This window comes from Papio anubis, chromosome 12 (genome assembly GCF_008728515.1).
Source record: "Papio anubis isolate 15944 chromosome 12, Panubis1.0, whole genome shotgun sequence".
Lineage (NCBI taxonomy): Eukaryota > Metazoa > Chordata > Mammalia > Primates > Cercopithecidae > Papio > Papio anubis.
This window is the reverse complement of record NC_044987.1, coordinates 56,391,033-56,652,384: the sequence shown is the minus strand read 5'-3', so window position 1 is coordinate 56,652,384 and position 261,352 is coordinate 56,391,033. Positions and strand designations below refer to the sequence as shown.

General features: G+C 40.3%; 3 protein-coding genes and 1 pseudogene across 9 annotated transcripts; 1 reads left to right on the top strand and 3 right to left on the bottom strand.

The window, feature by feature from the left end:
* Positions 1-4,870: 4,870 nt before the first annotated feature.
* On the bottom strand, positions 4,871-27,983 carry CLNS1A (chloride nucleotide-sensitive channel 1A). 2 transcript variants are annotated; one of them, XM_003910457.4, is made up of 7 exons: positions 27,757-27,983; positions 20,017-20,153; positions 16,475-16,576; positions 15,717-15,824; positions 12,925-13,098; positions 8,413-8,502; positions 4,871-5,421 (listed from the first exon to the last, which is right to left on the bottom strand). In XM_003910457.4, exons 1-6 carry the CDS (start codon positions 27,879-27,881, stop codon positions 8,435-8,437), a joined length of 714 nt encoding a protein of 237 aa, XP_003910506.1. In that variant the 5' UTR covers positions 27,882-27,983; the 3' UTR covers positions 4,871-5,421; positions 8,413-8,434. The 2 variants fall into 2 exon arrangements, with proteins under 2 accessions (XP_003910506.1, XP_021782037.1); XM_021926345.2 differs by lacking the exon at positions 4,871-5,421 and adding an exon at positions 6,759-7,504.
* Positions 27,984-52,155: 24,172 nt separating this feature from the next.
* RSF1 (remodeling and spacing factor 1) lies at positions 52,156-204,145 on the bottom strand. 4 transcript variants are annotated; one of them, XM_021926346.2, is made up of 16 exons: positions 203,661-204,145; positions 154,197-154,288; positions 135,018-135,110; positions 128,508-128,713; positions 113,125-113,279; positions 87,755-89,529; positions 85,536-85,742; positions 80,654-80,758; positions 78,582-78,661; positions 72,626-72,680; positions 71,233-71,342; positions 65,459-65,526; positions 64,169-64,376; positions 62,431-62,651; positions 59,092-59,280; positions 52,156-54,701 (listed from the first exon to the last, which is right to left on the bottom strand). In XM_021926346.2, the coding sequence occupies exons 1-16, from the start codon at positions 203,845-203,847 to the stop codon at positions 54,127-54,129; spliced, it is 4,326 nt and encodes a 1,441-aa protein (XP_021782038.2). In that variant the 5' UTR covers positions 203,848-204,145; the 3' UTR covers positions 52,156-54,126. The 4 variants fall into 4 exon arrangements, with proteins under 4 accessions (XP_021782038.2, XP_021782039.2, XP_021782040.2 ...); XM_021926347.2 differs by lacking the exons at positions 128,508-128,713; positions 135,018-135,110; positions 154,197-154,288; positions 203,661-204,145 and having other exon boundaries at positions 113,116-113,209; XM_021926348.2 differs by lacking the exons at positions 113,125-113,279; positions 128,508-128,713; positions 135,018-135,110; positions 154,197-154,288; positions 203,661-204,145 and adding an exon at positions 110,277-110,305.
* LOC108582106 lies at positions 196,197-196,653 on the bottom strand (annotated as a pseudogene).
* Positions 204,146-204,241: 96 nt separating the features above from the next.
* Positions 204,242-255,570, top strand: AAMDC (adipogenesis associated Mth938 domain containing). 3 transcript variants are annotated; one of them, XM_009186985.4, is made up of 4 exons: positions 204,242-204,370; positions 224,332-224,481; positions 252,944-253,039; positions 255,391-255,570. In XM_009186985.4, exons 2-4 carry the CDS (start codon positions 224,350-224,352, stop codon positions 255,529-255,531), a joined length of 369 nt encoding a protein of 122 aa, XP_009185249.1. In that variant the 5' UTR covers positions 204,242-204,370; positions 224,332-224,349; the 3' UTR covers positions 255,532-255,570. The 3 variants fall into 3 exon arrangements, with proteins under 3 accessions (XP_009185249.1, XP_003910508.1, XP_003910510.1); XM_003910459.4 differs by having other exon boundaries at positions 204,242-204,374; XM_003910461.4 differs by lacking the exon at positions 204,242-204,370 and adding an exon at positions 214,468-214,520.
* Positions 255,571-261,352: the final 5,782 nt, after the last annotated feature.

Sequence of the window (261,352 nt, the reverse complement as noted above, 5' to 3'; positions counted from 1 at the left end):
AAACCCCGTCTCTACTAAAAATACAAAAAATTAGCTGGGTGTGGTGGCGGGCGCCTGTAGTCCCAGCTACACGGGAGGCTGAAGCAGGAGAATGGCGTGAACCCGGGAGGCGGAGCTTGCAGTGAGCCGAGATCGCGCCACTGCACTCCAGCCTGGGCGACTGAGCGAGAGACTCGTCTCAAAAAAAAAAAAAAGAAAAGAAAAATGAGTATTAATCTGTGCAAACGCCTAACCCTCTGAACTTCACCTGTCAGACTTTGGAGTTTGTGACTTCTGATGACACTACTACCTCTACAGCCCTCTCAAGTAGTGGCTATTTTCTCTCCCACACTTAGTATACCACTGTGCCTGGAGGCAGAGTAGATTTCCTTGTCTTCATTGCTGCTGCTCATCCATTCTCCTCTGCTTCTTCCATTAAAAACATGTCATCAGTTACCTGGGTACTTGTTGCAGTCTTCTAGTATATAGTCCCCTCAATTCCCCTTTGTTCCTTTCAGATCTTAGTTCCCATCTCACTCTCTACCACCACCACAGTTGTACTTCTTGGTGACAGATACAAAGATGATCCTTCCAGCTTCATGGCCTTGGAGTTCACTGGATCTCTCCTTCAATAATTTTGTCTTCTGCTTTGCCTCACCTGCAATTTTGGTGGTAACCTTGAACTTACTACCAATAACTGAAATATTATATGAACTCAGACACCCTACTCTCCAATCACTGACCCCTTTCCAGCTCAGTCTCTTTAGGACCCCATCTCCAGTGATCCTTTGACCCCCACATGGAACTTCTGTCCATTGATAACACCACTTTTTCACATCTCTCACCCCTCTCAAGTAGCCTCTTTTCCTTAAGCAGCTTACTTGGCCAGTCATCATCACATGCATACACCCTTAACTCCCTTGCTCCTCTATCTCATACTCACAGAGCTTAGCCTCAACTTGATTAAATCCAACTGTTCGCTTATTCCATGCCTGCACATGTGCAACAGAAGAGCAACTTTTTTTTTTTTTTTTTTTTTTTTTTTAAGAATTGGTGGTGTAGTAGACAGCTGTACATTTTTTTCAATCCAGCATCTAAGCATCCTTCTTATCTGGCGTAATCCACTCCTGTGAGCATCTGCACAGGAGCAGTGTCCTTCTATTGTAGAAGCTGAAAGGCCCAGATACTCCTTCTGCCCTTGGCAATGAAGACACACAGTGCCAACCAGAAGTTTGTATCTTAAGTGTGGTGACTCATAGACACAGGGACAATCAAGAAATCAGTCTAACAGCAGCGGAGGAATCGTAACATCTAATGTAGATTTCATCTTTTTATAAGCCTGGTTTATTTCAACTTTCCTGTCCATTTAGTGAGCTACCAGATAGCTTTCTAATAAAAAATTTCTGCTTAGGCCGGGCACGGTGGCTCACGCCTGTAATCCCAGCACTTTGGGAGGCCGAGGCAGGCGGATCACTTGAGGTCGGGAGTTCGAGACCAGTCTGACCAACATGGAGAAACCCTGTCTCTACTAAAAATACAAAATCAGCGGGGTGTGGTGGCACATGCCTGTAATCCCAGCTACTCAGGAAGCTGATGCAGGAGAATTGCTTGAACCCGGAAGGCTTAGGTTATGGTGAGCCAAGATCATGCCACTGCACTCCAGCCTGGGCAACAAGAATGAAACTCCGTCTCAAAAAAAAAAAAAAAATTCTGCTTAGTCAGATTTGGGTTTACAATCATAATTTGGGTTGATACAGGGTCATAATTTTATGAACATAAATTGCTACGCTGTCCTCATATTTGTACTGTTTACTATAGAGGCTTAGACTGCTATATTTTGTGGGAATATAAGCACCTTTTTCTCCTTGTCAAACCCATTGTGTGCCTAGAAACTAGATATTCAAATACGTTAAACCTGTTTGTAGAGCAAGAGTAGAGATTTGCAGTGAAGGTGTGAGGTCCTATGCAAAATAAGTATAGATTTCATGATGTCTACTTTAATTGCTCAGTGGATTTTTAAACTTCAAGCTAATCAGATGTATTCTAAATAGTGAGTTGATATATTTGTAGCTGCTGCTTTCTGTTATGAAAAGGATTACTACTATTAGTTAACAACTACCATTTACTGAGCTATATTCTAGGCACTGTTGTTCTAAGTGCTTTACGTGTACTAGTGATTCATGTAATCTTCAAAATAATTCATTTTTTTGTCATTTGAAATTACGAAGTTCCCCTACTGATTTTACTTGTGTAAATATGAACAGAGTGAGATGTTAGTGAAAATATGTTCCAGCTCCTTCATAAAGGGATGGCAATAATTCTATGAGGATCCCCTTGAGAGACAATGCTTAGAATTCAGTTACTGGTCACAAAAGATGAGTCCCAGATATGGATTCATCCATTCTATACTTTTAAAACAGGATTTGCCTGAGAATCAGGTATATAATAGTGAACCCATCTGAAATCCTGCAGATAAAGTCTATCTAAATATCTATTATCTCTGAGCAGTAATCATACCTGTCTTCTAAAAGTAAAGGACTATACAGATTGAGTATCCCTTAAGCGAAATTATTGGGATCAGAAGTATTTCAGATTTTGGAATGTTTTTAAAATTTTGGAATAATTCGCATTATACTGGTTAAGCATCCCTAATCCGAAAATCTGAAATCCAAATGCTCCAATGAGCAGTTCCTTTGGGCATCATGTTAGCACTCAAGTTTCAGATTTTGGGGAATTTCAGATTTCAGATAATACTCAACCTGTATATTATGATCATCTGCACATAATCTCTTACCTTTACCAATATTGAGGAAGCTCCTAAGAGAACCTCAAAAATACATAATTTTTTTTTTTTTTTTTTTTTGAGCAGAGTTTTGCTCTTGTTGCCCAGGCTGGAGCGCAATGGTGCAACCTCAGCTCACTGCAACATCCACCTCCCAGGTTCAAGGGATTCTCCTGCCTCAGCTTCCCAAGTAGCTGGGATTAGACATGCCCCACCACCACACCCAGCTAATTTTTGTATTTTTGTAGAGAGAGGGTTTCACCATGTTGACCAGGCTGGTCTTGAACTCCTGACCTCAGGTGATCCGCCTGCCTGTCTAAGCCTCCCAAAGTGCTGAGATTATAGGCGTGAACCACTGCACCCAGCCTCTATTAAGGATTTAAACAAGTTTATGGCCTTGGCTCACTGCAACTTCTGCCTCCTGGGTTCAAGCGATTCTTGTACCTCAGCCTCCTGAGTAGCTAGTATTACAGGTGCCCACCACCAGGCCTGGCTAATTTTTGCATTTTCAGCAGAGATGGGGTTTCACCATATTGGCCAGGCTGGTCTCGAAATCCTTACCTCAATTGATCTGCCCACCTCAGCCTCCCAAAGTGCTGGGCTTATAGGTGTGAGCCACTACATCTGGCTGGGACCATATCTTAATGAATACATTTTTTAAATGATAGAACCTAGAACAGAGAACCACTAACTCTAGCTTTTAGGAACATTTAGATGACTTACATTTTGGAAGGGAAATGTCTATGTACACTTTAAAGGAACACACAAAGAAAACAATTACGGCAACCCTAAAGTTAGGCTTAAATGAAATCAATAAATATTGTCTGGCTGATCATTATAAATGTTATCTTTTAAAAGCCTGGCCTGCTCTTTTTTCTCAGCTTCTATTTTCTCAATGCTACAGTTCTAATTTACTATTTAGTGAATGTTATAGCTCAATCTTTGAAAGTCATTTAGTCTAATGAGGAAATAAGCCCAGAGAGGTGCCCACATGCTTTGGTCTCCTGCCTTTTTGCATACTGCATTGACCACAGCAACACCAATAAGAAACCCAGTACACTCTGAATCTCCTCAACATTTTGCTATCAGAGCAATTTATGCTTCATGGAAAGTCACAATTACAAATTTGTTTCTTTTAAAAGGAACTCAAATGGAATTTATAATACTAGCCTTGAGAATGTCCTGACTGCTTACTGAAGAGTGCACAAACTCCTAGGATAGAATTATGGGTGTTGCTCAGATGGGTAGCAGAGAAACTTGGGAAGCTCTTGTACTGCCATTGAAATGTTAACATTGAAACCCTGCAGCAGTGGGGAGAGTGTGCGTGCTTTCTGCTGCTGGTAGATGGTGAGGCTGTAGGATGTTTTAAAGCACAGGCTCAAAAATCACAGTTCACTATCTACATGACCTTAAGCAAGTTATTTTACCTCTCTCTATAACTCAGTTTCCTCAACTATAAAGTGGGATAAAAGTGTACCTCATAAGGTAATTAAGAATATTATAATACACAATAAAGAACTCAGGACAGTGGCTGGTACAGAGAAGGTCTCAGTAAATTTTAGTTTCCATTTCAAGTGGCTGTTTTACTTGCCTATTGTTAACAGACTCAGAAATTCTGAGAGTCTGGTTAGAAAAAGGAAAATTAGTTTTTTTTCAGTCTACCTTGCAAGCTGAGGGAAACCAAGTGACAATGCTAAAACGAACACTGGGCTGAGTGGCACCAAACATCAGTTTAGTCACTAATTAGCCAAGTGATTCTGGTAGTAAGATTAGCTTGTATAACCTTATTTTTAAGGCCACATCATGGTATCAAAAGTCCAAGTATAAATCAGTAATTACAAATCAGCCTTATAATACCCAGGTAATCTATGAAAACTAAAAATTGAGAGTTGATAAATACAAGAAATTACTGCTAATCTAAAAGGAAGTGGCAGAAATCCCCTGAAATGTGTTAAATCTTTGCCTTACTAAATACTTGCCAGAAGCTGTATTTTATTTCATGTTCTCCTTAATAAGTAAAAATAAAGCCAACAAAATTCTCATATTTGCCAGCATTATTTTTTAAAACACATTTCTCATTAATGGTTTTAGTCAAGAAAGAGAGCACAGTAATATAGAAAACCTAGGTTTATTTGTTAAGCTATTACAAAAACAAAACAATTACCACTTGAAGTACTTTGAGGACTTCATCCAAGACTCACTTGCTCTGTTACAGAAACTAACCTAAAAGGCTGGAAATTAAAGGATATAACCTAAGAGTTTATAACAGCAGACTGGTAAAACATGGCAAAAGGAGCTCTCTCTTTCCTACCCAGTCTACCTACACCAAGCTCCTGTGCATTTTCACCACATAAATCTGCTAGCTTACAAAAGATGCACACAGTCAAGGCAGAAATTATAGGCCTACTCAGAGGGTACCCAGACACAGAAAGTTTTGGGGTAAATAATAAACTACAAATACCCTCTTGGTTAAGTTAATTCATCAAGTTAATAAAGGTCATATTATCTATCTTCTGCTGGTGACAACTTATTGTTTCAGTATAGTCTGTCTCAAGAAGGAACTGGTTCAGGTTGGGTTGTGGAAAAGCAAAAAGACTTTCATCAACTTCACTCCAGAGTGGAAGAGGCACCAAGTTCTCTCCTACAGTTAGGAGCAGAATCTGAAAAACAAAAGGTTCACAGTGTTTACAATAGTAATAATAGTAATAGCTACTATTTATTGAATGCCTAGTCACAGAGTGCCAGAGGACTTAGGTACATTTTATCTCAGCCTCTGCAACAACCCTGCAAGGTAGTTATTATCCTCTCCACTTTACAGATGGGGGAAGTGAGGATTAAATAAGTTATATGCCTTGTCCAAAGGTGTACACAAGTATGTGGCAGAGTTGTGATTCCACCATTAATGTGCCATCTCCACCCCACCTCATGCATTGAGAAGTCCTAGTTCCATTATCATGAAATTAATAAACGGCTGCATAAATTACTCTATTTATACCTTGTTCATTCTTTAAAAGCATGTACAATTTTAAATGATTAAAAATTTACACAGCCAGGTGTGCTGGCTCACACCCGTAATCCCAGCACTTTGGGAGGCCCACGCGGGTGGATCACCTGAGGTCAGGAATTTGAGACAAGCCTGGCCAACATGGTGAAATCCCATCTCTACTAAAAATACAAAATTAGGACCAGGCGGGGTGGCTCACACCTGTAATCCCAGCACTTTGGGATAACCTGAGGTCAGGAGTTCAAGACCAGCCTGACTAGACATGGAGAAACCCCATCTCTACTAAAAGTACAAAAGTAGCCGGATGTGGTGGCACATGCCTGTAATCCCAGCTACTCGGGAGGCTGAGGCAGGAGAATCGCTTGAACCCGGCAGGCGGAGGATTTGGCAAGCCGAGATTGCGCCACTGCACTCCAGCCTGGGCAACAAGAGTGAAACTCTGTCTCAAAAAAAAAAAAAAAAAAAAGTTACCCGGGTGTGGTAGTGGGCGCCTGTAATCCCAGCTATTCAGGAGGCTGAGGCAGGAGAATCACTTGAACCCAGGAGGCAGAGGTTGCAGTGAGCCGAGACTGTGCCACTGCACATCAGCCTGGGTGACAGAGTGAGACTCCCATGTCAGAAAAAAAAAAAATGTAGACATTGTTTGGAATTCAGATCAATTATCCAGATGAAGAATATGTATAAACATTATTTACAATGTTTATACATTATAAACAGGGCGCAGTGGCTCATGCCTATAACCCCAGCACTTTGAGAGGCCGAGGCAGGTGGATCACGAGATCAAGAGAACAAGACCATCCTGGCCAACATGGTGAAACCCCGTCTCTACTAAAAATACAAAAATTAGCCAGCCGTGGTGGCACGCGTCTGTAGTCCCAGCTACTTGAGAGACTAAGGCAGGAGAATCGCTTGAACCCGGGAGGTGGAAGTTGCAGTGAGCCAAGATCACGCTGCTGCACTCCAGCCTGGGCGACAGAGCAAGATTCCATTTCAAAAAAAAAAACATTATGAATAAAATAATTCTCTGCCTCTGAGCTCTAGGATAAAATAAACAGAAAACAAAGCTCATTGAAAAGTTTGTGGCTACTTCACCATTAAAAAGAATCCTAAGAATTCTTGCCAAGGACTGCAGTAACACCCCATTTGTTTAACTGTTAGTGACATACCAAATGAGTTTCTCATGATTCTGATTAATAAAAGAGTGGCTGATGTTCTCTGAACAGTCTGTTCTTCAAAAGAAATATGTGAAAGCCCAAAGACCCCAAAATCTGTTTTCTAACTGCAATAAAACAGTTACTAAACAAGTATCACTGAACTGAAAAAATTAATATGCTATAATGTGACGAGAAATAAGGAAAGAAGACTTAAGTTGATAACAAAAGATTTCCCATGAAGTAGAACAGTGAAGTTACTGACAATTGGAACTGGGAGAGCTAAAAATCAAAGTTAACAGAGCTCCAGTGATGTGAACACATGATTTTAACAGAGGGGACATTGCTAATATTAGACTGTATGGCTACCACTGACAAATGTAAATGTGGAAATTAAAATTAAGTATTTAAGGGAAGATATAAATCATAGAACTCTAAGAGGTTATTTTCTGATAGTTCCACTGGCAGGATGTGAGAAGAAAGCAGAGGTCCAATATCACAATTCATGGTCAGTATAAGAAGCAATGTTATACAGTTTTCACAATGGCAGTAACTTGGAAGCTAACTGGAACTTTAAAAGGCTGGTTTCTGAAACGAAATAGAACAGGGGTAAAAGAATTAAAACTTGTAACTGGAGAAAAGCCAATGATTACAGAACTAGGTTCAGAACTAAAATCTGTATCAGAAGAAATGAGAAGGAATTCTGAAATATTTATCACTGCAGGGAATAACAAAGGATCTCATAACTTAACTGGATGACTGAGAGTGGTAGCAGAGTCAAGTCAAAACATAAATTTTGCCATGCTATTATTATATGCTTTAGTAAAATAAAAGGAGGATAGCAAGAGCATCTCAAAGACTGGAGGATAGCCAGTATTCAAGAAAACAATGCTATAAGGTAGGAGGAAGTTGTAGTGGGGAAAGAGGAACAACAATTTAACAACAGTTTATAAAGGACTATTACAATTACTAGTTCTAGCTCTGTATGATATGAACATGACCTTCAGTTATTATCTAACATATAGTTGAAATACTTAGGCTGGCAAAGGACAATATATTTCTCAGAATAATGGAATAGCAAATAAATTGTCAGGGACAATTTGAGCTTTAAAAGAAGAAAAATATTTTTTAAAGAAAGAAAAAGAAATAGGCCGGACACAGTGGCTCATAGCTGTAATCCCAGGACTTTGGGATGCCGAGGAAGGAGAATCATTTGAGGCCAGGAGTTTGAGACCAGCCTGGGCAACATAATGAGACCCTGTCTCTACGAAAAATTTTAAAATAAGCTGGGTGTGCCTATAGTCCCAGCTACTTGAGAGGTTGAGGCAGGTGGACTGCTTGAGTTCAAGGCTGTAGTGAGCTAGGATCATGCCATTGCACTCTAGCCTGGGTGACAGTGTAAGACCCTGTCTCAAAAAAGAAAAAAAAAAAAGTAGGAAGTAATCTTTTCACATGATTTTCATGTTCAGTGACAAGGGAGAAAATGAACTACTCACCTTAAACCTGCATAAATCATTTTCAGTGATCAACATCTGCATCTTCAAACTGTCCAGCAACTGTTGGTGTGGTATCCACCTCCATCCCATCTAAACAAAAAAATTACTGAGCAATCCCTATGAACGCTTCAAACAGGTAGGTGCAACTTATAACTTCTACCAAAAGAAAGCTAGTGCCCTCTGCTGGTAAGAATTGCTTTTTCCTCTTTTTTGAAAAGAAAAGTCTGAAAGGACAAACAGAAAGAAAATGCTACCTGGGGATTTAGGCCACATCAAAATCAGTCTGTGACATTTACTGTGTAAATTCTCAACCTCAATACTAAAATAACTCTATGTAGGAACTTTCAAATGCAGGATCAACTGTTCACCCTTTAGAGATCTAAGTATTTACTGCTGGGCTTTTTGTTTAAAGGTATACGGCCCTATCCTCACAAAGCTTACAACATAATTCAGGAGAAACGACAAAAATCAGTACAGCAAGCTTTTTGCTTATTTCCCCATTTTTGTCATCTCATTAAATAAAAGGTGGGGAGGCAACAAGAGAAAAAAACAAGAGCCCTGATATGGTTTGGCTGTGTCCCTACCCAAATCTCATCTTGAATTCCCATGTGTTGCGGGAGGGACCCAGTGGGAGGTAACTGAATTATGGGGCAGGTCTTTCCCGTGCTGTTCTCATAATAATGAGTAAGTTTCATTAGATCTGATGGTTATTATAAGGGGGAGTTTTCCTGCAAAAGCTCTTTTTGCTTGCTGCCTTCCACGTAAGATGTGACTTGCTCCTCCTTGCCTTCCACCATGATTGTGAGGTTTCCCCAGCCATGTGGAACTGTAAGTCCAGTGAAACCTCTTTCTTTTGTTAATTGCCCAGTCTTGGTATGTCTTTATCAGCAGTGTGAAAACAGACTAATGCCCCACGGGAGGTTGTCTTGGCTGGGCACAGTGGCTCATGCCTGTAATCCCAGCACTTAGGAGGCCAAGGTGGGTAGATGACCTGAGGTCAGGAGTTTGAGACCAGCCTGGCCAACATGGTGAAACCCCGTCTCTACTAAAAATACAAAAAAATTACCCGGGCGTGGTGGCAGGTGCTTGTAATCCCAGCTACTCGGGAGGCTGAGGCAGGAGAATGGTTTGAACCAGGAAGGCAGAGGTTGCAGAGAGCTGAGATTGCACCATTGCACTCCAGCCTGGGCCACAAGTGCACACACACAAAAAAAATCTCCAAAAAGAAAAAAAGAGTCATCTACAGCTGTTTTCTTCGCTTCCTCACCTCCCAGTCACCCCTCAACTCTTCCGCCCACCAAAAAATGTCTTCTGCCCACAGCCCCAGGGCACCCCGTCATCTGCAGATGCAAATCTAACATATCTAAATTAACTGTTCATCTTTCCACATTAAAAAAAATGCCATTTTTTTCCAGTCTTACTAAAGGGTGCCTCTTATCCATTTAAACTAGAAACCCTTACCCCAAGCCCCTAACTTCTGTTGCTTCTATCTCCTCAGAATCTGAAATCTGTCAGGTCTTTTGATATTCACTGCCACTACCTAATTTAAGTGATCACCTCTTATTTAATATGTAAGTCACACAACAGGGTTTCTCTTTTTCTCTCCAGTATTTTTCTTCTCCAATCAGTTTTCCAAATTATAACCACAGTCACCTTCTGAAACACTAATAAAATTCTTCAATGGATTCCCACTGACCTAAGAGTTCCTCTAAGACGTTACCCAGTTCACTATCCTACCTTTATCTGTTACCATAATAACTACCTTTCACATTGAACTACTTTCAGTTCCCCAAATCTGAATAGTCTCTTGAACTCTTCTTTGCACATGACTAATCCCTTTACCTGCATCTCCCCTCAACATCTTCACCTGGGCCATTTTTTTTTTCTTTTTGAGACGGAGTCTTGCTCTGTCACTAGGCTGGAGTACAGTGACTTGATCTCAGCTCACTGCAACCTCTGCCTCCTGGGTTCAAGAGATTCTCTTGCCTCAGCCTCCCAAGTAGCTGGGACCACAGGCGTGCGCCACTATGCCCAGCTAATTTTTGTATTTTTAGTAGAGATGGGGTTTCACCATGTTGGCCAGGATGGTCTTGATCTCTTGACCTTGTGATATGCCCACCTTGGCCATTGAAAGTGCTGGGATTACAGGTGTGAGAAAACATGCCCAGCCCACCTGGGCCATCTCTATACATCTTTCAGATCTTGACTTAAATGTCACTTATTCCATGAAACTTAACACTTTCCCTGACTATCCAGGCTGGGCAAAGGGCCCAGCCCTTACAATTCCACAGCTGCCCAAGCACCTCCTATATCTCAATGCTGTATCTCAATGTACTGTTAACTTTTTCTTCCACCAGAATGTCACTGATATGAAGTCAGTAACCTCATCCCTTGAGTACTGCTGTATTACCTATACCTGGTACAGCTCAATAAACACCTCTTACATAAAGGAGCACATGAAGCACTAAAAATGCCACACTAAAAGTGTTTCACTGGCAAAAATAATGACGTGGGTGCTCAGGACTTCAGAGATGGAGACTGGCACAGGCTGAAGAATTTTTATATATAGGCAACTCCAATGTGTTAATGAGACTTATGAACAAAAGTCCAAAAATCTCAACTTAGCAAAAAGTATTTATGACCTTAAAATCATTTGCTGTAAGGCAAGAAGTAAGCGTCCACATGGCACTCTTTAGGCAATTACCGTGATAAAAAAAGGTAACATCTTGACCGGGCGCAGTGGCTCATGCTGTAATCCCAAAACTTTGGGAGGCCAAGGCGGGCAGATCACCTGAGGTCAGGAGTTTGAGACCAACATGGTGAAACCCCACCTCTACTAAAAATACAGAAATTAGCCAGGCGTGGTGGCGCATGCCTGTAATCCCAACTACTCAGGAGGTTGAGGCAGAAGAATCTCTTAAACCCAGGAGGTGGAGGTTGAAGTAAGCCAAGATCATGCCACTGTACTCCAGCCTGGGCGACAGAGTGAGACTCCATCTTAAATAAATAAATAAGACAGAATCATGGCTGGGTGCAGTGACTCATGCCTATCATCCCAACACTTTGGGAGGCCAAGGCAGGCGGATCACCTGAGGTCAGGAGTTCGACACCAGCCTGGCCAACATGGTGAAACCCCATCTCTACAAAAATATAAAAATTAGCCAGGCATGATAGTAGTGGGTAATCCCAGCTACTCGGGAGGCTGAGGTGGGAGAATCACTTGAACCTGGGAGGCAGAGGTTGCAGTGAGCTGAGGGCATGTCATTGTACTCCGGCCTGGACAACAAAGTGACACTCTGCTCTCACACACACACACACACACACACACACACACACACACAGAATCAGTGTATATACACACACAAAAGGACACAAACAAGAAAAGAGATGCAACAGAAAATTAATAGTAAATGCCTCTCAGAATTCTATTTAATTTTTCTACCTCTTCTTTGCCAGTGCATACTTTAAGCCAACATGGTGAAACCTTGTCTCTACTAAATATACAAAAATTAGCTGGGAGTGGTGGCAGGCGCCTTAGTAACCCTAGCTGTTCAGGAGGCTGAGGCAGGAGAATCGCTTGAACCCAGGAGGCGGAGGTTGTAGTGAGCCAAGATCATGCCAATGCACTCCAGTTGGGGCAACAAGAGTGAAACTCTGTCTCAAAATAAAAAAAAGAACGATGTGATAGTCAAACTTATGCATCAACTTGGCTAGGCAATGGTGTCCAGATAGTTGGTCAAACATTATTCTAGACGTTTCTGTGGAAGTTATTTTTTAGATGAGATTAGCCTTATAAACTGGTGAACTTTAGGTGAAGCAGATTACCCTGCATAGTGTGGTGAGTCTCATTTAATCAGCTGGAGGACTCAGTAGGAAAAAGACTCACCTCCCCTGAGCAAGAAGAGATTCTGCCAGCAGAACTTCTGAGGCAGGAGAATGCAACATCAGCTCTTCTCTGGGTCTCCAGTCTGCCAGTTTACCCTGCAGATTTTGGACTTGCCAGCCTTCTGTCACGTGGGCCAATTTCTTAAAATCTCTCTCTCTTGCTTTGGTGGGTGTGTGTATACCTGAAGAGATGCCTGAATTGACAGCCCTCAGAGATAACCTACCATGGACTTCTAGCCTCCAAAACTATGAGACAATAAAATTCTGTTTGAGCCACCCAGCCTGTATGACCCTTTGTTATAATGGCCCTAGTAAACTAATACAGAGATGCAACAGAAAATTAATAGTGGATATCTCTGTTAGAATTACACTTTTTTTTTTTCACGTCTACTTTGCCTGCGCACATTAAAAGAATGTTTTTGACTATGAACAGACTATTTTGGTAATGAGGAAAAAAAAAATAACCAAAAACAAATGACATAAGCATTCCCACACTATGTAATTCTGTATCTGCTTCCTATACTACAGTCAATTATTTCTCTTAGTTATTAAAAGAACTTTTATGACTATCCATAACTTATTTCCCAAGTGCTCATCTGACTGTTCACAATGCAAAAGAACACTCACCTTCATAATCTCTTATTGAATCTTCTGTCCTCACCCCAGCCATATTATACTGGCTGCTCACAGACTGAGAGAGCATTCCTTCTAATCTCTCCAATGTGGCTTGGCCTTCTGCTGTTAGATGGGATAATCCTTCTTCATAGGTGTAAAATGTAGGGATGTCCCCCTGTCCTTGTTCTAAACAAACAGAAAACTTAAAGTTTAAATACAACAATTAGAAAAAACAAAATGGAATCAATAATGCATCTGCTGCCAGCCTGGCCAACACGATGAAACCCTATCTCTACTAAAAATACAAAAATTAGCCAGGCATGGTGGCACGCAACTGTAGTCCCAGCTACTCAGGAGGCTGAGGCAGTAGAATCGCTTGAACCCCGGAGATGGAGGTTGCAGTGAGCCGAGATTGCACCGTTGTACTCCAGCCTGGGCAACAGAGCAAGATTTTGTTTTGGAAAAAAAAAAAAGAATCTGCTGAAGGTAACATACAGTCCAAATAGGCTTCCAGGAAGATACTTTTCAACATTTATTTATATACATATATAGGCTACTGCTGAAGACGGAAATACAAAGAAAATGTCCCTACTCTCTAGGGCTATTAAAAGAGATAACAAGCCAGTAAATAGCAATTCCCAAAGAATTCCATGTCCAAGGACTAGAAAAAAAAAGTGTGTTCCTAAGGTCAGAGAGAGTCCTACATTATCCTGAGGTGGGAATTTTACAAGTGAGCACAAATTAATTCGACATTAATTTGTATAATGAAGATGTTTTCTGATTAAAAAACATGCTCCTTTCTTTAAAAAAATCAGGGCCAGGTACAGTGGCTGACGTCTGTAATCCCAGCACTTTGAGAGGCCGAGGTGGGAGGACTGCTTGAGCCCAGGAGTTCAAGATCAGCCTGGGCAACACAGTAAGACTTCATCTCTCCAAAAAAATGTTTTTTTAATTAGCTAGGCACAGTGGTGTGCACTTGTAGTCTCAGCTAATTGGGAGACTGGGGTGGGACAGCTTTAGTCCAGCAGCTCAAGGCTGCAGTGGGTGGTGATGGTACCACTGCCTTCCAACCTGGGCAACAGTGCTAGACCCTATTTAAAAACAGAAAAAAAAAAAAAAAAAATTAGCTGGGTGCGGTGGCTCAAGCCTGTAATCCCAGCACTTTGGGAGGCCAAGACGGGTGGATCACGAGGTCAGGAGATCGAGACCATCCTGGCTAACATGGTGAAACCCCATCTCTACTAAAAAATACAAAAAACTAGCCGGGCGAGGTGGCGGGTGCCTGTAGTCCCAGCTACTCGGGAGGCTGAGGCAGGAGAATGGTGTGAACCCAGGAGGCGGAGCTTGCAGTGAGCCGAGATCGCACCACTGCACTCCAGCCTGGGCGACAGAGCAAGACTCCATCTCAAAAAAAAAAAAAAAAATCAAATTCTGCAACATACAAAAATGATAAAAAATTTTAAATCACTCAAAAATCTCAGAAAAGTAAGGATATATTTGGATATATTTAGGTATGTGATGGAGAATCCCAGAAATGTGTTTATCTAAGGCCAGGAAGTGGGTGCACATGAAAGAAAGGGCTTTGGATACCCAGATTGGTGTACATAAGACCAGTAGGGAAAAGAAAAGAGAACAGCAAGCACTTCAAGCTATAAAGACTCTTATCACACTAGTGACTGCATTCTGGTCTGGGGAAGGCAATGGGAAAGAGTTCTTAAATAAATGGAGTATAGTTCTGAGAAAAATAAATGAAGTATGGTTCTGAGAAAAAGAAAAGATCTTGGCAGTGAGCTGTTTGAAGGAACATGTTAAATAAAGATGCAGGCCAGGCCCGATGGCTCATGCCTGTAATCTCAGCATTCTGGGAGGCCAAGGCCAGAGGCTTGCTTGAGCCCAAGAGTCGACCAGTTTGTGCAATATGGCAAAGCCCAGTCTCTACAAAAAATACACAGAAATTAGCCAGGCATGGTGGCACAAGCCTGTCGTCGCAGCTACTCAGGAGGCTGAGCTGGGAGAATCATTTGAGCCCAGCAGGCAGAGTTTGCAGTGAGCAGAAATCACACCACTGCACACCAGCCTGGGCATCAGAGCGAGACCCTGTTGCAAAATAATAATAATAATAAAACAACATAAATGATCTAGGTTCTCAAGGTGTAGAGAAGGAAGCTTGTTCCCTGGGGGCAGTTGCCTCAGCTTAAAAGACTTTCCTGACTATCCAGTTTCCTATCTACCATTTTCTTTCCTTCCATATGCTCTACTTATCCGTTCTTCCCAACAATCTCTATTTTTTACCCTCAAAAATTTGTCTGTTGCAAAGGGCTTTGGCATAAAGTGTACTACTGTGTCATTCTCTTTCAATAATAATCTTACCGGCCAGGCGCAGTGGCTCATGCCTATAATACCAGCACTTTGGGAGGCCGAGACAGGCGGATCACCTAAGGTCGAGAGTTCAAGACCAGCCTGACCAACATGGAGAAATCCTATCTCTACTAAAAATACAAAATTAGCCTGGCGTGGTGGCGCATGCCTGTAATCCCAGCTACTTGGAAGGCTGAAGCAGGAGAATCGCCTGAACCTGGGAGGTGGAGGTTGCGGTGAGCCGAGACCACACCATTGCACTCCAGCCTGGGCAACAAGAACAAAACTCCCTCTCAAAAATAATAATAATAAAAATAATCTTACCATACTGCATATTTTACAGACATATAAAGAACTATAATCCTCTACCCTTAATACAAATAAATGCTTACAATGAAACACTAAACAAACAAACAAAAAAACACTTTAAAATCCATTTCACTAACCATGTGCTTCTACATCATATTCTTCTCCATCGTAGTCATCTGAATCCTCATCCTCAGGATCTGGATGCAAGGCCTGGCACTCGCACATTGCAGTGAACATTGCCTCCACTGAACAAGGGAATTAAACTGTAACCAATTTTTTTTTCAATGTAGAATAAAATTTTATAATAAAAATAACCATCAGTGCCAATAAATTTAATGGGTACACAAAAGGCCACAGTATTTACAAACTTGCCAAATTGTAAAATCAATCTTGAAAGTGGCTGAAGCAAAGGACAAGTCATAAAATAGTAAGAGTTCATTATGAGAGATTATTACGATCTCTTCATGGCTCATGGGGTTTTCCAAGAAAAAAGGGTCAGAGTCCTGGTAAGACTGCTGGCATCAGGGTGAAGCCCCTCTCAGCTGACAGGGCTCTTTCCAGCCATCCTGAGATCTTCCACTTTAAAACTGCTGTAACTCCTCTGCCATCCAGCAGGTGAGATTAAGTCAACAGCACCAATCAGTAAAACTAACAAGAGTCCATTCACAAAATAAACCCATATAACACAGTGTCTACAATATTCTCACTACATTCACAACCTTTGATGTTAATAGGTATTTGGTCCTCAATATTACCAATGCTAAAATGAAGAAAAAGCAGTAAAATGGAGGTAATGGTGGTAAAGGTGAGAGGGTGTGTGTGTGTGTGTGTGTGTGTGTCAATTGGGAATGCTTGGTACATAAAAGGGGAAGAATCAATACTGTAGAACACTCACATGCTGATTTATCACTAGGCACAAATCTAAATTCAGTAATAGGTTCAACATCATCATCACTGTCTTCCTCTTCTTCATCAGCAACAGGTTCTTTTGATTCTTCTAGAAAATAAAAACACCCTTTTAATGTCATTATTTGACTTTTAAAAAATGAAGCGTATTGATAAATCTGAATACTGCAATTCAATTTTAATTTCCAATTATGGTTGACAAATTTATTTCCAATTATGGTTGAAAAATCCTGATTATTTATCCAGTGAGCATCCTAGAAAAGCCTTGCCTCGATCGCCTTACCTCTAGATCCACCCACCTCGGTCTCCCAAAGTGCTGGGATTACAGGCGTGAGTCACCACGCCTTGCCGGGAATGAATTTTTAAGGTTATTTTTAAGATAATCTAATCTCATCCACAACGAGCTAATGGTCATCTTTTTTTTTTCTGAGACTGGGACTTGTTTTGTTGCCCAGACTGAACACCCTTGCCCTCTCAGGCTCAAGCGATCCTCCCACCTCAGCCTACTAAGCAGCTAGGACTACAGACACTTGCCACCACACCCTGCTAATTTTTGTTTTTTTGAGATGGGGTCTTACGATTTGCCCAGGCTGGTCTCAAACTCCTAGGCTCAAGTGATCGTCCTGTCTTGGCCTTTCAAAATCCTGGGATTGTGGCTGGGTGTGGTGGCTCAGGACTGTAATCCCAGCACTGTAATCCCGAGGCGGGTGGATCACGAGGTCAGGAGTTCAAGACCAGCCTGGCCAACATGGTGAAACCCCTAAAAATACAAAAATTAGCCAGGCATGGCGGTGGGCGCCTGTAATCCCAGCTACTCAGGAGGTTGAGGCAGGAGAATCATTTGAACCCAGGAGGCGGAGGTTGTAGTGAGCCAAGATCATGGCATTCCACTCCAGCCTTGGTGACAGGGCGAGACGGCATCTCAAGGGAAAAAAAAAAAAAAAAAAGGTTGGGATTACAGATGTGAGCCACTGAGCCAAGATCACGCCATTGCACTCCAGCCTGGGTGACAGGGTGAGACTCCGTTTCAAAAAAAAAATGCTGGGATTACAGATGTGAGCCACTGTGCTCGGTCCTGATGGTCATTTATAAAGAGACTTATAGAGGTATGCCAAAGAGAAAAAAAGTCTTGGAATTTGGAGAATCAGAATGTGAGGAACAAAGGCTGGGAAAATATGATTCAAGCATGTGTAATTTATTAGAAGAGTTTAAGATAAAAAGAACTGGAGGGCCAGGCGAGGTGGCTCACGCCTGTAATCCCAGCACTTTGGGAGGCTGAGGTGGGCGGATCATGAGATCAGGAGATCGAGACCATCCTGGCCAACACAGTGAAACACCGTTCCTACTAAAATACAAAAAAAAAAAAATTAGCCAGGCATGGTGGTGGGCGCCTGTAATCCCAGCTACTCAGGAGGTTGAGGCAGGAGAATCGTTTGAACCCGGGAGGCGAAGGTTGCAGTGAGCTGAGATCGCGTCACTGCACTCCAGCCTGGCAACAGAGCAAGACTCCGTCTCAAAAAAAAAAAAAAAAAAAAAAAACTGGAGAATTAGTGAAATAAATGTGACCCAGGAAGATACTAATTTCTAGTAAGATAGGAAATCCTGCATATTTTACTAAGAAAGGATTAATCATAATCACATCAATTACAATCAAATAATCATATAGACTCTGTAAGATTATAGAGCACATATTTAAAACACACACCCTAAAACCTACTGAACTGCTTTTTCCTAGTTTAGGACTTACAGCATTTGCATTTTAAGCAAGCTTCCCACGTATTTCTAACATGTATCCGTTAGTCTTGAGTTTGAGAACCAGAGACCAATATACTCCTTTAACCTTTTTGGATGAAATTCAGGCTCAGAGATGCAAATGACTTGCCTAGCAAGTTAATGACAGAGTTTTTACTTTTTTTTTTTTTTCCAACAGAGTCTCGCTCTGTTGCCCAGACCGGAGTGCAGTGGCGCAATCTCAGCTCACTGCAACCTCCACCTCCTGGGTTTAAGCGATTCTCATGTCTCAGCCTCCCGAGTAGCTGGGATTACTGGCGCCCACCATCAGGCCCAGCTAATTTTTGTATTTTTAGTAGAGACAGGGTTTCACCATGTTGGCCAAGCAGGTCTCCAACTCCTGACTTCAGGTGATCCGCCTGCCTCGGCCTCCCAAAGTGCTGAGATTACAGGTGTGAGCCACTGTGCCCGGCCTAATGACAGAGTTTTCTTATTCAATGTGCTTTTGCCCTTTATTATTAAACAGTATTTCCTAATCCTTTCTCTTGATATGTACCTTTCCCACCTCCAATGCCCGTCACTATTTAGGGCCATTTCACACCAGCATTTGGAGCTGACTGGCAAGAGTACCTCTAAGGTTTTGCATTTCTGGAAATGAATGAATGCTTTAAACTAAACATGACACATGATATTCTTAGTTATAAAATCATAGTTGCATTTACTTAGATGAAAAGTAAATTTTGTATCTAATGCCTTATTAGGAAGTCTTACTACACTACTACACCCCAGGGTTAACAGCCTTTTACTTTTCCTAATCCTCTTTTTCAGACTTCACTAGATTTTTAAATGTCTTTGAACCTTTTCCAACGGCAAGAATTGGAAATCTTATAACAAAAATATTTTCAGATAGCTGAATCAGTCATTACCACTTAATGAGGCAGGGCTTGCCAAAAGTCCTAAGAATTACTAAATAGTGTCACAACTGAATATAAATGATCATATTATTATATCTGGAACCATATTAAAATCCCAATTTGAAAGAGCAATTGTCTTATAGGTAAATTCATGGGATTGTCTCTTACACACTGCTTCAAAGAAAAGCAACCCATTATTTTAAACATGAACATCTTCACTAGATTTTTACAAGTCTTTGCAATTATCCCAAAGCAAAACTTGAAAATCTTTACATCCTACAGTTTCTCAACCTTGGCACCACTGACATTTGGATGGAATAATTCTTTGTTGTGGGGGACCATCTGCGCATAGCAGAATATTTAGTACAATAATAGCACCCTTGGCATCTAACTGCTAGATGCCAATAATATCCTTCCTCTTTCAACCAAAATGTCACTGCCAAATGTGGGGGAATGGTGAGGTTGGTGGAGGTCTATGAAAAATATATTCCCCCTACACCCACTGATAACCACTATTGTAACAAAACAGAACAGTTCTATCTTAAATTCTCAGAAGCACAGGGTATACTGATCCAAGCCTCTAAGCTTGCCTTTTAAAAAGAGAAAGGCAGAATAAACAGTGAAACTTTAGAGGAAAGTTAGAAATACATATCCATAATAAATGAAGAATTCTAAGTGTAAATATATAGAAATATATACAGACACACACAAACGTCCATTATGAAAACTTCAACTGTCCAAGTTGCTGTGCTGAAATTTTGCTTAATAAACTACTATCCAAAATGAGTCAATGGCCTCAATGTTACATTGATTATTATCAAACACTCTTTTTTAAAATATAATTTGCTATCAAAGGAGGCATTAGATTAAATTACACCATACATACCTTCAAATTTGGCATTCACCATAACATACAAATGCTCTCCTAGACAGTCACTTCGGTCCCTGGATAATGCATGTAAACTAATGGTGGGGTATTCCAGTGAGAATCCTAATCCAGAACCATCTAACCAAGACAGGCGGCTGAAAAATATGTTTTAAGTAGATTAGTTTTAGAAAGTAAATCCTAATGTAATATCACAAAGTATATAAAAGTTCAGCTTGGACACCTTTATGCATATAAATAAATTCAAGCTTACTTTTTTAGAAATGTTCATAAAATAAGAAAATTCAGGCCGGGCGCGGTGGCTCAAGCCTGTAATCCCAGCACTTTGGGAGGCCGAGACGGGCGGATCACGAGGTCAGGAGATCGAGACCATCCTGGCTAACATGGTGAAACCCCGTCTCTACTAAAAAATACAAAAATAGCCGGGCGAGGTGGCGGGCGCCTGTAGTCCCAGCTACTCCGGAGGCTGAGGCAGGAGAATGGCGTAAACCCGGGAGGCGGAGCTTGCAGTGAGCTGAGATCCGGCCACTGCACTCCAGCCTGGGCGACAGAGCGAGACTCCGTCTCAAAAAAAAAAAAAAAAGAAAATTCAGTAGTGGAAATTGAATTTTCTTTAAGATCAATTCTGTTAAAGTCTCTTTCCCTGTAGCTATAAATTCAAACAGACTTGAAATTCCATTTTCCTCAGTCACATTTATGTTTCTATGACTTTCAAGCTTACTCTTTTTTGATATGTCTTCAAATACCCTCTTTGCTTTTGCAAATCCTCCCCTCTTCCATGAGGCCTCCCTTCAACTACACCAGTCCATAAAGACCTCTTCTTTTTCTGATTTGCAAATTTTAGTACTTAACTCTGTGGTAATGAGTCTTATATGTGCCCTTATGGAATATGAGCTATTTGACAGCAGAACTCGTCACATTCCTTTATTTAACATTCTTCAAAACCATTAACAAAGAGCTCAGGAGGTAAGTATGCAATAAATCCTTGGTAATCATTCGTTTCTCCATGAATCCTACACTAAAAGACATAAATGGGTGTCATCACACTCACCGTAACTCAGGAAATATTTATTACCTTGAGAGACAGACTCCCTGAAGCCTCTCATTTATTCAACATCTTTAAGAGAAAGCCACAGAAAAGCTAGGCCTAGTTTTCCCTCAAATGTGGTCAAATGCAAATATTTTATTGGTGTACCAAAGGAAGCACATCACCAAAATCAGTATGTTGAGCTTTCAGTAGAGGCTAGCTAATTTTCTGATAATATTTCATCCATCTGTACCACTTAGCAGAAAAAAAGTAAAAAATCCTGAAGAAGCTAAAAAAAAAATGTTAATGCAATACAGTGGTTGCCTAGGGCTAGAAGGAAATAGGAATGTCTGCTAATGGGTACCAGGTTCTTTTTGGGGTGAAGAAAATATTCTAAAATTGTGGTGATAATTGCACGATACTGTAAACAGACTAAAAACTACTGAATTGTATGTTTAAATGGTTAAACGGTATGTTATATGAATTATTTTTAAAAATTAATGAAGTAAGACCCATGTATCATTCTATATTCTATACAATTTTAACAAGCCTGGCTGTCTAATTTTTAACCAAGCAAAAACAAAAGTAAAACAGGAGAACCTAGGACTGCCTTGGGCAGGAACAATGACAGTGTGACAGTCTGAGATCATTCATGTTCAGTGGAAGGGGAGGATGAACTTTACACCACAGTTCCCCTAAAGAAAATCAATGTCTAACCACATACTATGAGTGTTAAACACGTCTGACCCTCAGTTACCAAAAGCATTACCAAAACAAAGGCAGATTATTAGACTGTGGTGATAACTGTACAAATCTGCAAATATACTAAAACTTATGTAATTGTTTACTTTAAAAATGCAAAAGTAAGTATATGCACTGTCATATGGAAAGATTTCCATTCAACATTCTTATTTAAAAAAAAAAAAGTAAAGAAAATCTAAGAAGCTTAAAGGTGATAAATCTTTGTTTTTGTTTTTTTGAGATGAAGTCTCGCTTTGTCACCCAGGCTGGAGTGCAGTGGCATGATCTTGGCTCACTGCAACCTCCACCTCCGGGGTTCAGGCGATTCTCCTGCCTCAGCCTCCCAAGTAGCTGGGATTACAGGCCTGTGACACCACATCTCACGAATTTTTGTATTTTTAGTAGAGACAGGGTTTTGCCATGATGGTCATGATGGTCAGGCTGGTCTCAAACTCTCGACCTTGGGTGATCTGCCACCTCGGCCTCCCAAAGTGCTGGGATTACAAGCCTGAGCCACTGCACCTGGCCTAAAAGTGATAAATCTTAAAGAGCTAAAAGTGATAAAACCTCTACAAATTATTTTCCAGAACAACTCATTCCTACTGGTTCCAAAGAAACATTGTATTATGTAATGAGTTATGTGCTGTATGCATCTTTCCTGCTCACTGCCTTCCTTTTAATGTGGAGATGAAATAATACCCAAGTATCACAAGTCCCCTACAAAAGCTGTATGATTTTAAAGCAAATAAACTGCCCTTTTCTGATCCCAAAAATTTTCTGGCATTATCACAATTCAGAAAGAAACATTCCAAATTTGGGTGTCCAAAATAATTTCAAATATCCAGAGCCATAAAACTTGAATGAGGACATGGAAAAACTGAAACCTAAACATAGAATCAGTGCCTATCAAATTATGGCCTTTACTTTTAAAAGCCATAATAATAACTCTGTAATTCCTTACTAGTGCAGAGAGAATAAAATGCTCCTCTGCACAGCATTTGCTATGGAGCTCTCATAATCTTTTACATGAACTGGGATTATGCACTCTACAGGACAGAAGCCAAGTTCCACACTTAAAAACACTTACTCTAATGGTTAAATTCTTCTTTTTTTTTTTTTAATAAAAAAAGAAAAGAAACCCCTAGGCTTCTGTATTTTACCTTTTCAGATTTACAAAGGCATATCATATATTAATATTCACAGATATTTTTAAAGGGAAAAACAACTTACTTTCAACAACTTATTTTTTCCAACAGCATGTTACTATGTTAAAAAAGATTTGACATTATAGGCCGAGCGTGGTGGCTCACGCCTGTAATCCCAGCATTTTGGGAGGCTGAGGTGGATGGATCACCTGAGGTCAGGAGTTCCAGATCAGCCTACCAACATGGCGAAACCCTGTCTCTATTAAAAATACGAAAATTAGCTGGGTGTGGTGGCAGGCACCTGTAATTCCAGCTACTCGGGAGGCTCAGGCAGGAGAATTGGTTGAATTCAGGAGGCAGAGGTTGCAGTGAACCAAGATCACACTACCACACTCCAGCCTGGGCGACAGTGGGGAGACTCCATCTCAAAAAAAAAAAAAAAAAAAGATTTCACAGTACATTCATTTATCTGGCAATTTTAATTTTAACAAATAGCTATTAACAACAAATTAAATCCTATTGCACGTAAATTATTCGTTGTACCACCACCAGATTTTCTAATTTTAGCAGAGGCCACGATGAAATAGGCTGCCATTAAAGTCTGCTGGGATGAGATTGTAATAAATCTACTCAAAGTATTCAAGTTATAACTTTTAAAAAGTGCTGTAGAGAAACATAAAAGATTTCACTGTATCATCTAAAAATATAACTGTTTTGTCTGATCATTAAATTCTGATTTTCATTTACTCTTTGTATATATTCTAGAAGAAATCCTTCTAAAATATCTAATTAACCATACCCAGTTTCAAAGAAACTGTGAGTCAAAAGGGAAAGACAAGAAGAATTAGAAACCAAGTAAACACGTAGAGAAAATGTTTTGCTGAATTCAAATGCTTTTGCACAAGTATGGTCAGTGTCCTTTATTCCCAGCATGGGATGAAAAACAGGACGGGAAGCTACGAGAGGTCTTGAATTTGGGTTAACTTAATTATTTGGTTTAAAATTAACTTTGGAATGAGATACAAAAAAAATTTATAAGTTTAAATTACCTAATTTTAATGTGATAATCTATTTTATTTTACCTGTTTTAAACGATTTTATATTATTCATGCCTCTGTATCTTCCTTATTTGGATAAAAATTCAACTTCCTGGCCAGATGCAGTGGCTAATGCCTGTAATCTTGGGAGACCGAGGTGGACGGATCACCTGAGGTCGGGAGTTTGAGACCAGTCTGACCAACATGCAGAAACCCCATCTCTACTAAAAATACAAAATTAGCTGGGCGTGGTGGCACATGCCTATAATCCCAGCTACTCAGGAGGCTGAGGCAGGAGAATCTCTTGAACTAGGGAGGCAGAGGTTGCACTGAGCCGAGATTGCACCATTGCACTCCAGCCTGGGCAACAAGAGTGAAATTCTGTTTCAAAAAAAAAAAAAAAAAATTCAACTTCCTATAAAAAACTAAGCTCTGAAATAAGTCGGGGATTCTAAATCTTTCAACACAAATCTGAGAGACTAAAACCAAGCCCAGCCAAAACCTAATCTGTTGCTGTCCCTCTCTGCCTCAAACTAAATAGTTTCACCAAAGCCTAAAGGCTATAAGCCAAACTCATGAACATGACTGTCTTCTTCTCCAGCTTTGTTATCTCTGGGCATTCTCCCTCACTGCCTCAGAGGAAGAACTGCTGGACTGTATATACATGTATACAGTATGTGTGTGTATTTATACTCTTTTTTTTTGTATTTATGTTTCACACACAAAAAATGATCTTGGCCTGCCGCAGTGGCTCATGCCTGTAATTCCAGCACTTTGGGAGGCCGAGGCGGATGGATCATGAGGTCAGGAGTTCGAGACCAGCCTGACCAATGTGGTGAAACCCCGTCTCTACTAAAAATACAAAAATTGGCTGGGCGTGGTGGAGCACGTCTGTAATCCCAGCTACTCAGGAGGCTGAGGCAGGAGAATCACTTGAACCCAGGAGGTGGAGGTTGCAGTGAGCCGAAATCGCACCACTGCACTCCAGCCTGGGCAACAGAGCGAGGCTCTGTCTCAAAAAAAATAAATAAATAAATAAAAAATAATCTTAAAGAAGAAACATAAGAGATTTGTTTGTGAAAAGCTGAAACAAATAATTTTTAATTTTTTTAAGAGACAAGGTTTCACTGTGTCACCCAGGCTGGAATGTAGTGGCATGATCACAGCTCACTGTAGCCTCAACTTCCCAGGCTTAAGTAATCCTCCCACCTCAGCCCCCCATAGTAGCTGCGACTACAGGTACATGCAACCACGACCGGCTAATTTTTGCAATTTTGTATTCTTTGTAGAGACAGGGTTTTGTCATGTTGCCCAGGCTGGTCAACAACTCCTGGGCTCAAGCGATCTGCTCACCTTGGCCTTCCAAAGAGCAGGGATTTACAGGTATGAGCCACCTTGTCCAGGCTAAGAATTTTTAAAAAACTGGTAAGAACTTAAAAAGAGTTATACTTCCTTGGTGTGAGAATTGTATTGTGGTTATATAAGATAATGTCCCTGTTCTTCTGAACAGGAAGTGGAAAACATGTCTGCAATTCTCAAATGGCTCAGAAAAAAAAAGAAAAACAGACAAACATGGCAAAATGTTAACTAATAAATCTTTGTGAAGGGTGTATGGGTAGTAATAACACTTACAACTTTTCTTTAGGTTTGAAATTTTTCTTTTTTTTTTTTGAGACAGTCTCTGTCGCCCAGGCTGGAATGCAATGGCATGATCTCAGCTCACTACAACCTCCGCCTCTCGGGTTCAAGCAATTCTTCTGTCTCAGCCTCCCAAGTAGCTGAGATTACAGATGCCTGCCACCACACCCGGCTAATTTTTGTATTTTAGTAGAGATGAGGTTTCACCATGTTGGCCAGGCTGGTCTTGAACTCCTGTCCTCAGGTGATCTGCCCGCCTCGGCCTCCCAAAGTGCTGGAATTACAGGCGTGAGCCACCGCACCGGACCGTAGGTTTGAAATTTTTCAAAATGCAAAAACCAATACAGGACTGTCCCTCAAAAGGAGTTATAATATTGAACGAAGTGTCAACATACAGAAATGTCATGAATAAAAAAGGAATGCCTGGGAACTAGGAATGTATCTGTGCTCCATCTTCCATCACTTCAAAGAAACTGCTTTCCCCAAATATCAAAGATTTCCTTGTCAATACTCAATATACGCTCTTCATATTTTGTTTTGACTGCTCCTTCCTCCTTTCTCAAGTCTCTTCTTCTATGACCCACCCAAAGGTGTGTCCCTAGGGTTCTACACTTGGTCCTCTTCTCTTCTGAGATAGTTAATCCATTTCCATGAGTATACACTAATACTTCAACGACTTCCAAACATCTATCTTAAATACCACTTTCCCAAGACACACACTCTTTTTTTTTTTTTTTTTGAGACAAGGTCTCACTCTGTCACTTAGGCTGGAGTGCTGGGGCACAATCACGGCTCACCGCAGCCTCGACCTTCTGGACTCAGGTGATCCTCCCATCTCAGTTTCCTGAGTAGCTAGGACTACAGGCCGCCACCATGCCTGGCTAACTTTTGTATTTTTTGTAGAGACTGGGTTTCGCCATGTTACCCAGGCTAATCTCAAACTTCTGGGGCGATCCGCCTGCCTCAGCTTCCCAAAGTGCTGGGATTACAGGTGTGAGCCACTGCGCCCGGCCCAACACACACTCGTATGTACAACTACTCCACACATGTCCTGACCAAATTCATTATCTGCCTCTCACCTCAATCTTGCTTTTCCTACCACCCATATGTCCTATCTCAGTGACTGGCCTGAAGCCTAAGCCTTGTTCAATGTCTAAATTTCCCTTTAAAGCAACAGTTCTTTACAGTTTTTGTGCTCTGGATTCTGTGGTAGGCAATATTTTGGCCCCCACGACCTTCAGTTTCTGCTGTCATGCGTGTGAATATGTTATATTACACAGCAAAAGGGACTTCGCAAACCTAATTAAGGTTACCAGTGGACAGCAACATAGGGAGATTATCCTGGATTTTACAGGTGGTTCCAAAGTAATCACATGAGTTCTTAGAGAATTTTCTCTGGCTGTCGACAAGTGATGGAATAAAAGGGGAAGCAACACATATCTGAAGGGCAGGAAAGATTAAATGTGTCATTACAGGCTTCAAAATAGAGAACTAAATGTCAAGGAAACAGGGACCTGAGTTCTACAACCACAATATTTAAGGTAGATCTATCTGACTGTGAAAATACCAAAGTGCTCCAGGTGGCCAAATAAAAGGGCAACTCCTTCCAGGACCCCAAAACGGGAGTCTGGTACCTCTGCATATGACCCCTGTCTGTGTCGAGTTAAGGATGTTCCTCTCCTTACTATTCCTACAGAAAAAATCTATATTGTGCAACCAAACTTTCAAAGTCCTCCACACTCGGCTCTGAAACTACGTATCCTGCAGAGGGGAACACCTCCTGCATCTGTTCATCCGGAAAGACAGGCACACTTCAGACTCTTAAAACGAGACCGTGCGTTAAGGGCAATGCACGCGCCAGACCTCCAGTAAAAGGCGAGTTTAAAAAAACAAAACAAAAAACCAAAAAAACAAAAGCACAATCCATGAGGGGAAATTCCGGCCCGAGAAAATAAAGAATGGAAGACTCCGGAGGAGTGCTAGAAAAATCGAGCCTTCCAGCCGGTACAGGTATCCCTGAGGCGTCCCGGACACGCGCCCCCGCTCCCAGCAGCCCTCCAGGCCGCCCCTTGCCCGGCTCCTTCGCACCGCCTGCTCCAGCAAGGAGGAGGGTGGCACGCAGGAGGCCGGCGCTGGGGACCGGGAACCCTACCTCTCAGCGATGTAAAGGGTACCAGTGCCGAGGCCCTTCCCGTTCAGCACAGCCTCGGTGTCTGGTTGTTGCCGCAGGAGCCCCTCCGCCGGCCCAGGCGGCGGGAAACTTTTAAGGAAGCTCATAGCAGCAGAGAGTGCGACAACACAGCCCCTGAGGGAGTTAGAACACGGCAATGCGTGCACCACACCGCTTGCCCTGGAAGAGGCACTCACCCCGGAAGAACAACTTAGTCTGCCCCGGAATCTGAACGCCGTCGACCATAGAGATGAGACATTCTAGGAAAAGCGTCGGAGGTCGGCTAAGACCGTGTGGAGTTTAACACCCCTCCCGTTCTTCCTCGCCATTTATGAGGCTTTGGGCTTCAATAACTGAGGGTTCTGTGGGAAGTCCCTCAAGATTGTCACAGTGAAATCACCATTGCAAAATTGTAACTGAGACACTGAAAGCAATCTGACCTACCCAAATCCATGTTGTTTTTAACCTCCAAGCTGTCCTTGTTCATTCCTCGTATAGGCTGAACTAACTTTGGGAGGAACTTAGTTTACAGTTTGAAGTTTTAAAACAAAGATGATGACAGCCTTTTTCCAAAACAAACTTCCTTCTTGCCTGGGGGCTGGACTGCCTTTGTAGGACTAACAAATCAGCCAAAGATTAGAAATTTTGTAATTTAGAAATTACAGCTGGAGGCCACAAGATTCTGACCCTCCCTAAACTGCACTTAAGATCGGTGCTTAAGATATGTTGCAGACCCTACACTTGATGGATCAGCTGGCACCACCAGATGCATGAACTGGCTATGTGATCTTGTGCCCCCTCCCCCGCAACCCAGGAACTGACTCAGGGCAAGAGGACAGCTTCAACTCCCTGTGATTTCATCCCCCACCCAACCAATCAACACTCTTCACTCACTGGCCTTCCCCAACCTTCCAAATTATCCTTAAAAACTTTGATCCCTGGCCGGGCACGGTGGCTCACGCCTGTAATCCCAACACTTTGGGAGGCTGAGACGGGCGGATCACGAGGTCAGGAGATCCAGACCATTCTGGCTAACAAGGTGAAACCCCGCCTCTACTAAAAATACAAAAAATTAGCCGGGTGTGGTGGCAGGCGCCTGTAGTTCCAGCTACTCTCGGGAGGCTGAGGCAGGAGAATGGTGTGAACCAGGGAGGCGGAGCTTGCAGTGAGCCGAGATCGCGCTACTGCACTCCAGCCTGGGCGACAGAGCGAGACTGTCTCAAAAAAAAAGAAAAAAAGAAAACTTTGATCCCTGAATGCTCTGGAAAACTGATTTGAGTAAAAATAAAACTCTAGGCTGGGAGCAGTGGCTCATGCTTGTAATCCCAGCACTGTGGGAGGCCGAGGCTGGCAGATCACCAGGTCAGGAGATCGAGACCAGCTTGGCTAATACAGTGAAACCCCGTCTCTACTAAAAATACAAAAAATTAGCCAGGGGCTGTGGTGGGCGCCTATAGTCCCAGCTACTGGGGAGGCTGAGGCAGGAGAATGGGGAGAACCCGGGAGGTGGAGCTTGCAGTGAGCCGAGATGGCGCCACTGCACTCCAGCCGGGATGACAGAGCGAGACACCGTATCAAAAATAATAATAATAATAGTAACTTCACAAACTTGCAAAGAGTAAATGAAGAGATGATACAGGTAAAGTGCCTGGAAGAGAGCCTGGCACAGAACACTCGTTAACTTTAGCTACCATTATGACCATTTTGGAAGTCTTTCTTCCTCTTACTGCTATACTCTTTAGTGCCTAACGAAGAAACAAAACATCAATTGCAATTTTGGTGGATTAATTCCTTTCCAGTCAGTGCCCCAGCTCCTTACTGATGTACCCAGCTCTTCACCCTGCCCTTATTAACCGTTTATGCTTATCTGCTCACTTGACACGTGGGGACGTGGCTTGTGCACCAGGCCAGTATAAAGACCTAGATCGACGTATGCTACACGGTTGTGTAGACCCGAGATGTGAACAGTCCCGGGAGATGGGGACAGCGTGGCCAGATCAGAACATCATAACCGAGTTGGGAGACTTCTGAGCTCCAGATGAGTGGTCTCTATGTCCTGTGCATCCTTAGGCAAGGGACTCCATGTATTCGTCTTTCTCTCTTTTTCTTTCCTTTTTTTATTTATTTTTAAATTATTATTATTATTATTTGAGACAATGTTTTGCTCTTGTTGCCCAGGCTGGAGTGCAGTGGCATGATCTCGGCTCACCGCAACCTCCGCCTCCCGGGTTCAAGCAATTCTCCTGCCTCAGCCTCCCGAGTAGCTGGGATTACAGGCATGCGCCACCACGCCAGGCTAATTTTGCATTTTTAGTAGAGATGGGGTTTCTCCATGTTGGTCAGGCTGGTCTCGAATTCCCGAGGTCAGGTGATTTGCCCGCCACGGCCTCCAAAGTGCTGGGATTGCAGGCGTGAACCACTTCGCCCGGTGTATTACTCTTTCTCTATTGCAATTCCCCTGTCTTGATAAATCGGCTCTGTCTAAGCAGCAGGCACGGTGAACCCATTGGGCAGTTACAACAAGGTTGTAACAGGGTTGCTGCTGTAATAGCCCGGTGGGTTCACCTTGCCTGTTGCCTACACAGAGCTGATTTATCAAGATGGAAATTGTCATAGAAAAACAGTAATTCACGCAGGGCCGCTGTGCAGGAGACTAGAGTTGTTGTTGTTGTTGTTGTTTTGAGACGGAGTCTCGCTCTGTCGCCCAGGCTGGAGTGCAGTGGCACGATCTTGGCTCACTGCAAGCTCCGCCTCTCGGGTTCACCCCATTCTCCCGCTTCAACCTTCCGCGTAGCTGGGACTACAGGCGCCTGCCACCACGCCCGGCTAATTTTGTTTTTGTATTTTTAGTAGAGACGGGGTTTCACTGTATTAGCCAAGCTGGTCTCGATCTCCTGACCTCGTGATCTGCCCGCCTCAGTCTCCCAAAGTGCTGGGATTACAGGCATGAGCCACGGCGCCCCGCCCCCCCAAAGTTACTGTTATTGACCCACTTTACAGATGAGAGACCTGAGGCATTAAACTCAAGAGCAATAATTTGGCCATGAGAGAACTAGTGAAATTCAAGTAAATCCTCTTGTTAACTCAGTATGGTAATACCTTTGCAGTAGGACTGCTGAGGCTGGAAGCCAGGATGTGTGGGGTAGTTTTGTTTCTATCCTCTCAACAGTTAGGGTAGCATTAAATTTTTAACCTGTTTGAGATCAGCCTGTGCAACATAGTGAGACCCCCCATCTCTACCAAAAAATAAATAAAAAAATTAGTCCAGCATAGTGGCACTTGCCTGTGATCCCAACTACTTGGGAGGCTGAGGTGAGAGGATCATTTGAGCCTCAGAAGTGGAGGCTACAGTGAGCCATGATTGTGCCACTGCACTCTAGCTTGGGTGGCAGAGCAAGACTCCATCTCAAAAAACTTTTTTTTTCCTTTAACCTGGACTAGTTTGTTGGTAGTGTTAAAGTGAATTAAGTAAGGCCTGAGGAGGGCTCTGTACTTCTATATTTGAATCCTTGTGGACGAACTGTAACCTAAGTTAATAGGGAGATAACTTTGAAAATCTAACTTAGGAGTATTCACCTGTAACAATAGTTGAACCTTGGCCAATCCCAGCAGCCATGTTTCAACCACTCATACACTGCTGAGTGTTCAAACTGTGTTCAAATAAGGCAGATGCCAACCTGTATCCAATCCAGCTGTTTCTGTACCTCACTTCCAATTCTTGTACGTCACTTCTCTCCTTTTGTCTATAAATTTGTTGTGACCATGAGGCATCCCTGGAGTCTCTCTGAATCTGCTGTGATTCTGGGGGCTGCCTTGAAATTTAATTCTGCTGAAGTTTTTCCTTTAACAGATGGTATCAGAAGTGGGATCTGAAGTAGAGCTTGTAACGATCCCCAGTAGTGCTGAGTGAACAAGTCAGGTACCTGCAGAATCCACTGTGTCCTTTGATCTGTCACAGCACCTGGGGATGCTGGTAAGTTCTCTCTCAGATTTCAGAGTTCCACAGATTTGTGTTTTGAGCTCTCTGAGTTCCTTTTGTTTTTTGTTTTTTTGAGAGGGAGTTTTGCTCTTGTTGCCCAGGCTGGAGTGCAATGGCGAGATCTTGGCTTACTGCAACCTTAGCCTCCTGTCTCAGCCTCCCGAGTAGCTGGGATTACAGGCATCTGCCACCACGCCCAGCTAATTTTTTATATTTTTAGTAGAGATGGGGTTTCTTCATGTTGGCCAGGCTGGTCTGGAGCTCCTGACCTTCAGGTGATCTACCCACCTCAACCTCCCGAAGTGCTGGAATTACAGGCATGAGCCACCACGCCCGGCCAGCTCTCTGACTTTCTTTGAGCAAATTTCTGTTCCAAACTGGGTTTGGAAGTTGCGACAGAAACTGGACTGGGTCCAGGATCAAATTTGATCTGGTAATTAACTGGTTGGATCCAGTTAGAGGCCTTTTATATCTGACTAGGCCAGAAGGAAACTGGTAGTACATGGTAATATTGTTGGGGTTGTAAAATTTGGCTTTTGAAAATTCACAGGTGGCGGGGCGCGGTGGCTCACGCCTGTAATCCCAACACTTTGAGAGGCCGAGAGGGGTGGATCACAAGGTCAGGAGATCAAGGCCATCCTGGCTAACACGGTGAAACCCCGTCTCCACTAAAAAAAAAAAAAAAAAAAGTACCAAAAATTAGCCGGGCGTGGTGGCCGGCGCCTGTAGTCCCAGCTACTGGGAGGCTGAGGCAGGAGAAAGGCGTGAACCCCGGAGGCGGAGCTTGCAGTGAGCCAAGATGGCGCCGCTGCACTCCAACCTCGGCGAAAGCAAGGCTCCGTCTCAAAAAAAAAAAAAAAGAAAGAAAGAAAATTCACAGGGATTTTTCTGTCCCTCCCCTTTATTTCATTTTTCTTGCTTGCTTAGATAGGAAAAAAATCATTGGCTAAGTTGATCAAGGGAAACTGAGTGAGAGCAAAGCCAATATCTTAGGTAAAAATAGATCCTTAATTTCGGGAGGACTGAGTTTCTTCAGCTTATACCTGCATAAGTGTTAGGCCTGGGAAGCAGCGAAGCCTTACAGAAATGGCAAAATCTTACTAAACATAACTTACAGTGGAAAGTTTCAACTGAACAACAATGCACTGAAGTGCATTTAAAAATGAGGGCTCCCAAATTAGTCTCATCTAGGGATGCCTATTAATATGCAGAAGATTCTAAAAAGATTTAAAGATGACAGGGCCCATCCAGGGGCAAGTTTGAGTCTTGCCCGTTTGATATTGGGAGCTAAGTGGAGTGGCTAATGTCTATGTTTTGTCACATGTATGTTGCTCTGGCCATAGAGGAAAAAGATAAATTCTCTTTGTGTTACAACTTGGCCCCAGGGCTATAGTGCGGTAAGCCAGGTTACTAGAACAGCTCAGGGAAAGGGAACCCGGAAGCCTGGCATGCCAGCAAAAGTGAAAGGATTTCTTAACAATCAGACTGTGTCCTCTCTCTGTGCAAACCGCTTGAATGAATGATAACAATCACTGTTTATATCCTCTGTAAAGGTTTTCTTAATGCAACAAAGGATTCTAAGGTTATTCTTAAACAGTAGCGAATCTGGTGGGCTTTGTGTGTCTTTCTGTATGGGTCTGTCATAAAGAGAAGTACCTTAGGATAGAACAAAAGGACCCCATAAGCCCACTGTTCAAACCACCCCAGCAAACTACTCAGTTCCAAGCTTTGCTACAAGTCTCTGAAGAAAAAAAGAAAAAACAAAACAGAAAAACTGGATGAGGTCTCCATCTTGTTTTATGTCCTAGGAGCTTGACCTTGTAACCATATGAGAGTACTTTCTCTTGGTCTCCATCTTCTAGGAAAAAGGAGTTTTGGGGTTCATATCATAGTTAGCTCCAAAAACCATTTTCAGGAGTTAAAAGCGTTTGCAAGCTCAAAATTAACTACCTTGGACTACTTCTGGGAAGGGCAACGGGAACCACTCGGTGCTGTAGCTCAGCAGCTAAGGCTTTGCCATTTTACAATGGTGGCCTGAGTACAATTCCTGGCTTAGGGTATGAATACTTTCTGGGTGGTATTTGTGTGACTTTTTCTTTTTCTTTTTTTTTTTGAAACGGAGTCTTGCTCTGTTGCCCAGGCTGGAGTACAGTGGTGTGATCTCGGCTCACTGCAAACTCCGCCTCCTGGGTTCAAGAGATTCTCCTGATGCAGCCATCCAAGTAGCTGGGATTACAGGCGCCCACCACCATGCCTGGCTAAGTTTTTTGTATTTTTAGTAGAGACAGGGTTTCACCATGTTGGCCAGGCTGGTCTTGAACTCCTGATCTCGTGATCCACCCGCCTCAGACTCCCAAAGTGCTGGGATTACAGGCGTGAGCCACCACACCCGGCCTGTGTAAACTTTATCATTTGTTAATTCTCTTCCCCTCCATGAACAACTTTGGGGTTCCCTTCTTGAATTTTCTTCTCTCTAAACACCTGGGAGGTTACCTTTGGTAAAGTTCAAAATCCAGAAATGTTGGCCACTTGGCATGGCTAAAGTCAGGTAATAAGAGATTTAAGAGGATTTTAAAAAGAGCACTATGGTTAAAAGTCAGCTTAATTAAAAGTGGATATCTGCCAGGAGCAGTGGCTCCCAGCTGTAATCCCAGCACTTTGGGAGGCTGAAGCAGGAGAATCATATGCGCCCAGGAGTTCAAGACCAGCCTGAGCAACATGGTGAAACCCCGTCTCTGCAAAAAATACAAAAATCAGCCAGGTGTGGCATTGCGGGCCTGTGGTCCCCGCTACTCGGGAGATTGAGGCAAGAAAATCACTTGAATCTGAGAGGCAGAGGCTACAGTGAGCTGAGACTGCACCACCGCACTCCAACCTGGGAGACAGAGTGAGACTCCATCTCAAAAAAGAAGTGGATATCCAATAGGTATATTTAAAAGGCTTTTATGGGGTTTTTTTTGTCTTGGATCTTGTTGTTCTAAAAAAAAGTTTTTTCTTCTCAGTCAACTGAATTATTTTTCTCCATTTTTTCTTGCCACTCAATGCATGCATGAGAGGCTCTAAGATAGCTTCTAATAGCCTGAAACTCCTTGGGAAAAACAGAGAAGGTGCCACACAATCTGTTTTGGGAAAAACCTCTGTTTTCTTCATGGAACTGAAAGTCGATAGATCCTTCTCAAAATCTAAGGCTCTGTGTTTTTATTTATTTATTTATTTTTCCTTTCTTTGTTTTAAGACAGAGTCTCACTCTGTCCCCCAGGCTGGAGTGCAGTGGGGCAATCTCGGTTCACTGAAGCCTCCGCCTCTCGGTTCGAGATTCTCCTGCCTCAGCCTCCTGAGTAGCTGGGACTACAGAGGTGTGCCACCATACCCAGCTAATTTTTGTGTTTTCAGTAGAGATGAGGTTTCCCCATACTGCCAGGCTGGTCTCGAACTAAAGTTCTGGGATTATAGGTATGAGCCACCACACTGGCAAGGGATCAGTTTTTAAGGATAATTTGGTGGGTATGGGGTGCCAGTGAGTCAGGAGTGCTGATTGGTCAGAGATGAAATCATAGGGAGTCCAAGCTGTCTTCTTGTGTTGAGTCAGTTCCTGGGTGGGGGCCACAAGATCAGATGAGCCAGTTTATTGATCTGGGTGGTGCCAGCTGATCCATCAAGTGCAGGGTCTGCAAAACATCTCAAGCACAGATCTTAGGCCTTACAATAGTGATATTATCCCCAGGAGCAATTTGGAGAGGGTCAGAATTGATCTTTTGGCTAATCTGTTAATACTACAAAGGCAGTCTAGTCCCCAGGCAAGAAGGGGGTTTGTTTTGGGAAAGGGCTGTTACTGTCTTTGTTCTAAACTACAGACTACAAATTAAGTTCCTCCCAAGGTCCGTTCAGCTTATGCCCAGGAATGAATAATGACAGCTTGGAGTTAGAAGCAAGATGGAGTTGGTTAAGTCAGATCTCTTTCACTGTCTCAGTTATGATTTTGCAGTGGCAATTTTAACCTCAGCCTCTTGAGTAGCTGGGACTACTGGTGGGTACCACTATGCCTAGCAGATTAAAACAATTTTTTTTTGTAGAGATGAAGTCTCACTATGTTGCCCAGGCTGGTCTCAAACTCCTGGGCTCAGGTGATCCTTCCACCTTGCCTCTCAAAATTCTGGGATTACTGATGTGAGCCACCATGCCTGGCTACTTTGTAAAAGAACACCTTCTCACCCATTGTCTAAGACAAATAGCATGAGTATGATTATATGCTGACTCCTAGCATCCTCCTGTCCATCCTAAGAGTTGTCTTGATGACCCTGACACAGTACGTGTCAAAAGTGAAATTCACTAGAATGACTCTGACTCAATGATACGTGATCCACGCACTGTCTGGGTGGAGGAAAGATGAAGGAGAATGGGGTATGATGAACCTTTGGTGCCTGGGTGGCTATGGAATTATCCATGGCATAATAAAGCAGCTGAAGCTCTGTTGTGAGGGGCAAAAGTTACCTATGGAATTTTAAAATGGTAGCTCCAACTCCAACTCTAGGAGATTTGGCTTACTGGAAGCCCTGGCTGCTTTTGGCTCTTCAGGCTAACACAGGGTGGGGGAGGGATGCAGTCCAGATGATACCTTTTATATTCATTCTGTCTTTCAGGTGGAAAAAATAACCTCTCTTCCGGCGGTGGGGAAAAAGATAACATCCAGTGTCCAGGGCTACAGTAAAATTTTAGACAAACCAGAAGGAGAAGAATACCCAGACTCTTTCTTCAGTCTAGCTGCTGCCACTGATGCAGCAGACCTCCCATGCCCACTCCTTAGATTCCAGCCAGGATCTTCTCTGGCTACTCAAATGTTAACCCTGTAAATGCTGTATTTACTACTGAGGTTTGAGTAAATTTGCAGTGAGAGCAAAAATATGGGGAATTTAAAAACATGGTTTCATATTTTGTGGCTGTTATGTCTGAATGTATAAACATTGATGTAAAATGTTATATGCTTGTAATTTATTTTTTTGTTTGTTTGTTTGAGACAGAGTTTCACTCTTGTAGCCCAGGCTGGAGTGCAATGGCACAATCTCGGCTCACTGCGTCCTCCGCCTCCTGGGTTCAAGCGATTCTCCTGCCTCAGCCTCCCGAGTAGCTGGGATTACAGGCATGTGCCACCACGCCCAGCTAATTTTGTATTTTTAGTAGAGACAGGGTTTCTCCATGTTGATCAGGCTGGTCTCGAACTCCTGATCTCATGTGATCCACTTGCCTCGGCCTCCCAAAGTGCTGGAATTACAGGCGTGAGCCACCACGCCTGCCTATATGCTTGTAATTTCATAAATGCTAGAGGAACCATTCCAGTCATAGAAAGCTGCAAAGACAACATGTTAATGATCAACACCTGTGAAAAGAAGGGAATGAAAATAAAAATTAAAGAAGAAAAAAAGAAAACGCATTAGTGAAGTGACTTAATGAACTCATTTTGTGGTCAAAACCTTGCTTTTTGTGGGCACGTAGAATATAAGCTCATTGAGTACTGGAAACAGAACAATTCTCCATAACTGATTTTTTTTTTTCTTTTTTTGAGACAGAGTCTCGCTCTGTTGCCCAGGTTGGAGTGCAGTGGCATGTCTCGGCTCACTGCAACCTCCGCCTCCCAGGTTCAAGCGATTCGCCTGCCTCAGCCTCCCAAGTAGCTGGGATGACAGGCACCCACCACTACACCCGGCTAATTTTTTAAATATTTTTAGTAGAGATGGGGTTTCACCACGTTACTTATGCTGGTCTCGAACTCCTGACCTCAGGTGATCTGCCCGCCTCGGCCTCCCAAACTGCTGAGATTATAGGCATGAGCCACCACACCCGGCCCATAACTGATTATTTATACTATAATTTTTGCTTATTAGAGCTTCAGGAAAACGGGAGACAGCATGAAAAGACAGACAATCTCCAGAGAGATACACTTTTGGAGTTTCAAAAGCAGTTTTTATTTTGGTAATAAGCTTTTGTGAAATCAGATATCTGACTCTTAAGAGACAGATGATTTTCTGGCCTGATATGTGATTTTTTTTTTTTTTTTTTTGAGACGGAGTTTCAGTCTTGTTGCCCAGGCTGGAGTGCAATGGCATAATCTCAGCTCACTGCAACCTCCGCCTCCCAGGTCCAAGTGATTCTTCTGCCTCAGCCTCCCGAGTAGCTGGGATTACAGACAAGTGCCACCATGCCCGGGTAATTTTATATTTTTAGTAGAGACGGGGTTTCACCATGTTGGCCAGGCTGGTCTCGAATTCCTGACCTCAGATGATCCGCCCGCCTCAGCCCCCCAAAGTGCTGGGATTACAGGCATGAGCCACCGCGCCCGGCCAATGTGTGATTTTTAAGTGGGTCATTTTGGACTATAAGACTAATAAGACAAAAAGGGTAAGTAGAGTCCTGATTGTCACTTAGATTTGGAACACAGTTTTCTGGTCCTGAAGCATATTGACTTTGCTGGTGCTGAAGAAAAGCTATTAGCTTTTATGTTATCCTGAATTCACAGACCTTAATTGCTTGGAACTGACACTACATAAAACTGGATACTGTCTGTTATGGGCCTGTTTCAGTCTGAACATGAGCTGTGCTGAACTGAAAGCAGACATATGCTCAAAAACAGCTCTTCCACTCATGGACCATTGCAGATTTAGGACAGTCCTTTGTGGGGCCATAAATTGTGATAACATCAGGGAAGCTGGCTGGTCCATCTGGGTCACTTGCAGATACCTACAAGAAAGTGTTTATTGTCCGATGAGATTGTGTGAAATTAAATTACTCATCATCTCTATATTTTGGATGCAGAGACTGATTGCATTCCTAATGGGTGATTCCTACCAAAAGCTGCAACTTAGGGGAGGGCACATCACAAACAGTATGAGCCCTCTGACAGATTAGACTCAACCCTTTCTCGGGAATGCCTCACTACTGTTAACTTGTGCTTAAATTTCCTAATTATTTGCAGCTTGAAACAATGGATTGATGATACCCTAACCCTACTTTTCTCATCTTTTTCCTGGTACACAAACCTAAGTGCAGCTTGATTGTAAAATGCCGCTGTCTTCAGAAAAGCAAGGCTTTTCTAGGATGCTCACTGGATAAATAATCAGGATTAAAGGGCTGAGAAGTTAAATAAACCCATTTTGAAAATGCCAGAAAATTCAGGATGTTGTCCTGACCAACTTCTGAACATGATGTGTCTTTCTGATTAAGTTGTATAAAAATATTTTTCTGTGAAAATTCTTTTTCTATTTTTTTCATTTATTTTTGTCTTTATTTTAATTATTATTCTTCATTTTTTTTTCTTTATTTAGATGTTAAGAAACTGTTCTATAATATCTGTGAAAATTCTTTTGTCCTTCTTACATACAACTCCTCCAGACAAAAGGTCTGGGTAAGAATATGGGATGAAATAAATGTAAGATATTGATCACTGACTGAATGGAACACGCTGATTTTGTAACTGTGGAGGAAAACAGAGCCCCAGCACCTGGGGAGGCCTGGTTGAAGGCAAGGGCAAGAAGGGAATTGATGTTCTTGTTTTTCAGAGTTGTTTCTGGAAGCTTTCCTCTCTTACTGAACAAAAACTTCCCATGCTGCCTTTCTGAGCTGCTTTGAGCACCTTTTATTCAAACTGACTTCTAAGCCTATGATCACAGCTGATAGTGCTTTCTTTGAGACAGCAAGGGTGGTCCCCGCTCCTCAGCTTTCCAGGCAGAACACTTACAGATGTCATCCACACTCATGAGACTGATGAATTGATGTCAAGGACAAGCAAAACTGTTTGGAACTGGTCGGATGTGGTGGCTCACGCCTGTAATCCCAGCACTTTGGGAGGCCAAGGCAGGCGGATCACGAGGTCAGGAGATCCAGACCATCCAGGCTAACACGGTGAAACCCATCTCTACTAAAAATATGAAAAATCAGCTGGGCGTGGTGGCAGGCGCCTGTAGTCCCAGCTACTCAGGAGGCTGAGGCAGGAGGATGGTGTGAACCCGGGAGGCGGAGCTTGTAGTGAGCCGAGATAGTGCCACCGCACTCCAGCTCTGGGAGACAGCGAGACTCCGTCTCAGAGGAAAAAAAAAAAAACAAAAAAACCCACAAAACTGTTTGGAACTGACTGCAGCACCTCTGATATCAAGAACTGAGGTGAATTATTTTATTTTATTTTACTTTACTTTACTTTATTTTATTTTATTTTATTTTTAAAGACAGGATCTCATTCCATCCAGACTAGAGTACAGTGGTTCTATCATGGCTCACTGTAGCCTTGACCTCCTGGGCTCAAGCAATCCTCCCACCTCAACCTCCCAAGTAGCTGGGACCACAGGCACACACCTACAACGCCCAGCTAACTTTTGTATTTTTTGTAGAGACCAGGTTTTGCCATGTTGTCCAGGCTGGTCTCAAATTTCTGGGCTCAAGCAACTGCCTCAGCCTCCCAAAGTCCTGGGATTATAGGCATGAGCCACCGTGCCTGACCTGAGCTGAATTATTTCAGACTAGAGTGGAAACCCTAGGGTTAGAGGCCCCATTGGTGGGAGGCCGCATTGGGCACTCTGTTAACCTGTACTGCCTGACTAATGCATATTCTGTTTTGCAGTGCCCTAATTATTATAAACTCTTTTACAATAAGGTGTCTTTTGCTCTTAGATAAGGGACAAGTGGTTGGATTGTGCAAAAAAAAGAATATTATAGCAAGCCTGAGAATACTTATCCTTAGAAAGACCTGCTTACAAGCTTAGCCCTTCACTAGTGCCTGGGAACTTTGATTTTGAGACGATTCCTACTACCCTGGCTCTAAGAGGGGCTCACTGTGCCACGTGTTGGTGCAAACAACATGGCTTATGCTGAACATGTGCTTTCCTTCTGGAGGTCTGAAATTTTGGTATGCGTTAGGCAAAATGGTGTTTGTGTGACTGGCTCCCCAACAAAAACTTGCCCCAAGCCTCTAGTGAGCTGCATAGGTAGGTAACTTTTCACATGTGTTGTCATAATTAAGTGAGTCTTGTGTGACTCCTCTGAGAGAGGACCTTTGGAAGCATGTACTTAATTACCTCCTGTCTGCCTGTGGGCCATGTCCCTTTGCTGATTTTGTTTTTTATCTTTTCACTGTAATAAATGACAGCTGTCAGTCCTCCTGGTGAATCATTGATCCTGGAGTGATCTGGGAGATTCCCGACACAATAACCAAGTGGGATTTATCCCAGGAATGGAAGGTTGATTGAACATATGAAAATTAATGTAATACACTGTATTACTAAAGGGAGAAGCTATATAACCATCTCAATGGATACAGAGAAAGCATTTGACAAAATCCAACTCCCTTTCATGATAAAAAGACTTGCAAACTAAAAAATTAGGAGACGAAGGTAATTTCCTCAACCAGATAAAAGACATCTATGAGAACCCTCAGCTAACTTCATACTTAATTGTGAAACACTGAATGTTTTCACCTAGGATCACGAACAGAAGGGTGCCCATTTTCGCTGTTTCTTCGTTGTACTGGAGGTTCTAGCCGGCAATTAGGCAAGAAAAATAAATAAAAGGAATCCATCTATCTCTAGTCACAGATGACATTATCTTGTATCTAGAAAATCTTAAGGGAATCCACATCAGAAAAATGATTAGAGCTAAATAAAGTTCAGCAAGGTTACAGGTTACAAAATCAATATACAAAACTCAGGGCCAGGCGTGGTGGCTCACACCTGTAATCCCAGCACTTTGGGAGGCTGAGGTGGGTGGATCACAAGGTCAGGAGTTCGGGACCAGCCTAGCCAACATGGTGAAACCCTCTCTCTACTAAAAATACAAAAATTAGCTGGGTGTGGTGGCACACTCCTGTAATCCTAGCTACTCAGGAGGTTGAGGCAGGAGAATCACTTGAACCCAGGAGGTGGAGGACGCAGTGAGCCGAGATCACACCATTGCACTCCAGCCTGAACGACAGAGTGAGACTCTGTCTCAAAAAACAAACAAACAGAAAACACACACACACACACAACCAAAAAAAAAGATACCCCTTTGAAAGTCTGCTTTCAGTTCTTTTCGATGTTTGACAAGAAGCAAAATTGCTGGATCACATGGTAATTGTGTTTAAACATTTTTGAGGAACTGCTATACCTCTGTACTGTTTTCCACAGCAGCTGCACCATTTTACACTCCTGCCAGCAATGCTCAGGGATTCCAGTTTGGGCATGTCCTCATCAACCCTTATTATTATTTTTTGTTTGTTTGACAGCAGTCAGTACACAAGTCTTTCATCTGCTTAGTTAAGTTTATTCCTAAGTAAAAATCAATTGTATTTAGGCCAGGCGTGGTGGCTCACACCTGTGATCCCAGCACTTTGGGAGGTCGAGGTGGGTGGATCACCTGAGGTCAGGAGATGGAGACCAACCTGATCAACACAGTGAAACCCCATCTCTACTAAAAATACAAACTAGCTGGACATGGTGGTGCATGCCTGTAATCCCAGCTACTTGGGAGGCTGAAGCAGGAGAATCACTTGAACCTGGGAGGCAGAGGTTGCAGTGAGCAAAGATCGCACCATTGCACTCCAGCCTAGGCAATAAGAGCAAAACTCCATTTAAAGAAAACAAAATAAAACAATAGTATTTATTTTCTGCTTAGCTTTTTTTTTTTTCTAGAGATGGGGTCTTGCTATGTTGCCCAGGCTGGCCTTGAACTCCTTGGTTCAAGCAGTCCTCCTGCCTCAGCCCTCTGAGTAGCTGGGACTACAGTTGTATTTCTGTACGCTAGCAATGAACAATACAAAAATGAAATTTGGCTGGGTACAGTGGCTCACACTTGTAATCCCAGCACTTTGGGAGGCTGAAGTGGGGGAATAATTTGAGGTCAGGCATTGATGACCAGCCTGGCCAACATAGTGAAACCATCTCTATTAAAAATACAAAAATTTGCTGGGCATGGTCGTGCACGCCTGTAATCCCAGCTACTCGGGAGGCTGAGGCAGGAGAATTGCATGAACCCAGGAGGCAGAGGTTGAGGTGAGCTGAGATTGCGCCATTGCACTCCAGCCTGGGCAACAAGAGTGAATCTCCATCTCCAAACAAACAAACAAACCAACAAACGTGATCTATATAAAAATTCCAGCTGCCTTTTTTCACAGAAATTGACAAATGGAACCTAAAATTCACATGGAAATTAAGGAGCCCAGAATAGTTAAAATAGTCTTGAATAAAAAAAGGAGCCAAACTGAAGGACTTACATTTCCTGATTTTGTATCTTAGTAAGAAGCTACAGTGATCAAGGCTGTGTAGTAGTAGAATAAGGACAGATGTATAGCTCAATGGAACCAAATTGAGAATCCAGAAGTAAATCCATACATTTAGGGTCAATAGATTTTTGACAAGGAGGTCAAGATAATTAAATTAAGGAAAAAATAGTATCTTTTCTTTTCTTTTTAATTTTTTGAGACAGGGTGGAGTGCAGTGGTAAAATCTTGGCTCATTGCAACCTCCGCCTCCTGAGTTCAAGCAATTCTCCCATCTCAGCCTCCTAAGTAGCTGGAACCTTAGGCATGCACCACCACACCCCGCTAATTGTTGCTGCTGTTGTTGTTGCTTTCTAAAGACAGCATTTAGCCATGTTGCCCAGTCTGGTCTTGAACTCCTGAGCTCAAGCAATCTGCCTATCCTGGCCTCCTAAAGTGTTGGGATTACAAGCGTAAGCCACTGCAGCTGGCCAAGAATAGTATTTTCAATAAATGGTGCTTAGACAACTGTTTAACTACATGCAAAAGAATGAATTTGGATCCTTACCTCTCATCATATACAAAAATAACGCAGAAGGGATCTAAGGCCTAAACTTAAGAGTTAAACTTCCCAGCACTTTGGGAGGCCAAGGTGGGCGGATCATCTGAGGTTGGGAGTTCGAGACCAGCCTGACCAACATGGAGAAACCCCGTCTCTACTAAAAATACAAAATTAGCTGGGCATGGTGGTGCATGCCATGGTCAGCACTCAGCTGAGGTAGGAGAATTGCTTGAACATGGGATGGGGTTGTGGTGAGTGTGGGTGTGCAATTGCACTCCAGCAGGCAACAAAATAAAGCACTCCGTCTCCAGGAAAAAAAAGAAAAAGAAAAAAGAGTTAAATCGATTGGGTCAGGTGTGGTGGCTCATGCCTGTTAATCCCAGCTACTTGGAGGCTGTTGGCACGAGAACTGCTTGAACCCAAGAGGTGGAGGTTGTAGTGAGCCAGATCGCTTTCCTGCACACTCTAGCCTGGGTGACAGAACAAGACCCTGTCTCAAAAAAAAAAAAAAAAAAAAAAAAAAAAAATAGCTAAACCTATAAAGCTCTTAAAGAAAACATAAAATGTAAATCTTCAAGATATTGACTTATGCAGTGTTTTCTCAGATCTCTAACATCAAGCATAGGCAACCAAAGGAAAAAAAAAAACAGAAATTGGACACCGGCAAAGTTAAAAATTCTTTGTGTATCAAAGGACACCATCAAGAAAGTGATGTATCAGAATCATAGAAAATATTGCAAATCATATATTTGGTAAAGGTCTGATATTCAGAATTCAGCTGGTATTTACTTATAGCTCAACAATACAAAGACAGCTCAATTAAAAATGGGTAGAGGCTTTTGGGCCATATCCATGAAAAAAAGCAAAAAAAAAAAAAAAAAAAAAAAGGGAGGGGGGGCAGAGGATTTATTTTTGTTTTTTTGTAAAGACAGGATGTTGCTCTGTCACCCAGGCTGTAGTACAGTGGTGCTATCATAGCTTACTGTTACCTGAAACTCCTGGTCTCAAGCGATCCTCCCACCTTGGCCTCCCAAAGTGCTGTACTGAGATTAGAGGCGTGAGCCACTGTGCCTGGCCTTTTTTTTTTTTTTTTTTTTAAAGAGAGGGCATCTTGCTCTGTCACGCAGGCCGGAGCGCAGTGGTGTGATCATGGCTCACTGCAGCCTGGAACTCCTGGGCTCAAGTGATCCTCCTGACTTAGCCTCCTAAACTGCTGGGACTACAGGTACATACCACCATGTTTGACTAATTAAAAAAAATTTTTTTGTGTGTCAATGGGATCTCACTATGTTGCCCAGGCTGGTCTCAGACTCCTGGCCTCAAGCAGTCTTCCTGCCTTGACCTCCCAAAGGGCTGGGATTACAGGTATAAGCCACCATTCCTGATCATAAATACAGGCAAATGATTTAAATGGACATTTCTACAAAGAAAATATATGAGCAGCCAGTAAGCACAGGAGAAGATGCTTAACATCATTAATCATTAGGAAATGCAAATCAAAGCAACAATGAGATACCACTTCATATCCCCTAGAATGGCCATAATAAAAAGACTGCCAATAATAAATATTGTTGATGTGAAGAAATTGGAACCCTTGTGCATTGCTAGTGGGAATGTAAAAAGGTGCAGGCACTGTGTAAAACAGGTTCAAAGTTCTTCAAAAGTTAAACATAGAGTTGTCATATGATCCAGCGATTCCACTCCTAGGTGTGTACTCAAGAATGAAAAACATGCATGCCCACACAAAGCTTGTACATGAATGTTTATTATTCCTAATAGCCCTGACCATTCATAGCCTCAGAGTGGAAATTACTCAAATGTTCATCAACTGATTGATAAACAAGATGTGGCATATCCATACAGTAGAATATTATTCATGCGTAAAACAGAATGAAGTACTAACTTACGCTATAACATGATGAACCTTGAAAACATGTTAAATAACAGACGTTAGAGATGTAAGGGCTACACAGTGTGATCCCATTTATATGAAAGGTCAAGAAGAGGCACATTTGTAGAGATAGAAAGTAATAGTACTTGATAGAGACTAGGGAGGAAATGGGTCACTAGTCACTAGTAGGGCGTTTTTAGGTTGGTGACAACCTTGCAAATATGCTAGATGAGGCAGGAGAATAGGGTCTGGAGGCAGGGAACCTAAGGCCATTTCACACAGACTTCTTGGAACCAAATTGAAAAGAAAACTCTAACTTTCCACAGCCTAAGTAACAAAAGGACCAGAGGCTACTCCCTTTGCAACGCCCCCACCTTTTCTGCTGGGCAGTTGGGAAACTGGCTGCTGGAAACCAATCAGACTGTTTGCCGGTCTGTCTTCGTTTGCAACTTTCTAACTTTACCTTAGCCTCTCATTAGTTGCAAAAAAAAAGGAGTGTGATCTTTGTATCCTCCACTTCAGTCTTTGATTGGTTGTTTTCCACAACTAATCAGACCAGTTGAGGGCTACCACTTTATTTACAGGAGGTGAGCATCAAGTGGCCAATGGAAAACCTCTAGGGAGTACTCGGACCGAGAAGATTCTGCATGCGGGCCCTTGAGTCGCTGCTCCTCCAGCTTCCACACTGTAGAGTATACTTTCATTTTCAATAAATCCCTGCTTTCCTTCTTTTGTTGCTTCATTCTTTCTTTGCTTTGCTGGGTGTTTTCTCCAATTCTTTGTTCAAAACGCCAAGAACCTGGACAACTTGCAGTCAAGACCCTCTACCGGTAACAAAGACCTCTGAATTGTACACTTTATAATGGTGAACTTTATGGTATGTGAATTATCTCAATAAAAAACAAGAAACTTTTTTTTGAGACGGAGTCTCGCTCTGTCGCCCAGGCTGGAGTGCAGTGGGGCAATTTCGGCTCACTGCAAGCTCCGCCTCCCAGGTTCACACCATTCTCCTGCCTCAGCCTCCTGAGTAGCTGGGACTACAGGCAACCGCCACCATGCCCGGCTAATTTTTTGTATTTTTAGTAGAGATGGGGTTTCATCGTGTTAGCCAGGATGGTCTCGATCTCCTGACCTCGTGATCTGCCCGCCTCAGCCTCCCAAAGTGCTGGGATTACAGGCGTGAGCCACCGCGCCCGGCCGACAAGAAACTTTTATAAATAAAACTTACAAGTTCTTTTGGATATCATCATGTAAGCACATCCAGATTATTAAAAGTGGCTATGTCGGCCAGGTGCGGTGGCTCACGCATGTGATCCCAGCACTTTGGCAGGCCGAGGCAGGAGGATCATAGGTCAGGAGATCGAGACTATCCTGGCCAACACAGTGAAACCCTGTCTCTACTAAAAATACAAATAATTAGCTGGGTGTGGTGGCGGACGACTGTAGTCCCAGCTACTTGGGAGACTGAGGCAGGAGAATCACTTGAACCCGGGAGGTGGAGGTTGCAGTGAGCTGAGATCGCGCCACTGCACTCCAGCCTGGGTGACAGAGCGAGACTCAATCTCTAAAAAAAAAAAAAAAAAAAAAAAAAAAATTATTTTAGGGAAACTGATGCACTTGTACATTTACTTTCCAGATAGCGGGAGAACAATTTATCTAGGCCTGGATGATAAATTTTAACCATCATGAACTGCTACAGACAATTTATTCCATGTGCCACAAAATTTAAAATAAGCTAAGTTTGCAAACACATCATGCTAAATAATTCAAATTTAAATTTTTATTATGACAATTGACATATTAAGTGAAAGAAATGACAGAAGTATTATAATAAAACATTTTGAAAGAAAAAGTTACACGATTAGGCCAATAGCTATAAAATGGCTTTAGGCCTGGTTTATAACACCAAGAGTTCTGATCAGACTGTAGTGAGACACTGAACATTTCATTAACAAAAATATTGGCACCAGCCACAACAAATTTTGGTTGTCACTTACAAGGAATATTGTATTTAAACAACTATGCACTGCAATTCTAACACACTAGGTGTTCATACACTGAAGTTAACCCCTGAAGCTTTAAGCTACCAAGAATTCCCATACTTTTAATGCACAATTTACTTTGTGTGTTATCAGAATTACATTTCCAGTTTTCTGATCTTCCCTGCCCCCCCGCCCCCACACACATGCAGTATATTATGTGACAGAGAGCACTCCAGCTTCTATTTGACTAACAGCACGGTCCTGATTACCTCAAGAGTTATATGCTAATCTTGGAGCTTCTGCTTTAAATCTCATCTCCTAGAAACCAAATAAAGCATTCTGAGAACCTATTCCAGGAATACATTTTTTAACGCAGAGGAAAATAAAGCATTTCATATAAGCATGCTGGAAAATCAAGAGACATTCTGATCAGACAGTCCCTGAATTCCAGCTATTACTTCAAATCAAAATTCTAAAAGACACCATTTACAAATTTTTATCTGGAATTTGTATTCTTCACATGGACACTCATGATCCCCAGGCTTCCCTTCTGAATGAGGACAGCAAAAAACCGACGCTGGCAAAACATGAATATAGCTTTGACAGAAATTATGACACACTTAGATGAATTTAATTATTTTCAAGAATACACTTGTACTACAAAGGTGAGAAATTAGAATGGCAAAATTATGACATGGGAAAAAGCACTGACATTTAAACGAAGCTGTGAATATACCATGGTAAAACGTGCCATGTAAAAGACTGTGCTAGAATCAGAAGTTCTACAAGATTTCAAAATACTTAGCGAATAAGGAGGGAACTGAAATTTGAATTTGACTTCCCTTGCTGCCACGCTTCAGCAGACAACTATTCCTGTGGAATTAAGTCCACTGAATAACCAATTAGAGCAATTCTAGTTTTTTCCTTCTTTTATATGAATAGATGAAAATCAAGCCTTGCTCTACCCCCATGTTAGCATAGGACATACCCTTTCGAAGTGTACACAAAACCTCATGGCAGGTTTGGGCAAGCTACAACAGATACCATCATCAAGAAGCTACTTTGAAAGAGAATAGAACACCAGACTAACATTGAGAATACCCTAGTTAGGAATCACAAAAATCATGCCCTATAAGAATATGCTGTTAACAGCCAAATCTGGGCTACTGTAGCTGTTCTGATCCTGAAAATCCATTCACTAATATAAGCTAGATCTGTGTGTGTGTGTGTGTGTGTGTGTCTGTGTGCACAATTTTCATGCAGTGACCTTAAAGCTTTGGAGACAGGGCTTGTTACTTATTAATTTCAAGGCTTGTCCACATAGCAGCTGACATGCACCAATTCTGCTAAAGGGCAGGAGAATGAAAAAGACATGGCACAAATTTTTAAACAATTTTAGGTTTAATTACATAATGCACCTGTAGATGATCTAGCATAAACACAATTGTAAAAAATCTACATCCTATTTTAGGGTATTTTCCCACCTCCCATCCCTTAAAAGCTGTACAGTTATTAAAAAAAAAAAAAAAAGGTGACTCTCAAGCAAAATAAACTTTTTTTTTTTTTTTTTTGCAACATACAAAATAAGTTAAATGATTCAGAAGGTTTTGAGCCATGAAGTTCCCCAATAACTGTGTTCTGGCTGTTACGAGCATGACATGCAAGCTGCTGGTCTATGACCAGAACTCAATAAATACAGATCAAATAAAACCGCAAAACACTTAAATTAGATTTCTTTAGAAACTGATGAAAGTCAAGAAAATATATACGTAGAATTAACAATTCCATTCTTAACTTACATCATCCAGTGGCAAAAAGCACAAGGCAAGTATTCAGTCCTTAGCAAACTTTCTAGCTTGTACCGGTTTGGACAAAAAAGGAAAAAAAATTCCTTTAAAAATGTTTTTTCTCATTCAAAATATCCAAGAAATTTAATAAATTTCTACTCATCTATTGTTATGCCCTCTCATATAACTTATGTATAGGATAGTAATATTTTAGTTATTAAAATAAAAATAACATCTTCATTAACTGAAAACATTACAATGTGCCAGAATTGGGTTTAATGAATTTTCCAAAGTGGTATAAATATGAAATGAAAAGAAAAAATTGTGCTCAGGTGTCCAAAAGGAGGAAAAAAAGTCCACAAATGGGATCCTATTCTAATTGACTTCCAGGAGGGTTTGCATGAATGAATACAAAAAGTGGTGAGTGTATAATCTAAAGTGGTTATATACTAAGTTCATTAAATTTTGGCTTATGACCTCCTTGCTTACTTGGGAATTACTCTGTTCAACATATTACAGTTACTTAGCAATTCTTGGCACTCAAAAGATGTTAAAAGATAATTTAAGTTGGAGCAAAATATTTTGAAAACAAATTAAGTGAACACATAGCAACTCAGTTTAAATACATTGATAGCAAAAGGCTTTGACCTTAAGGATTGGCATAAAAACGACACAAAAAAATCAGTTAACTTGCCACTTCCAAGGTAGGTTTACAGGTACATACTTTGGGAAAGGTAGATAAAATAGGAATGGATTTTAATCTAAGAAGATTCAATAATGCATCATATTAAGCAGAAGAGGGCTAGGTAGATTACAGCAGATATGCAGCCTTGGCATTCTCTGCTTCTTGGAGAACAAGGAAGATATTTTGAGACTGTCAAACATCAGGAGAAACTGTTGCCTAGATTTTCTGTAATTAAATGATATTTATAATTATATCTGTTGCAATGCAGCCATCTTATTTCTTTCAATAGTTAATGATGGATTCATTTTTATTTCTTCTGATACTTATCTGAAGTGTGTGCGTGTGCGCACACAAACAAATACACATGTACCATTTAACTCTAGGTCTCTGAATAGTTTTTCTATAGCTGTGAGGCATCACCTTGAATAATGGACCTGTTCCACTGTGTTAGTGAAGAGCGGAGTTCCTAGCTTTTTCTGAATATTAAACTTGTAGATTCATTAGGTTCTTTACAGTTGTGTGGTAGAACTAGCGAATGGTTAACATCTCTTATGCCCACAAACAAGCTAAAAAGGCATTCCTTGTGACAAAGGACATTCCATCAATCCCACTTAAAAACAGCTAACATTTCCTCATCATTTTGACTATTAAGTTAAACAAGTAAATGTCCATGTTTTTCTTAATGTATGTACTTTGCTCAAATATATATTATGGGATGCATTTCATCAACCAAAAAGTAAAAACTGGATATGTGTAACACCCTTTTAAAATTAATTTGTTTAAAAATTTTCAAAAGCTTCATTAGCATTTGAAGTTTTTGGTTCTTGGGCAGGTCACTTTTATATAGATTACCAGTAGACATGAATTTATTCTAAATGAAACTCCCCTTTATCCTCTGAATCTGTAACCTTGAACAATTGAAAAAAGGATGTCGAGGAAATACAACTTGATGTACATTCTTGAAAATATCTCTGCCATCATTTTGCAGTAATGTGCCAATGATGGAAAATGCTTTACACTAAACACTATTTTATCAGCACTGATGTACAAAACCAAAATGTTTTCAGTCTGAGTCATTTTCACATATATTTCAGTTCAAAGTTTCTGCTTTGTGAAAAGCTGACTAGTTTTCAGACCTTTACAGAAATTGCAAACTAAATATACTGAATATTAATCTACATCTCCCTTTAATACATTTGCTACAGTCTAGAGTTTGGGAGTCCAGCTTGTATTTCAAAAAGGGGGGATTAAATTATTAAAGGGCTCTACTATGTAGCAGCTATTGAGTCTAAATCCATGGTTAGTGCTCTAAAAAAGATCCAAGACTGTCTAAACTCTAGATCAATTATTGCTTTCCTATACTTTCTGCAGTTCGTAGGGACTGTATTGTCTTTGTATACAGAACATTTCGTTTTCTAAATTTTTTTTTTTAACTTCTTCAGGATACCTTCAGAGTGTACTTCAGTGATCATAAACTCTTTGAGGGACTGAATTTGAACTCCAAGCAGCAGAACTGTTTTTGCACTGCTCAAAATTTAATAATAATCAATCTGCATAATAATGTTTTATCAACTGTTTAGATTACATTCTTGGTAGATGACCTATAGTTAATTGATTTAATCAAAATATAAGGTGAGAAGGAGTACGTTCACTATCAAGTTGACAAACACTTACTCAAGTTTGGTAAACATCAGGCAGCACAAGTGGTCTCCAAACCCGTGTCAGTGGGACATTTGCTAAATGGAATACTCAGCCTTTGCGATGGTAAAAATTACCTTAGGCTTTCTATAGAAGAAGAGTAAAAATAACTCCTTATTTCACATTAGGCATCCTGTTAAAATTATCTACCCATTTAATACTACTTCTGATCACTTGGCTTAACTGAGGAATAGAACTAATAGGTGGAAGGAGGAGCTGGTGTGTCCAGAGGTAGAGACAGGGCACATGGGAGAGTTTCCACACAATAGTGGCTTTACCCAGTTGCAGGACTAAAATGGTGGGGTGAGACTGGGTGGCAGGAAAGGGCACCTGTACATTCAAACCACTTACCTTGCACTGGTAGAAATCTTTATATTGCTGGCCTGTTTTAGATAGTTTAAAAGGTCAATTCTTAGCTGACTTGCAAATAAATAAAACAAACCTAGCTGGAAAGGAGACTGTAAGTGAATGCAGCTCCTTCCACAGTCCTGCTTTACCGTCTGTGAATGTAAGCCTTCCTTCCCTTCCAGTGGAACACTGTCTCAAAATAAAAATCACAACTTACTTGGAACCACACGCTATTGGTGCATCCTATTTTTAGGCTGCTTTCATTATTTTATTTTTTTACAGATACATACACATTGCTAGAATCAAAGCAAAAATATTAATGGGCAGGTACTACAGAACTAAAGTGAAACAAAACAAAACAACAAACAACCGAAAAACAACAGCTATAAACTTTCAAGGCCAAAAGATAAGATTTAAGGGCAATACCTGTTGAAGAAGGAAAAGGAGTATAAGGTTCCTAGAGAGGTATTTATAATGCAAATCTAATGCCAGCTTTTTAGTAATAAAAAAGAGAAGTGCTTTACTATATACTGACTAGCACATAATACTTAATTTGGAAAGAAAAATTAATGACGTTCCTTGGGCCAGCAGCAGATATGGTGTGTCCATTGCCGGCAACAGACACAACACTGGAACAGAAAAACCCAAATCCCAGGGCAAAAGTATTCACAGAAGTAATGGTTGAAGGTTTCAGGATTTAACAGGCTAGGTTTAATCACAAGTGCTACACTCTGTACAATGTTATGGCTCTGCCTGAAGTTTTACAGCTATAACAGAAACTAAATAAGACAAAGTTCATATTTTAGTGTCAATTACATGTTAGGTATTTAGTTAAAAACCCTTTCTTTTTTTTAAATAAAGGGCTTTTCTTTAAAGTGTTGAGATGTTTGAAATGGATGTCATGCCTATTAATTACATCGGCAGTTCTCATTCAACTCTATGTTGGTTGTATGACTATTAATGAATTTTAATAGAAGTCTAACGGCCAAAGGCCAAAACTACATTCAAACTCTGCTAATATATCCAGGCAGATAGGAAATTCCAACACACACACATACGCACACGCACACACACACATACGCACACATGCTAAAACTCAAACTAAAAACCTCCCAAAGGAACTGCTTTGTTTGTAGACTTCAATTTGAAGTAGATACTAAGGGCAAGAGTAGACCAGTTAAAATTCACCTGAAAATCTCTTCCCAGTCTTCAAATGTGCTAAAATATCACTGTCAGCTTAGCATCTCTTCATGTATGTTATATATAGATGTATTTTTTTCAAAATGATATTTCAGATATTTAAACATCAAGTGGCCAGAAGACAAGAGTTATACTATTGGCAAAGTTTACGGTCTACCCAGGCCTTAACAAAGACCACATCCATTTCACTAATAACTCTCCATCAGACATAATATATTTGAGGCCATCTTATTACCACTGCATAAAGCTATTTAAAAAAATGTGTTGCTAGCACAGTCTGGTTGGCAAAGCTTCATTATACATTTTACTATACAAATGCTTTTCAGATGATTTTATTTTTTTTAAAACAAGAAACTCTGCTATAACAGAAATTTAGGTTAATTATGATGGTACTTTCACTGTCTCTTCTTTATTAAGTGTGGTTATCTCCAATAGTAAACAAGTTGATTTCACAAAGGCTGTTACTAAATGACTTATGTATGATGTTATCTACAATTCTCAAACTGTAACAGTACAGACTTGAACTTTTAAATTGTCTGTAAATCATCATCTATGCCATGAATGTTTAAATATAATATATATTTAATATGAAAAAGCTAAAGCACAAGTGCTTTCTCCCACCCCTAAATTCTGTTTTGGGCCCTCACAGATTCGGAATGCATTCTCATCCACCCTTTTTCACAAAGTCAGGAGAGCTCAGGAAATATAAAGTCAAAAATATACAAATCTTTGTTGTTATTATAATAAGATTTTTTTCCATGAATGAAATTACCAAGGACCATGAACCTGGAAAAAGAAAATCAAAAGGAATTTACAGCAATTATTTGTCTTCAAAGTTCAAAACTGGTCACTTCACAGAAAGACTTCAGGATTTGTTGAAATTTTTCTTCTAAAAAGTCATTCTGTAGTGGAGTTTTCTAGGAAAAATTAAACAGCTTTTAATAACTGGCCCGCTGGTGTGAGAGCTACCGTGGAATAAATTAGCACAAAAATGGAAAAAAAGTCTTATAACTGTTCACTGTTACAGACGTAATCAACAAGGTCAGTCACTCTCAAAAGCTCATCTTCCTCCTCTTCTGGTGCTCCTGCCTCCTGCCCACCACTTGTCCCATTGGAGGCGAGGCTTGCACTGGCTGTGCTGTTGTCCTTGGGGGTCTGAGACTTCTCAGTAGGCTTGCCAATCAAGTTCTCAATGGCTTTGCCAGGACTCTGTCCATTGGTTGAAGGTAAGTCCACTAAGCTATAGTCCAATGGGCTCCCCACTTTGCCTACATTTTCAAAGTCCTCTTCCTCATCACTTTCTATCCGGTAGGGCTTCTTGGTGCTCTCTTGTTCTGAGGGCAGGACCCTAGGCTGGCTGTCATGGGCAGGCTGATTTGCATCTCCATGAGCATTGTCACAACTCTCCTCCTCATCCGTCTCAATCCGGTGTAGCCGTTTGCGGGATGGTTTGCCTTCCTCTTCCTCCTCCTCCTCATCTGCTTCTGAATACTCATCTGTGCTTCGGCCCCGCTTTCGAACTGACCGCTTTGATTCTTTAGCTAGCTCGTCATCTTCAGAGTTCTTGGACAAATAGCTCTCTAGAATAAACAGCACATTTAAGCCATTGGCATGGGTAACCATAAACGAATTTAATTCTCCTTTTCCTCCCCATATTCACCACGTCCTGCTTTCAGAATTGCTTGTACATAAAAATGTCCTTTCAATAATTGGCCTGATTTCTCTCCTCAGTCCCATAACAGTGCCCAATATGATTCATGGTATACTTTATTTATGATTTTAGAGAATATTTTCTCTTTTTTTTTTGAGACCAAGTCTCACACTGTCGCCCAGGCTAGAGTACAATGGCGTGATCTTGGCTCACTGCAACCTCCACCTCCCGGGTTCAAGCCATTCTCCTGCCTCAGCCTCCCGAGTAGCTGGGATTACAGGTGCCTGCCACCACACCAGGCTAACTTTTTGTATTTTTAGTAGAGACGGGGTTTCACTATGTTAGCCAGGCTGGTCTCGAACTCCTGACTTTGTGATCCATCTGCCTTGGCCTCCCAAAGTACTGGGATTACAGGCGTGAGCCACCGCACCTGGTCTACTTTATTTTTTGAGACGGAGTCTCACTCTGTCTCCCAGGCTGGAGCATAGTGGCGCAAACTCGGCTGACTGCAACCGCTGCCTCCCAGGTTCCAGCAATTCTCCTGCCTCAGCCTCCCGAGGAGCTGTGATTACAGGCGTATGTGCTGCCACATCCAGCTAATTTCTTTACATTTTTAGTAGAGACGGGGTTTCACCATGTTGGCCAGACTGGTCTCGAACTCCTGGCCTCAAGTGATCTGCCCACCTTGGCCTCCCAAAGTGCTGGGATTACAGGCGTGAGAGCCACTGTGCCTGGCCAACAGCAGATTTCTTGGGGAAGATGTCTGATAATGCTTGAATTAAATGAAGATAGGTTAGTTACAAACTAAGAAACTCCTTCCCACTAGTACACAAATTAGGTTATCATGTCAACATGCTGATAAGGAAAGATTTAAACTGGACACCCAACTCTGTACATCTTAAACACTGTGCCAATTCTCATCTTAGTTATCAGACACCCTTGGTAGCCTTAATTGTCTTCTCTTCTTTGTCTATACAGTTGGGCCTCCCTATCCATGAATTTAACCAACTGCAGATGGAAAATATTCAGGAAAAAAATAGATGGTAGTGTCTGAACTGAACATACATAGACTTTTTTCTTGTCATTCACTAAACAATACAGTATAACAATTATATAGCATTTACATTGTATCAGGTATTTTAAATATTCTAGAGATTAAAGTATATGGAGGATATGGGTAGGTTATATGCAAATATGACACCATTTTATGTGAGGGACTTATAAATCCAAGGATTTTGTTATCTGCGGGGATCCTGAAACTAATCCCCAGTGGATACTGAAGATGACTCTACTTCCATTTTAGAAGAGCTCACCTAGTCTCACAACTTGGCATGCCATCTATATGCTAACGGCTTTCATATTTATTTTAGGCAACCACTGAATTCCAGACTAGTGTATCAAACTGCCTACTTGACATCTAGGCTTGGGTATCTCTAAGCAGGCATTTCAAATGACGTGTCTCAAACTGGGCTCCTAAATTTTCTCCTTAATCCTGCAGCACTTTGGTCTCTACCATCTTAGTTTTTCACAATTGCTCCTCCAATTTCTCAGTCATCCTTGATTATTTTCTTTCTCTCACCCAACCCAACAGTAAATCCTTTTGGTCTCACTTTAAAACATACCCCTAATGTGACTGCTTTCGCCCCTTTACTGCTACTGACCCAGTTCTACCCTCCATCATCTCTCACCTGGACTATTACAATAACTTCCCAATGGGTCTTCTAGCTTCTGCCCTGGCCCCCTTCAATCTATTCATAACACAGCTACCACAGCAAATTAAAACCTAAGTCAGATCACATCACTCCTTTGCTCAAAATGTGGGATGGTTTGCTTTCCTCTTCCTCTTCCTCCTCATCTGCTTTTCAATACTCATCTGTGCTTTGGCCCAAATGTTTCTCACCTCACACGAAATAAAAATCCAAAGTCCATACAATACCCTACTCTGTGTTACCTAATATGGTAAACACTAGTCACATGTGGTTATTTTAAATTTAAATTAGTTAAAATTAAATAAAAATTAAAATTCAGTTCCATGGTCACTCTAGCCACATTTCAAGTGCTCAAGCCATATGAAGGCTAGTGGCTATTGTAACCATCAGCACATATATAATCACTGCAGAAAGTTAAACTGCATGGCATTATTTATCATCAGAGATTAGCACATCTTTTATATAAGAGGCAGGCCCTATACTCTCAGTCACAACAACTCAGCTTTTTGAGAAAGCAGGCAATAGACAATATGTAAACAAGCGGGCATGGTAGTCTTCCAATAAAAATTGTATTACGGGGTAGGGTGCAGTGGCTTACACCTGTAATCCTAACACTGTGGGGGGCCAAGGTGGGGGGTGGATCACTTGAGGCCAGGAGTTTAAGGCCAGCCAGGGCAACACTGCAAGATCTCATCTCTATTAAAAAAAAAAAAATTAAAAATTAGCACAGTGTGGTGGCTTATGCCACTTCTAGCCACTTGGGAGGCTGAGGAGGGTAGACTGCTTGAGCACAGCAGATTGAGGCTATGGTGAGCTGTGATTATGCCACTGAACACCAGCCAGGGTGAGCCTCTGTTTCAAAAACAAAAACAAAACCTTGCTTTTTTATTTATGTAAGCAGGTGGGCTGTCGTTTGCTGACTGGTCCCCACTGACCTCTTTGCTTCATCTCATTATGTTTGCCTTCACTCACTCTGCTCCAACAACCCTGCACTCCCTTCTGTTTGCTGAACATGACAAGCACAAACATATCTCAAGGACTTCATACTTATTGTTCCATCTGCCTGTACCATTCTTCTTTTAGATAACTGCATGACTCACACACAACATTTCTTTCAGGTCTTCACTCAAATGTTTTCTTAGTGAGGATTTCCTTAGTATATTATCTGAAATTCAACTACTTTCCCAACCCCCTTTTCTCCTTTATTTTTTTCCACAGCACTCATCTCTAATATATCATATATTCTACTTATCTATCTTGTTTATTGTCGCTTTCTTCCCAACTAAAATAAGAGTTTCATAAGAACTATTTTGTCTGCTGTTATATGCCAGTGCTTGGAATAGGGTCTAGTTTAATAAATATTCATATTTAACGGCTTAACTAATGCATTTATGTTTGTCTCTGTAACACATGAAGGTAAGTACACATTCAAAAAAGATGTTCACCTCCCTTCTTTAGCATTTCACATCCAAACATTTTTTTCCCCTTTCTCTTTTGTCTTGGGCTCAAACTTAAATTCATGTTTAATCTATGAAAGCAAAACAATCTTCAAAACAGGCCATAAAGCTGGATGCGGTGGCTCAGGCCTGTAATCGCAGCACTTTGGGAGGCTGAGGCGGGCGGATTACCTGAGGTCAGGAGTTTGAGACTAGCCTGGTCAACACGGTGAAACCCCGTCTCTACTAAAAATACAAAAATTAGCCAGGCGTGGTGGCGCATGCCTAAAATCCTAGCTATTGGGAGGCTGAGCCTAAAATCCTGGCTATTGGGAGGTTTTTTTGAGACTCTGTCTCAAAAAAAAAAAATAAATAATAAAATAAAAAAGACTAAATGGATGTCAGAAATTCATATTTTAGAGCTTGTCTTGTACTACTGGTAGGGGGCACAGCTATAGCTATTAGGAAATAAAACAGTTTCCAATGAAAATCATAGTAAAGGTGGAAAGAGACAGTAGGCACTTTTATTTGAAACCTTTTGGCTATTGAGGACCTAAGAGGTTATTTCAAAATGAGGGCCATGAATAAGGGAGTAAAAAAAAGAAGCAGAATAAATTTTGATCACAATTTTCTGAGATTTTTCTAGTTTCAATGAAAATTTTAACTACAATGGAGATCTTAAAAATTAGCCTCTTATCAAGTATCCTTTATTTAAACTATAATATGCACAAAATTATAGGTTTTATCTCAAATATACTATTGGTTATATGAATTTTTTTTCTTTTGAGACACAGTCTTGCTCTGTCACCCAGGGTAGAATGCAGTGGTGCGATCTTGGCTCACTGCAACCTCTGCCTCCCAGGTTCAAGCAGTTCTCCTGCCTCAACCTCCTGAGTAGCTAAGATTACAGATGCAAATCACCACACAGGCTAATTTTTTAATTTTTAGTAGAGACAAGGTCTCACCATGTTGGACAGGCTGGTCTTGAGCTCCTGGCCTCAAGAGATTTGCCTGCCCTGGCCTACCAAACTGCTGGGATTACAGGCATAAGCCACCACGCCCGGCCTGGTTACATGAATTTTAAAGAATGGTACAGAATCACAATCCTGAGTTCACTTTATAATGTCTATTTTGCCTTGTCCAAACTTCTATACGTAGGAGACCTATGCCTTACCTTCACTCTCTGAGCTGGAAAGTCTTCGCTTGTGAACTCGCCTTATTTCTTTACCACGTCGTAAACTCTTCTGGGAACCGTCACTTTCCGAGTCTTCTTTGTAGTTAATTTGTCTTTTCTGATTTCTCCTTGACCGCCTTCGCCGAGTTTCTACAAAATCATCACTAAAATCATCACTGAAGTCACTTTCTATTTAAAAAAAAAAGGAAGAAAAAAGTACAAAATTTAAGTCTATTAAGTAGAAATGTAGCTTAGGTTATAAAAATGAAAAGCTACTAAGCAGAGTTCAGTCATAAATATTTTTTTTTTTTTTTTTTTTTTGAGACGGAGTCTTGCTCTGTGCCCCAGGCTGGAGTGCAGTGGCGCGATCTCGGCTCACTGCAAGCTCCGCCCCCCCGGGTTCACGCCATTCTCCTGCCTCAGCCTCCCAAGTAGCTGGGACTACAGGCACCCACCACCTCGCCCGGCTAATTTTCTTGTATTTTTAGTAGAGACGGGGTTTCACCGTGTTAGCCAGGATGGTCTCGATCTCCTGACCTCGTGATCCGCCCGTCTCGGCCTCCCAAAGTGCTGGGATTACAGGCTTGAGCCACCGCGCCCGGCCCAGTCATAAATATTTTTAAGTGAACAGTAACTTTTGTAAGTCTCATTTTATTTGAGAGAGTATCTCACTGTCACACAGGCTGGAGTGCAGTGGCATGAACGCAGCTGACTACAGCTTCAACCTCCCGGGCTCAAGAGATCCTCTGGCCTCAGCCGCCCCAGTAGCTAGAGCTAGGATCACAGGCACGCACTACTACGCCTGGCTACCTACCAAAGCGTTGAGATTTAACATGCCTGGCCTTTAAGTCTCACTTGAAAAAAAAAAAAAAAAAAAAAAAAAAAAAGAATGAGTCAATCTGTGGGGGTTTTTAATGCCAAACCTCACAATGTATACTCTTAGCAGTGAATCCTCAAGATTAGAAAATGTTTTATCCTTTTTTGTTTGTTTTTGAGACAGAGTCTCACTATGTCGCCCAGGCTAGAGTGTAGTGGCGTGATCTTGGCTCACTGCAACCTCCACCTCCCGGGTTCAAGCCATTCTCCTGCCTCAGCCTCCCAAGTAGCTGGGACTACAGGTACCCGCTACCACACCCAGCTAATTTTTATATTTTTAGTAGAGATGGGGTTTTGCCATGTTGGCCAGGCTGGTCTTGAACTCCTGACCTCAAGTGGTCTGCCTGCCTCGGCCTCCCAAATTGCTGGGATTACAGGTGTGAGCCACCACGCCCGGCCTAAATGTTTTATACTTTTTTAGAAATAGCCCTTATTGCAACTGACCTACAGCTACCTGGTCAGGTACACAGTTGCCATGACTGCTCTTCTTGGTAGATGGCTACCACAAATCTGCCTCCTGATAATCTGCTGTTCGACATGTGGCTATAGTCATAATGTATTGCAGAGGTTAAGCCCTCTAACCAAAGAAAACTCATGAATCTGTTCCACATAAATATAGAACTCAAGTTAGATTTTTGACTTTTCTCCATAAAGAATACAAACCTGCTAAATAAAGTACACAGACCTAAACTTGCAAAGCACTGCTAAATAGCATTGTTCTTGTCATCTCTGATCAATAAACCAGAGTGAGGCTATTGCATTATGTCACCGCTGTTTTTCAGAATGTTAAATTCCACCAAAGTACTACATTCAAGCTTGTTATTCTTTCATGGATTTCAAACATTTTAAAATAGCTTGCCAATAGGTTGAAGTGGTTCTCATTGGCCAAATTTCGGACAAATGGACCCTAAATAGTGATGGGAATGTAGTGTATCCACTGATCAGAATAAGAATCCATGAGTATACATTGACATAAATAAATAAACATACGGAGGAGAAGGGAATTGTTCTTCCTTACAGAACAACAATAAATAAATATAACAGACATGACAGAGTTAGAATTATCCACAGAAACTAAAACTAGTAGGTGAAATATAAGGAACAGGATATTTAAATAGTCTCAAATTCCCACAAATTACTTATTAATTATAAGGAAAAATAATAAAGAGACTCAGAAGATGCAACATTCTCTGTGCTATTCCTGCTATACATGCGTAATCTGAATCTTATTACAAGGAAACAAAAGAAATCCAAACTGAGAAACATCTTACAAAACAACTAGTATGTACTCTTTAAAAATATCAAGATCGATGAGACAAAATTTGAGGAACATTCCAGATTAATAGAGACTAAAGAGATGTGAATAAACACGTAGCCCTGGAATGGATCCTGGGTTAGGAAAATAAAAAGATATAAAGAATAATACGGAGATACTTGATAAAAATTTGAATGTGTACTGTTAATTAGGTAATAGCATTATATCAATGTTAAAATATCTGAATTTGGTAACTGCACTGTGGTTATGTAAGAAAATGTCCTTGTTCTTAAGAAATAATCACTGACAAAGCTGCATGATATTATCATCACTTATTTAGACAGTTTAGGAAAGAAGATAAATAAAACCAAAAAACCCCCACAAAGATGGCCAGAGTCTGACACTCATATCTATGGTTCTTCTCCAGTAAGATGACACCTATCCAGTAAGTAAATGCGTGCTCCAGTAAGATCAGCACGCATTTCTTTTAGTGGTTGAGCCTCTATTTACTCACTTAATAAGGATAAGCATACTCTATAACACCACCAACTACTGTTAACCTGTAAAAACTATTCAACACTGACTGTGGTCTAAATGTGAGTTAACTTATATTCTTCTCTCTCCAACAGCTGGGCATCTGATGGAAATGTTCACGGTTTATTGAAAATGATTTCCAAGAAACCCTATGAAGGTGAAGGTTTAGGCATGGAAACATTTGACACCAAGGAGTCATCACAATCCTACTAGGCATCTGATATGAAGTTAACATATCAATCTGTACGTATTTTCTCAGATGTGCTTTCTATGAGAAAAATTTAGTCAGAAATAAGTCTTAGGAACAGAATTTTAAGAACTCTTAACTCCAGAAGTCATAAGAATTTGTTGAGCTGGCCAGTGTGCTGGCTTGTGCCTACAATCCCAGCACTTTGGGAGGCCGAGGCGGGCAGATCACCTGAGGTCGGGAGTTTGAGACCAGCCTGGCCAACATGGAGAAACTCCGTTTCTAAATACAAAATTAGCTGGTCATGGTGTGCATGCCTGTAATCCCAGCTACTTGGGAAGCTGAGGCAGGAGAATCGCTTGAACCCGGGACGCAGAGGTTGCGGTGAGCCGAGATGGTGCCATTGCACTCCAGCATGAGCAACAGGAAAAAAAAAAAAAAAGAATTTGTTGAGCTGAGGTATCATATGGATACAGATTATTTTTACCAGAGTCTCTACTATTCTCCTCAGATTCCTCCTCTTCATCATCATCGGAATACTTTTTCTTTGGGGTCTTTCTTCGCAAACGCCTGCTCTGCCTCATTGGCCGAGAGGGGTGTCGCCTCAGTCTACGGCTACAAAAGTCAGTGTCACTGTCATCATTAGATGGTGGATCTTCTTCACTTTCATCTGGGTTTTCATCAGACACAACAAATTCATCTTGAGATCTGTCCAAGAGAAATCAGATAAAATACAATAGTATTTAGAAGAGTGAACCCATTTTTTAAGAGTACTAAGTTCAAATTCTAGTGAGCCCAGTGAATCATTAAGTATAGTGCAACATATCCAGATAATTGTATCAAATGCCCTATTTATAAAATGGGGAAAATGTTGTGCCCCCTATCCTCTTAGGAGGGGTTGTAAAGATGAATTAATGTTGATTTCTGTACTGGTTTGACCTCTTGAGATGTCCCCCATGTTAAATTCAACATATTCAAAAGTGAATTCATTATTTCCCAATCTACTTCTCTCTTCTGTTCCCTGGCCTGGTATTTGGCGCCATCACTCATCCAGTAACTCCAACCAGAAACGTGGTATTTATCCTAACTTTCCCCTTTTCATTGATCATATCTAATCAATTACTAATTTCTCTAGAGTCTACCTCTTAAAAGATAATCTCTCAAACCTGATCTCTTCTGTTTTCAGCTTTTCATACTCACCTAAACTACAAAAGCAACTCCACAAATAGTTTCTCTAATATCTGGTCTCATTTCCCCTCAATCTATTCTCCAAATGAATGCCAGGATGAATCTTTCTGAAGCATAAATCTCATATTAATTTTGTGTTTAAAACCCTTCACTGGTTTTGTATAATTTTCAGGATAAGTCAAAACACTTATGCATGACTAATAAAACACTCCCTAATCTGGTTCTTTTTATCATTTCGCCACATCTCCAGCAGGGCACTCTCTACTTCATCCCCTTATTCCTGCTATCCTGAGCCAACAGGAGTTTCCCAAACATTCCATGACATTTTATGGCTTGCTGTCTTGGACATAAAACTTCTATGCTTATAATACCTTTATCTTATCCTGCTTTTAGTCCCACACTTGTTGATTCCAAATATTTATTCTTCAAATTTAAGATCAAGCTTTACTTTTACTTTAAGCCAACTTTCCTCTGTACCCTAATTTATCTTTCCCTGTATTTTAGTAGCAGTTATGCAGAATGACTTTTTTTTGTGGTTTATATGCTTGTTTCCTCTTCTAATAATCTGAAAGGAGAAACTCTGCAATATTGTTTCAATTTCAACTCTGCAAAGAAGCCTTTCTTGATCTTCTATACTGGATTACCTGTCCCAAGTCCAACTCCTATGAGTCATGAGAGGATAATATCTAATTACTTATTTATTTTTCACATAGGACTGGAAACCCCTCACAGACCTGGCAGAAGGTGGCACAGAGGTACAGAGAAAGCTCTTGACAAATCAAAGTTTAATTGCAGTCAGTAAAATTTAAATATAATTTTGAATGTTAAACAACCATAAATCTATTTTATGTTCTAAATTTTAAAAATGGGCCAAAATTAGTATTCTCGAATCTGCTTTAAATATCCTGAAAATAAACAGAGCTAGTCTATGGACATGAAGAAGAAAACCCTCATCACGGCACGGGCAAGCCTCTCTGCTAGCCCAGTCCTGTTCCTGCTGGTATCTAGGGATTGGGGTCTAATGGGAGACCACGCACCCATCACTGATCTTGAATTCGTCCTCGCTCTCTTCTTCATCCAGGTTGCTGTCACTGTCCAGATCGTTTAACCGCCGGCGTTTCTTCCTTCGAGCAGCAGCTGCCCTCTGGGGTCGTTTATTTTCTTTTCTTTCTTCATCCAAAATAGTAGAGATGTCTTTCCCACGATGACCTGTGATGGTGGAGATATCTTTTCCTCGGCCAACTCCTGAGTTTGGAGGAGGGAAGTTCAGGGAGAGAAAAATATGTGTTTATTAAAAGCTTACCTTTAATTTCTAGAGACAGTCCTTATTCATGCTTAGTAGCTCTTCATTTCTTTATTTTCTTCCTACAAATACGCAGTTTTCTCATGACTTCAGCTGACAGAGGTCTCAGAGTTTTCGCATTCGTTTATCCTACTGAATAGAAGTTTACTACGTAGGGAACCTCTTGTTTTTTAAATTTTTATATAATTCACACACCATAATATTCACCCTCTTAAAGTGTGCGATTCAGAGGTTTTCAGTATAGTCACAAAGCTGTGCAACCATCACCACTAACTCACTCCAGAACATTTTCATCACCCAAAAAAGAAACCTCATACCTATGAGCAGTCACTCAAGAATCTCTTCTTGAAAGCTGTCTTTTGGACAAGGCTTTAGAAAGAGGCCAATAGAGTTTTTCAAAACAGTGTTTGCAGGACAGAAAAAGTGAGAATTCAGCAGCAAAGATGTAAACAAGACAAACATTTCTGGAAAAGCCTTAAACGACCTACTTATCAATCTTTTCCAGAGTTTTCGTAATAACTACGTAGAAACCAGAATGTTCCATATTGGAGCATTGGCTAATAGTGCTTTAATTAAATTACCTTCAAGTTCTTCTATTTTAATGCCACTTACTAAAGACTATGAAACTAAGAAACCAATTTTTAATAGGTTAACTTAAATTTTGGTTTAAATTATTTTGGTTCTGATTATCCGTAATTGTTGAGACTTCGTAGTCTCAAAGACAACACAAAAGTTTCCTCAGTTTTCTATATGGAATCAGAAGTAAATTTTTTAACCTATGTAGGAACATCAATGTTATATCAGGTTGTAAAACAAAACTGCTTTAAAAGTAATTAGTAAGATCTGAGTCTATACACTGACATCGTGTCCAAAAATTACTCTAAATCTGAGACAACTAACATCAGTACTAATCATAATACACACTGGGAAAGAGAATAAAAAAATATGCTCACTGCCCTAATTTGACACCTGAATGAACTTCTTGGCAGAGTTCTATGAAGAAGAGAGAATGACAAACACATACCTCCTCCATCGGCCTCTTTGATATCATCTTCAATAGCTTCATCAATTGCTTCATCAAACTCATCAAATCTAAAATATATACAATGATCACATTATAGCCTGTCCTGGCTTTTTTTTTGGTTTAATTATTTTTATTTATTTATTTATTTTTGAGATGGAGTATTGCTCTGTCGCCAGGCTGGAGTGCAGTGGCACCATCTCGGTTCATTGTAACCTCTGCCTCCCGAGTACCTGCGACTACAGGCATGTGCCACCACACCTAGCTAATTTTTGTACTTTTAGTAGAGACGGGGTTTCACCATTTGGCCAGAATGGTCTGCATCTCTTGACCTCGTGATCCAAGTGCTGGGATTACAGGTGTGGGCCACCGCACCCAGCGGCCTTTTATTTTTAAAGATTACCTTTAGCAGATGTCTGTTACTGTCTGATTGTTTATGTCCCCTCAAAATTCACATGTTGAAATAATAAATCTCAAGGTGATGGTATTAGGAGGTGGGGTCTTTGGCAGAGCCCTCATGTATAAGATTAGTGCCCATATAAAAGAAGCCAGAGAGAGACCCTTTGTTTCTTCCACCATATGGGGTTACAGTGAGAAGATGGCCATCTACGAAGGAGAAGGCCTTCACTAGGCATTAGGTCTACCCTAAAGAGTCCCCTCATCCCTTCTGTGATTAAGAACACCCTAGAAGGTGCCATCTATGAACCAGAAAGCAGGCCCTCACCAGACACCATACCTGCCAGTGCCTTGACCTTGGACTCCCTAGCTTCTAGAACCGTGAGAAATAAATTTCTGTCGATTATAGGTTATCCAGTTTACGGTTACTTTCTGATAGCAGTCAAATTGGACTGAGACAACGTCAGCAAAAATTTTTATAAAGGGCCAGATGATAAATATTTTAGGCTTTTCAGACAATGCAGTCTCTGTTGTAACTACTCAACTCTGCTACTGTAGTGCAAAGCAGCTACAGACAACATGTAAGTAAATGATACAGATGTGTTTCAATAAAACTTTATGAGCATTAAAATTTGAATTATAGGTAATTTCCATATAATTTTCACAGGATATTATTTTTCTTTTGATCCTTTTTTTCAAGCATTTATAAAAACCACTTTGAGGTCACGTTGTACAAAAACTAGAAGTGAGCTGAATTGGGCCCACAGGCCATAATTTGCCAACTCCTAATTATACAAATCACATGGCAAAGTAAGTAAAATAAAATTACAGATCCATAAATACTATTAATTCCTAATAATATGTCTAGGCACAGTGGTTTACATTTGTAATCTCAACACTCTGGGAGGCCAAGGCAGGTAGATCACTTGAGCCCAGGAGTTCAAGACCAGCCTGGGCAACATGGTGAACCCCCGTCTCTATAAAGAATACAAAAAATTAGCTGAGTGTGTGGTGTGTGCCTGTAGTTCCAGCTACTTGAGGGGCCGAGACAAGAGGATTGCTTGAGCCCAAGAGGCAGGGGATGCAGTAAGCCAAGATTGCACCATTGCACTCCAGCCTGGGGGACAGAGTGAGACCCTGTCTCAAAAAAAAAAAAAGTCCCAATAATAGGGCTATATTATTACTGCTATTGAAAATTATATTATTACTAAAATTCATACATGAAAGGTTAAAATTTTAGAACTAGGTAAAAGTACTTCTTGAAGCTGTTTACCTTGACTTAAAGAAAAGGATCAAGACTAAAGGATTCCTAAGATTTCTTCACATATAAAATGCCTTTTACTTCAGGGCTCAGCCAAATCTCAAAACAAGTTACGAAGTAACTTGTTTAAAACTATGCTAAAAATGGTAATTACTAGCCATGTGTGGCTATTTATATTTAAATTCATTAAAATTTAAAATTCTGTTCCTCATTAGATATAATTCAAGTATTTAATAGTCATATATGGCTACGGCCACTGTATCAGACATCAAAGAAATAGAACACTTCCATCACCAGAGTATATTATATTGAAGAGGGTGAGATTACAAGCATACAATGGATTAACAACAGCATCAAAATTAAAAGCTGGGGCTGGGTGCAGTGGCTCAGCACTCTTGGTAGGCTGAGGCAGGAGTATAACTTGAGCCCAGGAGGTTGAGACCAGTCTGAGCTATATGGTGAGACCCTGTTATCTACAAAAATTAAAAATTAAAAACATTAGCCAGGTATGGTGATGTGTGCCTGTAGTCCTAGCACTTTGGGAAGCTGAGGCAATAGGACTGCTTGTGCATAGGAGTTCCAGGCTGCAGTGAGCTGTGATCATGCCACTGCACTCCAGTCTGTGCAACAGAGTGAAACCCTGTCTCAAAAAAAGAAAAAAAGACTAAAAGCTGGAGGCTGGGAGTGGTTGTATACACCCATAGTCCCAGCTACTTGGGAGGTCGAGCCAGTAGGATGGCTTGAGTCCATAGTCCCAACTACTTGGGTGTCTGAGGCAGTTGGATGGCTTGAGCCCACGAGTTGGGAGTCCAGTCTAGGCAACATAACAAGACCCCATCTCTAGACTAAATATCCGGCCTTCATAGTTAGAATATATAATTTCAAAGGACTCATAAATTTCAGATGGAGAGCTCTTCTTTTACAATGTAATTTTTACTGGCTGCATAGTATCTCATCTTACACATGTACCATATTTAGTCAAAACAGTTTATTTCCAATTTTTCACAACTGCATATTTTGAGAAACATTCTGGTAGCTGTAGTGCGGATTTTTCTTAAGTTCTGAGAAAGTAAAACTCAGCACATCCATTCATTAGGGTAGAATAGCAGATACAGATAAAGCCAGATGCCAGATGCAAAGTTAACTGAAAACAGCGTTTGTCCTGAGGATAGGGTGCAGCTGTAAGGTCGCATAATAACCTATTTCTTTGAGTGACTACTTTCTTACTGAGAAATTTGTTTGCTAAAATCAAAGACCATCAGAACTTCAGGTATCTGAAACTATTTCAGAAAGAATGAAACATTCCACTCTTGCCTTAATGATAATCTAAGTCATTTTTAATGCAACTAAACAGTCTTGATTTATATCCCAGATGCAGATAAAAGATAATCAGATAAAAGATTTCTGAACACAACACTCCATGTATCTATATTCCCTTGGTCTTGGTTGTCTCATCTGTGATGGTGGATTAACACAGATTATCCCTTTAAGCTCTAAAATTATATACGAGTAAAATAGGAATTTAGGGTAAACTATGTTTTTTCGTATAAAATGTATTATGTAATGCATTTATTTTATACTCTACCTAGTTCCAAAATGACTGACATATTACAAAACAACTCAAACATGATATGTATTTCATTCGTACATGCTTATGTGCAATTTCCTTCCTCCCCTTCTTTCTTCCCTTCCTTTCCTTCCCTCCTCCCCGCCATCCTCTCTCTTACAGAGTCTATGATGCCCAGGATGGTCTTGAACTTCTGGACTGAAATGATCCTCCTGCCTCAGTCTCCCAAAGTACTGGGATTTCAAGTGTAAGCCACCATGCCCAGCCAATTTATGTGCAATTTCATTTGTGAGAAACGCTAGGTGAACGCAGAAAACTGCACCTAGCTGAACTGAGTTGCACAGCAATATACAAAACACACATACCCAAGACATCTACCAGTAACATCAGTTCAGTATGTGTTATAAACTATAGCCTTTTGCATGTGATGTTATACTTTTCTGATTTCAGATAAACCTCCTTCTGCCACCACATCATAATTTACAAACTGCAATTCTCTGCTTCCACAGACAAGCTTCAGGTCTTTTCTCAGTATAAAACGCCATAGTTAATGTAGTATTTATGTATTTCTTACTTATTTAACATATGTCAAATGGTGCTCTCATTTTTAGTATATTCCTATCTTTTTTAATGCATTGCCAATGAAGTCTTTAATGTATGTCTCTAACCCCATATTTTCCATAATCCCTAAGGTTTTTCCTGTATAATTTTGCACAGCATGGTGATTTTTAAAAATACATGTTATGTTGCAGCAGAACTGACTTTACATTTGCACTTTCCATCTGTCAGCTTTGACTTCATACATATAGAAGAATACTTTTTATTTTTTGAAGTGTTTTTTTAAAGACTAGGATGGGCACTATTCCCGTGTATATGAGATTTTACCCTAACTGATTCTCCCATATTTTTATAAAGTTTTAACACTAACAATAGAGGCAAATTCCTCCATGATTACTGATGTAAGTTTATAAATAAGAAGCAAGTTCAAAGTTAAGAGTTTTATAAAATCCACTGTTTTCCTTTTCCATTTCCAGTTATTCAAGTTAAAAAACTGCTTTGGTGTTATCCCAGATTTTAGAAGCTGTAGGCTGAAAAATGATCTAAAATAACTAACATAAATTATTATTTGAATGAGACAGCATGATTTAGTGGAAAGAACACTAGACTGGAAGATAGGGTTTTAGAAGATAAGGTTTCTAGGATTAGCTACTAACAATGACCATGGAAAAATTTCCTTTTCTGGTGTCTTTGGTGTTAAAAGGTAAACCAGGTAATATTTACTGATTCTTTCACTAGGTACTAACGAAGCATTAATTATCTGTCAGCACTATGCTAGGTATAGGGGACACAAGTCCATGTAAAAGAGACATAGTCCTTACCTTCATGCTAACAATCTAGCGATGATGAAAAATGTTAGTAAGTCATCACAACCACACTCATTACAATTATAAGTGCTTTCAGGGAAAAGAACTGGTTGCTATGAAGGCACATAATGGGGGGATTTCACATAGAGGAGGTTAACAAGCTAAAACTGAAAAGGAAAGTGCAGGTAAACAGTATGTACAAAGGGACTAAAAGGAGATGCAGCAAATGCAGAGAGTGTAAGGGAAAATGTGATAAGACAGAGTTGGAGATGGAAGTAGAGATGAGACTATGCAGTGCCTTACTGGCCTTGTTAAAAGTATCAATGCTTGGCCAGGTGTGGTGGCTCACGCCTGTAATCCCAGCACTTTGGGAGGCTGAAGCAGGTGGATTACAAGGTCAAGAGATTGAGACCATCCTGGCCAACATGGTGAAACCTCATCTCTACTAAAAATACAAAATTTAGCTGGGCGTGGTGGCGGGCGCCTGTAGTCCCAGCTACTTGGGAGGCTGAGGCACGAGAATTGCTTGAACCCGAGAGGTGGAGGTTGCAGTGAGCGGAGATGGCGCCACTGTACTCCAGCCTGGTGGCAAGGCAAGACTCCACCTCGGGAAAAAAAAAAAAAAAAGGAACAATCCTTATCCCAAGAGCTATGGAAATCTGAAAAACTATATTAAAGCAAAAGAGGATGACATGAACAGATTTACATTTGGAAAAGATCACTCTGCTCTAAAATTCTATGACTAGGCTGGGCGTGGTAGCTCACAGCTATAATCTCAGCACTTTGGGAGGCTGAGGAGGGCAAATCACCTGAGGTCAGGCGTTCGAGATCAGCCTGGCCAACATGGTGAAACCCATCTCTATGAAAAATACAAAAGAAATTACCCGGGCGTGGTGGTGGGCACCTGTAAGCCCAGCTATTTGGGAGGCTGAGGCAGGGGAATCACTTGAACTGAGCTGAGATCGTGCCATTGCACTTCAGTCTAGGCAACAAGAGCGAGACTCAGTCTCAAAAAAAAAAAAAAAAGAAAAAAAGAAAAAAAATTATATGACTAAAGATAGAAGGCAAGAAATACATATATACAACTGCTAATAATCAGCATGATAGGAAAAGCATATACTTCTGGATCATGCTGTGTACTTGCAAAATAAATCCTCTTTCACTGTAGACATTTCCACACATTTCATACCTGTAACTTATACATTTCCTTGTTCTTGTTGACCTCCTTTCAAGCAAGTTTGCTTTGGATTTTTTGGAATCTTTTTTCTTTTCTTCTTGATCTTCAGAAAAGTCCGGCTCCTTAAAAAATACGATAATAAGCATTGAGGTTATTCCTTATGACAGAACAAAGTTCCTTGGGATAAACAGTTTTGTAATCTCCATCTAGGTAGCACATGTGAAAGGTCTGAAAAAGTTCGAGATGACTCCCTCTAGAAGTGAATAAACATGGCAACATCGAGTATACAGATTAAAAAGAATGCTGGTGATTAAAGGATGAAATCCTTCTGTATTAAAATTCTTATGCTTTTGTGAGTTTACAACCAGTACTTGTTTTAAAACAGTCATGATGAATTTTTTCCACTGATACATCTTTTAACAAATAAACTTGCAACAGAAGATGTTCAACAGGTATGCTGCCCGAATGAAAGATTTAGAAGAAAGGGGTTGCTACTCAAGGAAATAACTTGACAGGCCATTTAAGCTTGTGATTTAATTAAGCCGGAATGAAATTACTTATACACATTTTTACAAATTACAAAAATTTACAAACTATGTAAATTACAAAACCACATTATATGCACTTTCACTCATGATATATACACCTTAAGTTATAAATTAGACTAATAAATGCAAAACAAAGGTAATCCTTCAAAAATCCCAAACTGTGATGAACAATACAAACTGAAGTTTTCAACAATCCCCAAAGTAAAAATTAAAAATCAAATCTCTCCTAACTATTGTTTAGTCATTTTACATAAACAGCATGCAAAACAAGCTAACAACACACTATAAAGTTCAGTGTAAAAACAGGAAACATACTCCAAAGGTAAAAGCCGTTAAGTTTAGTTTAGATGTGATATCACATTTTGGAGTCACCTGCATACATAAAATTTCAATCATGAGGGATTATGGGTGATTTCTCAAAGGTCTTAAATTTCCATTTTTAATACTAGTATATCATAGATTTAAAACCACCGTCCAGGCACAGTGGCTCACCCCTATAATCCCAGCACTTTGGGAGACTGAGACGGGCGGATCACCTGATGTCAGGAGTTCAAGACCAGCCTGGCCAACATGGTGAACTCCTGTCTCTACTAAAAATACAAAAATTAGCCAGGTGTGGTGGCGGACACCTGTAATCCTGGCTACTCAGGAGGCTGAGGCAGGAGAATTGCTTGAACCCAGGAGGCAGACACTGCAGTGAGCAGAGATTACGTGCCATTGCACTCCAGTCTGGATGACAAGAATGAAACTCCTTCTCAAAGTAAATAAATAAAACCACTAACATTACATAAGGTGGGTAAAATTTTAGAGCATTATGACAATCTCCCATTTAAAAATATTACAAATCAGAAACTTACTTGTGGAGGAATGATGTTTTCAATACTGATACCGACATACACCAAGCGTTCTTTTCTTTAGGTGAAAAACAAACAAAATACATGAGATTTGCTGAAAATAAAATTGTTACATAAACATCACGAATACACACAATGTTAAAATTACAATTTCATGTTAATAGCAGAGGGTAAGTCACAGAAATGTTAGCTATTATTTACTTATTTATTTAGAGACAAGGTCTCACTTTCTTGCCCAGGCTGGAGTGCGGTGGTGCAATCTCAGCTCACTGCAACCGCCACTTCCCAGGTTCAAGTGATTCTCCTGCCTCAGCCTCCCAAGTAGCTGGGATTACAGGTGAGCGCCACCACACCAGATAATTTTTGTATTTTTAGTAGAGATGGGGTTTTGCCATGTTGGCCAGGCTGGTCTCAAAATTCCTGGTCTCAAATTCCACCCACCTTGGCCTCTCAAAGTGCTGGGCTTATAGGCGTGACCACTGCTCCTGGCCCATGTTAGCTATTAAGTATAAAACTTTAATATAGTATTAGTATGTGTGGGGAGCTCAACATTTCCTAGGGTTAAGATAACAATATAACAATATCTTGACTTACACTGGTCAAATAAAACCTATAACTGAAATAAGACAAGCAACTTCATAAAGAGTTATGCTATGACGAGTTGATATGCTTAGATGGAAAGCCACCTTTGATTAGACAAATTAGACCTTTGTTATGCTGGAGAAAGTTTTTAGTAATATTTCGGGTGTATGTATTAACATTTATAATCTCATGGTAATAAATATTGCTATAAAAATTATGTAAACAAAATCTTATCAAGGTCCCAGTGAATGACACTGAGACCATTCATTCCTTCCTGTTGAAAGAGAAGAAAGCAATGCAGACATATAGCTCTGCTCTAGAAGGCCATAACTGAAGATAACTATAGCCAGGAAATGAAGACTTGAGCCAATGACATCTCCATAGTTTCATTTCCAAGAAACAAACCTTTGCTGATTTTAATTAAATTATATATTAAAAAACAGCAGGATGGCTGGGTGTGGTGGCTCATGCCTGTAATCCGAGGCACAAGGTCCCTTGACACTAGGAATTCAAGACCAGCTGGGCAACATAGTGAGACGCCTGTTTCTATAAAAATTAAAAAAATAAAAATTGGCCAGGTATGGTGGCACACACCTATTGTCCCAGTTACTCAGAAGGCTGAGATGGGAAGATTACTTGGACTCAGGAGTTTGAGGTTGCAGTGAGTTTTGATCATGCCACTGCACTCCAGCCTGGGTATCAAGAGTGAGACCCTGTCTCTTATTAAAAAAAAAAAAAAAATGCAGGTGTTTTCCCTGGTTCTCTGAAAGTTAATCCAATTCAAGGACAGCTGAGCTCTGACATGCCTCTGTATGTTAAATTGAACTGAACTGAAATAGTAACCATTCTGTCTCCCTCTGCTTGTAATGTTCCTTATATAAGGATATTAATGTATCCAGCTGGCTAGGTCTTTTAGAGTGCAGCCTTTAGTGCCCTTCTAACAAGAATATTCATGGTCTTTTTAGAGATAGATTGTGATGCTATTAAAACCAGTATGTTTAAAAATCATTCAGTGGACTTCTAAAACATCACAGAGCATCACACCATCAGGTCTGTAGACAGTTGCTTGTTAGCCACTAAATACTCACTGAAATGTACATCCATCCCTCTTTTCCACAAGACTGTAGAGACCTCTAAGGTAAAGACCACATTATATACTTCCTCATTTGATTACACTCATTGGCATAAAGTAGGTACCCAATACATGTTGCTTAAATGTTGAATGAATGCATAAACAGGGGTTGCTTAGGGAGTAAATAGGGAGTAAAATGCTCTTGTATTACGACACAGGGAGTAAGTACGGCTCTAAGCTGCTAGGATGAATGCTAAATAAGTTATTTCACAGATTTTTTAGAAGTGAATATAAGTGCTTACTTTAGAAAACTGAACGACGATGGCTAGAATTTACAGCTAGTATTTATTTTAGAAACACGTATTTTGCTGTTTAGAGCTCCTAAGATTCATATATACGTGTGTGTATACATGCACACACACACATACAAGCATTCTAGGAACTATAAACAGCAACAGCTTTGTTATCCAGATTATTAGGGAGAATCAGCAAACACCAACAACAATTGGTTAACCAGCTCTGTGTCAGACTGGTCTTCCTGTAACAGTAACTTTCCTCTCCTTTCTATACACAATCTGAGAACTTAGAATGTGATATAAAATCATAATTACAGATGTCCTCTTAAAGGATGACATTTAAAGCTGGGTGTGGTAGCTCACGCCTGTAAACCCATAGTTTTGGGAGGCCAAGGTGGGCAGATCACTTGAGGCTAGGTGTTCAAGACCAACCTGGCCAACATGGCAAAACCCTATCTGTACTAAAAAAATACAAAAATTAGTCAGGCATGTGGTGTGTGCCTGTGGTCCAAGCTACTCAGGAGGCTGAGGTGGGAGGATCGCTTGAAGGTGGGAGGCAGAGGTTGCAGTGATAGCACCACTGCACTCTAGCCTGGATGACAAAGCGAGGCTCTGTCTCCAAAAAATAAAAAAGATGCCATTTAAAAAAAGAGGATTACCTAGAGTAGGAGAGAAAGTAAAGGAACTAGGAAATTGGAGACAGTAATATAAACAAATATTGTGGCATACTTTAAAACATCAATTTCTAAAAATCAAAATATTTAGTAATTGCAATGGCATATCCCATAGTATATAAGGCTGTTGTCAAAAGTTTTCACCAGGCTTTTACACATATAAATGGTATATGCATCAAAGGGCTCCAAAGAATAAGCAGATAAGACATTCTTAGTGGTTTACATTCTTGGCTTTTAGAAAGAATACATTCTCAGCTGGGAGTAGTGGCTCATGACTGTAATCCCAGCACTTCGCGAGGCCAAAGTAGGTAGATCACTTGAGGTCAGGAGTTCAAGACCAGCCTGGCCAACATGGTGAAATCCCCATCTCTACTAAAAATACAAAAATTAGCTGGGCATTGTGGTGCATGCCTGCAATCCCAGCTACTCGGGAGGCTGAGGCAGGAGAATTGCTTGAGCCCATGAGGTGGAAGTTGCAGTGAGCTGAGACTTCACCACTGCACCTGAACTCCAGTCTAGGTGACAAGAATGAGACTCCGTTTCAAAACAAAACAAAACAAAACTCTCTTCCTTAGTCGGTGAGCCTATTAGCTATCTACATTTCTGAGACAAATCAGCTTCAGGACATGGGAAAACCACTAATTTCTGAAAAGGATAAGCAGATTTGAGCAAGATGGAGGCAAAGGAAAAATCTAGTTTTTATTTGTAATTTAATTTAAATATCTTTAGTTATATCTTTTGCAGTGTCAAAAATAAAAACAAGAGAAACAGCACATCAAAATAGTCCTAGTAATTTCATACAGGATCATTCTTTATTTTTTAAAATGTTCTTGGAAGATATTCCAAATATCTGAAACACAAGCAGTTTATGGAAATAACCCAGGGTTTAGCTGGGTGTGGTGATGGGCACCTGTAGTCCCTGCTACTTGGGAGGTTGGGGCAGGAGCATCCCTTGAGCCCAGGAGTTCCAAGACCAGCCTGGGCAACACAGTGAGACCCTGTGTTCAAAAAAAAGAAAGAATGAAATAACCTAGCATTTCTCAATTCAAAGTACTTTTATGTCCTAGTCAATTTGAGAGATTAACTTGCCTTTAAACTAAGTAGCATCCATTACGAGCCAGAGTGCTCAAACTGGGTAGCAAAAAAAACAAAACCTTTAGGTTCTGGAGGCTGAATCCATTATTATGGTTCACCTTTGCACAAGGTAAAGTGAGAGGATCATGGGACAAGCTGATTGCCTTAAGGCAAGCTAAATTTGGAGGGCAAGACTATGAGTCAGGGGATATAAGGTAAAGAAGTAGCAAATGAAGGTAAAATCAGGAGATAATACTTAGATTTCCTCAATCATACTAGTGTATAAATGGGCATCAAGTCCTACAGATTAATCCTCTGAAAATTCTCCCTAACACCTTCACCTTATTATCACAATGCCTGGCCTAATTCAGGCCTCTCAGGTTTGCTATTCCAACAGTCCCAACTCTAATTCATTCTTCTGTTACCAGAGCATTTTTTCCTGAAATAAAGATATACTTACCTATGTCTCCTTTGATGGCCGCCCCACTTACTATAGAGAATAAGTCAAATTCCCCAGCCTGGAAAGCTATTCGCAATTTGGCCTTCCTCAGCTTTTACAAAAATCTATCTACTATTACTCACCTACTGTCACTTTTACACTTTGCCTTTGTTCATGTTTGTGCTCTTTGTCTGAAATACGTTCATCGGTATAACCTCAATTTATCTTCCAATGCCTCTCCTGAGAACCCCAAATGCTATGGGAACTAAAATGCTCCTCCACCATATTCTTGTATTGCTTTTAATATACCTCCACTTTTCTACTTTATTGTATCATTGGTTCATATGTCTGTATTCTCTAATAGAAGGTGAGTTCCATGTAAACAAGAGCTTTGTTTTTGATCTTTCCTCTTCAGTTTGGTACACAGTAGGCGAAAATGAATGTGCAGAAATAGATTAAAGAAGGTACAAATAAATATAAACTATTGTCCTGATTATGAATCCCCTTTTTAAAGATTAAGCTCAAGTTCAGTCTTAAGAACTTCATCTAAGAACCCTTCTCCAGGCTGGGCAGGGTGGTTCATACCTGTAAACCCAGCTCTTTGGGAGGCCGAGGCGGGTGGACCACAAGGTCAGGAGTTGGAGACTAGCCTGGCCAAAATGTGAAACCCTATCTCTACTAAAAATACAAAAATTAGCGAGGTGTGGTGGCGGGCACCTGTAGTCCCAGCTACTCAGGAGGCTGAGGCAAAAGAATCACTTGAACCTGGGAGGCGTGAGGTTGCCGTGAGCCAAGATTGTGCCACTGCACTCCAGTCTGGGTGACAGAGCGAGACTCTGTCTCAAAAAAAAAAAAAAAAAAAAGGCTTCTCCAACTGCTTTAGACCACCATTGCAATGCTATATTGAGAAGAGGGCATCTCTTATAGTTAGTAGGACACAATTCAGCATTTAATACTCTTTATTTCACCAATGTTAGCTGCCCATCCAAGGAGACGACAGGGATAACCAAATTATAGATCAGTTCTTATAGTTTTCTTGTATTCTCTACAATACTTAGTTATGGACACACCCTCCACAATACTTGGGCCAATATTTATTCAGAGAAGGTTCCGACAAATACTTCATTCATTTATTTATTTATTTTGAGACAGAGTCTCACTCTTGCCCAGGTTGCAGTGCAGTGGCATTCACTGCAACGATTCTCCTGCCTCAGCCTCCGAGTAGTTGGGACTACAGGTGTGCGCCACCATGCCCAGCTAATTTTTGTATTTTTAGGAGGGACAGGGTTTCACCATGTTGGCCAGGCTGACCTCAGGTGATCCGCCTGCCTCGGCTTCTCAAAGTGCTGGGATTACAGGCGGGAGCCACCATGCCCAGCTGGTTCTGATAAATACTTCAGATCAAAAGTTGGCAAACATTTCCTGTAAAAGGAAAGATAATAAGCATGCAAGCATGGCAGGTCATAAGGTCTCTGTTGCAATTACTCAATGCTGCTGTCATAGGGCAAAAGCAGCCACAGACAATATATAAACAAATGAGCAAGGTTGTGTTCAATAAAACTTTATTAACAGACAATAAAATTTGAGTATCATATGATTTTCATGTATCATGAAATATGATTCTAGTTTTTTCCCCCCAATCATTTAAAAACATAAAAAACATTCTCAGTCAGCAGGCAGTACAAAAACAAAAAGCAGGCTGGATTTGGTCCACAGACCACAGTATGCCAATCCTTGTTTTAGATGGATCCATTTATCCATACAGTGAAAGAATTCTGCTCTCACATTCCCAAACAAAACATTAACACACATATAAAAATACCTTCGTTCGGCACGCTCTTTCTTCTTTAAGGCAACATCCAAATCCTGCAACTGTTCCTCTAATTTTTCACAGAGCAGTTTCTGAAGAAGCAACATAGATAAGGGTCATTTTAAACAACTTTTAGCAATCATTTATTACATACATGTTAACTTCATGGGTAGTGTGCTCTGAGAGCTAGAAAGGGACCACACAGTAAGTGAACAATGAACAATTTTCTTGTGTTTAATCAAATAAAAGGTGCCTCAGCATCCTTTGAACAGAAGATGAGCACAGTACCTTTAAAATAAAGCACACGTTAAAGAAACATACAGCTTTGCCAAAAGAAACGCATTCTGTATCTATCCTACTGGCAATCATCAATGTTTAAAATAGCATTTGGTTCGATATGTGTATGCAAGAGTGATTATACTTTTTAAAAAAGATTCAAAGATGTTTTAAAGGGAGAAGGTTATATGTACGATAAAACACAATGATGCCAAAAACTATTTTTTAATAAAAGAGACTGGGCTGGTGTGAGTGCAGTGGTATTTACAACTAATTGATCACAACCAGTTACAGATTTTTTTGTTCTTTCTCCACTCCCACTACTTCACTTGACTATCCTTAAAAAAAAAAAAGAGACTGGAAAAAAATATACAAACAATGCTACACAGTTACTGAGTTAAAACAGAGCTGAAAAATGTAATTGATAATAAAACTGTGCTAAGCCACAGAAGTCCATTTCACAGAAAAATGCATAAAGCTCATTATTTTAATTTAATTTAATTTAATTTAATTTTTTGAGACAGATCTCACTCTGTCACCCAGGCTGGACTACAGTGGTACAATCTTGGCTTACTGCACCCTCTGTCTCCCATGTTCAAGCGATTCTGGTACCTCAGCCTTCTAAGTAGCGGGGATTACAGGAGTGTGCCACCATGCCTGTCTAATTTTTGTACTTTTAGTAGAGATGGGGTATCACCACGTTGGTCAGGCTGGTCTTGAATTCCTGGCCTCAAGTGATCTGCCTGCCTCGGCCTCCCAAAGTGCTGGGATTATAGGCATGAGTCACCATGCCTGGCCAAACTTTTATCATTTTAAAAAAATAATTATTACTACTTTTAAATTTTTTAGAGATGGAGGTCTTGCAATGCTGCCCAGGCTGGCCTCAAACTCATGGCCTTGAGTGATCCTCCTGCCTCAGTCTCCCAAGGAGCTGGGACTATAGCTATGTGTCACCATGCCTGGCTTAATCCATCATATTTTTTTTTTTTGAGACAGAGTCTTGCTCTGTTGCCAGACTTGAGTACAATGGCATGATCTCGGCTCACTGCAACCTCCGTCTCCCAGGTTCAAGCAATTCTCCTGCCTCAGCCTCCCGAGTAGCTTGGACTAAAGGCGTGCGCCACCACACCTATATAATTTTTGTATTTTTAGTAGAGAGAGGGTTTCACCATGTTGGCCAGGATGGTCTCGATCTCTTGACCTTGTATCCATCCGACCACCTCGGCCTCCCAAAGTGCTGGGATTACAGGTGTGAGCCACTGCGTCTGGCCTAATCTATCATTTTTAAGGCAAATGAAAGTAGGTTTGTGAGAGAAAAGTAACCAATGAGCACAGTAGCACAGAAATAACCTGATTCTTCAGCTTCCAAAAAAAATTTGCCTAAGATAGAAGAAAAAGAGAATCTATGTTTCTCCTAACCCTGATAACACCATCTATAAAACTACTGACAAATACAAAGTAGGCAGAAACCAAAAAAGAGGATGAAACAAAGTGATACATAGGAAGAAACATATATCCTTCCTTCGACATATCTACACTTGGTGCTTTTTGTGCTTATAACAAATACAATTAAAAAAACCGTTCATAATTTTACAAAACTTAGAGGGCTTCTGATAATTGCTTTGGAAAAAAAAACAGAAAGGAAAACCTTAAAGCTATTAATAAAAGGTAGAAATCTAAACAGAGGTAAATATTATTTACACATTGCTTTGAAGGTTAAAAATATTCATTCAGTAGCTATTAAACAGTTATTATTAATTTGAATACAAACTCAAAGACTAGGAAAACAGAAGTGGGCGGGGTCTTACATGTTGGCAAGGTGGGCAGAACCATTCTCCATCTGGGATGATCATCAGAGGAGGGCGAAGGCAGGCAGTATGGTATCCACTATCGCAAGAGTCACACAGAAGAATCTGAAATAACCACACTGACGTCAACCTAACTATGGCTAAAATTAAATGACTCTTAGGTTAAAGACATTTCAATATTTCTGAGTACTATACTGCAAAGCATTCTTTATTTGCATAAAGCTAATAAATAAAAAGCTCTGATGATTAGGGATCTGACATACCAATATTTATTTATTTATTTATTTGTTTGTTTGATGCAGTCTTGCTCTGTAGCCCAGGCAGGAGTGTAGTGGCGTAATCTTGGTTCACTGCAACCTCCGTCTCCTGGGTTCAAGCCATTCTCCTGCCTCAGCCTCCTGAGTAGCTGGGACTACAGGTGCCTGCCACGACACCTGGCTAATTTTTGTATTTTTAGTAGAGACGGGGTTTCACCATGTTGGTCAGGAAGGTCTTGATCTCCTGACCTTGTGACCCACCCACCTCGGCCTCCCAAAGTGCTGGGATTACAGGCGTGGGCCCACCGTGCCCGGCCCATGCTAATTTTTTAAAAAACCTAAAAAAAAATTAAGCTACAAAATTTAGTTAAAAATAACAAATCCTTTCTGACCTAGAGTTAGAATCCTTTTTCATTCAGCATATAGCCATAAAGGCTATAACAACATATTCTTTAAAACAAAGTTTTAAAGCTCAAGTATCAAAAACTACCCTACCACACAGAATTTTTAAAACACAAAAAATTTCCAATTTAAGCAGCATTTCAATTACTTACCTGTAAGAAACACTCATGGTTCTTTTTACCATGTAAATTCAAATAAGGAAGAGAATGAGGTATAGAAAAAGAATACAACTACATTCAGAACCGTCATGATATAATACAAAGGTTCGTAACGTCACTTAGTCTTATAGTTGCTTTATCGGTATTTAAGAGGACCAAGGTCTAAAATTTAACATAGTATGCTCGAAAATGTTTAACTTAAAAGAACACCTTTTATTTTTAAATAATTTTAGATTTACAGAAGAGTTGCAAAGATGGTACAAAGTTCTCATATACCCTTCACCCAATTTTCAACACTGTTACCTCATATAACTCTGGTACATTTATCAAAACTAAGAAATTAACATCAATACTATAAACTAAACAACAGGCTATTCAGATTTCACAAGTTTTTCCATTAATGTCTTTTGTTGAGTTTGAATCTTGGATATCATATTGCATTCAGTTATGTTTTGTTAGTATCCCCCAGTACATAACTGGGGGATTTCTTGGTCCTTTTTTGTTTTCCCTGACCAACAGTTTGAAGAGTACTATAGTAATCAGATATTTTTGGTAGACTGTCCTGAAATTTGAGTTTGTTTGATGTTTACTCAGGATTAGACTGGGGTTCTGGGTTTTGGAGAAGAACTCACAGAGGGGAAGTGCCCTGCTCACTGCATTGTATCAGTGGATACGTGTTATCAGTATGACTTACTACTGCTGGTATTAACTTTGGTCACTTGGTTAAAGTAGTATCTGTTGGTTTTATCCACTGTAAGGTCACCTTCCACACTCTATTCTCATGATAAGTACAGCCCACATTCAAGGGTAAGGGAATTAAGTTTTCTAGAAGTATCAAATAATTTGTGGATATATATTAAAATCTCAATAGTAATAAATCAATAAATAACTTGGGGGAAATGCACTGAAATTACGCCAATATCTTCTCTCTCCTTAGAGTTCTGCTCACTAGTTTTAGCAATCACTGGGATTTTGCTTGCAACGATTATTACTGTGGTGTTCTGATGGTGATTTTCTATCTCTCTTATGCCTTCTACATATGTCATTAGGAATTATTCTGTAAGGAAAATAAGTCCCTTCTTCCCCACATTTGTTTATTCAATTATTTATATCAATAGGAATTAATGAATATTTATTTTAGTCTTTGGGTTACAATCCAAAGCTATCATTATTTAATTTGTTGTTGGAACTGTTCCAGCCATGGACACAATGGAAGCTCTTTCAGCTTGTCTCTTGTGTCCTTAGGACTTGCCTGCCTTTCTTTCTTTCTTTTTTTTTTTTTTAAAGTACTTCCTTACTTTCTGGCACTACAGGATGTTTCAGGAACATCTTGTATTTTCCATGCCAAGCCTTATAACCAACCATTTCTTCAAGAAGCCCTAGCTCCTTTACTGGATAATGGTACTTGGAAACCAAGATCTGGATGCTCTGAAAGCTCATTGCTACTGGCAACTACTTTTCATCTCTCTCAGAGGACAGTGTTTATATATGTATGTATACGTATACACATATATCTTTCTGTTCCTATATTAAAATAAATATGGAGTTCATGCTAACATCTCCAGTTCTAATCTACCATCATAGGGTTCATCATAGCTCCTATTATCTATGCTTTCTTTATTTGCTCAACCCTAGTACAGATGAAGTTTCTGCAATCCTAACCTGTACCATGGGTGTGGGAGGAGGCACACCATTACAATGCATCACCACTTGCTCCCAATACCCAGGGTTTGGTAGTTACATTAGTATTGTACTTCTGGCATACAGTTGATTACATAGGTACATGCAGACTAACCTGGCCACCTAAATCCATTTATCACATAGTTTCTATAAGACATAACCTAAATTTCAAATATCAAAATTACAGGTATACTTTTAGAATTTATTTCTAAAGCGAAGATTGTTTCTACTCTGCAGTAAAGTCTCACTAAATAAATACTACCATGTACGATTTCCAAGTCTCAGATAATAATCCATTTATTTTGACTAAAACATCTAGAAAATCCCTTAGAATTCTATATTCATTTATACGTTTATTGCTTTTCTGCTGTTAAAGCTCAATTAAGACAAGGACCATGTCTTTCTGGCTCAGCAGCATATTCTTACGATTTAACATAGAATAGCTGCTTGATATTTTGACTTGACATTTATCCTTAAGCACTTGACATAAGAAATCTACCATATTTGGGATCTTCGGTTTCCAATGTCATTCACAATATAATTTCTGCTCACCCCATTTTACCTCTCATTTCTTCAACATCAGTTCCTTACAGCAGTCATTGATGCCTTAGGTAAAATGCACTCTTTTAGTTTAAAGGGACATTAGAAAATGGTAAGGAGAGGACACCAAGTGTTGCTTTTTTTCTTGATTTAGAAAGCAGAAAAAGACTACTATCTCAAATGTCCTCTTGGCCTTTCTTTGTATAAAAATATTGATTTAACTTGCATAGACCTTGATGATCATAAAATGCTTAGAGGAATCTTCTCAGCATAATTTCAACATCTATTCTTCTCAGAGCTCAAGTCATTCACTGGTTTTTACTTGAGCCCTTAAAAACTATTGGGTTATGATAAACTTCATTGATAACATTTAGTTTCCAGATATGATATTAACAGTAAGAAAGAAAAGACTAAGTAAACCAGAATTAACTTTTACCTAGCACATAATATGTATCAGAAACGGTGCTAGGCAACTTTACATGAGCTGTTAAAAACGCCCCTCAGAAGTATGTAGTATGAGTCACACCTTACAATAAAAAAATCAAAATATAGAGAAGTTAGCTCCTGATAAGTGGTATCCTGATAAGTAGGATCTGAATTTAGGATGTCTGGCCCTATGCTTTTCCCATCACATCATAACGCCTTGCAGGAAAAAAGAGCCTGGAGAACCACTCCTTAGGAATTTTCCAAACTTTAGAGGATCTCAAATCCTGGTCCACACGATTCTACTCAGGTAGAAACATCTTTCTTTATATTTTCTTCTACTTAATAGCTGGAGTTTGCCTTTAAAGTAAAATCTAGTCAAAAGAACAGCACAGGCGCATAGAATTAGGTATAACAAGGCTATTTCCTCAACAGACTCACTTATGAACTGCAAATTATATATATATTATATATATAGTATATAAAATAGATTAGATACTGATTCTCCTGATTCAGGCAGCCTTTGAAGCACTTACTTCCGGGGGAAAAAGCTCCCTATAAATGCAGTACGATTCTTTTTGGAATATATCTGGTCTATGATTTATCTCTTATAAATTAAAAAAAAAAATTTTACGTTAAAAAAATTTTAATGGGTATATAGTAGGTGTATATATTTATATGGTACATGTGATGTTTTAATAAAGGCATCTAATGAGTAATAATCACATGGGGTTACTAGGGTATCCATCACCTCAAGCATTCATCATTTCTCTGTTTTAGAAACATTCCAATGCCACTCTTTTGCCATTAAAAAAATTTAAAGCCCTACTACATTACTACTTGACTTACATGTTTTTATAGGAAGGCAGTAAGGCCTTCAGGCCTAATTTACTTAAAGCTGGCACTTCAAAAATATCATTATAAAGTTACCTATTTATCTTACCTATTTATCTATCCAACCATCCATGAGACAGGGTCTTGCACCATGCTGCCCAGGTTGCATTTGAGTTCCTGGGCTCAAATTCTCCTACCTCAGCCACCTGAGTAGCTGCAACTACTGGCATGTGGCCACCATGCCAGGCAGATATACCATTATAAAGTACTTTAAAGGGAAAGAAGAAAAACTTTAAAAGAACAAACTAAAAATACTTGAATACATTCATCAATTTGTGAGAAGAGATTGAGCTGTATTATTATGTAGAGGAAATATCAATGTATAAGCTAGGTAGAATGAAAGTAGGATCTTGATCGCTGGACTTCCTAGAATTAGGTTGTATGAGAAACAGAAATAAAGGTTACTCTGTAGCATACAAGTTATCATCAAGAAATTCAAACCATGATAAAACCCAGAAGAGTTAGTTGCTCTGGGCAACCTCACCATGTCTGCGACACGAGTATTGTTCATTTATATCAGGTACATACAAGCTCAGGATGGTTTGGAAGGCCACATTTTTTGCACGGTTCATCATCATCTGCTAGGATGGCTTCTTCACTTTCCTTTTCTTCTCCCTCTTCTGAGGCTGCAGATGATTTTTCACTGTCAGACCCTTCACTTTCATCATTGCTGGAGTATTTCCATCTGCCACGTGTCCGAGAACCAGTCCATCGAACTTTGCCTTTGGGTTTTACCTTGTATAAAATAAAAAATTGGGATAATTTGATATAAGAATGTCTTTTAAAAATCTCCTGATTCCATGTCCATTGTATAATATTCAGCCAATATACCAAAAAAAGGAGAAAATTATTATCATTCCATCATCAGATACAGCTATGGTTAAATTTTGGTATATATTTCCACTATTTTTTCTAATTTTTGTTTTCTTTTTTCTTAAAATTGAACTATAATGAACATTTGGTCTTATATTTTTCCTAGTCATATTCTCCTAATATTACTATAAATGCCATTACATAACTGTTTGTATCTAATCCTCTACTAGACATTTAGGTAGTTGTTTCCCATGTTTTTCACTTTCGTCAACAATGTACTGTATCTTTACAAATATTTTTACACATATCTCTGTGGTTAGGATAAATTCCTTGAAGAGGATTCTGGGTCAAAGGTCATGCACATTTTAAATACTTTATAAGAGAATGATGACTATATTCTTACATATTTTCATGTAAAAATTTAAAATCCTCTATTGGAGATAAATTTTAAATTTTAAATAATCCAGAACTGCATAAAAAAAATCCTGACAAACTTAAAAACATATACATTCAGAGAACAAATTTACAATGTGATTAACAGCTTTTTATTGTTTAGTTTTTTACTCTTTCAACTTGTACTTTAGTTTATTCCTACACTATAGGTCTCTAGCAAAGAACAAAATTAATTCTAACAACAAAAGAGGAACCCTAAAAAAAAATTAAAAATTCAGTATTTCAGGGAACACAGGATCACTTACAATGAAAAATGATCTGATTGTTTAAATAAATTAAAAAGAAAAGTAGCACTTTTGATTATGAAAAATTCCCATAGACTAGCAAAAGACTTGTAAAATATTTTGCTTAAAATAACAGGGTCATAAAAAAGTGAATTCTGATGAGTAACACCAATATTAATAAGTAAAATGGGGAAAATAGGCACTGTCATACACTGGTAATAAGATGCTATATTAATGGGGCCTTTTTGGAGGGCAATGTGGAAGTAGCTATCAAAACTTAAAATATACATGTCCCTTGACCCAGCAATTCCAATTCTAGGAGTCTATTCTAAAGAAATACTCACTCATGTCCAAAAGGATCTTCAATGCAGCATTGCCTGTAATAGTGAAAAATTGGAAACAACCTAAATGTCAATCAGTAAGTGAGTGGTTAAATAAACTGAGGTATATCCACACTATGGAGTACTGTGTGGCCATTAACAAGCAAAAGTATACTATACTGACATGAAGAATTCAGAGACACTTTAAGTGAAAAACTCACAGAAAAAATGAACATATTTGATCCAATTTAAAAAAATAAGTACATATTTATGAACATCCACATAACTGCATGAAAAAGGACTGGAGGGCCGGGCGCAGTGGCTCATGACTGTAATCCCAGCACTTTGGGAGGCCAAGGTGGGCGGATCACCAGGTCAAGAGATAGAGATCATCCTGGCCAACATGGTGAAATCCCACCTCTACTAAAAATACAAAAATTAGCTGAGTGTGGTGGCCCGCGCCTGTAGTCTCAACTACTTGGGAGCCTGAGGCAAGAGAATCACTTGAACCAGGAAGGCAGAGGTTGCAGTGAGCCGAGATCGTGCCATTGCACGCCAGTCTGGCAACAGAGCAAGACTCTGTCTCAAAAAAAAAAAAAAAAGGACCGGAAAGATGCTATACCCCAAACTGTTAATAGTGGCAATTATCCCCAAACTGTTAATAATGGCAATGGGGAATTCTCATTCTATAATTCTACAGGTTGGATATTATTTGAATAGTTAACAAGGAGAATATATTTCTATACTACTTTTAATTTCTTAAAAAAGTTAAAAGATGACAAGAGTATAGAGTATAAAGTCTGAAAAGGTATCTCAGAGGAAGAAAGGCACTTTTTCAGTTGTCTTTGATGACTAAGTTTTAGACAAAACCAAAAAACCTATGAACATATAGAGACAAATATTTTTAATTAAAAATTAAAACAAGTAGAAGTTTTACCTTGCTTACTTTAGAATTTGTATCCTTCTCTGATTTTTTCAAAATTTCCTTTTTGTCAGTTTTTTGCAAAGCTGTTGACTCTTCCTCCACCTCATCTTCTCCTTCCCCTCTTTTTTTATCAGCTTTCTGATCTCTGATCTCAGCCACTTTTGCAGTGGGTCTAGATATTCTTGGAGATCTTCTTAAAGTACGACCCACATTTGTTTTCTCCTCTTCCTTTTCTGTCTTTTCCTGCTTATTTTCTGGTTCTAGAACTTTGGGGGGAGAATCAGGCTTCTTTTTCCGACTTGATATCCTGATTGTTAATTTGATGCCTTCTTTCTGCCTTTCAGAGGTTATCTCTGTATTTTCTGAGGCAGTGGTTACTTCTTCAGGAACCAACTTATATTTGAATTTGCTTTTTTGCATAGAACCCTTTGTCTCAGAAGGCTCCTCTATGCCAGATGTCTGGGCATTGTCCAGATTATCCATTTCTACCTTTGTGAACTCAGAATCCTCTTTTAGGGTTTCTAGGTCTACTTTTTTCACAGACTGACCACCAACAGTACCTGTACTCTGGCATTCTACCAATTCTTTTTCTGAAGCTAGTTTCTCACAGTGGTCAATCATATTAGATGGTGGAGAAGTTTCAGCTGCCTCAGGAGAGCCAGGCTTTTCTGACTCTAGAGTACTCTTTGGAACTTCTTCTGGTATTGGACTCAATCTTTGTGTGTCCTTATCAAGAAAAGTCTTTTTGGACTTCTCTAACTTTTCAAGACATTCTAGGATTGGTGGGCGCTTATCCTTCTTAGTTTTGGGAGACTTTTCTTCAACTTTCATGGTACATGACTCAGTGGTAGATAAAGCAGTTTTTAAAGAGAGATCTTTTGCCATCTCAGAAGACTCAAGAGAAGTTTCCATTTCTGGAGGACCGGGTTCCTCTATTTGTGCTTTTTGACTATGGATGTCTAAGACTGATATTGAACTATCTGCATCTTTCCTCAAAGGGGTTGTTTCTTTCTCAAGCTCACCTATTTTCAAACTCGTTATGACAGAATTTAAGGACTCTGTTCCATTTCCCTCCATGATGATATTTCTGTCCTTAGAGGGGCTACAGCTCTCTTCCTTTGTCTCATAAAACTTTGTCTCTATTGGTTCCGTCTTAAAATTTGGAGCTACCCTTTCGTCACTAACTTCTCCATTTACCAGCTGTTTCCCTTCATAACCCAAAGCGGTGATTGTAGAGATCCTTTTACAAGTCTCTTCCTCTTGTTTTATTTCATCTTTCAAAAACTCTTTTGTGGGAGTAACTGATTTACACAAAGGTCCCTTGACTGGACTGTCAAAATCATCACTCAGTTTAATTTCTCGTTTTTTTAGTGGTATCTTGGCCTGCTGGTCATTTTTAAGTTTCTCAGTTTCTTCAGTAGATTTCTCAGTAATTTCATGAGAAAATTTAATATTGCCACCAAATTCAATCCTTTCAGGCTCCTGCGCCACTGGCCTCTCCATGCTACTTTTGGTATCTTTAGGATCTGCTCTACATTCCTTCACTTCAACTTTAATGGGTTTGACATTTTCCTTGAAGGAATCACTTTCTTCTTTGATGATCTTTTTTTCTTCATTTTCTGGCAAAGGTTTTTCTAGCTTCACTATGACTGGCAGTTTCACAAGTTCTTTTTCATCTTCTTTTTCTTTTTTCACAGTAGTCTCTTCTAGAACATTGGCTGTAGAACGGTTTTCTATATCCATAGGCTGCTCCTCACTTTTCATCTTTTCACTTTCTTTCTGTTCCTCTAAAAATTAGAAAAAGTTTAATTACATGAATAGAAACTTTCAAGGCTATAAAATATAAGTCTTGGTATAATGTATATTTCCATTTAAAGTTTCTATTTTAAAAGAGGTGGCCTTTGTCATTGGATATTTGACAATAAGAAATAAAATCTGACAATGAAGAAAATTACAAAAATGTTGAAATACAACTTCTAGATATTAAAAAACATTTAGAAAAATTTAGGTTTCTGATTTTTACTTTTTGTTTCAGTGTTCTCAATGGATTGCAAATATTTATGCAGTTCAAATAATTTATTCAAATTCAAGAGATGGCTTAAAAACATAAAATTGAAAATGCTACATAAAACATTTCCAAAAGACCATATTTGTTTTACAAACTGACAACTGTTCTTTTTCGCAAGTCACTGAGCACTTCATTTCACTTGTACCAGGAACACGGCAGTGGGAAAATGAAAAATATAGAGAGACAAAAAGCCCATATCCTATTACCCAGAGGCAATCACTAGTAATATTTTAGGTTACTTCCTTCTGGTCTTGTATATTTTTCACTAAGTTGGTATCACGTTGCCTCAATTTATTCGTTGAAACACTGGCACTTTCTTATGATACTAAATGCCTTTTATAAAAATTGAGTTTAATAATTATATAACATTCTTCAACGTGATCATATTACAACTTACTTTATCAAATGCCACCACTGAACATTTTAGAAGTTAGTACTACACAAAGAAACTGTTTAGATTTATCTGTCAATTCTTCTTTATACCTTATTGGCTATGTATTTTCAACTTTTATGGAGTACCTAATAATGGTGCAGATTTAAACATAACCAAAGCTATATTCAGTAAATAGCATAATCTCTGAATAGGATTATAGAGATTGCATTACAGAATATATTAACTACTAATTTTACCTACATTTTTAATCCCTTCACCTTATCCTTGCTACTGAAAAACCTAATTCTAAACAAAGTTTTACTAAGATATACGTTTTTTTCCTAAAATTTTGAAATGATTCGCATCAAGTTGATAAACCAGTTAGGATATATTTCATGGGAATAATGGGATGGAAAGAAGTGAGAAGATAAAGCAGGATATGTTTTTTGAAATGAAAATTTAACATTTCATTAAAAGTGAATATTTTCATTACAAACCACCGTTTCTTTTATGTCCAATGATGCTGCAAATAAAAAAGCCAAGAACCATTTAGAACCATTCAGGGTCTGAGAGTTAAGCAACTGTAATCAGTATTTCTTCCTTCTTTACAAAGTCAGTGCTGTAGGGAATGTTGCTAAAATATTTCAAGAGATGACAGCAAAAAAAAAAATTTTTTTTAATTCAAAATATAAAGTAGTTCTACAGCATAAATAAGGTAAGACAAAAACAGGGATGACAGTAATTACCTAATTTGTATGTTTTCTCTTTCCCACTGATAAAACAGGTTTGATAAATTCTCATTTAATGAGATTAGCTAGTACATCAGGAAATTTAACTAAATGAACACCTTGTTTAACAGTTAAAATACTGATTACTATCTTTAAAAATAACTTCAACCGCCACGTGCAATGGTTCGCACCTTTAATCCCAGCACTTTGGGAGGCCAAATTGGGCGGATCGCTTAAGCTCAGGAGTTCGAGACCAGCCTGGGCAGCATGGTGAAACTCTTGTCTCTACAAAAAATACAAAAAGCCGGGGCATGGTGGTGTGTGCTTGTAGTTCCAGCTGTAGGCTGAGGTGGAAGGATCATTGGAGCCCAGGAGTTCAAGGTTAACCCTGACCCCTGATCATGCCACTGCATTCCAGCCTGGGTGCATTCCAGCATTGGTGACAGAGTGAGATCCTGTCTCAAAAAAAGAAACAAACAAAACAAAACAAAACTTCAACTCAATACTAAGTGTGCGCTAAGCACAAGTTAATATTTTTTATCTCTATTCTATGGTTCAGAAAGTATCTAAAGATCTCATCATGACCCTGATCCAATGTAAAGTAAGTTTCTCAGTTTCTTCAGTAGATTTCTCTTATGTTTTCATTCGCAGGTAACTGATCTCGGTTTGAGTAACAACACAACAAAATAAAACAAGAAATGACATTAGGTTCAAGATTCTCAGGTTAACTAATTTAGCTAGTGATGCATCTTTGGGTGTGTCACAAACTCACTGATCTTTCTTCTTCTATAAATAAAGCAGCTGGACTAAATAACCTCAACTATTGTTCTCCACTGGTGTTATTTTTCTTTTATTCCAAAAATGTTAAATTCTTGGGTTTTTGTGTATTTGGCTTGGTTCTCTTTTTTTTGAGAAGAAGTTTTGCTCTTGTTGCCCAGGCTGGAGTGCAGTGGTGTGATTCAGCTCATCACAACCTCTGACTCCTGGGTTCAAGCGATTCTCTTGCCTCAGCTTCCCAAGTAGCTGGGATTACAGGGACGAGCCACTATGCCCGGCTAATTTTATATATTTAGTACAGACGGGGTTTCTCCATGTTGGTCAGGCTGGTCTCAAACTCCCAACCGCAGGTGATCCGCCCACCTTGGCCTCCCAAAGTGCTGGGATTACAGGCGTGAGCCACCGCCCTGGCCGGCTTGGTTCTTTTAAGAAAAAAAAAATGACAATAATTAATATTCTAGCTCCTCTAAATTAAATATGTTTCCAAAATAGTACAGAGAAAGGAAGAACTAGGACAGAATATGAACCTTTAAGCACTATAAAAATTAGTGAAAAGGTCAGTTACACAAGCATTTTCCCAGAGTTTGTCAAAAGAAAGTTGTAAAAGAGCACATAAACGAGTTTAAGAGGCATAAAATTTGAAGTGACCAAAGGAAAAATTCACTCCAAAAATTGAAACACAGCATCACATTTCTTCACAAATGAGGTGACTCAAGAGAAGCTGTATCTACTGTGGGTTTTTAAAGGTGATTCATTCATTTACTCAACAAATATTTATTGATCACTTATTATGTGCTTTCTCCACCACCCCTAGCAGAATCACTCTGTAATGATACATTGAATATTCTATATAAGTTAACAGTAGAAGACACTACGAGTTGCCTGCCCATTATCTATTCTCCTCTTCTTTCTTACAAACAGAACGAATTTTGTTCAGGAAGGCACTTGCCTCCTCAAATACCTTAAAGCTGTGAGTCATGTGATCCAGTTATGACCAATGACATGCATGAGGAAGTCGTGGGTGAGAAAGGAGTCAGCTGACTGGTGCCTTTTGCCCTTTTCCCTTCTTTGGGTCCAGATTCTATACACAATACCTGGAGAAGGAGCTGTGATCCCAGCTACGTGGGAGGATTGCTTGAGTCCAGGAAGTCAAGGCTGTAGTGAGCTATGATTGCACTACTGCACTCCTGCTGGGGCGACAAAGCAAGACCCTGTCTCAAAAAACAAAAAACAAAAAAACAAAAAAACCCACCACACAAATAAAATGTTGGATATACAAGTGTTTTATACTATGTTTTATTTGAACTATTTCATTACAAATTAAGAATCTTGGCCAGGTGCGGTGGCTCACATCTGCAATCCCAGCACTTTGGGAGGCCAAGGTGGGTCACACAAAGGTCAAGAGATTGAGATTATCCTGGCCAACATGATGAAACCCAGTCTCCATTAACAATACAAAAATTAGCAGGGTGGGGTGGCGTGGGCCTGTAGTCCCAGCTACTTGGGAGGCTGAGGCAGGAGAATGGCTTAAACCTGGGAGGCGGAGGTTGCAGTGAGCTGAGATTGCCCCACTGCACTCCAGCCTGGCGACAGAGCAAGACTCTGTCTCAAAAAAAAAAAAAAAAAAAGAAAGAAAGAAAGAAAGAAAAATAAGACTCTCAAAGAGTCAGAAAAACCTTACCGCTCTTGTGTCACCTCCACCTTGGCCAGCTGTGGGACCTTTAGAAAATTACTTGAAACTTTCTAAGTCTCTTTAGACTCTAAACTCTTCTAAAAACTGAAACATAAATATCTATACCTCAAGGAGTAACTGTGAGGATTTCTTTTTCTTTTTATCTGAGGGGAATTTTTGAAAATGGAGCATGCAAAGTACTTTTACATAGTACTTGGGAGCTATTATTAATTATTTGGCCCGTCTTTTTACCACAAACTTCAGCCACATAGGAAAATTCAGTTTCCCAAAGCTGCCATCACTTTTTTGTTTTACTCGGTTAACTCTGCCTAGTAAGCAATTGCTATTTTGTACCTTTTAAGATTCCTCATTTTCCTAATTTTTTTTAAACTTTTACTTTAGGTTCAAGGGTACGTGCACAGATTTGTTACACAGGTAAATTGCGTGTCACCAGGGTTTGACATACAGATTATTTTGTCATCCAGGCAATAATAAACACAGTATCTGATAGGTAGTGTTTTGATCCTGACCCTCCTCCCACCCACTTTCCTAATCTGTAAAACAACTAAAATAACAGGCACAATCTCCTGGGTTGCCAATGATTGCATACAATACTACATATAAGGCCTTCAGAAGAGTAACACCAGGCAAGCACTCAGTGTTTGCCAATATTATTATATTATAGGCAAGATCTTACCTCCTTCAAGCCCAGTTAAAATATCACTCCATTTTATAACTTTATCTAATCCTTTCCCTATGAAGAATTAACGGCTCCTTTTCTTGTGTTTGCACATTGCTTTATACAGACTTCTATAGTAGCACTTACTGCCCAGAATTATAATTCTTTACAAATCTATGTGTCCTACCAGTCTTATGAACTACTCTGGGGCAGAATCATGGATTATTCACCTGCAGTAAGACACTCAAACATGTGCTGACTAAATTGAATAAACTGAAATGGCAACAAATTCTAGTCTAAATGCTGGCAAATAACATCAATACTTTTCATGAGGTAGCTTTTACTAACAGAAGTCTCATGTAAACTGTAAAGCAATATTTAATTAAAAATTCTATGAAGCATATTTCACCAACTTACAAAGTGAGATTTGGGCAAGGACATGATACATTTAACAGATGCTAAGGTATATTGCATTGAAGGATTAATAAATGCATTTACTTAGAAGACCATTTAAAATATAAGCTAAAACTAAAGATCCCAAAACAAAATTAGCCATGGATGTCAACCAACAATACAGTGGCTGAAATGTTCAAACTCCACTAGTAATCAAAGAAATTGGAATTCAAAAAGCAGCGAGATTTTTAATTTAACCAAACAGCAAAGTTTTTATTTAGTCATAATGTTCAAAGCTTCTAGATATGGCAAAAGGAATTATGCTCATACATTGGTAGTATTAGCATAAATTAGGCAAAACCATTCAATAACTATTCAATACATATTTACTGAATGCTTGCTTTACACTTGGAAACCTCATTAAAGAAATTTTCAAAGACAGGGAAACTATCATGGTAGCATGTTAAATGCAAAAAGTAGAAAATAAAACTGCATTTTTCATGTAATCCTAATTCACATAAATAAACCAATAAATCTGTAACCATGCCTAGAATAATGACTAGAAAGAAACAGAACACAATGTCAACAGTATTGTTGCATCTTGATAATAGGATAACAACTAATTTTTATTTTTTGCTTTACGCTTTCCCAAGTTTTCTATAGTGAACATGTAGTATCTTTTTAATTAGATAAATAAGAAACCCAGTGTGTTTAATGCAGGGAGTGGAGTGACAGGATCAGATCTGCACTTCAGAAACGGTACCTTGGGCCAGGCATGTTGGCTCACGCCTGTAATCCCAGCACTTTGGTAGGCCAAGGTGGGCAGATTGTTTGAGCCCAGGAGTTTGAGACCAGCCTGGGCGACATAACAAAACCTGTCTCGACCAAAAATAATTAGCCAGGCATGGTGAAAAATTAGCCAGGCATGGTGGCGCACACCTGTAGTTCCATGTAGTTCCAGTTATACTAGAGGCTGAGGTGGGAGGATCACCTGAGCCCAGGGAGGCTGAGCCTGCAGTGAGCCATGACCACGCCAGTGCACTCCAGTCTGGACAACAAAGTGAAACTCTGTCCTCAAAAAATCCCCCAAATCAAAAAAAGCCAGTGATGTCTATTTTAAGTTAAGGCCAATCCTTCCATCAATGTTTTGCATTTCATATCCTCTAGCCTACTCAGAAAGAGTTTTAATCAAAGTTTCATCATCTCACTTGTTTTAATGAGCTCTCACTAGCTGTAGTACTGACAACAGATTAAAGTGAATGATGACAGAAACAAGAATAGTTAAAGGATTATTGCAAGATAACTAATTATAAAAGCTCTTCATGGCCATTCATATTGAAAACCAAAATTCTCAATAAACCGCAAGGCCCAATGCAACAGGCATGTCCCTCTCCCCGCTCTTCCACAGCCTTACCTGCCCAACCTCTTTTTTCCCCTATTACAAATAGTCCCCACTCATTCTGCTTCAGCTATATTGATAATCTTGCTTTTTCTATGAAACAGATCAGCTAACTTTCCATAAAGGGTCAGAGTAAATATTATTAGCTTCCCAAGCCATGGAGTCTGTCACAACTACTCAAGTCTACCATTGTAGTGAAAAAGGAGTCACTGACAATCAAATATTAAATGAATAAATAAAATTTAATTAATAAAACAGGTGGCAGGCCAGATTTGGAAGATAAACCCTGGTCAGTCAATCTTTGCTCTAACATAGTAAGTAAGTATGCTTGCTCCACCTCAGGGTCCTGCCTGTTTTTGTCAGCATAAAAGTCCTTTTTCTCTGGTATTTGCATGGCTTGCTCTCTCAGATCCTTTAGGACTCTACTTAAGTACCAGCTCTTCGATGAGTCATTTTCTAGCAACTCAGTCTAAAATTATGTCCCACTTTCTTCCCCAAATTATTTTCCCTCCATACCTCCTTATCACCATCTATACTGTATATTTTATTTACTAATCTTGTTTATTGTTTGATAATTATGACATGTAACCTCCATGATGGGAAAAATTTGACTGATTTTTTTTCACGGCTACATTCGCAATACTGAAGATAGTGCATGACAAATTGCATATACTCAATAAATATTTGTTGACTGAAATGAGTGAAATATGACAGGTGAAATATTACCTGTGTCTAAGAGTATATTTCTGCAATTGAAGTTTTGTTTGCCAAAGAAACTTTCACCATTTTGAAAATGTCAACAGACTTAACAGTTTCCAAAATGGGTTCAAATACTGAAATTATCATTTGATACTATCAAGATGCACATAATGGAAAATTTTATGCAAGCTGCCTGCACCATTTTGCTGTATGATAAAGGGATCTGAATTTGTGCCAATTCTTTAAAAAAATTTTTTTTTATTTTTAGAGACAATGTCTTGCTGTGTCACCCAGGCTGGAGTGCACTGGTATGATCATACCTCACTATAACCTCAAACTTCTGAGCTCAAGCGACCCTCTTGCCTAGGCCTCCTGAGTAACTGAAACTATAAGCCAGTGTCATCATGCCAAGCTAATCCCAAAGTGCTGGGATTACAGGCATGAGCCACTGCACCTGACCAGTGACAATTCTTTTATAACTTACTTTAAAATTTCATGGTACTTACTTGACAAAGGTATCAAGAATTTTTTAATGATTAAGTATAGCAAAGAAAATCACACAAAATAAATGCATAGCTTAATACAGTAGAAGGCAAAAATGAAAAAGACATTTAGCAGCTACCCCAAGAGAGCTATACATGCCTTTTCCAATAATAATTCTCTTCTTTACCAAAAATAACTATTATTCTGACTTTTTTAAATTAAAATTTGTTGACAAGTAAAACTTGTATATATGGCAGACAAAATGATGTTTTGAAATATAAATACAGTGTAGAATGGCTAGATCAAGCTAGTTAACATACGTATTACCTCACGATATAATTTTTTTTTGTAGTGAAAACACTTAAAATCTAATTGTCAATTTTAGGCATACAGTGTTATTAACTAGTCATCACATAGTACATATCTCTTAAACTTATTCCTTATTTTGTTGATAGTTTAGTTTTACAAGTTTATTTTCTCTTTAAGGATACATTAATGTTATCCCCTCTATCCCTTATTTTTCTTGCAATTTATTTGTTCAAGACACTAAATCCACTGTCCTACAGTTTCTAGATACTGCAGACTACATTCCCATGTTCCTCTATTCTTTGTTTATCCTGTGAATCATCACTTCAACAGATTCAGGTTCAATTTCTGTGACAAAACTACTTATCTGGTGTTGGGGAGTTCTTTTTTTTTTTTTTTTTTTTGAGACGGAGTCTTGCTCTGTCGCCCAGGCTGGGGTGCAGTGGCCGGATCTCAGCTCACTGCAAGCTCCGCCTCCCGGGTTTATGCCATTCTCCTGCCTCAGCCTCCCGAGTAGCTGGGACTACAGGCGCCCGCCACCTCACCCGGCTACTTTTTTGTATTTTTTAGTAGAGAGGGGTTTCACCGTGTTAGCCAGGATGGTCTCGATCTCCTGACCTCGTGATCCGCCCGTCTCGGCCTCCCAAAGTGCTGCGATTACAGGCTTGAGCCACCGCGCCCGGCCAGGGGAGTTCTTTATTAACAGGCATATGATATCTGGTTATTTCTCTTTTTATTAGCAGATGTTGATGCTCAATATAAAATCTTTTAACTTATTAGTGATTTCAAAATGATGACATTCCCATCCAATCATTCATTCATCTGTGACTAGCTGGAATACTTTTATAAAAACAAAAGTGCTTTACTCATTTACTATCTTGTTACACAGTGGTAAAGTTCATATACAAAAGGAAGGATAAGTGTTTGACTCTTTATCTTGAGTAATTTTAACATGACTTTGATAACCTCCTTACTACCTGGAGTGACAAGATGATTCTGAGCTTATCATGCTGCAGAACTGAAATCAACCATTCTTCCGATTTTTAAATTGGTTTAGTTTACTGGGAAGTTGTATTTCAAGACCACAATCTGGGCATTGAGGATGCTCACAGGTACTGGGTTGACCAATGTTTCTAAGCCTTTTTAGTAAACAGGGTTAGGACACACACACACACACACACACACACACACACACACACACACACTTTTAACTAAAAAAAAAAGGCAAAACAAAACTCATGAGTTCATTCTGATAGTTTGTGTTTTCTTAACCTTTTCTAGCTTACATATTATTTGCTTTTCCCCCACACTGAAAATCGTGGTTTTCAAGGACACAGATGATACAGTAGGTGGCTGGGTGCAGTGGCTCACATCTGTAATCCCAGCACTTTGGGAGGCCGGGGCGAGCAGATCACAAGGTCAGGAGTTTGAGACCAGCCTGGCCAACAAGGTGAAACCCTGTCTATACTAAAAATACAAAAAAATTAGCCGGGCGTGGTTGCAGGTGCCTGTAATCCCAGCTACCCAGGAGGCTGAGGCAGGAGAATTGCTTGTACCCAGCAGGTGGAGGTTGCAGTGATCCCAGATCAAGCCATTGCACTCCAGCCCAGGCAAGAAGAGCACAAGTCCTCAAACAAAACAAAACAAAAAAAGAAAAAGAAAAAAAACTTCAAGTGCACTCTCACCCTACTTTTCCTAATGTTAAGAACTTACATAACTAGAGTACAATTACCAAAACAGAAAATTAACATTGGTAAAATACTATTAAACATATTTTATTCAAATTTCACCAGTTTTCCTTCAATGTCCCTTTTTATTCCAGGATCCATGTCTCAGTGTATTCTTTTTCCTTGGTCTCCTCCAACCCTTAGTCTCCTCCATTCCTCATTTTTTTGTCTCTTCTGACCCCAACACAGTTATTCTGTAGAATACCTCTTAATTTGGGCTTGTTTGGTGTTTTCTCTAGATTAGATTGAGGTTATACAATCTAATGTGGAATTTTTTGACAATAATTCCACAACAGTTACATTATGCTTTGTATGAAGAGTTACATGATGTCAATATACCTGATATGGTTTGGCTGTGTCCCCACCCAAATCTCACCTTGAATTGTAATAATCCCCATGTGCCTAGCGCAGGGCCAGGTGGAGATAACTGAATCATGGGGGTAGTTCCCTTATACTGTTCTCGTGTAATGAATAAGTCTCAAGAGATGTGATGGTTTTACAAATGGGAGTTCCCCTGCACAAGCTCTCTTGCCTCCTGCCAAGACATGCCTTTGCTTCTCCTTTGCCTTCCACCCTGATTATGAGGTCTCCCCAGCCATGCAGAACTGTGAGTCCATTAAACTTCTTTCCTTTATAAATTACCCAGTCTCAGGTGTATCTTAATTAGCAGCAGGAGAACAGACTAATACAACATCTTACTGGTGAGGTTAACTATTTGGTTAAGGTGATGTCAACTGGGGTTATTTCACTGTAAAATTACCATTTTCACCTTTGTAACAGTTAAATATCTTGGGGGAGATACTTTGAAATTATGCTAATGTCCTGCTTCTAAACAAACTTTCACCCACTAATTTTAGTATATATCAGGGATCTTGCTTGCAACAATTATTACTGTGGCATTTTCTTAATGGTGATTTTCTACTTCCCTCATTACATCTACATGTTTTAACAGATGTTTACTTGCAGAGAAAAGATGACCCTTCACTTTTATTTATTATTCAAATTGTACTTACATAAGTCTGAACTCATAGATACTATTCTATGGATTAAAATCCATCTATCTTTATATATTTTGTTACTAAAACTCTTACTGCTTTCAATATTGGCAAACTCCTTTCACTTGGCACCTATGTCCTAATGATATGCCCAAATCCCTTTTTGAGCACATCCTTATTTTCCAGCATTACCAGACATTCCAGGCTCATCTTGTGTTTTCCCTGCTTGTTCTTGGGATCAATCTCTTCTCTAAGGAGCTCTGGTTCCTCTTACAGGAGAATGACATTTTGAAATCAAAATCTGGAGGCTATGTTCATTGTTATTGGGGTGTCACTGCTCTTAGATTCCTCTCATAAACACATATATGCAGGTATACTAACTCATACATGTGATTAAACTTTTATTTGTTTTTTTATCACCTACTACTGATGTTTTGTTAGTCATTTTGGCTACCTAAAGCTTATTCACGACAAGATTCCTATACAAAACACTCACGAGAAAAGAGATTATAGATTTTGGTAACAGCTTATCTGCAGTCTATCTGAAAGTCACACTGGCTGGACATAAAGTCCCTGGCTGACATTTTCTCCCTGCTGAGAGTCTCTCAAATACATTATGGCATTTTCCTCTGGCATAAAGCACTGATGTCATAAGGCAGTCTGATTTTCCTTCCCTTGAAAGTCATTTGGTCTTTTTGTCTGGATACCCAAAGTATTTCTTCAAAGCCCTTTAATTTTACTAGAAAATGTCTTGATGTTGATTGGTCTGCATTGAGTTTCCATCTACTTCAGGAAAGTGTTTTCCAACATAGTCTTTAGTTATTTATCTGTTCCCCCGCTTTTTCTATTTTGTGGACACATATCTCTTGGATCTTCTTTGGCTATTTTCAGTATAGCATTTTCTCTCAAATCCTTATATCCTATGTTCCTTTTTGTTTTTTACAAATACCCTGGTTTCTATTTTTCTATTTTGTAAAGGCATTAATTCTTATGTTTGTTGACTCAGATGTTTATCTTAGTCTTTTTAAAATTTAACTCTTCTGAGTCCTACCACTTATTATAGTTTTCATGTTTGATGGGCATGTCTTTCTGAGAAGCTTTCATTGTCTGTAGGGATGTTATTCTGCTTCTTGTTCTCTTGTTCTCTTTTGTTCTTATAATCCCAGGAGATTTGAACTTGCTCCCTTTTAGTTGTCTGGTTTTACGTACAAGAAGATTCCCTAAACTTTTAGAAAAAAGTCATTTTTATGATAGTTTTTCCAATTTCATAACTTTAGAGCTCCCGTTATTTTTGTGAAATACTCAAAATTAAAGCAATGTACTTTATGAGATCACCTAACTCTATTCCTCTCCCATAATTTTATTTGAACCTTCTTTTTGTTTGTCCTGTTGTCCCTGTCCTACTTAATTTGGAGCCTATGCCCAGCAGTTTCACATCAGCGTGGAGCTTAATCCTGGAAAGGCTTTGGGTGGTGAGGATTGAGAATTCATGAGGCCCATAGTACCTGAGAATCTTTAAGACCTTTGTTGTAGATTTTGTCTATATGATTTGTTATTACCACCAATATGTTCCTTTTATGGGGGAATTTGTAGAGACTTAAAATCCACACCACTATTACTTTCCAAAATTCATGAATGATAAATTTTCCCCTTCTAATTCAAACCATAACAAACTCAATCAGAGAAAACCAACTTCAACAGTTCCTCCAATCATGAAAGATTTCCTTCCTTCCTCCCTTCCTCCCCTCCTCCTTCTCCAATAAGGAAAAATCTTTCATATAAGAAGCACTATAGGACAGGCGTGGTGACTCACACCTGTAATCCCAACACTTTGGGAGGCTGAGACAGGCAGATCGCTTGAGCACAAGAGTTTGAGACCAGCCTGGGCAACGTGGTGAAACCTTGACTCTAGAGAAAATACAAAAATTAGCTGGGCATAGTGGCGCATGCCTGTAGTCCCAGCTACTCAAGAAGCTGGGGTAGGAGGACTGATTGAGCCCAAGAGGCGAAAGCTGCAGTGAGCCATGTTTGAGCCACTCAACTCTAGCCTGGAGACAGAGCATAAACCTTGTCTTAAAAAAAAAAAAAACAAAAAAAAAAACCACAAGACTTACTCCTGTAATCACACTGCTTTAGAAGGTTGAGGTGGGAGGATCTTGACGCCAAGAGCCTAAGACTGGGCAACATAGCAAGATCTCATCTCTACAAAAACAATTTTTTTTTAAAAAATTAGCTGGACATGGTGGCACACGCCTGTAGTCCCAGTTACTCGGAAAGCTCAGGTAGGAGGATTGCTTGAGCCCAGGAGTTCAAGGTTACAGTGATTTATAATCATGACACTGTATTCTATCCTGGGCAATTGAGCAAGACCTTATCTCTTTAGAAAAGTTCTTCAATTATTGGGAATGATAGAGGAGTTAAAAACATTAATTAAGTTCTTAAAAAAAAAAGCAGCAGCACTATGGTCTGTGTCCTATTGTTCATGGCAAAAAAACAAGAGAAAGAAATGCAAACATCAGTGTATTTCTTGTCATTTTTTCTACTTAACTCAAACATGATGTAAAAGACAGATGGTGATAATAAAGAGTATCTTTTCTTTTATTCCTATAAAAGGAAACTCTTTTAGATATCATAATGTTGTAACAATAGCATCTGTATTTATTAGTCTCCCTATACTTGTTTAAAGTAAAACAATGTTTTATTTTATTAATTTTTTTGAGAGGGAGTCGCACTCTGTCACCCAGGCTGGAGTGCAGTGGCGCAATCTCGGCTCACTGCAACCTCCGCCTCCTGGGTTCAAGCGATTCTCCTGCCTTGGCTTCCCGAGTAGCTGGGATTACAGGCGCATGCCACCACACCCAGCTAATTTTTGTAATTTTAGTAGAGATGGGGTTTCACAATGTTGGCCAAGCTGGTCTTGAACTCCTGACTTCAAGTGATCCTCTCACCTCGGCCTCCCAAAGTGCTGGGATTACAGGCGTGAACGGACACCCTGCCAAAACAATGTTTTATATGATAATAAAAATAGTACTTTTTTTTCCCTTTTTTGAGACAGGGTTTCACTCTGTCGCACAGGCTGGAGTATGCCGGTGTGAGCACGGCTCACTGCAGCCTCAATGTGCTGGGCTCAAGCCTGCATCAGCCTCCCCAGTAGCTGGGACCAAAGGCGTGCAACACCATGCTTGGTTAGTGCATTATTATACATTCAGTACAGAAACTTTTGGATCCCCATCCATAAGTTTCTAGAAATTGCCCACAAATATTAAACAATGTTCAATCTTACTACTCATCAGGAAAATGTAAACCAAAACCACAAAGAGATATCACCTAACGCCTGTTAGGGTGGTTATTATCAAAGACAACACAACAGGTGTAGGCAAAAATGAGGAAAGAAAAAAAAAAGACAATCCCTGTACACTGTTGGTGAGAATGTAAATTAGTATAGCCATATAGAAAACAGTATGAAGGTTCCTCAAAAAACTAAAAATATAAGTACTATAGGATTCAGTAATCCCACTACGGGGTATAGATCCAAAGAAAATGAAACCAGTTTGTTAACGAGATATCTGCACTCCCATGTTCCCTCCAGCATTAATCACAATAGCCAAGATATGGAATCAACCTAAGTGTCCATCAACAGATGAAAGGATAAGGAAAATATGATCTATATACACGATGGAATATTATTCAACATTAACAAAGAAAGAAATCCTGTTATTTGTGACAACATAGATAAACCTGGAAGAGATTATGCTAAGTGAAATAAGTCAGGTATAGAAAGAAATACCCTATGATCTCACTTACATGTGGAATCTTAGAGTTGAACTCACAGAAGCATAGCAGAATAGTGGTTATGAGGGACTGAAGGTGTGGGGAGATGCTGGTCAAAGATAAAAACTTTCAGTTAGGATGAATAAGTTCAAGAGATCTACTGTACGACATGGTGACTACAGTTACAACAATGTACTGTACACTTCAAAATTGCTAGGACAGGAGACTTTAAGTGCTCTCACCACAAAAAAAGATAAGTCTGTGAGTCAATGCATATGGTAATTAGTTTTAGACAGTTCACGAAATGGACTTAGTTTTTGATATTCCATCATAAATATATACAACTTTTCTTTGTCAATTAAAAAATTTAAACCCAGCCAGGCACAGTGGCTCATGCCTGTAATCCTGGCACTTTGTGAGGCCAAGGCGGGTGGATCACTTGAGCTCAGGAGTTCGAGACCAGCCTGGACAACATAGTGAAACCCTATCTCTACAGAAAAGGCAACAATGAGCTAGGCATGGTTGCTTGTGCCTGTAGGCCCAGCTACTTGGGGGTCTGAGGTTGGAGGATCACTTGAGCCCAGGAGGTGGGGGTTGCAGTGAGCCAAGATCGCACCACTGTACTCCAGCATGGACCCCTTCCCCCCAAAAAATTAAATCTTGCAATCTAGAATAAAAAATATATATAAATACAGGACAAAGGTGTCACCCTTGGGACCTCCTGAATGCAGCGAGAATCCTGGAACTTTGGTCCATAGAGTTGATATAAGAGATATCAGCTTCCATGGAACATGAGGCTTTTGAGATAGAGTGGTTCCTGGACCCGCTCAATGTAAATCCCAGCTACTTGTTTCTCCAGTTGTTACCTGGGAGAAAACAGCTTCTGGATGGCCGTAAGAATTGTTGCAAAGACTATTCCTAAGGCTAGATGTTGCTCCTGCTGGCAAGCTATGATCCCTGTCCTACATCAATCTCAGTATAATGATGCCAAGTGTTGTCTATAGTAGTTTTGCGAATCTGAATACTTAAACCTAAGAAGGATCCCGACGGGCACTAAAGATATAAAACTGCAATGTATGGAAAAATACTGTGTTGTGTAGCTCATTTATTAATCAACACATTGACTCATGTATGGGAGCTTATCCAATTCACAAGTTTACCATGACAATGCCATGTTCCACTTTTAATTTTTTTAATACAAAAAAGTCCCTAGATAACGATACAGGGAAGTGAGTTCTTTTACCTCCAATCCTATTAAACTTCTCATCAAAGTTACAAAGAAATCATTATGAGTAACATCATAAACATCTGTGCTTTCATCAGGTACAATAGAAAATATAAAAAATGATTTACTATCTTGTCTCATTTATTACTAGTAATCTATTCACTATGAACAAGAGTATTGCCAATTGTACTTACATATGCAAATGCTCATTCCAGTTTGATACAAATGTTTTTTGCTGCACTCAAACTCAAAATTAAAAGAAAGTTTTGGCTGGGCATGGTGGCTCACACCTGTAATTCCAGCATTTTAGGAGGCTAAGGCAGGCAGATCACCTGAGGTCGGGAGTTCAAGACCAGTCTGACCAACACGGAGAAACCCCATCTCCACTAAAAATACAAAATTAGCTGAGCCTGGTGGTGCATGCCTGTAATCCCAGCTACTCAGGAGGCTGAGGCAGGAGAATCGCTTGAACCCAAGAGGTGGAGGTTGTGGTGAGCCAAGATTGTGCCATTGTGCTCCAGCCTGGGCAACATGAGTAAAACTTCGTCTCAAAAAAAAAAAAAAGAAAAAAAAAGTTTTGATACACATAATATTTTTATCTTAAGAATATATAGCTGCACATCATAGCATTCAAAAATAAATCTCCTTAAACATATCAGTCCTCCCCCTCCCAATTTCTTCCTCAGGTATCTTATATTAACCATCACAGTTTTTACAATGGATAGTTTCATAATATTACATGCTACAGACTGAATTGTGTCCCTCACAAATTCATATATTGAAGCCCTAATCCCCAATGTGACTGTATTTAGAAACAGAGCCTTTGGTGAGGTAATTATGATTAAATGAATTCTCATAAGGGGGGGGATCTTTAGCATTACAGGAATGGTGCTTTTTTTTTTTTTTCTTTTTTTGAGACGGAGACTCCTTCTGTCGCCCAGGCTGCAGTGGGAACCTGCAGCTCCGCTTCCCAGGTTCATGCCATTCTCCTGCCTCAGCCTCCTGAGTAGCTGGGACTACAGGCGCCCACCACCACATCCGGCTAATTTTTTGTATTCTTAGTAGAGACGGGGTTTCACCATGTTAGCCAGGATGGTCTCGATCTCTTGACCTCATGATCCGCTCACCTCGGCCTCCCAAAGTGCTGGGATTACAGGCGTAAGCCACCACACCCGGCCAGGAATGGTGCTCTTATAAGATCAGAGGAACACACAACAGATAGCTTTTTCTCCACACACACAGAGAAAAGAGTCATTTGCAAGCCAGGAAAAAGCCCTCATCAGAAATCAAATTTGCTACTTTTAACTCCAGAACCGAGAAAATAAATTTCTATTGTTTTAAGCCATTCAGTCTGTGGTATTTTGTTATGGATAGCCTGAAGAGACTAATAGACTACATTAAGTTATATTATTTTGCCACATAGAATTTAAGCTTTATATCTGACATCACATTAATAATGATCAAAGGAAAATCATCAGTAAGTTAATCTACCTACTATAACTATACTGGGCTGGGTGCAGTGACTCACGCCTATAATCTTAACATGCTGGGAGATCGCAGGGAGGATTGCTGAGGCCAGGAGTCTGAGACCAGACAGGGCAATATAGTGATACCCTGTCTCTACAAAAAATTTATAAAGTAGCCAGGCATGGTAGCACGTGCCTGTAGACCCAGCTAGTCAGGAATCTGAGGCAGGAGGATCCCTTGAGCCCAGGAAATGGAGGTTACAGTGAGTTGTGATTGTGGCACTAGATTCCAGCCTGGGCAATAAGAGCAAGACCTTGACTCTAAAAATAAATAAATACAAAAAAACAAATATACTGACATACTTTACTTCAACAATTAGCAATTCTCCTTTTTCTGAAATAATTCTTGGTCTTTGTTTTTCTAAAATTGATAAAGACATGAACACAGTAAGTATCTTATTTTCATGTTAACTACACTGTAAGAAAAAAATATATAAGTCTAAGCACGTGAGACTAAGCCTGATTTTAGAGGGCACAAGAAAGGAGCATGGCAAAATGGAATGTAAATCTCACGTAAATAGAAACAACCATTACTCAGCTACAGAGTATTTTTGACATACAAAAATGATGATCCAAAGTTGACAACTTTTCTAATTTTCAATTTTAGATGTTGACAGCAACTTCATTTAAAAAATCAGTCATACGAAAACATATGTTCCCTCAAAAATTTGTACATTAACATTCACCACTGCATTATTTATACCAAAAAGTGGAAAAATCCAAATGTCCATCAAGTGAACAGATAAATAATAGGTGGTATATTCATACAAATAAATATTATTCATCCATAAAAAGGAATGAAGTATTGATACATGCTACAACATGTATGTTGTAATATTTAGCATATATTTTTAACATTATGGTAGTGTAATGTTAAAAACATTACGCTAAATGGAAATGTCAGACACACACAGCCACATGCTGTATGATTCTATTTTTATGGAATGCTACAAAGAGGCAAATCCATAAAGACAAAGTAGATTAATGGTTTACAGGGGATGAGGGTAGGGAGAAATGGCAAGTAACTTCTAAGTGGGTAGAGTTTCTTCGTGGGGTGCTAGAAATGTTCTAGAATTAGTGGTTATGGTTGCACAATGCTGTGAATATACTAAAATCACTAAAATGGTGAATTTTATCTTAGCTTTTTAAAAACAAAGCAGCACTGCGGAAACCAAAATAAACACGTTTTTGGGCCAAATGAGGTCTGTGAGCTGCCAATCTGTAAGTTCTATTCTTTATAATTCTCAAATGGTATCTTATCTGATCACCTGTAGGCAGAAGTGCATGACTACAAAAATTAACAAAAGGACAATCTTCTTTCAATTAGTAGAATTAAAAACTAAATGTTAGTTGAGCTTCCCTCAACTTTGTTTTTCCCCGGTAAAGTTTCTTTTTAACTTTTTGGTCCCTTCTAAATTAGAATACAGTGTCCAATGTAGAGAGAAACTATATATTAAATTCCACGGTGTTTTATATGCACAATACCTTCCAGGTAGTTTTTCACCTAAATTAAGACACTAGATCTTAAACTCCCATAAAAGGGTGTAAATGACACCAAACACTTACTTGGAAATCTACCACAGTCTGAGAATAACAACTCAAAAAGTATCTGAGAGCTTCAAGTCAGATGCCATGACTAGCCCTAATATAAGTGGGATACAAATAGTATAAATAAAGTTTCAGATGGTCCTTGAAGTATAACCAGACTTTCATGGGAGTTGGGGAGACAACATCTGAGGGAGAGAAACAGCACGCAGACACAGAAGGGAATGCCCAAGACATACGGAGAAAACAAAAGCATCTAAATGATCTGGAACCAGTACTCATAAGAAAAAGGAGGAGCTATTGCTAGAAAGAGAGAGAGACCACACTGAGATTCCGAATGTTAGTCTAGCAAATTTAGACTTTCAGAAGGCAATTCTAATTATCTTTGAAACAAAGTCAACTTAATTATTTAGTTGATGCCACCATTTCCCAGGCCACTTGCTGCCATTTTTCATTTTTTTGCCCACATTTACAGTTAATACGTTTCTCCTTAGCACCCATACAAAAATTTAAAAACTTATCTCACTGAGTTAAGATACAAGGCATGGCAATTTAACTAATGACTAAAGAAAAATCTATTTTAGCTACCAGAATAAGAGTGGTTGTTTATTCCCTCTCCAGTGCTTATTTATTTTTATTTCTTGCTGCCCAATTTGCAAATATCCAACCATGCTTAATTTTTAACTTTCGTCACATTTTGCTTCAACACTCTATGTTAGACATTCCCCAGGACTGTTTCCAGCTTTTGACCTACTCCTTCCCACTTGGCCGTGATCCCCCAACACAGTCCAAGGGTAATGTTTGTTTACATACGAAAGGAATAAAAATGACAGAACAGAATCCTATTTCTTTGGTCTTGCCATGGAATAGACTAAAAGAACTACATCTGAGAGGACAAGGGTGAGAGGCAGGGTTTTGGGGGCTGAAATTGTATGTAAGTGCAGCATTAAAAGGGCACAGGGACTCTGGAGACAGACTGCCTAGTTTTGAATACCAGGTCTGCCATTAACAAGCTATTACTGAAATAACTCTTTATCTAATTTCCCTCATCTGAAAAAAGGGAAGTAATAATATTATACTACTAAACAGGGTTTGTTGTGAAAATGATCTGACAATACAGGCAAAGCATTTAGAACAGTATTGGCACATAGTAAATGGTTTATGTGTTACTATTTTATCTACCATAGTGTAAGCTTTATAAAAGCAAGGATTTTAGTCTTTCTTTATTAAACTATATGCCTAAAATCATGCTTAACACAGAGAAGGTGCACAGTTAAGTATTCACTGAATGAATGAATGAACGCATTAATAAGAAACATTTTGTTGTTAGAGAAAGAGAAGCAGAAAAGCCTTATTTAAAAGAGAAGGTAGGCTCTGCGCAGTTGCTCACATCTGTAATCCCGAAATTTGGAGGGCTGAGGCAAGAGGATTGCTTGAAGTCAGGAGTTCGAGACCAGCCTGGGCAACAAAGTGAGACCACGTCTTTACAAAATTAAAAATTAAAAAACATTAGCCAGGCATGGTGGTGCACACCCGTAGTCCCGGCCACGTGGGAGGCTGAGGCAGGAGGATCACTTGACCCCAGGAGTTCCAGATTGCTGCGTACTATTGATTGCACTACTGCACTCCAGCCCAGGTGACAGGGTGAGACTGTCTCTAAAATAAAAATAGAAGACAGAAAAACAAAGAGAACAAAATGTCCTGCTCCTCCTCTTCTACTTTTTCAAGAGATGCCATCCCTCACAGACCATTTTCTCTTAGTTGTATTGAGAGGTATAACATCAGCATTCATTGAGAAATGTTTTCAGAAACAGGTGTATAACAGCCTTTGGTGTATTTGTTTCAGAAGTTAGGAGATGACCTTATTACTCAAAATGTGGTCCTCTAACCAGCAGTATCAGCATTACATAGGTCCTTGTTAAAACAGCCAATCAGCAGACAGCTAAGACCTACTTCACCAGATTCTGTATTTTAAAAAACTCCTGAGGTGAACACCACGCATATTAAAGTTTGAGAAGTACTACTCTAGACCACTTTAAGAGCACAGGCTATAGAAGGATCAGGCTTCAAATGTAGACTCTGATACTTTATTATGTATATGACCTGAGGCAACATTATAAATGTTCCAATTTCCTCATCTGTAAAATCAAAATAATAATAGTAGTTACCTCAAAGAGTTGCTATGAGGATTAAATGAAAATCCATATGCAGCATTTGGTAGACTGCAAAGAAAACAGGATGTGCCCAATAAATGTTAGCTGTTATTGTTGAAATCCCCCATTATGTACTATAAGGCCCCACAAATAAACTTCAGCATTAACTATTAGGAAGAACTTAACTAGAAAAACAGTATTTCTGTCTTTCTTTCTACTTTAAGCTACATAATCAGTCTCCGTTCAAGATCAGTGTCAATTTTGAGGTCTTGTATTAGAAATAATTGCCTCTTAAATTTCTATTATTCTGACCGTGGTTTCCAATTCACATTTTCTCTGGCTTTGATTTTAATTGTGTATGGGAATAAGAAAATATGTGAACGAATGACCAAAATGAACAAATAATATTAAGTTTAAACCTAGAACTAATCCCCGGAAAATACTACTAAAAAAAGAATAGAAATTCAATAGGAGTTTTAGACTACTTTAAAATTATTATGCATGGCTGGCCACAATGACTCATTCCCATAATCCCAGCACTTTGGGAAGCCAAGGCAGGAGTGTCGCTTGAGGCCAAGTCAAGACCAGCCTGGGCAACAGAGCAAGACCCCATCTCTACAAAAAATAAAAAATGAAAACTAGCCGGGCCTGATGGCACACGCCTGTAGTCTTAGCTACTCAGGAGAGGCTGAGGGGCCGGGATCACTTGAGCCCAAGAGTTCTAAGCTGTAGTGAGCAATGACTGCACCACCGTACTTCAGCCTGGGCGACAGAGAGAGATCCTGTCTCAAAGGAAAAAAAAAAAAAACTTTCCTAAAGTAGTCTGTAAGTTTAATTTTAACATATGAAAAAGAATTCTTCAAAGCAGAAATTGGGCTTAGAAATAAAACCACCACAGACATTTGAAATAAAACCAAATAAGCAACGAAGGACGGTAATCAACATTTCAGCTAAAAAATGCTTAATATATAGGAACATTATTATATACTACACGGAAAGGCATAATTCCTTGTTTACAAGCAATGCTTGTAGATATAGAATGCTTTCTATAAATGGTTTCCTAAGAGCAGCAAATAAAGGAATAACACATTATTTTTAGGTTCTAATCAAAACTAGTAGAGGCAAACTAAAAGCAAAGAAAACATGGTAAGGAAAGCAAATTCCTTCCCTTGTCATTAAAAGGTTATCGATAACAAACATTAAGATGTTGGTCAAAATTTCAGTTGGCTTCTTTCCTTTTGGAGAGCTCAGGACTTGGCTCTGTCTTCCTAGAATGGTTAGAATTTGATCTGCCTAGTTAAGCAAATTAGAAAACTCAATCGAAATCAGGTTTAACAATTACAATTATCACAGACTTAAAGAGTTTTCAAAGCATAAAAAAAATTAACAACCCAAAAAAAAAAACGGACAAAGAACTTGAATTAACATTTTGCCAAAGAAGATATACAAATGGTCAATAAATACTTGAAAAGATAGATGCTTAACATCACTTGTCAATAGGAACTAATAATTACAATGAGATGCTGCTATAAAAAAAAAAAACAGAAACAAGTGTTGGTGAGGATGGGAAGCAACTAGAGTCCCTGGATATTACTGGAAGGAATGTAAAATGATTCAACTGCTGTGGAAAACAGTATGTGTTTCCTCAAAAAATTAAACACAGAATTACCACATATGATCCAGCAATTCCACTTCTGGATTAAAAGAAGGGAAAGCAGGGACTCAAGAGATATGTGTACACCCAGTTCATGGCAGCATTATTCACAATGTCCAAAAAGTGGAAGCAATTCAAGTGCCCACTGATGGATGAATTGATAAACAAAATGTGGTATATACATACAATGGACAATTATTCAATAATTTATTATTATTAAAGGAAGAAAATTCTGACATACACTACAACAGTGGTTCCCAACCTTTTGGCACCAGGGACCGGTTTCGTGGAAGACAATTTTTCTACAGGAGGTGGGCTGGGGGGATGGTTTTGGGATGAAACTGTTCCATCTCAGATCATCAGGCATTAGATTCTCATAAGGAGTGTGCAACCTAGATCCCTCGCATAAGTGGTTCACAATAGGGTTTGTGTTCCCATGAGAATTTAATACTGCCATTGATCTGACAGGAGGTGGAGCTTGGGCAGTAATGCTCACTCAGGTGGTAATGCTCACTCGTCCCTGCTCACCTCCTGCTGTGCAGCCCAGTTCCTAACAGGTTACAGACTGGTAACAGTCCTTGGCCCGGGGGTTGGGGACCCCTGTAACATGGATGAACTTTGAAGACACTATGCTATATGAAATAAGCCTGTCACAAAAGTGCAAGCATTATATGATTTCTCAGATATGAATGATCAAATTCATAAGAGACAGATAGCAGAATGAGAGATGCTAGGGGCTAAAGGGAAGGAAAAATGCAGTTTAATGTTTAAAACATACAGAGTTTAACTGAGAAAGATCAAAAAAGTTCTGGAGATGGATGGTGGTGATGAGTGCATCACAACAATATGAATGTACTTAATGCCACAGAACTGTATGGTTAAAAATGGTTAAAATGGTAAATTTTATGTTATATTTTGCCACAATAAAAAAGTTCATTAAATGTCTTCACATTCCTTAGTAAAAAATACTATGTTTTGATGATTTGACCATTTTTTACTAAGATATCTTTAAATGTTCTATATAAAAGAGCAACATATTTGATGTTTTTGGCCTCATTTTCTTTAAATTAAGGAAAAATCAACCTCTTTTTATAAGAAGGTTCCCAATTCAAATTGAGATAGAAATTCAGAATTACATAGTTGGGAAGAGGAGTGGAAGAATATGGAAGAGATTACAAAACAAAGCAAAACAAAACACACAAAAAAAACCTTGTTTAGGTGTTTCTTCCTCTTTTTTAGTCTCCTCATCCTCTAAGCTGGGACTTTCCCGAGAAGAGTTGTCTTGTTGGCTAGAGTTTTTCAATAGTACAGGATCAATTTGTGCTTTCAGGAGTGCAAGAGTCTCAGCCAACTCGTTTCGATTTCTAAACAAGGAAAAAAATAAGACAGCATAAAAATCTTTTTCCTGCTCTAGAGAACTTTTTGAATAATATCGATAGAAATTAAAATAAAAAAGAAAAATACATTAAGAACATCAAAAACACAGGTACAGCTAGCCCTAATTAATCCTGAATTTTAAAAGCACTAAGAAAAACACATTAAAATATACTGTTCTTCAGAGAGGAATATTAGATTTTCCTCTCTACTGTTTGGAATGACAATGAATATCTCTTTGGTTGAAAAGAAAAGTGGAACAAAATTAAACAAAAATCAACATTTAATAACTTTAAAGGTAGTATGTAATCTTTAAGGAGATGAAATCAATGTAAAACTTGATTGCAAAAGCATTTTTTGTTTTGTTCTTGATTCATTTGGAAATAATTCTTTTCTACCTTCAGAGACAACAGCATTTGATATTGCTACATAATTAAGAACCAGAACTTTCTAAATAATTACAGCAAAACATCAGTTCCAATAACACAATTTAAAAACATAAAAAATTTTGGTAGCTGATTTTATTTTGTTAATAATGGTTTATAACTGATTCAACAATACCAGAAAATTCCAAATAAATAAGAGTCTAACGTATAAATTCTACTTAAAAAAAAAAAAAAGGCTGGAGTTCAGTGACCTGATCTTGGCTCAAGGTAACCTCAAATTCCTGGGCTTAAGACCCTCTACCTCAGCCTCCCAAGTAGCTAGGACTACAGTTGTACATCCCTATATCTGGCAAATAAAATCCTATATTTTTACTGGCAAAAACAAAGGTGTGGTATGGTTAATTTAAATGCCACTTACAACTGAGAAAACTTACTTGGATATTTTTCTTGCTCAGACAAGCAGTGCATAACGCTGAAGATAAAGAGCGATTCTGGACTAAGAGTTGGGAAACTTAGTTCTAGACGTGCCACTAGGTTATTAATTAGCAACAAGATCCTCCCATTTGTGTTCTCAATGTGTGATGTAAATACCTCTAATTCAAAGTGAAAACTGTTAAGATGAAATGACTCTTTTTCTTATCTGTCATGTCACACATATGCCTCCTACCCTCCTCTCCCTTTCCAATTCCATGCCAGCTAGATTCTACTGCTTTAGAGTAGGAACTCTGCATTCCAAAGAGCCCCTGGACAAGTCATATATCCTCATTAGGCCTCAGCTTTCTTATTTATAAAAGAATGGATTCTCTTGAGTATTACTAAATTGGTCTTCTGAAGAAAGCAGTAAAATTGCCACGGATAAAAATCAGAAATTAAAATGACAACAATTTATTATGCATGAGAATGAAACATACATGTTCATACATATTATATGAGCATATATAATACACAGTCTAGAATTTTAATTATCTAATATCAAAAGGTAAGACTAGATGTTTTGTCTTGTCTGGTCTTGCCTCCATTTTACAGAAAGGAAAATTAAGACTCAGAGACTTTATTTTTGGCAAAGATCCAGTCCCCTAATTTCATTACAACCTTCTTCTAACTTAAGCATCTATGCTTTATTACTTCTCATATTCCATTCAGAATTCCATGTTAAAAAAAAAAGAAAAAGAGGATTCCATATACAACAAATGGCTCAATCTATTTGTTATTTCTCAAAGTCATGGTGGGAACTGAAGAGTATACTGAAGTTATACAACATACCAATTTTAAAAAGCTTCAAAACGTAAAAGAGCTAATATTGCTAGGAAAATCTATTTCAATTACTTCCACTACTCTTTTTTTTGAGATGGAGTTTCACTCTTGTCACCCAGGCTGGAGTGCAACGGCAGGATCTTGGCTCACTGCAACCTCCTCCTCCAGGGTTCAAGCGATTTTCCTGCCTCAGTCTCCCGAGTAGCTGGGATTACAGGCACCCATCACCACGCCTGGCTAATTATTTTTGTATGTTTAGTAGAGATGGGGTTTCACCATGTTGGTCAGGCTAGTCTCCAACTCCTAATCTCAGGTGATCTGCCTGCCTCAGCCTCCCAAACTGTTGGGATTACAGGCGTGAGTCACTGCACCCGGCCTACTTCCACTACTTTAAGCAAAAAGGGAATTTAGCAGTAAAATTTATTAAAGAACAACTCCCTAAAAGGCTTTTAATCTGTTTAATGTGTTTAAACACAAGCCTAAGGTAGTGGTTATTATATGAAAACAGAAAATTACCCATCTTTGGGTTTTTCCTATTTTGAATAATGAAAAAAATCCTAAATCTGAGTTAGAGGAAATTTTTATGAATTCCTTCAAATCACAACCAAATTTCTTTTTTTCCTTTTTTTTTTTTTTTTTTTTTTTTTGAGACAGAGTCTCGTTTTGTCGCCCAGGCTGGAGTGCAGTGGCGCAATCTCGGCTCACCGCAAGCTCCGCCTCCCAGGTTCACGCCATTCTCCTGCCTCAGCCTCTGGAGTAGCTGGGACTACAGGCGCCCGCCACCACGCCCAGCTAATTTTTTTGTATTTTTTTAGTAGAGACGGGGTTTCAGTGTGTTAGCCAGGATGGTTTCCATCTCCTGATCTCGTGATCCACCTGCCTCAGCCTCCCAAAGTGCTGGGATTACAGGCGTTAGCCACTGCGCCCGGCCAATCACATCCAAATTTCTTAACACTATCTACAGAATCTTTTAGACTAAGGACCCTAACAACAATCCAGTTGTTTTCCTACCCCTCCCTCACTTGTTCTCTGTTCTCCATACCATTTCTTCTCTCATGCATGTTAAATCAGACATATCCCTCCAAAATACCAGGCTTTCTTAGGATATCAGGTGACTGATTACACTTCTGCTCTCTTTGCCTGGAATGTGTTCCCCATGGCTAATTCCAATTACTCTCTCAAAGACAAGAATAGAATAAACAAAATCTAGTATATCTACATATGGAAATACTATTCAGCCATTAAAAGGAATAAAGTTCTGATTTATATTACACGGATAAACCTTGTAAAGATTATTCTACTTGAAAGTGGTCACACATGGCTAGTGGTGGTTCCCAGCACTTTGGGAGGGCAAGGCAGGTGGATCACTTGAGGTCAGGAGTTCGAGACCAGCCTGACCAACATGGAGAAACCCCATCTCTACTGAAAATACAAAATTTTCCGGGTGTGGTGGCACATGCCTGTAATCCTAGCTACTTGGGAGGCTGAGGCAGGAGAATCCCTTGAACCTGGGAGACGGAGGTTGTGGTGAGCTGAGATCATGCCATTGTGCTCCAGCTTGGGCAACAAGAACGAAACTCCGTCTCAAAAAAAAGAAAAAAAAGAGAAAGAAAGAAAGTGGCTGCACACAAAAAGTCACGTATCATATAATTCTATGTTTATAAAGTGTTGAGAATAGTCAAATTATAGACACAGAAAGATTGGTGGTCGCTAAGGGCTAGGAAAAGGGAGACTGAAGAATAACTGCTAACGGGTACTGGGTTTTCTTTTTAGGGTGAGAAAAATATCCTGGTGTTAGATAGTGGTACCAGTTGCATAACTTGTAAAAAAAACAAAAACAAAAACTAAAACTAAAAACTACTCAATTATATACATTTTACAAAAAAGAGATGGTGGCTTGGACAAGAATGTAGCTATGAAGGAGAACTGATCAAATTCTAGATACAATTACGCATGAAGAGCTGATTGGATTTGCTGTTAGGGTAGATGTGGAGGGAGAGAAAAAGCAAAGTTACAGATGTGCTCCAAGGTTTTGGGCCTTGGGGTTTACACTTGGTATAAAAGCACTCTCTGTAGTCCCACTCTGTTCCTGAAGAAGCACCTGATGGAATCTGGTATAAAGTCTCCATTTGCTAAAATTCTCTCATCATTAATAACCAAACACTACCACTTGGTTATATTTATATCTCTGCTTATCTTTTTCATTCCCAAAGAAATTCTTTTTTTTTTTTTTTTTGAGGCGGAGTTTCGCTCTGCCGCCCAGGCTGGAGTGCAGTGGCCGGATCTCAGCTCACTGCAAGCTCCGCCTCCTGGGTTTACGCCATTCTCCTGCCTCAGCCTCCCGAGTAGCTGGGACTACAGGCGCCCGCCACCTCGCCCGGCTAGTTTTTTGTATTTTTAGTAGAGACGGGGTTTCACCGTGTTAGCCAGGATGGTCTTGATCTCCTGACCTCGTGATCCGCCCGTCTCGGCCTCCCAAAGTGCTGGGATTACAGGCTTGAGCCACCGCGCCCGGCCAGAAATTCTATTGACATATTCCATAGGGTTGAGCCAGTGAAAGAATGTAGCTGCCATTAACTGAGATGAGATGCTCATATTAGGGTAGAAAGGTTCAAAGTTTAGTTTTGGGCAGACTGGTTACTGACTTTGACTTAACCAGATTCTAAACTGTTTCCTGTATGTACCTTAAGTTAATCTAGACTTCAATGAAATGGAACACATCATCCTAACCATTATTATTGTGAAATATGATTTCTCCCAGCCTAGGAGTTGTTCCGAGTTTGAATTAGTGGTAGGTGCTAAACATTTCAGAAGCAATGAAGAAAAATAAATAAATAAATAACAAAAAGAAACAGACCCTCCTGACCACCCGCCCCTCGCTGGCAAAAAAAAAAGTCAAGCATAGGTATTATCTTCTACCAAGTATGAGCCAAGTATCTGGTTCTTCCACAGCACCCTTGATAATCTCCATCACAGACTTTGTGACTGTATTATTTAAAATTTCCCTGTACCTTTCTTCCATAACAAGAACTCCTTAAGAAATCGGACCAGAGCTTCACATCTACAGAGCATAGCACAGTATAAATATAACAAGTCTTTTGTAAATATTTAAAATATATGATTCCAGAATTGAGCAACAACATGCCAACTTTTTGGTATAAATTCCAAATTATTCAGTAGGCAAAAAAATAAAAAATAAAAAAAATTATGGAGGCCAAGAAAACTGAAGAGAAGCATTAATTAGTAATATCAATAGCAGTACTATTCATCTAAGATGTTAACATTAGTGAATGAGTACTGTGTTCCAAGTATTAATTATTCCAAGAGTTTTATATTAATTAGTTCATATAATTCCAATATAACCCAATTAAATAGGTATTAAATTATTCTCATTTTATGACTGAGGAAACTGAGGACACATAGAGAGGAATGGTAATTTGCCTAAGGTAAGTTAGTACAATTTAGCAAGACTGAATTTCGAATAGTCTGACTTTAGAGCCCATCTTAATCACTGTGCAATATTAGCAGGTTATATATATATGGTTTAGAAATGCATTCATACAGTTTGTAACTATGGGTACATGAAAACTGTATATACTATTTCAAATTCAGCTTTTTGAAAATGACTATCAAACCATTATCAGTTTTGAAAATATTTTTAATGAGGTATAATTCACATACTGTAAAATAAACATATTTTAAGCACTAAGTTCATCAGTTCTGACAAATGCGTACATTGTGTAATCTAGACCACAATCAACATAAGGAATATCACTATTCCCACAAAAATTCCCTCCTGTCCTTTCCTACTGAATTCCTTTTCCCCACCAAAGCAAGAAGAAATCAGTCTTGATTATGATAATCATAGATGATATGGTTTGGCTGTGTCCCTACCCAAATCTCATCTTGAATTGTAACTCCCACAATTCCCATGTGTTGTGGGAGGAACCCAGTGGGAGGTGACTGAATTATGGGGTGTGTCTTTCCTGTTCTGTTCTTGTGATACTGAATGAGTCTCATGAGATCTGATGGTTTTAAAAATGGGAGTTTCCTGCACAAGCTCTTTCTTTGCCTGCCGTCATTGATGTAAGACATGACTTGCTTTAATTGGAACCATGAGTCCAATTAAACCTCTTTCTTTTGTAAACTGTCCAGTCTTGTCTTTATCAGCAGCATGAAAAAGGACTAATACAGTAAACTGGTACCGGGAGTGGGGCGTTGCTGAAAAGGTACCCAAAAATGTGGAAGCAGCTTAAAAAGTGGGTAAAAGGCAGAGGTTGGAACAGTTGGAGGGCTCAGAAGAAGATATGAAAATGTGGGAAAGTTTGGAACTTCCTAGAGACTTGTTGAATGGCTTTGACAAAAATGCTGACAGCAATATGAACAATAAGGTGCAGGCTGAGGTAGTCTCAGATGGAGATGAGGAACTTGTTCCCAAACTGGTGTAAGGGTGACTTTTATTATGTTTTAGCAGAGACTGGTGGCATTTTCCCCTGCCCTACAGATTTGTGGAACTTTGAACATGAAGGAGATGATTTAGGGTATCCGGAGGAAGAAATTTCTAAGCAGCAAAGCATTCAAGAGGTGACCTGGGTGCTATTAAAGGCATTCAGTTTTATAAGGGAAGCAGAGCATGAAAGTTTGGAAAATTTGCAGCCTGGCAAGGTGATAGAAAAGAAATCCCATTTTCTGAGGAGAAATTCAAGCTGGCTGCAGAAATTTGCATAAGAAACAAGGAGCCAAATGTTATCCCCAAGACAATGGAGAAAATGTCTCCAGGCATGTCAGAGGTCTTCACGGCAGCCCCTCCTATCACAGGCCTGGAGGCCTAGGAGGAAAGCATGGTTTCGTGGGTCAGGCCCAGGGTCCACGTGCTGCGTGCAGCCTAGGGACTTGGTGCCCTGCATCTCAGCCACTCCAGTCATGGCTGAAAGGGGCCAATGTAGAGCTCAGGCCATGGCTTCAGAGGGTGCAAGTCCCAAGCCTTGGCAGCTTCCATGTGGTGTTGAACCTGTGAATGCACAGAAGAATTGGAGTTTGGGAACCTCTGCCTAGATTTCAGAAGATGTATGGAAATGCCTAGATGCCCAGGCAGAAGTTTCCTGCAGGGGTGGGGCCTTCATGGAGAACCTCTGCTAGGGCAGTGTGGAAGGGAAATGTGGGGTCAGAGCCCCCACACAGAGTCCCTACTGGGGCACCACCTAGTGAAGCTGTGAGAGAGGACCACTGCCCTCTAGACCCCAGAAGGGCAGATCCACTGACAGCTTGCACCGTGTGCCTGGAAAAGCCAGAGATACTCAATGCCAGCCCATGAAAACAGCCAGGAGGGAGGCTGTACAGGGGCGCAGCTGCCCAAGACCATGGAAACCCACCACTTGCATCAGCATGACCTGGATGTAAGACAGTCAAAAGAGATCATTTTGGAGTTTTAAGATTTGATTGCCCTGCTGGATTTCAGAATTGCATGGGGCCTGTAGCCCCTTTGTTTTGGCCAATTTCTTCCATTTGGAATGGCTGTGTTTACCCAATGCCTGTACTCCCACTGTATGTATCCAGGAAGCACTAACTTGCTTTTGATTTTACAGTCTCACAGGAAGAAGGGACTTGCCTTGTCTCAGATGAGATGCTGGATGTGGACTTCTGAGTTAATGCTGAAATGAGTCAATACTTTGGGGAACTGTTAGGAAGGCATGACTGGTTTTAAACTATGAGAACATGAGATTTAGGAGGGGCCAGGGGCAGGAAAATATGGTTTGGCTGTGTCCCCACCCAAATCTCATCTTAAATTGTAACTGCCACAATTCCCACGTGTTGTGGGAGGAATCCAGTGGAAGGTGATTGAATTAAGGGGGGCAGGTTCATTTCCTGTGAGTGAATGAGTCTCACGAGATCTGATGGTTTTAAAAACAGGAGTTCCCTGCACAAGCTCTCTCTTTCTTTGCCTCCTGCTATCAATGAAAGGCATGACTTGCTCCTTCTTGCCTTCTGCCATAATTCTGAGGCCTGCCCAGTCACATGGAACTGTAAGTCCAATTAAACCTCTTTCTTTTGCAAATTGCCCAGTCTTGGGTATGTCTTTATCAGCAGCATGAAAATGGACTAACACAACAGATTATTAGCTTTATTAATTCTAGAACTTATCACAAATGGAATCAAACAGTATGTGCTTCTTTCACATACAAGGAATTTTGAGACAAATCTATACAGTTTCATAGATCACCCCTTTTTATTGCTTAGTAATAATTCATTGTATGAGTAATGTTAAGAATAAAGATGCTATGAACGTTCTTATACAAGGCTTTTTGTAAACATGCTTTCATTTCTCTAATATAAATACCCAGAAATGAAATTTATAGGTTATAGGATAACAGTTTGCTAACATTTGAAGAAATAACAAAACTGTTTCCCAAAGTGGTTGTATCATTTTACACATACAACAAGGTGTTAAGAGTTTCAGTTGGTGCATATCCTTGCTAACATTTGGTGCTGTAAGCCATTTTCGTTTTACTAATTCTAATAGAAGTAAGATAATACCTCATTGTGGTTTTAATTGGAAATTCTACAATGAATAATGATGCTAAGCACTTTTTCATATGAATACTGGCCATATGAATATATTCTTTATGAAGTAACTGCTCAACAGTCTGCATATAACTTTGTCTTCCTTAGTATACTCGATATAAAAGTACTTTCTGTAGTCCCACTAAGATCCTGAAGAAGCTTGTGATCGAATCTGGTCTAAGGTCTTTATTTGCTAAAATTCTCTAATCATTAATAACTAAACACTACCACCTTGTTATGTTTACAAATCTTTGCTTATCTTTTTTTTTTTTTTTTTTTTGAGACACAGGGTCTCACTCTGTTGCCCAGGCTAGAGTGCAGTGGTACAATCACAGCTCACTGCAGCCTCAAGCTCCTGGGCTCAAGCAACCCTCCCACCTCAGCCTCCCAAGTCACTGAGACTACAGGCAAGTGCCACCACACCTGGCTGATTTTTGTATTTTTTGTAGAGACAGGGTTTTGTCTTGTTGCTTCAGCAGGTCTCAAACTGCTGGGTTCCAGCAAACTGCTCACCTCAGCCTCCCAAAGTGCTGAGGTTACAGGTGTGAGCCATTGTGCTGAGCCCATCTTTTTCATTCCTAAACAAATTCTATTAACATACCTCATGGGGTGAATAAAATCACTTATTACATCATATTTGATTAGACGTAAAATTGGGTTTTTTTTCTGTACTTTTATCTTCTTTCATTGAGGCCTAAACTAGAGATGAAATAATACTTTTGTGGCAATTCTGTTTTAAACATTAACCGGAATAAGTAGGACACTGGCTGAAGCTTAAGTATTTTTGCTATTGAAACCTGTTATAATACTAGGTTGAGCCATATGAAATCACCATTTTTACAGGTCAAAATGTTCAAATGTTAACAATTTCATATGGTTTCATGAAACTTAACTACTTTTATTGTTTTGTAAATCACATACTAAATCTTGTTTCAACTTAAAGTATAATTCTTTATATATGAGTTAATTGCTTCCTATCTATTCATCTAATATATATATTTATATTATTAATTTTGCAACTAGCAGAAATGGAAGTTGCTACATAACAGTACAAGTTTAAGACTGTGGTGATGTTATGGTATGAAATTTTCAGTAGATCAACTATGTAAAATGATCTCTTTTTGGTGGATTCTCATTTTTTAAAAAATTCCATTTGATTTTTAATTTACAAAATTCAGTTATATTTCTAAATTTATCAATCATTAAGAAGGCTGACTTACTGGCTTTAGAAAACAAGAACCCTAAAGACCAGATAATTTTTGTTATATAATGCTCTTTTAAGAATTAGGTAGAGGCTGGGCGCGGTGGCTCAAGCCTGTAATCCCAGCACTTTGGGAGGCTGAGACGGGCGGATCACGAGGTCAGGAGATCGAGACCATCCTGGCTAACACGGTGAAACCCCGTCTCTACTAAAAAACACAAAAAACTAGCTGGGCGAGGTGGCAGGCGCCTGTAGTCCCAGCTACTCGGGAGGCTGAGGCAGGAGAATGGCGTAAACCCGGGAGGCGGAGCTTGCAGTGAGCTGAGATTGCACCACTGCACTCCAGCCTGGGCGACAGAGTGAGACTCCGTCTCAAAAAAAAAAAAAAAATTAGGTAGAAATATGTTTCCAACACCAGCTGATCACCAAGAAAATAATACTGTTAAAGAAATTGTTTTAAGAAAAAACAAGAGGCTTTTAATTTACTAGTAAAAAATAATATTTACTAGCTAAGAAGAGCACCCAAATGCAACCTATTCAATGAAAAAGTCAAAGTCAAAATCTTATTTGCTTTACTTGTTCTTTTAACTTGATTTTCTCTTTTCTTTTTTTTTGAGATGGAGTCCACTCTGTTTCGCCAGGCTGGAGTGCAGTGGCGCGATCTCGGCTCACTGCAACCTCTGCCTCCTGGGTTCAAGTGATTCCCCTGTCTCAGTCTTCCAAGTAGCTGGGACTACAGGCACGCACCACAACGCCCAGCTTATTTTTGTATTTTTAGTAGAGACGGGGTTTCACCATGTTGGCCAGGATGGTCTCGATATCTTGACCTCGTGATCTGCCTGCCTTGGCCTCCCAAAGTGCTGGGATTACAGGAGTGAGCCACCACGCCTGGCCATCACTTGATTTTCTAAAGGAATCTCTTGCTAAAAAGATTAGTGCCTCTTACAAAACTCCACTTCACATAAACTTGCATGTTTAATTGAAAAATGCTTTGACAACATCTATCAGCCTTAAGATAATCATTCCCCGGCAATGTAAAACGAAAAACAAACATTCTTGCTCCTGTCAAACTCAGTTCTGCTTCCCCATAATTTGAATCCAGTGATCCTGGTCCAGCCTTTGAGATATTCTTCCACAAATCAATCTTCTAAATGTCTGAAGACATTTATGTCTGAGTAAATTTCTGCTAGATAAAGCATTTTCAGTTCATTCAATCGTCTTCTTTGTGGTTGTTCCCATAATGGACTTCACTATATTAATGTTTCTTTTAGAGTTTGCCATTCAAACAGAAATACCATGCTCCAGGGATGATCTCATCCAAGTCAAATGAGATGATGCCCCACATTATTTTAGGCACTAAATATATATTAGTGACAACTAAGATCCTTATCTTTATGAGGAGGCAAAAATCATTACAATGTTTTCTACATTCAACCTTTGCAACAATGAGAGATCTATGTGAACAAGACAGTTTACTATGTTTGTCAATAACAGTTCCACTGTGTTGGGTTAAAGCTAATTGGAATGTCATGTCATAGTACATCTCATTTATAATAAGCATAAACACATGCAACTGAAAATTTGAGATAAATTACCGTCCTTCCCCAGAAAATATGCATATAATATTCACCTAAAATCTACTCCTTACAAGTTGAGGCCTTTCACAGGTGCCTGCAGCCCCTCGTAGAGATCTTAGAGCCATACTATTCACTATTACATCACCAATTGTTTAGCATAGTACCTATTACACAGGCACCTATGTAACAGAATTTATAAAATTAATGAAATAAAGGAATGTTAGTATGACAATCAGGTGTTGAAAAATTGAATTTCATTATACAAAACCAGAGAGTCAATAAACCAAATGATTTCTCAATGGTCCCAAATATTTCTACATTACTTGGGCAATGTTCCCTGGTTCACTGTAAATAGAAATATATGTATTAATAGATGCCATCAAAATGTCTAAAAATAACCCTGGCACCACTTTCTAAAGAAATTTGTGCTTGTGAAAATGAGAAAAGTATAGGATGGGCCTGGCGGCTCACATCTGTAATCCCAGAGCTTTGCGAGGCCACAGCAAGTGAATAGCTTGTGCTCGGGAGTTCGAGACCAGCATGGTCAATGTGGCGAAACCCCGTCTCTACTAAAAGTACAAAAACTAGCCAGGCATGGTGGTTCACATCTGTAATCCCAGCTACTTGGGAGGCTGAGGCAGAAGAACTGCTTGAACCTGGGAGGCAGAGGTTGCAGGGAGCTGAGATTGCACCACTGCACTCCACACTCCAGCCTGGGTGACAAAGCGAGATCTTGTCTCCAAAACAAAAGAAAGGAAAACTGTGTGTAGGCATTATTCTACACAAGCATCTCCTTCTAAACAATTGCCACATACACTATTTTGTTTATCAAAAACAAATTTTAACAAATGGAAAGAAGTTGTGTGTGTGTGTGTGGTGTGTGTTTAAAAAGGGCAGAAGCCCAAGGAATAAAACATGGAGAAATGGTCAAGCATGAGAAGAGGTGAAAGCAACACCACGGAAATTTTCCAACCTTTCTGCTGACAGGTATTTCTTTAGTGAATAAACTAAATTTCAGTCTTTGGAATTAGAAAGGTTTTGTAAGAAAAGCGAATAGTTGGCCGGGCACGGTGGCTCAAGCCTGTAATCCTAGCACTTTGGGAGGCCGAGGTAGGCAGATCATAAGGTCAGGAGATCGAGACCATCCTGGCTAACACAGTGAAACCTCGTCTCTACTAAAACTAAAAAAAAATTAGCCACGCATGGTGGCGGGCGCCTGTAGTCCCAGCTACTCAGGAGGCTGAGGTAGGAGAATGGCATGAACCCGGGAGGCAGAGCTTGCAGTGAGCCAAGATCACTCCTGCCTGGGTGACAGTAAGACTCTGTCTCAAAAAACAAAAAACAAAAGAAAAGCGAATAGTTAAAAAGTTTAAAAGGTGGAAATAAAAAGAGAAAAGGTTTACTGAGCATGTATTACAGTGCCAGCACCATTTCTCATACATTCCTCACAACAACTTTTTGAGGAAGTATTATCACTTTCAATTTAAAGTACAGGAATGTAACTCTCAGAAAAATTAAGTACAGTTAGCCCTCTATAGCCTCAGATCAAAATATTTAGAAAATATAAACTAAGGCTAATACAATAAAAATACAAACTAAAACTACAGTATAACAATTTTATACCTAGCATTTACATAGCATTAAGTATTGTAAGTATATGGGAGGATGTGCAGTAAAGGGCTTAAGCATTTGCAGATTTTGTTATCCATGAGGGTCCTGGAACCAGTGCCCCATGGATACCAAGGGACAAATGTAATGTGTCTACAGATGGTAAGTAGATGAACCCAGATTCAAAAATAACTATTAACTCTGAAATTTCACATCATGCATTAAGGTATAATTTACCTAAAACAGTATACATTAGATCTTTTTTTTTTTGAGATGGAGTCTCGCTCTGTTGCCCAGGTTGGAGTGCAGTGGCGTGATCTTGGCTCACTGCAAGCTCTGCCTGCTGGGTTCAAGCGATTCTCCTGCCTCAGCCTCCCGAGTAGCTGGGATTACAGGCGTGTGCCACCACATCCAGCTAATTTTTTTTTGTATTTTAGTAGAGACGATGTTTCGCCATGTTGGCCAGGATGGTCTCGATCTCCTGACCTCATAATCCGCCCACCTCAGCCTCCCAAAGTGCTGGGATTACAGGCGTGAGCCACCATGCCCAGCCTTCCAGTTCTTTTTATTTTGAACTCCTCTCATAAATTACACCTCTGCCTCCCAGGTTCAAGCAATTCTCCTGCCTCAGCCTCCCGAGTAGCTGGGAGTACAGGTGTGTGCCACCATGCCCGGCTAAATTTTTGTATTTTTAGTAGAGATGGGGTTTCACCATGCTAGCCAGGCTAGTCTCGAACTCCTGACCTCATGATCCTCCCGCCTCGGCCTCCCAAAGTGCTGAGATTACAGATGTGAACCACCACACCCAGCACATTCGACATCATTTTAAACAACTGTGACTGATTAATAGTAATCGTTATTTCACTGTCGTATTCTCTTCATCTACAAAGAAGAAAAGAATGTTTTAAACAACTACACAAGGTTAATATGGGAAATAATAGAAACAGTGGTATAATGTCATGAATAGATCATATTTGGTCTTTGTATTCAAAGGAGAAATGGTAAATAAATTTTAGTTTAGGACTACTTTGTTTACCTGTGTTTAGCAAATTAATTACAAGGAAAATAATGTAATGATACATGCTTATAAAACAATCTCCCATGAGATTAATCAATACCCATTTATTCTTAGGGAATGAAAATTGAGCTTTTCGACAGCTTATTTCTTCAAAGTGTTAATAAATAATCACTAAGAGAAATTGCTGAAATTCAAAATGGGACAAAAAACAGATATGAGTTAATGTCAAGAAAGTTTTTCATAAGCTAGCGGTTAGATAGCTATGAGTTTTCCCTACTTTATAGGACCCCTGATATCTTCCAAATTAATATATACTGTATTTGTGGAATATTTCTAAATAATAAAGTTACAGTGACAGAAAACTAAAGACACAAAGATTCTGTAATAATGGTTCTAGTATTACAGGGTTTTTTTTGAAGTTGTATTTCATGGTTATATATTAAATGTTTCTGTTCAAATATATGTCAACACAAATTAAAAAATCAAGACTTTTAAAAAGAGAACTATGACAAAAAAGTGCAATGTTCCCAAGATTTCCTCAGAACTCCAATAAAGAAATGTATGCACAGCAAATAGAATATATACTGTGTCAAGATGAAACGAATAAATTAAAATAATTAGAACTAATTAACACTGAATAGAAAACTATAGCTAAAGACTGGGCGCGGTGACTCACGCCTGTAATCCCAGCACTTAGGGAAGCTGAGGCAGGTAGATCACCTGAGGTTGGGAGTTCGAGACCAGCCTGACCAACATGGAGAAACCCTGCCTCTACTAAAAATAACAAAATTAGCTAGGCATGGTGGCACATGTCTGTAATCCCAGCTACTCGAGAGGCTGAGGCAGGAGAATCGCTTGAACCCGGGAGGCAGAGGTTGCAATGAGCCAAGATTGCATCATTGCATTCCAGCCTGGGCAACAAGAGCGAAACTCTGTTTAAAAAAAAAAAAGAAAACTATAGCTAAATAAGAACCAAACAATGCTTTTCTTGTGCTTTTGTCTAACAATGTATTTTTCTGTCCATATTATTTATAACTATTCAGATTCTGGCTTCCTGATGTATAAAGTATGTGTATATAATATCGACTGAACTGCTGAATATTTTCATTTACTTGACAAATAAAAAACTAAGTGCGTACTATGGATACTATGCTGGATACTAGGTGAGGCCTTGAAAACTCCCAAAACCCACCGGGCGTGGTGGCTCAAGCCTGTAATCCCAGCACTCTGGGAGGCCGAGACGGGCGGATCACGAGGTCAGGAGATCGAGACCATCCTGGCTAACACGGTGAAACCCCGTCTCTACTAAAAAATACAAAAAACTAGCTGGGCGAGGTGGTGGGCGCCTGTAGTCTCAGCTACTCGGGAGGCTGAGGCAGGAGAATGGCGTAAACCCAGGAGGCGGAGCTTGCAGTGAGCTGAGATCCGGCCACTGCACTTCAGCCCGGGCAACAGAGCAAGACTCCGTCTCAAAAAAGAAAAAAAAAAGAAAAAGAAAACTCCCCAAACCCACAAACAAAAAAACCACTTCTGTCTCATAGATAACATCCTAGTTTTTAAACGAGATCAATGTACAAAACGCGTAAGTGTAAAAAGGTTCCAATAAAAGATACCTGACAATGCATTTCCATGAAGAGCCATCTTGATCATCTTGTTCTTCTATGTACATTCTGACATTGTGATCTTGATCCAACTGGTACCAGTACATGAGGCCATCTTTGTCTCGCCCAATTGGCTGGAGACGCATAGTATCGGCATCCTCCTCATTAATAATATTCTTGAATTTGAGATTGTCATCAAACTGACACTCGCAGAGGTACTGAAAAATAGTCATAACACGGCTTAAAATACCTCACAAATATTTCTCCATCACAATAAAGATGATACAACCGTAGAATTGATTCAGGGAAAGCAGTGGACAGAACAAACATACTGCATTCCTTCTTTCAGTATCCTCTCCCCACTTTCATACATACTGTTTAGAATAGCCAACGTTTTAAGGAACATTTTATATTAACACCATACCAATTTATAGGTTTAACACAATCACTGACACAAAGTTTTATTTCAAAAGGAATGAGCCCGTTTGCACTAAAAACTCCCAAATCATCTCATGGTGTAAGATTTTCTGTTTTAGGCCAGGCACAGTGGCTGACACCTGTAATCCCAGCCCTTAGGGAGGCCAAAGCAGGAGGATCGCTTGAGTCCAGGAGTTAAAGACTAGCTGGGCAACATGGTGAAACCCTGTTTCTACAAAAAATACAAACATTGGCCAGGTATGGTGGTGCATGCCTACAGTCCCAGCTACTCTGGGAGGTTGAGGATGAGGTGAGCTATGATCTCGCCACTGCACTCTGGCTCAGGCAACAGAGCAAGACCCTGTCTCAAAAAAAAATTTTCTATTAAAAAAGTTTCATGTAGTTTTTTTCCATTTTCCTTATTTAAAATGACAAATAAAAATTGCATATATTTATGGTATACCCCATGGTATTCTGATATATGTGTATAGTGTGGAATGGCTAAATCAAGCTAATAAACACATCTACTACCTAATGTACTTAGAATTTTTAGTGGTGAAAACATTTAAAATCTAGCCCCTTAGCAATTTTCAAATATACTATATATTGTTATTATCTATATTCACCATGTTGTACAACTGATCTCCTGAACTAATTCCTCCTGTCTGACTTTTTGTGGCTTGGGCCAATATCTCCCCAATCTACCCCTCACCTCCCTAATCCCTGGTAATCACCAGGCTACTCTGATTCTATGAGTCTGACTCTTAGATTCCACATTAAGTAATATCATGGGGTATTTCTTTCAGTGCCTGGCTTATTTTACTTAACATAATGTCCTCCAGGTTCAACCTTATTGTGATTAATGCTGCAGTGAACACGGGAGTGCAGGTACCACTTCAAGAAACAAATTCTACTTCCTTTGGATATATATCCAGTAGTAGGATGCTGAATTATATGGTAGTTCTATTTCAAATTTTTTGAGGAACCCCCATGCTATTTTCCATAATGGCCGAACTAATTTACATTCTCACAATCAGCATACAAGGGCTCCCTTTTCTTTCTTGAGACAAAGTCTCATTCTATCACCAGGATGGAGTGCAGGGGTGCGATCTCGGCTCACTGCAACCTCTGCCTCCTGGGTTCAAGCGATTCTCCTGCCTCAGCCTCCCGAGTAGCTGGGACTACAGGGGTGCGCCACCATGCCCAGCTAATCTTTGTATTTTTAGTAGGGACAGAGTTTCATCATGTTGGCCAGGATGGTCTTGATCTCTTAACCTCGTGATCTGCCCGCCTCGGCCTCCCAAAGTGCTGGGATTACAGGCACAAGCCACCGTGCCTGGCCTCAAAGGTTCCCTTTTCTGTACATCTTTACCAAACTTGTTATCTCTTGTCTTGTCTTTTTGATAATAGCCATCTTAACAAGCATGAAGTGATATTCCATTGTGGTTCTAAAATGCATTTGCCTGATAATTAGTGATACTGAGCATTTATTCATATATCTGTTGGCCATTTCCTACGTCTTTTTCTGAGAAATGTCTATTGAAGTCCTTTGCCCATTTTTAAATCAGATTGTTTTCTCGCTGTTGCTTGAGTTCTTTATATGGTTTGAATATTGAACTCTTCTAGTAGTTTTATACTTTCGGGTCTTATATTTAAGTCTTTAATCCACTAAGATAATTTCTGTGTATGGTGTAAGATAAGGGTCTAATTTCATTCACCTGCATGTGGATGACCAGTTTTCCCAGCACCATTTATTGAATAGACTGTCCTTTGCCCAGTGTGTAATCTTGACACCACTGTCAAAAAGCGACTGACCATCAACACAGGAGTTTGTTTCTGGGCTTTCTGTCCTGTTCCAGTGGTCGATGTATCTGCTTTTTACCAGTACCATGTTGTTTGATTACCATAACTTAGTGGATTCTGAGATCAGGTAGCATGATGCCTCCAGTTTTGTTCTTTTGGCTCAAGATTGCTTTGGTTATTCAGGTTCCTGTGGTTCCATATGAATTTTAGGGTTGTGTTTTATTTCTGTGAACAATGCCACTGGAATTTGATAGGGATTGCAATGAATCTGTAGGTCACTTTGGGCAGTATGGACATCTTAACAAGATTAATTCTTCTAATCCATGAACGCAGGACATCTTTTCATTTGTCTTTTATTTGAGACAGAGTCTCGCTCTGTTGCCCAGGCTAGGGTGCAGTGGCGCGATCTCAGCTCACTGCAAGCTCTGCCTCCTGGGTTCACGCCATTCTCCTGCCTCAGCCTCCCAAGTAGCTGGGACTACAGGCGTCTGCCACCACGCCCGGCTAATTTTTTTGCATTTTTAGTAGAGACGGGGTTTCACGGTGTTAGCCAGGATGGTCTTGATCTCCTGACCTTGTGATCCGCCCGTCTCGGCCTCCCAAAGTACTGGGATTACAGGCATGAGCCACTGCGCCCAGCCTCATTTGTATTTTCTTTCATTAATGTTTTGTAGTTTTCAGTACAGAGATCTTTTACCTCTTTGGTCAAATTTACTCCTAAATATTTTATTTTTTGATACTATTGTAATAAATCGGTTTTTATAATTTCTTTTCTGGATAGTCTGTAATTTGTGAGTAGAAACACTTCTGATTTTTGTATATTGATTTTATATCTTGAAATTTTACTGAATTCATTTATTAGTTCTAATAGTCTGTTGGTTAAGCCTTTAGGATTTTTTATACGTAAAATCATGTCACCTGCAAACAGTGACAATTTAACTTCTTCCTTTCCAATTCCGATGACTTATTTCTTTTTGTACCTAACTGTTCTGGCTAGGACTTCCAGTACTATATTGAATATAAGTGGCAAGTGGGTGTCCTTGTCTAGCTCCTGATGTTAAAGGAAAAGCTTTCAGTTTTTCACAGTTGGGTACCATGTAAGCTATGGGGTTGTCTTATATGGACTTTATTGCACAGACACATATTCTTTTCATACCTAATTTGTTGTGAGTTTTTATCATGAAAGCAAAGTTGAATTTTCTCAAATGTTTTTTCTGCATATATTCATATGATCATATAATATTTGTCCTTCATTCTCTTAATGTGGAGCATCACAACTTTATTTAGTTAATTAATTTTTTGAGACAGAGTCTTCTCTGTCACTCAGGCTAGAGTGCAGTGGTGCGATCTCAGCTCACTGCAACCTCTGCCTCCTGAGCTCAAGCGATTCTCCTGCCTCAGCCTCCCTAATAGTTGGAATTATAGGTATGCGCCACCATGTCCAGCTGATTTTTGTACTTTTAGTAGAGATGGGGTTTCACTATGTTGTCCAGGCTGGTCCTGAACTCCTGACCTCTAGTGATCCATCTGCCTCAGCCTCCCAAAGTACTGGGATTACAGGCGTGAGCCACCCCCACCTGGCTTATTTATTTATTTTTTAAAGACACAGTCTCATTCTGTTACCCAGGCTGAAGTGCAGTGGCACGATCACAGCTCAAGCAATCCTCCGCCTCAACCTCCCCAGTAGCTAGGACTACAGGTACACACCACCACACCCAGCTAGCCAGCTTTTTAAATATTTTGCAGATAAGTGGTCTTGCTGTGTTGCCCAGGCTGGTGTTGAACTCCTGGGCTCAAGTGATTCTCCTGCCTCAGCTTTCCAAAGTGCTGGGATTACAGGTGTGAGCCACTGTACTTGGCCATGTATCACACTTACTGATTTGCATATGATGAACAATCTTTGCATTCCGGGATAAATTCCACTTGATCATGGTGAATGATCCCATTTATGTGCTGTTAAATTTGGTTGCTAGTATTTTGTTAAGGATTTTTGCATCTGTGTTCATCGGGAATATTTCTTTTCTTACAGTGTTTGTGTCCAGCTTTGGGATCAGTATAATGCTGGCCTTGTAAAATTAGTCTGGAAGTATTTTCTCCTCTTCAGTTTTTTAGAAGACATTGAGAAGGACTAGCATTAGTTATTCTTTAAATGTCTGGTAGAATTTAGCTGTGAAGCCATCATACCCTGGGCTTTCCTCTGATGGGACATTTTTGACTGCCGGTTCAATTTTCTTACTTGTTATTGGTCTGTTCAGATTTTCTATTTCTTTGTAATTCAGTCTTGGTAAGATGCATGCTTCTAGTATTTATCCGTTTTTTTCTATATAATCCAAACAATTGTTCATAGTTGTTTCTTTGATCCTTTGTATTTCTGTGGTATTGGTTATAACGTCTCTACTTTAATTTCTGATTTAAGTCTTCTCTCTTTCTTAGCCTAGCTAAGGGTTGTCAGTTTTGTTTATCTTCTCAAAAACCAACTCTTAGTTTTGTTTATCTTTTCTACCATTTTTTTAGTCTCTATTTCATTTAATGTTACTCATATCTTGGTTATTTTCTTCCTTCTACTAAGTTTGGGTTTAGTTTGTTCTTCCAGTTTCTTGCAGTGTAAAATTAGGTTGTTACTTGAGATTTCTTCTTTTTTAATGTGGCCATTGATTGCTATAAATTTCCCTCTTAGATTTGCTTTTGCTGCATTTTGTAAGTTCTGGCATGTTGAGTTTCCATTTTCATTTCTCTCAAGAGTTTTAAAATTTCCTTTGGATTTTTTTTTTTTTTATTATTAACATGTTGGTTATTCAGGATACACGGTATAAAACTTTCTATAATCTTTCTTCCAGGTTTTAGGTGAACATTATTCTTCAAAGGACTATCTGTTTTTGAAAGCCTGAGACATACGCAGGTTTCAAGGAAGGTAGATTTTCACTGATAGCTGGCTCTAGAGAATTCTCTTAAAAAAAGATATTCACATACTAGACTGGAAAAACTAACTAACTTTTTGTTATATATTTCATATATGATTAGGGTATAAGTCAGATTTCTTCCTAGGTATCGCTGCCCAGGCAGACAACACATTAAGTTACTTCCTATTACAGCCCTTATGCCTTTACCTATGTCAGCTATCCCAATGGTCTCTAAAACATTTTTGATCAAGCATCCTTACTATTAAAAAAATTTGTAACACATCCTGAAAAGTTATATGTGTGTATTATATCCACTTTCTTATGTATTTACATAATACACTAACATATATATATGCACTAATATATAATATATGTAATACTAAAGTATTACATACATTTCAGCAGCATCCCCCTAACCTAGAGGTCAGTATGGATACTAAAGTATCACATACATTATAGGAATGCACAAAAAGGTATTTCAAAAATTGGGATTAATAAAAGTTATGAGTATAATTTCTATAACTTTGACTAGCAAGGAATCACCCTAATTACCCCCTTGGGACCACAAGCTGGTCTAGAGACAGATGAACCTGCATGATTATACACCCTGAAATCTGAGTTTACTATGACATTTGGTTTTCTAAGACAGGTATCTTTTTGATCTTGAAGACTTCTCTCTAGGCACCAACAGCAATCAACATCTAAGAGCAAAATAACATGTACTCTATAGTCTTATCTATCTCCAAAATAATAATATGTATACTGACATTATATTTTAAGGTTCATCATAACATCTTGAGGTCTTTTGAATAAAGAAGCCTACTTACAAAATACTATAAATTTTAGAAGTAGCAAAAACTTCATTGTTTTCACAAATAATATTTTTCCCCTCTATTATGCTGGCCACTTTGCTACTAATTAGGGCCAACGATAGGAAGTGGGCAGGAAAAGAAAGGAAAACTCAAACTTGTAAAAAAGCCTACTTTGAGATGACCCATTGAAATCAAGTTGGTTTGGTCATGTGAGGGTTGTATTAAGTACAAAATGACATGCTCCCAGTCATCCAGAAAACAGTATCAAATTGCTAATTTAGTAAATCAGTAGAAAATTATCCACAGTTTACAGTATATAGTAATGATTGTGAAGGTTGAAAACAATGAATAAAACTAATTTGAACCAACTGCTTGCCCATGTTATTACTGTCCCTACAAGAAGAGATAATTAAACCTAGATATACGTATGCATTAAAAAAAAACAGCACTTTAAAGAATAGATTGTCACCAAAAAATAGACTCCTCTTCTGCTAATAATAAAAATGTCTACTTTTTATTTTCCAATTTAACCAGGAGTCAAAAATTAAATTTTAAATTGAAATAACTGTAACAAATAATAAATTTATTACCTTTAAGAGTGCTAGTTTGCATTCAACACTCATTTCAAGATAGCCCTTCTTCTCCATCTCCCATGCCCAGGTACTGTTAAACTCTTGGCATATCTGTCAGATAAAGTTAACATCTTAATACATGAAAGCAATTTTTGTTTTATTTATATTGGTAGGCTTGTACAACTATGCTATCTGTTCTTGTTAATACATGTTTATAAAGGAAAGAGGTTACACCAAACAGTCCAATCCAACTGCACCCTAAAATGCATACTACTTAAAATGATAAAAAGTATTTACTATTGTTTGATAACCGAATTTAGGGTAAGAAGGGATCTCTGTAGCTCTCTTCTCTGCTATCAAGAACTTTATACATACTTTCTAGACACATTTCCCACATGAGAGTAATTATTTGATTCCATCTCTCCAAATGGCTGGAAGTTCCTTTAGGGCGATGACAAAAATTTATTCATTTTTATGCCTAGGACAGAATTAGTTCAAAAAACATGCCAAATTGTATACATACTTTTAACCACGCCTCTCTCGAACTCATTATTCTACTACATAGGAGTAAAGCTAAAATTCCATTCTTGGCATATGAAAACTTATGTAACTTGGCTTTAAGATAAATGTCTAGGCTTCTCTTTCTACACAAGCATTTCAGGCAAACCAGAGCCACTGTAACAGACCAAAGAAGATCTGAATAACCACTGCACTTCAAAGCCAGTGCAAGAAACTTTTTCTCATTTTAGCAGCATCCCCCTAACCTAGAGGTCGGAGGAAGCCAGTAAGGAAAGTTAACACACAGTGAAATGCAAATGGGTTCTATGAAATGCAAACAGGTTCTATGACCTCTGTGAGTTAGTTTTTTCAGCAATAAAACCAGAACAGTAATAATATTATCTTAAAGGCCATTAAGTAGGCATAAAATGATACAAAATGCCAGCAATTTCACATATTTCTTGCAATTCAAGGAGCAAAGCGCATAATGAGGGCCAAAGGAGACGAACCAACACAAGGCAAGAGATTAACCTGGAGTATAGGGAATGAGGTAGACAGGAGAAAAACAAGCTGGCTCTCTCAGGTGGGTTACCCTTTTCCTAGCCTGCACTAGTGTCATCTCTTTTCATTGATTTGTGTAATAAAATAATAGATTAGTATTAATATAGAAAAAGAATACAAAACAAGCAGTATGGCCAGGAACAATATAATAGAGGATCTTTTTTTTTGAGATAGGTCTCACTCTGTCACCCAGGGTAGATTACAGTGGCACAATCACATATCACTGCAACCTTGACCTCTCTAGGCTCAGGTGATCCTCCTACCTCAGCCTTCCAAGGAGCTGGGGTTACAGCCATGTGCCACCACGCCTGGCTGATTTTTGTATTTTTTGTAGAGACAGGGTTTCTCCATGTTGCCCAGATGGACAATGGACAGTCTTAAAAGACTCACAGGAAGCATAAGTTTCCCATTCCCTAGAATATATTACTTCCTCTGGCTGACAGTGTTATGTTTTTAGAGAGGAAAAAAACAGATATACAGAAAAAGGGGAAAATAGAAATATTACACGAGGAAGACCCTAAAGTGATTATACCAAAAGCTAAAATGTCAGAATCTGAATAGACACTTTACCACAATGAGAAAGATAATAATAAATGTTGGTGAGGATATGGAAAATTTGAATGCTCACAGGTTGTTAGTGAGAATGTAAAATGGTGCAGTTGCCTGGGAAAACAGCTTGGCAGTTTCTAAAATGTTAATATTTAGCTACCATATGACATAGCCATTATACTCCTATTTACACAAGAAAGAGGAAAACATACATCCACACAAAAACTTGTATACAAATGTTCCTAGCAGTATTATTCACAACTGCTAAAAGGTGGAAGCAACCCAAATGTCCACTAACAGGTGAATGGATAAACTGTGGTACATCACACAACGGAATTTTATGTAGCCATAAAAAGAAATGAGGTAATGATATACTATAGCATGGATGAGGCTTGAAAACATCTTAAGTGAAAGAAACCAGACACAAAAGGACACATATAGCCATAAAAAGAAATGAGGTAATGATATACTATAGCATGGATGAGGCTTGAAAACATCTTAAGTGAAAGAAACCAGACACAAAAGGACACATATTGCATGATTCCATGTATATGAAATGTCTAAAATAGTCAAATCCATATAGGTAAAAGTAGATTAGCAGTTCCCAGTGGATAGGGGAAGGACGCAATGGGAAGTGACTGCTGATGGGTAGGCAATTTCTTTTCAGAGTAATAAAAGTGTTCTCAAATTAAGATAATTATGATCGTTGTACATTCCCTGTAAATACACTAATAAACACTAAATTGTTTGTTTTTAAAGGGTAAATTTTCTGGTATGTGAATATCTCAAATTTAAAAAAAAGAAAGAGAGACAATCAACAATGCAGAGTCCGGCTATGACCTGAATGAAGCATTTATTGAGTGCTTGGTTGAGTACCAGGCCCCTAGAAGAAGATAACATTGGCTGACTATCCCAGAGGCTAATGCCGAGTATGGGAAGCTCATCCTTAGTATCTGAGAGGTGAAAAATGACATAGCTCCAAAGTTTGGCCAACAAACCAGATACAGAAGCACAGCCAATGGCTCACGGTGTCACAAATTCCAAAAACAACAACTACCTTAGCATCTATGTGTAAAAGGGGAGGATAAAAAAAGAGAAATGGATATAAAGATGATAAAAATCCTTTGCCCCCACACTGCTTAACTTAAATTTACTGACCTTTATTTATAGCATTTAGGGTACAATACATTTGTTTTGCAGATTTCAAAGATAAATTTACTACTCATTTTGTATTTCTGAGACAGAGTCTCACTGTCGCCCAGACTGGAGTGCAGTGGTGCGATCTCAGCTCACTGCAACCTCCGCCTCCCAGGTTCAAGCGATTCTCCTGCCTCAGCCTTCCGAGCAGCTGGGACTACAGGCGCCCGCTACCATGCCCGGCTAATTTTTGTATTTTTTATAGAGACGGGGTTTCACCATATTGGCCAGGATGGTCTCGAACTCCTGACCTTGTGATCCACCTGGCTTGGCCTCCCAAAGTGCTGGGATTACAGGCGTGAGCCACACGCCTGGCCCATTTTGTATTTCTTTAAGGGCAATTTAGACATACTCCTGTGCCATTTGATGTTTAAAAAAAAAAAAAAATCCACTAATTAGCTATGCACAAAACAGCCATAACCTACTATTACCACAAAATGAACACTGCAAATAAAACTTGCAAATAAAAAGATTATTCAAAAAGACATCTAAATAATTATTAGGCAAAACTATTTAATGTACACCCGGGACAAGCAAACTTTTTCTCAGGGCCAAAACAAGAAATAATTTAGGCACTGTGGGCCATAGGGTCTCTCTTGAATCTATTCAAATCTACTATCATGGTGCAAAATCAGCCATAGAATATACATAAATGAATAGCATGGCTGTATTCCCGTAACACTTTGTTTATGGATAATGAAATTTGAATTTAATTTTTACATGTCACCAAATATTATTCTTCGAGTTTCTCTCCCAATCATCTAAATACGTAAAAACCACTCTTAGCTTTCTGAGACAGGTACCAGGCAGGATGTGGCTCATGAGCTATAATCTGCCTAGGGAGCCAGAAATTAGCTGTGTCTATCAGAGACTGTCTATAACGGTGAATTCTTGGGTCCTGGAAGCAACCAGATCCTAATTACATTGGTAATTCATATTAATTCCCCATGCTCCAACTTGATTCTGACCAAGAAGCCTTATAATTATAATTTGGTTTTACATGCAATTTCTCTTGAGGGAGAGAATGTTCTAATATCTAAAACATGAACAATTTGACATAACATTCATACCTATTATCACCATAAATCATTATTCTATAATACTTGTTCTGCTTGATGCTCTATAAATCTAGCTGACAGGTCAGGTCCTATTGCATTCTCCTGTATGGTGCTTGAGGGACAACCGTTCTCCTGATACAACACCAGAATCAATGTTTAGTGCCTTCAAGGGTGAAAGTCAAATATGTGGCCAGGGAAGCATCCTGGCCAACAGTCTACTGCCATTCCAATACCCCCTGCATCTTTTCCTCCTAACCTCTACATACAGGTAAACAAAGTGGAGGATGAGGATGGAAAATGTTGGGCAGGAGCTTTTTTAAAGGTTCCATATCAGCTCAATATATATAGGAAAGGAGACTTCACATGCCTACAGAGCAAATATATAGACTTTATCTCAGTGGGATCATTAACTGATTTATCTTGGATTTATATAAACAATCAAAGTACCAATAATTCTTTCGGATAACTCATAAGAAATTTAAAAAGAGATTCTAAGAGCCTAAGGTCTCATCCCTGGGGGGAGCTAGTTCCAGTCTGGAAAAACCCAAGGCTCTCAAAGGAATTTACTTCTGATTCCAGCCAACATCTGACTGAAGACAGGTCCCAGACTTTCCCTTCCCATTTATTAAACAAACAAATTTAAAATTGTAAATCCTTCTTCTGTCCCCTTGAGATGCATATGTATCTCCTAAGACTCAGAATACCTTTCTGAAGGACCTGAAGGCCATTCCTCTGAAATGTAACCAACAGACAGGGCCTTAGTCTACCAGTCTCTGTGAGAGGGTAGATGCCTAATTTCCATTAATGCTAGTTAGAAGACAAAAATGACATAATCATAGAAAGTCAACAACGCTCTTAGCTGCTTTTTAAATTTTTCACTTCCATAACTTGACTAAAGCTCCCCCATTCCTCCCACTCCTTTCCCTATTCCTTCTTTCTCCCTTATAAACACCCAGTCACCTCTGCACAAATTCGAACACAACACAGCTCCTTCCTGTACTGCGATAGTTACTAAGTAAAATCTGTCTTTATCAAGCTTTAACTAGTGTCAGGCTTTATCTTTGACAAGGGGAATCCTTGGAGATCATTTAGAGCCAAATCCTTATTTTACAATTGAGAAACATAAAGTTGATAGAGATTCACTTAACCAGTGATTCCACAAATATTACTATGTGCAGACTAAACGGCACTAACTAGTCTAGGAGCTCAGATACCATGGTGAAAAAGACAACCCAGTGAAACTGATAAAGGAGATAGAAAGAAATTATTTAGGCAGACAGTGAGGGCAAAAGAGTCTTCAGCAGAACTTCCCTTCTAACAAAAAGCAGCCCAAGAAGTTATTTATTTTTCTAACAAAGAACAGCCTGAAAAATCGAGCTGCAAACATAAATATGGAAGCTGAAAGCTTGCACGGGGGAATGCTGGCAGCTGTGCCAATAGAAAAGGGCTACCTGGGGGCCAGGCATGTCCACCATGGAAACTCCATCTTCCCTTTTTCATTAGCACGTGCACAGTAACAAAGAAATGGGGAACAAGGCACAGCTCAGGCTGAAAACTCACCTGCATAATAAAAGACTAAGGTGGGGGATGCCAGAGATTCGCTCCTATGCGAATGGCACACATGTTCTTAACTGTTTTTTCATGCCCTATGTAGATCAGACACCACCTCCCCACCATTTCATCTATAAAACCTGCTGCATGTCACGGTGGATTGGCAACCCATTTTCCTGGGACCCCTCTCTGTGGCCGAGAGCTATTCTCTCTTTTGCCTACTAAACTTCCACTCTTAACCTCACTCTCTGTGTATCTGAGTCCTTGATGTCCCTGGCTGTGAAACAATAAACCTTGGATGTCACCCCAGATGAGGTCACAAACTGTCAGAGGCATCTGAACCAGAGCAGCTTCATGTTGAATAGGAGCTGAGTAAAATAAGACTGAGACCTACTGGGCTGCATTCCCAGGAGGTTAAAGCATTCTAAGTCACAGGATGAGACAGGAGGTCGGCACACGATAAAGGTCATAAAGACTTTGCTGATAAAACAGTAAAGAAGCCGCCCCAAACCCCCCAAAGTCACAAGATGGCCACGAGAATGACCTATTTGTCCTCACTGCTACACTCCCCCTGGACCAAAACAGTCTACAAAAGAGATGGCAACACCAGAAAGTTACCCTATATGGTCTAAAAATGGGAGGCATGAATAATCCATCCCTTGTTTAGCATATAATCAAGAAATAACCATAAAAACGGCAAGCAACAGCCCTCAGGGTTGCTCTGCCTATGGAGCAGCCATTCTTTTATTCCTTTACTTTCTTAATAAACTTGCTTTCATTTTACCTTATGGATTTGCCTCGAATTCTTTCTTGTGTGAACTCCAAGAACACTCTCTCTTTGGGTCTGGATTGGGACCTCTTTCTGGTAACAAAATCGCCTTTGCAAAAATTATACTAGTGAGAACATTATGGCAATGGGGGAGGTCTGATCTAGCCAACTCCCATCTTGCCTTTAATCTGCCCTTAATTATTCCTGGGCTTAAATTTTGGGAGACATTTAGTTTACAATTTAAATGACAAAGGCCCTTCCCCAAAACTCAACTGCCTTTGTAAAGCTAATGAGACACCACTAGGCTAGGAGGACAGAGGAGCCTGAACTAACTAAGCTGTGCAAACTTGTCCAACGCGTGGCCCACACCAGGATGGTTTTAAATGCGGCCCAATACAAATTTGTAAACTTTTTTAAAACATGAGAATTTTTGTGTTTTTTTAAAGCATATCAGCTATCATTCATGTTAGTGTATTTTACGTGTGCCCCAAGGTAACTCCTCTTCTTCCAATGTGGCCCAGAGAAGCCAAAAGACTGGACTCCCCCACTACAGGTAAAGGACTGCTAGCCATTATTCAGAAGGTAAAAAGACATGCAACTTCTCCAATTATTCCTGCAGATAACATCACTATTGTACAACCTAAGATTGGCCTTTCGAGAGGTCTTTCCAGGTTTGTTGCATGTCTAATGACCAGTGGCTCCACCTGGACCTGCCAACCTGTGGCCCCACCCAGCAATGACCAAGTATGCAGGAAGACCATTTCTCTTGCACCTCCAACCAATAAGCAGTAAGCACCCATTGCCTAGCCACCCCGCCCCTTCCCCTAAACTGTGTTTGAAAAACCCTAGCCCCCAAATGCTAGGGGAGACTAATTTGAATAATAATTATGACTCTGGTCTTCCCTTTAGCTGGTTCTATCTTGGTAAAACTCTTCCACTATTGCAATTCCCCTGCTCTGCGTGGACAAAGGGCATTCGGTGGTTCTACCATCATGATGGAGGTTATATCCTATGAGGCAGTCAAACAGGAAAACTAGTAAGAAAATATCAAGCGCTAAAAATGATATGCTGAAAATAAAAAAACAGTAATGTGATACAGAAAGTCTGAGTACTACTTTGGGCGCTTACTGAAGACCTCATTAAAAAGTTGACATTTGAGACTGGAGTAGGTGACTCATGCCTGTAATCCCAGCACTTTGGGAGGCCGAGGTAGGAGCATCGCTTGAATCCAGGAGTTTGAGACCAGCCTGGGTAATGCAGGGAGACTTGTGTCTACCAAAACTTTTAAAAATTAGGGCTTGGTGTGTGGTGATTCACTCCTGTAATCCCAGCACACTGAGAAACCAAGGCAGGAGGATCACTTGAGCCCAGGAGTTTGAGACCAGCCTGGGCAACATGGCAAAACCCTGTCTCTACAAAAAACGAAAAAGAATTAGCCAGGCATGGTGGTGCATGCTTGTAGTCCCAGTTAAGGTTGTGGGGTTGGGGTGACGGGGCGGGGCTGAGGCAGAAGCCAGGGAGATGGTGGTTGCAATGAGCTGAGATCACACCACAGCATTCCAGTCTAGGCGACAGTGAGACTCTGTGCCAAAAAACAACAACAACAACAACAAAAACCCATAAAAACAAAAACTAAAACTAACAAAATCAGCAGGCATGGTGGCTCAGGTGTGTAGTCCCAGCCTGGTATGGCAGTACACACCTATAATCCTAGCTACTAGGGAGGCTGAGGCGGGAGGATTGCTTGAGCCCAGGAAGTCAAGGTTGCAGTGACCCGAGATCTTGCCACTGCACTCCAGCCTGGGTGAGACAGTGAGACCCTGTCTCAAAAAAGAAAAAAGACCAGTGTAAATTAACTAGACTAAGGAGGCAAGTGGCAAAAGGCAGGGCAAAACAGATAACCAAAGGCCAAATTATGTAGGTCAGGGTAAGGAATTAAGATTCTATTTCAAATATGATGGGATACCACTAAAGGATTTTAAATAAGGGGAAAATAGTATGATCTGAATTACGCTTCATTTGAAATCATGGCTGCTGTGTAGAAAATGGATTGCAGAGGGGCAAGAAGGGGAAACTAAGAAACCAACCTGAAGGCCAATGGTGGCATGCATTATGAGGGTAGTGGGGATCAGAGAGAAGTAAGCTGTGATTTGGAGGTAGAATTATCAGGACAGCTGATGGAACAGATGTGGAGGGTAAGTGGAAAGAAAAATCAAGGGTAACCCCTGGATTTATCAAGGTTCCCTGGCTTGAACAAACAGGAAAAATGCTTTAACTAAGGTATTAAAACTGGGAGAAGGAAGTTAACAAGAGATTTGTTTGTACATAAAGATGATGGTATGTATCAGACATCTAAAAAGTGTGTTGCTGAAAGTCATTCAGAGATCTTCTGACTGGGTCACACTGTCTTTACTCAAACCTTTCAAATCTGAATCAAGATTTTTTTTTTTTTGAGACGGAGTCTTGCTCTGTTGCCCAGGCTGGAGTGCCGTGGTGTGATCTCAGCTCACTGCAACCTCTGCCCCCCCAGGTTCAAGCAATTCTTCTGCCTCAGCCTCCCAAGTAACTGGGACTACAGGTACGCGCCACCACACCCGGCTAATTTTTGTATTTTTAGTAGAGACGGGGTTTCACCATATTGGCCAGGCTGGTCTTGAACTCCTGACCTCGTGATCTGTCTGCCTTGGCCTCCCAAAGTGCTGGGATTACAGGTGTGAAGAAGAATTTAATAGCTGAGCTCTGGGAAGTGAAGAGCTGCATCTTACTCATATTCATATCCCTTGACAAAGTTTGAGACAAAGAGCAAGTACAAAACAAACATGATGAGCATTCGAAAGACACACAAAGGTACTGTTTTTATCTTAATTTAAAAAAATTATCTTAACTAGCAATAATTTCTTTAGGTAACACAACACATCCTAAAGAAACTTTTCAGGCCAGGCGTGGTGGCTCACGCCTGTAATCCCAGCACTTTGGGAGTGCGAAGTGGGCAGATCACCTGAGGTTGGGGGTTTGAGAGCAGCCTGACCAACACAGAGAAACCCTGTCTCTGCTAAAAATACAAAATTAGCCGGGGGTGGTGGCACATGCCTGTAATCCCCAGCTACTAGGGAGGCTGAGGCAGGAGAGTCGCTTGAATCCAGGAGGCAGAGGTTGCAGTGAGCTGAGATCACACCACTGCACTCCAGCTTGGACAACAAGAGCAAAACTCTGTCTCAAAACAAAACAAAACAAAAAGAAATTTTTCAAATTTTACTAGAAAAATAACATTTTTTGCATATTTACTATGTGCCAAATACTATTCTAAATACTTTAAAATATTAACTCAGTAAATTCTCATAACAACCTTTTCAATAATTCCACAAACATTTACTATGTGCAGACTATATGGCCGGAACTAGTCAAACGCTTGGATACCACGGTGAAGAAGACAACTTGTCATCATGGAGGCACTAAAATGGGTAAACTAGTAAGAAAATATCAAGCAGTGAAAATGCTACACTGAAAAGAAAATAGTAACATGATAAAATTCTCTAACAACCCTTAGATTGAAAGTAATGTTAACCTCAGGAGGAAAGTAGGGCAAAGTGGATATGTACTTTACTCAAAGAATGAGAGAAACAGGAATTGCAATAATCATTCTGGAGGACTGAAGCATTTATGGAACAGTGCTACGAGACATACCCTGTTTTAAATACTGGAAGGGCAAAGATGGATTAAAAGTCTCTGCTCCGAGAATTTCAGAATTCAGAGAGGAAGAGACAATTCATAAACAAACAATTATCAGGGGAGAAGTAGTCAGTGAATTATCTACAAAGTGAGTAACTGACATAGGTATAAAGTACTATGAAAACAGAGAGGAAACACTAACTCAAGCCAAGAGATGAAGGGAGACCAAGGAAACTTTTCTTCAGGTGGTAACATCTGTGCTAGGACCAGACGGATGATTGAGGTTTAAATGAATAAGGAGGTACAGCTCATTTCAGAAAGAAAAAAAACTGTTTTTTTTTTAAGGGGAGATGTGAATGATTATGGCATGTTCTGTCAAGGTGGAGTTGAATACAGTTCTTTATGCTAGAGCTCTAGCATAAAGGCTAGCATAGAGCCCTGGCATAAACGTTTTTGGGATTGGCAATGGACAGAGACAAGACCATGAAGGAAGACAGTGAGCAGGTCTATGAAAGTGGGTCATGCCTAGTAAATATGGAGACCCAACGAGGCTCTGGAGGTACTAATAGGAAATAGTCCTGGGGCCAAGCACGGTGGCTCACACCTGTAATCCCAGCACTTTGGGAGGCCAAGGCGGGTGGATCACGAGGTTAGGATATCGAGACCATCCTGGCCAACATGGTGAAACCCCGTCTCTACTAAAAATACAAAAATTGGCTGGGCAAGGTGGCGCATGCCTGTAATCCCAGCTACTTGGGAGGCTGAGGCAGGAGAATCGCTTGAACCCGGGAAGTGGAGGTTGCAGTGAGCCAAGACTGTGCCACTGCACCCCAACCTGGTGACAGAGCGAAACTCCGTCTCAGAAAAAAAAAAGAAAATAGTCCTGTTGGCACTGCAGGACAGACAGGAACACAGATTCTGATGTCAAGAGAACAACTAAAGCCTGTTGTAATAATTCAAAGGAAAGGTAACGAAGCTTGAGCTACACTGTGGCAGAGGATATTCAAGAGAAGTCAGATTCAGGCTGAGCGTGGTGACTCATGCTTGTAATCCCAGCACTCTGGGAGGCTGGGAGATCACTTGAGCTCAGGAGTTCAAGATCAGCCTGGGCAACATAGTGAGACACTGTCTCTAAAATAAAAAAATTTAAAAAATTAGCCAGGTGTGGTAGCGTGAGTCTGTAGTTCCAGCTACTGGGGAAGCTGAAGTAAGTGGAAGGATCACTGAGCCCAGGGGATCAAGGCTGCAGTGAGCTGTGACTGCGCCACTGCACTCGAGACTGGGCAACAGAGGGAGATCCAGTCTTTAAAAAAAAAAAAAAAAAGAAGAAGAAGAAGATAGATTCAGATTGTGCAAATATCTTAAAAGCAGTAACAAGTTTACATGGTTTTACCACTCACAAAAGAACTTTCACAGATTCCATTTTTAAGTGGATGTCCAGCAAAACCACAAGATTTCTGAAAAAACTCCAATTCATCTTTCTTTTACATTATACATAAGATTTCTTTTCAATGCAACATCCATCCATCTGTTGAGGAACACAGGTTGTTTCTACCTTCTGGCTACAGTGAATAATGCTGCAATAAACATTGGCATACAAAGATCTGTTTGAGTCCCTGCTTTGGAGTAATTATATATGTAGGAGTGGAATTGCTAGGTCATATGGCAATTCTGATGAGCTTTATGAGGAACTGCCAAACTCCTTTCCATAGCAGCTGTACCATATTACATTCTCACAAGGAATTTAGGAGAGTTCTAACTTCTCCACAAAATCACCACACTTACTTTAAAAAAAAAAAAAAAAGCCATCCTGTTAGGTGTAAAGTGGTATCTTACAGTTTTGAATCACATTTCCCCAAGGACAAATGATGAACTTCTTCTCATGTGTTTTTTGATCTTTGTGTATCTTCTTTGAAGAAATGTCTATTCAAAATTTTGCCAATTGGGTTGTCTTTATGTTGTTGAGTTTTAGGAGCTCCTTATATGTATCTCAAACATTAAATGCTTATCAGTTATATGATTTGCAATATGTGCAATTTGCAATATAATTTCTTCCATTCTGTAGGCTGTCTTTTCACTTTCTTCATAATGTTCTTTGATGTACAAATGTTTTAAAATTTGACAAAGTCTAACTAATCTATTTTTTACGTTGTTGCTCAGTCTTCCGGTTTTCTATATAAGAATCCATTGCCAGATCCAAGGTCATGAAGATTTCCCTTTATTTTTTTCTAAGAGTTTCATAGATTTAGCCCTTATATTTAGGTTGTTGATCCATTTTCAGTTAATTTTTCTATAAGATATGAAATAGTGTATCCATTGTATTTTGCAAGTTGTCATAGTTCAACAAAAAAGTATTTTATACTATAGGCAACAGTCAAAAGATATTTTAAAAATACCATCAACCAGGTGCAGTGGCTCACATCTGTAATCCCAACACTTTGGGAGGCCAAGGCAGGAGGATCACTTGAGCCCAGGAGTTTGAGACCACACTGGGCAAACGTGGTGAGATGCCATCTCTCCGAAAAATAAAAAATATTAGCTTGGCATTGTGGCACTTGCCTGTGGTCCTAGCCACTCAAGTGCCTGGGGCAAGAGAATCACTTGAGCCCAGCAATTAGAGATTATAGTGAGCTATGATTATACCACTGCACTCCACTTTGGGTGACAAGAGTGAAACCCTATCTCTAAAATAAATACATAAACAAAATACAAATAAAAATACCACAATAAAAACTCAATAAATCTTATATACTGCATTCTTCCATCATATTCAGCTCAGTCGAAAATCAAGAAAAGTATGTCATTAATATAGTAATACTTTACAATGAATTCCTAAAACTTTTTATAGTCATGAAATTTTAAGAAAAGACTTTTTTTCACTTCCACATTTATCTGCTTAGTGAAAGCAATGATAAACAACTTTAAAATGCTATTTTTATGTAACTTCTTTCAAAACACACTGACATTATACTTACAGGCATTCTTTACTAAGCAAGTTCTGTGACTATGAAGGAACAGTACCTTTTCTTTTTTGAGATGGAGTCTCACTTTGTCACCCAGGCTGGAGTGCAGTGGTGCGATCTCAGCTCACTGCAACCTCTGCCTCCCGGGTTCAAGTGATTCTCCTGCCTCACCCTCCTGAGTAGCTGGGATTACAGGCACCCGCCACCACGCCCAGCTAATTTCTGTATTTTTAGTAGAGACAGGGTTTCACCATGTTGGCCAGGCTGGTCTTGAACTCCCGATCTCTGGTGATCTGCCTGGCTTGGCCTCCCAAAGTGCTGGGATTACAGGCATGAGCCACCACACTCAGCTGCAACAGTATATAATTGATATTTTATAACTAAAACAAATCTTGCACACTTGAAAAAAAATTCAAGAGCACTCTTGCCACAGGAGGTTTCCCAGATATTAAAGTATTTAGCGAATGCGTCTCTGTGGGAAAAATATTTAGGCATTTTAGTATTACAAAACATTCATTGGACCATCTGAAGTCACATAGCAGTTCAGTAGAAAACTAGAGAAAATGCAACCTAACATTTCTACATCCACAAGTATAAATAATTTGACCCAAGTTCACACCAATTTCCAAAGGAATGCCAGCCATGGAAGAGAAGAAAACTTCTCTAAAATTACTCTCCTGTTGCTTTGGTAATTTATTATTAATATTTAAAGAATATTTGCTGGGTTCCAACTATTTGAAAGACACTATGCAGAGACTATACCTTCATGAAAAAACTTATACACCTAGTAATTAGCATTGTTCAGGTAAATGTTTTCCCCAATACAAATCCAATGTCCTTTCTGCACTACCACCTGCAATTCAGTTATGAGAATAAATCCTGGTTGCTCATACATTAGCACAGAGTAAATGGTATTCTCTAAGGAACATTTTACAAAGTTAAATGGTTCATATAACTTTGTAAAAGTTACATGAAGATGCTAAGGCAGGGCACAGTGGCTCACACCTGACCATCCTAGCCAACATGGTGAAACCCCGTCTCTCTACTAAAAATACAAAAATTAGCTGGGCGTGGTGGCGTGTGCCTGTAATCCCAGCTACTCAGGAGGCTGAGGCAGGAGAATTGCTTAAATCCGGGAGGCAGAGGTTGTTGTGAGCCAAGATTGAGCCACTGCACTCACTCCAGCCTGGTGAAAAAGCAAGACTCCGTCTCAAAAAGAAAAAAAAGAAAAAGAAAATCCTTTGCAATATATAAAGCATTAAGCATTCATGCTCTGCTATCAGACAAACCCGTGTTCAATCCTTGCTTTACCACCTGGTGTCTATGTGACCTTGGGAGTAATTTACCATTCTATGGTCCAGATTGTGGTGAGAATTAAATGGTGATGCATGTAAAAAAAAACCAAAACAAGCATAGCACTGAGTTTATAATAAGCTGTCAAATATTATCTATTATCATTATTATTAAAAAGTTACAAAGAAACTGGAAACCTCATAAATTGCTATCAGTACAATATAAATTGCTATGGTACAGCCGCTATGGAAAACAGTTTGGCAGTTCCTTAAAAAGTTAAACACAGAATTACCATATGACCCAACAATTCTACTCCTAGTTATATACAGGAGAGAAATGAAAATACATGTTCACAGAAAAACTTGCACACAAATGTCTACGGCAGCATTATTCCTAATAGACAACAAAGTAGGAAACAAGCAAATGTCCCTCAACTGATGACGGATACATAAAAGATGCTATTATCCATATAATGGATTAGTGTTTGGCAATAAAAAGGAATAATATGATACACGATACAATGTACATAAACCTGGAAATCATTATACTAAGTGAAAGAAAATAGGAAAGACCACATATTTTATGATTCCATTTATAAGAAATGTTCACAGTAGGCAAATCCATACAGATGGATACAGGGGAAAAGGTGGGGATGTGATTGATACTGATTGATAATAGATACAAGGCTTCTTACTGAGATGTTAGAGAAGTTTTGGAATTAGTGGCTATGTTTGCACAACATAGTAAATACACTAAAAACCAATGAACTGTACACTTTAAAATGGTGAATTTTATGTTACGTGAATTACATCTCAAAAAATAAAAACACAAAATACTAACAATGCAAATAAAAATTAAGAGTATTAATCTTAATTTACTTTTGAGAAATACAACAGTAAAGGAACATCCAGTTCTTGTCAAAATATAACCACAAATGACAAAAAGTGGCCTTTATGATTTGCTAACAGATGACAATGGGTCTTTCTGAAATTGCTGTTTAGATCAAGGGCATCTATTGCCAAATGTATTCATTTTCAAGGGATTTCTAAACCTAGTACTAGGTACTTTACTTTCAAGGTACAAATGAATATGGTCATTTTCTGTTGAGGGGTAGAAAAACACCCCAGAAAAGACACATTAGGTTATTTTCTTTCTTTCTTTTTTCTTTTCTTTTTTTTTTGAAACGGAGTCTCACTCTGTCACCAGAGTGGAGTGCAGGGCTGTGATCTTGGCTCACTGCAACCTCCGTCTCCTCGGTTCAAGCGATTCTCCTGCCTCAGCCTCCTGAGTAGCTGGGATTACAGGTGTGCACCACCATGCCCAGCTAATTTTTTGTATTTTTAGTAGAGACGGGGTTTCATCATGTTGGCCAGGATGGTCTCAATCTCCTGACCTTGTGATCCACCTGCCTTGGCCTCCCACAGTGCTGGGATTACAGGCGTGAGCCACCGTGCCCGGCCACATTAGATTATTTTCTACTTAATGACATCATGTTTCAAGTATTGAGCCCCCCAAAATACTTTCTGTGTATTCTAAGACACATATTTGCTTTCATTTTTTAACATTTCTTTGAAACACTTACTATATTTGATGTTATAGTGTTTTTTTTTTAAAACAACTCCTATTTACTTAGAAATTATTCTGAGGCTAAAAGAAATCAAGTGAGATTTCTTTTAAGGGATAACTTATGAAAAATCGGTTATCCCACTAGTTTTAAAGTCTTCACATGGTTGTCTTCAGGAAAGAGGCAGGGCAGAAGGAAGTAGAGGTGCGGGTACTAAATTTGCGAAGGCATGTGAAGGCAAATTGTTATTTAGCATAGTGGTATTCATTATCCATGGTCAAGGTGTCTGAAATTGCTCATCAATCAATCATTAACAATCACAGAAAACAGGGGAATTTCATGGAAGCATAAGGGAGGCGTAAGGGTTCACTGGCAGAGAAATTTCTTTATGACTTGCCAAGTAAAAGGAATGTGAAGAATAAGGCCAAGGCCCATCCAACTAAGCAAGAGTTAACAGGTCCTAGCAGAACTGCTAGTTTAAATTTCCATTCAATGATTTTTTTTTTTTTTGAGACAGGGCCTCACTCTGTCGCCCAGGTTGGAGTGCAGTGGCACAATCTTGGCTCACTGCAGCCTTGACCTCCTGGGCTAGCTGAAGCAATCCTTTCACCTCAGCCTCTTGCACAGCTGGGACTACAGACTTGCACCACCACATCCAGCTATTTTTTGTATTATTTTCTTTCTTTTTTTTTTTTTTTTTGGTAGAGACGGGGTTTTGCCATGTTGCCCAGGCTGGTCTTGAATTCCTGAGCTTAAGCAATCTACCTGCCTCAGCCTCCCAAAGTGCTAGGATTACACATGTGAGTCACTGTGCCTGGCTGGGTTTCTTTATTTTTAGAAGGATAATTGCACTGTAAAAGTAAAAAGTCATCTGCCTAGATTTTTGAGTTCCTGTCTACTACGGATGAATGTATGTTAGCAAACGCAAGATACAGCACAATAACAAATGAATGCCCTTGGTTAAGCTCAGTTCCTAGACACCTCTCTCTCTCTATCAATTATCAAAAGTTGTTGATTTTACCTTCCAAATAGCTCTTACATCCACCCCCTCCTTTCCATCCCTAGTGCCAAAACCCTAATTCAGGTCTCCTTATTGCTCAGTTGGATTATCACAGTAACCTCCTGAACACATGATTGTTAGGCCTCCACTCACTGTCATTTTCTCTAGGTACTTTGTATTACAGTAGGGCTAAGCTACTGGTTATTTCCTAACAAAATTTCTGCTCATTCTATAGGTCTTAGTTCAGCTGTCTTCGGGAATTACTAACAGGAGTTGACAAATACATGCCAACGCTGACTGATTTGTGTAATAATGTAGTCTGCTAAGTCTAGGCTTAGCAGGAAAGGCTTAAGTTGGTAATGTCTGCTATGAGCAAAGCAACAAGGCCTAGCAGATGCCAGATACTTGCTCTGGATTTAAACAGATTTTTATATTAATTATATTCCATTTACTTCAAAAGGAAAAGAAACAGCTTTCAGTAACACATATGTACAATGATGCCACAAGGAGAAAGATGAGAGAGCCATAAGAGCCATGTAATGGAAGGTAAAAATTCCATCAGAAAACTAGCTAATGATTATAACTAAGAAATAAATATAACAAAGTTAAGCTTACTGGCAGTCAAGGGAAAGAAAACTAAAATTGTCTCAGTGATTAATTGATCCATCTAATACTGATGCATAAAAGATTAAAAGAGGCCGGGCGCGGTGGCTCACGTCTGTAATCCCAGCACTTTGGGAGGCCGAGGCAGGCTGATCACCTGAGGTCGGGAGTTCAAGACCAGCCTGACCAACATGGAGAAACCCCGTCTCTACTAAAAATACAAAATTAGCCAGGCATGGTGGCGCATGCCTGTAATCCCCGCTACTCGGGAAGCTGAGGCAGGGGAATCACCTGAACCTGTGAGGCGGAGGTTGCGGTGAGCCGAGATCGCACCATTGCACTCCAGCCTGGGCAAAAAGAGCGAAACTCCATCTCAAAAAAAAAAAAAAAAAAAAAAGATTAAAAGAAGCCGCCGGGATGGTGGCTTACACCTGTAATCCCAGCACTTTGGGAGGCCAAGGTGGGCGGATCATAAGGTCAGGGGCTCGAGACCAGCCTGGCCAATATGGTGCAACCCTGACTCTACTAATAATACAAAAAAAACTAGACAGGCGTGGTGGCGTGCGCCTGTAGTCCCAGCTACTCAGGAGGGTGAGGCAGGAGAATTGCTTGAACCCGGGAGGCGGAGGTCGCAGTGAGCCAAGACAGTGCCACTGCACTCTAGCCTGGGTGACAGAGTGAGATGATGTCTTAAAAAAAAAAAAAAAAAAAAAAAAAAGATTAAAAGAAGCCTTCAAGAAACTTACAATATACAAGAAAGACAAATGTGAGGAACATTTCATCAGTGATATTTTAAAGCACTGGATTCACCAAGTCCTGGATTTGAATGCTGGCTCTGTCATTTTTAGCAATGTGAGACCAGTCAAGTTACTGTATTTAGTTTCTCAAAATCAATTTCCTTGTGAGTAAAATGAGGATAATCAGTATTTTAAAGTTGAGATAATGCAAAGAAAGCCCTAAACATCGCCTGGTACATAATGAACATTCAATATAAAACCATACGACAGTTTGTAAAACAGGGTTAAACAAATCCATGAAGGAACATCTTCCTGATAGAAGGACTCAAGGAGACAGTACTACTTGAGTTGAGACCTAAAGGACAAATAAGTTGGCTAGGAAAACAAACTGATGGGAAGGTATTCCAGGCAGAAGATACCATATATGCAAAAATGCTGAGGAACAAAAAAGATGGCACGTTTCTGCATCAGTGGTCCTCCACCTTTTTGGCACCAGGGACCAGTTTTGCGGAAGATAATTTTTCCACAGACTGGGGGTGGTGTGTGGGAGGGAGATGGTTTTGGGATGATTCAAATACATTACATTTGAATCAACTAGATGGTCCCCATCTGGAAGTGATGGGAAATAGTGACAGATCATCAGGCAGTAGATTCTCATAAGGAATGCACAACCTAGATCCTTTGCATGCGCAGTTCACAATAGGGTTCGCACTCCTACGAGAATCTATGCTGCAGCTGATCTCACAGGAAGCAGAGCTCAGATGGTAAGGAGAGAAATGGGGAGGACCGCTATTGGTCTGTGGCCCAGAGGTTGGGGACCCCTGTTCTATATAATAGAGTCTAGGGGAATCACTAAATAAGTCTGTGCATACTATGTGAACTAAAGCAAAAATGACAACATCCCTGAGCCTTATCAGTTTCTTATTTGATGTGATCAGGGTGATTGTAAGAATTAAACGAGAAAAGACATGAAAAGTCCTGAGCACAGTGTTAGGCACAAAAGAGATATATTACTACTAAGCAGTAGGAAAAGAAGAGAATTATATACTTGTAGTCACGTGGATTTTGGAGCCATAGTCTTACTTTTAGTAAACTAACTAAAAATTATGTGTATTATAAAACATATCAATTTATGCTACAGTAGTATTTCAGTAATAGAGCAGGAAATTTACGAATACTAGTTACCTTGATCAAGTATTTTTCCCATCTGTCTGCAGTAACAGATTTGCCAATCTTCCTCATCAGCTTCAAATGGAGCTCCACCAATTCTTTCGGTACTTAAAAGAAAAAAAAATATTGTTAGCCAACAAAATAAAACATTTGTAAACATTTAAGATTATAAAAAAAATAACCTTCCCCAACCCTGGATACTTTCTCAAAACAGACAGTGTTGATACTAGCTAACTTTTAGACCTCTGAATCAAAAAAGCCTAAACTACAGCAAGAAATGACCAAAAACCATTTTCTTAAAGATAAGCAGGAATATTCACATTTTCTTTCAAAACACCATCAAATAAGAGTAAAACCTAATATAAACTATGAACTTTGGTGATAATTATATGTCAATGTAGATTCATCAGTTATAAGAAATGTACCACTATTGTGGGAGTCAACAGTAGAGAAATTGTACGTGTGTGGGGACAGGGATATATGGGAACTCTCCACACTTGCTGCTTAATTTTTCTGTGAACCTAAAATCACTCTTAAAAAAATAGTTTGTTAAAAAAAAATACCATCAAGTAAAAGCACTTAACTATACAACTAAAGTTTGTATGCTGTTTATCTGCAATAACAAATATTTGGTTCCCCTGCTGAGATTTCAAAGACATACACTCATAGAATTAGAAAGCAATCAAGAAATATGAATTCCAAGTTGATAGATATGTCAGAAATTAAACTAACGGTTTCCAAACTGCTTTGGAAAACTCTTCCAATCTATCTCTTGTCTGATGTGTTCAACTTCTCTGTAGCCTTTCTAGGAATCTTTGCTTGACAAGCTTCATGGACAAAAAAATGACTTACCTTGCATAGCACTTAGTTCTGTTTTCTGGATAGTTCTAATTACTAGAAAGCTACCCTTACTCTCAAAATCTGCCCTATGACAACTTCCTCTCCTAATTCTGGCTCTTACTCTCTAGTCTCAAAGACAGTACTTTTAATCCCTCTTCTGTTGGAACCTTCAAATATTTGAGGACTGCTGTTATCTTCCCTCAGATTCTCTGCTTTGACTGTAAACAATCAGAGGTCCTCTAAGTATTATTTAGGCATGGTCTGATTGTATTTAATTATATTAATTAGACCAGAGGGACACATACGGCTGTCAAAAGAAGCATTTCTCTTTTTTATTTTGAAATGGTATCTCACTCTTTTTGCCCAGGCTGGAGTACAGTGGCACAATCTTGGCTCACTGCAATCTCCGCCTCCTGGGTTCAAGCGATTCTCCTGCATCAACCTCCCAAGTAGCTGGAATTATAGGTGCCCACCACTACTCCTGGCTAGTTTTTGTATTTTTAGTAGAGACGGGGTTTCACCATGTTGGCCAGGCTTGTCTGGAACTCTTGATCTCAGGTGATCTGCCCGCCTTGGCCTCCCAAAATGCTGGGATTACAGGCATGAGCCACTGCACCAGGTCTAAAATGACCATTTCTCAAATCCCAAATACCACTAGTAACCTTAGAGAAATTACAGTATACTACCTAAGAAGATCCCATACTCAAATATATTGGCAAAATGTTGGATCAAAAAACAAAAAAGTTTTTCTTTTTTTTTAAACCACAGGACTGTTGTCTTTATCATACGCCCTTTGTGCATTGTGAATATCCAAAATAGGTACACAATCTGCAGCATTCTCTAACATATTTGATCCACCATCTTGTAGGATACAAACACTCTGAGGGACAGGTTGGGAAATGATGACCTAATATTTTTCAGTCATTCTTTCCTTCCCTACTAAAGTTCCTTCTAAATTTGAAACACTTTGAAATATAAAAACATTCACCCATTCAACTAATTTCAATGGGTGAACTATTAGTAAGAAAGAAACAGTCCCTCTCTCCTTAATGAGCCTACTTGAGTGAATCTTCATAGCAGGTAGAGTGGTGGGTTGGGGGTGGGAGTGGGGAGCATTCACAACAAGTAAACAGACAAATCTACTAAGATGTGAAGTATGGGGTTAAGGGTGGAATGGAGAAAAGGAGGGAAAGGGCATTGCTTGCACAAAAATAACAGATGCAAATAGCTAAAAACCCAAAAAGAACATGGAACTGGAGGAATGGACATAGATAATTACAGCCTAATGAGGCCGGGCTCAGAAGTTTAGATTTCATGTAAAAGTTTAAGCAGGAAAGTCTGCTGCATTTTAGAAGCCCTTAATGACTGAATTGGAGGAAGACAGATTTTTAAATATTAATAAAATAAGTTTTTATTTGCTTTTTTGTTTTAGGAGGTGGGGTACAGGGCCGAAGCTAGATATAAATTCAGGAAAACCTCAATCCAGAAGATAGGAGTAGCCTAAACTAAGGTAGAGGTGGTACAGAGAGAAGTGGACAGATCTGAGAAATGTTTAGGAAACAAAATTATTAAAACTTAGTGATTGACTGGTTGTGCAGTGATAAAAGATCTGGGCTGGATTCTCAGCTGCCCCACCTATATAAGGAGACAATGGTTCTGGTCGAGTCCTTTAAACAATGAAGCTCAATTTCTCCATTAAAAAAGGCTGTGTTGGTTATCTCACAGAATTTTGAAACTGTAGAGCATTGTATAAATATAAAACACATTTATTTCTGTTGTGTTTTAAAACCAAGGTTACCTTCTTCAATTTCTCCTTTTCCCCAAACACAGAAGTCTTGAGGGTTCTCCCTTCCTATACATCTTAAACTTGCCTCCTATTTCCTTCTTTCCCTAGGACATTACTATACCTTCTCGCGTCAGAAAAACAGCTATGGACGGTCTCCTGCAATCAAACCAATTTTCCAAAAAGACTGCTTTCATATTACTTCCCAGTTGGTAAGTATTTTTTATGGCTCCTAAATACCTACATAAACCCAGCCAGATTTCTTACCCTAGCCTCAGAGCCCCAATATTCAGTCTCATCCTAACTGCAATCCTTCTCTCTTACTTTCTGCACTAATATCCTCGATTTGAATCATTCTGCCAGTTAATGGTCCACTAAACATACTCAGCCCATTACCTATGTGGGCTTTATTAAAGAGTTATTTATTGTTTTCTGCCCACTTGAATCATATTTATCTTTCAATGTCTAGGCAATACAAGTCCCAAAAGTCTCTGTGAGAGATTTCTAGTACCAGCAACCTCTTTGTCCCTGGAATGCCCACTGTATTCATACTGTCTGTGTCACTCATTTAGCAGTTGGCTAAAACCTTTGCACCAGTGTTTTACGCACGTCCCCCACCAGTGTTCTATGCTACATAGAATCATGAAAGATTTTGATACTATTGGTATTATTTTTTAAAAGCCACTACAAGACAAAAATAAAAGTAAATAAATATGTTTTCATCCCACTTTACAAATCTACTCATTGTTGATTTAGGCATGTACAAATAGATTATATATTACTTGATTTATTAGAGTACTGGCTCTTCTACAGTCAGCACTATGCAACAGAAATGTAAGATGAGTCATATAATTTCAAATTTTCTAGTAAAATATTATAAAAAGTAAAAAGAGATTAAAATTAATTTTAATAATATATTTTATTTAATGCCCTATATCCAAAGTTATGTCAACATATAATCAACTTTTTTTTTTTTGAGACGGAGTCTTGCTCTGTCACCCAGGCTGGAGTGCAGTGGTGTGATCTTGGCTCACTGCAACCTCCGCCTCCCGGGTTCAAGTGATTCTTCTGCCTCAACCTCCTGAATAGCTGGGATTACAGGCATGCGCCACCACGCCTGGCTAATTTTTGTATTTTCAGTAGAGATGGGGTTTCACCATGTTGGTCAGGTTGTTCTCGAACTCCTGACCTCATGATCTGCCACCTCGGCCTCCCAAAGTGCTGAGATTACAGGTGTGAGCCACCGCGCCCAGCCAATCACTATTTTTAAAGTATTACTTTCTTCTGTACTAAGCAAAAGATTTTACTTTTCGGACTATTTAAAATACACTGTGCATTTCACACTGACAGCACATCTCAATTCAAACTAGCTATGTTTCAAGTCCTCAAGAGCCACATGTGGCTAGAGGCTATGTACTGGATAGTACTGCATAGTGTAGACCTAGTATGCTTAAAATTAAAATTTATAACCCACTAAACATACCAATTGAATGAATATTTTGTTACAACTAGAACTGATACGCTGATAATCTTTAAGCGCACTAGTATAATCTGTCAATTGATAAGAAACAGGCTACAGGAAAACCAATCAACATTATAGTTTATTAAACATTAAAACCACCATACTTTTTATGCTTTAAAACGGCACTGTCTATTCAATAGATTGCTCCAGGATGATTGAAATGTTCTGTATCTGCACTTTTCAGTGCAGTAGCCATTAGCCACATGTGTCTACTGAGAAGTTGAAATGTGGCTAATAAAACTAAAGAATTCAATTATTAATTTTATTTATTTTTAATTATCTTAAATTTTAATAAACGCATAGTAAGTTGCTATGGCTTTGGACAGCTGTAAAGTATCAATCATATATATACATTTTTTGAGATGGAGTCTCGCTCCGTTGCCCAGGCTGGAGTGCAGTGGTGCGATCTCAGCTCACTACAACCTCCACCTCCTGGGTTCAAATGATTCTCCTGCCTCAGCCTCCCAAGTAGCTGGGACTACAGGCACGTGCCACCACACTTTGGCCTCCCAAAATGCTGGGATTACAGGTGTGAGCCACTGCGCCCAGCCATCAATCATATTTTTTAAATACACGATCCTTTTCTGAAACACTGACAAGCTCTAAATTCATTTATCGCCTGTGAGATTTCTAAAATAGTTTCATTTCCAGAAGATAATTATGAACTTCCTTCCAAAGATTTACTTATTAACTACTTCCCATCAATCCAAAAAACAGTAGTATTTGTCCCAATTAAACTGAAATTCCTCTACCTTTTCACATGATAAATTTCATAAAGTAACTTTTAACAAACCCTCTTCTTTCACAGGGCCTCAGGAGGTGAAAGATTCTGAAGGAGAAAGAAACAGTTTGGGGCTACGTGAATTCACAAAGGGTTGTCAATATGATGTAGGTATGAAGTAGCAGAAAAGTGGTAGAATCCCAGATTACATTACTGATCCAATTACTCGAAGATGTTTTATATTTTGACATTTTTCTAAGCATCTTTCTAGCACCATGTCTTAAAAATGTCACCGCTCCTGCAATTCTATTGTGTTACTTATAATTTTACTTTTTTGAATGGTAGAAATGTACAGCACCTCATAATGGCTAAAGACATAATTCTTATCATTCTTCAATAAAGTCTTCTACTTAAATTTAGTTTAAGCTTATAAGCAGAAATACAGTTATGAAAACAGTTGACTTTATCTAGGCCATTGATAAAAAACACTGATTTCAGATACAGTGATTCAAAGACAAGCTTACAATAAGCTTTTACTTACTGCCTAGTTTTTAGAAACTCTGTTGGGGGAGCATAGTTTTAGAATAATGAGACTGATCCCACAGGCCACTTGATCCTCGAAATCACTGTCATGTATTCGTATACCTTATCTTCGAAGAGTTCACTTAATCAATCATCCTAGTTTTCTGAAAAGCAAAGAAACAGCTCAAGACTATGAACTGTAACTTAGACGATCATCTAAAAAGGTATAGTACAGAAAGGCTGGGTTGCAGTGGCTCATACCTGTAATCCCAGCCTTTGGGAGGCCGAGGTGGGCAGATCACGAGGTCAGCAGATTGAGACCATCCTGGCTAACATGGTGAAACCCTGTCTCTACTAAAAATACAAAAAATTACCCGGGTGTGGTGGCGTGCACCTGTAGTCCCAGCTACTCGGGAGGCTGAGAATTGCTTGAACCTGGGGGGCGGAGGTTACAGTAAGCCCAGATTGTGCCGCTGCACTCCAGCCTGGGTGACAGAGTCAGACTCCGTCTCAAAAAACAAAACAAAACAGAAGTATAGTACAGAGATTCCAGCTAAGTATAAGCTCACCTCATTACCATTGCAGGAAAAAATAAATCTGAGAATAACTGTTATACAGACAGATAAACCAAGGGGTATCTGCTGCTCCAGTTTAGATTTCTGAGTTCTATTGAGAATCATACTGTTGTTCCCATATACATAAACACACCAAACATGGCTCAGATTATTTCAGAACCAAAAACTAGAAAATTTTATCTGCTACAAAGAAAGTCATCAGCATACTACAAATATCAGCATGGCTTGAGGTGGTGATCAGACCAGCAATTCAGAAAGAAGAACAGTATTAAGAGAAATGAAACCCTGTAAAACTGCAGCACCCTGTGAAACCACCTTTCCTGAAGAAGAATTCCTTAAAGAGAGGCACGGCCTCTATAAAATGAAGTGAATAACCCACACAGCAGTCAGTCTTTAAAGGGATACTCTTTGCTTATACTTACAACCACCATCCTGGTAGAGGGAATTTGTGGTACTTGAGGCAATGGCTTCCAGTACCAGATGTCTCCAGCTCCAATCAGATGACCCCATTTCCCTCTTTCTATTCTTTCTAACTCAATTTAATGATCATAGAGAGGAGTTGGGGGGAAGAAGGAAAGGGACAGAAAGGGTCAAAACAAATTTAAAAAGAGTGATGTGACAGTACTTAAGGGGGAAGGAGGGATTTTTTCCCCCAAACTAATTTCTTTCCCCAGTAATTTCAATCTAGTGAAAAGTTCAAAGACTAGTACACTCTTTACCTAGATGCACCACTTGTTAACATTTTTGCCACTAAAAGGGAAACATATGACACACAGTTAAAACCATCAGGAAATGCCTCTTTAATAAAGATGACACCATAAAGATAAGAAACAGCCAACCAAGCCAAGGAAGAAGGGAGCATGCCAGGAAAAAGGAAATGCAGGTGTAAAAGTACTGAGGAGGCCAACAGCTTCTTCCAATGTGGCTAGAAAAAGAAAAGGATACAAGATGCTGCTAGAGAAGGGAACAAAGGCCAAGTCTTTGAGCTATGTAAAAAGTTTAGATTTTATTCTAAGGGTAATGAGAACCCACAGGAGGAATGCAGGAAAGTGTCATGATTTAAGTTCTTAAAAGATCACTCTTTTAAATCCAGGGTCTGTTTGACAGGGGGCAGGAAGCAGGGGTAGATGGAGTTACTGAAGAAACAAAACTGTACTAATGCTGAGTGATGGGCACATGAAAGTCCATTATAAAACTTACTACTTTTATATATTTCATATTTTTCATAATTTAAAAATGTCCATAGGATAGAAAGATTACTTGGCTGCACTGTGAGGAACAAATTGGAGAGGGTATAAATATGACTAATTAGGAAGACATCGCAATACTTCAGACCGGATAATGATGGCTTGGACTAAGGCTGTGGCGCAGAGATGTAGGAAAGTACCCTGAAGGAAAACTGCAAAAATTTACAACTCTTCTAAGATTTTAAAACATTTTCTAAGAAGCACCTTTGCCAATCTTAATCCAAATAAGTGACTGCTTTATGTGTCCTGTACGATGATCCCTATTAGTTTATTCATTCTGAAAAGCAGAAATCATGACTTTTAGTTTAATCACACTCATATTTCAGAAAGGCAATATGTACACACATTTAATAATCAAGTCAAATAAATCTACTTGTACCACATTTTGTTTCTGACACTTTTTTTTTTTTTTTTTTTTGAGACAGGGTCTCTGTCACTCAGGCTGGATTGCAGTGGCACAATCCTGGCTCACTGCAGCCTCGATCTCCTGGACTCAACTGATCCTTCTACCTCAGCCTCCTGAGTAGTTGAGATTGTAAGCAGGCACCACCATACACGGCTAGTTTTTGTATTTTTTTTTTTTGTACAGACAGGGTCCCACTATGTTGGCCAGGCTGGTCTCAAACTCCTGGGCTCAAGCGATCTGCCCGTCTCGGCCTCCCAAAGTGCTGGGATTACACCTGTAAGCTACCATGCTTGGCCGGTTTCTCATACTCTTCATCATTTCAAAGGTCACATATCATTTAAAAACCTGCACTTAATATAACAACTATGACATTACTAAAAACTACGTTATATGTATATTACAAAAGCACTAGAAAGTCAGGAGAGGGGGTGCAAACATTGAATTTGTCGTTCATAATTGAAGGAATTACACAAGATGATATAAAGTCCTCCAGCTCTAATATTCAATGTCTATGTCTAGGTATTGAAGTATTTATTTATTTGCCTTATAACAAGGCAACAGTTGATAATACCATCTTAGAATTTTGGAACTGGAAGCAACGATCTAATTGACACTCTTTGACAGACTGGAAAACTTAGACCTGAGATGTGACAAGACTTGCCCAAGATGGAAAAAAAAAAAAAAAAAAAAAGGCCAGGAAGAACCCAGACTTCTAGCCTTCTATTCCAGGGCTCTTTCCGATGTTTCTCCAAGTATCAAATGGATGAAGAAATAGTTCACAAGACCTAACTTATGAATCAAACCACTCTTTCTGCACAGCTTCGTATCTGGTTTTTGATATTCGGTTGTTCCTGTCTATGCACCTTGAGGCATTATCCATTTCTAAAACATAACCCTGTCAAACAGTTACTGTGGAAACAGAAAAATTATTAATACTCCTTCCAATCCATTCTCCCTTTCTTAAAAAACAGCACTATTGAGATGGAATGCACACACCATACAACTCATCCACTTAAAGTGTACCATCCAATGGCTTTTAGTATATTACATTATTTATTTAACAGTGGTAAAATATATTTACTATGAAATTTGCTATTTTAATCATTTTTTTAGTGTACAATCAGTGGCACCAATTACATGCCCAGCATTGCACAACCATCACACTATTTCCCAATCTATTCTTACAGTCAGATTTTGAAGCAGCCATTCTACTTCCAAACTGATTTTGGAAAATTTTAAATACAAAAAGCAGAGTCTGCTATAGTATATATGCTCAATGGGGGCAAACGCTCGTTCTTGGAGGAAAAAAATCTAAATCTGGTCCTCTAAATCTTACTTAACCTTACCTGTCAAAATCTTATTCCTTTATATTTAATGTCTCTTGCTAGAGAAAAATTAATTTAAAATTAAATTACACTTTTCTCTTCAGTGGTGTAATATTTTTTAAAAATTCAAAAGAAGTGTTGTTACTCAAAATGTAATATGCTATCATAGACAATGCCCAACCTACAAAGTGGCTCTATCCCACTGAAACCCACACAAAACTTTAAACCGCCCAGTTACCCCTCAAAAACTAATTTTATCAATAATGTTTACTACAATAGATAAAATTATCTTGTAATTTTAATATTTAAAGCAGAAAAGGCAGGTACACTAGCTAAAAAAGTGTCTTAAATTTATCCCAAATGCTGATAATTAAGAGAAAACAAATACTTAGATTTCTGGCTAAGATCAAGTGTAATATCAGTTCTTATCAGTGTAATATCGACAACAACAACAAAAAATACAGAACACATGAACTAAGTAAAACCAGGAAAGGAGAAGAGAAAGAAAATAAAGGTAAGCTCTTTAACTTCATATAGTCCTAATTATCTTTAAGTCTCAAGTCCTAATGATCTATCTTCTATCTCCTCTTCCCTTTTCTCTCATCCTTAGATGTAAGCTCCATGAGCACATCCACCTGCCTTTTTCATCACTGTATTCCCAGCACCAAGCACAGTTCCTACTTAATGGTAGACACTCAACTATTTGATGAACTGGAACAGGGACAAGAAAATAAAAAGAGAAGGAAAGCAACAGGGAGAGGGGAGTAAGCAAAGTAAAATATTTCTGCAGACAGCTAGAAAAGAGAGTTCCAGGCTGGGCGCGGTGGCTCACGCCTGTAATCCCAGCACTTTGGGAGGCTGCAGCGGGCAGATCGCGAGGTCAGGAGGTCGAGACTAGCCTGGCCAATATGGTGAAACCCGGTCTCTACTAAAAAATACAAAAATTAGCCGGTCATGGTGGTGTGCACCTGTAGTCCCAGCTACTCGGGAGGCTGAGGCAGGAAAATCGCTTGAACCCGGGAGGTGGAGGTTGCAGTGAGCGGAGATCGCGCCACTGCACTCCAGCCTGGCCATAGAGCGAGACTCTGTCTCAAAATAATAATAATAATAATAATAATAATAATAATAATAATAGTAAATAAATAACAAAATAAAATAAATAAAGAAAGAAAAGAGAGTTCCCAGGCCAGGTGCTGCAGTGGCTCACACCTGGCAGATCAGCTTTCTCATGTAACTGGGACCATAAGCATGTCCCACCATGCCTGGCTAATTTTTAAATTTTTCTGTAGAGTTCAGGTTTCCTTACTATAGCCCAGGCTGGTCTTGATTCTCCTGGGCTCAAGTTATCCTCCGGGCTCAGCCTCCCGAAGCGCTGGGATTAACAGGTGTGAGTCACTGGGCGCAGCTCCCCTACACCCCTCAAAAAAGATGCCGGGCATGCTAACATGTGCTTGTAGTCCTTAGCTACTTGGGATGCTGAGGGAGGAGGACTGCTTGAGCCTAGGACTTCAAGGCTATAGTGAGCTATGATTGCACCAACTGCGCTTCAGCCTAGGTGCCAAAGTGAGACACTGTACCATTAAAAACAAACAAAAACGGGGAAAATACCTTCAACAGCATATTAAAAGATTCCTTTATGATTCAAAACCATAATTTTAGGTGTTACAAAATCAGTAGATGTTTCTTTTATAGACAATTCTACAGAACTATAAACTTATAAGAACTCCATTTCTTGGTGAAATTTATATTGTCTTTACTCCTTGCTAATTAGTGATCAGCTCATACCTTTTTTTCAGTTAACATTCATTTGACAAGCAGAGGTACCTAGATGGTAGCATACTATGTCATCTTATAATTTCCTGAGATTTTATCATAAAGCAGAATGAAATGAGCTCATTATAGTTTCTAGTTATTTCAATAAATTAGAAAATGTTTATGAATGCACTTTATATATCATAAAGCAATACCCAAGCCAAAGTTATCATTATTCACCAGCAGATGGTGATCATGTCTTACTTAAAGAAAAATTCTGACACCTTATTCAGGGGCTAGCCAGCCAACTGCTAAAAATGATCAATAAGCAAACTAGAGTATCTGAATAAAATGCTGGTGATTTTTAAGTACAATCAAATGGAACATCAGCAAACACAAGCAATAAAAAACAGGTTTAGAAGTCTGAAGACTTCTAAAGGAACCGTTTTCTCTATGTGAACATTTGCAAACTGGTAATTAAAGATAACAATGAATGTGTTTCTGGCAATCCTATATAGATTATTAAACCACTCATTCCACACTGAACTTCTTGAACTACAGCCAGAAAAACTTCTACCCAGCAAAATGGTGACACTAAACAATTTAGAAAAAAACACAAGGACAGACTAGTACAATAAAACCCCATGACCTCATCACCTCACTTAAACGATTAAAAATAAATGAACGAGACGTTTTTTCTTCTCCAATGGAAGAAAAGCAAATTCTAGATATCATTATTTCATCCATAAATACTTCAGTGTGCATCTCTAAAAGATAAAATTGCCATAATACCATTATTATCTCTTTGAAAATAATCATAATACCATTATGATATTAACCATAAATATTTTAAAATAACGAATCATTATTACCACATTTTCAAAATTAGTAATCCCCACCAGGCGCGGTGGCTCACGCCTGTAATCCCAGCACTTTGGGAGGCCGCAGCAGGTGGATCACTTGAGGTCAGGAGTTCGAGACTAGCCTGGTCAACATGGTGAAACCCTGTCTCTACTAAAAATACAAGAAATTAGCCAGGCATGGTGGTAGGCGCCTGTAGTCCCAGCTACTTGGGAGGCTGAGGAAGGAGAATTGCTTGAACCTGGGAGGTGGAGGTTGTGGTGAGTCGATATCGCATCATTGCACTCCAGCCTGGTCAACAAGAGTAAAACTCCATCTCCAAATAAATAAATAAAGTAATATTGCCTTCTAAAGGTTCAGGAAAGCTGAGATCTTAATGACATTTTTAAAAGAGTTCTACCAAAAGTACTGAGTTGTGCTGGGTGAGGTGGCACACACCTGTAATCCTAGCTACTTGAGAGACTGAGGCAGGAGGATTGCATAAACCCGGGAGTTCAAGACCAGTCTGGGCAACATAGCAAGACCCTGTCTCAAAAACAAACAAACAAACGAACAAACAAGCAAACAAAATTATTCAATTGTATTGAAATATTAACATCCTTACTACTCTTCATTGTTGGCAAAGAAGCATCATTATCTCAATACCTAGTTCTTATGTGTATAAAATCTAACCTAACAGAAAATAAGACAAATAGTATCTTAAACTTCACGCATGGTGGCTCACACCTGTAATCCCAGCAGGCTGAGGCATAAGGATCGCCTGAGACCAGGAGTTTGAGAGTAGCCTAGGCAACATAGGGAGATCCTGTCTCAGGAAGAGGAGGGGAAGGGGAGGGGGGGAAGAGAGAGGGGGAGGGGAAGGAGAGGGGGAGGGGAAAGGGGAGGGTGAAAAATACCTTCAGGCTTTAGAGAAAAACAATGTTCCTAGCAGTGTTTTACTAAGGCTGGGTCCCTTGAAAAATCATAAAACATAAAAATAAGTATTTTCATTTATATGTGACATTGAACAAATCTTTTACACTGCTGTTGGTCTCAAACAACAATAATATAAGGTTATCAAACATGTGGAAACTGTTTTTTTTAAATCAACTATTACCATGTTAAGAGTATGATAAAGTCCCCTCTAACGTATGCTCCCTCTTCTCTCTTTCTGAAAAAAGTTCTTTGCAAACTGTTGCACTCAAGTGATCCTCCTACCTCAGCCTACCAAGTAGCTTGGACTACAGGCACACCCCCATGCCCAGCTAATTTTTAACAATTTTTAGCAGAAGTGAGTCTCACTACGTTGCCCAGGACTAAATGGACTCTTCAGTCTTTGTCTTAATTTGGGAACATGTGACACTGTTGATCATATCTTCCTTCTTGAAACCTGGGCATTCTGTGACATCACTTTTCTGATTTATCTTATCTCTGTCCTTTTTTAGATTCCTCTGCAACCCCTTTGTCTCTGGTCTATCCTTGAAAGCTAATTATTTCCATTTTAGAATTTCATTTCTTTAGTCCCTAAGTTATCTGATCCACCGTTTTGTTTCAATTTATCTTTTCATTCATTCATTCATTCACTCACTCATTCATTCATTTTTTGGAGACAGAGTCTCACTCTTTCGCCCAGGCTGGAGTGCAGTGGCACTATCTCAGCTCACTGCAGCCTCTATCTCCCAGGTTCAAGCGATTCTCATGCCTCAGTCTCCTAAGTAGCTGGGATTACAGATGTGCACCACCATGCCCAGCTAATTTTTGTATTTTTCGTAAAGACAGGGTTTCACCATGTTGGCCAGGCTGGTCTCAAACTCCTGACCTCAGGTGATCCACCCACTTCAGCCTCCCAAAGTGCTGGGATTATAGGCATGAGCCACTGCGCTGGGCTATTTATTTATTTTTAGAGACAGAGTCTCACTCTGTTACTTGGGCTGAAGTGAAGTGGCGTGATCATAGCTCACTGCAGCCTTCAACTCCTGGGCTCAAGTGATCCTACTGCCTCAGCCACCCTAGCAGCTAGGACTACAGGCACACCAGTATGCCTTGCTATTTCTTAAATTTTTTTTTTTTTATTTTTTTTATTTTTTTTTTTTTTTGAGATGGAGTTTTGCTCTTGTTGCTCAGGCTGGAGTGCAATGGCGCAATCTTGGCTCACTGCAACCTCTGCCTCCTGGGTTCAAGCCATTCTCCTGCCTCAGCCTCTCAAGTAGCTGGGATTACAGGCATGCACCACCACGCCTGCCTAATTTTGTAGTTTTAGTAGAGATGGGGTTTCTCCATGTTGGTTAGGCTGGTCTCGAACTGCTGACTTCAGGCGATCTGCCCACCTCGGCCTCCCAAAGTGCTGGGATTACAGGTGTGAGCCACCGTGCCCAGTCTCTTAAAAAATTCTTTCTAGACACGGGCTGCTTAAATTTAAATATACTATTGTCCTGCTGTGCTAGTTAAACGTACGTTCAGGTAACAGAAAACCTTACTAGAGTGACTTTACAAATAAAAGGTTAGTTTTTCTCATGTAACAAGAAGTCCAGAGTAATGAGTTGCCAGTTTCTGTTTACAGACTCAACAAATCTATCATACTGAACTTCTTGGAGTTCCCAAATTTACCATGCTATTTCTACCCTTCAGGGCTCAGCATGTACAGTTCCCTTTATTCTCACTCCATCTCCTCCCATCATGGGGTTCAATTTAGACGTTGCTTCCTTTGGAAATCATTCTTTTATCCCACTATATCCAGACTAAGAGCCAATGCTGGGTGTCCTCAAATGATCCTAATTTGTACTTATGCAACACATTGTATCATAAATGCCTGTTTAATTAGCTCTATCCCACATTAAACAGGCCTGTATCTTCAGCACCTAGGACAGTGGCTAGCACATACCATGCGTTCCATAAAGACTTGTTTGATTGCATGGGTTTGGTCTTTTAAAAAACCAAATAACTGTTTTTGATAAACATGAACTTCTAACCCAAGTAACTAATCAATTAGCAAACAATAATACATGTTTCTTGCTCATACTTAAAGAATCAAACAGAAAAAAATAACAAATTTCTAAAACCACTAAGGAAACATGTAAAATAAAATATCTGTCTTCAGGATGTGCAATCGACCATTCTATGCCATCAACTTACAGGTGGCCAACCATAAACTGGCTTTTATGAAAACTGAAGTTTTAGGAAGTTTAGTGAGTTTGCTAATTAATACATGACAAAAGGTAGGCTACCTAAGATAATAAAAAACAAAACAGAGAGAGACTATGGGCCGGGTGCTGTGGCTCACACATATAATCCCAGCACTTTGGGAAGCCGAGGTGGGCAGATCACTTGAGGTCAGGAGTTCGAGACAAGCCTGGCCAACATGGTGAAACCTGTCACTACTAAAAATACAAAAATTAGCTGGGCATGGTGGCACATGCCGCTAGTCCCAGCTACTCGGGAGGCTGAGGCAGGAGAACGGCTTGAACCCGGGAGGCAGAGGTTGCAGTGAGCCGAGACTGTGCCACTGCGCTCCAGCCTGGCCAACAGAGCGAGCAAAAAAAAAAAAAAAAAAAAAAAGACTGTTACTAAATAAATAGTTCTCCCATGCTCCACTTTGCAGTCAGTCACCCTACTTCTGAACTCAGAAAACCATTGATCTATTTTCCATACTACAGATTTGTCTGTTCTAGAGTTTCATATAACATGAACTCTTTTTTGTCTGGCATTTTTGCCTCACATGATGTTTTTGAGATCCACATTTTGTAACATCAGTGTCCCTTTGTATGAATTTATCAAAATTTGGTCATCCAATCATTGGCCGATGAATGAACTGTCTTTTTTTTTTTTTTGGAGACAGAATCTCACTGTCACGCAGGCTGGAGTGCAGTGGCTCAATTTCAGCTCATTGCAACCTCCACCTTCTGGGTTCATGCAATTCTCCTGCCTCAGCCCCTTGAGTACCCAGGATTCCAGGCATGTGCCATCATGCCCGGCTAATTTTTGTATTTTCAGTAGAGATGGGGTGTCACCATGTTGGCCAGGCTGGTCTCGAACTTCGGACCTCAAGTGATCCGCCCACCTCAGCCTCGCAAAATGTTGGAATTACAGATGTGAGCCACTGTGCTTGGCCTCTGTGTTTTGACTATTATAAACAAAGTTGCTATGAATATTTCTGTGCATGTCTTTGTATGGACATACATTTTTATTTCTCTTGAGTAGATAGCAGTGGAGCTCATGGGTTGTGTGGTAGACATAGGTTTAACTTAATAAGAAACTCCCAAACATTTTGCCAATGTAAGCTGTACCATTTATTGTTGTCTAAGAGTTCCAACTGTTTCACATCCTCAAAAACACTTGAGGTGTCAGTCATTTTAAAAGAACGTTTTCTTCTTTCTTGGATAGTGTTCTAGAAATGTCAATAATATCATCTGTTGATAATATTGTTCATGTTTTCTGTATTCTATGATTTTGTCTAGTTGCACTATTGATTACTGAGAGGGAAGTGTTGAAATTTCCAATTATAACTGTGCGTTATATATATTTTTTAAGTTGTTTTTGCTTCATGTGTTTTAAAGCTCTGCTATTAGTGAAAATACTGTCAGAATTGTATCTTCCTAAAGAATAGCATTATGAAACACCCCTATTTATTTCTAATATTCCATTTCATTTTCTGATACTAATATAGTCATTAGTCTTCTCATTTTAGTTGGCTATAGTAATATAGCCATCTCATTTTCCGATATTAATATAGTAATTCCAGCTTTCTTATGATGAGTTTTTGCATATCATTTTACATTCTTTTACTTTTAACCTAATCTTTATGTTTGAAGTGAATTTCTGTAGACAGCATATACCTGGCTGGGTCTTTCTTTTCTATCCATTCTGCCAATCTCATTTAATTTTAATTAAAATACCACATGTGGTTTAGTGGTGACATATTGGAAAGAGCAGGTTTAGAACAAGGATTAGGCCAGAAGCGGTGGCTCATGCCTGTAATCCCAGCACTTTGGGAGGCTGAGGCAGGCAGATCACTTCGGTCAGGAGCTGGAGACCAGCCTGGCCAACATGGTGAAACCCCGTCTCTACTAAATATACAAAACTTAGCCGGGTGTGGTGGCATGCACCTGTAGTCCCAGCTACTCGGGAGGCTAAGACAGGAGAATCGCATAAATCCGGGAGGTGGAGGCTACAGTGAGCAGAGATCATGCCACTGAACTTCAGCCTGGGCCACAGGGCGAGAATCCGTCTCAAAACAAAAACAAAAAACAAAAACAAACAAACAAAAAAAACAAGGATTAGCGAACTACTGCCCACAGGGCAAATGCAGCATGTTACCTTCTTTAGCGGTGCCTGCAACTAACCATGCTTCTACATTTTAAAAAAGGGTGGAGGGGAAAAAAAAAATCAAAGAAAGCATAATATTTTGACACACAACAACACAAAACTCAAATCTTAGTGTCTGTAACGTTTTATTGGAACACAAAAAATGTAATTTCTATGGCTACTTTTGTGCCTCAAGAGCAGAATTAAACACTTTTAACAGACATTGTATTGACCACAAAGCCTAAAATATTCTTTAATGTCTGAGAAAAACTTGGCTGACCCCAAACTAAAATTATTTCTGTTTAATGCAATAACTGATTTGAGTTAAAATCTACAATCCTACCATTTATTTTGTTCTTATACATTTATTTGTTCCTTTCTTACTCCTTTTAATGTCTTCTTTTGAATTAACCTGATTAAAATTAACTTCATTTAACATCTACTCTTAGCTAATTAATTATACTTCTTTAAGTTTTCGTGGTTGCTTCAGGTTTTACAAAACAAAGCATCTTTAACTCAATATGGTCTACTATTAAATAATATTCTATCACTTCACATACAATGTGAACACTTTTTACCCTTACGACATTATACTTGCATTTCCTTGTTCTCATCCTTACTACTAGAGCTTTCATGTTTCACTTCCTCATATATTGTGAAATTTGCAATACCTGGTGATTTTTGCTTCAAATAGTTAATTTTTTTTAAGACTTTTTAGAAATTGGGTAAAATTTAATTTTAACATATTTATCCTTTCTTACACTTGTCATCGCTTTGTCTAGGTCCAAGTTTTCATCTGAAGATGTTTCTTGTAGTGTAAGTGGCTAGCTCATAACATGTTCTCTGGTTTTACCTGCCTGAAAAAGTTTTTATTTCACCCTCATTTTTGAAGGATATTTTGTTGGATATAGAAGTTTTCATCTAATACTTTTCATTCAGTACTTTTGCAACATCCATTATCAGCTGCGTGGAGTGGCTCACTCCTGTAATCCCAGCACTTTGGGAGGCTGAGGCGGGCGGATTGCTTGAGCCCAAGAGTTTCAGACCAGCCTGGGCAACACAGCAAGACCTAGTCTCTACAAAAAATTAAAAAATTAGCCAGGTATAGTGCTGTGTGTCAGGAGTCCCAGCTACTCAGGAGGCTGAACTGGGAGGCTCGCCTGAGCCTAGGAAGTTGAGGCTGCAGTGAGCCATGTTTATTCCACTGCACTCTGCCTAGGCGACAGAACAAGACCTGATCTCAGAAAAAAAAAAAAAAAAAAAAAAGTTAATTATCGCCTAGTTTGTATAGTTTCCAACAAAACGTCTTCTTTGTTCCTCTGTATATAATATGTCTTTTTCTTAGGTTGCCTTCAAGATTCTGTCACTGCTTTCTGACAACTGACAAACATACAAATGTCCGTGAATGTTTGTTTGTGTTTGTCCTGTTTTAGGTTTGTTGAGATTATTGGGCTTGTGGGTTTATAATTTTCATCAAATTTGAAATTTTGCAGCCATTATTCTTCCCATATTCTTGGCTCCATCCTCCTTCTAGGATCTCAAATACACTTTATGGAGCCTGCTTGATACTATTCCACAGACCAGTGAAGCACTTGATTATTTTCAGTTCTCTTTCTCACTGCTTCATTTTAGGATAAAGTCTACTGACATGTCTTTAAGTTCACTGGTTTGTTCTGCGCATCCAATCTTCTGTGAAATGCCTTTCAGTAATTTATTTAAGATACTAGTATTTTTTTAAATCTCTAGAAGTTCTGTATGTTTATTTTTCATATCTTTCATTTCTCTCAGTATGTTCATATTTTTCTTTAAATACTTTTACTAATACTTATTTTACTATCCTTGTCTGCTACTAGTATCTCCATCATTTCCGAATCTGCTTCTTTGGGTTCATTTTTCTCCTGCTTATGAGTTAGACCAGTTTCTCAGCGTATCTAGTAATTTGAGCCATATTGAGTAAATTAAGCTTGGATGTTGGAAAATATCAATGTTACAATGCTGCTAAGTGCTACTAAGATGTGCTGTTAAGATTTTGCAATGTGCTGTAAAAATGAGTTGGGCTTTGTTTTGGCAGGTACTTATTTGCAGATTCATCTGATCTTTTTAAGGCCTTTCCTGTCAGGTTTACTACAGTGAATCAATTGGGTTCTCCATTAATGTCCTGAGTGCTACAAAAAATACTTCACTCTGGTCAGAGTTCAAACATCTCCAGTGTAAGTTCTGGGAAATGTTCTGCTAATAATAACCTGGATGTTCAATGCCTAGCCTTGTGGATTTTCACTGTTTGCACATATGACCTAGTCTTCAGGAAAGACTCAAGGTAGCCCAATAGATTTCTGGAATTTTTTCTTCTGCATAGCCCTCTTCTTTTTAGAAGCTGGCCCTGCAACTTCTAGCTGCCTAAGCCTCTTGAAATCCAATCTTTGCCTCCTCAATTGAGTGAAGCTGCCAGACTCTCGTTAGATTCTATCTCTGTTTCTGCAGTCCTAAAGCTGCTTCCAGGCAGGAAACCCTGGTTGTGGTACAGGGCTCACTTCTTTTATTTCAGCCATCACCCAGGGATAACAGTCCTGATTTGCCTTAGTACAATATCTAAAAAGAGATGGTTCACGTGTCTTGATGCAGTTTACTAGCTGTTTATGACAAGTAGGTAAAAGCCCCTTTTTATTCCATCATGTCCAGAGAGAATTCTCAATTTTTAAAGCAACATTGGCTGGGCACAGTGGCTCATGCCTGTAATCCCTACACTTTGGGAGGCCAAGGTCGGTGGATCACCTGAGATCAGGAGTTTGAGACCAGCCTTGCCAACACAGTGAAACTGCATCTCTACTAAAAATACAAAACTTAGCCAGGCATGATGGCGTGCACCTGTAATCTCAGCTACTCAGGAGGCTGAGGCAGGAGAATTGCTTGAACCTGGGAAGCAGAGGTTGCAGTGAGCCGAGGTCATGCCATTGCACTCCACCCTGGGCAACAAGAGCGAAACTCCATCTCAAAAAACGAAAAAAAAGCAACATTACAGAAATAAAGATGTGTACTTGAGCAGATGATATGAATTTTTAAAAGAGTGAATTGGCTAGGTGCGGTGGCTCACGCCTGTAATTCCAGCACTTTGGGAGGTCAAGGCGGGTAGATCACAAGGTCAGGAGATCGAAACCATCCTGGCTAGCATGGTGAAACCCTGTCTCTACTAAAAAAAAAAATACAAAAAAATCAGCCGGGCGTGGTGGTGGGCGCCTGTAGTCCCAGCTACTCGGGAGGCTGAGGCAGGAGAATGGCGTGAACCCAGGAGGCAGACCTTGCAGTAAGCCGAGATCGTGCCACTGCACTCCAACCTGGGCGAAAGAGTGAGACTCTGTCTCAAAAAATACATATATTAAAAAAAAAGTGAATTATACGTACATCTATTTGTTAAACATGAACTACGAACTCTAACAAGAAACCATCCGCATACCGTATAGTGGTTTTTAACGTTTCCATAAGGAAAAAGATCCTTAAAACTTTATAGGAGGATATTACTGTCTCCATTATGAAGAAACTCTGAAGTTCATAAACTGCCAGGTCACACGAATACCAAGTGGCAAGGCTAAGAATCCAACCCAGCTAATACTAAAAATCATGACATTTACGACGTACCATCATGCTTCCCATTAATTTATCACCACAAATACTATGCATATTAAGAGATATACTCAACCAAACTGAATTTATTAAAGTATCCTATGTTGTGCTTAGCAAGATTATTATGAACTATCATTCAGAATATCTGATCAGCATGGGAGTAAAAAATTACCACATTTTGGTAAATAAATGTATTATTTATTTAAATTTAAAATTGGCATTTAAAAATATTTAAAATGGAGCCTCGGACACTTTTTCACTCAAACCAGGAGTACCCCAAGGAACACATGTATTTCCTGTTTCATATAGCTGAACATTATATTTATGATCTGTTGTTGAGACCACTAGAATATATGTTTCTTCAAAGTTTTAGTCACAGGGTCTAGAGAAGGGGTTAGCATACACTAGACACTCAATATACATTGAGGAATAAAAGATCCCCATAATTTTAATTCTCCTAAAACTATAATGGTGGAGGCATATTACCTCAAGATGGTGGGCTGACCCTCCTGCCCAAATCCCTTAAAATACAGTAAAAAAAAAAAAAAAAAGGGCTGTTCTTGTGTTTTCAATAAGCATGGAGTAGTAAGGACAAAGTTTACCTTACTGAAACTAAACAACAACAAAAACATATGAAACTAGACACTCAAGACATTACACAAGTAACAAAAGACTATGAATACATGAGAGATGCGAAACAGAGATAAAACCCATAACTACCCCAATTTACAAACTGGGTAAAGAGGCAAAGAGGGAGGATCAATCAAAAACCTGGCAACCTCCTCTAGAGAGATGAGGTTAAGAGCAGAGAAGGCAAAGGTAGAATTCACAGAGAAAAGAGTCAGAGAAGAAACCTGCAGAAAGTATTGTGGAAATTTGCAGAGTCTCTGTGAGTCTTCAGCAAAGGACTGAGCAGTGCATGTACACGAGGAAATTATCCAAGGTCAGGGATAGAACTGCTCCAAAGGAATAAAGGGAATAGCACCCAACACCTACACAGGCCTATGAACAAGGCCTGCCCCCCAACAGCAAGAATGGAAAAGCTCATCTTTTGACTAACACTGGTTAGAGCAGCACGGGGTCAGTAAATTATATCTTACAGATCAAACGTGGTTCAGCACCCATTTTTGTATAGCCCAAGAACTAAGAATGACTTTTACATTATTAAATGGCTGAAAAAGGTCAGAAAAAAAAGAACATTTCATGACAATTTAAAACTACATAAAATTTAAATTGGCCAGGCACGCTGGCTCCCGCCTGTAATCCTAGCACTTTGGGAGGCCGAGGCGGGCGGATCACGAGGTCAAGAGATCGAGACCATCCTGGCTAACACGGTGAAACTCCGGCTCTACTGAAAAATACATAAAATTAGCCGGGCGTGGTGGTGGGCACCTGTAGTCCCAGCTACTTGGCAGGCTGAGGCTGGAGAATGGCGTGAATCCGGGAGGTGGAGCTTGCAGTGAGCCGAGATGGCACCACTGCACTCCAGCCTGGGAAGAGAGCAAGACTCGGTCTCCCCCCCAAAAAAAAAAAAAATTAAAATTATAGTATCTAAAAATAAAGTTCACAACCATGTCTATTCTTTTAAATACCATCTATGGTTGCTTTTATACTCAGTAGAAGAGAGAGAGAGCTGACACACAAACTGTAGAGCCCACAAAGCCTAAAATACGTACTATCTGGGTCTTTACAGAAAAACAGGTCTTGCCTCAATATGAAAAAAATAAAAACTAGACTAAATGCATATCCAGTCCCACTTAACAAAGCTTAAAAATCAAGATGCTAAATAATCAATCTATTTCCAATCACCTTAATCATAATGCAGAACAAACATCAAGAATACCATAGGAATATAAAAATATCCAGCATATAGCATAGTAAAGTTCAGAGTTTAGTATCTACTAAAATCTTACCAGGCATTGCTGATGTACCTTCAGAACAGTTAAAAAAAAAAAAAAAAAAAAAAGTTTGAGTGCTGTGACTCACACCTGTAATCCCAGCACTATGGGAGACCTAGACAGACGACTGCTTGAGTCTAGCAGTTTGAGACCAGTTTGGGCAACACAGTGAAACTCCACCTCTACTAAAAATACAAAAAAATTTGTCAGGTATGGAGGTGCATGCCTGTAATACTAACTACTCAGGAGGCTGAGGTAGGAGAATCACTTGAGTCAGGAAGGTCAAGACTGCAGTGAGCCAAGATTACACCACTGTACTCCAGCCTGGGCAACCAGAGTGAGACACTGCCTCAAAAAAAAAAAAAAAAAAAAAGTAGAGGCAAAAAAAAAGTAAAATATTACCAGGCATGCAAAGGAAGCAGAAAAATTCAACCCAAAGTGAGAAAAACAAACAAAAAAACAATCAAACCTGACCCAGAAATTACTGATAATAGAATCAGTAGAAAAAGACATGAAAAGTTCTTACATGACTATGACTATAATCCATATGTTCAAGAACCTAGAGGAAAAACTGAAAACATGTTGAGTGAGATAAGGGTAATATAAAAAAAGACCCAAATGAAAATTCTAGAAAGGGAAACTCTAAGGTCTAATACTGAATGGGGTAAAAGGTAGATCAGACAGGTTAAAAAAAAAAAAAAAAAAAAAAGGCAAATTTAAAAATGTCAATGAAAACTAAACAAAATGATACAGAGAAAAAAAACCTGTCTTAGTCTGGTGAAAAAGGTATCCAATATAATGAAAATAACAGTTGTGGCATGCATCTAAAGCAGTATTTGTAGAAAAATTTATATGCTACAAATCCCAGTGGATACAGTTAAAGAAAAAGGAAAATTACAAAACTAAAAATCCATTAGAAACAAAGAAAAGTCTCAAATCTATGACCAAAGCTTTTACCTTAAAAGGCAACAAGGGAGAGATTTAAGATTGCTAACTAGAGGCCTCCTCTACTAAGAACCACCAAAATAGTGATAATGACACTTTGAATAGATCACCCAAGAGATAGATGCCAGGAAAAGAGAGGCATGTGGCTATAGTTCCAGCTACTTGTGATGGTGAGATGGGAGGATCACTTGAGGCCAATAGTTGGAGACCAGCCTGGGTCAAAAAGCAAGATCTCATCTCAAAAAACTAATTTTAAAAAACAGAACACTGGAATTCAACAGAAAAAGGACAGGAAACATCTACAGCAAGGAAGGAGAAAGGAATAAGGCAGCCTGCTCAACCCCCGTCAAATGGGAGCCAGCAGAACTCCCCAACGTGGAAAAAGAGAAAGTGAGAGAACTGAGCGGTCCACGTTCCCACCATGGATTTCTGCAATTCTAGCCATGGGAGAGGGCCTCAACTCTCACAGGCCCTGAAACTAACAAAGGAAACCGTCGGGAGATTGTATGAAGATGCAGCTCCAGGGAGGGAGCTTGTCCTGGGTTCCACAGATTCCCTGAGACCTAGGCAGCTGTAGCAAGGTGTCATTTTAGAGTCCTGTCCCCAACAGATTGCCCATTGTCCTGGGGCCCAATGCCACCAGGGCTGAGGCACAAGCGATGCATGGACTACTGCCGCCGGGGCTGAGGCACAAGCAAGGCACAGGCTACCACTGCCAGGGTTGAAGCATGAGCAAGTTGCAGGCCACTGTGGCCAAAGCTGAGGAGCGAGCACCCCACAGGCTGATCAGGAGCTGAGATGTGAGCAGAGCTTGTGCTCCCTACCCACCAGTCTAAGCTACTACCGTAGAAGGCAGTTCCACCCTCCACAGTGGCAGGACCTCAACACATCCCTGATGGTCCCCAAGTCAATTATCCTGCCCAGGGCCTGGGGAATGCCCCACACCTGCCCACCACTGATTGCACCTGCACACACCAACAGGGAGCCTGAGGATAAGTCCTTCTGGCCCAGCTTCACCCCCATTCACGCCATCCCAGACACACATTCTGGAAACAGGGGACTGCCCAGCCTACCACTGTTGGTATGTGAGCACACTTCCCAGGGGTCTGAGGTTGGGCCTGTCCACCCGCAGCTACCACCACAGCTATAACTACCTGCAGATGCCACCTGCAGGCCTTGGGAGTAGCTGGCCCAGTCTGTCACAGCCACTGCCAACACCAGTACACACTGCTCAGGACTGAGAGGGTAGTCCTGCCACTGCCATCAACCATGCCACGCTGGCTGCCTAAGAGCCTGTATTAGTCCATTTTCATGTTGATTTACTGTATTAATTCCATTTCCACACTGCTGTTATAGACATACCTGAGACTGGACAATTTACAAAAGAAAGAGGTTTATTGGACTTACAGTTCCACATGGCTCGGGAGGCTTTACAATCTTGGCAGAAGGCAAGAAGGAGCAAGTCATATCTTACATAGATGGTGGCAGGCAAAGAGAGCTTGTGCAGGAAAACTCCCCCTTAAAATAACTATCAGCTCTCATGAGACTTAGTTACTATCAAATTTTCCAAACTTTTATACTGTGCTTCCCTTATAAAACTGAAATCCTTTAACAGCACCCAAGTCACCTCTTGAATGCTTTGCTGCTTAGAAATTTCTTCTGCCAGAAACCCTAAATCATTTCTCTCAAGTTCAAAGTTCCACAAATCTCTAGGGCAGGGGAAAATGTTGCCAGTCTCTTTGCTAAAACAGAACAAGAGTCGTCTTTGTTCCAGTTCCCAGCAAGTTCCTCATCTCCATCTGAGACCACCTCAGCCTGGACCTTATTGTCCATATTGCTATCAGGCTTTTGGTCAAAGCCATTCAACAAGGCTCTAGGAAGTTCTAAACTTTCCTACATTTTCGTATCTTCTTCTGAGCCCTCCAAACTGTTCCAACCTCTGCCTGTTACCCAGTTCCAAAGTCGTTTCTACATTTTCAGGTATCTTTTCAGCAACACCCCACTCTACTGGTATCAAGTTATTGTATTACTCTGTTTTCATGCTGCTGATAAAGATATACCCAAGACTGGGCAATTTACAAAAGAAAGAGGTTTATCTCCTGTATCATTTTTTATTGTGTCTATTTGATTCTTCTCTCTTTTCTTATTAGTATTCCAAACAACAGGAAAAGAAGGAAACCTCCCTAATTCATTTTATGAGGCCAGCACCATCCTGATACCAAAACCTGACAGAGACACAACAAAAAAAGAAAATTTCAGGCCAATATCCCTGATGAACATCAATGTGAAAATCCTCAGTAAAATACTGGCAAACCGAATCCAGCAGCACATCAAAAAGCTCATCCACCACGATCAAGTCAAATTCATCCCTGGGATGCAAGGCTGGTTCAACATATGCAAATCAATAAATGTAATCCATCACATAAACAGAACCAATGACAAAAACTACATGATTATCTCAATAGATGCAGAAAAGGCCTCTGACAAAATTCAACAGCCTTTCATGCTAAAAACTCTCAATAAACTGGATATCGATGGAACATATCTCAAAATAATAAGAGCTATTTATGACAAACCCACAGCCAGTATCATACTGAATGGGCAAAAACTGGAAGCATTCTCTTTGAAAACCGGCACAAGACAAGGATGCCCTCTCTCACCATTCCTATTTAACATAGTATTGGAAGTTCTGTCCAGGGCAATCAGGCAACAGAAAGAAATAAAGCGTATTCAAATAGGAAGAGAGGAAGTCAAATTGTCTCTGCTTGCAAATAACATGATTGTATATTTAGAAAATCCCATTGTCTCAGTCCAAAATCTCCTTAAGCTAATAAGCAACTTCAACAAAGTCTCAGGATATAAAATCAATGTACAAAAATCACAAGCATTCCTATACATCAATGACAGACAAACAGAGAGCCAAATCATGAGTGAACTCCCATTCAAAATTGCTACAAATAGAATACAATACCTAGGAATCCAACTTATAAGGGATGTGAAGGACGTCTTCAAGGAAAACTACAAACCACCGCTCAAGGAAATAAGAGAGGACACAAACAAATGGAAAAACATTCCATGCTCATGGATAGGAAGAATCAATATCGTGAAAATGGCTATACTGCCAAAAGTAATTTACAGATTCAATGCTATCCCCATCAAGCTATCACTGACTTTCTTCACAGAATTGGAAAAAAAACTACTTTAAACTTCATATGGAACCAAAAAAGAGCCTCCATAGCCAAGAGAATCCTGGGCAAGAACAACAAAGCTGGAGGCATCAAGCTACCTGACTTCAAACTATACTACAAGGGTACAGTAACCAAAACAGCATTGCTACTGGTACCAAAACAGATACACAGACAAATGGAACAAAACAGAGGCCTCAGAAATAACACCACACATCTACAACCATCTGATCTTTGACACACCTGACACAAACAAACAATGGGGAAAAGATCCCCTATTTAATAAATGGTGTTGGGAAAACTGGCTAGCCATATGCAGAAAACTGAAACTGGACTCCTTCCTTAAACCTTATACAAAAATCAACTCAAGATGGATCAAAGACTTAAATGTAAGACCTAGGACCAAAAAATCCTAGAAGAAAATCTGACCAATACCATCCAGGACATAAGCATGGGCAAAGACTTCATGTCTAAAATACCAAAAGCAATGGCAACAAAAGCCAAAATTGACAAACGGGATCTAATTAAACTAAAGAGCTTCTGCACAGCAAAAGAAACTATCATCAGAGTGAACAAGCAACCTACAGAATGAGAAAAAAATTTTGCAATCTATCCATCTGACAAAGGGCTAATATCCAGAATCTACAAAGAACTTAAACAAATTTACAAGAAAAAACCAAACAACCCCATCAAAAAGTGGGCAAGGGATATGAACAGACACTTCTCAAAAGAAGACATTTATGCAGCCACAGACATATGAAAAAATGCTCATCACCACTGGGCATTAGGCAAATGCAAATCAAAACCACAATGAGATACCATCTCACGCCAGTTAGAATGCAATCATTAAAAAGTCTGGAAACAATAGATGCTGGAGAGGATGTGGAGAAATAGGAATGCTTTTACACTGTTGGTGGGAGTGTAAATTAGTTCAAACATTGTGGAAGACAGTGTGGCGATTCCTCAAGGATCTAGAACTAGAAATACCATTTGACCCAGCAATCCCATTACTGGGTACATACCTAAAGGATTATAAATCAATCATTCTACTATAGACACATGAACATATATGTTTATTGCAGCACAAATCATAAGAGCAAAGACTTGGAACCAACCCAAATGTCCATCGATGATAGAGTGGATAAAGAAAATGTGGCACATAGGCCAGGCGCAGTGGTTCATGCCTGTAATCCTAGCACTTTGGGAAGCCAAGGTGGGGGCTCACCTCAGGTCAGGAGTTCGAGACCAGCATGGCCAACATGGTGAAACCCCGTCTCTACTAAAAATACAAAAATTAGCCAGGCATGCTGGTGCGCGCATGCACACCTTTAATCCCAGCTACTCGGAAGACTGAGGAAGGAGAATTGCTTGAATCTAGGAGGTAGAGGTTGCAGTGAGTCGAGATCGTGCCACTGCATTCTAGCCTGCACGACAGGAATGAGACTCTACCTTAAAAAAAAAAAAAGGCACATATACACCATGGAATACTACACAGCCATAAAAAAGGATGAGTTCACATCTTTTGCAGTGACATGGATGAAGCTGGAAACCATCATTCTCAGCAAACTATCCCAAGAACAGAAAACGAAATACTGCATGTTCTCATTCATAACAGGGAGTTGAACAATGAGAACACATGGACACAGGGAGGGGAACATCACACACCAGGGCTTGTTGCGGGGTGAGGGGTTAGGGGAGGGATAACGTTAGGAGAAATACCTAATGTAGGTGACGGGTTGATGGGTGCAGCAAACCACCATGGCATGTGTATACCTATGTGACGAAACTGCACGTTCTGCACATGTACCCCAGAACTTAAAGCATAATTTAAAAAAAAAAAAAAGAAAAAAAAAAGAGCTCAAAAGCCTAGAACAAAAACAAAAATAAACAAATGGGACTATATTAAATTAAAAAGCTACATGCAGAAAAATAAGCAATCGACAGTGTGAAGACACAACCTCTTGAAGGGGGGAAAATATTTACAAACTGCTCATATGATAGAGGAATAAAATCTAGAATATACAAGAAACTCTAAATAGAAAAAAAAATAATAATAAAGACTAAAAATAAATTTCATTAGAAAATGGGTAAGCAGGCTGCAGTGGCTCACGCTTGTAATCTCAGCACTTTGGGAGTATGAGGCAGCAGGATCACTGGAGCCCAGGAATCTGAGACCAGCTTGCAACATGGCAAAACCCCATCTCTATAAAAAATACAAAAATTAGCCAGGGGTGGTGGCATGTGCCTATAGTCCCAGCTACTCAGGAAGTGAAAGGATCGCTTGAGATCAGGAGAGGTTGAGGCTGCAGTGAGCCATAATCTCATCTATGCACTTCAGCCTGGGTGACAGAGTGAGACCCCGTCTCAAAAAAAAAAAAAAAAAGGCAAAGGATATGAATAGACACTATTGTGTAACCATCACCACTACATAATTACAAAATATTTCCATTAACCTCCAGAAGGAAATCTTGTCCTTTCAAATTTCACTACCCCAATCTCGGGCAGCCATTAATTTATTTCCTGTCTCTATGAATTTGCCGATTCTGAATTTGTCATGTAAATGGAATCATACTCAAAGAAAACAAAAGCTGGTTGTTTGAAAAGATAAATAAAATTGATAAACCTTTAACTAAACTGATAAAGAAAAATAGAAGACTCAAGTTTCCCAAGTCAGAAATGCAAGCAGGGATAGTACTAACAATCTTACAGAAATAAAAAGATTGTAAGAGAATACTATGAAAACTGCATGCCAACAAATTAGATAACCTAGATGAAATTATCAACTTCACTGAAACAAACTACCAAAACGTACTCAAGAGGAAACAGAAAACTTGAATATCCCTGTACAGAGTAAAGAGATGGAGTCACGAATCAGCTTTCCCACAAAGCATTGCAGCTATGTGGGAGGCTAATGTGGGAGGACCACTTTAGATCAGGAATTTAAGGCCAAAGTGCCCTGTGATTGCTCCTGTGAACAGCCACTGCACTCCAGCCTGGGTAATGTGGCAACACCCCATTCTCTTAAAAAAAAAAAAAAAAAAAAAAATTTTAAGGAAAAATTTGGCCGTGGCAGGGCGCAGTGGCTCACACCTGTAATCCCAGAACTCTGGGAGGCTGGCCGAGGTGGGTGGATCACTTGAGGTCAGGAGTTGGAGACCAGCCTGACCAACATGGTGAAAACCCACCTCTACTAAAAATACAAAACTTAGCCAGGTGTGTTGGTACACACCTGTAATCCCAGCTTTGCGGGAGGCTGAGACAGGAGAATCACTTGAACCCAGGAGGCGGAGGTTGCAGCGAGCTGAGATCACACCACTGCACTCCAGCCTGGGCAACAAAACAAGAACCTGTCTCAAAAAAAGAAAGAAAGAAAGAAAAGAAACCCAGAAAAGAAAAAAAGTACTTCCCACAAAGAAAGTCCAGTACCAGATGGCTTCACTGGTAGATTCTACCAAACATTTATAAAAAGAATTAATACCAGGTATGTGGTAGCACATACCTGTCATCTCAGCACTTTGGAAGAGGGAGGGCGGATCACTTGAGGTCAGGACCATATATGAGACCAGCCTGGGCAACACAGCAAGACTCCATCTCTACAAAACACTCAAAATTAGCTAGGCTTGGTGGCAAACACCTGTCCTCCTAGCTACACAACAAGCTAAGATGGGAAGACAGCTTGAGTCCAAGACTTCAAGGCTGAAGTGAGGTATGACTGCACCACTGCACTCCAGCTTGGGCTACAGTGAGACTCTGTCTCTTCATTTAGCTGAGTGTGATGGTACACCTTAAGTTCTCAGGAAGCTGAGGCAAGATGACTGTTTGAGCCCACTAGGTCAAGGTGGCAGTGAGCCACAATCGCATTATCGCGCTCCAACCTGGGTAACAGAGCAAGACCTTCTCTCTCTCTCAAAAAAAAGAATTAATTCCAAACCTTCTCAAACTCCTCCAAAACACAGAAGAGGATAGAACACTTCCCACACTTTCCAATTCATTTTATGAGGCCAGGATTACTTTGTATGATATAAGAATACATGGTTGGGGCTGGGCTCAGTGGCTTACGTCAGTAATTCCAGCACTTTGGGACACCAAGGTGGCTAGATCACCTGAGGTCAGGAGTTTGAGACCAGCCTGGCCAACATGGTGAAACCCCATCTCTACTAAAGATACAAAATTAGCCGGGTGTGGTGGCACATGCCTGTAGTCCCAGCTACTTGTGAGGCTGAGACAGGAGAATCACTTGAACACAGGAGGCGGAGGCTGCAATGAGCTGAGATCTTGCCACTGCACTCTAACCTGGGCAAAACAGAGCGAGATTCCGTCTCAAAAAAAGAATACGTATTTGATCTCTGCTCCATAGTTCCTGACACAGAGCTCCTAAAATCCTTGTAACTTCCTGAGTGATAGGGTGCTAGCAGCATCTTTTGTTCTAATATGTGCTCTTTGGACCTGGTTCCTGACACAGAGCTCCTAAATTCCTTGCAATTTCCTGAGCAATGGGGTAACAGGCGTGTCTACACAGAGCTCTTAAATCCTGTGGAATTTCCTGTGTGACAGAAGCATCTTTTGTTCTAATGAGGGAACTCTTGGTGGGCTCCTGGAATCTTCAGAATGAGAACTGGTCACCAGAAAGACCAAGCCATGATTACATGCCTAGAGCCTGGAACTTTCAGCCCCATCCACATCCTCCAGAGAACGAAGAGAGTCTGGAGATTTGAGTTAACAATCAATCATACCTACATGATGACACCTCCATTAAAAAAAAATCCCTAAACTGACTGGGCACGACCAGCACTTTGGGAAGCTGAGGCAGGAGGATCGCTTGAGCCCAGGAATGCAAGAACAGCCTGGGCAACACACAGAGACCCCATCTCTACAAAATAATAATAATAATAATAATAATCATCATCATCATCATCCCTAAACTAGGGTTTACACAGCTTCTGAGTTGGTGAACGCATTAATTTGCTGGGGGACTGAAGTGCCTGCACTTGGGACTCTTCCAGACCTTGTTTACCCTGTGTACCTCTTCATCTGGCTGTTCATTTGTATCCTCTATAATAAACCTGAAACAGAAGTAAAGTGTTTCCCTGAGTTTTGTGAGCCAATACAGCAGGTTATTGAACCTAAGAAGGAAGTTGTGAGAACCCCCAATTTGTAGTCAAGTCAGACAGAAGTGTGGGGACCCTTGGCACCCAACACTTGCAACTGATGTCTAAAGTGGGAAGGCAGTCTTGTGGGTCTGAGTCTTTAATTTGCAGGACTGTGGTAACTCTAGGTAGTGTCAGAATCAAACTAAATTGTAATACACCCAGTTGGTGTGTGCAAAGAAATGGAAAATTGCTTGACGTCGAAAAACCACAAATTTGGTGTCAGAGTATTCTGTGGATAGAAGAAACAATTTTTCATTTACTTTAATACCAAAACCATTTAATTAATTTTTTTTTTTTTTTTGAGACAGAGTTTCACTCTTATTGCTCAGACTGGAATGCAATGGCGCGATCTCAGCTAACTGCAATCTCTGCCTCCTGGGTTCAAGCGATTCTCCTGCCTCAGCCTCCCAAGTAGCTGGGATTGCAGGCACGCACTAGCACGCCTGGCTAATTTTGTATTTTTAGTAGAGACAAGGTCTCGCCATGTTGGCATGTTGGCCAGGCTGGTCTCAAACTCCTGACCTCTGGAGATCCACCCGCCTTGGCCTCCCAAAGTGCTAGGATTACAGGAGTGAACCAACAAAACCATTTAACAGATATCACAAGAAAAAAACTTTTAACAATATACTAGCAAACTATGATATATAGTGCCTCTCCAGTGCCTCTCACTCCAGTCTGGGTGACAGAGTGAGGCCTCATCTCTAAAACACAAACAAAAAACTAGCAAGCTGAATTCAGCAACATATGAAAGACATTATATACTATGAACAAATGGGACGGGATAGGGGCTAGCCATGCCAGAAGGACCTATTGTGAAATTAGATGGTAGGGGCTTTAAGCCACATACTATCAGCCCAACCTCCAGGGAGAGGATAGGAGCTAGAGAGTGAGTTCTTTTGTCTGTGCAGTGGCACAATCGTGGCTCACTGGAGCCCCTACCTCCCAGGCTCAAGCGATCCTCCTGCCTCAGTCCCCCAAGTAACCAGGACTTACATTCGTATGTCACCACACCTGGTTAATTTTTGTATTTTTTGTAGAGACAGGGTTCCCCATGTTGCCCAGGGTAGTCTTGAACTCCTGGGCTCAAGCGATCCACCCACCTAGGCCTCCCAAAGTGCTGGGATTATAGGCATGAGCCACTGTGCCCAGTCAAGACAGAGTTCTATTGCAAAACAAAAACCCTAATAAAAACTGTTATGCTGGCTGGGTGTAGTGGCTCACGCCTGTAATCCAGTGCTTTGGGAGGCCAAGACGGGCAGATCACTTGAGGTCAGGAGTTCCAGACCAGCCTTGTCAACATAGTGAAACCCTGTCTCTACTAAAATTACAAAAATTAGCTGGGCATGGTGGTGTGCACCTGTAATCCCAGGTATATAGGAGGCTGAGGCAGGAAAATCGCTTAAACCCGGGAGATGGAGGTTGCAGTGGGCCGAGATCCTGTCACTGCACTCCAGTATGGGCGACAGAGTGAGACTTCATCTCAAAAAAAAATAAATAAAAAGGCTGTTATGCGTGGCCAAGTGTAGTGGCTCACACCTACAATCCTAGCACTTTGGGAGGCTAAGGCAGGAAGATCATTTGAGGCCAGAAATTCAAGATCAGCCTGAGCAATATAGTGAGACCTCATCTCTAGAAAAATATAACTAAATTAACTGGGCGTGGTAACATGTGCCTGTAGTCCCCCCTACTCGGCAGGAGGATCGCTTGAGCCCAGGAGCTCAGGGTAGGCCATGTTGCACCACTGCACTGCAGCCTGGGCAAGAGAGCAAGACCCTGCCTGAAAAGAGAAACAAAAACCTGTCATACTGAGCAGTTTCCTGACTGGTGAACACAATGATATGCTGGGAAGGTGACATGCCCTGATTCTACAGGGAGAGGGGCACAGAAGCTCTACATCCAAGACCCTTCCAGACCTTGCCCTATGTGTCTCTGCATCTGGCTGGTCTTATGTTGTATCCTTTATAATAAAGCCGTAACTGTAAATAAAGCACTTTCTTGAGTTCTGTGAGTCATTCCGGTGAATTACAGAACTTGAGGTGGGTTATGGGAACTCCTCAGATTTGTAGCCAGTTGGGTAGAAGTGCAGGTAGCATGGGGACCCCACCTGTGGCTGGCATGTGAAATGGGGACGGTCTTGTTGGTGACATTCTACCTTGTAAAATGATAGAACCATCCTTCACTAATTAAATGGCATGAGACCAGACTTGACTTATAGCTCAAATAATATTACAGGTCTACATTAATACATGGTGTCTAATAGCACATTTAATAGTTGGGGAACCAGGCACGGTGGCTCATGCCTGTAATCCCAGTCTTAGGGAGGCCAAAGTGGGTGGATCACTTGAGCCCAGAAGTTTAAGACCAGCCTGGGCAACACAGTGAGACCCCATCTCTAGGAAAAAAAAAATAGCTGAGTATGGTGGCACGTTCCTGTGGTCCCAGCTACTCAGAAGGCTGAGGTGGAACGATAGCTTGAGCTCAGCTCAAGGCTGCAGTGAGCTATGATTGCACCACTATACTCCAGCCTGGGTAACAGAGCAAGACCTTGTCTCAAAAAAGGCTGGAGAAAGAGTTGTTCCCCAGATGGAATTCAAGTCAAATTGTATTTCTGCTAGACAGTTTTTCAAGATCAATCAAGAATCTCTTCATCAACTTTCAACCCCTACAAACACACATATCACTTATGTGTACTTCTCATTTACAATGAACTAAATCCACACTATATATTAAACATATGTGTTTATTTATCTAGAGTGGTATTTCAAATTACTTGAAGTTCCCGTTTGTTTCTTTGTGGGGAGAAAGGAACAGAAAGGATGTCTAATGAGGATCAAATCTCTGTACCAAGCAGAAAAAAGCAATCTCTAAACTTACAACAAACTTTTTTTGCAAATAAAAATGACATATCTCGGCAGGGCACAGGCTTGTGCCTGTAGTTCCCACACTTTGGGAGGCTGAGGTAGGTGGATCACCTGAGGTCAGGAGTTCAAGACCAGCCTGGCCAACATGGTGAAACCCCGTCTCTACTAAAAATACAAAACTTAGCCAGGTGGGGTGGCATGCTGAGGCAGGAGAATTGCTTGAAACCAGGAGGTGGAGGTTGCAGTGAGCCGAGATCACACCACTATACTCCACCCTGGGAGACAGAGCGAGACTCCATTTCAAAAAAAGAAAAAAAAAGAAAACAAAAGATAAGATTATTTCATTAAAGAAAACTTTACTTATAACAGAAAACTGGGCACAAATGCCAAGATAGTTAATTAAAGTTAATTTTAATTACCTTAAGTACATAAATAAGGTACTCTAATTCAATCCATTAACTAAGTCCTTATCTATTCTACCTGCAAATTCTCTTTCTCAGATCTAGCCTTTTCTCTCACTCCCTACTGACACTTGCCCAATTCACATTTTACAATATGAATGTAATATTATAACAACCTCCAGCTGGTTTCCCTATCACCACCCCAAACTGCCCACTGCCTTTCCAACACCGCAAAAGAATTGTTTCAGAAATGAGAATTTCAGATCACCCCTGGTGAAGATCATATAAATCAATTCAGAGAAATTGGGGTGGGGCTCTTAAAAAAAAAAAAAAAAGGTAAATAACAGAAACGGAATAATGACTTTTCCCTCATGGTGTCTTGGGAAAGATAAATTAAAAATTGGATTTTTAACTATACTCAGAGGATTCAAATAAAAAGTAATAAGCTTAGAAGAGGTTAATAACAAATGCTTTTCATGCAGTTAAGACATGGTATAACCAAATAACCCAAGAAATGAGTTGAGGGATTACCCAAAGATTTTCCATCTCAGGCATCTCAGGCACTATTATACAACCCGGCGTGGGCTACGTAGCAACACCCATCTCTATAAAAAATATATATATATTTTTTTTAATTAGCCAGGTGTAAGGGCACAAGTAGTGCTAGCTACTTGGGAGGCTGAGGCCGGAGGATCACTTGAGTCCAGGAGTTCTATGTTACAGTGAGCTATGACTGTGCCACTGCACTGCAGTCTGGGCAATAGAGCAAGACCCTCTCTCTAAATAAAGAGAAAGAAAGAAAGGAAGAAAAGAAAGACAGACCAAAGATGGGGAAACACCTGAGAAAGACCAAAAGGAAACACCTGAGTCATTAAAAAAAAAAAATTAAATAAGTGAAAAAACAAGCAGGGGCAGGGGAGGGGGAATTCAGTAATGTATATCTTTACAGCAATACCCAAAAGAAAAAAGAGTTACACCATGAAAAATGTGTAGCAAACAAGGGATGAAGAGAAAATCTAAAAATATTTTGAAATATGTGACACATTCATTCAACTAACACTTGAGCATCTACTATATGCTAAATACTAGGCTAGAAATAGAGTGAATAAGAGAAAATGAATTCCTTATGGAACTTATTGTCAGTCACTGGCATGTTGCCTTTATTTAATGTGCTACATTTTTACTTTAAAGAAGGGAAAAATACATGCAAAGCATTTATAACTCCCAATCTAATTTTCTTATATGGTCTTAAGTTCCTCAACCACAAACCTTATCAGAAACCTAATGTATACAGTTAGGTTACAATTTCCCATACATGCCATATTATCAGAAACTTCTATGCCTTTTCCCATGCTGTTCCCTGCCTTGAACGCTTTTCCAACTTTTATTCAACCATTCAAATTTCCATAATGCTTACAGTGATGTTATGATTTCCCCTGGCCAAAATTAAGTACTTGCTCATTTATATTCTCAAAGCACCTTAGAATTACTCTAAACAGCAGTTATACTTTGTATTATAATTGCCTGCATAATTATATTCATGCAAACAAGATCATGCAAACATGATACAAATATATGCTGTCTACAAGAAACAAAGTTTAGAATCAAAGACACAAGGAGGTTGAAAGGATAGAAAGGAACACACCATGCAAAGTAAACAAAAGACAGCTGAAGTGGCTATGCTAATACCAGACAAAACAGACTTTAATCTCAGCATAGAGTTTAAGACGAAGTTTGAAGTATTAGGACAAATAGGTAAGAACAGACATTCCTGATTACACATTAAAATCACTGATGCCAGGGCCTCAATCCCCAGAGATTCTGATTTCAATGGAGCATTGTTAAGGCCTAAGCATCAATATTTTTCAGAGCAATTCAAGGGATTCTAATGCATAGCCAGAGTTAGTTAATGACACATGATTATTATAAGGGTTGAAAAACACTGAACTACAAGGAAAAATAAGACAATTGGTTTAATTAGGGTAAATGGAAGTCAAGGCAGTATGGGAACACACCCTGGAAGCATCTGATAACACAATGCACAAAACTTTTATAATTATAGGAGATGGAGTCTAATTTCCAAAATATTCAAGAAGAAAATTATTTCGTTGAGCCAATCCCATTAAAAAAATTTTTAAAAATAAAAAAAGTAGGCTGGGTGTGGTGGCTCACACCTGTAATTCCAGCACTTTGGGAGGCCAAGGCAGGCGAATCACTTGAGGTCAGGAGCTCAAGACCAGCCTGCACAACACAGTGAAACCCCGTCTCTATTAAAAATACAAAAATTAGCTGGGCATGATGGTACGTGCCTGGACTCCCAGTTATTCAGGAGGCTGAGACAGGAGAATCGCTTGAACCCAAGGTGGAGGTTGCAGTGAGCCGAGATCATGCCACTGCACTCCAGCCTGGGCAACAGAGAAAGACTCTGTCTCAAAAAAAAAAAAAAAAAAAAAAAGAAAAAAAAAAAAAAAAAAAAAAAAAAAAAACCCAAAACACCAAGAAGAAGAAAATTGTTTCAAAGTGTGAGGAAAACTAGGATTTTCCCAAACAATGATGAAAAGCTGGTTAAGATTCATGTTCAAATATCAAGGCATCAACTGTACCTATGACTTGTAGTTCTTTGGTTTCAATATATTTTAGTATCCCATTCAAATATTATACCTTTTAAAAATAATGTTCATGCTAATAAAATTTAAACTTTTAAAGTAAGAAGAGGTGAGTGGGGAAATATGCTACATTATCTGACTCAGAAGCCTAAGTGTTCAGATCATTGCTTAGTGTTCAGACCACAACCATAGTACTGTGGATCACACTACAATCATTGTAAGAGCGTACCTGTGGGGACAAAACACTGGTTAAGAGTTGGGCTCCGAAGCTCCAGACTTACCCAGTTTTAAATTCCCACAGCATTACAAACACATTTTTATCAAAATTTTCTCCAACTCTTTAACACTGTGTGACTTCAGGCAAGTTACTTTACCTCTCTAAATAGTTTCCTTATCTATAAAATGAAAATAATGATACTATAAATAGAGTGGCTCTAAGGATTAAATAAGGTAATCTTGGTAGATGGCTTTATCATGGAGTCTGGCTCAACAGTAAGCTCTGATAATTACAACAGTACTACTCCAGGCATTTAACCTATAAAATTATGGTAAAGCATGCATACTACAAAGCCCCTTATTTTTGCATTTTTGTAATTTATTTTTCTGTGAAAGATAAGAATGGAGAAGATAATTAAGGTTTAAAGGGGAGGTCCAAAATATGGGAAAATAGGACACTAAAGGAGATATAGATATCATGGTGAATAAAACTAGGTAATAATAGAAGATACGGTATAAAATGAAAAGGCCATGAGGCAAAAAGATAGCAAGGAAAAACCAGTTGACCACAGTCAAAATTCATAGGACAAAAAAATCTCAAAAATGAGGAATATTATGGAATGTGTGAATTCAGATGCCAGACCAAGTTAGTGCTGCTGTAGATGGCTTACTTATGGTTCTGATAAACTGGAGGTTGGCAAGACTTTAATGGGAATATAAAGTAAGCTCCATTATACTTCTGATTAATCAAAGTTTTCCAACATTACAATATTGCTATATCCCCAAATACCAAAAGCAAGTTAGAATGTATTATTGGAATAACTCATTCTATCTAATTTTCTTTTCCTAAAACACTTTTAACATCTAAACATCGAAGAAGTGACAACTATATTTATTTACAGAGCCAACTGTGAGGATGCTAAGGACAAAAGGAAAAGAGTAAGTATCAAATTCCCTGAGATATCTAGCATAACACATGCCTAAGCTTCATAACGAGTACTGCCCTTTTGCTGCAAAATACACTGATGACCAAGGCATTTAATCCCACTTACTAGGAAGCTATTATCTAGTAGATTCTTTCCCAGTCCTGTGTCCTTTAAGTAACCCAAGTAAATCTTTTAAGTTCTATCTTTAATAACTACATCCTTTCCCATCTGAGTACACGGCATCACCATTCATCCAACCTTACCCTCATCTAATCAGTTCACTTGGATAAGACTTTGAGGCTGGTATAGCAGCAATGTTACAATAACTCTTACCCTTACTACCAATTACTATGTCACATGGCTCCCATCCTAGCATTGCCTTATGACAATTAGGCAGAGGTAGCCATGGCTATTCTTGAATGAAAGAAATTTAGTTCAATGTAATGTCATCACCCTGTTAACAAAAAAGCTTTTAGACTCACCTAACCCAAGAGAGAGGAGTAATTAATACCAAAACAGTTGGATGCAAAATTAGATCAATATTGAGACTACTGTTCCACTAACAGTTTCATTCACAGGACATTCTAGGCATTTAATTTGTATTATATTCGTTCTTTTTTATTTTTTTTTTTGCGGGGGGGGAGGGGTGGAGTCTCGCTCTGTCGCCCAGACAGGAGTGCAATGGCGTAATCACGGCTCACTGCAACCTCTGCCTCCCGGGTTCAAGCAATTGTCGTGTGACAGCCTCCTAGGTAGCTGGGATTACAGGTGTATCCCACCACATCCAACTAATTTGTATTTTTAATAGAGACCAGGTTTCACCACGTTGGTCAGGCTGGAAATTTGTATTATACTCGTTCTAAATGCATTTTCAAACACAGCGATCATCATCTGATAAGACTTCCATCTTCGCACACTGGAATACGGATCAGCAAATTTTTTCCCGTAAAGGGCTAGACAGATAATAAGTTCTTCAGGTTTTGGGTTTTGTTTTGTTTCTGAGACAGGGTCTTGCTGTGTCACCCAGGCTGGAATGCATTGGCATGATCAGCCTCAACCTCCGGGGCTCAGATAATCCTCCGAAAGTGCTTGGATTGCAGGCATGAGCCACCATACCCAGCCCAATACTTCAGGTTTTGAAGTTATATGTTCTCTGTGACAATCACTCAACTCTACCATAGTTGTGTGAAAGCAGCTACAGACAACAGTATGTAAACAAATGAACGTGGCTGTTTACCAATAAAACCTTATTTACAAAAATAGAGGACAGGCTGTAGATTGCCCACCCCTGTACTAAGCTATCACAGACTAGGCTTTAACTTCAAAGTTTTAGAGCAGAACATGGTCCTGTAAGTTGAGGAAAACTATTAATTTCACAAACATTTACTACATATATTTGCTATTACTCACCAATTGCTAGCAATAAAATAAAATAAGAATCCCTGTCCTCAAAGAGTTTACCATCTCGTAGGCTAGGCAGTAAGTGCAAAAAGTTTTATGAGTACTGTGACATAAAATCTACAAAGTGTACATGCAGGGTAAGGAGACAGAAGTGGTTAATTTAACTTGAGAGACAGAAAGCAGGAAATTTTTCACAGAGCACTTGATGCTTAACGAGCAGACTAATGACAGGTAGAGTGAACAGGCAAGGGAAGGAAGATGGGGATGGGATATTCGACTCAGCGGGAGGAGGATGAGGAAAAAGCACAAATGTAAAACAACCTTTCACATTTTCAGAGATGTGAAAGCAGTTCAGTGTCATTAAAAGTAGCAATGAGAACAGAAAAGCAAAGTTGAATATAAAAGGGGATAAATAGACTCAATATGACTTGGTATCAAAGTAGAAAGTGTTTAGGGCTAAGGTTTAGGATGCCTCCTTTGTTTCTGATCTGAGTGACTCGAGTAGATGACAGTAACATTCATTGTAAGAGGTAATTCAAGATTAAGAATAAATAAATAGGCTGAGCTTCGTGGCTCACGCCTATAATCCCAGCACTTTGGGAGGCTGAGTCAGGTGGATTGCTTGAGCCCAGGAGTTTGAGACCAGCCTAGGCAACATAATGAAACTCTGTCTCTACTAAAAATACAAAAAATATTTAGCTGGGTGTGGTGGCACATGCCTGTGGTGCCAGCAACTTGAGAGGCTGAAATGGGAGGATCACCTGAGTCTGGGAGGTAGAGGTTGCAGTCAGCAGAGAACAAGCCACTGCACTCCAGCCCGGATGACAGAGTAAGACTCTGTCTTTTAAAAAAAAAAAAAAAAGATAAATAAATACAAGCAGAAATTCAATTTTCCTTTTATAAAGCCTCTTTAGAAATCTTGTTTTAAATAATTTTTGTGGTGATTATCAAAGAAATGCACAATTAACATAGAAAATAAAATGTGAAAAAATGTAAGAAAAAACAAAGGAAAAAAACCTATATAACCCTACTATCCAGAAAATGATTAAGATAAACATGTACAAATACTGGGGGGAAAAGCTTAGAGTCTAAAATAAACACAGACTAAACCTTCACTATGAGAGCTTTCTGGAGGAACTCTTGCTTACATGAGCCATATACACATTATATACTTTATGTTGCTCCTCAAGCAATCTTTGTTCAACTACAGGAGGCTGAAGCCTGGTCTGTCTACTGGTGGGGCACTTGTCAAGTTCTCCCCTTATGCTCTTCTTTCTTAAAATCAGTTTGGGCTGGACGTGGTGGTTCACGCCTGTAATCCCAGCACTTTGGGAGGCCAGGGCGGGCAGATCACTTGAGGTCAGGAGTTTGAGACCACCCTGGCCAACATGATGAAACCCCATCTCTACTAAAAATGCAAAAAAATTAGCTGGACATGGTGGCAGCCACCTGTAATCCCAGCTACTCAGGAGGCTGAAGCAGGAGAATTGCTTGAACCCGGGAGGCAGAGGTGGCAGTGAGCCCAGATCACCGCACTCCAGCCTGGGCGACAGAGTGAGACTCCATCTCAAACAAACAAACAAACAAACAAACAAAAACAGTCTGGTGTAGTTTCTGCTTGGTGTGCCCTCACAGCTCATGTTCTTACATTGAAAAGATCACCTTGATTTTGGACAAACATTCTAAGCGTAACTTTTAGTTCTTGCTCTTTGTCCATATCTGGACTGGTAAGATTAAATAAACACTGCAAATTCCCCATCACCTCATCCCTGCTTCTTCAGAAATTTTACCTTTTATTCACAGAAAGGCACAAATTATGAAGTAATTTGCTATCAGAATATCTTACACAACTTACTTTGAGAGAAACCAAATTTATTTAAGTATTTTTAAATGAGTATTAAAACTTAATTCTGAGCAAAACATGAGAGCAAAAAGTAGTCTAATGATGAATGGGATCAAGTCTGCCATTTATAATTTTTTTAACAACTGGTAATCAATTTATTAAAATAGTTGACTTAAGCATCTGCAATGGTGACTTTCACCTCAACTCCTGGCTCAAACTGATGGAAGCAATCTGCTTAACAGTCTCAGAAGGACTGTGCAAGTCAATGAGTCGTTTGTGGATTCTCATCTGGAAAGGATCCCATGTCCTAGAACCTTCACCACAAAGAGTTTTTCTTGTAGTCATTCTCAAAGTCTTGGTAGGCATTCGAACTGATCCTTTCACTTGGAGATTCTTTTCCTTTGCTCCTCTGACGAAGTCAGCACATATCTTTTCCAGGGATTTTACCGTGACGCCCGTTAGAGTGATTCGATTTCGGTGAATTGCCACCTCTGGCTCCACGGGTGTTTTTCCGGTATCCTTAAAAGCCACGGCTGCTGCGCAGCTTCCTGACTGACTTGTTCCTCGGCGAGAGTGAACAGTGGTGAGTTAAGAAGCAGGAGCCTGCGGATCAGCGATCCACAGCACCTACACCACGTCTTCCTCAAAGAGCAGCCATTTATAATTTGTAAAAGGAAATACACACACACACACACACACACAAACGCACGCACACACACAGAGATAATGGAGAATTAATACAATTTAACACATCCCTAAACTCAGGATAAAAATAAGAAGTGGCCGGGCACAGTGGCTCATGCCTGTAATCCCAGCACTTTGAGAGGTCGAGGTGGCTGGATCTCCTGAGGCCAGGAGTTCAAGACTAGCCTGGCCAACATGGCAAAACCTGTCCCTACTAAACACATAAAAATGAGCCAGGCATGGTGGTGCATGCCTGTAATCCTAGTCACTTGGGAGCGTGAGGCAGAAGAATCACTTGAACCTAGGAGGCACAGGTTGCAGTGAACCAAGATCACGCCACTGCACTCCAGCCTGGGTGACAGAGCAAGACTGTCTCAAAAAAAAAAGGAAAAAAAAAAAAAAAAGGAGTTTTAGCCACAAGTGCTGACTCATGCCTGTAACCCCAGCACTTTGGGAGGCCAAGGTGGGAGTATCACCTGAGGTCAGGAGTTCAAGACCAGCCTGGACAATATAGCAAGATCTCATTCTCTACCAAAAAAAGCTTTAAAAATTAGCTGGGCGTGCTGGCATGCACCTGTAGTTCCAACTACTCAGGAGGTTGGGGCAGGAGCATTTCTTGAGCCCAGGAATTCAAGGTCCTAACTCTGGGGGCAGAAAAAAAATATATATATATATATATATTTTTTTTTTTTTGAGACAGAGTCTCACTCTGTCACCCAGGCTGGAGTACAGTGGCACCATCTTGGCTCACTGCAACCTCTGCCTCCTGGGTTCAAGCGATTCTTCTGCCTCAGTCTCCCGAGTAGCTGAGATTACAGGTGCCTGCCACCAGGTCCGGCTAATTTTTGTATTTTTAGTAGAGACAGGGTTTCACCACATTCACCAGGTTGGTCTCGAACTCCTGACCTCAGGTGATCTGCCACCTGGGCCTCCCAAAGTGCTGATTACAGGCATGAGTCAGCACTTGTGGCTAAAACTCCTTTTTTTTTTTTTCTTTTTTTTTTTTGAGACAGTCTTGCTCTGTCACCCAGGCTTGAGTGCAGTGGCGTGATCTTGGTTCACTGCAACCTGTGCCTCCTAGGTTCAAGTGATTCTTCTGCCTCACGCTCAACCAAAAAATACATTTTTATAAAGTAGGCATTCACCTCAGAGATCCTTTGATAATGTTTGAAGCAATACCAGTTTAATACTGCTTAAGTCAGTTTCCTCTATTATTGTGGTTCAATTGTTTAGTCACTTGGAAACCCCAAAAACATGGGTTTTTTTGAATTTCAGTGCCTCCCTTCTTCCTAACACACTGGTACAAACCTCATACGGAGCACACTTGAGCTAGCAGGCACTGTGTTTATGGCATACAAGTGAAAGAAAGCATAATATGGAAGAAGCAGCCCCTTCAAATGGCTAAAGGTGGTGCAACTTCAGACATAAGGATCAGGAAATGGAAGTAGAGGGGAAGTGGAAGAGTAAGGAGAGAATGCCTGCTGTTCTCTCTAGTTTGGGCATCAATTTGCCTGGAGGCACTGCTTGTGCCCAACTGTGCAAGAGTGAGCAAAAATGTTTAAAAGTTAGCTAATATAAACCTAACTTACAGATATGACCATATAAAGCTAAACAAATTATAAATCAAATCCTGATAGAATATATGTAATTACAAAATGTACATTATACTTGCCCATATAATTAAATGTTTTTAAAACAAAACAGAAAATACCCTAATACCTTTGTGGGATCTACTCTGCAATAAAAACACAAAACAACCAGAAAAAAACAAGCATAATATATTAAGACTATACTCATCATGTAGAGTAAAATTTTATTAAATCCAACAACACACATAACTGTCTTCCTTGAATATATGATTCAGTTTAACATGTACTTTAGGCCTGAATCATTCTTACTTTTTCATATTGCATGTGGTCATACATCACACCATAAAATTGTTAGATAATTTTAGTCTACAACTGTAGACTAGAATGCACAGACTATTGCTCCACTTGATAAAATCTCAGAGAAAAAAAATAAGTCTTTGAATGATGTCATTAGTTTCAAGCTCATTAGCTACCTCTTACTAGATTAGAAATTTCTTTTAAAAGGCTTATGTTTAATGTTTTTTTTTTAAAAAAAATCTCCGCAATATTTACTGTAGCTACATCTGTACACAGCAGATGCTCAATATTACATATCAAGTGAATGAACTCACAATAAATGCTTACTTACCTTCTTACCAGTGTGGTCTGTCTGAGAATTTAACAAAACATCTAAATTTAATGCAAACTTTTTAATCATTAAAAGACTAAAAAGTCAGCCAGTTTGCATTAACAGGCTCATGTTAGCCAGACAAGTCCCTCTGTCTCCATTACCTCCTAGTTCCTAGGACAATGCCAACAACCTCCTTCCAAACCTCCATAACTTCAGGACATATCAAAAACGGTAGAGATGAAATCTATTTCTCTCTTTCCCTCTAATAAGTGCCCCAAAGAATATTTACTTTTTCAAAGACAGAAGAGCCACAACTAAAAAGTTTCAACCTAACCAGGCTCTGGCTCCAGCAATGCTACTATGAATGTATGTATGCCCTATTGGTGTCTACCACTGTAGACTCGTGCAACCTCTAGTACATGCACTTGGTAAAATCTTTTGTTTAAATCAACACATGGTGGCCCTAGTTACAGTAGTCACCTTCTACTTTATCAAATGCACCTAAAAATATATTGTCACACACAGATCAGTTACAGTACCAGTAAGAGAGATCATAGTTATAGTTACAATTCCAGCTAAAAAAGCATACTTTTTTTTTAACCTTGATATTTTGACTTCAAGAGTTAAAATTCAAATCATTAAAATTAAATGCAAAAATGAAACAAAAAACTAATGGCTCAACTTAACATACAACTAATTCAGCCAACCATAGTATAACCTATGAGAATCCTAACACGTTATCTGTATTTACCTTAATAAACTTATTAGATACAGATAACATCTCAACCAATATCCAGAGTGTTTTTAAAGAATAAAGTGGTATAGTTGCCTCTTGAAAAGAAATATTCTCTGCAGGAGAGGAAAGATACTTAGGAGCCTTGGGTGTCAGGAATCTCACAAAGTCAATGTTGACTTTATCCATAACCACCATTATCTACCTCCGGTTAGGAGAAACCTGGGGAAGCCCACACAAAGCACAGAATCGGAAGGACTAAAGTAGACTGCAGAGAGAGGAGGATAAAACACCACCTTCATTTGGCACATCCTTTTATACTGAGTATCAACTATAAATCTCAATTTTTTGACAATTTCAGCATATACGTGGGCTTTTCAAATAAGAATCTGATTAACACCAACAGTTAGCTGTATACACTTGAAATCTCTCTCTGTAGCTTGATTTTCCTCCCTGAAAAATAAAGGCAATGATATAATAGTCCCTTCTTTCTGGCCCCAAAACTCAATGATAGTTTCTAGAACAAAGGTTCCCAAACGTTCTATGTTCACAGCACCCTCAGTATCTCAGCAATTTTCTCTCAGCAGCCCTAGGCCAGAAATAATAACACTTCCACTTATTAAGCAGTCAGTAGCCATGTGAAAAAATAACCTAGCTACATTTCAACAAATAATGCTTTTACTTCATTCTTAACCATAATTACTTGTGAAATGTGTATTACTGTTGGGCACTGCACAACTTTTCAAACCTTGGAATCAGAGTGGGCCCTGCTATCCTTTTTCCTGCTGCATACAGATTTTTTTGTGCATTTTACCACAGCAACCACTAAAAAGCCAGCTTCACAAAGACATATCATCTACAGAAATGTAGCACAATCTTGAAACCATGAACTATGTCAAGGCAGTAGTTCGCCTGGCAACCAGCAAATTTCGACTACCACTGTATCCTACTTGAAAATTAACTATCAGATGGAGTTGGCAACAATGCTCTAGGGTGCCTTGGTGCAGTTTGGAAACCATGATCCTATGGCAAGGTATATAATTTTGTGGCTTTGGACTCAGACTTGGGTTGGAAATAATATTTCACCCTTAACTATATAATCTTGGGCACCTTAATCTATTGAGCCTTACTTAGTTTCTACGCCTGCCAAATAGGAATAATACTATCAACTTCAGGGAACAGTAGCAAGAACTAAATCCATGTCTTTTAACTCTTGTACACCACAACTCTTTCCCAAAAAGACTCAGTTCAAATCTTGTTGGCTGAGCCACTATCGTCTTATCAGCTATTTGAAACAGGCAAAAAGTCTGTAATAGCTGATAAAACGATAGTGGTTCACCCAACAAGCTAACTTTGATGATGATATCATCATCAAAGTTCTGAAAATCTTTTCCCTGCACAGTAACAGCATTTCACCTGCAGAGACTTCTCATTTGCCAAGTGTTCTGAACTGTGTAACATTAATTAATAATTATTCTAAGATCACCTTATGACAGGATCTATTATCAGTCCCCTTAGCAACTCTATACCAACGGTAATGCAGTGGTTGAAATAAATGATCCTCCTTAGCCCAGGTTACCTGTCATTTTTACTTACTTAGTGGTCCACTATTCAATTCAACTGACTCTAATATTTTATTCCTCTGATATTAATATAAACTAAATGCAGTGGTCAAAATACCTAAAAGAAATGGAGATGCAAGCAATCTCATATACTACCCAAAATACCACACCACCCCAGAAAACCTGCATTTCAACTTGGTCCAAGGGAATCAACAAAACAATTTACTAGCCATCCTTTCCCCACACGCCCACAGTTCGTTCTCTGAGAAATACATTACTATCACTTCCCAAGGCATCCTAAAAGCAACTTACTAAGGCATTCTACTTCACAATGACTACTTTCTTAAAAATTAAAAAAGGGGCCAGGCGTGGTGGCTCACGCCTGTAAAGCACTTTAGGAGGCCAAGGTGTGTGGATCACGAGGTCAGGAGTTCAAGATCAGCCTGGCAAACATGGTGAAATCCTGTCTCTACTAAAAATACAAAAATGAGCCGGGTGTGGTGGTGCACGCCTATAATCCCAGCTACTCTGGAGGCTGGGGCAGGAGAATCGCTTGAACCTGGGAGGCAGAGGTAGCAGTGAGCCGAGATCCTGCCACTGCACTCCGGCCTGGGCAACAGAGTGAGACTCCGTCTCCGGCCTGGGCAACAGAGTGAGATTCCGTCTCAAAAAACAAATAAATAAAAATAAGAAAAGGAAGATAGATATAATTTGATAATGAAATTACCACAATGGAGCTTAATTTTTAAAGAAATTCTGCAGGAAGCCTTTATATAATGTCACCCTCCTATTTTGTACTATTTTTAAAAAATAAGCTTTTTGTAAGTCAGTTTGTTATGGGTAGAGGGGATGTGGACAGGTAAGAAGAGATTAATAGGCCTGTATAATAGGCCTTATAACTGTTGTATTAATCTGAATCTTCAGTAGCCATAACATCATACAGATTCTTTATAGGTAATATTCTGAAGAACTTTATACTTGGCACTTCCTAGCAATGCAAATAAATTCAGTTAACAGAAACTTCTTCATTTACATAGAGAATAGAAGAGCGACCCTGCTTTCTTGGAAAGGAAACAGCTATCTGTCTTGTACAATACCCAGTCCACTTTGGCCAGCTAATACGGACAAAAAAGAGATCTATTTGGAAAACGTTTCTTCTCCAGCCAAGGGCTGTTTCCAGATAAAGGCAATGCTCAGAGTATAACAAAAAAGCCTTCTCTGAGGAAAGAAAAGTGCCAGAAAAGGAGAGGCAGGGATCGGGAATAAATGGGGATGAGTATAAGCACTCAGTGTGAAGGCTGGAGGCAGCAGGCACAGCGCTGAGATGCTCCAGCAAAAGAACCAGCAGCAGCAGCAGGAAGTTTCAATGGGGCCGGGCAGAGCATGCGCCCTGCACCCGCGCGGTGGCCTTATGTGGAAGGAGCACCACTTGCGAACACCAATAATAGACCAGCGGCACCAGAGAGAGAAACATGAGCAACAAGCACCTTCTTCAACTGTTTCCCCCTCCGTCAGAGCCCCTCCTCCAGCCTACATACTAACCACCCCACCCTACCGTGCAAATGGGAGGGAGACGACTTCTTCGCCTAAGCCCGGCTGCCAAGATGAAGGGGGAAGGGATTGGAAAAGTGGGGAGATGCTAGTCTATTATTTTGGGGGAGGTGGGGAGAGGAAGGAGAAGAACTATGGAGGAGGAATTAACCCTCTCCTCTCCAAAGTGGAGCTGAACCGACTTCGCCCCCCTACCGAGAATGGAGAAGAACCCCTCCAGTGGGGGAGGAGCAGACCTCCCCACTCCAAGGAAGGAGTTTTAGGGGTTAAACCAGCCCTCGAGGGGAAGGGAAAAGGGACAAATCTGTCGGGGGAGTTCCCAACAGAGGGAGGGAGAGTTGAGTGACCGCTGGCCCCCGCCCACCCAGGTGAAGGGAGATAAGGAGGTGTCCGGAGCAGCCGAGCCCAGCCTTCCCCGAGATGGTCGGGAAGACTGGTGGGAGGAGGGGAGGGAGTAAGGGTGGGGAGGAGGAGAAAAGCGCAAAGCTGGCCGGAACCTGCGCTCCCCTTCCCCCGCCGCCAAGGGGGAGACGGGGTGGGGGGCCGCCCTCCGCCGCGAAGCAGCAGTCCCTGGGGTTGCCGACCGACACAATGACCCCTCCCTGCCTCCAGCCCACACCTAGCCCGCAACGCCCCCACCTCAGCTCCCCGCCCGGCCGAGTGGCCCTAGGGGGCCTCCGCCCCGCCTCCCCACTGCCCAAGACCCCGGGGGCTGGGCGGAGAAGACCAACACGGTGGAGTTGCGTCCCAGGGGGAGGACAGAGCCGCGGAGGCCCAAGCCGCGAAGAACTGGAGCGTCTGTGAGGAGCAGAGAACAGGAGCGCGCCAGGGCCGCTTCCCGCCGGGCGTTCGGGCCCCTCGCTTACCTTCTCCGTTGCCGACGTCCGGCGGCGGCGCCTGCAGCACCCGCTCCAGCTCAGGGAACGGCAACTCAGGCAGGTCTAGCAGCGGCCCGTAGCGCTCCAAGAAGGAGCAGACTACGGCGAAGTTGGGGCACGAACCCGGGCAACCCGGAGGAGCCATCACCGCCGCCGCTGCCGCCGCCGTCGCCATTTTGAACTGGAGGATGGAGGAGGAGGCGATGGGGGGGCGGGGGAAGTTGGGGTGCCGAGGGATGGCAGGACAGCCTTACGGACGACAGGAGGCGCTCTCAAGTGGGCTCCTCTGCGGATCCCAGCGTCTCAGGGACGGCTCTGCGATCCCACAATACATCGGCGGCCCGGAGCAGTCGAGAACCGAGTCAGACGGGAGACAGAGAGGCCCTCTGCGCCTTTCACTTTCCGCCCTCTTTCCGCCCCCTTCTCTCCTCCCCTTCGGGCTTGCCACTGCCTCGTGTGACAGGGGGAATGAAAACAAGGGAAGCGGGACGGGGAGGCGGGCTGGAAGCGGGAGGGGCGGGACTTCTCGAGAACAATGGCCAATGGAGGCAGAGGGGGCGGGGCTTCGGGCGCTGATCAACTGCAAGGCGTATTACCCGAGGGCAGTTGGGGAGCGCAGATCCCGGAGCGGCGCTGGCAACCTAAGTACGGGGAGAGCACTGCGCCGTTTGGGAACGCAACTTTGAGGAGACAGTGCGGTGGGTGAGTTTTCGGGGGAATCCTGAAACTGGGCCACGAGAGGGAGGTGAGGTTGAGGAGAATTAATAAACAAAAAGAGAATAGGGCGGGGGAAAGCCCAGTTGTGGGAGAAGGTTGGGAAGGGGAAAGGTAGAGAGGTGCCCTGGGCTGGGACTTCTGTAAGACGTCTCTGTGAAAGTTTGCCGAGGGAGTATTGCTCTCTGCTGAGGTACAGGAATCGCAGCTTTGCTGGAAAAGCAGGATCTGAGGGAACGGAACTCTGGGGGAATCGTCGGAGTGAGGAGTTGGGGCCCTGCTGGGAGAAGAGGGTCTGAGGAGACCAGGCTCTGCTAGGGGACTATGGTGTGAGGGGAAGGGGCTCTGTTCAGGGACCAGAGTCGGAGTGTGGGCTGGGACTCCACTGAGAGGCCGAACATGACAGGAGACGGTGGAACAGCAAAAAGTTTGTTAGAAGACAGGGTTCCACTTCGAGACGGGGCGGGGTGGGGGGACAGTGAACATTCCCACAAAGAACCCCAGAGAGAAACTACCAATAATGTAAAATAGAATGTGCAGCCTGAGAAGCAGGTTGAGCTTAGAAGCCTGAGCTTTGGATTCAGCCAGGCTTGAGTCCTAGCGGGACCACTTCATGACATTGTGGAAGTTTCTTCATTTCTTTAAACTCCTTAAAGTGGGGTGATATTAGTACCTACATCATACGGTATTACTAGATAAATCACAGAAAAGTGATTAGTGCCTTAGCACATAGTGAGTACTTTAAAAATATTAGTTATCAAAAAAGGAGTTCCTATAATTGAAACTGAATTCCGCTATATTTATTTAGTGTACAATTTATTACTCTGAGAATTTTTTGAGTGCATTTAAAACTTACGTAGTACCTAATTCCTAAAAAGAATTTGGCCGGGCGCGGTGGCTCATGCCTGTAATCCCAGCACTTTGGGAGGCTGAGGTGGGTGCATCACCTGAGCTCAACAGTTCCAGACCAGCCCGGGCCACATGGTGAAACCCCGTCTCTAGTAAAAATACAAAAATTAGCCAGACTTGGGAGACTGATGCAGGAGAATCCCTTGAACCCGGGAGGCGAAGCTTACAGTGAGCAGAGGTCGCGCCACTGCACTCCAGCCTGGGCGACAGAGCAAGACTCCCATCTCAAAAAAAAAAAAAAAAAAAGAATTTGAAGCAAGGTACAACACAAACCCTGTAAAAAAGAGAAATCTATAATTAAAGAAAGATAAGAAATAGATGGGCAAATAATTATATGAGTAACAGGAAAAATAGTGACACAAACACTGAACTTTGTTCTTCATTTCCAGGTTTTAAAAAGGGGAAAAACCATAAGGGTGTATATTATTCCCATTATCTAAAGAAAGAATGCTCAATTTATCAAGAGAAAAATTCTATATTGTAAGAATAATTTATTACCTTGAATAGTGATTCGTAGTCTTGAGTAGTATACAAACCCTTTTTAAAGGAAAAAGGTTCTTTTGAAACTTCACAAATACTTTTGAAAATTTCACTGTAAAAAATACTGATGTAAGAAATGAAAGTCTAAAGAACACTGTAAATGTACTTAATGCCACTGAAGTATACACTTAAAAGTGGTTAAAATGGCGTATTTTATGTTACATGTATTTTACCACAATAAAAATGTTTTTAAGAAATTAAAATCCTACTTCAGGAAAATATCTTTATGGTTATGAATTATCACTGCCAAAGAAGTTTTAGTTTAATGAGTGGGAAAATACTGTTTTTAAGCAATTACTGAAATGAAACACTAAACTAAAACATTTTTATAGAACTCCCAAACTGTCAAGTATATATCTCTTGACCCTGGGGACGTGAAGACTCCAGTTTAAGAATAATCTGGGCAAGGTGGGGTGGCTCACGCCTGTAATCCAAGCACTCTGGGAGGCCTAGCAGGCGTATCCCTTGAGCCAAGAAGTTGGAGACCAGCCTGGGCAAGGTAGTGAAACTTAATCTGTAATCCAATGTAGGGGCAGTAGTTGCCACTGCACTCCAGCCTGGGCAACAGAACTAGACCCTGTCTCAGGGAAAAAAAAAAAGAAAAAAAAAGGAGTAATCCGACCCAGAATACAGTTTTTACAGTTTGTGGAAACATACGAAGACTTTCATATACTGGTTACTTAACTGACCTTAAGTAAAAGCCAGGTACAGGTTATTTTAAAATAAAATTATATCTTTGTGAAGGAATATCTATGGAAAGAACCTTCAAACCTAAAAGGAAGATTAATTATGTGAACCTTGCCTGTACTTTCTATCTTTGCTTCCAGCTTTTGCAGTACTCCACTTCCCACATTCCAGTGAGGTTGTGAAATAACATTCTAAAAAAGAAATAAAGCTTTATTACTATGGTTTTCTTTTCTCACTGCTCACACTGTTAGTCAGAGACTGATAAATAAGGTTAGAGTTTCTACCTTTTATAATCTAGATGGGCACGGAAACAGAGTCCTTTGGCATCAGAAAGTTACATCCACCCAAAGATATGAAGTGTTTTACTACAAAGCAAGGTTTAAGTCATGCCTTCCTTCACTGAAGTCTGTTCTTGAAAATAAATGACAACCATAATGCTGTCATCACTTCTTGCCTTCCTGGGCTAAGAGAAATTGTGGAACACAGAGCTTAACCACAATTTATGTAATTATGTAAATGAGTTATATTTATCTGACTGAAATGTAAAGGTGCAAAAAAGAGTAGCTATTTTTAAAACCTGTGTTTGATTTATTGCTACTGCCATGAAGAGGCCTTTAAATAAGCATTAAGTTACACTTGGTTCAACCTTGTTTATGAATAAGAAATTTCTTAAGGTATTTCAAATTTCATGTCCTATTGGGGGAAATATTTTGCTCAATAAGAATGAATGGCTAGTTTATTAAAAATACCAAAAAGTCAAAAACAACCCAAATATTCATCAACAAAAATATAAATTGTGATAGACTACTCAAGAGTGAGAAAAGAAAACTATAGAAATAAACACACTGTTGATACACACTACAGCCTGGTTGAATCTTAAAAACATGTTGAGTAAAAGAAGGCAGACACGAAAGAGTTAAGTACTGTACAATTCCATCAATATGAAGGTCAAAAATAATCTGTGGCAATAGAAATCAAAGTAGTTGTTTCCTTTGAACTTAGTAGGGTATTGACTAGAAAGGGACACAAGGGGACTTTGTAGATAGTTTCTATATCTTTATTGGCAAGTTTACTTCTCAAAATTCATTGAACTCTATAAACACTACATTCAACTAAATGCAATGCAATTATGCTTCAATTTTATTTTATTTTATTTTATTTTTTTTTTTGAGACAGTCTCGCTCTGTCGCCCAGGCTGGAGTGCAGTGGCGTGATGTCAGCTCACTGCAAGCTCCGCCCCGCCGGTTCACGCCATTCTCCTGCCTCAGCCTCCTGTGTAGCTGGGACTGCAGGCGCCTGCCACCACGCCCGGCTACTTTTTTTTTTTTTTGTATTTTTAGTAGAGACGGGGTTTCACCGTGTTAGCCAGGATGGTCTCGATCTCCTGACCTTGTGATCCGCCCGTCTCGGCCTCCCAAAGTGCTGGGATTACAGGCGTGAGCCACTGCGCCCGGCCTATGCTTCAATTTTAAAAGTTAATGGTTTATTCCTATATAATCCCAATTAGCACTGGTACCAGTCTGCCTTTTATCAAAATTTACACACATTTTTGTCTCCTTCATATATTATCTTTGCATTTGTTACACAGTTTTTTGTTTTTTTGAGACAGAGTCTCGCTTATTGCCCCAGGTTAGAGTGTAGTGGCGCATTCGGCCACTGCAAGCTCGATTCCCAGGTTCACGCTATTTAGCTGTCTTCAGTTCCGAGTAGCTGGGACTACTGGCATCTGCCACCATGCTCAGTTATTTTTGTATTTTAGACGGTTTTCATCAGATGGATCTTCCTGACCTCATGATCCGCCTCTCAGTTTCTAAACTGCTGGGATTACATGAGCCATACTGGCTGCTTTTTTTGCGAATATTATAAGCTCAGTAAATGTATATTGAGGCAAACTGAATTCCATTTTAGAGCCAATTTGGGGAATTCCTAATCAAGGATGAGCAAATTAGGTATATTTAAAACTCACTTTAAAGAAGCTAAAATAAGCTGGGCACGGTGGCTCACGCCTGTAATCCCAACACTTTGTGAGGCCCAGGCAGGTGGATCACGAGGTCAGGAGATTGAGACCATCCTGGCCAACATGGTGAAACCCCGTCTCTACTAAAATACAAAAAATTAGCCAGGTGTGGTGGTGGGTGCCTGTAGTCCCAGCTACTTGGGAGGCTGAGGCAGGGGAATCGCTTGAACGTGGGAGGCAGAGGTTGCAGAGAGCTGAGATCGCGCCAGTGCACTCCAGCCTGGCGACGGAGACTCCGTCTCAAAAAAAAAAGCTAAAGGTTTTTAGCTTCATGTACCTTCAGCTCAAAAAAGCTGAGGTAGGGCGGGCGCGGTGGCTCAAGCCTGTAATCCCAGCACTTTGGGAGGCCGAGACGGGTGGATCACAAGGTCAGGAGTTGGAGACCATCCTGGCTAACACGGTGAAACCCCGTCTCTACTAAAAAAATACAAAAAACTAGCCGGGCGAGGTGGCGGGCGCCTGTAGTCTTAGCTACTCGGGAGGCTGAGGCAGGAGAATGGCGTAAACCCGGGAGGCGGAGCTTGCAGTGAGCTGAGATCCCGCCACTGCACTCCAGCCTGGGCGACAGAGCGAGACTCCGTCTTAAAAAAGAAAAAAAGAAAGAAAAAAAAAGATTGGTTTCTCTGATGGAATAAAGATTTTTACTGAAAAGAAAAATGAATGGGGGGCCAAGTGCAGTGGCGCATGCCTGTAATCCCAGCACTCTGAGAGGCCAAGGTGGAAGTTCAAGACCAGCCTGGTCAACATGGTGAAACCTCATCTCTACTAAAAATGCAAAAATTAGGTGGGCATGGTGGTGCATGCCTGTAGTCCCAGCTACTCGGGAGGCTGAAGCAGGAGAGTTACTTGAACCCAGGAGGCAGAGGTTGCAGTGAACCAAGATCACGCCATTGCACTCTGATCTGGGTGACAGAGTGAGACATCATCTCAAAAAAAAAAAAAAAAAAAAAAGATGGGGGACAGCCTGTGTTACTATGTTTTATGTCTTATAGCTATGTGTCTGCATTTAAAATTTTTATTATTAAATATTTCAGAACAGGGATAATCATTGACAGTTTGACATCCTGTACAGCAAGGCCTGATATTCACTTGTATGGACCAGAAAGGCTGTACTGACAAACTGTTAAGATACTATATTTACATGCCAGTTGCAGCATAGTCGCTACCGTGAGCCTCCTGAGTACACCCCTGCTACACCGGCTACCCAGTCTTTCTCCAACAACACCCAGCAACTGAACCTTTGAAACAGATACACCAGACCCTATAACTGTGCCTGCAAATTAGATAATCTCAATGAAATGAACACATTTCTAGAATAACACAAACTATGGAAACTCACTCAAGAATAACGAAAATCTGAATGAACCCATAATAAGAAAAAATATTGAATTGGAGCTGGGTGCAGTGGCTCATGCCTGTAATCCCAGCACTTTGAGAGGCCGAGGTGGGCGATCACCTGAGGTCAGGAGTTCAAGACCAGACTGGCCAACATAGTGAAACGCCATCTCTACTAAAAATACAAAAATTAGCTGGGTGTGGTGGCACATACTTGTAGTCCCAGCACTTTGGGAGACTGAGGCAGGAGAATCACTTGAACCCAGGAGGCAGAGGTTGCAGTGAGCTGAGATGGGGCCACTGCACTCCAGTCTGGGTGACAGAGTGAAACTCATCTCAAAAAAAAAAAAAAACCATCAAATTGGGAATTTGAAATTTGCCCCTGCCCCCACCCCCCTCAAAAAAGAAAAAAAGCTCAGATTCAGATGGCTTCGTGGTCAAGTCTACCAAAAGTTGAAATAAGAATTAATACCAGTGCTTCACAAATTCATGCCAAAAACTAGAAGAGAGGGAACACTTCCCAACTCATTCTGTGAGGACAGATTTTCCCTAGTAGCAAGATAGAGAAAAATATCACAAGAAAAGCCCAGTACCTCGTGTGAATTTAGCAAACACAGCAATTCTCAATGAAATACTAGCAAACCAGTTCCAGCCACATATAAAAATGATTATACACCATAAACAAGTGGGATTCATCCCAAGTATGCAATATTGGCTTAAAATCTAAAAATCAATATATTATAATATATTAACAGAATAAAAGATGGAAACAACACAGTCATCTCAATAGATGCAGAAAACTCATTTGACAAAATGCAATATTCTTTCATGTTAAAAATAATAGACTAGGAAGAGAAGGGAACTTTTTCAGCCTGATTTTAAGTCCATTATGAAAAACCCATATCTAATATACGGGATGCTGAAAACTGATTCCTTCCTCCTAAGGTCAGGAACAAGACAAAGATGTTTGCTATATCCACTTATATTTAATATTATACTGGAGGTTGTAGCCAGTGTAATGTGTCAAGAAAAAAAAGGCATCCAGATTGGCATGGAAGAAGTAAAACAAGCTGTATCGTAAATTACTGATCTTGTATATAGGAAATCCTAAAGAATCCACAAATAAAGCTATTAGAACAAATAGATAAGCATGTTTGCAGGATACAAGATAAATACTCAAAAATCACATGTTATTCTATACATTAGCAATGAACAATCCAAAAATGAAATCAGACCAGGCATGGTGGCTCCTGCCTGTAATCCCAGCACTTTGGGAGGTGAGGTAGGTGGATCACTTGAGGCCAGGAGTTCAAGACCAGCCTGGCCAACATGGTGAAACTCCATCTCTACTAAAAAGTACAAAAAATTAGCTGGGCATGGTGATGCGTGCCTGTATTCCCAGCAACTAGGGAGGCTGAGGCAGGAGAATCACTTGAACTTGGGAGGCAGAGGTTGCAGCGAGCCAAAATTGCACGACTGCACTCCAGCCTGGGTGACAGAGCGTGACTCTATCTCAAAAAAACAAAACAAAATACACAAACAGCAAAAAAAGATATCAATAACTCTATTTACAATAGAATCAAAAAATATTTAGAGATTTCTTAAAAAGAAATACAAGACTGAAAATTATAAAACATTGTTCAAGGAAATTTAAAAAGACGTACATGGGAAGAAAACACATATTCATGGATTGGAAGACTTAATATCGATAAGATGCCGATACTCTTTAAGTTGAAGTACAGATTCAACAGATTCACTCTCCATCAAAATTCCAGCTGGCTTCTTTGCAGAAACTGACAAGTTGATCTTAATAATAATATGGAAATTCAGAGAACCCAGAATATCCAAAACAGTTTTTCAGATGATGAACAAAGTTGAAGGACTCACACTTCCTGGCTTCCAAAGTTACTACACAGCTACAGTCATCAAGATTGTGTGTAGTAATGGCATATGACAGGCTGTGTCTCCCCCGGATTCATATGTTGAAGCCCTAACCCCTAATGTGACTCTATTTAGAGATAATGCCTATAGGAAGGAGTTAACTAAAGTTAAACAATGTCATCAGGGTGGGGCCCTAATGTGATAGAACTGGTAATTTTATAAGAACAGAAATAGAGAGCTCTTTCTCTTCACATGCATATGCCAAGGAGAGGCCATGTGAAGACACAGAGAGATGGCAGACATCTCCAACCCGAGGAGAAAGCCCTCACCAGACAAGTCAGGCCAGCACCTTATCTTGGATATGCCAGCTCCAGAACTGTCAAAAATAAATTTTTGTTGTTTAAGTTAATTAATTCCATATAAATAATTCAGAATGTTTCAGATGACTACATTTGTAAGACCTGAAACTATGCAACTCTTAGAAGAAAACAAGAGTAAATCTTTAAGACCTTGGATATGGCAATGGATTCTTAGAAGTAACACCAAATCCACAAGCAACAAAAGGAAAAATAAATTAATAGACCTCATCAAAATTAAAAACCTGTGTGCTTTACAAAAACATGTATCAAAAGTCAAGACCATCAGTCCAAATGTGGGGCTTAAGAAAGAAAATCAAGTCTGGGCACAGTTGGTTCATGCTTGTAATCCCAGCACTTTTGGAGACCGAGACCAGAGGGTCACTTGAGGCTAGGAATTTGAGACCATCCTGGGAAACATAGTGAGACCCCATCTCTACAAAATTTTTTTGTAAACTTAGCCAGACATGGTGCTGCACACCAGGTGGGAAAATCACTTGAGCCCAGGATTTTGAGGCTGTGGTAAGCTATGGTTGTGCCATTGCACTCCAGCCTAGGCAACAGAGCAAGACTCTGTACATAAAAGAAGAAAAGAAAGTCAAAAGACAACCTACAAAATAGGAAAAAATATATCCAGTAAGAGATTCATCTAGAATATGTTAAAAACATGTTGGGAGCTGAAAAGGCCAAAGAGATCGTGACCAACTCAGCATTCCGCTGGAGGCTATATGATCAAACAGCAAACTGTTTATCATGAATGCAGGATGTTGGCAAACTGATACTGCCCTGCCACCAAAAGGTTGCTGAGGACCTCACTCCCTGGCCCTGGGATAGTTATCTGTTAAGAAATCTAGCGCCTATTGTTCGAAGAATGCAGTCTTACAAGCCCGCCAACACCCACCCCCCACCCACCTCCATTTCTTGCTATCTCTTTTGCCTAATAAATACGGAGGGCTGTGTAAAGCTCAGGGCCCTTGTCCACTAGAGGCAAGGTGCCCCCGACCCCTTCTTCCAAATACACTCTTTTGTCTCTTGTCTTTTATTCCCGCATTTGCCCCCCTTTATTCAGTCCCATAGGTCCATGTGGGTTACATAGTGGCACCCCAAACAGCAACAGGATTGGGTGCTCTACAAAAATACATCAATAATAAAAAAACAATTGGCATTTCATCAAAGAAAATATACAAATAGCCAACAAGCAAATGAAAAGATACTCAACATCTTGAGCATCAGGAAATAAATAATGAAAACCACAATGAAATAGTACTTTATGGTTGGGCACAGTGGCTCATGCCTGTAATCCCATCACTTTGGGAGACTGAGGTGGGAGAATTGATTGAGTCCAGGAGTTTGAGACCAGTCTGGGCAACATGACGAGACCCTGTCTCTACAAAATATACAAAAAAAAAGAAAAAAAAAAAGCCAGGTGTGGTGGCATGCAACTGTAGTCCCAGCTACTTGGGAAGCTGAGATGGGAGAATTGGTCGAGGCTTCAGTGAGCTGTAATCATGTCACTGCACTCCAGCCTGGGCAACAAAGCAAGACCCTGTCTCAGAAGAAAGAAAGAAAGAAAAAATATCACTTCACACCCACAATGACGGCTTGAAATTGGCGTTGACAAGGATATGGAGAAAGGAGAACCCTCGTCACTGCTGGTGGAATTACAAAGTTGTGGATCTGCTATGTAACAGTCTGATAGCTCCTCAAAATGATAAACATAAAGTTATTTGAACCAGCAGTTCCTTTCCTAGCTATACTCAAGAGAAAGGAGCATATGTCCATGCAAAAATTTTTACATAAATGTTCATAACAAGCATTGTTTCTAATACCAAAACTTGGAGACAACCCAATGACCATCAGCTGATTAATACAGATTCTTTGGCTACTCCTTGAAATTCTTACTTAGTAGATCTCTGTTGGAGCCTTGGTATCTGCAAGCACATGATGTGATTATCATTCTGGTGTTCTGGGAACCAATCTTAATATACCCTGCTCTACCCTTACCTTCTTGATTTTACTCTCCCAAGCCATGCCTACTATGGGATATAATTTCTTCCATACAACATGAAAGAAGCAGCCACCTTTCGCACTACTTAGGTATCTTTTTTTTTTTTTTTTTTCTGAGACAGGGTCTCACTCTGTCACCCAGGCTGGAGTGCAGTGGTATGATCTTGGCTCACTGCAACCTCCAACTCCCAGTTTCAAGTGATTCTCCTGCCTCAGCCTCCCCAAGTAGTTGGGATTACAGACATGTGCCACCATGCCTGGCTAATTTTTTTTTTTTTTAATAGAGATGAGGTTTCCCCATGTTGGCCCGTCTGGTCTTGAACTCCTGACTTCAAGTGATCCACCCACTTCGGCCTCCCAAAAGTGCTGGGATTACAGGCATGAGCCACCATGCCTGGCCAGGTATCTTTTTAAATCTTGTATGAAATTATGTCACTGTTCTGTTGACAAACATCTTGTGACTGCATTTTCTCTAAAGTCCAAATCTCTTGACATACCTATGATATCCACCATAATCTGAACTCAATTTACCTCTCCAGCTACATCACTCACTGTACTCTAATCACACTGACAATAGACAACTGTACTTACAAAATTACAGGTTTGGAAGTGGCAATACACAAATAACCATCAGCATCATGTATTTCTGGCAGGGTTGATTCTCATATATAAATTTATTCTTTGAGTTTATAAGTTTATAAAATGAAACTTCACAAATAGAGGAACTTTTTTTTTTTTTTTTTGAGATGGCGTTTCACTCTTGTTGCCCAGGCTGGAGTGCGATGGCGTGATCTTGGCTCACTGCAACCTCCGCCTCCTGGGTCAAGTGCTTCTCCTGCCTCAGCCTCCCCAGTAGCTGGGATTACAGGCATGCGCCACCACGCCAGGCTAATTTTGTATTTTTAGCAGAGGCGGGGTTTCTCTATGTTGATCAGGCTGGTCTGAAACTCCCGACCTCAGGGTCCACCCGCCTTGGCCTCCCAAAGTGCTGGGATTTACAGGCATGAGCCACCGCGCCCAGCCATAGAGGAACTTTTATGTTTATTCTTCAAATGTATTTCCAGTATTTTCTCATGTAGTACCCTCTGTTTTAAGAAAAAAAAAAAAGTCCCCCTACCCCTCAGTTCTCCCCATATTTGCCTCTTGAAATTTTTTTTATACCCAGGCTTACAGTGATGTTGTCAAAGAAGAATTCAGTCCATTTGTGCTCTGTAACAGCAGTCCCTAACCTTTTTGACACAAGGGACCAGTATCGTGGAAGACAGTTTTTCCACAGACCGGGGCAGGGATGGTTTCAGGATGATCCAAGCTCCTTACATTTATTGTGCACTTTATTTTGTATATATATGTGTGTGTGTGTGTATGTATGTGTACATATATGTGTGTGTGTGTGTATATATATGTTTTTTTTTTTTGAGACAGGGTCTCACTCTGTTGCCCAGGCTGGAGTGCAATGGCGGATCTCAGATCACTGCTCTATAAGTCTTCTCAGAGTTAATCACTATTCCTGCTAATATCCCCTTGTACTTTGTTTGTACCTATTAGAATGTTTATCAATACGTAACATTAAAATTCTCTACTCACCCTGGACTTAGCACAATCTGATTTGTATTACAGTTAATTGTATATTAATATTTATCTACCATTCCGTCTAGATTTTGACCTTCTTGAAGTCATGAAATGATTCCATTTATTTTTGAGTAATTCTACCTTCCTAATTATTTATTCTGCCAGCTCTTAGCACAAAGAGTTATACATGTTAGAAGCTCAAAAATGTCTCTTGAGTAGAAATAAATTGAAAAGGCAACTGAAAGCAGATACAAACTGTAGATGAAGAAAACTGCTTTTGAAACTAGTTACCACCATGTATTAAGTAAAGTCAACAGCAGAAAAAGTGTCCCATTATATGTCTTTTTTTATGGTGCTTTAAAAGCTTATAATCCTAGACATAGTCATGCAGATTCATATATACTCCATACAGAAACCAAGATTATAAATACTAATTCAATGAATAAAATGCAAATTACATATCAACAAATACAAATGGTAAACAAACTCACTTAATGGTTAAGGAAGCAATGGTTTCATTCCCAACAAAGAACTAAACACTTAGGTAGTTTTGAAGAAATGAGAAGATGCAAAGTTTCTACAGAAGTAAAAACATAATGAAGATCAGAGAACCTCTTAATTATGATTTTATTATCAAAGTGAGAAGGGCATGAGGAAACCATTACATCTTTTGTGATGAATTTCATGGAGAAAATTTTTTTTTTTCTTTTTGAGACAGAATCATGCAATCTCAGCTCACTGCAACCTCCTCCTCCCAGGTTCAAGTGATTCTCCTGCCTCAGTCTCCTGACTAGCTGGGATTACAAGTACATACCACCTTGTTCAGCTAATTTTTGTATTTTTGGTAGATACAGGTTTTCACCATGTTGGTCAGGCTGGTCTCGAACTCCTGACCTTAGGTGATCCACCCACCATGGCCTCCCAAAGTTCTGGGATTACAGACGTGAGCTACTCAGCCTGGCTAAGAAAATGGATTTTAAGGGTAATTCAAATGCCTAGTAAAAGACTGATTAAGTACTTGCAGAAGAATGTTTCTAGTATCAAGATAAGGAGGTATAATGGAAAGGACATAACTTTTGACATCTGGTGACTTTAGTTCCCAATCTTACCTTTACCACTCAGAAACTGTAACATTATTGATAATTAATACTACGAGTGGAATATAGAAGTTAAAAAAATGAATGTTATCTCATGAGCTACACCAGAGTAGTCCAAAGGGTATCCATATTTTTATAAAAAGAAAGAACAAAAACCTGATGTATAAGGATAAATAATTATTTCGGAGACTAGTACCTTCTTAATACATATTCTCCCCTTGAAATCTCTACTTTTAAGCTGGGCACATTGCCTGTTAGAACAGATAGATCTAGCATTCTTTGCAATTGAGTGTGACCACATGACTGTATTCTAGCAAATAACATGCAAACAGAAGTATTCTCTGAAACCTTTCAGGAAATTTCTTAAAGGACATCAGACATATACCCTTTGCCCCTTCCCACTTTATCTCTTTATTCTGTTGCTTGGAACATGGATGTGATCGCCAGAGCTCCATATTAAACTATGAGAGTGAAGGCCTCATCATCAAGACTGTGAGGCTGAAACCTGCAAGCCGCCTAATTCCTAGACTTTGAGATAACCACTATACCTGCCCTATGTTGACTACCTCTGGACTTTAAACTTTGTCTTATTTAAGCCACTATGCTTTGGGGTATGTTTAACTCATGTAATGATTATGGTTTATTTTCTAAATCAGACTCATCTTCCTTGTTGATACTCCCAAAAAAGCAACAGTGACATTTTATCTACCAAAAAGTTGTTTTCCTAATACTAAATTCTATAATTTTCCTATACATTTCCTTATTTAATAGTTGTTGAATCTTAAGTTGGGGTCAGGTGTGGTGGCTCACACCTGTAATCCCAGTACTTTGGGAGACTGAGGTGGGCGGATCGCTTGAGGTCAGGAATTTGAGACCAGCCTGGCAAACATGGCGAAACCCTGTCTCTACCAAAAAATACAAAAATTAGCCAGGCATGGTGGCATGTACCTGTAATCCCAGCTACCAGGGAGACTGAGGCACAAGAATCCCTTGGAGGTTACAGTGAGCCGAGATCATGCCACTGCACCCTAGCCTGGATGACAGAGTGAGACTCTGTCTCAAAAAAGAAAATAATAATATTGGTTGGAGGAGAATGGTAAAGTGAATTGAAGAATACAGGCTGTAGAGTCAGACAGACTTGGATTCAAATTCTCATTTTCTCACTTATTAGCTATATAATTTGGAACAAAGTTCTTAACCACTCTCGAATCTTGATGTTGTTGAGATAATAGATCTAAAATATCTGGTACATAGTAGGTTCCCAATAAATATTCCTTTTTTTTTTCTCAATTGAATTTTAAGATCCAGTTCAAATACTATTCCCTCAAACATATTTCTTTAATTTCCTACCTAGAAATTGCGGTGGACTGAATGTGCAGTCCCCACCAACTTCATATATTGAAGCCCTAACCCTAAAAATGACTGTAGTTAGAGATAGGGTCTTCAAGGAAGTAGTTGAAATTAAATGAGGTCGTAAGAGTCAGGCCCTAATCTAATAGGATGGGTGAATTTATAAGAAGAGAAAGAAATACCAGGTGTGCCCATGCAAGCAGAAAAAGCCATGTGAGAAAACAGAAAAAGGCATCCATTTCCAAGCCAAAAAGAAAGGCCTCGCCATAAACCAACCAATCCTATTGGCACCTTGATCTTGGACTTCTAGCCTCCAGAACTGTGAGAAAATAAATTTCTATTGTTTAAGACACCCAATCTGTGGCACTTTGTAATGGAAGCCCTAGACTAATAAAGAAATCCTCAAAACATACTCATTATGTCTCTCCTTATATCACTTTTTTCAAGTTACTTTGGTTTTTCTTAAGAAGTTACCTTGTGGCTGGTTGCAGTGGCTCATGCCTATAATCCCAGTACTTTGGGAGGCCGAGGCAGGTGGATCACCTGAGATCAGGAGTTCGGGACCATCCTGAACAACATGGAGAAACCCCGTTTCTAAAATACAAAATTAGCCGGGCATGGTGGCGGGCGCTTGTAATCCCAACTACTCAGGAGGCTGAGGCAGGAGAATCGCTTGAACCCGGGAGACGGAGGTTGCGGTGAGCCGAGATTGCGCCATTGCACTCCAGCCTGGGCAACAAGAGCGAAACTCCATCTCAAAAAAACAAAAAAGTTATCTTGTAATTATATGTGTATAATTACTATAATCTAATACTGTAGTATTAGATCCTCAAAAACAGGAATCATGTTTTATGAATTTGTATCTTCCTTCCATAGCACCCAAAACAATATATTGAACTTCTGTGTTATTTGTTTTTGTTTCTTTGGGTTTTTTGTCTGTTTGTTTGCTTGGTTGTTTTTTGAGACATAGTCTCGCTCTTTTGCCCAGGCTGAAGTGCAGTGGCACGATCTCAGCTCGCTGCAACCTCTGCCTCCCAGGTTCAAACGATTCTCCTGCCTCAGTCTACCCAGTAGCTGGGATTACAGGTGCCCGCCACCACACCCAGCTAATTTTTGTTATTTTTGGTAGAGACAGGGTTTCACCATGTTAGCCAGGCTGGTCTCTAACCCCTGACCTCATGATCCATCCGCCTCGGCCTCCCAAAGTGCCGGGATCACAGGCGTGAGCCACTGCGCCCGTTCCTTTGGTTTTTTTGTTTTGTTTTGTTTTTTTGAGACGGAGTCGCACTCTGTCACCCAGGCTGGAGTGCAATGGTGCGATCTTGGCTCATTGCTACCTCCGCCTCCTGCCTCAGCATCCCGGGTAGATGGGATTACAGGTGTGCATCACTATGCCTGGCTAATTTTTGTATTTTTAATAGAGACAGGTTTTCACCCTGTTGGCCAGACTGGTCTTGAACTCCTGACCTCAAGTGATCCACCTGCTTTGGCCATCCAAAGTGCTGGGATTACAGGTGTGAGCCACCACGCCCAGCCCTCTGGTACTTATTTTTTTACATGGACATTCAGAAATCGAGGCTGGGCACAGTGGCTCATCCCTGTAATCCGAGCACTTTGGGAGGCTAAGGAGAGAAGATAGATTGCTTGAGCCCAGGATTTGGAGACCAACATGGGCAACAAAGTGAGAACCTGGCTCTTAAAAAAAATTAAAATAAAAATTACAAAATTAGCTGGACGTGGTGGCACATACCTCTAGTTCCAGCTAGGAACTAGCCTGAGGTGGGAAGATCACTGGAGCCCAGGGGCTTGAGGTTGCAGTGAGCTAAGATCACGCTACTGCACTCCAGACTGGATGAAAGAATGAGACCCTGTCTCTTTGATATTAATAATAAGTTGAACTTGCAAAAATGGGTTCTTAGTTGTTAATGTTAATCAGAAGTAAGACTTTCTAATCATCTTTATATGGAGATTAAATATGGTTAAGGAGATACATATAGGTGCCAAATTGACAAGAGGTAGACTGTGACTGTTAGTTTTATGTGTCAACGTGGTAAGGTTATAGTATGCAGTTATTTAACCAAATACTAATCTAAGTGTTGCTGTGAACATACCTTGTAGATATGGTTAACATCTACAGTCAGTAGACTAGTGTATATATGAGATTATCCTTGATACACTGAGTTGGCCTCTTCCAGTCAGTTTAAAGTCCAAGCAAAACTGATGTTTCCATGAAGAAGAAGAAACACTGCCTCAGTACCATAAGAACTCTTGCCCAAGAGAGAGCAGCTTACCAGTATTATCTACACATTTTACACTTGCCAGCTTCCAAAATTTTGTGAGCCACTTTTTTGAAACAAGTCTGTCAATATTTATAGTCATCTGCTTCTGTTTCTCTGGATAACCCTGACTGATACAAGTACCTTTTACTTACTGTGCTTACCAGTTCTAGAATTTCCATTTTATTCCTTTTTGAAATGTTTCCTTATTGAGATTCTGTATTTGCTGAGTCATTGTTACCATATTTTTGTTTATTTCTCTGTGCTTTATTTGCCTTACAATACTTTCTTTGAAGTCTTTGCTAAATGTCAGACTTCTGGGAATACTCAATTACTCAGTTTATTTTTTAATTAATTAATTAATTAATTTTTGGAGACAAGGTCTTGCTCAGTCACCCAGGCTGGAGTATAGTGGCAAGATCATTGCTCACTGCAGCCTCAAACTCATGGGCTCAAGTGATCCTCCTGCCTCAGCCTCCTGAGTAGCTAGCACTATAGGTGCAAGCCACCACACCTGGACACCTGGCCTTTTTTTTTTTTTTTTTTTTTTGTGGAAACCAGGTCTCCACCATCCTGGCTAACATAGTGAAACCCCGTCTCTACTAAAAATACAAAAAATTAGCCGGGCGTGATGGCGGGTGCCTGTAGTCTCTGCTGCTTAGGAGGCAGGAGAATGGCATGAACCTGGGAGGTGGAGCTTGCAGTGAGCTGAGATCGTGCCACTGCACTTCAGCCTGGGTGACAGAGCAAGACTCTGTCTCAAAAAAAAAAAAAAAAGAAACTGGGTCTCCCAATAGGAATGCTTTTACACTATTGGTGGGAATGTAAATTAGTTCAACCTTTTTGGAAAACAGTGGGGCGATTCCTCAAAGACCTAGAACTAGAAATACCATTTGACCCAGCAATCCCATTACTGGGTATATGCCCAGAGGAATATAAATCATTCTGTTATGAAGATAAATGCATGCATATATTCATTGCAGCACTGTTTACAATAGCAAAGACATGGAATGAACCCATATGCCCATCAGTGATAGACTGGATAAAGAAAATGTGGTACATATACACCATGGTATACTATGCAACCATAAAGGGGAACGAGATCATGTCCTTTGCAGGGACACGGATGGAGCTGAAAGCCGTTATCCTCAGCAGACTAACACAGGAACAGAAAACTGAACACCATGTGTTCTCACTTATAAGTGGGAGCTGAACAAAGAGCACATGGACACAGGGAGGGGAACAACACACACTGGGGCTTGCTGGTGGGGGTCATGGGGAGGGAGAGCATCAGGATAAATAGCTAATCCATGTGGGGCTTAATACCTAGGTGATGGTTTGATAGGTGCAGCAAACCACCATGGCACATGTGCACCTATGTAACGAACCTGCATGTCTTACACATGTATCCTGGAACTTAAAAAAGATGTTACATACATATAACAATTTCTAAGGTATCAGAAAGCAAAAAAGCAAAATAAAGACCAGGGTTGATAGCATGTTACCATTTGTGTAATATTAGAGTATGGAGAGGGGGACAGTACACACACAAACACAGCACCCAGAAATTTGAATGATTAATACACAATATACCTTTGAAAAGAAACACGAAAACTAGGTATCTGGGGTTCATGGGAGCAAGGAAACTTTCGCTCTGTACTGTTTACTACCTTTTGAATTTAAAAGGGTCTTTAGGCCGGGCGCAGGGGCTCACGCCTGTATTCCCAGCACTTTGGGAGGCCAAGGCAGGTGGTTCATCTGAGGTCAGGAGACTGAGACCAGCCTGGCCAACATAGTGAAACCCTGTCCCCACCAAAAATACAAAAATTAGCCAGGCATGGTAGTGCACGCCTGTAATACCAACTACTTGGGAGGCTGAGACAGGATAATCACTTGAACCCCGGAGGTGGAAGTTGCAGTGAGCCAAGATTGCACCACTGCACTCCAGCCTGAGCAAACAGAGCCAGACTCCATCTCAAAAAAAAAAAAAAAGTGTTTAATGTATTTCTATTAGAAAAATAAAATTCTAATAAAAACATAAAAGAAACTGGGTATCTCTGTGTTGCTGAGGCTGGTCTTGAAATTCTGGCCTCAAGTGAAACTCCCACCTCCCACCTTGGCCTCCCAATGTGCTGGGATTACAGACATGAGCCACCACACCCAGCCCCAGATAACAGTTTCAGTTTACTGAGTGTGGGTCATAGTTTTTGTTTATTTGCATGCGTGGTAATTTGTTGTTGAAAAGTGACATTTTAGATAACATATTGTAGGTAAGTCTGGATATCCAGGCATCCAGCCTGGGGAAACAACTTTTCCCCTTGAAAGTTGTTCTTTGTTTGTGTGTGTGGGTTTAGCTGTTTGCCTATACTAAGTGTCTTAATCCATTTTGTGCTCCTATAACCGAATACCTGAAACTGAGTAATTTATAATTTATAATGAAAATAAATTTTTGTCTCACAATTCTGGAGGCTGGGAAGTCCAAGATCAATTGGCTCTCATCTGGTGAGAGTCTTCTTGCTGCATCATCCTATGGTAGAAGTCATCACATGGTGGAAGCTCAAAGAGAAGGCCATACTCATTCTTTCATAATGAACCTACCACTCCTGCAATAACAGCATCATCCATTCATGAGGGCGGAACCCTCATGGTCTAATCAGCTCTTAAAGGTCCCACCTCTTAATGTTGTTATAATGACAGTTACATTTAAACATGAATTTGGAAGGGTGCAGACATGCAAACCATAGCACTAAACTAAATCTATGAATTCTCCCATGCAATATGTGTCTACTGAAGTCTCTGTTCTGTTAGGGTTTTTTCTTTGATTTTATTCTTAAACCCGGTTTCCCAAGGTTCTCCTTGGTGTGTATATAGCTTAGTGTTCAGCCAAACATTAATTAAACATTTGGCTCAAACACTATGAGCCAGTAAGACTTTCTCTCTCTACTAATGGATCACTGTGTGTACTGGGGAGTGCGTGCAAAGTCCAGCTGTTGTATGTCTTCACTGGCTTTTACATTCTGCAAGGCCCTCTTGAACCTTCTTGCTTATCCACTGTGTATGTGGTCAGGATCCATCAGCCTAGAATGTTTGGGTGTCTTGGGTCTATCTTCCAAGTCTTTGATGCAAATCCTTGCAGCCTCTGGTTCACTTGGGATATGTAGAGAGCTTATAAAACCCCCTAGGGCTGTGTCATCCCTGGGCAATTCCTGTTAAATCCCACCTAGTTTGCCAATCCATTGCTTGTCCTAAACAAAAGGCAACATAAGGCAAGCAGAGCTACCTTCTATCCATGTTTGCTTGCCACTGAGATCACCTGTTTAAACTGATAATGGCTCTAAGTGAAGTAAGCCTGCTTTGGCCATGGCGGCAAGGCTGTTCATTTTCATGTCCTGCCCCAACCTACTTGAACTTCACTTACAACAGAACTGGAGTGGTGGAATGGGAGTTGTTCCAGGCAAGAACAACAAAAAAATTGTTGTTCTTACCTGAAATTCAGTGATCTTCATGAATAAGCATTTCTCTGATTGTGGTATATGCCTTTAATTTTATTTCTAGAGTGACAAATTTTTGGTTTTGACAGTTTTTTTCTACCTTTATAGTTTCTTCTTGGGAAGAGAATGTGTCAACTTCACTCCATCATGCTGAAGTAAATCTTCATCTCTTAATTTTCTCTCTCAAAAATATCCTGAGGATTCCCTCTGGAGTCTGATAAGTAATTGTAGTATCTGGTTTCTATGGTTGGATGATTCAGGATTCCAAGAATAATAGTTACTTTTTAGATCTCTAAAGAAGAAGTGACAACCACATGAATGAAAAGATGCTTCTTAAATCATGGAGAGTCGGGACTTACTATCACTGTATTTTGAAACTGTTTCAGCCTTACTTTATAACTGATTTAGTATATTTTTCTTTTAATTTCAGATTTCAGTGAAGTTCCTTATGACTTCCCCTGAAATTGCTTCCTTATCATGGGGGCAAATGAAAGTAAAAGGCTCTAATACAACCTATAAGGACTGCAAAGTATGGCCAGGGGGCAGTCGGACTTGGGATTGGAGAGAAACAGGAACTGAGGTAAGATATTAGTCTTTGGTTGACACTACATGAGGCTGGCCAAGTGATTTCCAACCTCTTAAGCTGCAATGACTAAGTGAAAAACTATTTCTCTTGTGTCTTTTTGAGATGTAATTCATATACCATTAAATTCACCCTTTTAAAGTATGCAATTCAATGGACTTCTTACATTCAATGCCCCTGTAGTGACATTATAGTGACTTATATTCATAAACTTGTACAACAGTTACCACTGTTAGTTCCAGAATATATTTATCACCTCAGAAAGGAACCACATAACCACTACCAGTCAGTGCCCATTCACTACCACCCCAAGCCCCTAGCAATGATTAATCTACTTTCTGTTGTTATAGATATGCCTATTCTGGATGTTTTCTATAAATGACATCATTCAGATATCTTAGGTGTGTTCCCAGGAGTGGATTTCTGGGTTATATAGTGTTTAACCTTTTGAGGTACTGCCAGACTATCTTCCAAGGCACCTGCACCATTTTACATCTCCACTAGGAATATAGGAAGGTTCCAGTTTTTCCACATTCCTCCTCAACACATTGTTCTTTTCATTGTTTTGTTTTTATTAGAACCATCCTATTAGGTGTGAAGTATTGTTCTCATTGTGGTTTTGATTTGCCTTTCCCTACATTTCCTCAAGGATTCCCAGTGTGCCATGCCCAAGGTAGAGCCTCCTTTCCATGAGTATAAGTTGGGCAAAACAAGGGAGCCTCTACCTTTTGACCCCACTCACATGGGATGTAGCCTCAACAACAGAAAGATGGGGGCAGGATGAGAGGCACTAAAGTCCTGCTCCTCCTGGGAAGGAAGCCTTCCAGCTAGATGCTGAAGGGAGAAAGGGTCTTGTGTTCTTGGCTACAGCAGTCTGGAGAGTAGTCTCTGCCTCACAATGGGGGTGGGGCAGGGAGGCATTTATCTTGATGCCTCCACTGTACATGTGCACAGATTCTTACTTGTCTTACCAAATATCTCAATGAGTTCTGGCTTCTGTAAAAAAATTGTCATAGACTGAGTACCTTAAACAATAAACATTTATTTCTCACAGTTCTGGAGACTGAAAGTGTGAGATTAGGATGCCAGCATGGTCAGGTTCTGGTCCTTGCATTAGTTTGTTTTCACACTGCTGATAAAGACATAACCGAGACTGGGGAGAAAAAGAGGTTTAATGGACTTACAGTTCCACAAGACTTGGGAGGACTTACAATCATGGCAGAAGGCAAGGAGGAGCAAGTCACATCTTACATGGTTGGTGGCAGGCAAAGAGAGCTTGTGCAGAGAAACTCTTCGTTTTTAAAACCATTAGATCTCATGAGACTCATTCACTATCACGAGAGCAGCACAGGAAAGACCCACTCCCATAATTCAATCACCTCCCACTGAGTTCCTCCCACAACATGCAGGAATTGTGGGAGTTACAATTCAAGATGAGATTTGGGTGGGGACACAGCTAAACCATATCAGCCCTCTTCCAGTTTGTAGACAGCCAACTTCTCTTTGTGTCCTTACGTGGTGGAAAGAGAGGTAGCTAGCTTTTGAGCTTCTTATAAGGGCACTCATCTCATTCATGAGGGCTCCACCCTTAGGACCCAGTTACCTCCTGTAGGTCCCACCTCTAAATAATATTACATTGGGATTAGAGTTTCAATGTATACATTTTTAAGGGACAATCGTATTAAGTCCATTGCAGCAATTTTTTTTTTTTTTACAGTTTTTTTCTTTCTTTCTTTCTTTTTTTTTTGGAGACAGTCTCCCTCTGTCATCCAGGCTAGAGTGCAGTGGTGAGATCATGGCTCACTGCAGTCTACACCACCTGGGTGAAAAGGATCTTCCTCCCTCAGCCACCTGAGTAGCAAGGACCACAGGCATGCAGTCACACCTGGCTTATTATTTTAGTTTTTATAGAGATGAGGTCTTACTACATTGCCCAGGCTGGTCTTGAACTCCTGACCCCAAGAAATCCTCCCACCTTGGCCTCCCAAAATGCTGAGATTACAGGCATGAGCCGTCATGCCCAGCCAAATTTTCTTGAATACACGTTTATTCATTGGGTATTTGCTCTTAGGACCATTTACAGAGGCTTTAGGGGTTTTGTTGTTGTTGTTTTGGTGAGTTCTTGGTTTGAGTTTTTCTTTGTTGTTATTATTAATAATTTTCACATAGGAGTGAGTCAGTGGAGCTCATCATGATGTAATGATGGAAGTAGATCCTTCGTTTTTGAAGAATAGTTTGTTGGATATAGATTTCTTGATCAATAGTCTTTTTCTTTTCAATATGCCATCCCACCACCTTTTGGCTTCATTGGTTTCTAATGATAAATCAACCATTAGCATTATTAGAGCTCCCTTGGACTTGTTGAGTTGCTTCTTTCTAACTGCTTTCAAAACACGTCATAGTAATTTAACTATGATATGTCTAGGTATGAATTATCTTTGAGTTTGTCCTACTTGGAATTTATTGAGCTTCATGAAGATGTAGATTATTTTTTTTTTTAAATCAAATTTGGGGGAGTTTAGAGCCATTATTTCTTCAAGTATTCTTTCTACTCCTATCTCCCTTTTCTTGTGACTCCCATTATGAATATATTGGTAGGCATTAGGGTGTCCTACAGGTCTCCGAGTCTGTATTCTTTGTCTTCATTTTTTTTTCTTTTCTTTGTCTTAGATTGGATAATTTCAATTGACCTATTTTCAATTTTGTTGATTCTTATCTGCTATTGAGCCTCTGTAGTGACATTTTTATTTCCATCATTATACTTTCTAACTCCAGAATTTCTTTTTCTTTTGTTTTTTTTGGCGGGGGATAGACTATTGCTCTGTCGCCACAGCTGGAGTGCCGTGGCACAATTTCGTCTCACTGCACCCTCCGCCCTGCCTTAGCCTCCTGTGTAGCTGGGATTACAGGTGCACTCCACCATGCCCAGCTCTTTCTGTATATTTAGTAGAGACAGAGTTTTACCATGTTGGCCAGGCTGGTCTCAAATTCCTGACCTCAAATGATCCACCCACTTCAGCCTCCCAAAGTGCTGGGTTTATAGGCGTGAGCCACCACACCTGGCCCAGAATTTCTGTTTGGTTGTTTTTAACAATTTATATTTCTTTATTGATATTTTTTATTTGGCAAGATATTGTTATACTTTCCTTTAGTTCTTTTGAACAGTGTTTCCTTTAGCTCCTATTACATATTTAAAATCACTGATTTAGAGTCTTTCTCTGTAAGTCCAGTGTCGGGGCTTCCTCTGGGATAGTTTCTACTGTCTGCTTCCCCCAATCCCCATATGGACCTGCCTTTCTTTTTCTTTCTTTATGTCTTTCTTTGTTGTTTTGTTTATATTTCTGAATTTTTTTGTTGAGAACTGGACATTTATATAATATAATGTGGCAACACTGGAAATCAACTCCCCTTTCTGATTCTGAGGGTTTGTCGTTGCTATTTTTTGCAGTTATTTGTTCCTATGTGGTTCTGTAAAGTCTGTAAAGTCTGTATTCTTTGTTTGTGGCTCATTTACCTTAGTGATGAGCTAATGATTTGACTGAGATTTCTTTACATTGCTGGAATCAGGTGTTTAGATTTACCCATGTGTCTACCAGTTGCCTTTCTTATTATTCCTTTTTGTAATTTAGATCTTTTGAGTTCAATTTCTTCTTTTAGAAAAATCAGTATCCAGCTGGGCGTGGTAGTTCATGCCTATGATCACAGTACTTTGGGAGGACAAGGTGGGTAGCTCATTTTAGGCCAGAAGATTGATACCATCCTGGCCAACATGGTGAAACCCCGTTGTCTCCTCAACTTTGGGAGGCCGAGGTGGGCAGATCACCTGAGGTCGGGAGTTTGAGACCAACCTGACCAACATGGAGAAACCCCGTCTCTACTAACAATGCAAAATTAGCCAGGTGTGGTGGCACATGCCTGTAATCCCAGCTACTTGGGAGTAGCTGGAGAATCACTTGAACCCAGGAGGTTGAGGTTGCAGCGAGCCAAGATCGCGCCATTGCACTCCATCCTGGGCAACAAGAGTGAAACTCCGTCTTAAAAAAAAGAAATTAGTATCCTTTAGAAGTTCTTTCAATAAGGATTTCTTGGTGATCTCTCCCAGTTTTTATTTGTCTGAAAAAGTCTTCGTTTTTTAATTCTAATTTGTCTTGTATTCTAAGTTGACAATTTTTTTTTAGAACTTTATTTGTAGGAATCCTGAATAATCAGACTATGCCATTTGAGATCTGTCCCATAAAGGAAGATTCATATTTGCTTCTTTTCTGTATCCTGTGTTACTCTCAATCTGGGATCACTTTTACTTTTTTTTTTTTTTTTGAGACAGAGTCTCGCTCTGTCGCGCAGGCTGGAGTGCAGTGATGCGATCTCTGCTCACTGCAAGCTCCACCTTCCAGGTTCACGCCATTCTCCTGCCTCAGTCTCCTGAGTAGCTGGGACTACAGGCGCCCACCACCATATCCAGCTAATTGTTTTTGTATTTTTAGTAGAGACAGGGTTTCACTGTGTTAGCCAGGTCTCGATCTCCTGACCTTGTGATCCGCCCACCTCAGCCACCCAAAGTGCTGGGATTACAGGCGTGAGCCACCGCGCCAGGACCACTTTTAATTTTTTTGACGGCTTCCAAAACTAGGCTGATAGTGTAAATTTGAGCCCCAAACTGACGTGTGAGCAGGTTTGTGGTTATAAATTATCAGGGAAGACATTTTTCCCCTCTAGCGCCACGACTGAGCAGAAAGCTTTCCTCATCTTTTTCATTTGCCAAGGGGTGGAATTTTTGCGTCTCAGAATGTGTGTAAAATGGAAGACTCTGAGAATGGCAGTGCCTCAGGGTAACTTTAATATCAGTTCACCATTTTGATTTCCAACTCCCCCTTCACTTTGGCCTCTGGGAATTTCCCTTTCCTTTCTGCAAGCTCAGTTACATATTTCAGAGGATGTTTATTTTTATCTGGCATTTTGTTTAAGGAAACTTTGTAGGTTATATAGTCTATCACATTGTTCTTCATTGTAAACAGTTATGCCTACAAAGTTAGGCCCCACATAGAAAGAGAGCCCTAACACATACTCTTTGTGTATGCCTTGGTTTTGAACTGCATGCACTCATTGATGATCGTGACACCCAGTTTGGTTTGTTAGTTACTAACCTAGATCATAATGGATGGAATATACCTAGATTGGTAAAAAGAATAGAAGGGCATGGAGATATAGAAGGGACAGAATGAAAGAAAACTGAGGAATAAGAAGCCTTAAATCATGTAGCCTACTTGAACCAAATGGCTCCATCGGAGTGAAGTTGGAGAATGGGAAGAATAGGTGGTGGTGTGGTTAATAGAGCATCTATATATGCAGAACTGAGTTTATATTGTATTCAGTGAATAAGTCAGAACCACTGTAGCTAGTGTATTAGTCAGGGCTCTCCAGAAAAACAGAACTAGGAGGAGATACATATATGTAAAATAAGGTTTACTATGAGAAATTGACTTGTCCATGATCTGCTGTCTGCAAGTCTGAAGTCCTAAAAACCCCAGGAGCTGAAGGTTTAAATCCCAGTCCAAGAGCAGAAGAAATTGAGATGAGATGTCCCAGTTAAAGTGGTGAGGCAGAAAAAAAGAGGCAAATTCTCCTTCCTCTGCCTTCTGTTCTTTTCAGGCCCTCAATGGATTGGATGATGCCTACCAATACTGGGGAGGGTAGTCTACCGAGTCCACCAATTCAAATACTAATCTCCTCCATAGACATTCTCACAGACACACCCAGAAATAATATTTAATTTGGGCAGTCTGTTGTCCAGTTGAGCTGGCACATAAAATTAACCATCAAAGGTACTTATGTGGGACAGTTGATGTGTCTGACAAAGGTTATGCAGACTGTGGTTTAAGTTATACTGGAGCACAAACTTATATGGGTTCCACACGAGAGATTCGTTTCCCTTCAGAAATGGCTTTAGCACTGTATATTTCTATTTTTCCCACATGAGACCATATGAGTTAATCTTTATTCTTTTTTTTTTTTCTTGAGACACAGTCTTGCTCTGTCACCCAGGCTGGAGTGCAGGGCACGATCTCGGCTCACTGCAACCTCCACCTCCCAGGTTCAAGTGATTCTCCTATCTCAGCCTCCCAAGTAGCTGGGATTACAGGTGCCCACCATCATGCCTGGCTAATTTTTTTTGTATTTTCAGTAGAGATGGGGTTTCACCATGCTGGCCAGGCTGGTCTCAAACGCCTGACCTCAGATGATCCGCCTGCCTCGACATCCCAAAGTGCTGGGGTTACAAGTGTGAGCCACCGCATCTGGCCAACCTCATTCTTTATAGAAAGTTAAGCACAGAGAAGTTATATAACTTGTGTAGGCACAGAGCTAGAAACGTGTGAAAGCAAACAGTAAGCTCAGGTCAGACTGTAACTTTCTTTTTTTTTTTTTTTTTGAGACGAAGTCTCGCTCTATCGCCCAGGCTGGAGTGCAGTGGTCAGGTCTCAGCTCACTGCAAGCTCCGCCTCCCGGGTACACGCCATTCTCCTGCCTCAGCCTCCCGAGTAGCTAGGAGTACAGGCGCCCGCCACCTCACCCGGCTAGCTTTTTGTATTTTTTTTTAGTAGAGACAGGGTTTCACCGTGTTAGCCAGGATGGTCTCGATCTCCTGACCTCGTGATCCACCCATCTCGGCCTCCCAAAGTGCTGGAATTACAAGCTTGAGCCACCGTGCCCGGCCTGTAACTTTCTTTCCTGTTTCTTTCTACTACATATTGTTTCTTCTTATATCCACAACACTGTCTCCCAAGCTGGAGTGCAGAGTTGTAATCATAGCTCACTGCAACCTCAACCTCTTAGATTCAAGCGATCCTCCAGCCTGCTGTTATCATCCCAACAAGCTAGAAGTAGAAGCATGTCCCACAATGCCTGGCTAATTTATTTTTATTTTTTGTAGAGACAGAGTCTGTCTATTTTGCTTAGGCTGGTCTCAAACTCCTGGCCTGAAGTGGTCCTCCTTTTTTTTTTTTTTTTTTTTTGAGAGGGAGTCTCGCTCTGTCGCCCAGCCTGGAGTGCAGTGGCCGGATCTCGGCTCACTGCAAGCTCCGCCTCCCGGGTTTACGCCATTCTCCTGCCTCAGCCTCCCCAGTAGCTGGGACTACAGACGCTCGCCACCTCGCCCGGCTATTTTTTTGTATTTTTTACTAGAGACGGGGTTTCACCGGGTTAGCCAGGATGGTCTTGATCTCCTGACCTCGTGATCCACCCGTCTCGGCCTCCCAAAGTGCTGGGATTACAGGGTTGAGCCACCGCGCCCGGCCTCTTTTTTTTTTTTTTTAAAGATGAGGTCTCACTCGGTCCCCCAGGCTAGAGTGCAACGGCACCATTATTGTTCACTGTAGCCTTGATCTCCCAGGCTCAAGCGCTCCTCCCATCTCAACCTCCCAAGTAGCTGGGACTACAGGCAATTGCCTCCATACCTGGCTAATTTTTTATTTTTTATTTTTATTTTTACTATTTTTTTTGAGACAGAGTCTTGCTCTGTTGCCCAGGCTGGAATGCAGTGGCGTGACCTTGGCTCATTGCAACCTCTGTCTCCCAAGTTCAAGTGATTCTCTTGCCTCAGCCTCCTGAGTAGCTGGGATTACTGGCGTGCGTCACCACTCCCGGCTAATTTCTTTTGTATTTTTAGTAGAGATGGCTTTCACCATGTTGGCCAGGCTTGTCTCAAACTCCTGACCTCAGGTGATCTGCCCATCTCAGCCTCTCAAAGTGCTGGGATTACTGGTGTGAGCCACTGCACCCGGCCTAATTTTTTAATATTTTACAGAGACAGGGTCTCACTCTGTTGCCCAGGTTGGTTCAAACTCCTGGGCTCAAATGATCCTTTTGCCTTGGCCTCCCAAAGTGCTGGATCTGGTTTTTTTGTTTGTTTGTTTTTTGTTTTTAAATGATGCAGTTCCCAGTTATCCTTTCACCCTCCTATATTTCAAAACACATATTTGAAGACCTAGCTATTCCATATCAAATGCTTTTTCTCTTCCAAACTTATCATGATCTTTCTTTCCTCTTCACCTTTGCTAAAACCATTTCCTTCTGTATCTGATGAAATCTTATACATTCCTCTATTCTTGGCTTTTGCATTATCTCCTCTATGAAGCATTTTCTTAATCCTGAGAATGAGCTGCTTACTCCCTTCCATTATTTAATACTCTGTGCTTCTATTATAGTACTTAGCACAGTTCACTTGTATTATAATGAGGATCTGTTTCCCCCACTAAGTGGTAAACTCCCTAAGGTTAGCAAGAACTATGCATTTAACACAGTGCCAGTAAAGCAAGAACTCAATAAATGTTTGCTGAATTGAAATTTCCATTATAAATGTCATTAAACAAACTGTTTTTATCCTTTTTAACATTCCCTCTGAGATAGGTTAATGTTATAATTCCTTTTTTATTAGTTTAAAAAGGGAGAGAGCAGATTTTGTAGTGATTACAGAATGGAAACAAGAAAATTTAAGGTCTTCAAGCAGTATCCTGAAATAATAATTAGTATAAACTCCAAAATCTCTACCAGTCATTAAAACAACTAATATGTACCTTTATGTACCTTTAAATAGGTACTAATGTGTACCTTTATGTACCTTTAAATATGTACTAATATGTACATATTACTAATATACATATGTACTAATATGTATGTACTAATATGTACTAATGTGTACCTTTAAATATAACTTTTTCAGGGTCACATAACTAATACTTTTTGTAACCAAAATTTGAGCAGAAGTTGTTCTTTCTCTAAAGACCACATACTTTCCTTCTGTTTTATACTATTCTTGCTCATTTCTATCCTACGGCAATACCTATCTTATTATAGAAGAGTTTTCTATATGGAAACATGCATAGATCATTCATTCATCTGTCCTTTTCGTTAGACTGAAAGGGGTCAAGAATGAAGGTATAAATATATAAGTATAAAATTAAAAGAAAAAACCAATTAGTAGCCACCCAAAGAAAATTAAAGGAAGTATGGAAATGTTTACCCCAACTTTTTATTTTTAAAAATGTTAAACCTACGGAATAGTTATGTGAATAATATAATACATTTCCATATATCCTTTACCTAAATCCTCAAGTTGTTAACATTTTACCATGTTTGTTTCTTTTCTCTCTCTAAACACACACACACACACACACACACACACACACACACACACACTCTTTGTCCCCCTATCATTTGACAATAAATCACAGATACGATATTTCAGTATTTCTCTCCTAAGAACATGAATATTATCCTCTATAACTACAGTTCTCTTATCAAAAACAAGGATATTATCATTGATACAATAATATCTTCTTTTTTTTTTTTTTTTGAGATGGAGTCTCGCTCTGTGGCCCAGGCTGGAGTGCAGTGGCATGATCTCGGCTCACTGCAACCTCCGCCTCCCAGGGTCAAGCAATTCTCTGCCTCAGCCTCCTGAGTAGCAGGGATTACAGGCATGTGCCATCACGCCCAGCTAATTTTTGTATTTTTAGTAGAGACAGGGTTTCACCATCTTGGCCAGGCTGGTCTTAAACTCCTGACCTCGTGATCCACCCGCCTTGGCCTCCCAAAATGCTGGGATTAAAGGCTTGAGCCACTGCACCCAGCCGATACAATAATATCTAATATACGGTCTGTCTTCAGATTTCCCCAGTGTCCCAAGAATGTTCTCTATAACTTTTGTCGATTCTCAGAGAATTGTACAATTGACCAGGCTAGAGTTTCTTCTGCTCAGGACAGTTCTTCTTAAGACTGATGAGCTGTTCCTAGCTGTTCCTTGTGTTTTTGTTTGCTTTTGCTTTTGTTTTCGTATTCACCTTCTAAAGCTGATTGTTGTAGAAGGCTGATCTAATTGGATATTTGTCCCCACCCAAATCTCAGGTTGAAATGTAATCCCCAATGTTGGAGGTGGGGCTTGGTGGGAGGTAATTGGGTCATGTGGGCAGTTCCCTCATGATTGACTTAGTGCTGTCTTGGTGATAGAGAGTCAGTTGTCAGGAGATCTGGTTATTTAAAAGTGTGTGGTACCTCCCCCAACCTTGCTTCTGCTCTCATCATGTGACATGCCTACTCCCACTTCACCTTCTGCCATGGGTAAAAGCTCCCTGAGGCCTCCTCAGAAGTCAAGCAGATACTGATATCATGCTTGTACAGCCTGCAGAACTGTGAGCCAATTAAACCTCTTTTGTTTATAAATTACCATCTCAGGTATTTCTTTATAGCAATGTAAGAAAGGCCTCTGTTGAACTTCTTGAATTTTGAAAATTTTCAAACTGATGTAACAAATTATAAAAGAAATAGAATAAACAGTTGTATACCATCAATTGAGATTCACTAGTTGTTAACATTCTGCCACAATTTGCTTTATCTAGCCCTCTGTGGTCCTCTTCTCTCCTTCTCATAATTATTTTTACTAAATAATTTGAAAGTAAGTTGTGGGCAGTCACAGTGGCTCACATCTCTAATCCTAGCACTTTGGGAAGATGAGATGGAAGGATCACTTGAGCACAAGAGGTCAAGGCTGCAGTGAGCCATGATTGCATCAATGAGCTTCACTCCAGCCTGGCCAATAGAATGAGACCCTATCTCAAAAAAAAAAAAAAAAAAAAAGAAAAGAAACGAAAAGAAAAAAAGAAAAAGAAGAAGAAAGAAAAGAAAGAAAAAAGTCACTGAAATTAATTATTTTTAATGTTGTCAATTTGACATACAGAATTTGGTTTATTTGTTTCTGTTGGCATACAATTTTAGATGCCTCTCATTTCCTGTCTTTCTTGATTTAACTCTTTGAATATGTAAAATATTTACATGATTCAGAATTCAAACTTCAAACTATGACAGTCACTTGCTGTTCACTATCACCAGAACAGCAAGGGAGATATCCACATCAATGATCCAGTCACCTCCCATTAGGTCCCTCCTCCAACATTGGGGATTACAATTCAATGTGAGATTATGCAGGGACACAAATCCAAACCATATCATAGATGCACTTGGAAAGTCTTACTCACCTCCCTATGTCTTCCATCACATTCCCATCTCGCTCCATGTAGGTAATTATTTTGTATTAGTTTCTGGTTTATCCTTTTTTGTATTTTTCTGGAAAAAATAAGCAAATGCAAATATACGTATATAAATACATTTTTTTCTTTTTTCCCCGTTTTCCATACACAAAAGGTAGCAACCCTTACTTCTTTATATTCTGTTCACTTAATATATACAGAAAATCAGGGTATCAGTTCATAGAGATATGTCTTTTTCTTTTTTACCACTGTATAGTAACCAACTTTGTGAATGTAATATCGTTTATTCAATTTAGTTCTAAGGGGTGGGCACTCTATTGCATTCAATATTTTAGTACTATAAACAATACTACATTGAATAACCATGTATATCTTTTTTTGTATTATTGAAAGAGTATATCCAGGGTAAATTTTTGGAATTGAGATTGTGGTTAAAGAGTAAATGTAAATTTAGATTTGTTAGATATTGCCAAATTCTCCTTTATAGGTGTTGTACCATATTTTAGTATTACTAACAATTTATGAAAAGGCCAATTTTAAAATGTAGAAATGTTTAAATTTGTTAGTAAAAATTAACAGTATTTGTATTAGTCCATTCTTTCATTGCTATAAAGAACTACCTGAGACTGGTTATTTCTAAAGAAAAGAGGTTTAATTGGCTCAGGTTTATATAGGCTGTACAGGAAGCATTGCTAGGGAGGCCTCAGGAAACTTACAATCATGGCAGAAGGCAAAGAGGAAGCTGGCATGTCTTAGATGGCCAGAGCAGGAGGCAGAAGGAGAGTGGGAGGTGCTACTTTTAATCAACCAGAACTCAAGAGAATTCACTCACTATCATGAGAACTGCAAGGGGGATATTGGCCCCATGATCCAGTGGCCTCACACCAGCCCCCTTCTCCAACATTGGGGATTATAATTTGACATGAGATTTGGTCAGGGACACAAATCCAAACCATATCATTCTGCATCTGGCCCCTCCCAAATCTCATGTCCTTCTCACATTTCAAATTACACCCATGGCGGGCTGGGTGCAGTGACTCACCCCTGTAATCCTAGCATTTTGGGAGGCCAGAGAGGGCAGATTGCTTGAGTTCAGGAGTTCAAGACCAGCCTGGCCAACATAATGAAACCCTGTCTCTACTAAAAATACAAAAATTAGCCGGGCATGGTGGCACAGCCTTATAATCCCAGCTACTTGGTAAGCTGAGGCAGGAGAATCACTTGAACCTAGGAGGTGGAGGTGGCAGTGAGCCAAGACTGTACCACTGCACTCTAGCCTGAGTGACAGAGTGAGACTCCATCTCAAAAAAAAAAAAAAAAACAAAAAACAAAAAACAAAAACCATGCCTTCCCAACAATCCCCCAAATTCTTAACATATTCCAGCATTAACTGAAAAGTCCACAGTCCAAAGTCTCATCTAAGACAAGGCAAGTCTCTTCTGCCTATGAGCCTATAAGATCAAAAACAGTTAGTTACTTCCAAGATACAATGGGGTTATAGGCATTGGCTAAATACTTCCCTTCCAAAACGGAGAAATCAGCCAAAACAAAGAAGCTACAGGCCCATGCAAGTCTGAAACCCAGCAGGGCAGTAATTAAATCTTAAAACTCCCAAATAATATCCTTTGTCTCCATGTCTCACATCCAGGTAACATTGATGCAAGGAATGGGTTCCCAAGGCTTTGGGCAGCTCTGCCCCTGTAGCTCTGCAGGGTGCAACCCCTGTGGCTGCTTTCATGGGCTGGCATTGAGTGCCTGAGGTTTTGCCAGGTGCATGGTGCAAGCCATTGGTGGATCTACCATTCTCATGTCTGGAGGATGGTGGCCATCTTCTCACACCTCCATTAACCAGTGTCCCAGTGGGGACTCTGCGTAGGGGCTCCAACCCCACATTTGCCCTCCATACTGCCATTGTAGAGGTTTTCCATGAGGGCTACGTACCCCCAGCAGACTTCTGCCTGGACATCAGGCATTTCCATACATCCTCTGAAAACTAGGTAGAGGCTCCCAAGCCTCAACTGTCACACTCTGTGCACCCACCGGCTTAACACCTCATGGAAGCCACCAAGGCCTATGGCTTGCACCCTCTGAAGCATCAGCCTGATCTGTACCTTAGCCCCTTTTAACCGTGGCTAGAGCTGGAGTGGCCATGATGCAGGGTGCCATGACTCAAGGCTGCACAGAGCACTGAGGCCTTGTACCTGGCCCACAAAACCATTATTTCCTCCTAGGTCTCCAGGCCTGTGATGGGAGGAGCTACTGTGAAGGTCTCTGAAATTCCTTCCAGGAATTTTCACCATTATCTTGGTTATGAATATTTGTCTCCTCTTTACATATGCAAATTTCTGCAGCTGGCTTAAATTCCTCCCTTGAAATTTTTTTTTTTCTTCTTTTTTTTTTTTGAGACAGAGTCTTGCTGTGTTGCCCAGGCTGGAGTGCAGTGGCGCAATCTCAGCTCACTGCAAGCTCCACCTCCTGGGTTCATGCCATTCTCCTGCCTCAGCCTCCTGAGTAGCTGGGACTACAGGTGCCTGCCACCACACCCGGCTAATTTTTTTTTTATTTTTTATTTTTAGTAGAGACGGGGTGTCACTGTGTTAGCCAGGATGGTCTCAATCTCCTGACCTCGCGATCCACCCATCTCGGCCTCCCAAAGTGCTAGGATTACAGATGTGAGCTACCGCACCTGGCCTTTTTTTTCTTTTATGCCACATGACCAAGCTGCAAATTTTTCAAACCTTTATACTCTGCTTCCTTTTTAAATGTAAGTGCCAGTTTTATGTCTTTTTTTTTTTTGCTCAAGAATATGAGCATAGGCTGCTAGAAGCAGCCAGACCTTGTCTTGAGTGTTTTGCTGCTTAGAAATTTCTTCCACCAGCGAAGTGCAGTGGCTCATCCATGTAATCCCAGCACTTTGGGAGGCTGAGGTTATGAGGTGGGCCAAGGTGAGCAGATTGCTTAAGCTCAGGAGTTCAAGACTAGCCTGGGCAACATGGCAAAACGTTGGCTCTACCAAAAACACAGAAAATTAGCTGTGTGTGGTGGTGTGCACCTATAATCCCAGCTACTTGTGAGGTTGAGGTAGGGGGATTCCTTGAGCCCAGGAGGCAGAGTTGCAGTGAGATGAGATTGCCCCATTGCACTCCAGCCTGGGTGACAGAGTGACACCCTGTCTCAAAAAAAAAAAAAAAAAGAAGAAAAGAAAAGAAACATCTCCCACCAGATACCCTAAATCATCACTCTCAAGTTCAAAGTTCTACAGATCTCTAGGGCAGGGGCACGATGCCTCCAGTCTGTTTGCTAAAGCATAGCACAAGTAACCTTTACGCTAGTTCCCAGTAAGTTCCTCATCTCCAATACCTTCTCAGCCTGAACTTCACTGTCCATATCACAATCAGCATTTTGGTCACAACCGTTCAGCATGTCTCTGGGCATTTCCAAATTTGCCCTCATCTTCCTTTCTTCTTCTGCGCCCTTCAAACTATTCCACCCTCTGCTCATTACGTAGTTCCATAGCTGCTTCCACATTTTCAGGTATCTTTGTAGCAATACCCTCTTCCTGGTACCAATTTTCTGTTTCTAGTCTCTTCTTGCATTGCTATAAAGAGCTACCTGAGACTGGTTACTTTCTAGAGAAAAGAGTTTTAATTGGCTCACAGTTCACAGGCTGTATAGGACACATAGCTGGGGAGGCCTCAGGAAACTTACTATCATGGTAGAAGGTGAAGGGAAGCTGGCACATCTTACATGGCTGGAGCAAGAGGAAGAGAGCAAGCGGAGGGTGCTATACACTTTAAACAACCAGCTCTTACTCAATATCATGAGAACAGCAAGGGGGATACTGGCTCTATGATCCATTCACCTCCTACCAGTCCCCTTCTCCAACATTGGGGATTACAATTAGACATGAGATTTGGGCAGGGACACAAATCCAAACCATGTCAGTATTCCATATTTCTTTCTTTACTGAAGTCAAAGTTGAAAACAGAATACAAGGTGGAAGCTCCCAAGAATGAAAGGACAGACTGGTGATTTCTCAGAGCATATGAGAATCCTTCATTTAAGCTCAAACATTCTAGCATCCAAAAATGAATTTGGATGTGAAGCATCATTAATTCACTATGAAGTAATAGTGCATATATCGTCACCCAACATTAAAAGATATGTAGAGTTTGCTTACTGGCATTGTCTTTAAGATAAATCACCTGTTTCTGTCTTCAAGCAGCTCTACAGAGGAATGAAGCAAAAAGGTAATTGTAATGAGTGCCACAGTAAATGAATCAAGAGAGATATAATGGTAATGAGAGGAAGGAATACCTAAGACTGCCTAGATGACTTAGAGGGATTCCTCACAGAAAGTGGGATCTTCTTCTTTTTTTTTTTTTTTTTTTGAGAGGGAGTCTTGCTCTGTCACCCAGGCTGGAGTGCAGTGGCGCAGTCTCGGCTCACTGCAAGCTCCGACTCCCAGGTTCACGCCATTCTCCTGCCTCAGCCTCCTGAGTAGCTAGGACTACAGGCGCCTGCCACCACACCCGGCTGATTTTTTGTATTTTTAGTAAAGATAGGGTTTCACTGTGTTAGCCAGGATGGTCTCTGTCTCCTGACTTCGTGATCCGCCTGCCTCTGCCTCCCAAAGTGCTGGGATTACAGGCGTGAGCCATCAAGCCCAGCCGAAAGTGGAATCTTTGACCTGACTCTTGAAAGAGAAGTTTCCCAGGTAAACAATGGTAACTAGCTTACTGGCAGGAAAAACATATGTCTAGATGTAGAAGTGTAGGGAAAAAAGCAGGAGTAGAATCATGGGAAGAGCTCTTCAGTTGGTCACCAATATCTATAAATATTTATTTTTATAGGAAGCTCTAAAGTCATATAATTGGTTGAGGCTAGATTGATATTTAAGGTCCATCCAATCCTTGGATCCTATGACTCTGATTATTTTGTTTTATTTATTTATTTATTTTATTTTACTTTAAGTTTTGCATGTGCTGAACATGCAGGTTTGTCACACAGGTATACATGTGCCATGATGGTTTGCTGCACCTATCAACCCGTTAACTAGGTTTTGTTGTTATTATTGTTGTTTGTTTGTTTGTTTTTTCTGAGACGGAGTCTCGCTCTGTCACCCAGGCTGGAGGGCACTGGCGCAATCTTGGCTTACTGCAGCCTTCACCTCCTGGGTTCAAGTGATTCTCCTGCCTCAGCCTCCCAAGCAGCTGGGACTGCAGGCGGGCACCACCATGCCCAGCTAATTTTTGTATTTTTAGTAGAGACAGGGTTTCACTGGACAGTATTGGCCAGGCTGGTCTTGAACTCCCAACCTTGTAATCCGCCCGCCTTGGCCCCCAAAGTGCAGGGATTACAGGCGTGAGTCACTGTGCCCAGCCATCATCTAGGTGTTAAGCCCCACTTGCATTAGGTATTTGTCCTAATACTGTCCCTCACAGGGTGACCCAGGCTGGCGTACAGTGGTATGATCATATATCACTATAACCTCAAACTCCTGGACTCAAGCAATCCTGTCATGTCAGCCTCCTGAGTAGCTGAGACTACAATTGTGTGCCACCATGCCTGGCATGTGTGTATATATATACACATACATATATGTACACACACACACATATACACACACATATATACACATATATGTGTATATGTGTATATATGTGTGTGTATATGTGTATGTATATATGTGTATATATGTATATGTGTGTGTATATACACATATATGTATACATGTACACATACATCTATGTGTATAGGTGCACACACATATATACATATATGTGTATATGTGTATGTATGTGTGTGTACATATATGTGTGTGTGTGTGTGTATATATATATGGTTTTTGTTTTTGGTTTTTTTTTTTTTGAGACAGACTCTTGCTCCATCACCCAGGCTGGAGTGCAGTTGTGCAACCTCAGCTCACTGCAACCTCCGCCTCCTGCGTTTAAGCAATTCTTTTTTTTTTTTTTTTTTTTTTACAGTTTTAAGATTTAATAAAGTGAAAACAGAGCTCCCATACAAAGGGAGGGGACCCAAAGAGGGTTGCCATTGCCGGCTCGAATGCCTGGGTTTATATCCTGATCATTGTCCCTCCCGTTGTGCTCTTAGGCGATAGATGATTGGCTGTTTCTTTACCTCCTGTTTTTGCCTAATTAGCATTTTAGTGAGCTCTGTTTACTACCTGATTGGTTGGGTGTGAGCTAAATTGCAAGCCCTGTGTTTAAAGGTGGATGCGGTCACCTTCCCAGCTAGGTTTAGGGATTCTTAGTCGGCGTAAGAAATCCAGCTAGTCCTGTCTCTCAGTACCCCCTCTCAACAGGAAAACCCAAGTGCTGTTGGGGAGGTTGGCCGACAACCGCTCTAACTGCTTCCTGCTGAATTGGGGTGTAGTAGGGGTTGTGCAGTTGAGATTTCCTTGGGAGGGGTGTCTTCACTTCAATGTCATTAACATCAGAGCATGGGCTAGCAGGCCAGTCCAGGGGTCCATGGTAGGTCTTAGTCATAGACTGCATCTGGGGCTCCATTTGAAGAACCAATTGTAATTTTACAGCTTTGATTCTGGAAAAGACAAACTTAACAAGGAGGTTAAAGATATAGGGATTGAAATGTATGGCCTGCAGTGCAGGGGATTATTTCTTTGGCACACTTTACAGGCCCTGACTATCTGCTTGATAGTTTTGAAAAGGCCTGGTCCAGTAAATAATGATTTGGCCATCTGATGGGTGTTATCAATGCCTAAGTGAAAGGTTTGGTGAAGGGTTTTAAGTAATTTCCATTGGTTAGCTGCAAGCAAACGTATTTTTCCTTCTTCGGTGGCTAGCCATCCTGGGGGGAGGAAACTATGTTCTTGTGAGGTTCCCCATTCTATTTCTTCTTTTGAGTAATGGGGCTTGGTTTCCCAGAGGGGATTACCCCACACTAGGGGTCTTTCTATAAGCATTTCTGATGGAGGGTCCTGCCTTGCAGCTCTTTTGGCTTCAATATCTGCTTGGCGCTTCTCTTCTATTTCCCTTTCCTTTCCTTTCTGATGACCCTGGCAGTGTAAGATTGCCACCTCTTTAGGTTTCTGTACAGCCAATAATAATATCCTAATGGTTTCCTGATGTTTGATTGGTGTTCCCTCGGAAGTTAGGAATTCCCTTTCCCTCCATATTGCTGCATGGGCATGGAGGACTAAGTAAGCATACTTAAGAGTCTGTATATATATTTACCCTTTTTCCTTCTCCTAATTCTAGTGCCCAAATGAGGGCTATTAGTTCTGCCAGCTGAGCACTAGTTCCTGGAGTGAGGGGTTACTTTCAAGTATTCCATTATCACTGACCACTGCATACCCGCTTTTCGAAGTCCTTTTTCTACAAAGGAACTTCCATCAGTATACAAGTTGATGTCGGGATCAATCAAGGGAACCTCTAAAAGGTCCCCTTGAGTGGCGTAGGTTTGAGCAATTACTTGATGACAGTTATGTTCTATCTTTTCTTCGTCTGGAAGAAATGTGGCGGGGTTAAGAGTTGCACAAGTGCGCAGTCACAGCACTGGCCCTTCAAGTAATAGAGCCTGATATTTAAGTAAATGGTTGTCTGACAGCCACAAGTCTCCTTTAGCAGTGAGTATGCCGTTCACATCATGAGATGTCCACACAGTAAGATATCTTCCCTGTGTTATTTTAAATGCTTTAGATACTAAAACTGCTACTGCTGCCACTACCCGTAAACAATGAGGCCAACCCTTTGCCACTACATCAGTTTTCTTACTCAGGTATGCCATGGGTTGCAAGCTCATCCCTCGGACCTGTGTAAGGACTCCTAGAGCTATTCCTGTTTTTTCCGTGACATATACGAAGTCTTGCCCCGTTGGCAAGCTTAACACTGGGGCTTGGGTTAGGGCCTTCTTTAAGGCCTAGAAAGCCGCTTCTGCTTCAGGTGTCCATCTTACTAAATGGGTATTGGCTTTCTGAGTTTCTTTAATTAATGTATATAATGGTCTGGCTATTTCGCCATACCTGGGAATCCATATTTGGCAGAAGCCTATTATCCAAGGAACCCTCTTAGTTGCTTTAGGGTTTTGGGATGAGGATAAGCCAGTATGGGCTGGATACGTTCCTCACTGAGGACCCTGGTGCCTTTGGATAATTTTAGCCCTAAGTATTTAGGCTGCTGTGAGCAGAGCTGAGCCTTTGGTTTGGAAACCTTGTAGCCACAGGTAGCGAGGAAATTTAAGAGCGCTTGGGTGGCTTGATGGCACAAGGTTTCTGAACGGGCAGCTAAAAGTAAATCATCCACATACCAAAGGATAAGAGTGTCCAGGTGTGAGAACTGGCTCAAGTCTTGGGCTAATGCCTGGACAAATAGATGGGGGCTATCACTGAACCCTTGGGGTAAAACAGTCCAGGTGAGTTGAGACGTTGAGTTCAAAGGATCTTCAAAGGCAAACAAGAATTGAGAGTCAAGATATACAGGGATGCAGAAAAAGGCATCCTTAAGGTCCAGGACTGTAAACCACTCTGCTTCCTCTGGTATTTGGGAAAGCAGAGTATAAGGGTTAGGTACTGCTGGGTATAGAGGGACAATGACCTCACTGATAATCCTGAGATCTTGCACTAACCTCCACTGTCTGTTGGGTTTCTGTACTCCTAAAATTGGAGTATTGCAGGGGCTATTGCATGGTTTTACTAGGCCTTGGGCTTTAAGTCCTTAACAATTTTTTTTAGTCCTTGTTGGGCCTCGGGTCTAAGGGGGTACTGCCTTTGGTAGGGAAAGGAGGCAGAATCCTTTAGTTTAATTTGAACAGGATGGGCATTTTTTGCTCGTCCATAGTGTCCTTCTGTTGCCCAGACTTCAGGATTAATTCCTTCCTCAAGCAGGGGACAACAAACGGGTGTTCCTTTTCCTATGTTTAGGTGTATAATGGCCCCTGCTTTTGCTAGAATGTCTCTCCCTAACAAGGGAGTGGGGCTTTCAGGCATAATTAGAAAAGCATGTGAAAAGAGTAAAGTTCCCCAGTCACAACTTAGTGGCTGGGAGAAGTATCTAGTGACTGGCTGTCCTAGGACCCCTCAGATAGTGACAGATCTGGAGGACAGTTGTCTGGGACAGGAGAGTAAGACTGAGAAGTCCGCACCAGTGTCCAGGAGACAGTTAACCTCCTGGCCCTCAATGGTTAAGCATACCCGGGGTTCTGTGAGGGTGATGGCATGGGCTGGCACTTGCCCTGGGCACCCTCAGTCCTGCTGGATCATCTGGTTAGTGGCTTCTGACTCAGAGGACCTTTGTCCCCTAGGGCAGTGGGCCTTCCAGTGATTCCCTTGACATAAGGGGCATGGATGAGGGGGTGGCTTATTTCTATGCGGACAATCTTTTATAAAGTGTCCTTGTAGACTGCACTGGAAGCAAGCCCTATTAGGCATTCAATTTCCCTAGGCTTTCTGTGTTCCAGAGCCTCCAAAGTCCGCTTGCCTGAGGGCCATGACTAAAGCAGTGGCCTTTTTTTTCATCCCGTTTATCCAGTTCTGCCTGCTGCTCCTGATCTCTATTATAAGAAACCGAGGTTGCCAAGTTCAATAGGGTTTCTAAGTTTTTTGAAGTTTTTTCTAATGTCTGCAGCTGACTGAGTGATAAACCTATCCTTTAAGATTAGTTGGCCTTCAATAGAGTCAGGTGACAGAGAGGTATGCTTTCTCAATGCCTCCCTTAGTCTCTCCAGAAAGGCAGTAGGATTTTCTTCCCTTCCCTGTGTTATAGTGGACATCATTGAATAATTCACAGGCTTCTTCCTAGTTTTCCTTAGTCCTTCTAGCACGAAAGTTAGCGAATCTCTGCAGCACCAAGCTCCATGTTCTGATTCTGTGTCCCAGTGAGGGTCTACACTGGGAACTGCCTGCTGGCCTGTGGGGAATCGTTCTCTTTCCTCTGTTGTCATCCTATCATTGACCTGACTGAGATACCAGAGATCGCCAAACTCTCAGGCTACAGTTATGGCAGCACTTCTCTCATTTGGGGTTAGTGTCTGACTTAGCAGTAACATTATATCTCTCCATGTCAGATCAAAGGATTGTCCTAACCCTTGTAAAACATCAATATGGCCATCACGGTTATCTGAGAATTTACCTAGGTCTATTTTAATTTGCTTCAAATCTGAGAGAGAAAAAGGTACGTACACTCTGGCTGGGCCGAATTCTCCTCCTCCCACCGCTTGGAGGGGGCATAATTGGGGAATATTGGCATTCTTTGGTTCATTGTTTATCCCTTTGTCTATCTCCTTTTGGACCGTTTGGGTTGAAGGGGATTCCTTATTAGTTGGGGAAGGAGTTGGGGGGACGCCGGGTAGGGAGGTAGACTCTAAGGGCTTCCTATGGGGTATAAATCACACTTTTTACATAATTGCGAATTGTCTCTTAATGAAAAGAAAGTTTGTACATGTGGCACTTCACTCCATTTGCCTTCTTTTCTACGAAAGAGATCATGGTGTTATAATTTATACTTCCTTCAGGAGGCCAGGTTTCTCCCCCTTGAAGATGATATCGTGGCCAGGCGGTACTGCAGAAAAATATAAATCATTTCTTTCTTAGTGTCTGAGAGTCAAATTGGTCCCAATTCTCCAGAATATATCTTAGGGGCGTTTTTGCCTTACGGGGAACGTTTCCCATTGCTTTGGAGGTCCCTTCATGGTCGCCAAATGTTACCGGGGGGCCCTTGCTCCCAGAGCTCCCAAGATGGCGGTGGGCTGCTTCCAAGATGGTGGCAAGCCTTGTGTTCTCTGACCTGGGGTTCTTGGCCTCACAGATTCCAAGGAATGGAATCTTGGGCCATGCTGTGAGTGTTATAGCTCTATTAGAAGCCATGGGTCACAGAAGAGAACCGTGGAACCCAGTGACTAGTGTTCAGCTCAATTAGGACGAACCTGGGCACTTAGTCGTGCAGGAACAATGGCAAGCCTTTAGCCCGATCGGGAGCGGCAGTGGGCACCTCACTGGATCAGGAGCACAGCGGACACCCTGCTGGATCCAGAGGGATGGAAGTCAGCGGCAGGTCTGTGACGGCGGCAAACAGCAGTGGAGGACATGGAAGAGTGCAGCTGCAAGATTTAATAGAGTGAAAACAGAACTCCCATACAAAGGGAGGGAACCCAAAGAGGGTAGTCCGTGTTTAACCAATTCTTGTGCCTCAGCCTCCTGAGTAGCTGGGATTACAGGCATGTGCCACTATGCCTGGCTAATTTTTGTAATTTTAGTAGAGACAGGGTTTCGCTATGTTGGCCAGGATGGTCTTGAACTCCTGGCCTCAAGAGATCCACCCACTCTTGGCCTCCCAAAGTGCTGGGATTGTAGGCATGAGCCACCACACCTGACTGATTTTTTTATAGAGACAAACTCTCACTATGTTGCTCAGGCTGGTCTCAAACTCCTGGCCTCAAGTGACCCTCCTGCCTCAGCCCCTCAAAGCACTGAGATTACAGGTGTGAGCCCCTCTGCCTACCCCTATAACTCTTATTATTGCAGCTAATATGGTGGACTTGAATCTTACTAAGGGATTATATTTTAAAGTTGGCAATTATGGTAAAATTTGCAAATAGTTCAAATCCTTTAAGATGATCCTTTTTTTTTTTTTTTTTTTTAATGCAACAGTTTCACTCTTGTCACCCAGGCTGGAGGTCAGTGGCACAATCTTGGCTCACTGCAACCTCTGCCTCCCACGTTCAAGCGATTCTCCTGCCTCAGCCTCCCGAGTAGCTGGGATTACAGGTGCCTGCTACCAAGCCCAGCTAATTTTGGTATTTTTAGTAGATGTGGAGTTTCACCATGTTTGCCAGGCTGGTCTCGAACTCCTGACTTCAGGTGATACGCCCGCCTTGGCCTCCCGAAATGTTGGGATTACAGGCATGAGCCACCGCTCCTGGCCAAGATGATCCCTTTAATGTTAGAACATAATGATTATTCTTGGGCCCGTCTCTATTGAAGATACAAAAATTAGTCAGGCGTGGTGGCACACGCCTGTAATCCCAGCTACTTGGGAAGCTGAGGCAGGGAGAATCGCTTGAACCTGGGAGGCGGAGGTTGCAGTGAGCCGAGATCAAGCCACTGCACTCCAGCCTGGGCAACAGAGCGAGACTCCATCTAAACAAATAAAAAATAAAAAAAAAGAACATAGTGGTTATTCTTGATTGAGAACCAGATTAATTAGTTGCCTTGCATTTAGGGTGTATATTATATGAAAAAATGCATACTGTAGTTCTAAACACTAAGAATACACTCAGTGAGTCATAGGTTCATATTGGAAGCAGCAACTATGAAATTGACATAGAACGAATAGTAGATACTTGTCTGCTATCTCATGTACAATCCAGGGCATATGTTCCTTGAATGGAATGACTGAATTGCCAGGCACAGTGGCTCACACCTGTAATCTCAACATGTTGGGAGGCCAAGATAGGAGGATTGCTTGAGCCTAGGAGTTCAAGACAAGCCTGGGCAATAGAGAAAGACCGCGTCGCTACAGAAAGTTAAACAATTAGCCAGGCACGGGGGCATGCATCTGTATTCCCAGCTACTTGGGAGGCTGAGGTGGGAGGATCACTTGAGCCTGGGAGGTTGAGGCTGCAGTGAGCCCTGATGGCACCACTGCCCTCCAGCCTCAGTGACAGAGAGTGAGACCCTGTCTCAAAAACAAAAAACAATGACTGAATTACTCTTATTTCCATAGTTCTTACTCTCTCCTTCTCTGGACCATATAGCTGAATCCCCAAAAGGTAAAGGCCCCTATAATATGGTTCCCTTATATATATTTTGCAAATTAGACATAGTATCTAATGTGGTTGAGTCCCCAATATTTATTCTACAGCTCATGATTTGCCTAACTAGTCATGGTTTAGTTTAGTAATGGATTACTTAGCGTGATTACTTAGTGTGAAGGCCAAGGTGTTGTAATAGAAGTCTCAAAATTCAGTAGCATAAAGAAGATGGAAGTGTCTTTCTCTGATAAATTATTGTGGCCAGTCCAAACTTTTGGTGGGGTGAGAGAGATGTGAATAGCACAGGCTCATTTAGGGACCTTGGTTTTTTCCTTTTTATTGCTCTACCATCTCCTAGAACATTTGAATTGTAGGAACCAGTTGTAGGCATGGCAGGGCTCTAACTTGCAAGGAAGAGGAAAGAGAAGAAAAGCTCATGCCAAACCTAGATATGAAATCGTTTCTTCTGCTCACATTCCATTGAATTTTATATTAGTGACAGCACAGTCACATGACCACACTTAACTGCAAGAAGGACAGAAAACGGAGTGTCTAGCTTATCAGCTATGTGCCCCAGAAAATAGGCAGAATAGATTTTGAAAGAAAAACTAGTCATCTCCCATTATGAGATGGGAGGGTAAGTTGGCTAGCAGACTTTTGGAAAAGATTTCCATTGTCCTAAACTAATAAAGAAACATATAATACTAGACCAAAAGTTTGTTAATATTTTGATAATTCCACTTGTAAGAAATGTTTCCTCTATAATCTTACATATCTTCTTTTGTATATTCTAAAACATTATTCTGAGAAGGGGACCATCGGCCTCAAAAGACTGCCAGAGGGGCCTGTAGCACAAAAACAGGCCTCTGCCCTGGCAGAGGCAGCAAGATTATTTAAGAGCCTGTTAATTCAGACAAGCAATAATGACAATGTGACTCAGGCAGCGTCCACAGGGGATAGATTCCAGAGATCCTTTAACCTTCACTCACAGAATCTGCTTTTATCAGCAATACAGCAAGATGATAGCATTGCTACTACCCATTTGTGCTCACTTAATTTTGGCAGAAGGAAATACTTCTTTGGAAGTGTAGTTTAGGAATGTTTTCTTTTTAAAGTTAACATGAAATAGGGAGAAACGTTCAAGACAGATAGGATGCCATCTTGTTGCTTAGCCGGCATAATGGATATTAGCTGGACATTTTTCCATAATTAATAGCTTCTCCCACAGAAAAAACAGTAAGCTTTTACCACCTTAGGTCGTGTGACAGCCTCTTAAAGTAGAAGAACAGAATCAGACACTCAGTAGGAACAAGAGCCTAGTCATTTGCCCTGAGGGATTGGAAACAGCACAGGAATTGCTAGTGGCAGGTTGAGGATGCCTCATTAACAGTCTCATGCTCCAATCCCAGGCCTCTGCACAAAATTGTGAGTAATCACTGCCAATGCTTGGATCCACAGGCCTTTGCAGTTATCTTTCATTGCTTTGTACATGACACTGTGAGCCTTCAGTAAAGCAGCAGCAGCCCAATTCATCACTTGAGTTCCATTGATCCAGCCACTCCAATGGGCTGTGGCTGTCTCTAGTCTAATCTCCAGAGGATTATGGGTCTGCAGTCTCCTATGACCTTACACTTGGATTTCCAGCAGTCAGTGGCCTTGTTTCATTTTACTAGAATGTGAGCTCTGGGTGAGAGAGCGAGACTCCATCTAAAAAAAAAAAATTAAATAAATAAAATTGCACATGTAAATATGTAAGACATTATTATTACAGGATTTAACAAAAACTCATATTCATCCTCCCCATACGTTTCTTTTTTTTTTTTTTTTTTTTTTTTTTTGAGACAGAGTTTCGCTCTTGTCGCCCAGCTGGAATGCAGTGGCACAATCTCAGCTCACTGCAACCTCCACCTTCCGGGTTCAAGCAATTCTCCTGCCTCAGCCTCCTGAGTAGCTGGAATTACAGGCACACACCACCACATCTGGCTAATTTTTGTATTTTTAGTAGAGACAGGGTTTCGCCATGTTAGCCAGGCTGGTCTTGAACTCCTGACCTCAGGTAATCCGCCCTCCTTGGCCTCCCAAAGTGCTGGGATTACAGGCGTGAGCCACTGCGCCTGGTCCCCATACCTTTCATAAATATATACATTTTAGTCCTATCTCCATGACGCCTCATCTTCCTGAACTGGAAAACTCTTCTTTGGCCCATTTGTTATCTCTTTGAGAATTTCAACAGCTCTTTTCCTATACCATCACTACCATTAGAATGTACCCCTTCTACAACCACTGCTTCAAGGCCTATTCATGTTCATACTTCGAGACCCAGTTAAAACAGCATTGTCTTCGATGACAGTTTCCCATTTGGGTTTATTCACTCTGTCTTCTGAGATCCTCAACTCCATTTCTTCTCATCCTACTATAAATATTTGCACATTTTCACTAACCTTACCTGAATGAAACTCCATGGAACATTTGGTTCATCTTAGTATTTCTATTGCTTAGAAATACTGAGACACGGCACAGAGTTAAGTTCTCAGTAAATGCTAGATGAATGAATGAAAGGATAGAGGTATATGGGTCAGGAAAGGAATGCTTTGTCTCTGAGAGCTTCAGTGCTAAAAGCATTGTCCTTGTGCAGATGCCTACCAGGCGGAGACCGGTAGGTTGGGCTGGTAGTTCCCAAACTCTAACTCCCATATCCCCTCTGCTGACGTAGAGGTAGTTCAAGAAGCCACCATCCTTTAATGCTCAATTCATCTTTATTAAACACTTCACCTTAAATGTGCCTGGAAGACTGGGAAGACTTTTCAGAGTGATAGGTAGATTTTAAAGCATAAAAAGAAGTTTCCTGGAGTTAGCTGGGAAGGTTAGGAAGTTCAGAAAAAAGTAACAATATAGAGATTCTTAGGAAATTTTTCTAAAGTCAAAATTTTAGCATGCTATGCAAGTGCTTTCTTTTCCCACCTCAGCTGTCACTCTACATACAAGTTGTACTGAATTAACTGTTCTTCTAGTCTTTTTCTTTCCTCTGAGCCTTTTTTTTTTTTTTTTGAGACAGAGTCTCACTCTGTTGCCCAGGCTGGAGTGCAGTGGCAAGATCTCAGCTCACTGCAAGCTCCATCTCCTGGATTCACACCATTTTCCTGTCTCAGCCTCCCAAGTAGCTGGGACTACAGGTACCCGCTACCACGCCCGGCTAATTTTTTGTATTTTTAGTAGAGACAGGGTTTCACCATGTTCGCCAGGATGGTCTTGATCTCCTGACCTTGTGATCCGCCCACCTCGGCCTTCCAAAGTGCTGGGATTACAGGCATGAGCCACCGTGCCTGGCTGCTTTTTTTTTGAGATGAAGTATCGGTCTTGTTGCCTAGGCTGGAGTGCAATGGTGTGATCTCAGCTCACTGCAACCTCTGCCTCCCAGGTTCAAGTGATTCTCCTGCCTCAGCCTCCCAAGTAGCTGGGACTGCAGGCACGTGCCACCACGCCCAGCTAATTTTTGTATTTTTAGTTGAGACGGGGTTTCGCCATATTGACCAGGCTGGTCTCAAACTACAGACTTCAGGTGGTCTGCCCACCTCAGCCTCCCAAAGTGTTAGGATTACAGGCATGAGCCACCATGCCTGGACACTTTTTTTTTTTTTTTTTTTTAAATGTACAGTCCAGAGTTTTTTTTTTTTTTTTACACAAATTATGGCATGAATTCGCAGGGAATAGGCTCCAGCAACTCAGGCTTCTTCCCATTGGTTCTTACACAGTGTGCTTCTCCGGGCGGGGCAGGCTGGTGTTTCATTTAAACCCAGGTACCTTTCTCTCTGGCTTCCTTCTTTTACTGAACATTTTCCTTCATGCATTTCAGGAAGCTATATTGGCTCTTAGAGTGCTTAATGTGCTCAATAGGCACATTAATTCTCGTGGCAAGAAAATGGCCCGTAACTTACTTGTTTACAACAATGCCAACAGCATGTTGGGTAATAGTGTAGATTCTTCCAGTTTTGCCATGGTAACATTTGTGGGACATTCCTTTTTGAACAGTATACCCATTCCCTTGATGTCTACAATATCACCTGTCTTATAGATTCACACGTACCATGTGGCCAAAGGAACAACTCCATATTTTCTAAAAGGCCTAGAGGACATATATTGGGGGCATCTCCTCTTTCCCTTTGTATTTGTCATTTTGGCAAATTACTGGAAGATGGTTGTTCTAGTCAAAAGGTCCTGAGCCTTTTTAAATGCTTTTTCCTGTACTTGGAATGCCTTCTTTCCCTGATTTCCTTGATTTATCTCTTTTTTTTGTTTGTTTTTTTTAGACAGGGTCTCACTCTGTTGCCCAGGATGGAGTGCAGTGGTGTAGTCATGGCTCACTGCAGCCTTGACCTCCCAGGTTCAAGCAATCCTCCCAACTCAGCTCTCCTGAGTAGCTGGGACTACAGGCCTAAGTCACCATACCCAGCTAATTTTTTATTTTTTGTAGAGACAGGGTCTCCCTATATTGCCCAGGCTGGTCTTGAACTCCTAGATTCAAGGGATCCTGCCTCGTCAGCCTCCCTAAGTGCCTTAAAGAGCCTATGAGTGATGCTTGGCACAAAGTGAACCTCAGTAGACATTTCTTGAATGAATGAATCCCACAAGAATGCCTATTGCAATGAAAGATTGAGAGCAGGTAACTGTCTACTTTCTCTTTCCACATCCAGCATTCTCCTGGTGTGCAGCCTGCAGATGTGAAGGAAGTTGTTGAGAAGGGTGTACAGACTCTTGTGATTGGCCGAGGGATGAGCGAGGCCTTGAAGGTAGGTGTTGGTATGCACAGCATTTCTGAGGACAGGTGGGGATCTCTTGGACCTTTGTCTTACAGATTTGTCCTTCTTGGGAGGTCATCTTTATATATCATGTACCCTCGTTTTGCTGACCCAGGATAGCAATGGCTGCATACATTCCTCTGCCTCATCAGCGTTGGGCTCTCCAGTCTACCTAACCCTGAGACAGTGTCATTTCAACTATTTCTCAGAATCTCTCAAGTTCTACAAGGATCACTACTTGGTTCTTTACATTTTAATAATACTTTCTATCCTCATAGTATATTTTATAGTACTTCTAATTTTTCTTTTCTTGGACACATTTATGTTTTTCCCCTCTTCAGAAAAAAATGTAATTTTATTTTTCCTTTTTAAAAAATATAGATGGGGTCTCACTATTGTTGCCCAGGCTGGTCTTGAGCTCCTGAACTCAAATGATCTCCCGCCTTGGCCTCCCAAAGTGCTAGGATTACAAATGTGAGCTACCACGCCTGGCCTATTTTTAAAATTTTTTTTTTCTTTTTTTTTTTTGAGATGGAGTCTTGCTCTGTCACCCAGGCTGAGTGCAGTGGTGCCATCTTGGTTCACTGTAAGCTCTGCCTCCCAGGTTCACCCCATTCTCCTGCCTCAGCCTCCCGAGTAGCTGGGACTACAGGCTCCTGCCACCACGCCCGGTTAATTTTTTTTAGTTTTAGTAGAGTTGGGGTTTCACTGTGTTAGCCAGGATGGTCTTGATCTCCTGACCTTGTGATCCACCTGTCTCAGCCTCCCAAAGTGCTGGGATTACAGGTGTGAGCCACCGCACCTGGCTTATTTTTTAATTTTCTTACAGAAATAATACATGCTCATTGCAAAATATTTAAAAATTCAATGCAGAAATGTAGAAGTAAAAAGGTGAGATATTCCCTTCCCCGTCTTCACATTTGGTGTATATTTCTCCAGTCTTCTCTGAATGCATCTGCAAATATATACACACTTACACATATAGATATACGTTTATATACTTATAACCATTTTACATAAATATGTATTCTGTAACTTTTTCCCCCACTTATATTACTATATTTTGTATAGTCTTCCACATAGAGGCCTACCTTATTCTTTTCTTTATAGATGTCCTACAGTCCTGTTCCCTACTGATGAAGGTGCCCCTTATATCTAGGGCTTTATGTATATAGGGCACTTTCATCAATAGGGCTCAAGCAATCCTCCTACCTCGGCCTCCTGAAGTGCTGGAATTAAAGGCTTGAGCCACCATGCCCAGCCTATTTATATTTTAAAAATTTAAACTAGTTTTTTTTTTTTCCGCCAATACAATAATTCCTATCTGATAGGCTACTTTTATAAATCTCAAATATATAGAAAATATAGGGCATATTAAAAAATATTTCACTTGAGTTCTTTCTGAGGCAGAGTCTAATTAAAATCTATTTTTAAAAAATATTCAGGACAAGCCAGAGTTGAGAAAATATCATCTAATAATAGGTGTCACTATTAAGAACATCTTTTATATAAATTCATTTACAAATATTTATTAAGCATTTTCTATGGGTAAAGCACTATTCTAGGCACTGGGGATGGTGTGATAAACAAGACAAACAAGGTTCATGCCCCTCATGGATAATAAAAAACTAGACAACTTCAGATAATAATAAACAGTGAAGAAAATGGTGACTTATGCGGGGCTACTATGGGGTGAGCAAGAAAGGCCTTTCTGGGAAGACTTTTGAGCTGCAGTGTACATACATGAGTCAATTTCATCCTCACACCAACCCTGTGATGTAAGCACTATTATACCTATTTTACAAGTGAAGAAATTGGGGCTGGGAGACTTTAAAGAGCTAGCCTAACATTTCTTAGTATGTGGCAAAGAAGACATTTAGACTCAGTTTAGACTACCTCAAACATTTAACATTTATGGAGCTTGCACACCAAGGTAGATGTTTCACATACCCTTAGCTCAGCTAGTTGTCATACCAACCCTGGGAGCTAGGTGTTAATATCCCTAATTTACAGACATGAAAACAAAGACTCAGATAACTTAATTTACTTACCCAAGGTTACAGTGCTAGTAAAGATGTAAATCCAAGGCTAACTGCAAATTCCACGTTCTTTCATTTCCATTTCACTTGAGCTTTATGCTTGGGTATTATGATACCTCTGTCAAAGAGGGCTTTTTGACTCATTGGGGCTCCCTGCCCAATTTTGAACTGGTGATACACTGAGTGATCGTGAAGTGGCGATTGTCAACGTCTAATTCTGTAGAGTACACCTGCCTCATGGCAGTAAAGGAAACCCTGGGGGGCCTTTCCCCCTACTTACTCATCTCTTTTCCACCTTCCCAGGTGCCTTCATCAACTGTGGAGTACCTCAAGAAACATGGCATTGATGTGCGGGTCCTCCAGACAGAGCAGGCAGTGAAGGAGTATAATGCCTTGGTTGCCCAAGGGGTCAGGGTGGGAGGTGTCTTCCATTCCACCTGCTGATGGAGCCTTGAGAGGAGAATAAATCACTAAGTACCTCTGCCTGTGACTGTCACTCACCATTCTCCAAACCAGCCTCCCCTAAGCATTTTTGGACACCTGCTCATGCCAGGCTGTGCTAGGCTCTTGGGATGCAGGGATGACCAAGACAAGGTCCCTGTCCTTGAGGGTGTTAAAAGAAAAAAAAGAGGAGACAGAAGTTTAATAATGTAGTGAATGAACTGAGGGAACATTTGAGTAACAGGAACAGTAGGAGTATGCCCTGGGAGTTGGGTTCTAGACAGGCTGTTCTACTAACCAACCCTGAGACTGGAGCCAGATCATTCTCTCTGGACTTCGAATTTCAACTATAGGCCAGGTGCCATGGCTCACACCTGTAATCCAAACACTTTGGGAGGCTGAGGTGGGCGGATCACTTGAGGTCAGGAGTTCAACCCCAGCCTAGCCAACGTGGTGAAACACATCTCTATTAAAACTACAAAAATTAGCCGGGCGCAGTGGCTCAGGCCTGTAGCCCCAGCACTTTGGGAGGCCAAGACGGGCGGATCACGAGGTCAAGAGATTGAGACCATCCTGGCTAACACGGTGAAACCCCGTCTCTACTAAAAATACAAAAAATTAGCCGGGCGTGGTGGCAGGCGCCTGTAGTCCCAGCTACACGGGAGGCTGAGGCAGGAGAATGGCGTGAACCTGGGGGGCAGAGCTTGCAGTGAGCCGAGATCACGCCACTGCACTCCAGCCTGGGCGACAGAGCGAGACTCCGTCTCAAAAAAAAAAAAACTACAAAAATTAGCTGGGCGTGGTGTCACGAGCCTGTAGTCCCAGCTACTTGGGAGGCTAAGGCAGCAGGAGGATCACTTGAACCTGGGAGGAATAGGTTGCGGTGAGCCGAGATGGCACGACTGCACTCCAGCCTGGGTGACAGTGAGAGACTGTTTAAAAAAAAAAAAATTCAACTGTAAAATGTTTGTGCTGGACTAGATGCCCTTTAAAGGTTCCTACTGGCTCAGATAGTCTTTGTTCTACTAAACACCCAGATGGCCTTTGTGAAGCCTTAGAATAGACTGAGAGAATTACAAGTTATCAGCATCACCTTATTTTTAGTTTTTCTTTCTTTTTAAAGAACTATGGGCTTTGGTGTCAAATAGCCTTGACTTTGAACTGCAACTCACTGCCACTCACTGATTGGGCATTTGTCTAATTGCTTAGTTTCACTGTTCTCATATGTAAGATCAGGATAACATTATCAGTACCTGGAGTCACTGTAGGTATTAAATGAGGCAATTCATAGAAAGTTATTAACTCACTGCGTGGCATTTAGTAAGGACTCAATACATTAAACCACTGTTGTCCTTTTCTTTCTACTAATGGCGATACTGTGTAAAGCCAACTAGTTTCATTTTATGTCTTAATATAGCAGCTTATTATTTCAAAGAGTCATAGAATGTTGGAGCCCAAAGGAACTATCTCACTCATTTATTCAGTAATCCTCTTTCATATACATTTGTGGACAGCCTATTACTAATTTTCTTATGACCAGTTATTGTTGGGCCCTGGGGGAATAAGGATGAATGTTACAATTCCTGTCCTTAGGAATTATGTTGTATGAGAGAAAGACAAGTAAACAATAATGATACAATGCTAATATTATAATAGTTACTACGTCCAGTGGTGGCACAAAGAAAAGACTAATTTATCCTACTAGGATGGAAGGAAAATTAGGGAAGACATCACTAAGGAGATGACATTTAAGCTGAGTCTTAAAAAATGGAAGGTTCATTAATTCACTGAAAAAAACATTTACTTGGCAGCTCTTTTAACTAGACATTTACTAGGTATGGTATTTATCACAGCCATAACTAAATAAAATCGCTTCACCCCCGCCATCATTGGAGCAGCAGCAGTGGAAAGATGATTTCTGCTTCACATGATCCTGCCACCTGACTATATAGTTAGGCTTCTTACCTACAGGGACCAATCCATAGACTGGACAGCAACTTAAGATGTGGCTTGGCAAGAAAAGCTGAAACAGTATGGAAAATGAAGGGATTTATTTTTTTCCAAGTTCACCAAGTAAGTGGCAGACTTAGGATTAGAACCCAGCACTGTGTCTTGACCATTTTATGGCATACACCTCCTTGCTCCCTAGAAGCAGACGGGAGTGAGTGCTTCACAGACCTGACACCAAGCACTGAAGTCTTGGAAGGATCTGCTTGGTGCCCTTTCCACAGCCCTTTCACTTGTCAGATGGCAGATCCTTCTAGATCTGTTCCCTCGGCTCATAAAGCCAGCCCTCTGTATAGCTAAGAGGGATGTTTGATAAAATTCAGACTGTTTTCTCTACTGATGCAGTCTTTTTTTTTTTTTGTCAAATGTAAAGTGAGAGCTCCAATGGGTGTTGAATTCAGTGTGGGTGTAATCATTGTTCCTAAGTGAGTTGTCTCCAATTAAAGAGAACTTAGTGCAAACTTCTTAGAGACAGAAGTATCTGTCAGTGACATTATTAAACTTTTAAGAAAACCTGCTAATACATAGCCCCTACTTTTGAACCTGGTGCACATGGTCAATGATGGAAATATGTAGAGCTTGAAGAGAAGCTGTTTCTTCACATAACTATACTTAGTACTGTGTCTTAATCGTTAAAGCATCTCAGTTAGTTTGTAGTTAACACAGCCCTCAAGCTGCCCACAGGTAATTTCTTCTAACCTGAGTGGTTAAGACAAGAAGTTGGCTGGGTGTGGTGGCTCACGCCTATAATCCCAGCACTTTGGGAGGCCGAGGTAGGCGGATCACCTGAGGTCAGCAGTTTGAGACCAGCCTGGCCAACATGGTGAAATCCCATCTCTACTAAAAATACAAAAATTAGCTGGGCATGATGGCACATGCCTGTAATCCCAGCTAGTCTACTCGGGAGGCTGAGGCAGGAGAATCGCTGGAACCAGGGAGGCAGAGCCTGCTGTGAGCTGAGATCGTGCCACTGCACTCCAGCCTGGGCAACAGAGCAAGACTCCGTCTCAAAAAAAAAAAAGATAAGACAAGAAGTTGGCCACGGCTAGGTGTGTACCTTTCTTCTCCATAATTGTGTATGCTGAGTTCAGTCATCTCAAAGAAAATATAAAATCCTTTCAGAAACTTGAATCTTTTTTTGCAGCATGCCATGGTACCGCTACCTTTGCTCTGGATTCATGGAATCATTCTTTCCTTGCCGGGTATGTGCCAGGAGTTGTGCTGGGGATACAGCACAGACATTCTTACAGTCCAGGTACAGATCAGTTGGAAGAAATAAAACATGTAAACATACAGTGAGGATGTAGAAGTTGCAAACTGGCAAAAATCTACCTGGAGACATGTTTTGTTTGTCTCAGTAATTTTAACATTTACTGTAGTTACCAAGGTTTTTTAACTTTCATGAAAATGAAGATTTCTGGCTGTTTTGGAAGAATGGGAAGAATTGACACCACTAGGCCCACATTTATAAATGAAAATAACTTGAGTGGAATGGAATAGAGAATGTGCTTCTCTGATTGCCTTCTCCAACAGAGAATGTGCTGATTCTTCAATTGCTGTTATATTCTAGACCACTTTATTCCTTTACTTTTCCTGCCTACCTTTCTTAAGGGGTTTGCATTTGTGAACCTGCAATGCAGTATTAATAAATAATATACTATGTGTGAAGAATATCGTATAGGAGGCTGTGGGAACATAGAGGAAATGTTCCAAGCCCATAAGAGACACAGATATGTCCTAGAACAAGGCCCAGTCATGAAGAATGGAAGGAAAGGAGCCATAGGAGACAGTCTGAGGAGCACATTCCCAGGCTCAGCAGGTCCAAAGGCCTAGAGGTGAGAGAACACTACAGGTAATTCTGTTCAGCTGGAGTAGTACAGAGACAGTTTGGGACAGGGAGTATGAGGCTGGAGATGAAGCAGAGGCATGAAGAGCCTTCAAGATAGGAGTTTTGACTTTTTCCTGGGATGAGTAGTGATCCACTGAAAGGGCCTGATCTGGTCAGATGAGCTCATCACTTTAGGAGGGCTGATGGTGGCTCCATCAATATAGAAACAGTATAAGAAGAGGACTAAGAAACATGAAGGAAGAGGAATCTAAAGGACTTGATGGCTACTTCTGTATGAGGGATGAGGAAGGAATCCAATGTGACAAACAGGTTTCTGACTCTGACTGCTGGGTTCATGCTAGACCGCTCACTAAGAACAGACCCCTGTGATGCAAGTCATCTGGGGAAGAAACAGGAGGCCTGGGTTCTAGCCTTAGCTTCACCACTAACTCAGTCTCTCTGGGCCTGCGTATTCATTTGCAAATGAAGGTGCCACACTGGAATGCTCTTTATGCCCTCTTCCAAGCCTTTATAAAAAGGTCTTTTTATTTTTTCACTTCAGTGGAAAAGTACAGAACCAGAGAAAACCTAAAATTCTCATATTCCCCAGAAAGTGAAAATTCAGGGTAAAAGCAATTTAAAAAGTTGAGTCCAACCCCGATATGATACTAGAATTCCTTAGCAACACATTTTTCAGGAGCTTGTTCAACCTTTGCTCAAACTCATCTAGCCTGGAGAATTCCATATCCCCTAGTGCAGCCCGTTCAATTCTTATACAGCTTTTAAAAATGTATTCTGATACTAAGCCAAAACCTATCCCTTAGTGCCTGTCTACCTTTAATGGAAAAAGTACTACATTTTACATTTTCAAGACAGGATTAAGTCCTGGCTTTGTCTCTTAGACAGACACTATCTCAAAGCCTCTGTTTCCTTACATGGAAAATGAGGGCTAACTTGGAGGATTTTTTATAAAAGGGGTACTTATCTGAAAAATATCCAGCATATTCTTCCCTTAGGCTTTCTATAATTACAGCATGATGGGCTCAGGCAGCAGCCATGGTTCTTCATGTTTTTGTCTAGGCTCCAACCCAGCAAATGCCATCAGATGTTCATGTCGGGGCTGTGGTAGAATTCCACCTGGCTACAGCTTCATGGCACATCCTTGAGAGATGCAAAACAGGTAAGCACACTAGAAAAGTCAGCTCCCTGGAGTTAGTCATTCTTCCCCTAGTCCCTCTTTAGCACTCATGACCTCGTGGAAATAGACGGCCTAGAAATAGACTGCCGGATCTGTCATTGATTAATTGTATGACCTAGGACAGGTTACTTACTTCTCTCGACTTCAGCTGCCTTGTTTATAAAATGAAGACAATAGTACCTAGAGAGTTAATTAATTAATGTAAAGAGCTTACAAAACTGCCAGGTACACCAAAGTACCTTAAACCAAAAGTTAAAACATGCTTGAATTTAAATTCCAGCTCCACCTCTGAGTAATTGTATTATCTTGCTATTATTTTTATAAGCTTGCCAAGTGGCAAATACAATCAAGACTGGCTGCAGGTTCAGATTCTACCAATCGTTATTTAATCCGTCCTATTCAACCACCATTGAGGTCCAATTATCTCTGTTTCACAGATGAGGAAACAGAGGCAGAAAGAGCTTTTTCCCATATACTTCCCCTGAGGTGATATAGCGTAGACCTTTGGGATCTTCTCAGATTTGAATGAATACAGGCTTTATTACTTACTGTATAGTTGTCCCACCAGTGACTTAAGTCTCTGAGCCTCATTTGGCTATTGTGAAGATTAAATGACAGGTGAAGTACATAGCACAGGCGGTACCAAAGGGTAACCTCTCTGGAGCACTGACTGTTGTTGTATCACACCTGCAAGGTTTTTTTTTTTAAAAACAGAGATAGGGTCTTGCTGTGTTGCCCAGGCTGGTCTTGAACTCCTGGGCTCAAGTAATCCTCCTGCCTCCCATAATCCC

What these genes read in the sequence shown, in the direction of transcription:
- RSF1 (XM_021926346.2), bottom strand. Translation starts at nt 203,847, where the DNA reads ATGGCGACGGCGGCGGCAGCGGCGGCGGTGATGGCTCCTCCGGGTTGC. An exon ending in AAAGAGCGTGCCGAACGAAG is followed by an intron (nt 72,681 to 78,581) that starts GTATTTTTATAT and finishes TTTCACCTAAAG; the next exon opens with AAAAGAACGCTTGGTGTATG. An exon ending in GGAGAATAGTAGAGACTCTG is followed by an intron (nt 59,281 to 62,430) that starts GTAAAAATAATC and finishes TTTTTTAAATAG; the next exon opens with AAAGTGACTTCAGTGATGAT.
- CLNS1A (XM_003910457.4), bottom strand. Translation starts at nt 27,881, where the DNA reads ATGAGCTTCCTTAAAAGTTTCCCGCCGCCTGGGCCGGCGGAGGGGCTC. An exon ending in GCCTAGTGATAAATCAGCAT is followed by an intron (nt 15,825 to 16,474) that starts GTGAGTGTTCTA and finishes TCCCTTGTTCAG; the next exon opens with TGGAGGCAATGTTCACTGCA. An exon ending in TTCAATAAGAGATTATGAAG is followed by an intron (nt 8,503 to 12,924) that starts GTGAGTGTTCTT and finishes TTTTTTGTTTAG; the next exon opens with ATGGGATGGAGGTGGATACC.
- AAMDC (XM_003910461.4), top strand. An exon ending in GGAGAGAAACAGGAACTGAG is followed by an intron (nt 224,482 to 252,943) that starts GTAAGATATTAG and finishes TTCCACATCCAG; the next exon opens with CATTCTCCTGGTGTGCAGCC. An exon ending in GGATGAGCGAGGCCTTGAAG is followed by an intron (nt 253,040 to 255,390) that starts GTAGGTGTTGGT and finishes CCACCTTCCCAG; the next exon opens with GTGCCTTCATCAACTGTGGA.